Source organism: Simochromis diagramma, unplaced genomic scaffold, assembly GCF_900408965.1.
Source record: "Simochromis diagramma unplaced genomic scaffold, fSimDia1.1 OVJJ01000079.1, whole genome shotgun sequence".
Classification (NCBI taxonomy): Eukaryota; Metazoa; Chordata; class Actinopteri; order Cichliformes; family Cichlidae; genus Simochromis; species Simochromis diagramma.
Window position 1 is genome coordinate 2,938,756 of NW_024387075.1, and position 244,954 is coordinate 3,183,709.

General features: G+C 40.2%; 7 protein-coding genes across 41 annotated transcripts; 4 read left to right on the forward strand and 3 right to left on the reverse strand.

The window, feature by feature from the left end:
• The first annotated feature begins 12,661 nt into the window (after positions 1 to 12,661).
• On the forward strand, positions 12,662 to 15,648 carry fibinb (fin bud initiation factor b). The gene has a single exon (XM_040045514.1). It carries the CDS (start codon positions 13,133 to 13,135, stop codon positions 13,751 to 13,753), a length of 621 nt encoding a protein of 206 aa, XP_039901448.1. The 5' UTR covers positions 12,662 to 13,132; the 3' UTR covers positions 13,754 to 15,648.
• Positions 15,649 to 20,723: 5,075 nt separating this feature from the next.
• Positions 20,724 to 38,650, forward strand: bbox1 (butyrobetaine (gamma), 2-oxoglutarate dioxygenase (gamma-butyrobetaine hydroxylase) 1). 2 transcript variants are annotated; one of them, XM_040045512.1, is made up of 8 exons: positions 20,724 to 20,981; positions 22,355 to 22,812; positions 24,401 to 24,515; positions 34,545 to 34,743; positions 36,281 to 36,386; positions 36,549 to 36,745; positions 37,407 to 37,573; positions 38,383 to 38,650. In XM_040045512.1, exons 2-8 carry the CDS (start codon positions 22,411 to 22,413, stop codon positions 38,541 to 38,543), a joined length of 1,347 nt encoding a protein of 448 aa, XP_039901446.1. In that variant the 5' UTR covers positions 20,724 to 20,981; positions 22,355 to 22,410; the 3' UTR covers positions 38,544 to 38,650. The 2 variants fall into 2 exon arrangements, with proteins under 2 accessions (XP_039901446.1, XP_039901447.1); XM_040045513.1 differs by having other exon boundaries at positions 20,725 to 20,902.
• Positions 38,651 to 41,865: 3,215 nt separating this feature from the next.
• Positions 41,866 to 91,867, reverse strand: madd (MAP-kinase activating death domain). Of its 29 annotated transcripts, none has more exons than XM_040045459.1 (39): positions 91,466 to 91,867; positions 84,343 to 84,596; positions 82,567 to 83,211; positions 77,872 to 78,175; positions 76,807 to 76,938; positions 76,550 to 76,663; positions 76,318 to 76,398; positions 75,940 to 75,948; positions 74,054 to 74,110; positions 73,161 to 73,333; positions 72,803 to 73,038; positions 72,555 to 72,711; positions 72,320 to 72,423; positions 72,030 to 72,235; positions 71,666 to 71,802; positions 71,169 to 71,308; positions 69,153 to 69,254; positions 67,377 to 67,436; positions 63,911 to 64,019; positions 63,566 to 63,752; positions 62,559 to 62,709; positions 62,020 to 62,223; positions 60,587 to 60,637; positions 59,166 to 59,269; positions 58,828 to 58,911; positions 57,766 to 57,924; positions 57,294 to 57,414; positions 56,071 to 56,133; positions 55,046 to 55,166; positions 54,762 to 54,867; positions 54,528 to 54,638; positions 54,336 to 54,443; positions 53,333 to 53,497; positions 53,174 to 53,246; positions 52,742 to 52,848; positions 48,470 to 48,478; positions 47,868 to 47,937; positions 45,314 to 45,360; positions 41,866 to 44,194 (listed from the first exon to the last, which is right to left on the reverse strand). In XM_040045459.1, the coding sequence occupies exons 2-39, from the start codon at positions 84,399 to 84,401 to the stop codon at positions 44,081 to 44,083; spliced, it is 4,980 nt and encodes a 1,659-aa protein (XP_039901393.1). In that variant the 5' UTR covers positions 84,402 to 84,596; positions 91,466 to 91,867; the 3' UTR covers positions 41,866 to 44,080. The 29 variants fall into 29 exon arrangements, with proteins under 29 accessions (XP_039901393.1, XP_039901383.1, XP_039901382.1 ...); XM_040045449.1 differs by having other exon boundaries at positions 58,831 to 58,911; positions 71,549 to 71,802; positions 91,466 to 91,865; XM_040045448.1 differs by having other exon boundaries at positions 71,549 to 71,802; positions 91,466 to 91,865.
• A 1,737-nt stretch (positions 91,868 to 93,604) lies between these two features.
• On the reverse strand, positions 93,605 to 105,583 carry nr1h3 (nuclear receptor subfamily 1, group H, member 3). 6 transcript variants are annotated; one of them, XM_040045481.1, is made up of 12 exons: positions 105,416 to 105,582; positions 104,574 to 104,673; positions 102,873 to 103,089; positions 100,810 to 100,892; positions 99,696 to 99,938; positions 98,913 to 99,179; positions 98,546 to 98,751; positions 98,235 to 98,414; positions 97,261 to 97,360; positions 96,718 to 96,831; positions 96,369 to 96,463; positions 93,605 to 96,017 (listed from the first exon to the last, which is right to left on the reverse strand). In XM_040045481.1, the coding sequence occupies exons 4-12, from the start codon at positions 100,850 to 100,852 to the stop codon at positions 95,871 to 95,873; spliced, it is 1,395 nt and encodes a 464-aa protein (XP_039901415.1). In that variant the 5' UTR covers positions 100,853 to 100,892; positions 102,873 to 103,089; positions 104,574 to 104,673; positions 105,416 to 105,582; the 3' UTR covers positions 93,605 to 95,870. The 6 variants fall into 6 exon arrangements, with proteins under 6 accessions (XP_039901415.1, XP_039901420.1, XP_039901414.1 ...); XM_040045486.1 differs by lacking the exon at positions 104,574 to 104,673 and having other exon boundaries at positions 99,717 to 99,938; positions 105,416 to 105,583; XM_040045480.1 differs by lacking the exon at positions 104,574 to 104,673.
• Positions 105,584 to 107,756: 2,173 nt separating this feature from the next.
• Positions 107,757 to 113,856, forward strand: LOC120742260 (ADP-ribosylation factor-like 14 effector protein). The gene is made up of 5 exons (XM_040045487.1): positions 107,757 to 107,949; positions 109,427 to 109,622; positions 109,709 to 109,834; positions 110,205 to 110,245; positions 112,223 to 113,856. The coding sequence occupies exons 1-5, from the start codon at positions 107,879 to 107,881 to the stop codon at positions 112,449 to 112,451; spliced, it is 663 nt and encodes a 220-aa protein (XP_039901421.1). The 5' UTR covers positions 107,757 to 107,878; the 3' UTR covers positions 112,452 to 113,856.
• Positions 113,857 to 119,731: 5,875 nt separating this feature from the next.
• On the reverse strand, positions 119,732 to 122,249 carry LOC120742261 (gonadotropin subunit beta-1-like). Its single transcript, XM_040045488.1, is given in 3 exon segments — positions 119,732 to 120,988; positions 120,990 to 121,097; positions 122,076 to 122,249. Coding segments are annotated over 3 exon segments (351 nt in total). The 5' UTR covers positions 122,235 to 122,249; the 3' UTR covers positions 119,732 to 120,904.
• Positions 122,250 to 137,240: 14,991 nt separating this feature from the next.
• kcna4 (potassium voltage-gated channel, shaker-related subfamily, member 4) lies at positions 137,241 to 195,735 on the forward strand. Its single transcript, XM_040045479.1, has 3 exons — positions 137,241 to 137,760; positions 137,994 to 141,938; positions 190,889 to 195,735. The coding sequence occupies exon 2, from the start codon at positions 138,647 to 138,649 to the stop codon at positions 140,747 to 140,749; it is 2,103 nt and encodes a 700-aa protein (XP_039901413.1). The 5' UTR covers positions 137,241 to 137,760; positions 137,994 to 138,646; the 3' UTR covers positions 140,750 to 141,938; positions 190,889 to 195,735.
• The last annotated feature ends 49,219 nt before the right edge of the window (positions 195,736 to 244,954 follow it).

Consider the following 244,954-nt stretch of genomic DNA (forward strand, 5'->3'; position numbering starts at 1 on the left):
TTAGAGTACAATTTAGAGTTTGTTATGCACGGTGGAAAAAAAAAATCAAAAGCATTCATTTTCCATTCATTTGGCTGCTTGGTTTCATTTTCTTTTTTTTAGCAGGGTTTCTCTGGTATATACATCATAAGAAAAACCACCCAGCATCACCCGGCAGATAAAGCAGGCTGCTCTGCTGAAGTGTGGATTGGGATGTAATGAAAATGCAAATGAAATTAATTATTTTTGTAATAACTGTTCGTCATGTAACCGAAGATAAGGTACAAATTGTGTGTTATGTCTTGTAATTGACTTTAAATTGGTTTTGTTTCTGGACTTGGAAAATTAGTAAGTGGTGCAAAACAAAACGAATAGCACAAAAAAATAAAACATGTCATCTGAAAACTGATATCTAAAAAAAAAATGTCATGGAACAATGTCTTTTATTGGAGGCTTGGGGGATGCTGACTGCCAAACCGATGTTAATACCTCAATATTTACAGATTGTTCAATTTGACATTGAAACTGACACAAGAAGAAGAATGTTGTTTCACAGCATACACTCAAAAAAAATAACTCTTTGAATGAACATAAAAAACACATGGAAAGAATTTCCACATAATTAAATTGCTTTATTTTAGCATGATGCAATTCTGTTATTACTACTTAATGTACTTGATTTGGACTAACGTGATTAATTAATGATGAATCAACTGTTTTACTACAGTAGAGTCCAACTTAATTTAATTGCAACAAAAATGCGTAATCGCAATAGAAAGCCATTTAATAATCTGGAAATCCTTTCCATGATTATTTTAAGTTCATTTAAAAAGTGTTGTTTTTTAAGAGTGTTCAACAACGTCTAGAGTCTGGTTAACATAAAATGTTAATGGATTTATATTAACTTCCACTCCATCCATCCTCTTATCTTTACCAGGGTAGCAGGGAGGCTGGGCCCTATCCCAGATGTGATAGGGTGGGAGTCAGAGTACTGGACAGGTCGGCAGTCTGTCACAGAGAGACCATATGCACTCATGTTCACAGGTATTGTAGAAACGCCAATTAACCTAACTCTAATTACTGCATGACCTTTAACTTCGGCAGGAAACCAGAATACCCAGAGAGAAGCAAATGCAAACTTGGCCAGACTGCAGATTTGAACCCAAGACCATCTTGCTGCGAAGCAACAGTGCTAACCACTGTGCCACCGAGCTGTTAGCCTAGACTTCAAATAGGGAAGCTATGATTACAAGACTTGACATAGAATTTTCAGTACATTTCTGTCCTTTACAGACTAAACCACAGTAAATAGCGATAGCATATACGTAGTGTGTGTATGGCTGTCTGTCTCTTCTGACTCCAGGGATTTTCCTGTGGTTTGAACTTGATCTTGATCTTGTGAATTTTGTGAGTCCAGGCAACTAACCACTCTTACTAGATTGTATCAGGTCATCTCAACAAGAATAAATTAAGTTGTTGAATTTCATACATGATTTATGATTTAATTACGTTCACCATAGTAACATGAAATTATTTTGTTCAAATTACAAGTTTTGTAACTTTTGTAAATGTTTCCTTTTTTTGAGTGTGGCCCAAATACATATTTCCCCACTTTATATATATAGATTATATAGATAGATCGATGAAATGTACTTGATTGGCATACATTTAGTTTATTCCAAAGATGTCGCCTTTAATGATTAATTATTTGGATATATATTTATATATGTTCCAGCTGCATTTTACTCAAAATCAAAGAAAATCAAATCCATCACTACAACCTGTCATTTTGGTTGACGATCTTTCACCTTCAGAAGTGCCTTACTTACTTTTTCGTGATATAGTTTGAAACATTCCTTTGAAAATTTGTTCCATATTGGCATTATATGCTGCGGACGTCTTGCTGCAAATCCATGATGTGAATCTCCCGTTCAAGGCCTTACAGGTCGTTTCAGTCTATCTGATTGGTTCGTGGTCATAATAGTTTTTTGTCTTGCTGAATACACCGTGATAGGAATTTTTAAAGTTATGGTCCAAATTAGCAACAGAAAGGATAATGAAACAGTTTGTGCTTTAGACCACATGTCACAGTGACTTCTATTTTACATTGTGGAAACTCACCAAAACTCATTGGCTGACATAGAGCCTGGTTGTGTCAGCCTTCTTGGCTAGTATCTAGCAACTTCTCTGATTGCCTAGCAAGCAATCAAGAGACAGGGAATAGTAAATAATTGAATTGGTATTTTTACATTTTTATTTATCTGGATATACTATAGCAGATTTTGGTGCAATTCGAGAGAGCCATGTAAGCTGGTCCCCCTGCTTTCAAACTACATGCTAAGCTAACCAGCTGCTCAGTGAAGCTTCATCATTGTTGAGCATGAGAACGGGATTCATTTTCTTATCTACGTCACTGCCAGAAAGCAATTTTACCCAGACTTCCAAAATGTTTTGATTTAATACTAAGCTACCTACTGCGAGTGAAAAGAAACATCTTTATTTACTTGTGTTAAAAAACAAACTGTGCTACTTTGTGCTCAGACTGAGGTCAATGATCCCAAGGAGCATGAAGTCCAGTGACTGTTTGACTGCCTGTTTTATTTGGAGTGAATCATTTTTGGCATCAAATAGTTTGCCAGTGAATGTTATATGGCACTTGGAAAAGAAATCACCACAAACAGAAACCTTCATGTTTATCTGGAAATACTGAAATCTGAAGGCATTTAATTTCTTATTAGTCTCCACAGAAATAATGACGAAACACCCAGCGTCCTAAATCCAGCTGTTTTCTGGCGTGAAAGACCAGTTCACACGAGGTTCAGTGTGGTTAAGTACTCCCTGTTTCTAAAAGATCAATCAAGCCACACATGTGCATGAACATAGTGCCAGTACAAGTCTGTGCTTTGCTGCCTATTAGTCACAACTGTCTTCGTTTTACATAGTGAGTCAAAGGATATGAGCCAGCCTGAAAAGCAACAGCTGCAGCCTGCCAATGGCTGCAGGGAAGAAGACCGTGATTTGAAACAGACAAGAGCTTGGAAACTTTTTAGGCGAAAGCACTCGTGGGCTATCATTTTTTTAAGACTTCAAATAAACATCCAAATATCTGACATCAAGAAAAATGACCGTGAAAAGCAGGAAGAAACACTTTTCATCCTGTGAATCATAAAATGCTTCAGAAGTTCCACATTGATTTTAGGTTGGTAAGAATTGCAGTGAGTCCAGGTATCAGAATGCTAAAGACAACGTTACAATACAGAAATCAAAATACATTCAACAAATGGAAATGGCACCACATCATGCAAGAGGAACCTTCACAGATGTCAGATACATCCAATTACCGATCACAAATCGTGTTAGGACTAATTATGTTGTGCTCAAAATTAATGAACACCAAAACAAAATGACATACCGAGAAGCATCTTATTTTAATCCTGCACATACCTCAGAGACACTAATTAATGTAATCTTCCTCTGTCCGTCTGTCTGTCTGCCTGTCTGCCTGTACATTTTTTGCCCGTGGGTAGGGTTCAGCCTCATCTCTTTGCTCGTGTGGATAGAGCTTATAAAGATCACTGAGGATGGCATCAAAAGCAAATCCATGTTAGCTTTTCTCTCGCACACAAACAGCACAATTCACAGCAAAAAGAATGCATTACATATATTATGGAATTTAGCAAAGAAAAACTGAATTACCAGCCATTTTGAGACGTCTTTTGTAATGACACAGACACTGAGTGTGCAGAGAAACAAATTTGTTCTCGGGCCATTATCTCAGACTGAGAAGAAATAACTTCATTAGGGTTGGAGACGGAAGGTGCAACGAGGCTGCTGGAGCAGGAAGTGACAAGGGGAAAAGGGAGAGGAAAGGAAAGAAAAAAGGAAGAACAAATAAATTGGAGCGAAATAAATTAGGCGAGAATAAACTTAATGCAAACAGCAGTTACAAAAACAGCAAAAGTTACCCAAGAAATGAGAATTGCTGATGTATTCTCTGTCCAACTCAATAAGAGCAAAGACAGTATGCATATATATCTTTGGCTTACTACTAATTACAGAAAACCCCAAGTGTGAATGGTTGTCTCTATGTTTTAGTCCTTAGATAGACTGCTGATCTGTTCTGTTTTTTTACCCTGTGACAGCTGAGAAAGGCCCATCTTCCACACTTCTACTCCTAATATACCAAGTGGTTATGAAGATGGATGGATGGGCAAAAAGAAAACATGGGACTGATGGGCAAGTTATATACTCAACAAGTATTTAGTCGTAAACCAAAGTTGACTTAGAGATGAGGGAACGTGTTTTTGGAACCAATGAATAAAACAAATCCATAACAACCATTCAGCTCACGTCCTGCACCGATTCTAAATCTAAGATCAGGTTACAGATCTTAGACCTCAGAAAAAAGTGGTCTGTAACCAGGGATGGGCAACGTGTTACTGTAATCTGATTACTTTTTTCAAGTAACAAGTAAAGTAAGGGATTAATGTTGCAAAAAAGTAATGTTGCTTTCGCGTAAGCACGCTGTGTTACAAAACCTTTATTTTGTTGGTGAGAGTGTCTCATGACAGTGACGTATGAGCGTGCAACGTCTGTCGCAGCAACAGACGTATGGAAAACATCAATGGATAGTATGGAGTGCGGGAGAGAGTACGACCATGCAGCGTTTAAAGCTTGGAAGTACTTGCATTACTTGTTTGATTCCGTAAAATGTGACAAAAACATTAGCGTCCGCTGTACACTCTGTGTGGGAAGAAAACTTCTTTCTACAGCAAAAAATTAAACTTCAAATCTGAGCAAGCGCCCGGCATGGGAATGTGAAATTCACAGAGAAACAACCGGATCCCCCCACTGACACGACCGCTGTGACACCGGGCAAACCTCCACCGGGCCCACTCCTGCTAAACAGCTGAGAATAGTTTTTTTTTTTTTGCTGTGTTTTACTTGCAGTTATTTGAAAGAGTGAGTGTAAACACAAAAGATCATTTTATTTTATATGCAATTTGTAAAAAGAGACTTGATGAAATATGCAGAAAAAAATAGAATCGGGCTGGAAGGTCTATTATTGCTTTATTACGTATACAGGTTGTATCTCTATGTTTAAAAAGCAATAAAGTTACTTTAATAAATAAGTCATCAGTAAGGTAACTGGATAACTTTCTTGGAGAAGTAATCAGTAATTAGTAATTAATTACTATTTTCAAGTAACTTGACCAACGCTGCCTGCAACAGGTGAGTGTTCCCAGTCTTTTCAGGCCATGTCATGATACAGCAACTTGTCAGGCCAAACCTACGTTATATTCTGTGTTATTGGTTTTCTGGCCCTTAATGGGGGCTTGAATGTACAAAATAAACACCATGTTGTATTTAATAAGACTTCAAACTAGTGATTCAAGCCATAATCACATCAGACAAATCAGAGGACCCCAAATAGTCATTTTCCTATATACACCCCATATATAACTGTACTGCTTTTTTTTTTTATTACCAAAGGAATCACTCCTGCCAGCCACTAGGCACAAAGCAGTTTTACTGCAGTGGATTCACTTTTCCAATCCAGAAGATAGATCCATCAGTTACATATATAGTCTCTTGGAGACAGGAGAGCTGCAGGTTGTGTGTCTATTTTCAAATTCTGGCTTGTTAAATTTTTTACTCAATTTCTGCCAGTTGCAACTTTACCAAAAACAAAATAGTCAGGGCTTCAATCTATTAGTGAAGTTTGGGAACCTTGAATCTTTCCCCCACATTAGTGGCATTACGACCTGTTGCTGTTAAAAATTTCATAGAGATCCCAGACCAATGTGCTGGACAGAAAGAAAATCCACCGAACTGTGGCGGGTTCATAAAAACAGCAGTTTGGTTGCATTTTACAGTCTCTGCATTTACAGTTGTTGCCTTTCTGAAATGTCTAACTGCTTCTGTCTGAATCTCTGTGCCAACACATCTGTTCATATGGAAATAAAGATCATGACATGTTCTGCATATTGTAAAAACATGTGTCTGGTGTGCATGTTGGACAGAGTCCAAAGAATCCATTAAACCCATGTAAAAGACTGGGCTGGCAAACGTTTTACAGCTGTACGGTGACGTAACATCACACTTACCGTGTGCATTAGCTCCGTCTCACCAGAACAGAGGGAGCCCAAAAAGCGCAAAATGATAGGACTGTCGACTTTACAGATACTCTGGACTTTTTGCTTTACAGATACTGAGTTTGAGGCTTCTTAGACGAGGCCATGCATCTTCAAGCTCAGCTGTCTCCCTGCTGTACTATCTAAATCCTCCATGGCCCACTATCTGTCAGAAAACACAATAGATTTGCTGACTAGCAGAAACAGCTGATAATGAAAAGGATAAGAATGAATATTGGAATTACCCTTTGTGGAACGTTTTACAGAGACTGAGTTGCTGCACAAACAGACCTTTTAAAGGCCCCATAATGTATGATATGAGTGCCACCATCCTGTAGTCACTGGATATGCTGGGTCATTATTTCTCTGGCTCGTGGATATACAAGCCAAAGACAGAAGAATGCCACGGGGTTCCGTTTCTGGATATAATTTGAAACAAACTATGGCATAAGGGCTCAAAGTAAGCAAGGTTGTAACAAGTGCAGCCAAGAACAATTTCATGGGAGACTTTCAGTTGTGTCTAATTGGAGGAGACTAAGTATGGCAGAATTTCGTTGCAGCATTATACACAATTTTTAAACAAGTGAGCTACTGTGTGAAAAGGTTTAGGTCAGGAGATGCATGAATGGTCCAAATGTGTGTTGTGCTCAGATCAAATGCTGGAAAAATGTGCCACAGTTTAAGACATGACCTTTTGCCAGATGTTTAAATTGTTCAGATGTCTGATATCAGAATTACCACAAATTCGCCAGGCTGCATTTCCTGCATTTTACCTGCAATTTTATGTACATGTATTTTATTTGTGCTTTTACAAGATTCAAATACCTAACTAAAGATATCATAGCATCCATTTGTGGTCAAAAGAAGATCAGTCAGATGACCCACATTTGAAAGGATTTATTTTAGCATGAGAATAGAGTTAGATTTGGCTTCTAGGCTCCACATTCACCACAAACAGGTTATAAAGAGAAACTAAGAGTCTGGAGGGGCTAAAAAGCAGATAACCTCCTTAATCGTCATGTGGGTCCTGGGTTAAAACGTCAGACAAAGATGCAGGACAGAAGCAGCACTGACAGGTCAGAGAGAAAGAAGAGAAATTTTGTAGATTAAATAAACCACAAAATGCGGAGGATGCGTTTGATATATGATGTGAGGCATTTTAAGTTTATTGCTGCCTCAATTATCACATTTACTTGTCTTATCTTTAGGCATTTTGTTACTAGAAGCCTGTAGCAAAAACACATACGTTCTTCCAATTTGTAGTTTGTTATCGTTGGCATTTTTAATAGATTTAACTCAGTTTGACAGACCTAAAATAGTACTTTTTCCAAAAAGCTGATTCCTAAATAGCCAATTTTTTGACACATTGCATGCATGCTATGCAATGTGTCCCCCAAAAAATCTGAGAAGAAGCTGGCCTGAAAAAAAAATATCCATAGCAGATGAACATTAACTCAAAGTCATGTCCTTAAGAGACAGGGAAAAAACTCCAAAGAAAACCTGACACAGGACCTGAGAGATGCTTCTGGTCCTTCAGTGGATCCATCTGCTTTTTACTGAAGTGTCATGGGAAGTGGTCTCAGTGGAACGGTGGCTATCCAGAAGCCATTCTTAAGAAAGTAAAACAGGGAGAGAAAGCTAGGGTGCCATCTGGAAAGCATCTGATTGTCACTGCTTTGTTTTCAGCATGGCAAAAATCCCAAACACACTGCCAATGCACTAAAAGTATACCTGGATAGAAAAATACTGAATGGATTTGAACATTATTGAAGCATTGTGGAATCGTCTTGACAAAAAACAGAACAAAAGGCAGAAACATCCAAAGAAGAGCTTTGAATGACCTTCAAGAATCCTGGAGAACTATTCCTGAAGACTACATAAAGAAACTATTTGCCTAAGAGAGTTCTGGCTGTGTTAAAGAATAAAGTTGGTACCAAATAAAGCACCTAGAGGCAACTTTTGTTGTGAGTTGTCTAAATAATGCTTTTATAAATTGAACCAAATACTGATTTCAAAGATTCTTAGAATTCTACAAACTCTGTTTTTGCCTCATAAAATTTCCATTTATGTTTGCAAAGTTTCAACAAATTTCTAATAGGATACCTCAGTGCTTTTTTCACAATATTGTAACTTAGTAAATATATACTTTTATAATAAAAAGAGGAGTGGACAAAAGATTGCCAACCAACCTGATTAGTTAGATTAGTTTAATCAATGGAGATTTGTATAGACTTTAACCTGTGCAGCAAGCAAGCAAGCTGTTCCTTTTTAGCAGAGCGCTTGCAAAAAGGGAAGTTAAAACAATTCAGTCATTGTCTAACTCGTCTACCTATTTTCCCTTATCAGACATATACTTTATATTACACATACCTACCCACAAACCCTAGGTCTTTGCCAAATTGCTCAGTGTCGCTTTTGTCTTTGAGCCATCTGCTCCTGTTCTGCCTGCTGTGTCACATCTGCCATCCAGCTCCTTTTTGCACTTTTTCCTTTCTTTATACTCTTCTGAACCATGATCAAACGCCCATAATTTAATTTGCTCTGCTCTTGATGATATTCATTTTTACCTACAGGAACTTAGGTAAGAAAGAAGTCAATCCAATAACCACCCATAACATGGTCTCCAATAACATCAATGACTTTAGAGCAGAAGTAAGTCTTACCCGGTGCCATTTTCTTTAAAATAAGCCTTATTTGCAATCATAGGAAACACTCTGAGCCTGATTGCTGAATCACCCCGAGTCAAGCTCAGTTTGGGAAGCAGCTTGCCAAGCTGGGATCTAATCCCAGTTCGGTCAATTTAACTTAAAGTTGGAGGCACTTTATCACAAACAAGGTTGTTAAATGCTGTTATGTATTGTTAAATTCAATTTTCATTCAATATCCACAATAAAGTGGAGAAAAACAGACTGCAGCAGCTCATGCTGCAGAGAACTGGGAGGACAGAAATATCTGGCTTGTGTTTTGTGTCGCAGCTTTAGTGCTGAAAGAGGGAGGTCACTAAAACCTCCTCACTGTTTTTTTCCCCACTTTTTTTTTATTAGATTGTCCTATGTGAGTAGGTGGCTTTTTCACCTCTTGAAAATGATTTAATGTAGATGCATGCCACAAAAGGCTTTGAACCAAAACAGCATCACACCCTGAGCCCATAATGTGACTTCATTTTCCATTTCTTTTCTTCCTGACACCATAGAGAAAGCCCTTCTGCAGAATGATGTCACAGGATGGGCGCTGTTAAGCGTCTCAAGGCCTGTCTGGTCTTTGACAGCACATTGAGTTGACACTGCAGGTTTTCTCATAAAAGTGAAGGTTGCACTTACTGCTGTCACGACCCAGATGCAATGAGCAGCAGAGAGGATGGAAATAGCTTTGCACTAACACATTCAAACCTAAAACAAAAGCAGTAGAGGCAAATCTGTAAGTAAGCGGGCACTGTATTGTTAAAATAGGGTATTCTGAGTAGGGTGGAGGCTAAATGATGATTGCTGGAGAGTAACACAGAATGCCCAAACACCCATAAACAGCTGAGCCCACTGTTAGCTAAAAAAAAAAAAAAAAATACAGGACGTTAGTGGGAGCATTGACAGTCAGAAGCTGTCACAGTGTCTTATTAATGCTGGTGTGGGGGGATACAATTTATAATGGAAAACCTGGAAGCAAGAACTGGGTGGGAGAAAACATCAAATTCTCTCTTTTCTCAGTTCCTCGTGTCAGCGAGGGTAGATCCAGACAGGATGAGGAGTGAGGTATTTGTCCACATCATAAATCTGACTGATTCACATTGCAGACCTTGGTTTATGTAAGGCTTATGTAACAAAGCCATTGACTTTCCTTTTTTATAAATATATTTCTCACAATGTTTTTATTCAACCAACCGAAAAAGAAATAAACATTTTAACATTGTGTTTACCGAACAAAACGTGTCATTCTCGAGCTAAATTCATGCAGGTCCCAACCCCGAATAATCACTCATGTGGCGAAGAACAAAATTCCTCTGAGGTTGGTGACGGTGTAACGTTCACTGTTTCAACAGGAAAGATATCCACACGCTGAGCGGAATTGTGGGTTTGACAAATTAGATCACTCTTGAGATGTTGCTCTTTGAGATATAGAATTACATATAAAAACAAAATTATCCTTCCCTTGGTGCGTTGCTTTTGTGACTAAAGCCGCTTACAAATCACTACATTTTCAATTTAATAGCAACTCTTGGATTTCCAGCCCTGGCAGAGTGTTTTAATACAGGAACATATTTCACAGCTGTGGTTTAATTCACAATCAGTAGTTACGAGCATGAGAATTGTAAAAATCAAAACAAATTACATGTCAATGCTAAACAAAGTTTTCTTTCCTCATTCACTATCTCGTGCATTTTCACTCCCTTAGCTTGAACTAGACTCGGCCTGTCATTTGACACCAGTAAGTGACCCAAAGACAGGTGGCTACTGTGTTAAAGCCTGCTTAGCAAACATGTTTTTACACTCCTTGGATTCGACTTCTCTATGTCCCGCCAGCGCTACAGATCTGAGTTTTTTACATTAATGTGGACTGCATTAGCCAAATACAGTACATTTCTAGTCTTATCATCCTCTTAGAGGGCTTTAAACTACAAGCCACATTTAACCCGGTCACACAAGTCTCTTTTTATAGAGCAGCAATCCTATCACACACACTGGCTGATGGATCAGCGGCATATTGTGGGGGTTCAGTATCTTACCTGAGGCCACATTTTGGTTCAAAGAGTCAAGGATCAAACCACCCTACTATATTAAACAAATAATGCAATATTTGGCAGAAGCAAAGTGAAGGTTAAAATGGTTTTCTTTTACAATGAAGATTCTACATTATCAGGTTGGTGGAAGAAGTACAACCCAAGTCCAAAAAAGTTCACGCCGTGCAAAATGTAAATACAAACTGATTGCAAATCTTATAAAACTGTGTTTTATTCATTGTAGAACACAGAAAACACATCAAATGTTTGAACTGAGAAAATGTGCCATTTTAAGAAAATAATGAACTAATATTTGAATTTGATGGCAGGAGCACATCTCAAAAAGGTTGGGACAGGGCAGTGCTTACCACTCGGTAGCATCCCATCTACTTTTAACAACAGTTTGGGAGGAAGTCAAAGGCAAACCATTTCAGCACCTGGACACTCCTCAGACAAAGTCATGGTGTTGTAGTAGATGTATCACTGTCTTGCTGAAATGTGCTTTCTCTGAAAAAGACATCTGGATGGGAGCATATGTAAAATTCTAAATCTAAAACTGGTCTTTCACTGATGGTGCATTTCCAGATGTGCAAGAACACATGCAGGTTTTTGAACTGAGTGCTGATAGCAAGCTAGTTGGTCCCTCTCCTCTTTAGTTCAGGAGCTACAGCATCTGTTTTCCCAAAAACACTTTCAAATTTGTCTGACACCAGGACAATGTCAGTCCTTTTTAAATGAGCTTTGGCCAGAGAAGACAGCAACATATTTACATTTAGCTTAATTTGCTTTAGTGGATAGGAGGACGAACAAAGACAAAGACTTATGGAAGTGTTTGACTTACATTTTACACACCATCCCAGATTTTCTGAATTGCTGTTGTTTGGGAAATGGAAATAGCATACTATAAAAAGAAAAAAAAAACTTAAGTCATCTATCAATTTTCTTAACTTCTAACTTTAAAATGGCATTTCCACTATTGTTTGCAAACTGCAGAACTTGAGTAAAAGTCCACAGCAGCAGACCATTATCTCACCATTAACCCTAGCAAATCAATAATGATGCCTAAACCCTTAAGGACCGTTTTAATGTAGCGTATTTATGGGGGACAAATTGCAGGAACCTTGGATAGTATTGGGTCTATAACAGTTTATGACATAATTTATGAGAATATTTAATGTTTTGCATATAAAAAAGTAACTAGTAACCATGGCTTAAAGGCAAATGTATCGATTACTGTATGTACAGTAACTTTAAAAATTAAGCTACACGAATTACTATGACTGTTCATAGGCAGCATATCAGTCTCTATTTATTCCAGTCTCACAGTCCAGAGAAACAAAACATCAGACAACACAAAAACGAGATTAAAAACTGAAAAAAGAAATGCACCCACAAGGAGACAGCTATACCAGCGTCTCCACATAGACTTGAGCCAATGCACTATTCTGCTATGAAATGCAGTGACTTGGATGTAAGGTGTAAGAAAACAATCCTGCAAACTGTAATGAAATCAGATACGTTTTTCCTACATACGTAATGCTGTTTGTGTCCACATCATCTTTATATTATGCAATACTACCACAGAAATTATATGTCTGCCACACTTCACGTCAGGTATTAAAAAACAGATTTTATAAAACCAGGCCACTACCTGGTTATATTCACTATAATTTTAGGGCCGATTGCATTTCATGTTTACATGTGGTCTTGTGTAGCCTATATTTCTCGGTAGGGTAATAACTTGTTGAACCTTTTCTGCCAGCTGGTCACGGTTATGTGAATTCACACAAACTTGGTCTTTCTTGGTTTCGATGGGGCTTTAACAGCTTTGGCCTTGCTGGTAGCAGCCTGGTGCAGACTGAATGCAGCCTTTTAAGTGACGGAGGGGCTGTAATTTGAGAGTAGCACAGAGGTATTATTAGCCAAAAACCGAAGCGCGGCACTTGAGACTTCCAGATGTTGCGTTTGAGGCACCAGACTAAAGCCGGGGGTACAACTGCTGAAACAAACTTTCATACATCGCCTTCGTGCTCGCCGACAGTGATGGGAGTTGGCAGGCTCCGTTAAAGGACGAGAGGTGGAAAACAACTTACGCCACTTCATCTGCTCGGACCCAGAAGAATATCAGAGAGGGTTGCAAGAAAGTTTCAACCAACTGCGCACTTTGGACTTTAAAACTAACTGAAATGTTTGTGGTTTTCTGCCGGTTTGGGATTTAATAGACAACCGGGCTCATATTTTTTCGAATACATCATTTTTAAACTTATTTATTTCCTATTTGTGAGTATATTTGGGACAAGTGGGCATCATGGCTCTTTTTCACTTGCTCCTCTTTGCCGGGTTATCACTGTCGGTGTATGGAGGCTTTTACCAGGGACCTTTACATCCGGAGATGTCTAATGGTACTTTCCATCATTATTTCGTGCCGGACGGCGACTACGAGGACAACGACGACCCGGAGAAGTGCCAGATGCTTTTTAAAATGAAAGACGAGCGAAAGTGCAGCCTCGGCGAGGACCAGGACGCCGTCATACGGGATGATTTCACTATCATCAAGAGGCAGATCGAGGACTCTGCCAGGGTGCTGGAGGGGATCGGGAAAAGCATCTCGTACGACCTGGACGGAGAGGACAGCTACGGGAAGTATTTGCGGAGGGAGACAACCCAGATAAACGAGGCGTTTACAAACTCGGAGAAATCTCTGCTGGAGCTCGAGGTGAAATTCAAACAGAGCCAGGAGAGTGAGCTGAAGGAGGAGCACCGGCTCAATGACGACTTTCTTAACATGATAGTGCACACGCGGGACGTCCTGAAGGAGACGTTGGACATTTCTCTGGGCCTGAAGGACAAGCACGAGCTCCTGTCTTTGATCATCCGCAGCCACGGCACGAGACTGAGCAGACTGAAGAACGAGTACCTCAAGTTCTGAGTGAAAATAGTCCCTAATCATCTCATTAATGCAGCACCACATTTTTCTTTTATTATTATTATTGTTGTTATTATTATTATAATAGTTGCGCTTGACCAAGAGACAGAGGCAGAGAGAAAATTACATACCAGGGGCATAAAGCCAGAGCATAAAGGATCAGTTCTCCTGAACTAACAAATATTTTCCTCACTAAAATGTTCTGTAGATGAAGATAATTTTGGGTGCGTGTGCCCCGTTTATTTGTATTTGTATTTTTAACATATCTCTAAAGATTTCAAGCCAACAAATTAATAAATAAATAAAAATTAAAAAGTGCAATATCATAATTGGCATTGCAAAATCTCAGGGAGGAACCAAATGTGTTTTAGGGGGGAACTTTGACTTTTTTTTTTTTTCTTTTTCTGTTTTTTTTTTTTTTATGTTGGCTTCATATTCCAATTAAGTCAGTTCGAAACTAAAAACGCAGTATGGGGGACATTAACTTGGCACTGCATACACTGCAGTAATGGTAGAATTTCTTTTTGAAGGAATATAAAAACAAAGAACCTACCCTAACCTAAAATGTAGCTATCTCCATTTGTAAGGTACAGATAGAGTTAATCTGTTCTTCTTATTATTATTATTTTAGAAAAAGTCTTTTGGACTGTCTCTGGCACAGTAAAGCTTTTGTTAAAATAAACAAGAAATATGAGTAGGAAACAATCTTTAAATATTCTTATGAAAAAAGGAATAATCTTTTTCATCTTATGCAACATAATCCAACAATAATGTGATACCATTTCTGGGGGCGGGGGGACAGTTAAGACATTCCTAAATTTGGTCTATTTCTCTCAGAATCATCCAAATACCAAACAAATCAAAGTGCTTCATCCAACTGATGTAAAAACATGATGTAAAAAAATTCCAGTAACACAATCCAGGTTTAGTTAAAGCATCCAGATATTAATAGGATAAACAGCATGGTGACAATTCTGTGTGCACTGTTGTACTTTGATAACTTTGTATACTCTACAATACAAAATGTTAGTAGAATATCTAAAATGATTCAATATAAAGTAATGTTTTACAGTAGATAATACATCGCCTTAATGTTACTCCAATACTGTCTCTCTGCAAGTGAGTGTACCAGAAATGTCTCTTTTTGTCTTTTTATTGGTTAGTGGTCTGCGTTTACCTGTCACGGCTTTCTGCATGTGTGTATGTGTGGGGTTATGCGTGTGAAACAATGGCTTTGTATAGGAGTCAGCCAATCACAAGAGTGACAAAAGGAAAAATCCTTTTTCAAAACACAGGTCTTAGTTTGAGTTTTCCAACACTCGTTCGGTTCTCTCTCAGAGTGAGTTTTGGAGCAGAATCCTTACCCTGCGCTTAATGCCATCTATTTGGTTTGACTTTGACACCAAAATTTAAATAGATTAGCAGCAACATTACAAGGTTATGTGTTTATGTCGCTCTTAGTTTGTGCTTCAGACGAGTGTTTCTGGCAAAACCAAAAATAATGTTTACATATGTATCTGATGTATGTTTTTGTTTATAGGCTAGCAGACTTTGCACAATTCTTTGCTGTCGCGATGCTAAAGGTTGTGACATGGTTAAAAATGCAAAGCCTCCTGTAGTCTTTGAAAATGTACAGTGTTTTTAGAGGTAAGTAAATACTGTGAGTGCCAATATCTTTATTACTGAACATCTATTATGTATTCATTGTTTATATAAATAGAGCAGCAAAAAAATCTATTCTTGTATATCTTTAAGATATGTGGCCAGATGTAATACTTTGATGGATAAGACTGCAGGCAGCACTAGTAGACTTCTGTGTCAAATACTAATCTGTAAAACAACATACTTAATGGATTGCGTCGAGTCTTCTTAAATAAAGAAGTTGTGTTTGAAGTACAGTGTTGCTGCAACAGCTGGTCCTTTGAGCACTGGGTCCCTCCCATTGTTGTTGTTTTCTTCTAGTAGTTACTGACATGAAAGTGAGTTTACACCATTCATTATGTTGCAGGGGATCCCCATGGATCCCCATCCAGGAGGTCCTGAGAGTTTGTGGTGTTTAGCACACCCCACAATGTTGCTGTAGCAGTATAACAATGGGGGAATGCACAATATATTGCCACGTGCTTCAAAACAAAGTTGCCTTCCATGTTTGCTTTACAAGGTTTTGAAGTCTGCTGTGAATTATACACACAGGCAATTCCCCCTAATTATGGATGCTTTGAAGGAAGAAGCTGCTTGCTGGCATTTACAAGAAACAGACATGTGAGGATGTTGTGTAGCTGGTGTTTTAAGCAGTGTGGTGGACCTTACAGACAACTTTGTTTGTTCCTGAGTTCTATTTCAGTAAGCTGAAAATCTTTTTTTCCCTTTGGCCCTTTAAGACCACACATAAGGTTGAATAAAGAGGGTGAGGCTTTGAGTTGGAGAAACTGAGAAATCATGAGTCAATAATATTGATTCAAAACCATATTTAAAAGTGCCAGCTTGTGCGCATTATGTAACACTGGAAAGTACAGCTTTACTTGCAGATACTTTGAGTCGACCGATTAGGATGAAGCCAACATTAAAAAGAAGACACAGTATAGGCCCAGCAGCAAACATAAAAGCTGGGAACACTATAGCTTACACTGTGTTTCCACAAGAGGGTAAAAACTTTGGGGGGTTTTAGCTAAAGTAAAATGATTATTAGCAGCATGCAGAGCAAAAAAAGACACTGACACTGAATCCTTGTTCTCTAAAGCCACTGACCCCAACCATTGACCGGCTATGTCAGGGTTTCCAGCAGGTTTTCCTGCTTTCCCCAATGTGTACATGCAAAATAGATTGAAAAAGCCAAACTTTTAAATTCCAATTATAAAAGTAAATATCTGCAGTGATTCATGAAACCTGGGAAGCAAGCTACCAGAAGTATTTGTTAGCTTAAAATTAGGTAGCTAAAAAGATAGCTCAGCTGAATGTTGTGAATTAAATCACTATCTAAAAGTACCAAATCGATAGCTAAAATTAATGGATAAATGATGGAAAATATGCTGCTGAATATCAGATAAATTGTTAGTTAGGAAAATAATAAAACATTTCTAGCCAACTTTATTTTAACCAAATAGTTAACTTAAAATATCAATGAATTAAGAATCCACATGGTTGATGCAAAATTAATAAGGACATTAAGTTATGTCTAACCAGTGTTCTGTTTCCAAATATTATATATGAATACCAGGTTTACTCAAATGAGCCAAACACAGGCTGCTCAAATGTATGGAAAGGATTTTCTTCTTTCAGTTGCACTTTTAGGGGTTGCCACAGTGAATCATCTGCCTCCATCTCACCTTGTCGCTAGCATCTTCTTCTGTCACAGCAACCATCTGCAAGTCCTCCTGCACTACATCCATGAATCTTCTCTATTGTAGTAGTTCAATCAAATTAACACACTAAACCACAAAGAGTTTTATCAATAAACAGGGAAGTGAAGCTCATCTGACAGGCATGTGTGAGTATGCACACCAAAAAGGCTAGGAATCACTTACATACACTCAGTGGCCAAGTTAGTAGGTACACTTTGTTAGTACCAGATTGGACCCCTTTTGCCTTCAGAACTGTTTAAATTCTTCATGGAACAGATTCACAAATGTGCTGTAATCATTCCTCTGAGATTCTGGTTCGTATTCAAATGACACCCTCACACAGTTACAGCTTACATCAACAATACAAATGTCCTGTTGCACCACATCCAAAAGGTGCTTTATTAGACCAAGATCTTGTGACTGTAGAGGCCATTTGAGCACACTGAACTCACTGTCATGTTCAAGAAACCAGTTTGATCTGGGCTTTGTGACATGGTGCATTATCCTGCTGGAAGCAGCCATCAGAAGATCGATACACCGAGCCCATAAAGGAATGAACATGGTCAGCAAATGCTGTGTGCCAAGAAATATCCCCTACGCCATTACAGCAGCAGCAGCATCCTGAACCATAATACAAGTTAGAATAGATCCAGGCTTTCATGGTGTTTTACAGCAAATCCTGACCCCTCATCCAAATCACAACAGAAATCAAGCCTCATCAGACCAAGTAATGCTTTTCCAGTCGTCTAAAGGAGTGGCACGCAGTGTGGTCTTCTGGTGCTGTAACCCATTTGCTTCAGGGTTTTGCATTAAAGATGCTCTTCTGCTTCTGTTCTGTTTTTAACAAGTGGTTATTTGAGTTACTGCTCCCTCCCTATTAGCTCAAAGCAGGCTGGTCATTCTCCTCTGATCTCTGGTACTAACAAGGCATTTCTTCACCGGCAATTGGTGCATTCTGGATATTTTTTCTGTTCCAGGCCATTCTCTGTAAACCATAGAGATGGTTGCACAGCAAAATCCCAGCAGATCAGCAGTTTCTGAAATATTTAGACTAGCCAGTCTGGCACTATCAACCACATCACATTCAAAGTAATTTAAATCACCTTTCTTTCGCATTCTGATGCTCGGTTTGAACTTTAGCATGTAGTGTTGATGCCACGTAATTGGCTGACTACATGTTCCTTTAATGAGTAAATGAACAGGTGTACCTAACAAAGTGGCTAATGAGTGATAGCAGAGCTGTTTTAACTACCATTCTTACTGGTAAGTCATCATTTCACCTTTGGTTTTCATATGAATTGCAGTGTTACATAATGAACAGTGTTCAGCTGTGGCTGGGCACTTTGTCCATTTGGTTCAATCATTTCAGAAACATTGTGAGACAGATTTAACGGCATATGTAACACAGAGAGTATACTTGAACCAGTTGCACAAAGTCCAGTGCCTTTGGGTGACTGAGTAGAAATTATCACTTACCCTTTGAAACGCACATCTATTAAACTGTAAACTAGGTGACCATGTGTCTGACAATGTGTCTCTTCCTGGGTTAATCATTTCAAAATGATGCTTTTCAAAATAAAACTCTGGCATTAGCAGGTGCCACTTGGATTAAAACTCCTCCTCTGCTGTGTGCTGGTCATCCTCGTCTGAAACCTACAAAGAAGGCATCAAAACTGAGGGGAAAAGGTATGAATAGACACAAAAGTTCTGTGCGTTATCCACTCATGTCTTTATCACTTTTACAGTTTTCAATATGCGTTTTTGTTTGTTTGTTTTTTTTGATTACTTCCCAACCATTGGTCTAAAAGAAAAAAGTAGCAAGTGGACACACTTTCAAAGCTGAAAGAAACAGTTTATATTCGGACCTTCATTCCAGATAAATGTAAAAGATTTATTGATATCAGAATGATAAATATTTGATCTAGTGCCTCCACTGGCATCCTCAAAAGCACAGAGACATATAAACTTAGAATTTATGTAATTTCTATGAACATTTATAGGCTCTGGGGATTGGCTGTCATCCATTCACTTTTCTCTAGACTGAAGTATAAATACATAACAGATATTGGATGGCTTCCCATCAACTTTTGTACTCATTTCTTACTCCTCAGGAGACTTTGGGGAATTACAGGACTTTTTTCTTATGTGCTGCCATCAAGCTAACATGGTTCAGACTGAAATTTGTTGACAAGCAGTAGAAGCAGATGAGATTTATGAAAGGAAATGTGTTGTAATTTTTCAGCAGAATTTGATTTACAGCAGTCATTTTTAGGGTCCTTCATACTGTAAAGTGCAGGCCTGGTATCTGCCTAATAGTAGCACAATATAATCAACACTTTGTTTATAACCGTTAAGGTTCTGTATGAAGCCCACTGAATTGTGTTATTTATTTTATTTAATCTTTTTGGGAAATGAAAAAATATACCTCAGTGAGGCACCATGAAAAATGTCTGAACCTTATTGTGTTGACTGTCACGTCTATTTCAATTATAACCAATACCACATTTAAATAGCAGAAGCTGGCCCACAGTGCTTTAAAGACAGGCACATTCTCATTCCAGGTCTCCAAAAAAAACCCGTTTTAAAATACATGAAAAGCTGAAAGTGAAAGGTCTAAATGCTGGTGCAGATCTGCCTCATTTACTTTAAAATGGGGGATTGTGGCACTGGCCATTTTTCTTCAAGTGCTCCTTTAAGTTTCGTTCCCAAGTTAAACAAACAATGCTGTTCCCAGCATTTGTCTCAAACCAATGAGCTTTAGGCAGAGAGGGCATATTTCGCACATATTGGCTTCCTATTAAATCCAGAATCAAATTTGAACTCTTATCACATACAAGGCCCCATTTTAACTTAAAGACATCATAGTATCATATCACCTCAATAGAGCACTTCGCTTCCAGAGTTCTGGTTTACTTGTGGGTACTTAGGATACATAATAGCAGAATGGGAGGCAGAGCTTGAAGTGCACTGAGTGTTTCTTCTTTACTCACCTTTTTCATTGACTGTGTGTTTATACACCACTCTACATTTAATCATCAGTTGTTATTATACCCAGGCATCTCTTCCACGGCATGTCTTTTGTCCTGTCTTTCTTCCCTCACCTTCAGTCGGTCATACCAGATGTCTTCCCCTCCCTGAGCCTGGTTCTGTGGAGGTTTCTTCCTATTAAAAGGGAGTTTTTCCTTCCCACTGTTGCCAAAGTGTTCGTTCATACGGAGTTGCCTGACTGTTGGAGTTTTTTCTGTGTTATTATAGGGTCTTTATCTTTTAATATTTGACTGCAGAGTAAACACAGATATAATTAATAACTTTTATTACGGCTCTTTGTATGTTAGCTAACTGGATTGAATGCGGTACACCAAACAAATGGGACTGTAATTCATTTTCGTAATTACACCTGCGGATAACATGCAACGATAACCTAGTGGACCTCCAAAACGCGCACATGTTTGCCCCTAACCACCCAAAGGCGCTTATCACACTGAAACTGTGACCCACCTACTATTAGAATTAAAATAACGGTGTTAGATTAACTGGTAGCTGTGTAGCGTGTGTCTGCTGTACTTTCCCACTACTGTTTCTAAAAACACATCCACCCTGTCCTTATCAGATTGTATCGTGGCTGTATTATGGCTGGGATAAGAAAGTAGAGCAAAGTTTACGCGCGTGTAGTGATTGTGTCTTCCTGTTCAATACTGCCGCCGATCAACCTTTCACCTACTTTCTCTGGCACGCTGACACCCGGCGGTTGTGTTGTGACGTCCGCAGTGCTCGTGGGAACAACACACCGACCGTCATCTAATTGATCCAGGTAAATTCTGTTGATGGCGAAAAGGCGGACTTTTTTTAATTCTTCCTGCCACACAAACTTGACACAGGAGTCCTGCTGGGTAAGCGGCTCCACTGTTTAGTCTCGCTATTAGCTTTGAAGCTGAATTCAGGATGTCGTTGTACCGGATGAACGAGTGCGTTGACAGAAACTAGCCTGCTAACAGTCGAGGGTTAGCTCGTTCTTCAAACCCAGCGGCTACCGGCTAAATGCTGTCATTTTAAACCTTACGGAGTTAGACCGAGGATAAGTCACTCTGTCAGTAGCTGTTCACCAACTCATTTCTGATTCAGTCAATGTATGTTGTATGCTTATCAAAACCAGCTGTCAGTGCCACAGCCCTGTTCAACAACAGTAGAATCGGGAAGCTTGAAGTCAGCAGTATTAAAGAAATAGAAGCTAATCTCGCACTGAGTTATATATAAATAAACTGTAACAAAACAAGCACCCACAGCTGTCAAATGAGGGGGGTACGAATCAAAGGGCTAAACCTAACCCTGTTCAGCACAGACAGTTACACCCCCGAAATGTTTTACAGCTATTGTTTGAATCTGTGAAAGTGGAATGATGCATTAGTTAGTTGGGTGGCAAAATTACCCAGCTGTCTTTTATTTTTTAAAGCACATTCCGAACATTTCACACTTATAAGTGCCTAACTGTGAGTTTGCTGTCTCCAGTCGTTTTTTTGTGGTTGGTGGTCAGACATTAGAGGTGGGCGGATCAGGCCAAATATCGATTGTATCGATACCAAAGCTGGTATTGGTATCAGATTGATACTAACACAATAGGATTGATACTTTGTTTCCATCCAAGTTCAGTATGTAACCCACTGAATTGTCATTGTCTGAATCATTTTTTAAATGAAAAATGTCTAAACCTTGTTGTCTGTTTTGTTTATAGCCTATAACACGTTTAAACAACAGAAGCTGACCCAGAGTGCTTTAAAGACAGTCTAAACCCAAATTTAAAATACACGAAAAGCTGAAAGCTGTGTTTTGTTGTATTAACTCATTACTGTGGAAAATACAAATCACAGTTATTTACTGGTCAGTGAAATCTTAAAAGAATTTCAAAATTAATGATTGTTTATCTCATAAATCATAACGAGCTGCTCTCCCCCTACATAAACTGGCTTTATAGCTTAACGGTATCTGTATTGTATCGGCACATCACCGATGAAACGGTGAAGGTTAATATGTGAATATCATCATCATATTCAATTTCAGATTGCTAATGTGTCTTGTGCATGCAAACTGTTCAGCATTTCGGTCAAAAGAAAAATTGTGTGGTTTCTAAACTGCAGCTTTGTCTTATCAACACAGTCAGCAGAGTGTAGCATAGCAACAAACCACATTTCCAAAAGCTGCACGGAAACGAGAAAAAAAAAATCTTGCTTTTTAATATTGTCTAAAGTCACTAACTTTTTCTCTGCAGAGTGTTAGCCCTTTCCAATCTGGCGATAAAGCTGCCGGGGGCAAAACCCTTCAGAAATGTGGATGAGCACTGTTGCACGTTCGGCCCTGCCTGCTCTGCAGAGGAGCACCTCTCTGACCCGCCAGGCTCTGAGGGCTTGTCGTAGGCTGGGGCCAACCGCTGCTCCTCTACCTCCTTGCCTGATTTCATTACATCTTCGTGGGCGGCACACACTGGAGTCAGCCTCCTTTCCTGTCTCTCGCCACCTAGTGAGGCATGTCCGAGCTCTGGACGATGACAGGCAGATGGAGGTGGAGTGGGAGGATGGAGGCCACAGTCTGTACCCATTCACCTGGCTGAGAGACAACTGCCAGTGTCCACTGTGTACCCTGCAATCTGCTCAAGCCCGAATGCTCTTGCTGGCCGATCTCGATATCCACACAGGAGTAGATGTTGTGGAGGTCACCAATGACAACAAGGTGGGCTGCTGCCAAACTTGGCTTGTGGTTTTCAGAGTTCCACACAGACACACAAGATGGATGTTTTATGTTTAGAGAAAAAGGATGAAAGTTTAAATTATGACCCAAGTTGGCTGCGAGTGGATTTCCAGAGCTACTCTCTGGTTCAACAGTAATTTCTCTCCAGTCATGTAGTTGTACTTGCACATTATTTTGAAATACCACTTCTTTTGCGCTCCTTATAACTTTCACCTGTAAGATCAACAGCAGATGAGTCGGTCCTCTTTTAAGTTAATCAGTATCCAAAATATCCAAAAGCTCACTTAAACTCAAGGATGAACTGATTAGATTTTGGTGGTCAAAGGTCACTGGTGTTATCTCACAATTTCTTTCTTTCTTTATTTTTTTGGCCATAGCGTAAGATCTTTTCACCAAATATCAAACAGGATAAAAGGTCAACTTAACTGATATTATGATGTTCTGCACGTTCTTGCCCATTATTCAGAACATTAACTCGGAAACAGAAGGAGGAGATGTGATTAGATTTCAGGTTGGTGTGATACTTAAAATGTTAAGTTCCTTTAGCCTTTACTGCATACATCATGAGTCAGCACAGATGTGCATGAAAGCTGCACCTTGGCTAGTTTGCTGGGCGTACAGGCACTAGGCAGGGATTCTAATTTTGACTGTTCTTTAGGGGAAAAAGTGGTGTCACCTTAGGCCCTGGAAAATATATAGTGATTACTTGCTTTTATCTGATGTTTTCAGGCCAAACAAATAATTAAACATGAATTCAGCAGAAGAACTGATATTTCAAATGTTTTACAAAGATTCAAACATGACATCTCCACAACTCTATTCTCGTTGCTCTGCTTTAAGCAGTTTGTTTGGGTGCGTTTGTGTCGTTGTCGTGTTTAAAATTTTAAATGCATCTCATTATACTTGGTTGTCATGAAACTTGTTCCAGTTCGGGAATGACATTTACACTTCGCTTATTGTTACTGAGAAACTGCCTGGTGATGAACTGAGGAGGTCGATGAGGTCAGACAGTCTAATTTTGGCGCATTCAGCCTGACCTTTAAGTCCTCCAAAGAAATCTCCCCAGTGAACTGTGTCCTTCAGAGGATCCAGGCCCTGAAGTAGGACACGGCTATAAACAGATTCCTTTGACGTGACAGCACTGCCAAGCTACCGTGTGCATCCTGTTTCCTGTGCCAAGATTTACTGGATAGTCATTATGCATTATAGCAAACACGTGTCTTTAAAAATACTAAAAGGTTTGAGGACGTGGTTGGATTGGCTAAAAGCCTCCACAGGTATTTGGAAAGAAGGGAGTAAGTTTTGGGGGGTTTTTAACCTTATGAAGCAAAAAAACAAAAAAAAACGCCTTCAAAGATCAGTGTTCAAACCCATCTTTTTTTCTATCCTAGTCATGTGTTACTAAAAAGACAATACCCTCTAAATAAACAAGTCATGGATTGTTCATTTGACACAAACTTTACTTCAGTTGATTAGCAATCACTACAAAATATTAGGTGAACACTTAAAAAGAAAAAGAGCCTCAAAACACTTTGACAAACCAGTTCAATAAGCTTTCATCTCTCCACAGGTCTCCATCGTATGGCCCGACCAGCACATCAGTGTCTTTGATGCAGAGTGGCTGAAGAAACGCTGCTTCTCTCCTGCTGCCCGACAGGCAATGCAGGAAGAGCTTTTCCTCAATAGTGAGTCCAGCTTTCATAATTTTCACTCAATTTAAAGTCTGTACTTTTAGGATGTCATGTACTTGATAGGAGCAGCGGCCTCGCCCTCTATCCAGGATTTCCTGTGCCGAGCTGTGCTGTGATCTTTTGAATTGCATGCGTTTCATCATGGGCTAAGCTTTGTCACCTGAAAGAAGGTAGAAGGTATTATCAGATTGCAACAGTGTGTGCAAAAAATCTTTCCACCAAGAGAATGTTTTATGTACATTTGGGGAGTTTCATTTAATATCTCTGCTTTAGTTTGTGATGTTCTTGTAAAGTAGAATTTACTCTTATTTTTGATCTTCTACTGTATTGTATTTACTTATGTGGAGTTTAACTGAGAAGGCCACAAAATGAATCCATTAAATTGGTGACAAAAAGGGCCGCCGTTATTGGGGCTGCTGTAGTCTTAAACCAGTGATTACTTTCTAATTATTGTTGATGTAATGGTAAAATAGATTATCTTTAAAGGAGGCCATAAATCACGCCGCAGCTGTCTCAAAATTAACAGGATGAACAAACACTCTCATGAATAACTGCATTTTCAAAGCGGTATCTGAAAACGGCAATTTATCAGCTTGCCGAGCAGCAGGTGTTACCAGCTTGCACGTAAACGGTAAAGCAGCAAGTCCAACGAAGCTCGTCACGGATCACATTTTCCATACTGTGACCACAGAACCTCATATTTCACATTAGATGCGACTCACAGTCCGAACGGGAAGAATAGAAGTTAAGTGCAGCCGGTTTTATTTCAGCACACGGTGATTAATTTGACTTCTTTTTTTCTTTTTTTTGTCCAACACAGAAAAGTTCAGTCAGCGATGAGTTCGTATCAAACTCTGAGTAATGCATTCACAGTAATTTACTGCAAAATACAAGATGATTTAATTTTCGTCTTTCAACGCAGGCACGTTGGAAGTGGGTAATTATGTATCCTCCTGTGTGGACGGTGTAAATGAAACATTTTCTGCTTTAGCGCTGTTGGACATAAACTGAGTAATTTCTGTAGGCCTATTCCACTGTGTCACAATTATATTCGGAAGCTGTTTGTGCGTATCCCTGTAGTCTGTTAATGAGACTGTCAAGGTTGCTCAGTTGAAATAAATTTCTTGCTGGGATTACTGTAGAGTTAGAACAATTGCAGACTGGTATTTCATACTTCATGTAGTTGTTGTTTTTGTTCCTTCGTCGCTTTTTAGTTTAAAGTGTTTTCCAATCAGTTGTATCTGACAATAGTGTGTCTGAACTAGACGGGTTTATCTGCAGGGAAATATATGAATGAATGTGTAGTAGAAAATGTAATAGCACTTGGCATGCGACGTGAATACAGTCACTGTGAGCGCCGCTTGACTGTGTAGCTGCTAAAATGAAAATTCGTGTAAATTCCGAGCTTTTCCCAGGGAACAAAAAGATGCCCCCGATTTAAACTCGTCTTTGCAAACATTGGTTTTTTTTTTTCCGCTTTGTAACATTACAATACTTTTTTTTTTAAAGACTAGAAGAAAACTCATTTTACAGTACATTTACAGTGGCCCAGGATGCTTTACAGTCTGCCAGACAAGCAGAGGAGAAAGTTCAGCTGTGGAACAAGGTAGCAGCACTTCAGTGGAGCGGGGGATGGACTGTAGTTGGTTTGTGTACACACACGTGGTCCTGAAGGACCCACAGGGCTGAGCGGCTCCTGCTCTGTTCCAGACTGATTAAGGGTCTGTACGTGTGTGTCTTGTGTTGCAGAACTCCTCTATTCATGTGGAGGTGTAAGTAGATCGCCCTCATAGCAATTTACAGACAGTCATTTTGTTGTTTAGGGTTTGTTTGTTTTTTTCAGAAGCGCTCAGCTCAGAGCCAGGAGCGCTCCTGGAAGGCGCTGCTAAGATCATGCATCAAAACACAATAAAAGATGACGTGTACACACACACACACACGCACTCACTGGGTTTAATTATTTCCTCCTGAGCGCCAGCATGAAATTCCTCGAACTGAAAAATACCGGAAAGGTCTACATTCTCAAAAGATGGATGATGCACAGCGTTCACCTCTGAGGTTTTTTCTCGTATTCTCACTCACTTACTTGTTTGTGGCTAAAGTGAAGCCCACCGTTTGAATTTCTGTGTGCTTTTTCATGCAGCGCTCCTCGATTTTACAGGCCCAAGTGGGCTTGTGAAAGCGAAAGTGTAGCACACTTGAGACGCAGTGAGGTCAATGTGATAATTTGAGCTTTGGGGTTTTTATTCATCATGTTTTAAAACTTCACTTTTTGTCTAAAGTAGGGCTTTTTTCTTGCTTTCTTTTACTATTTGTGCCTTTCAAATCACAAGTGTGTAGCTCACCAGAAAGCTATTGGTGAAATGCTATTAGACATCAATCAAGAACAGTTATTCAGTGATACAGATGAGTATCACTGAAGAATGCCTTTTTTTGCCTTTTGTTTTGTCTACAGCAGGGACAAAGTGCTTAACCATGTGTCGCACTGCATCCGCCATATTTCACAGGGAATGTTGTATGCATCGGATCGTGAGCCTTTCCAAGCCTCCTCCGTACTTTTCCCTTCTCCTTGTTCTGGTACAGACTGGACTGATCTGTCTCATCTGTCCAAAGAATGCTGTTCCAGAGCTGGGCTGACTTTTGGTTTTAAACAGAATTCCTTGGCTGACTTCGGTAAAATTTTATCTTTACGATGGAAATGATTCTGTGATCATCTACCAGTGCTGTTTTTGTTGTGGAAGTCCAGGTGAGTCTGCACGTTAAGCCCGTATTCTTCATAACTTTACCTGGAAAAAATAAAATAACAAAGATTGTGTCAGTTTCCAAAAATGTATAAACTTAAATATATTAGATAGGTCTGTAATATGTCAGAATTTCAAATTTATTATCCTGATAAATACACTCAGTAAAAATCTAAGCTAATGTGAAACACTGTAAGGAAGTGGGCTGTGTTTAAGAAAAAGAAAAAAAGCTGACGTCAGTGTAACAGAGTCTCACGCAGACCCCTGTCTGTCTGTACCATATGGAAAATGAATTCAGACTGAGGGTCAAGAACACAGCAGCATGTTCTTAGCAAATACAAGCTCACCGTTGTATTTCCTTCCTTTCGGAACAAACGAATCCCTGAGCCTGCAGATAACGTGCGACCACAGATTTAAACTCGCGCTGCTCGGTTTCTGCGAGTGGGGATTTCTTATAAACTCCACTGTACCTTTTTATTTTAAACTGTTGTGGTTCTTACTGCCTTATATGCTCTCATGTTTTACTGCATTTGTGCAGAAATTGTTTGATTACTTGATAGTTAGAAAGAACTTATCTAAAATTGAGATTTGATATAATGACCAAGAGTCCACCGCGAGTTAAAAAAGCTTTGATGTGTGACATGGATCTATGAACATCAGTGCTTTCTTGTTGTTCGATCCACTGCTTTCCCGATCAGGATTATTCCTTGAGCAAAGCCTGGACAGGAAGTACCAACTGGATTTGAGATTTTATGCTTTATTGCAGCATTACAAGTTTAAATAAGTGTTGTTAGTTCAAGTCTGTTGCGTTAGAAATGCTGCTGTAAATAAACATAGCTGTGAAATCATTCCTGCTCATACATATTAGAAAATATTACAGCAGATGTGTTGGCATGCGCAGATACTGAGCTCAACGCACAGTCGGCACGGAATGACGCATTTAATAGACTTAGCTATTCTGTGTGGATCGAGTATTTACATCTCCTTTGTAGATATGTTCGGGACCTTTGGAATACACTCATGCCATTATCTTGCTGGCACTATGAACCCTTTACATCGTTTAAAGGAGAGTGACGATGTCGCAGTGCTCTCGGGAACACTAAAAGCATATGTCACTCACATCCTTATCTGCAATGAGTCTTCCTTTCATAATAAATCTGTCAGTGATTTACTTAAAGCCTGCCAGATGCTTTCAGTATTTGAGCCATGTAATCATCTCGGGCCTCCCACTTGGAGCTTGTCATGTTTATTTAGCCGGGGTTGATTTCATGACTAATTTTATGTCACTGGTATTTAAAAGGCAGAAATGAAACAGGTTAAGTGGGGTTTTTAAAAAAGTAAAAATAAGCCCGAATACGTGGCTTTGAGCTTTTTTCCTCACACTTATCCACCACTTCACATATGTAGTCTCTTCTTTTTCTAAATTGCAGTTATGAGTATTCTCTAATTTAGCCAACTGTTCATCCTCAACTGGGGCTTAATGGCATGTCATTACTCTTGTAACAAGTTGAGTCTTTAAATGCGATTTCGCAGAATATCAAGATCAGGTTTTTTGAATATCCAAACAGTGCTTCACTGATAGATGGCAAAGTCACAACAAAAGATTTATGCCTGTGTTTACAGTAATCATTGGTCCCCTGGTTTATTGTTAATCATATTTCATAAAAGAGAAGGGTTTATTTTACAATCATTTTGCAATTTTTCTTCAGTTGCACGGCGTTTTCTTTCCATAGTCATAGCTCCTTCGACACATGCATCACTCAATACTCCTGCTGTTGATCAGTTTAGATAAAAATGAAACACAAAGTGTGTTTAAAATCTGAAGCAATACATGAAGTAGTATACTGGAATTTTATTTTTTTTTTAATTTTGAAAAAGGTTTCTTTTCGCTTTTACAGCTGTCCTTTCTCTGGCCTGCCAAAAAAACTTCCTAGTAACTTATCACAGCCAAAAAAGTATTTCTGCTGTCAAAAGTCTGACAAAAGCTGACCTAAACAGAAAAAGGGGGAAATATTTCCCTACAGTACGTACTGCACCAGACTGTGACACTTTCATAGTACTTGCTAATACATTTTAAAAACATCCACAGAGATACTCCCTAACAGACTTTACAAACTGTAATGTCGTCTTGTCAAATTGAAATCCGTTGCTGCTCGATTTTGTACCGATTCCACTAACTAGAGAATTCCAGGCTAAAATGAAACTGTCCAAAGGTATCAGGGAAATGATCATTTTCACATCAGTGCAGCCATAAAGTCCAGAAGTTCAGGTTCAGTTTCTCTTTCTGGGAGATACATTGATAAAAATGTCTAAATATATGCAGTTTGCACACATGTGTGTTGGCACCCATGTCCTGTACACAGATACATGTTTTTTTTTTTTGTTTTGTTTTGTTTTTTCGATCAACCTGGTTGCCTTTTTCAGTTATCCTTTTCCCTTCTAAAGAGAAAATGTGTCAGTTTTCTTTGCTCTCCGTAGCATTAAAAATGTCTTTTTTGCCCTAATTTCCTGCTTTTAATACTTACATTATAAATCAATTAGTGTTCCATTTGAATTGGACATATATCGTAAACGTACTGACTGACTGGTGGATTTTTCTTCATTAAGTCTGCTGATGGATTTCATAGCAGCTGATTTGTCAGTTCCCAGTTTCAATGATGTTTTTCCCCTTTGCCATCTGGTCTGAGTTTAGCTTTCTGTGTCACCAATCATCAGTCGACCGAGCGGCTTCCCTGGAAACAGCCGTGGAAGTCCAACAGCGGAAAAACGCGTACGTTCTTCCAAACTGGATCATCACTTCACGCGCCGTTTACAGTTTCAGCACAACCAACTTTCCAAACACATGCGCTCTCACAGGCTGTATTACCAACCTCACATGAGAAAGTGGTGTATACTTTAACTTTGGGTGTTTTTAATTTGTCATAAATGGCTTTTATTTATTTACTGTGTACTCTGCAATAATGGAGTCTTGAGGAGTTTAGCACTTCAGACTTGTCAGAAATACGATTGGTTCACCAAGCCTTTCATATATCAGGTGTCTCTTTCAAGCGACCTCAAAATTGGCCCCCTTTCAACAGATTTCACCATTTTTCACCCGCAACACAGTTTATTTCTCACGGTGTATTCCTATAATTCCTCACGGATCAGTTATATTTGGGTTAAATCCCTTTTCTTTGTCATCTCATTTGAAATTTCAACACCTTTGCATCAGACTCCACGGGAAGCTTAATGACTATAATGATTGGATTTTTCATTTCTTTGGCAAGGCGGACGTCCCGCTTGGCACTTGAAATAATGCTGAAAGAGTTGCGTATAAGTTTCCAAAAAAAAGACATGATTTTGACAAACTAGCACAGTGTTCAGTTGAGTTTCGGGAAACTAAATTTGCAGATGGAGAAAGTTTGGATTAGCGTGCGGAGGGGACTGCTGCTCCTCGGTGAGAAAACACTGCTCACACTGTGTCTTCCAAAGTGGTAATGCACAAGTTGGCTGCTCCGTAATCCGCGTCTGTTTCATTAATAAAGGTGTGTTTGTTGCACTAGTGGAAAGGTGGCGTGATGGTCTTGCAGTGCCATTGATAAACGCACACTCTGGTACATATGCTAGGAAAATGCAAATGTGCTTGGTAATTGTTGAGTAGAATATGACTGCACATTTCTTTCCAGGTGTCTTCTTAGAAAAGGATTATATTGGAACATTAAATAGTTTAAAACATTGATAAAAGCCAGTAGTGACCGTTTCTGCTCTTTCTTCTTTACATGAAAAGCTTCTTTTAGTCCTTCGTAGAGAGACAAAGCAAAATCTATTGGGACAAAAAAACTAAAACAAAAGTGATTTGACTGATTGTAGATCTTTAACCAATAAGAGTACAAAGGATCCCACCATAGTTTATATTGATGCATCACTAAAATCAAATAAAAGGTACAGATAGCGGGGTCATTTTTCCACTTTAAAAAAAACAAAAACAAAGGAGATTGCATATATTCAGTAAAACTTCTAAAATCTGCTTTCAGTATAAACAGCAGTTTGAATTGAATTTCCTAAGACTGCTCTTCCTTAAAAAAATAGACTGTGTATGCCCATCTGGCCGTGCACCCTCCACTGTGCATTCCACAGACGGACCATTGAAGTGAGCTGATCTGAGCTCTGTGATAAAACTTAACCAAGTCAAAACAAAAGCTCTGGATAACTGCAGTGATTCAAGTAGAGCTTTGAAGGCGCTCCCAGTTGCAGAGGAGAGCGACCCTGGGCCTGCGAGCTTAAATCACACAGCCCAGCGAGAGCAGAGCCAAACTGCCATGAGCTGCCTGACAACCACGGGAACCACGGCTTCAGGTTTCCTCATCTGGAAAAGCCACTGTAGCAGACCAGGACTGGGGGGGTGGGGGCACAGTGGAGGGGATTATGCACATATCTTGTCAGGCTGTCGGAGGGTGTCCCTTCAAGCACATGGCAGCACAGTCCTGTGTGTGAAACCCACAGTGATTTTACACAAATGAACACAGTGCAGACTCGAGGCTGCCTCAGTTTGACACTGCTCTGCTCTGTTTTATTATTTTTTTTCTTTTGCATACTGATATTTAAAAAACACACACATGCTAATTCTGACACCGGACCACCGGTAACCACAGCTGGAAACTATGCAAAAGAGAGTGATGGTTCTTATTGCCTGTGTGGATGCTTTTCCAAAAGAATACTCAAAAAAGTTTGGGGATTAAGAGCTTTGAGTGGTTTGTACTTACAGGACAAGAATATTGTGTACTGGACTTGATCTGCCCAGGTTTACTGCTGCAGGACACTGAGCTTGTGTTCACTTCATTAATAGAACTACAGCATTCACTTCACTAAGATTTGATTTTGGTCACCCCCACCTCCTACAAATCTGTCTCTTTAGCTACCAGCACTCCTCAGTGTTCACCAGCATCTTGGCAGCTGTGTTTTTTAACTGTTAAGTGCAGAGCAGGTAGAAAAAAACTTGGTGTTTTATTGCCAAAAACCCACTTCCAGCTGCTTGGGAAAACAAGCTACGAGAGCAGTGAAAAGGAGAGGCTCCAATAAGCTGAGGCAAGCTGACGACTGAAAATTGTCTGACATCGTTCATATTCACATGCTGCTTTTAATCCATTGTTGATGCAGAGAAGCAGCTTTAAATCAAAGAATATCTTTTGAATAGAACTGCACTGTGAGTGTAACAGCAGCTGCAGAGAAACAGGTTAGCAAAAGCTGTTCGGGTGGAAAAAAAAAAACTTATTTTGTTTCATAATGTGTGATCAGTGTGACGGGGGAAGATCCTCCTTTATGATTCCTCCCATGCAAGATTTGTGATTAGCCTTGCCGGTTAAAAACAAGCTAATGTTAGGTGCTGATTACTTGATTAGAAAGCAGATACTCTGCAAAGTTCTCGTCTTTTGTTCAACCCAGCAGCCACACTGTGAATTCCCCTGATAGCGGCGAACGTGATTCGTTTCCACAATGAGATCGGAGCTGAACTAGAGCCAGGACTGCTCAGCTGATGTATACGCACACTGCAGCTAACGCTGTAGCCCCTTTGTCACGAGTGACACCCTAAACTGCAGAGCTGAAACGCCGCAATGCCTGTACAAGACAGTTCCAGTTTCACAAGAGTAATTGTAACACTGGGGCTTGACCTTTGCCCCAGTTTCTCGTTCCCCATCTCTGTTGCCCACCGCCCTCTTGACAAGTTTTAACAAGCAGCAGGTTCCTGACCCTTTGAATTGTGCAGCCAGAAACTGATTGTTTGTGACAACAGCCTGGAGGGAGGTCTGCAAGTCACGATCGCTGTGTTTCTGACTGATGCTGCATCTCTGCCTCAGCGGCTCTGAAACTCTGCATCACCAGTTAAAGTCTTTTTGTCATACCTCTAAATCTTTGTGGCCTTCAGAGCAAACAGTCGCATTTTGTTTTGCGGTTTGAAACACTTTAGATGATGATAAATTATGCATTAGGTTCAGCGCGCTCGCCCTGTGTGTCCATCTCCTGCGAGCCTTAGCCTTGTAATCTGCTTATGATGCAGCCATTTGGAAAGTTGTTTGGAAGTCGGTGGACAAAGGGGGAAAAAAAGACACGAAAAGGAGCCACAAACATCAGACAGGTACAAAATCTCCTCAGTTTAAACCTTCCTCTTGCTCCTCCCCCCACAAATGCACTTAGCAGCTGTTTCGTTGGAAGTCACTGGAGGGAGGCTGCACGGAAAAAGAAGTCGAGCCAGTTGGGTGGAGAGCAGTGGGAGGATTTTGGGGGGGTTTTCTCCCCACTTCTGTCTGTCTGATGGAGACGTGCTGATTTTTCCCAGCAAGCTATTCTTCTTCAAGCGCACACACGATGGCATGCAGTGGAGAGCTGCAGCGTTTCTAGATTTAATTGGAACTAATAAGCAGGGGGCAGTAATGGACTTTAAATGAATTGTTTCCTTTTTTGCAATAAAACAAACATCACATCAGTCATACTGTTAGCTGCTACTTAATATTGTTGTTGTTTTTTAAATAAAGGAAATCCAACTACTCATTGTGTTTCATTTGATAATAAAAAGTGTGTGTGGTCATATTTCCGTGTTGACTTGATTTCGTTCACCTGCAGCATACCAGGATGAGAAGAGGATGGGGGGAGGTTTGGAAGGTCAAATGTGTGCTGATGGAAAGTCTGAGAGAGCAGACGTGCCCTATATCTGATTGCAGCTGCACATCTGGCTGATTCTAGTCTTTTTCCATCAGCTGAAGTCAACAGGCTCAGATTAATTCTTTGAATTTTTACGCCTTTTATTGGAGGAGGGCGGCGGCGGAGGAGAAGAGCTCGGAGGAAAGAAGTGAGATGACTTGCAGGGACTGGTTCAACCACCTGAGGATCCACCTTGGGGGGCACGCAGCTCAGAACGTTTTGTGGTGTGGGCCCTTGCCACCCAGTTTTTTGGCTTGAACTCCTTCAGAGAGTGCAAAGACCTCCAAATATCTACAGGTTATATAAAACTGTCTGTGCAACCTGCAGTCTCTCAGTCAGCTAGAAGCCAACTCGGGTTTATACCAGCACGCTGACAAAGAAGGACAAAACAAGAGTGTAACGTCTGATAAAATGCTTTGCTGCAGAGCACTCCTGCCCTCGCTGTACAGCATTTGTTTGTGTAACGGAGCCGTTATGGCACAGAGGCTGTTGCTTTAGAATGTGTTCCTGTGTCGCACAACCAGCTTTAATTCTTGACAGACAGAAACCAGAAATAAACACGTACATAAGAAGTGAACTTTCTGCCGTGTCCGCTTCCTCGTTTCAGGGCGTTATTATTGGGACTCGACACTGCGCATTCCCTCAGCAGACTTTGACGAAGTCCTCCGTGACGATAAGGCCGCGCTCGCTTGGCTCCTGGCCCTGCGTCGTGTTGGCATGGTCTACCTGAAGGGGGCTCCTGCAGAGCAAGGCCAAGTGGCCAGACTGGCTGAGAGGATTGGCTATCTCAGGCTGACATTTTACGGGTAAGACTCTGTGATCTTCCTCCATTTTTGCTCCAGTGATCCTCAGCCAAGCCATTGTTTAATAATCTGACTCCCCTCTAAATCCCGAGCTGTTGAATTTTCCACCGATCATATATTAGCTGGAGCAGAGCCCAGGAGTGTTATTAGTAAGAATTTAAATACAAAAGACCCTTAAAAAAATGCGTGTCTTTTTCCAGTGAATCAGAAAGAGCTCGATATTGTGCTGAAAGAAGGGCTCAGATTCTGACTTTGGTACATTAACGAAATATGTCTGGGGCCTGGATCTCCTCCATGCCTGCTTCATGCCCTGGGGGACGGGGCTATGGCTCTCTACATCCTCTTGCAGACCATTACATGTGGAAACCATTTGAATACAAGCGCGCTGATCCACACAGGTGTGCACACGGGTGTGTTCACTGTTCGTAGACTTAAATTACACCTTTCTTGGCTGCTACTTCAAAGCACATTGTGCGCTGTCTGTCCTGCGTGCTGCACAACAACATTGAATATTTAGTATTTACTGCTGTTTACACTTAGCTAGATTAATGCGATGGTGTTGTGTTTAGTATGTTGCTTTGTTTTTTTTTGCTTGTTTTCTATTCTTTCTCTCTCAACAGGTGATCCAGGAGATTTTTTTCCCTTTCTCACTGTCCCTCTCCCCTTCTGTTTTTCTTTTCCTTCCTCTTTCTTTCTCCCTTTCCTATCCCTCACTCATGTCTGTCCCGTCTGTAGCAACTGAAAATAAATAATAAAAACAAAGGTCGATCAAATGGACCAATATGGCAATGCCATGATGATCCATTTGGCAAAATAAATCCATTGGGTATCCTTGTTGGTCTTCAGACAACAATTCTGACGGCTAAAGAACCAAATGGGACAGGCAAAAAAAAAACAAAAAACGAAATATGTCCAATAGTGAATAATCCATAGCTTTGATTCATTTCGGTTTCATGGAGGAGCTTAGCGAACGGCCGTCGGGGCCCCTTTCACCACACCAGAGTTCATCATTTTGACTTATTGCTGTGCTGATTACTTGAGGACAGAGACGGGGAAAACAACCTAAAAGCATTCCAGCTTTTTTTTTTTTTTTTTTAAGCCAGAGGAATTACCTGGTGCACTCAGTCAGAACAGAGGTTTGGAGCGTAAAGCTTTGCCTCTGCCAGCGGATGAGCTCATGCCACTGGAAGTAAAAGAGTCTGCAGACTAAAGCTGAAGGCCTGCCATCACAGAAACGAGACAGTTTTACGACCCCCGCATCATCGGAACGAGACATGCAAACAGAACATGGAAGATAACTTTACCTCATTAGTGCTCGACTCTTGCTGCATCTCAATGAAGTGCCTGCTTAAGAGGCTACAGGCTGAGCATTCCTGTGAAGCTGCCTGCTTTCCCCCCTCAGGGAACCCTCCGAACTTCATCTCATCTCGCCCTTTTTCCTCCACGCGGCCTAATTGTCGCCGCTGATCTTCTAAAGCTAAAGTTAAATAATTAAAGTGGAGTATATGTTATCAGTAATGAATGTTATCTTTGTCCTCAGGCACACATGGCAGGTCCAGGACAAACCCATGGCAAACAATGTAGCCTACACTTCAGGAAAGCTCAGTCTGCATACAGACTACCCGGCGTTACACTTTGCACCTGGAGTGAGTAAAATCTTACTTGTACGCTCTGTTTGGAAGATGAAATAACAGCAGACAGATATGGTATCGCTCCTGAGTTATGGCTGCGTTCGGCTTTTACGTTGTCAGAGTTGTAAAACGAGCATTTGTGGAGCATGTGTGTGTGTCTGTGTCGGGCTGGCGTAGGTGCAGTTTCTACATTGCATCAACCAGGCTAAGGAAGGAGGGGAGAGCGAAGTGGTGGACGGCTTCCACATGGCTGAGCAGCTGCAGAGAGAAGACCCAGAGGCCTTCCAGACGCTCACCTCGCTGCGCGTGGACTTCACCGACACCGGGACAGATTACTGCGACTTCATGCTGCAGTCCAAGAACTGCATCATTGAGTAAGTGGAGATGATCAGGCAGATCATCAGTTTGTGTTTTGAGGGTTTTTCCCCGGCACACACACACATTTACTCATTTTATATAAAGCAGAGATTCAGACTTAGAGAAACTACACAGTGACATTTCTGTACACTTATATACACTTAGGTGTGTATTTTTGTCATTTGAAATGGGACACTGCCATCTGCTGTTCACAGTGATTATGTTCACACATGAACTGTGCAGATCATAAGAGCGTAGCTTCGTATTAATTGTATGCTAATTAGATGTTCAGTCACATGTGTCTGTTCAAGTGTAACTGAAAACAGCTGGATTTATGTCAAATTAGTCAATGTGCGGTAACTACTGTCACAATGATAACAATGATAAAGTGGGAGTAGAGAGCAAAGATGAATGAGTAGAAAAATGATCTGCAGTGAATTTCATAATCAGTTGCTGGAGTTACTTCTAAGATATTAAACTGACTAATTCAATTTAGTTGTACTGTTAGACTCAGTGAATTGGTAGTGAGTTGCATGCTTCCTTAATACATGGCTAAAATACCTAATAATGAAATGCTTTCTAATTCATTCTTGTGGAGCATCTAATGGACTGGTTGTCTCATCTCTAAAAGTCCCGATTCACTTTAGTTTGACTTTGAGCTTTGTCCTCTCGGTGCAGCGTCGACGCAGACGGGCGAGTCGTGAAGATCAACTACAATAACGCCACCCGAGACTCAGTGCTGGACCTGCCCGTACATCAGGTCCAACCCTTCTACAGAGCACTGAAGGCCTACGTGGACATCATGAACCGACCGGAGAACGTGGTCACCTATAGGATGGAGCCAGGTCAGCGTGCACCTCGTTCCATTAAAAATGAGAAGAATAGGAAAATGTGTGTGTAAAAGGCCCCCATCCATGCTCCTGTATGCCAAACAGTGTGTGTTAGTGGAAGAACGAAATGAAAATAAGTGAGAGGTGCGAGGAAAGAGAGTGCAAATAAAATGGATGCGGAGAGGGAGGTGGGCGCAGTCTGCAGGATAATGCTTGTGTTAAACAGAAAACGAACTGTGACGGCGATGGGCAACAACAGCTTTGTCCTCGTCAGGGTCGCGATGACATGTGACGTATCAGTGCTGCTGCTGCAGAGAAAAGCAAACGACCAGAGTGTAGTGCAACACCCTCTGAAAAAACAGTGTGCTAAGAGTCTGCAGCATCAGGTAGCGGAGATGAACTTATTTAAAGGACTTCAGAGTGGGGCTCGAAGGCACAGTGGTGTTAGCAGAGAGGCAGTTTTTTGACAGCATTCCTCAGGCTTCCATCCTGATGACCTGACTTTAAAGCTGCTTTTGTCTTGTGCTGAATTTTGCCCACAGCACAATGAGACTTTGGCTCGTGCTGTTTGATGCGGTAGTGCCAGCTTTGGGAAGTTAGGACTGTCGTCCAGCGGTTTCCAAGACTGCGATGTCAGAGGTTTCAGATTTTATTTGAAGCATAATGACGCCTGTGAGCTATTATAAGCTGTTCTGCAGCCAACTCTGACCTCTCTGAACGAGGTGGGGCATATAAGAAAATTAAAGTCTGTGCTGAAGTAAATCTAGGATCAATGACGTGCCCCACAGCTTCACATCTGATCTCTGGTGGTGGTTCTATTTCAGGTGACATCGTAACCTTTGATAACTGGCGTCTGCTTCACGGCCGAAAGAGCTACATCAGCAGGCTGGAGAGGCTCCGGCACCTCGAGGGTTGTTACCTGGACTGGGACGAAGTCATGTCCCGTCTCCGGATTCTCCGCAAGGCGGTCCACGAGGACTTGTGAGCTCCAGACGTACGGCCATATTGAAATAGGTAGCTTTAGATCCTTTGCAGAAGAAGTCAAGCTGAACGTGTGTTTTAAAAATGCTGAGAGGGCAGAGTGCAAACGTGTTATACATATATACATATATATATGTATGTGTATATATATATATATATCTATATATATATATATATATATAGATATATATAGATATATATAGTGATTTACAAAAATCTGCAAAGGTTACAGGATGACTGGAGCTCTGCAGATGTGTCGCACTGTGCAACGCAACAATGCAAGAATTAAGAGAAACACCTTACTCCTAAATTTAAAGGTGTTTTAAAGCTGACAAAGGTTTTTATAAATGAGTTTTTACATGCTTAACTATGAGATTTTATTTTCTGTCCTGGTACTTCTTAATTTATACATTTTCTACACTAATTTACCATTGCCCATTCTCTGGTGGAAATATTTGGCTCAGCAAGCCCCGTTTCTGAAATCTCTCACTTGTTCTGTCTGAAGACGACGATTCACGAGTCTGAAATCAAACTTATTGTTCATTATATTATTGTGTACAAGGAACAGGGAGTGGTTTCAGGTGGAACCTGTTTGAATCCAAGTTTCTTTTCTTCCCCTTTTCAGTTTTTCACTACCTGCTACAGTATCTTTCTACCTCTACTGTTTGATCCTGAGCCGATGTGAAGGATGTGCTGTCCTTCACTTTGCTTTCATTTCTGTAGAGTTGCAGTTTCTGAATTGCCTTATGCTACAGCACAGCGGCTGTGCTAGCTGTGGCCTGATGAAATACCAGCAGCAGCTCAGTTATACTTCTGCCGCTGTCCAGGGTTATTTCCAGTGTTGGTCAAGTTACTTGAAAAAAGTAATCAGTAACTAATTACTGATTACTCCCCCCAAAAAGTAATCCCGTTACTTTACTGATTACTTATTTTCAAAAGTAATTAATTACTTAGTTACTTAGTTACTTTTTAAAAACACGATTTACAACCTGAAGAGGTGATAAAGCGATAGATCTTTCAGCCCAATTCTACTTTTTCTGCATAATCCATCATACAAAATGTAATCAAATGGAAAAGTCTCTTTTTTTAAACTTGTTTTATCAGTTTTAATCTTTTAACTTTATGCATCAAGCAAAAATTTAATTATATGCAACATTCTCTGACTTGAATAAATTAGTTTAACATTTAAACCTATTTTCTGCACATTCCAGCACATAAAATAAAATATTTTGTGTGTTTACACTCAGTCTTTCAAATAGATGCAATTAAAACACAGCAGAAAATAAATAAAGTCAAAGACTCAGCGGTCCTGTTGCTCTATTTTCACCTGTAAAGCAGGACTGGGGTAGGCGGAGGTTTACCCTGGTGCAGGTGTGCCGCGGTCAGTTGAAGAATCCGCGAGTTTCTCTGTGAGTTTCCCATTACGTCGTTGAGCACTCGGTGCTTGCTTGGAGGTTTAGGGGTTTTTTTCGCTGTAAAAAGAAGTTTTCTTCCCACGCACAACGGACGCTAATGTTTTTGTCACTTTTTATGGAATCAAACTCAAAATAAGGTCAGTACTTCCACACTTTAAACGCTGCACGCTCATACTGATCCATTGTTGATCTGCACACAGCTGTTGTCACTAACGGCGCACTTGCTTACGTCACTGTCGTGAGACATTCTCGCAAAAAATCACGGTTTTAGTAACGCAGTAACGCAGCGTTCCTACGGGAAAGTAACGGTAATCTAATTACCGATTTCGCAATAGTAATCCCTTACTTTACTCGTTACTTGAAAAAAAGTAATCAGATTACAGTAACGCGTTACTGCCCATCTCTGGTTATTTCTACATCTGGTGACTTGAAAATTAATTTTTCTGCTTCTGATGGTAAATAAACTTTAAAACTCATCGAAAATCATGTTGCTTTTTTTTTTTCTGTTGACTGTGTGAAATTTCAGCGAGACATCATTGAGATGCCCAGCATCAGTAAATGGAATGTCACATTAACCAGACTTCATCAGGTACACCTATTCAGCTACTTGTTAGTGCAAATAGCTAATCAGCCAGTCACATACTCAGTGCATGTAGGTGTGTAGACATGGTCAAGATGACCTGTTGCAGTTCAAACTGAGCATGAGAATGATAGGAAAAAGGTGATTTAAGTGACTTTGAATGTGGCATGGTTGTTGTTGGTCAGAGCAGCCATTTCTAGGGTTTACAGAGGATGGTTGTAAAAACAGAAAATATCCAGTAAGCAGCAGTTCTCTGGATGAAAATGTCTTGTTGATGACAGAAGAATAGTGTGCTTGAACAAGCACACTTTATAACCAAAGAATGCACAAAACAGCACTGAAGACCACACCAGGTACCAATTCTGTCAGCTGACAGGAAACCGAGGCTACAACTTGCACCACTTGAAGACTGGGAAAGAGTTGCAATATTCAACATTGATGAGAAGCTGACAAATCTGCAGCAACTGAGTGATACCATCAGGTCAACATGAACCAGAATCTCTAATGAGCGTTTCCAGCACCTTGTTGATTCTGTGAAGAATGAAAGCAGCTCTGAAGACATAAGGGGGGGTTCAGCCCTGTAGTAGTAAGCTGTACCTAGCAAATTGTCCAGTAAGTATACTCTTGCTTTTCTCCTTTATTCACAAACACAGAGCTTTGGTTCCTGTCTTTGAGCACCTTCTATCCCACACGCTCCAGTGGATGTATCAGGAGCACTATGGGGTTCAGTGTCTTGACTAAGCACCTTTTGATACAGCCTTTAGGAGCTGAAGGTCAAACCACTAACCTTCCAAATTGGTGGACCCACTTTACCTCCTGAGCCACAGCTGTCATGGCAACCACCACTCTGATTAGGTTACTTTGAGCAGCAGCTCTTTAGTTCTTTTTGTGATGGCTATAAACCGATCGAGTCCCCATAAGCAGTTTGAGCTTTATTCAGTAGCTGCCCCGCTCACCCACTGCTGTTAGTGGAAACAGATCTGTACTGTGATGAGACATGCGTACAGGTGATGGCTCGTTCTCCGGCAGCAAAGATGGGTGCTTAAAATGTTTTGCATTCTCCTGCAGACTTCATGCTGGCATTTATGTGGTGTTTGCATCTTTGTTACTCAGCCACTGTTTGCAGCTATGGTGGACCCATCACACGCAAAACGTAGAAGAAAAATCAATCATGATCAAGATATGGATGGAAACACTTCTTTTGATGAAAGCCTAAGGTCTTCATTTGCTTCTGTAAAACAGTGTCAACTGATTTTTTTAAGAAAAGGTTTCAGCAACTAGCACCACCTGTTGCCGCTTCCCTTGTTTGCAGGATGACGAGCACACAGAGCTTCGTTTGGGACATCTTTATTATATTGCCAAAGCTGTACATATTTTATAAATACTTTTTGAATACTGGAATACTTACACCATCCATCTCATGTCATTTTTCCTTCTCTTTACAGCTATCAGATTTCACAGCAACAGAGATGAGTTGTAATAATCCAGTTTAAAAAAAAAAAAAAGTTAACTCAAGCAGAAAATTCTCAGATCAGTTTTGCAGATGCTTCAGATCAAGTTGTCATTTATTAACAGCATCTTCTCCACACTCAGATTTCCTTTTGCACAGTTAAATTCCTTAAAAATACAAGCATGTCAGGATCAAAATAACATCTTCCAGCCTTACAGCTGTACTGATATATTGCTGATCTAGAGAAAAGTGTTCACCACATTCACACACGCGAACCACAAAAAAAACCACGCACTCTCACTGTGAAAGTAAACGAGCCAGCGATGGGACCAGACACGACAAAGACTTGATCGTCTCCTTGGAGATCAGGTGACCACAGATGGCATCTTCAGCGCGTCTGAAGGGTCAGTCACAGGAGGAAGAACTGCTGCTGTGGGTTTGGTGGCTTATTTCTCATTTCTCCACACCCCATCAGTCGATTATGCAGCTCCTACACTGGTTTCGGCTTCTCTAGTGAATATTTGTGTTTTCAGTCGCGCAGGAATAATTCCAGCACGGATGTTACACTGTTACTAAAAATGCCTTCTTTTCCCCACTACCTTTTATTGGTGTTTCATTAAGTACCAGCGTGTAACTCCAGTGTTTGTACCACAGATATGGAAATATCTACAATTATGTCTCTAGATTATCACCCACCACTGAATGTTTTAATGACTTACATACTTGTATTTATGGTCAAGTGAAAGAAGAAAAAAAAATTGCAGAAGTTTTGAAACATCCGTTGTTCAAAGTGGGCACACAAACAGCTCACATGTGTACCATCAAAGACATTTTGCACTGCCTTTAGTAGCTCATTATCCATGCATCCTTTTCCTACAATTAAAAGCTGTAAGAAGACGGTGACATTTACCCCGGCATCCCCGCCGCCTGCTGTGACATCGCTGATTGGGGTGGGGTTTGTTAGCACCCACAGAGAGTGGCACAGCAGCAGTCCTTTGCACCAACTGACCTGTGATCACCTTTTAAAACTAAATGCTCGTGTCACACTGAAGTCGTAATATTCAATCGATCGATGTGTACTATAGAAAAACAAACTCGTTCTTACATTCGTCACCCTGTGAAAGCCAGTTCACTCGAGAAAACCTGGCTCTGGCAATGGCTAACTACTTTTTAAGTATTGCACATCTAGCAAATTAACATTTGTAACATTTTGTTTTCCAGAAATGTACAGTCAATATATGTATATATTAAATAAATACTATATATAGAAATATATATATAATATTTATTTGTCATCCTTATAGTAACATGCAGTTGATAACAGCAGACCACAGACGAGAAATTTTACAGTAGAACTAGAACAGTAATTGAGCCGGGTGGGCCGGGCTAGAGTACACATCTGAGAACACTCACAGTATTTTAGGGTTCAAACACCATAACGAAGCGTTTACATGCGGTGCTCTGGTGCAGTATACAGTAGCATTTTCAGCATGGAACATCCCGCACTACATGACAGTCTCTGGTTGTTGGACCAACTGGGACAGACTGGACCTTTACAGTAACCACATATCACAGAATACGTCATACAGTCATATGGAGACGGGCAGGAGAGGGCAGGTAGCTACGCTGTACGTCGAGGCTGTGCGCGGGACCTGCAAGCACTCAGTGCCTCTGGGTTGGGGGGTGATGGGGTAGTGGAGCCCTCACATCACATACGAGTAAAAACTGTTGGGTCCTGCTAGCAGGAACAAGGAGCAAAACTTTCACCGGGAGCAGAGGAGCTCTGGGGGGAGCAACTTTTCCAGAGTAATGAAGCGGGCAAACATTTAGCTAGTTTGGGAAGAACATCTGGGCAACAGCGGTGAAGAGCTGGAAGTATTTACATGACATCACAGACCAAACATGTCTACACAATTGGATCTAAAAAGGGTCTCGGGTTTGTATATACACAGGAGGGGAGCGCGGGAGTTGTGTGCTTAGAGTGAAGTTGGGGATTGTCGAGTCTGGTTTTAGGAGCCGAGATGCCATTTTCAAGTAGAGAGAGGCACGCCAGGGATGAGGGAGAGAGGGAAGGGGAGGAGAGTGTGGGGTGTAGACTAGCTAGGAAGGGGTCTCGGTGACAGCATCTTGGGTTTTCCTTCCGCCTCCTTCCCCTTGACTGCCGCCACGTACGAGAAAAGGCAGAGGACCGAGTAACAGATCTGATGTGCCTGCAGAGGAGGAACAAACATGAGGAAGTGAGAGGGAACCACCTGCGTGCAGTTATTAATAATACAATGAACAAAGCTGGATAAGAGGCTCCTCTCGGTCTATATACTGTGGGGTATTTCAAGGCACTCTGTCAATCATTTGCCACTAATGATGGTATGATGCGCTTTTTACAAATGCTTCAGTTTTATTTGTGCTACGGGAGCTGGCATCATGACACACGTTCCTGCCGCTGGCTGGAAACCACTAATCAGCGTAGCAACTTAATGAGCAGTTTAAAAAAGAGAAGTACAAAATCACAAATCTTTAAATGTCCCTGCACTTCTTTAATAAGAAGCACTATTTGACCTTTAACCTGAAGGCTCATCATGCTATGGTCTTACTTGAGTTGTGGGAAATGTGTCACTTTTTGGCACATTATTGAGAAATGTCATCGTGGGGTTTTACAACTGCTAAAACCTCATTTTCTGAGCAAAAAAGAAGCTACAGCACTGCAGTGTGGTGGTTTGACAAGAAGCAGCGTTGAGCCACAGATACATGGAAGCGGGCATCTTTAAACGTTATATAACCTCAGGTGATGTCACTCTGCTGTTTACCTCTTGAACAGTGGGTTAAAATGCAATTTTCTTGTGTTAAAAGAACCCGTCTAATACTATAAAATTAAGAAAAAAAATCCAATCAACACAGAGACACGAGGCAGGTCTTTCACTTGTGTCAGCATACTGTCGAAATGAAATGAAAACCAAAGGCAGTTTCAGACCAGAGCTCTACAGACGACCAGTGCCCACTGGGGAGCTCGCCCCTAGAACTACGTTTACCTTCAGGGCTTTTTCCTGTTTGCATTTGCACCACCAGAGCGCACACTGATATTCTCCAGTCCACAAAAAATCTTCTATAAACTTTGAGAGTTCCTGCTTCATGTGGTGCAGACGCACAGAAAAAAGTCAGTTCTTTGACTCCAAGAGTTCAAAGAACTATGAAATGAACTCTGGTCTGAAAGCACCTTAAGTTAAGCGCTTTTATTTAAGGAACATTTCTGCTGTGTCCATCTTGTCACTGGCATTCAGCAGTCACATAGCTGTATGTATTCATGATTTCAGACAAAGGAAGAGAGGACTCACCATCGGGGTCTTGTACTTGTGGATCACCACTTCTTTAGTTTCAGGAACTACGCCGGTGCAAGAGACAAAACAGAGAATTCAAAGGCAGCAGAAACCTCAATGAGTTCATATTTGAGAGCTTTTGGGAGGGGGCGGGGGTGTGGTTATAGGGTTGGACTTTCAACAAGGTGTAAAATGAGATGTGGGCCAAGAAAAGTTCACCATAAAGGTCAATTAAAGATCAGATTGAGGGGCAGAAGGGGCTGTCTACTTTTAGCTTAGATAAAATTCAATTGTGAAATCCTGCTCATGTTGTGTTTCCTTATTGTGACTAATGAACTGATCAAATGTTCTCTTTGTCTTCAAATAAGAAAGCAAAATGTTAAATTTCAGCTTGGATTGGTTGGTGAGACGTTCATGGCCCACATGATGAACAAATACGAGCACAAATGTCATAACAAGAGAGTTTGCGACCAAGAAGGCCGCAAAGTTAATATATGAAAAAACAAACAATAAAAAGGACGACCTCCCCAAGCCCTTCCAGCCAGTGAACTCAAAGTTAAACATCACAGAAGAGTCGATACAAGAGGCCAAAATCCTTCGACCCGGGACCACGTCGCTGTCCACGGGTCAGGCTGACTTTTCATTAGTAACTGAACCCATAGCAGAGATGGAAAGGCTGAGATCTGGACAGGTGAAAGGGCTGAGAAATCCTCAACCCCCACAAACTAACTGTCCCACCTAAGATCTCCGCTTGCTGAGATACAGATGGTCAGAGAGTGATGACCACGTGAGTGATGGAGTCTGGGGTGATCTCCGAAATGAATCAGAAGCAAGTGATGGAAGAAGCAGAGGAAAAATTAGCGGTACAGAAAAGGGGAAAGAGAGGAAGAGGGGAAGAAAAAAAAAAAAAAAAATCTATGAAAAGGACTGAGTGAAGAAATATTCTGCACAGGTTTAGTTTCAATAAGAAAGGAGAAAGGTGACGACACTTTACCTGCTGGAGAATGAAGGTTTTCATAGTGGCAAAGATGAGGGCAACATTACAAAAGCAGCACAGAGACACAACAGTAACCCAGCCAGGCGCTCGACGTCTGAGCAAGTTTAAGAGTTACAGCTACTGCTCACCATTCAGTCAGGCATTTGCGTTTTCCATGAAACTTAACAGGAACCCACTAACTGTGTGACGCATCTCAGGTCGGACAGAATCCTCATACTTGAGCTGTACTTTCAGCTGCTCCCTGAAGTAGGGGGTCGCACAGCGGATGGATCAGTGTGACTGATTTGGCACAGATTTTAGACCAGATGCCCTTCGTGACGCAACCCTCCCATTCATCTGGCACTACGAGTACACTAGCTTGTGACCCCCTGAGGCTGGGTCTGTGTCTCCTCCGTAGGCAAATGTGTTAGCCACTACACCATCCTACTAATGAGACTAAATGTCTTCCTCTTCATGTATCAGGCACGATGCAGTATCGACTGCTTTTAAAGACATTCAGACTCTCCTGCTCTCTTCCCTCAGGCTGACTCAACATGGAACAGTTTAAACCAGGCCAAAAAAATTAATGGTTTAAGATCTAAAAAAAGGTTACAGTCTTATTGAAAAGGTGGCAGCTCAAATTCTAGTAACAACTTATCTAACTCAGGGCTAGAACACATCACTGCTGTCATGGAGGACAGGCTGCCATTTAGCTACGAGGGGACTAATGTTACTTGAGAGATTTAGATCTATTTATGGCTTTTGTCAACAAATGAAAACCATAATATGAGCAAAATGCCCTTAATGCTTACATATTTCCAAGCATTATAAGCTTTGATTACGTCGTTTCTGGAAAATGAGTTAATATGATGCTTTTATTTCTAATATTTGTATGGCACCTTTAAAGGGGACCTTGTCCTTATTTTCTGCTGAGTTTGTGTGTGTCTATATGTCAATACTACAGTGGTGGATTCTCATTTGAAAAATGTGCAATATTTTAAATATATAGAACCAAAATCAGAGCATTCAGACTAGTTTGAGAGCAAATATCTTTATACTGTGAGCAGAGCCACTCTACTGCCACGCTGTCCAAACCTGCTGTTTGTGGGTAGCAGCGAATCACAGAAAGCTGGCTTAAAGTTAAATAGGAAGTGTGCAAAAATGAGACTAAACTGCTTGCACCATAATCTAGTATAAGATCAATGAGGATTACTAATTACTCCAACATAAAAATTAAATTGGAAACAAGCAGAACAGGTCCCCTTTAAGTCACACATCTACACAAACTGGCATAGCTATTTATGATACACGTTTCAGCCTTCCTTCTCTACACTGCGCACACCATTTCTCGCAAACTTTGGCTTTTTATTACCTTGCTCTAAACCTCAACACTTGCATATGACTAAGCGCTAACCACACCCTCGAAATAATGCATGACGCACTTAATCGCCTGCAGACGTCAGTGTCTCAATGCTCCAGAGGAGAGCGGCTATCCAATTTAGTGAACCCTTATTAGCTTTCATCAATACATTTGCCGTGAAGCTGAGTTACTGCCGTGCCGAGTACAGGCCTAGAATCAATAGATGGTGTAATTACCAAATTCCTCCAGGACAAAGACTCCCTTCACTGTATTGCACTTTTTAATGTGACTCAGCTCTATGAAAACCTAAAAACAAACAAAAAACAAAACAAAACAAGACAGAACATTATTAACTCAACAACACTGGATGGTGAACACGTCATATTTAAAGAATTAGCCATGTTTAAACTTGTTTTATTCAGTGTGAAAGGTCAAAATAAAAGGCTACACATGGAATGCAAGCTTTGAACGGCTAAGAAAGGAAAAGAAAAAGCACACTATGAGAAATTTTCCATGATCAAACGCATACATGGGCAATGAGGAGAAGCTCAACGCTGATTCAACGTGGCTCATCAATGAAATGAATCAGAACTGGGACAGTTTTGTCATGTTTGGTGTAAACAGCATAGATACTTTTAAAAAAAAAATCTTTTCTTTATGCTCAAAGATGCAATATGGCCCATATGATGCATACATGGAAGTTCCATATAAAATGTAGACAAGGACACAAAATTAGAGTTGCCATACAGCTACAACAGGAAAGAAAAGAGGTAGAGAAAACAAAAGGAACCGAATAAGATGTAACTGCTAATAAGCAAACACAGCAGAGGTTGTGTACCTTCCGCTCCTTGCAGGGGGAGAGAGCATGGGAGAGAAATGGTTTGGATTATTATCGGACAGAAGAGCACAAACACTCGACGACACTCTGAGAGGGCACTGTCCACAGGAGCCTCGTACAGATTCAAATCAAAAATCCAGGTAAGTGGTTACAAGAGCCAATATGATTTGAAGAAAAAAAAAAAAATCCATCACCAGAGGACTCAGCCCACAAAAAACTATTAGGAAATAGGAAAGAAAAAAAAAAAGAAGACAACAAAAAAAACAAAAGAAGAAAAAAAAAAGAGAAGACTAGAGGTTTGACTAGGGTATTAAGAACTGGATTCACCTCTGTTTGCCTGGACTTTAAACATCTCAGTTCCCCCCAGAGCCCTCCATGCCTCCTCCTCCAGCAACAAGGGCTGGCACCAACGCCACTTGCTCACACAGCAGAACAAATAAATGAGGGTAGTTACTGATGGACAATAAATCCCACTATGTGCAGGATGCCTCCTCTGATACATCTCACTGCAGAGGGACCCAACAAGGCGGACGCTCACTACACTGCTTAGTTTTCAGTTAGTCTTCTTGACCCCAACATGATCTATGAGGACGTTTATTGAGCTGATGCAAATACTGTGCATGGAAATTTGTAATTAATCATGTTGTATTTGGGATTAGTAATAGTGGTCTGTTGAAATATGACAGAGCTTAGGGCTGGGCGATATATCGAGTTTTTAAAAAAATATCGATATATTTCCATACGAGATATAAGAAGTGACAATATCCTTTATATCGATATAGTCTATGTTACGTTATAATTATAGTTGTGGAGCCACAAGTTTGCCTCTCTTTCGTCCACTTTTGTCTCTACGCAACGTTACTCGGCCTCGCCTCTCCTTCACTGAATACAACTCCCCCCCCCCCCCCCATAGCTTCACCTGCAGGCAGCGACCAGATGGACACGGCATATCTCCGTTAGAGAGTTGTGGGGCTGGACGGCGTCAACGTGTTAGCGAGCTAACCGCGCTAACGAGCTAACCACGCTAACGACATGCACGGCCTAAAATACTTTCATTTTCTCAAAAGTTGACAGCGCGCCTTATATATATATATATGAATTCTGGTTGTGCTTACTGACCGCAAACCGATTTTAGGTGGTACATGGCGCTCAGCAATCTGTCAAAAAATGTTTTACGACTTTGGTAAGCTACAGAGCTGCAGCGCTTGATGGATTGCGCTTGATGGATTGTCGGAGCATTACGGCTACCGTAGTCTGGAGCCTTGCGGAGTGATACGTACTGTGCTTCGACGTAATATTACTGTATTGTGTGTGTATAAGGACCATAAATGGCACCTGTTAAGAGACATGGTTACAAAGAGGGTTTTCAAACTCAAGGCTGTCAGTCACGCAGTAGAAGTTGGGAACAGAGCAGCTGTGAAATCTGTCTTTGTTATTATGCTCAGCGTCTGTTAGTTTACATTTTGACTGCACAATTATGAGGTTTTTGTTATGCACAAAAACAACATTGTTTTCTTTTATTTATGGAGCATGATTATTTAATAAATGCTGATAATTTATTTTTGAGTAATTTCTTCATGTAAATCTATGCTGTATGTAAATAAAAGTGCCTGTGTGACATCTGGGACACAGTGTGACTAAGAACTCTTTTTGTTCTTAACTTATGGCTTTAAAAAAAATATCGAGATATATATCTTATATCGCCACCCAGCTAAAAAATATCGAGATATGAATTTTGGGTCATATCGCCCAGTCCTAACAGAGCTACTGAAATTATATACTACTAGTTTGATATTATTAGTCACATTAGGTGGGAAAAAAAAAAAAAAAAAAAAAAAAAAAAAAACTATGAAAGTAGACATGATTGTTAGTTTTGACAATGGACTGTATTTAAAAGATGGAAGAAGCCTTTAGGCTTTAAAATACCAAGATGGTCATTTTGATTTCCTGGCATTTCAAAAATCATGTGGCTCTGTCTAAAAACAAAAACAAAAAAAACTTCAAAACTATCATCTGATATTCCACAAGTTTTCCAAAAATGGAGTTACTCAGCATATAGGGAATTTTTTCCACAATGTACTGAATCACATGAGGGGACTATATATATATATATTAAAAACTACCACTTATACCTAGAATCTGAGTAATTTTGAACCCCACAGCTCAATATTAGCACACCTGGCTGTGTAGCAAAACAAAGTTTACACACATTTTAATGCGAAAGCTGCTACACCATGAGCCAAAGCTAGCTAGATGTGATTGATAGATAAAAATCCTTCTAAACACATACACACTGAAGAAGATGAATAATTACTGCAGGACTGAACGGGTCGTTGATGGGATGTTGAGCAGAGGTGCTGCAAGTCAGAGCGGGGTAGTGTACGACTGTGCAGAGTGTGGAGAACAGGTTATTGAAAGGGTTTCAGGCCTGAGAAGGAGAGTTGGGGGGGTGAAGGGTGGCAGACCGATGTGGAGCAGTGTGGACGATGAAGGAGGTTAACTAGGTTCTAGTTTTAAACCTGCAGTCTTTCTAATGGCCACCAGGGGCTGTTTCCTCTGGCTGCAAAACCAACTGAATATGTAAAAGTTAAGTGGAAAACAGTACATTATTTAAGGCTATTATTTAAGGTACCTGTCAGTTCCTTGGTTGGATCTACTTGTCATGTCTGGTTTGTCATGTTTGGTTTCAAAGAAATCAAGATGACAAGGGCCAAAACGTTCAAGTCGACACTTCATAAACAGGGTCTACAATATCAGAGTGGCTATATCCGTCTTTAATATACAGTCTATGATTGCTGACCAGCCAAACATTTACACACATGTATATATCTACAGTCAATAGTTTGCATACACTAGGTTGTTTCTTTATTTTTGGTTATTTTCCACATTTTATCTCTACTGTGATTTGTGAATAATTACTGTAGAGTTATTCACCGACCAACAGTAAGTTGAGCTCGTTTTGCTGTAGTACTGTGCTGTCCACCAAATATGTGTATCTTGGGTATACCTTACTTTTCTACAACATAATTGTTTAAGATAAATCATTAATAGCTCACTGAGAGAAAAACTAAATTATAATCTTTTTTCTTGTTTAGACTAAATTTTAAGACATTTAATCAGATTTTTATTAAATTCAGTTCATGAGAAATATGCATGCCCTCACTATGCCCAAAATTTTGACTGGTATTGCATTGGGCACCATCATGAATGAAAACTAAATAGAACAAAGTTCCTCATTACTATCCAAAAACTTGTGTTTGGGCATTTTGCTTCTAATTAATCACAACATCCAAAATATAACAAGGTACAATTAAGTCTTTTGTATAATACTGCAGTGCATGTAATTAAAATGGGAGAAATTTATGCGCTAACAGAAAAATTATATTTCAGTTTTTGGGGGGTGGAAAGTGGGTCCAATGACACGTCTCTGCAGTGTGATGGACCGTCCAAATTACCCAGAACACCACTGCTGCAGAATTTTCTAAAAGGAAAAAACAAAAACAAAAAAAACGTAGGACCTCGGGTGAACTGATGCCAGTTTAAAGATAGTGGGTATCTAACAATGAACACTTCTACCCCTAATTTGTATTATTCAGCATAGTTCAATCAGAGCTACACATTTTAAATGAACCTGTGGAAACAAAGCACCCAACTATCGCTACTGCTCAGACATGAAGACAACACATGAAGATGTTCAAGGGGTCCAAACTTAAAATCAAAGGTTGCTATAAAATAGCCAATTATTAATGAAAAGTCTTTTCTCAAGGTCATCCGTCTTACCACTGTGGAACGTCACTCTTACACACACACGAACAGATTAACATCTCCTCCCACACAGTAACTCAACATGAAATCTGAGCACCACAGATGTCAAAAGAAACTTGTGTGGAAGGATGGGTTCATTTTTTTGGCAAAGACATGCACACAAATAAACTCTCTCTCTCTCCCTCTCTCTCACACACACACACACACACACACTCTGAGGGGGGGGGGGGGCAAATCCAAAAAAAAGCAAAAGCACAAACAGGAATTCTTCCTCTATGGGAAAAACAGGTATGAGTAGATGCCAATCAAATGTGTTGTAAAGATTTTCTTAGTGATAGAGGAAGACGTCACACGATGAAAGGAAATGATTCAGAGGCAAACACGACAGACGAGCGGAGAAGGTGGTCAGAAGGACGATGAAGTCTGAACCATCATGAGTGATTCTACATTGTCATGCCCTTCTGTGAGATGAGACGCAGTTTCTTTGCAGTAGAACTGGTCTCTTACCTGGCTGTGCATGAATTTAAGGTTGATTCCCTCCAGTGTGACCTGCAGTAGTCCACCTTCACCAGTCTTCATGTCCTGGACGGGGAACTCGCCGCCCAGTTCGGGACCTGAAGGATGGACACAGGAACAGGAATGTCTGAAAGCTTGTCACATGTTCTTCTTACCTTAAACAACCTGGAAGTACTTGGAAATTTCAAAACTGCAGCAGTGCTTTATTAAACTTTAGGTCTGTCCATGTTTTGTGTTATTGTCAACATATCTATATCTATGCAATACTGACTGCTCTAAAATATTTAATTAATCAAAATAAAATACTATTTTGTACTACTGAACAATCAAACTCTCAAAAGAAACAAATGTCCATGTTAAAGAGAATAATGAATGAAATAAAATGCAAAAAGGAGCCTGTGGTTGCTCTAACTCACTCCATACCTGGTTTAATGCTTTGCTGTCTTGCTGCAGCCCTTTCCATACTGTCTTTAACACAGTAGTAGAGTTCACGACACTGGAAAGCAATCAGAAAGTTATTCGATTTTAGAATCTTCTTAAGTCAATTTAACACAAGAGATGCAGACACAAGAAGCCTCTGACCTTTTTGGTATAGAACTTATTCAGCTGCGTCTCTTGGCCGTTGCGTCTCCAGAGACACAGCACCTTGGTCTTGGGGCAGTAGGTCATGTTGATGAGTTTCTCGTACCACCAGCGTTCATAAACGGTACCGATGTTGCTGCGCAGGACTATGCAATCATCGCAAACCTGGAACAATAAAGCACAAGTAAAATAAGCACACTCTTTCTATGTTCAGGAAAGTTTCCGACACTCTGAGACCATTTGATATGTTAGAAAAATATCCTTTGCTACAACCTTTGCGTTATGCTACAGGCACACTGGTGAAAACAGTGGTTTAAGACCACAACATGACCTAAAATTACTGCGACTGTGTAATGAGCTTCCAATCTCATCTATGAAATGGTTACGTCAAAGACAGGGACTAAGTCTGCAACCAAAAATGGTTGCAACTTTAGTGCGCCAATTTGGCAGTGAAATGGTCTCAATCTGCTATTGGTTGGAGGTCAAGTCGGCAGTTAAACAAACTCCATTTATGATAATGTGAAATTTACAAATCTGTTGCCATTTGCATACACAGAAATGCACATCATCTACTTACATTTAGAGTCTAGCCAGAACCTCAACCATCTGAAATTACTTCACAAATAGTGACATAGTTGCTGCATTACACCAATTTAACTGCAAAATAATATAAGCACTCTGCAAACTTGCTTTTATCTAGGACCAGTGTAACAGTTGAGTCCCCTGCTGCAACGAGATACACAATCTTTTTGAGTTTGTTACAATCAGACCAAGTCAGAAAATGATTGTTTGGAGATCGGTTGTTCCCAACAGGCGACCTGTGCAATTGTCCGGAGGTTGACGGCGGTTATGTGCTCAACCTGTGAGCAAAAAGTTGTAACTAGTAATCAATCTGACAAACCACAAATTCTTCCTAGTCACAAGCAGAATGCCCTCTTATTTTTACTCTAATGTGACCAAGTCATTAGGGAGACAGTACACATAAAATGCAGACTTTGCATACCTCCATGAAAAAGATGTCTCCTGTAGTATCAGTGCCAGCATGAACAACAAATGTTTGTTTCTTGATGTGACGGCTTCCGCTGGGCCTGATGGACAGCTCTCGGCCGTTCTGCAAATGTAGTTCAGCACATATTTCATCAAAACAATGAACTGAAGTTTAACTGGGTGAAATAAAACAAATACAAATTTTTACCATTTGAGCCAGTTTGTCAAGTATCTCGTTGATCTCTTGGCTATACGTGAGGCCGATGTGGGACTTGCCCATCAGGCGCCTCACTTTCTTCCTGATGTCATTTTTGCTCACCTACATGAAAACAAACAAAGACAAACCTCAAAGGTTGAGATATTCACAGGGAAACAAAAATTTGTGTATATTAACAAACAGTTTTACTGTGCTTTGAATGAACTGACAAAAAGCACTCCATACTTTCATCATTAGCATGTATGCAATCATGTTGTGCAGCAGGGTGGCCAAAAGTCTGTCTTCATCATCCTCCAGGCGCTTGCGGTCATGTTCTCCCAGTGACAGGTATCTGTGTCGACATGCAACACAGAAGAACTTATTCACAGTCCACAATGAGTTCCATGGAGTAGATATGAAAACGGTGATGCAACATAGTGTAAAAACCAAGACCAAGAGAGAGAGAAAAAAAGCATATGAAAATTAACATAAATCACACTGGCTGAACTAAAACAATGGCCAAGTGGAACCTTTCAATCATCTCCTGAGGTCCTTGGTCCATGCCCATGCCCTCACGCTCCAACATAACAGCATCTAAGAAGGCATCCTCCCAGAATTGCACCTGGTCCCAAAGTGTGGAGCGCTCCTTACCTAGAAACATCAAGAAGACAGATGAAGCTCCCGAACTTTGAAAATCTTCTCTGTCTGCACCTTGGCTGGTAACATATTAACACAAACTACACCACATGCAGCCACAAGTGCAAGCTCTTTCAAAGACTTGCATACATTTCTATAACAGGAGAAAATATGCGTGTATCGGGGTCTGATACATGCTGGTCGTTAACACATCTTACACACAATAAGGTTTACTGGAACATTTGGATGAGCATAATTAAGCGCACATCAAAACAGGTCCAATGAAAACTAAACCAAAATGGTTTAGTTAAAACACACACACACACACACACACACACACACACACACACACACACACAGCAGGTACAGTGTTGTCTGCTGCAGCTTTTAAGTGCGGTTTTTGTAACCTTTCCAAAATAACAAGTTAGTGGAGCTTTTTCCCCCTTTAGCCTCAAATTAGTTGCTTTCACTTTCCATTACATCATTTTTTCTCACCCCTATTACAATGTGGTAATTGGTCACTAGGAATCTTGACATTTAACAGTATCACTCATCAGCTGGTTGCTTGAGTGTGTTCAGCTGGTAATTACATCTCTAACAGCACTTAAAGGTAACACTCATCCAGTGTGCAAACCCATGAAATGTTAGGCTGTTAGGTTAAAATAAAAGTTAGAGGGAAAATGTTTGTGAACAGAAAAATCAAAGAAACATTAACTAAAAGCTCCTAGTTTAACTGTGATCTTCCTGTGAGACATCTTCCTATTGCTTACATGCTCTACCCCTCTGTATGTTTAACACAGATGTGCAAGGAAAAAAGAAAACCCCACAGAGACTAAACACAGAGCTAGCTGGGGTGAACCGTGGATACGCTCCACAAACACAAAGGAATTAAAGGGCAAAGGCAAGAGATCAGCCCTACTTAGTGAAAAGGTTTCCATGGCAGCATCCTCTAGTTGATCCCAAACGGAGCTCTTATCACGGCCTGGAAGAATTCCCCATGAGGAGCAGCAGGAGGGAAAAAAAGCAGCAAAAGCAGGAGGGGGTTAGGCGAAGAGGTGAGTAGGTTTAATGGCAACAACAAAAGCGGAGCGGGTCGAAACCCCACACGAGAGGAACAAAAACAAGGAGAAATGGACAAAGCAAGCCCAGATATTCACAGATCTAGAACTTGGCTGGCTTGTTATTTTATAAACAGCACTCAAGGAGATGAGCCACTATCTTAAGTTCTTACTTTAGTTTGACATTCTGTTTTGTTACACAGAGTCACAGTTAGATACCATTTTTTCTGGTGTTCTAAATTACAGTCATTCAGAAAAAGTCACAGACAAGTGCCACCTTCAGGGGTGTTAATTCATCAGCAAAGAAAATTAGTCATTTGCACAGGTTAGGAAGGAGTGACAAATTAAAGGAAAAACTTGGTAGAGAATAAAGCATTTCTATCTTAATAATGGGAGTGATCAAAGATGACAATTGTTCCAGCTATAAGGCCTTGTGGGAGGGGCTTCACAATTAGAAATATCTGTATACGCTTTTATATAAAGTCACCAAAATTTTAACCAAATGTATATCTATGGAGATGTTGGACTCCATTGAGTCCAAAGTCAACAGCACTCTGAACCACCATGATGAAAGCATCAAATGGGGGAATGTTTTTTGGAGGAGTGATGTTGGAGCCTTCAGTGGCGTTCCAGACACTTGAAGAATCAATGGAGAACACTGAAACTGTTATACTGGCATGTAGTGGGCTACTACTATTATTTAAATTATCTTTACAGTTTATTTTATTTTTTAGACAAAACAAAACAGCTTTTAACCTTTAGCTGTAGTTTACTGGTTTGTAGCATTTAACATTACATAATCCTAAATCATCACATGTCTGACTTCTGCTTTGCTCTATTATAAGCAACTCCCAAATTAGTGAAAGTTCACTGTGATTACATTAACTGGCAAACCAAATTAGGAAGTTGCGTAAGTTAAAGTAAGTAAGGGGTAACTGAAAGTGCTGCCGTCTTTACTTTAGTGGAAAGACCAATTTTAAGTTGTTAGTACAGCAACAAAGAACAGAAAGCAAGTTTTTACCAAGCATCAGCTGTTGGGGCAAACTGTAAGAGAAAGCCTTAGAACAAGAGAGCAGGAGCCTACCCAGCAGGCCTTCAAAAAGGTAAATCCTCATACTGGTGTCCTCGATGGGCTGTGCAGGCAGCCCCTTTGCCAAGGCAGGTAAATGATCTTTTACACCAGGTTTCAGAGTATGGGTCTTCCCCTTTGGAAAAAAGACAAAGTGAATCAGAAGTTATTGCAATAACCCCAAATATGTTCGCAAATGTGCAAATATAGAAAACTAGCTTAAATTCATTTAAATACTTTGACACCACTTGGGTTTTAACGCAACACGAACACTGAATTGCTGGAAGCTGTAGGTTTCCTTAGTTTAATCTTAGCTAAAGAAACAAAAACTATTTTCCACTTCAACTTTTTCAGGTTTTAACCTCTACTGGTTGTAACTGAACTTCAACTGAACCTTGAAATCCCACCAAGGCCCAGTACCTTTTGTGAAGCTTTCACTTATTTTAACTTGTGAAGTCATAAACACAGCAGTGAGTCCTTTACTTACAAACACTGAGCTGGTGGCTGGGTTGGTTTCAATCTCGCTGTCAGAAAGAGTCCCCCTGGACTGAGTTAAATGAGGGGCGGTTCTCCCGCCAAGGCCATCGCCTGCTGTGCTGCTCAGATCACTGTCAGCTCCGAGAGTCTCTCCAGAGCTATTGCTTATCTACAAAGTAAGAACCAAGGTGTAAGAACAATACAGAAGTGGGGAAGGTTTATTCTTGGGAGTATTTAGTTACTAAAAAAAAAACATTTAAAAAAGAAAAAAAAATAAAAAATAAATAAATCATGCAAAATAAATTAAACAGTTATGCAACATATTCCTCATCTTAACCCAGCACTACACCAGTTTTAAAAACCACCTTAATCAGATATACCTTGAAATTATGTTTTTTTTCTGTGTACTTTTATCAACCTCTCACATTGTGGAAGAAGTTTGGCCACAACACACTTCTTTACTCTGATACTGCTGTTTCTGTTCATTGAGGTTTATGTGCATTTCTCCTATGCACAGCTCTGATAAAGACCAACCACATCATTTCAATCATAGTGAGGTCTGGGCTTCAACTGGTCCATTGCAACATCTTAATTCTTTTCGTTTTCAGCTGCTCTGCTGTAGATTCACTGCTGTGCTTGGGATCATTGTCCTACTGCCCTACAAGCTTTAGCTGGAGAACCAATAGCCTCAGATTTGACTCCATGATATTCAGTGACTGTGAGGTGCCCATTTTCATTCTTCTTAACATCACTGTATGATGACTACATGTTTTTAAATGGTTGCACTCTTTGAGAATGACATCTGCATCATTTTTATATAATTACTTTTGTTCATGGAGAGGCTGAAAACTCATCATCTAAGGACATTTGGCATTTTCAGTCTTCACTAAATCTATAACCTAGCAACAGCAACGTCACAGCTCTCAGAGGACTGGTTTGTTTGATTACAGCTAACAATATGCTAACACATACCACCCACATTTCTTGCTTCTTTTTTTTTTTTTTTTTAATTACTTTGTAGGTGGAATAAACAGAAATTTAGTGACTAATATCTGAGTTGGCCATGCCCTACCACTGTGCTGGCCTCTGAGTCCTGGCTGGTGCTCCTTGTCAAGATTGGTGGCTCTGAGCTTGCTACAGATTCAGTGTCACTCTTCTGTAACCCAAAAGAAGAAAAAAAAAAAACAATACAGTGGTATTTTTATATGTAATGGTATTTTTAAGGGAAGCAGTTTTATGACATTTATGGAGCAACATCAAAACTTGAATACTACAAGAATTACAGGCTCTGGCAAAAACATATACAAAGACTGGGGAATTAGATTGAACTATTAAGCTTTTATATTTTAAACCTAGTTTAATCTTCTCTATGCTTCACACAGGTTTTCGCACAGTGCTGCATATACAAACCTGAGATCCAGATGTTACACTCAGGCCACTATCAGCACTGATTTGGGACTTCTTCTCCTCTGCATCTGTCACCTGGGGGCGCTGCTGCTTTGCTCCTTCTGACCCTGCAAAATAGGCATGATTATAAGCACATTTTCATGAAGACAACTACGCTGCCTTCTTACCTTATTCAGAGCCGCCTCACTCAAAGCCAGCACAGCACAGCGACACTGACGCTACATCCATCTGAAGTGCCAAAGCCTCAATTTAAACATTGCATTGCACTTGTGCACAGCAAAGCATACAGTATAACACTAGCTTATCAAAGTTTGGTATCAAAGACTTGGTGCCTTAACCTCATTCTAGCTGAAAAATACTGTAAGAAGAAAAATTAATAATTCCTGCATCTTAAAAAAAAAAAAAAAGTTCTAATTATTTTATTTTTATCTTTCCATATAAAATACTGGTGTTATAATGAAAAAAAAAAAAAAAAAAAAAACAGCTTAAGTTGTTCAAGACCAGACAGAGAAAAGACAGAAGGGGCAAGCAGAGTGCAGTAAAATTGGGAAAAAGTTACAAATGAAAACAAAACTGCCAGAGCGTGTGACATTACGTCTCAGTCAATGCTGCAAATGTGGCCCAAGTTACACCAAAAACAGACACAGGCAGTTAGGCATGCAGACAAACTGATGGACGGTAAAGGAGACATTTTCTGTTTCAAGTGTGATTTGCAATTTGTTCCGTCACCTCCGCAGGTGCAGATGGTGACGAGTACATCCTGACCCTTCCTTGTTCCTTTTTCATTTCCCCCCCTGGGATTTTGTGACATTTAACTTTTCTAACATTTCATAAGGCTTTTAAGTGTACCTGTGAAATATTGGCTGCAAACACACAGTTTACAGCAAGCCACTTGAAACTGGAAAGAATACAGTTAAAAGAGGAGGACAGGGCAGCAGGTATTCATATCTGTTCATCATAATGCATGTTTGCAAGGAAAAAGAAACACACTGGTAAAACAAAATGACATATTGCTGGAGCTAAAGCCAGTAACTAAAATGAAATTCCCATTTTTTTAAATGTCAATTAAGTTCCACAAGATTTTGGAAACAGTCTCTATTAAACACAGCATGGCATTTTTGAAAATAAAAGGCTTTCTTTTCCCTAAAAGTATTGTATTTGTGTAAAATGCTTTAGCCTTAATTATTTTATAGAAAAAAAAAAAAACAGCCTGATACACATTTTATTTGTAAGAGTAAAATCAAGACCTGTGTAACTATATTTCTTGGGTTATTCTCCTTCATTTCTTTTTTATTTATTCATGTATAAAAGATCCTGGTAAGTTTGAACAGGTAGACAGAAGGCAGCAGGAAAAAAAGGTCAGCAGCTGAACACCCTAATCCTTTTTTTGTTGGGTTTTTTTGGGTGTGTGAAAAGTCTCTTACTCTGTTGTTTTTCCATAGCTTTTTGCTTATCCTGGTGCTTGCTCCACAATTCTACCCAAGATGCATTGCAAGCAAGGAGAGAAAGACAGAGAGAGAGTCAGAGAGCTGGTTGAAAAGGCATGTATGGTGGATGAGCATCAAAATCAAAAGCAAAACAAAGTAAGCATTGAGAATCTGTCAATATTGACGGGAGGTATTTTGTAATGTTTGCATGTAGCTCTGCTTTAATCTGGAACATTTTAAAAAATAGAAAAAACTTTTTTTTTTTTTTACGTTGAATCCATCATGTGTAACAGCTACTAAGGGAACATTACAACACACCCGTAGTTCCTGGCACAAAGTCCTGGAGAGCCACACAGTGACGTCAGAATGAGCTTTTGCTCTAATTACAGGCCACTGATTTGCATTTATTGCATTTGTCTGGCTCTCCAGAGCACAAGTAAGACAGCAAGAGAGAGAGATCAGGAGCTAGAAAGAGAGCGAGAGAGGGAGAGAGATGGATGATTTGGAAAAGAGCATGGGATGAGGTTGAGAGGCCGATTAGCCAGCATGTGAAATGGAGCAGTTGCAGAAGCCAGGATGCAAGTCTCACAGCTTTCTGTAGAATTGAAGGTGCAGCTTCTAACAAGAAAAGAAGGGGGTATGGGTAGGAGAGGCGTCAGGGTGGTTTAGCTGAGAAAGTCCCCTGTATACAGACCCAGAATAACTTTTGGAAATTGAAATCCTGAAGAGATTATTAAAGATTTTTCCAGTTACTTCCATCTGGACCAATAGAAAAGCTTCTTAGGTGACATTTGCATTCTTACTGGGACTGTTTACTGGGGAGTGATTCTTCCACCCACCATGCTGAGAGCAAAGGGAGCTGCTATTTTCTACAGCACGCCTTGCAGAAAACCTGCAGTGAGGGTAGTCTCGACTACTGATGCGCATACCTCTGGGTTTCCCTCATCCACTACTGCAGATTTACGTATTGGAAGACCAAAACAATGACATGCATTCAAGGTGCCGAGAGGCTAACGACAGAACTCTGGGAAGGAGGCAAACAGGGGCACAGATGTTTAAGGGAAGGGAGACAAGCACACGCAGTCCAGGCTGAAAGACAGGGATATATTCCAGACACTTTGCAAGGCTTTCATCATGTCTGCAACCAAGGCCTCATTCTGAATTTGAATTTTGAAAATCATCTAAGCAGAACATTATTGTTATTATTGTTGTTTTGGTTTTTTAGTTTGGCTGCCCACTCTTGCGATTATTTTTAGTCAAAATGTGTGGAATATTATTGCCCTGCAAGAATCTGAGTCTGGGACAAGTGAGGGGATCTTTCTTTGAGACGGCTGGAGGAGGGGAGGGAGACTGGTATTAAGGGTGATGAGCTTGTAGGGGGAGGGGATTTTTACAGTGCACATGCAACCGGGCTGGAGTGGTGTACACACCAATCGAGGCAATAAAGTTCTCCTCATTCAGACTCCGGGTATCAAAATGGCGGGCTCCTTTGCCCGTTGTGTGGTGTGGCAGCTGCAGGTGGGGAATATTCAGAAGGCCCTGAGGTCTGGCAGTCTCCATACGACCAGAAGGACTCTCTTTACTCCCTGGGCTGCCAGCACTGTCTGTGGGGCTTCGCTTGCGCTTTTCTGGGTCTACCGAGTTACGGAAATTAAGGGGCCAAAAACAGAGGTCATCAAAAATACAGAAAAACAAAATAAGCGGTGGGTTAAACTGGGAATCGATTAAAAGTAAGAAAAATCACACTTTTAGTGCTTCGAAGTCTAACATGCAACACAAAGCCTAATATAAACAGTGCAAAGACGGACAAGTGTTAGTAGCACAGGCTCGCTGCCGTTACACTCCTCAGCACAAAGAATCTTAAACAAGCTGAGAAAAGTAAAAAATAAATAAATAAATAAAAAATATTTTTAAAAAATCCTCTAACTCGCTCATTTCCACTCTTCCGTGTTAAAAGCATGAGGCATACCTTTGGTTTGATAATGTGTACGTGCTATTTCCAGCAGGCTGAATACACTGGCCATTCCCCCGAGGCCTGCATTAGTGTAGGAGTGCTCCAGACTGGAAACGGTGCACTTCAAGATGTCCAACATGCCTTTGTACACCTTCCTGTTCACCTCCTGGAAACAAAACACAGTAACATGGTTTCTACTGAAAAACTGAATAGAAAAATACAAACAACACTACAAGCTTCCATCGTCAAAGACCATCATTTCAAAACCTTAAACAAGTCTCAGTTATTAAAGGCAAACAATACTTTGAACAAATCCCAGATTGAAACACTTCATATATAATATATAATCTCATGGAATTATTATTCCAATAGTTATATTCTGAAAATTAAAAAAAATCCTCGAAGTTCACTGTTCTTCTAAGTGTTTATACACCATAAAAACATGCAGGATAAGTTGCTCTCGAAAATCTTGTGTGATGGAAGCAGCTGCAGGAAGCCAACGGTGGGACCATCACTCAAACTCAAAGAGTACCAACCAGGGATGGGTGGAGAGGGCAGAAAGGATACCATAATGTTATACATTAATGTATGTATGTATACATTATGGGGGGCTAGGACTCTTATTGAAAAGCTGTTCTTTTGTCACTTTTTGCAGTGATTATGTTTCAAACGAAATAACGACCGCTAGTGAAAAAGGAGAAGAAAACCTACAGCCAAGCACTTTTAACAGATAAGTGCTTTATAACATGCTGCAGAGTGGTGGAACTGTGGTTAGCTTATTTTGTTGCATCTGTATATGCAAAAGCCTGGCAGGTTGACATCAAACACAGCAGAGCCTTAGAATACTGTTTCAGAACTTCCTTCTATATTGTTCTGGCTCAATACTGGACCAATTCCAAATGTTTTTGTCCAGATTAATCATTTAGACTAAACAAAATGAGAAAATATAGCCCAGGTTTAAAAAATACTCCTGGTACAGGCAAGCGCTGTCATGGAGTAATGAATAAGAACAAAGATCTCACCACATCCCGAATGATCTCCTGCCTGGCGTCTTCCTCCGACTGGACGGCTCTGTTCAGCTTACTCAGCACAAACACACGAAGCTGCTCGTTCTCCAACAGGCGGCGCACCTTTTTCATATTGAGCCAGCCCACTCCCTGACCATCCAGAACACTCTGCACTACTTCCTTAAGGAACTGCTGGTTCTCACTGAATGGACATAACACAGGTTCAGTCACACTAAACACAGCTTCAGTCACACTAAACACAGCAATTACACAACAATTAAAACGCATCCAATCTAAAGCCTTTAGCTTAACAAACACAAAAGAATTAAGAAATACTTTTAATCTAAAATCGTTTACTACCTTGTGTTGTTTACCCGGCCCTGAGGAGAGGGCGATTCTCTTTTCACAGTCGGACTGTGTTTGATCACTGAAGACTTCTGGTCAACAAGTGCTCGAGGTGCGCGTGCGCCTGGAAGAACAACCATGACAATTATGTTTCTAATACATCACAAAATAATAACACACATAAACTACAAACTACTAGCTCGCTACACAGAGGAGCACTGGATTAGACTCACACAGAGGCACTTGCTAACCAGGAATTGTAATCCGGGGGGGGGGGGGGGGCTTTCAAATCAGATTTTTATAAGATTCAACATCAGATAGGAAAGAAAGCAGTTTACATCACTTTGTGAAGAGGACAAACACTGAAGGTTATCTACTGCTGAACACACAAATTACTGGCGCTGCTAGAGTCTATTATTACAACAGGAGAAGTGAAGGACAAATCAAACAGGGACATGGTGCAGACACTCTTCTTCTCTTGCTCTCTACACACAAACACACACAGGAGTCCTAATGGTGCTCTTGGTGGTGGCATCACACATTAGCAGAATAGTGATTTGAGGTCAGTGGGAGGACAGTGTGTAGCAAAACTACATCAGTGATAACATGCATGAAGGAAAATAAAGACGTGAGTGGATGGATACCACAATGCAGTAGATGTTAGGACTGTGGAAATCATTTCATCATTGTAGTATAAAATGATTCAAGTCCAAGTATTGCAATTTCCATCCATTTTAAACCTTTACCTAACTGTGTGTAAGAAACCTAAACGCTGTTACACATTCAGCCATTTCAGACAAAATAACTTCCACTGATCTGATATTTTATTATTGTTTTTCTATTCCAGCTACACCGTGTTGACTCAAACTACACATTTCAAACAGCCTTTCCTAATGGAACCCGCTCCTTCTACGACTCACCCTGTATGTGCCGGCGTTCATGCTAAATACTAATGTGCGACACACCTGTTCGGTTATGTCAGTTAACAATTCCAGTAAAAATTATTCAAACACAACAGGTGCATTCTCAACAACACTAAACCAAAAAAAAAAAAAAAAAAAAAAGCATTAAATGGAGCTTTTTCACTATAAATGTAACATAGAAATAACAAAAAATAGGCATAAGTGGAGGAAGCCTGACATTGTGTTCAGTCTGGTGGCCCAGTTCTAAAATTGGTCAAAGGTTCCTTTCATTTGCTGACAGAGCATGCTGGTTCAAACACAGAAACTCTGCTTTGACTCATCTGCAACTAAAATGGCCAGTCATGCTGTGGCAGCAATAACCAACAATATGAAAGGATGCTGTCCATTATAACCACACATACAAACATAACACGCGGGAGCGCATCAAGCTTCAGCAGTTTTTAAGACTGGGCTGGGTGAGGAGCATCCCCCTAAAAGAAGGGGATGGAAATCTCTCTTTTTTTTCTTTCATCACAAGCTTGTTTACTTCCACTTTTATATGGCAGTGGGGATCTATTGTTTATTTCTGTTGTTGAAGTTTTATTGGAGATCAATGCTGCGACTGCACAAGAAGAATTTTTCAGCATGCTTTAGTCTGAAAACCAATAACTCATAGCTGTTCTTTCGGTTTTCCTTATGATTTATTGTGGAAGGGATGGCAACTGAAGCAGCACTTGAAACACGGGGAATTTTCAAGTATGATGAATGTTGCAGCAGGAAGAGGGTGGAGACTGCGTATGGACTCTGTCCACTATGAATATGAACAGATAAGTCTGAGGCCAAATGAAAAGAAGCTTGTTGGAAACTCAGCTTCTCTATTCGGAGACTCAACTTTCATAATTTTTTGTTTGTGGCTTCTTAAAGAAGCTAGAAAACAGGGGTAAAATGCTCGGAAGACCTGAGTTTAAAAATAAACTGGAAGCGAGATCAATCTGCATACCAGTCTGAAGCCTGGAAATAATATACAACTGTAAAAGCAGGTCAGGGTACAATCATTGGTCAGATTTTTGCACTGACTGAGCCAGGTGGAATAACAAATTCTGTCAATAAATCAGAAACACTGATTCATCATGATACAAATGAAATAAATCTGCAAAAATATAACAGGCATAATTTTAAGATATGATTTATAGTTAAGATATTATTTGTGGATCAGGTGACAGAGTTGGTTGCCCCACCATTATCAAAGGAATCAGTGGGTTCTCATTCCTAGCATTAGTTTCAATGTCTCCCCCTACGATGCACCTCCCTGTCTATTCCTGGGAAGCTTTTCTTATTACACATATTCTGATTGGCTGGTGACTGCAAAGTGCAGCCTGCATAGAGCTCTACTGCACAGTCATTATTTAAACACCTCTTCTTGTTTCGATATGTTTTATAGGGTAGCCAGCTCATCCATCCATAGGCAGGTGTGCTTAGCCAACTTCTCCATCACCAGGCACTAACTGCCTTTTTGCTTCACCTCACCCTGAACATGAGTCTTCACCATAGGCTGGGACATCCCACCATTTAGCTATGCAGTAAGGTAGTTTCTTTGTACAGTTTAGTATGCCAGCTAACACATGCTGTCCTTTTTGTCAGTACTGTACTTTGATTTGTTCTGTTGTTGGTCTGTCTGACAGAGTGGCCACAGACCATTTGTACCATATGCTCTGCACTTTGCCTGCACTCATCAGAGGGAGGCAAAAGTGGCCTCCCTCTGATGAGATCTCTGTAGGCAGACGGGCCATCCTTTGACAGCCAGCAGACTGCAAACATGCTAACCCTGCTGGACAATAAATTCCACTTTACCTGCCCACAGCCAGCATGCCAACAGATGATGGAGTTCCATCCGGGCCGACTATACCTTGGCCCAATGTAGTAACAGAAACCACCAGATCAATTAAAAAAATTAAGAAATTGTCCCAGGCCACCAGCATGGCAAAAACAATGTTTCCTCCATGTCGCTGCTTTCAAAGCGGAGCTATTTGAGAACGTGGCCCCTAAAACTGACCCAAATATGAGGTAGGAGACTAATGTGACTATGGACATTTGCTTCAGCATGCAACAGTCTCAAGTCCTGTAATGTGCTCTTGTATAATACTACTGGTGTTCCCAGAGCTATGGTCAAAGTTCCAGTAGCCCTATTCAGGAAGCATGCTGCAGCTGAGGTGTAAAACAACCTACACATGTGATGTATTTCTTACATCCTTTTATCCGTCTTGTGTTTCATTTGCTTCTCTGGGCTTAATAGTTTTATAACATATTGCTCTCATTTCCCTGTGATTGCTGAAAATATCCTCATTTGTTTTAACATTTTGTGATATTGCTAGTGAAATAGATGAGGTTAAACATACTGTGGCGTGAACAGTTAGTCTGAGAAAGAACAGTCACTATGAATGGCAGTGCGATAAGACAACACTGGACCTTTAATGACAAACACAGTGACTGAAATGGAGAGAGACACGAGGAATGCTGGGAGATGTAATTGACTGGCTTGGAGAAGCATGCAGCTCACGCGATAAAAGGGCAGAACCCACCTTCTCCGCTCCCCGGGCCGGCCTCTGTAATTATCTCCATTAGAGAATTTAGCCCAAATACTGCACACAAAACCCAGAATTAGTGCCGCGAAAAGGTGGACAGAGAGAGGGACACCGGCCCAGACACAACCAGTCTGAACATCAACCCATAATACAACACACATGCACACTCAACATGGCGTCAAACAATAGAAAAAAAAAAATATTTTAGGGGAAAAAAAAAAAAAAAAAAAAAAAAAAAAAGTAGACAGAAAAGAGAAATACACAGTATGTACTGATGATGGTGTTGACCCTGAAAATGTTGGATAAAATGAACAATGCCAGCAAGATGTTCAACATTTACAACCCAAGTAAGAGCAGAGTATAGCTCATACTTTGTTGTGCACACATCAGTAGCCTGAACCACATGAATAATGCTGAACAGTTCAACATAGACAGTGTAAATCTAGTGCAATGGACTGAGTCCCTTCTTTTTGAACATGTGCATGAAGGAATTTATCACTAAGTGATTATCTTGTTTCAAGAATTAAAAACCAAACCAAAATAGAAAGCAGTAAAAATACTCAAATCTAAAATCATATTTGTTAAATAGTTCATTAAATCAAAAAGAAAACGCCACCAAACAAGCAAACAACATAATAGGTTAAGAGACAAGCGGCCAGTGGGAGATAAACAGAGCATTCAAAGACTTAAATGTTACTCCATTATATATAAGGACTTGACATTTTTCCTCTAGCGGTAATGATGAGCAGATGCCACACCAATAACAGATTATAGTCAAAAATATTTTGACTGTAAATGTGTGCGTCACAGTGCATCAAGAAGACTCCCAACAGGCACACAAAGAGGGATGGCAAAGAAACAAAGGGGAAGGTAGGGGTTTAGATCTGTGGTGTTATAGGTGTGTCTTAGTCTAAGAAAAAGAGGTATAAAGATAAGCAGAGGTCACTTCAAGGTTAAAGAAATGCCTATTCAAGAGGTTACAAACTATCACACCAGACATAACATACCCGGGCTTTCAGGGGAATCTGGACAAAGACAAAACATATCAAAATCAAAGGAACAGAACATTTTCTATGGCAGCTATTCTACATGGTGTGGAGCTATTGAGTTAGTTTATCATGCTTTACCTGTTTTGTTTTTTTATATTGTTTTGTTTTTCTCTCAGCTAAAGTGAAAATCCAGCCTAAACAGAATTCATTATAGAATTTGAATTTGCTCATCTCTGCAAAAACAACCTGCACAAGACCATGAAAATAATGTGAACTCTGTTTCTGAGTGGATTTTCTGACTCGAGAGAAATTTATTTATTTCATATATCCTCAATATTCTCCTTTAAATAGTGCCATATATGTTTGCCAATCCAAAAGGAGGAAAGTCAGGCTACAAAAAAAAAAGCAATTCTACAAACCTGCTTGCTCCACTTCCTCCTCAATATCAAAATTAAAATATTCTTTTTACCCCAAAACGAATTAGAAAAAGAAAAGGCAGAGAAGGAAAGTAAATTAATCAGTCAATAATATAAAAAAAAAAAAAACAACTTAAATTGAATTAGAATAGCATGTAATTTAAAGCATCCAAAATTGTATAATTGAGTAAATGAAGCCAGTGATGAACAAAAAAATGTATCAAAATCATTATTTTTCCCACGATTCCTATTTTTATGTGTTTTCATATCCCCACAAAATATATTACAATTTTTTTTTAAATCACCGCTGAAACCACGCTGAACAGATAAGTATACTGAACAACTAAGTGTTCACATTAGCCACCTACCCTTTAGACTGGGGAACGGTGTTGATTTCTCCCTTGCTGCCTTATTAGGAAGGGCAAGATTGGACAAGCTGAAACTTGTGCCGTGGTTCTTGTAGAGATTGCCTGTAAAAGGAGTGATGAGAAAAATCAAATACTGCTTTGTGTTTGAATTCCTCCTCCAACATGTTTATTAGGGGTGCAACGATACACAAAATTCAGGGTTCGGTTCTGTTCGGTACTTTGGTGTCACGGTTCGATATTTTTTCGATACAAAAAAAAAAAAAATGTTCATGCCTTTTTAATTTGTCATTTATTAAAATTATACATCTATATTTTAACTCGAAAGTACAGTTTTTAAATTTAATGTTGCTGAAACAACAAAGTAATAAAAAAATATATATATCCGATTGAGGAATCACTCATCTTTGGAAAAGAGTTCATTACAGAGAAATGGCTCTTTCCAAAATAAAAGCTATACTATACGCTTCTTCTGGGCTATATTCTCAGCAGCATATTAAACATTTCAGGTCCCCATAAGGAGAATCATGTGCTAACGGCTGTCTAAATGACTCGGGTAAAGTTTGTAGCATGCCTGCTTGTTGTTTTTGTCTGCTTCCACTTGTCTTTGCACTAGGATGCTGTCGGAGTAAATGTGCAGTCATATTCGTTGTGTTCCCACTAGTGCTGTCAGCGTTAATCTCGTTGAAATGACGTTAACGCCACAACACGGCAAATCTCCGTTAACGAGCTACCGCGGATCGCCCCGTACGTGGGGCTGGACGGCCAACACGTTAACGAGCTAACTGCGCTAACACACTAGTTCCCACCCATGTAATTGAGCATTGCGTGGCACATCCAACATACTGTTTTACTTTAGTCCATGACGCGCTTACCTTCAGGGTCATACGTCACATGAAAACCAAAATAGTTCCAAACGCCAGATCTGAATGAGGGTGGGGGAGGTTCAATTTGCCATGTTGCAAGGAGAGCTTAACTTCTGTCTCGCTAGCTTGCCCTGCGCTCAGTGAATCTGCGTTCGACTACTCCGCCTAGGCTGCACTGTCGAGCGCAGATCCACTGAGTGCTCAACACAGACAGCATCATCAGAAGGAAAGTTGATAAAATAAATTAAAAATTTTGTATTGTTCGATACATATGCGTACAGAAAAGAAAGCACTGTATGAACGGTTCAATATCGATACGAGTATCGTTGCACCCCTAATGTTTATATCTGTGTTTATGCAGACCCATATCATATGCATATACAGTACACACATTAAATATACTGTCTTTGGCTGTGAAATGCTATGGAGGCTTAAAAACAAGATGAAATGATGATGTAATAGCAAAGGCTGTGACATACCCTGCCTTCTTCAAAATGTTGGTATAACTTTTTATGACATATATAAATGCCATATCTCAATATCAATACTATAGCGACACCATATGTTTACATTCCCTACTGAGCACAACAACAACACAAGCAGTGTGTTGGTTGTGATGGATAAGCGGTTTTATTTTTTAGGTCCAGGGAAAATGGTGCAAACGCTACTTTTGTGCTTACATTTGACTTCTGCTGTATATAATGCTGTCACTATTATTGCACTATAATGCTGCTGCTAATAGAAGGTTTTTTTCCCCTTTATTGACATAAACATCAAAAATGTCCTTGAAATGTAATGATTTAATTTTGAGACTATATTGCAAAAACTCTGTTTAACATCGCTGACTCTTATCATTAAGTTTGGTAAAACATGTTTACTCTCAAAACAAGCCTTTGGTAAAACGAGGAAACTTGAACTTAAAAAGTAAAACCAAAAGCAAATATGTAAATAAAGTATGTCACATAATAACAGATTTCATATAGAAACAAATCTCCTAATGTAACTCATCTCATCAACCTTATCTGGTCTTTCTGGCACTGCTGGCAACATGTTCTTCATCTTAGCATACAGTTGCTTTTTCTCCATATTCAGATCAATCACATTATATTGCCTCAGGTTAGCTGACAATACAATAATATTTAAATGTTCTTACTGGCGAAGGACATGAGTCCTCCAAATCCATCGTTGCTGTTGTTGGAAATGGTGGAGTTTGGTGAACTGTTACGCGAGTCTCCCTCCCCATCAGACTCTCCTGGGAGCCGAAGGCTACTGGGGCGTAAAGGACGCTGTGCCCTACGGAAATAAAATGGTGAAAAGACATTACAGTGCATCGTTGACACGGGAAAATATACATACACCACTGGTAACCCTCCAGCATTCACACTGTATAACATAACACCACCAAAGATTCAAGACCATGAATGAAGAGAGTATTCTGACATGCTAGGTTTGGAAAGAGATCATTGCATGGTCAGAGAGCCCATTTGAATGAAGATAATGCATTCATTCAAGCAATGAACAAGCTTAACACACTTGTTGCCATTGAGGTTCTGGTTGAATCGAGGGGTGTATGATTCCACTTGCTCTTCTGCATCAGGGTCATCCTCTGAGGGGAAGCCATACTGAGGCTCAAAGTATGGGTTGTCATACTCTTGCTTTTTGTTGGCTTGCTCCACCAGACCAGCATCAGCTGCAGGTCTGAGGAACGGCTGATTGGCCAATCCCGGCACAGGGTTCTGTAAAGCAGCGCTTGCTGATGCCTCAATTTCAGGTACTTCCCCTTGCTCCTAAAAAACACATGAAAACACATATGAAGGGAATTTTGTAAATGTTCCTCAATGTGCACAACTATCATGCTGAAAAAGATGCACACTCAACAGATAAAGACGGTTTGTACACACTTATCATACACAAAAGGAGATTTAGTTCATCCAAAAATAAAGAAAAGAAGGTTAAAGAGGACCAGTTTACACAAGTCTATTTAATCTTGAAATAAATTAGAAAGATCACATACATGGTTGACCCCCTGGATGATTGTGCTGGGGCTTGAGCTTGCAGTTGTGCTAGAGCTTGAGCGAAGAGGCTGTCCATCAGAAGGCTCAGCAGGTCCGTCCCCACTGGGTGGGCCTTCAGGGCCATGCCCTTCCCTGAAGTCATGGTAGTCTTGAAACTCAACCTCACTAGCATCTCCCAGTGCTGCATGGGTAGGCGGGTCCAAGCCTGAGACAATAAAGTTAAATATTACAACAGAGGAAATGCTATTAATGTGGTCAAAGAGGATCATTGGGCAAGATAACCACATACTTGGTGTGTCTCCCTGGATGTCACCTTGAATCATCTCACTCACTAGGTCTCCAAGTGAGGAATAGGATGAGCTGGAGTCGTCGTAAGCCTCACTGTCACTGCCGCTGCAACAAATTGAATTTATCACAACCGACAGCAATCAAAGTGAAAATATGCTAGTATATGGCAGAATTAAACAAAAACCCAGATAGTAGACTGAACTGGATTAAACAGAAAGACCTTGGTTTAATCCTACCTGTCTGTGGGGTCAGACTCATTGCCTTCATCCTCCAGCGGGCCAGCCATAGCCTCAACCAGTTGGGAGCTTCCATCATATACTCTGTAGACCACTGGCTGCAGCTGATGTGCATACCACTTGGGCTTGTCTCCAATTAAGGAGGGGTCAAACACATCTAAAGAGAGATATTCAAACGAGTTCGACACAAATTCTGTAATGCATACTCACATAAAAGACAACCTATTATGATCTTTAATGAGTCTTACTGTTATGGATTCTCTGAAAGGCAAGGTTTGTGGGATTGAGAGCCCACTCTCCATAGAACTCTACGGCCTGGGTGTGAGAAAGTTTGTCTGCAAAGGTAGAGCGTCTTGGCCGAGATGCAAGAAAAGACGTCGACTGAAAAGCAACCACTGGCCGCGGGAAGAGGCGCAGAGTGCGAGTGTGCATCTGGAACCCCTGAAGAACATTTGGAGAGTTGAAAAACCGTACCATGGCCACCCTGCAAGACAAAGAAGTTTTAATTAATTTTTTTATTTAATTTTATTTATTAAGATCAGTGTGACTTCCGTGTTAACGGAAGCTTAGACAGATGCTGATAAACCCTGACAGTTCAATGCTTGCCTGGTAGCTACATCCACAGAATCGACATCATTGCCATAAATTAGAGGGTTGAATTCGGTGGATGACGGCGAAGCTTTATCTCGTCCAGGTGGGAGCAGGGGCATCTCCTGACCTTCCTGAAACTTCTCCAGGTTGAGAATTGGTTGGGTGTTCAAACTCATGCTGGTCAAAGCCTAGAACAGGTACCGGTGACATTAATTACAAACACAGCAGTGGCTCTGAATACAAAAACACTGCATTGTGATAGACCACACCCACATTTGGCATCAACATTTAGTTGGAATATAAATTTCTTTACTTAAATTGGACAGACTGGCAGGCAGAATTGAAATAAAAGGGGATTTGATTGTTGAGCCAATGGCTCTTATAGGTAGCAATTCTGCTGCTTAGCATTGTGCTAATATTAGATTATTTACCAGAGTCCCACGCCATTACATTACTTAAAGCAGCTAAAGGATGAGGTTTCCATATGTTGATGCCTGCAGTGGGTGTGTCACTTTGGAGTAGGAGGAGCAGAGGAGGGAGTAAGTTTGCTTTGAGGGGACTGCTGCAGACTCAAGAGTCAATGTTTAGCTTAGCATAATGGAACATTTAGTTGCTGCGTCTGGATGAATGTTAACTTTGTCAAAGTGATCAGCTTCATCATACAGGATCGTGTTTTCGTTACGAGAATACTCACTGATGCCAAGATTAGATGCACGCACATTCAGTCATGCTCAAGCCAGAGCTAAGCAGTGTATCAAAACACTGGTTTGCAACATTCTGTGACGCTGTTATGCATTTTTGGTCTTGAAAATAGGAAACAAGTAGAAGTGACAAGCAAAATAATGTGAGACAGAGAAGATATCCGTGCAGGGGGCATGGCACATTCCACAGGAGGAGAAATAAGTAACCTTATTCTCAGAGGAGAAGATCTGCTTTTGGGTGATCACGGTCAACCTAACCAGACACTAGGAAGGGGATAAGAGAGATGCGAGGAGAATCACATGAAGGCCTGGGATGACAACTTTGTGACTGGCACTGGAACAGCACATGACGGAAGGGTCACCACCGTAGCCCTTTTCTTTTCTTTGTCTCCTTTCAACAGCAGTTCCCTATTTATTAGATTTTTTTTGCTGACAGGAAATAAAAATATTTGTAATTTAAACAGATCTAAAAATCACGAGGGAAAAGGTTCCTCTTGATTTCTTTTGTGCAACATCAGACAGGCTTTGCTCTTTTATCATTTCCATTTTAAATTCTACTTTTTACTGAAGAAAGGAGATAAGAAAATATTCATTTGTGCCCGTTTTGAAAAAGTGATGAACAGCCTGGAGAGTAAGACTGAGTGACAGTGACATGTGACAAAGTCAGAGCAAGAGAGACAGAGAAAGATGAAAAATGGAAATGCTTTTATGTTTGATGTGAAAGACAAACAGAAAAACAAAAACAGAGGAAAAACAATAACATGACCAAATAATAGAGTTCACCTACAAAATCCAGCCACTACAAGATACATGAAGGACATCCATGGTGACCAGCTGGGACAAACCAGTGGTTACAATGGAGTGGTAATGACACACAGAAAACTGCAGATCTTTTCACAAATAAATAAAATACTTGCACAATAAAGCACCTGTAGCAAAATGTAAGCAGTATATAAACTTCTAGTCCTTAAGAAAAGTCAGGTAAGTTGTAATAATACAACCAGCCTTGCAAAAGTACACAAAAAAATTATTGGCTGTTATAACCAGTTTATCTCAGTAACTCAACGGTCAAGTGCAAGTATTTTCAGAGACTGTAGCATCAGTAGCACTCTGCTATGGCATCAAAGTCTTCAGATAATCACTCCAACCATATTCAGTGACATTTTCTCCACTGCTTATATTAACACTGTGAACTTGTTTCCGGATATACAACAGCTATACTGAGCCTTGCACACTCCTACAAGTACACACAAGCAGCTCGGTCACACGCCCGCACACAGGGAAAGGGATGCTAACCACACACAGCTAACAGACTGGCTCTGATTCAAGGTAGAATGAATTAAATGAATGTGCAAAGACTTTAACTGGATCTTTGAAAAAGCTGTGGTCTGTGTTTGCTTCATGAATGCAAGGGTGACACAACAGTTCTGATGAACACCATCATATTTAAAATGAAATATCAACATCAGATTACAGACTGCAGATTGCCTACAGACTCAAATTTATTAATTTAAATTAAAAAAGGTTATTTTTGCAAAAATATTATGATTATTATCATTATTATGATTAGTTTTGGTTACATTTTCAATGACTTTAATGATTATGATCTGATATTGCCTACAAAACAACTATTGCTGTTCATACCTCATATTAAACATATGATTACAAAGTGAATAATAGGTAGTCAGTATCTTTTGTAAATAAATATCTTTTGGAATATTAATAGTGTAGCTGTTCAACTAGGAGAGATAAAAAAGTAAAGTCAAAATGTAATAACATAAATTAGAAAATAAGGATGCATGGTATTCTGAATATCAGCAGCTAATGCCATCTAAGAATTAGCCATAGCAAACATTTCCTGGCTAATGAGCACACTAAGTGAACACATATTGGTAGCTTAAATATTTTTAATTATTTTAAATAAATATATTTAATTACATTAAAGACGTGAGCGGATTTTGTGACATGTGCTGTATTTCCATGAATCAGAACCAGATTCTGATGTTAGATAATCAGGTTAGAGGCCAAGTTAGTTGCTACCAGTAATACTAAGTATTTATGTTGGGTAGCAGCGACCTAGCATCTGATTTTACCTCCAAAAGCTAGAGCATGCACAGAAAACAGAGGGAAAAAGAAAAATTTGTTTATGTTAGTGCACTACAAAACCAGTTTCAAATGCCCCCACACTCATCTACAGTACATACAACTTTGATGAAGAAGGAAGCCCCTACTCTTCACATTGCTGAAAGACAAGTTTTACATTCAATGGGATTAACTAGCAATCATGGGATTAAACTTTAACGGTCCAGAGAAGTACCCGGGTTCCAGAAATTTCTCTGTGAAATGCTCATGTGTATGCTAGGAGTCTCACTGTATTTGGGGCAAATATATGGCTGCCACAGTTGAGCAGAATCAGACAAATTTATAGTCATAACAATTTAAGAGGAATCAAAACAAATCGCATACATTACCTGTTTTAGATGTTTCTTAAGCTCGCCTGCTTCAGGCTCTGGAAGAGGTGGTAGAAGCTCTGCATTGGTAGGTGCTATAACCTGAAGGCAAACATAGCAGTCTTAATTTTTGCAATGTATTTGAGCTTTTTAAAAACAATTTTTTTGTGCAAGTCAATAAACATTAGGTAAATGAACCACAATATAATAAAATAGAAAATCCAAGATGAGAAGGAGCTCTTGTTATACAGACCTTGCTGCTGTCAAGGTCAACAAGCCAAATATCGTCTGGCATTTTGAAGTCTGATTTGTAGAGGAAGAAGCTGGCTGGTACACCTATAATGTAGGGAGTAGGAGCAAGAAGGAGCTGCCAAAGGAAGAAAAATGTTCATTTAGGCAAAGCTGTTATTAAATGAAAAGACACCTTTTTTTTTTTTTTTTAAATGTACACATATACGGAGAAATGACTTATTTATTTAACGTGTATCTGTTACAAACACTAAGTTTCACCTGTTCAGCAGAGGCCATACATGTTGGCAGTAAGGGAATGACTGGGAACATGTACTCCAGTGGGTAAATCATGGCCACAAAGGCCATGACGCTCATAGACAAAGCATTATAATCTCGGGACTGAAGAATGACCTGGGAAAAAAACAAAACAAAAACATACAACATGCAGAATAAAGTGAGCGTTACAATGCAACAAATTTTGTATTTAGTTGGTTCTCACCACCCTGATATGTTTCCACCACTTGACGGTTTTTGATGTATGATTTGACTCTGATTTTGAAGCCATGTTCCATTCTTTGTTCATAATTTAAAGCCATAAAAACTCATTTTCGTTATATACATATGGATATTTAACAGCAATAAAATCTCAGCAAGAGCGGCAAGAAATCTCTAAGTGGCAGAATACATATCAAAATAGAATACCTTAAGAACCCCATATCTGCTAGACACAGGGTGACAGAAAAGTAGAGGAAAAAAGTCCAACATAATGGTCTTTAAACAGTATGACTCAATCTGAGAAGCGTAGGTTTGATTTGGTTGCAAATGAGCCCATGTATCAGTGTCAACGTATGCACAGAGTAACACTACATCAAAATCAATTAAACAAAGAATCCTATTACATCTACACTAATGACTCTAGTGTTAAAAATACAAGATGACATAGTCTTTCCTCTCTATCATAAACTATTAACACTCTTTTTACCCACTGTGCTCTGTCCACACGGCTTCAGTGAGCTAACAGCAGAAAATGTGGACATTTCAGGACATTTCTAACAAGGTCTTTGGGAAAGAAAAAACAAAAAAGACAAAACTCGTAGACATGCAGCTGCACTCCAGAGGAAACCACTGAACAATCAGACTAAATATAGCCTTGCTTGTACCTTTCACTTCTAAAATCGGCATGATCTTTAATAAAATCCCAAGGGTAATTTGACCGCAGCTTAAAAAAAGAAAAAAGAAAAAAAAATCCACATCCTTCTTCTTGCCCTTTAGTATATACGCACAAAACACAAAAGAATATAAAGAGACTGGCCCAAGAGGAAGGACACCTGTGCCTGTCCTTACTTTGTGCTCTAGCAGGACACAGCTGAGGACCTGAAGACAGGCATCCACACCCAACAGCTCTAAGGGCAGGTGCAGCGGGAAATCGACCATGGAGAAGCGAGAGCTGTCAGGTAGGGCAAAGGTGAGTGGCCTTTTGAGCTCATGGGGCAGCACTTCCACATCCACACGTCTCTGACCCGCCACTGGCACTGGTGAACGCAGCAACCGGTACACCCAGGATTCGATCTCCCGCAGGTCGGCCAGCAGCTGGCTGCCTTTCTCTTCCACCGACAACGCACCGGTAAACACACGCCACATGGTGTCCCTGGGAAGGACATTAATGTACATTTAAAGGTGTTTAGATTTTTCAATGAAGTGTGCGTTGTGACACAACATTCAAGAAAAAGACTGAGACAAACATTAAAATGCATGTATTTCACTTTTCAGGGGAGGAAAAACAATCTGTTTGGGCAGTAAGGAAAAATAATAATATAGTTTTGTTCAAAACGACATATTACGTGACAGTGTGTATACTTACTGCAAAGCTTAACAAATTTCTGTGACGAGCAGAGAACGCTAATACATATATTGATACATGTCCAGGGCAATTTTAAAGTTAAAAACAGAGTTGATGGGTTTTTTATTTTTGTTGTTGTTTCTTTGTTTTTCCCCTTGCTATTGTTCATTTATTTTATTATTTACTTTGTATCTGTAATTTTCTTTTATCTCTTCTTTCCTCTCTGGCTGGGTTTTAGTTACACTGTTCTGGATGGGTGGGGGGGTGGGGGGGGGGGGGGCAAGACTGTTTGTTAATATTGCCGTAATTGTTGTTGGAAGCAATTCTTTGTTCAATAAAAAGACTGTTTTTTTTTTTTGGTTTTTTTTTTTGATCAGAGTTGATGAAATCATCAGGTCATTTTATTACTGCAAACAGCCACAAAGAAACCTGAACAAATAACCAGTGAAATCCCTAATGTGATGAGCAAATGAGACAAATGCACAAGAGGCTCTTAAGTAGTTGGCGCTATAGTAATGTGAAAACCCACTACTCTACGCACGCAGTGCTACTACCCTTTCTAAAGTGCATACTTATATGTGTGTGTGCGGCAAAGAGTGAGGGAGGTAAATCATTAGCCGTTTGGATCTCTCCCACCAACTGCAGCTGTTACCCACGGGCAGGCAGAGACCTCAATCTGTCAGAGCCGCCATAGCAGAAAATGCTCGCAGTCATTATGTGATGACTCTACTTCTTTGTCACTGCAACACCACATTTCAATCAACCATGTCAGGGGGAAAAGAGAGATTCTCAGGTCTGTTCAGCCTTCGGCTTTTTGAGCTTGTCAGAGAAGCCATAGTTCTATATTACTAATAAGTGGAGTCAGAGCGACATTTTATCAAAGAAAAAAAAAGGCCAAGGTATGAGCTTAACTGGGTGCTAGACGTTCCAACAGTGCCTTTTAAAGAAGACGGGAAAAGCTGCACTAGTTTAACAGCTATAAATAACAATCATTCGATGAATAAGCTCTTGTGAAGTGACAGCCTAATTAGCACTTTGTCAATCAAACTTTGCAATCTATTAAGTCACCCATGGCAACAGAAAAACCCAAAGAGCACCGAAAAATACTGCCACATCACGCCACCGCATCAAATACAGGGTACAGCTGTGAGTACTCTGCAGCTTAAATTAAAAATGAATTAATTAGCCTTCAAGCTTAATTAAGAAAATCGAAACATGATCAGCAATTTGTGTTAAGTCTAATAGGCAGAACAGAACGATAAATCCCCTTTTATCATATTATTGGATATATTGGGGGTATCCAATTGAGACCTTTTTTCTTTTCACTCTCTGGGTTATATTTTCACCTTGGCGTGGATGATTGTGGCCAAAATGATTCCCATAATTATTTTGATCATTATTGAGATGACAATTATTCATTGATTTCGGTGACAAACATCTTTTAATAGCAGTCACTTAAACATTACACTCCTTCCACATCTATGTGCAACATTCATGCTATTCTACTAAAGTCTGCATCAAAATGAAACTGGTCCTCCATATCTGCCTAAATTCAGCGCCTCTGAAGAAAAATCAACAAATATAAATAAAAAACCTGTACCAAAACTTAACACAAATTAAATGAACAAAGTACTGTTTTCCCTTTTACTCTGTGCTGTATTATTAATAATTAAAATATCTTGTGAGCTGTGAGATCCCTCTACATTCCCCTGATACAATTATTCTTCCAAAGTAGTGATATTTCCACTATGTTCACCCTTCTGCTGGAGTTTTTGTTACTCACTTGTGTTTTTTTGGCCACATGGAATGTGATTGCTGAGTTGATCATGGACAGTTCATGTTAACAACCACTGCATTGTTTTTCTTGGCGTCCATTCATTAATTATACTGCATTTAGAGGTGTGTTTTCAGGCAGTTGAATGAGTTAGTTGTTTCTTTGCTATCTAGACTAGAACAGGATTTAGGACAGAACAGGTACCAATAACAATATTTGGTGTAAAATTCCAATACATGAGTCAATACCTCTTGTCCTTCAGGCACAGGATATGAACAGATTTCCCTAGCATTTCTTATGTATAGAGTCCTTACTAACATAACTTGATAACGCAGGAAAAAAAACATAAGCTACATTTTGAAATTTTCATTTATTGGCTTAACAATGGCCAATAATACTGGCCGGCCAATAATACTGGCCGGCCAATATACTGATCAAGGTGTAGTGCAGACCCAACTATAGAGCACTCTTTGCATATGTATTTTTGATTGACATGTATTTCCAAACAACAGCTGATGATCTGCCTAAAGGGAAAAAGGTCTTCACCTTCTTGTTCTTGATTTTTATTGCATATCTGTCTTAATATGCAGTGTTACTTGTCCTGACTACTCCAGGAAACTTCAAGCTACACAGTGTAGGGAACAGCTGTGGTTGGCACATGCAGCCAGGGGGTCAAGGGCTGATTAAGGGGTCACCTCATTTGCTTTCACTTGGTGTTTAATATTGCCTGATTATGTTCATTTAACTGTGGGAAGCAAAAGACCATGAAGTCTGTACAGCCCTATTTTCACCTTTTATACAACAGATAGACTTTGTGAAATATTTGCAGCTCTGAAAACTTTTTTTATACAGTTTATTATAGTAATTTAGCAAACTGGGCAGTGTCATATTATTTGTTCAGTGTAGTGCACTCAAACTCAATTGTTTACCTTCCTCTCAGCATTGTCTGCAGGACATGAGGAAGAGTGCATGTCACACTTGAGCAGATGGTGATGAAGTGTGAAGTGGTGTCCTAACAATAAATTGCTTAGTAGTTTGTGAAAACAGTGACCCTTCATTTTCCCAAAAACCCACTATCTGTCAAGCTTGAGTGTACACACAAAATGATTCACTAGAATTATGTAACAATTGTTTTTCTTCCTGAAATAATATTTAATGTAAAACAAACCACTCAAAACAAAGTTGATTTAAATGCACTGTGGACATTTTGTTTGGCATTATTTGTCATTGAGGTGGAGCTTGAAAGCATAAAGCATACTGTGAGAACAAGACACACGCCACAGATGGCCTGCAAAACTGCGCGGCACCACAGACAAAGGCTCCTGTATAATTGTGAAACACAAACATACAGCTAACAGGTGGACAACGGAAGAAGCAGACGGGAGTAGAAACAAAGGAGTGGGCACTGCAGAAAACATCAGCAGGAACACTGACAAAACAAGTTTTCTCCAACTTTTCTAGCCTTTAGAATTGAATGTGAAATAATAAGCTATGTGAATGGTTATTAATGTGCATCAAATGTACAGACATTATTTAAAAGCTTGTACAAGAAATGGTAAATGGTAAATGGCCTGTATTTATATAGCGCTTTACTAGTCCCTAAGGACCCAAAGCGCTTTACATATCCAGTCATCCACCCATTCACGCACACATTCACACACTGGTGATGGCAAGCTACATTGTAGCCACAGCCACCCTGGGGTGCACTGACAGAGGCGAGGCTGCTGGACACTGGTGCCACCGGGCCCTCTGACCACCACCAGTAGGCAACGGGTGAAGTGTCTTGCCCAAGGACACAACGACCGAGACTGTCCAAGCCGGGGCTCGAACCGGCAACCTTCCGATTACAAGGCGAACGACCAACTCTTGAGCCACGATCGCCCTTGAAGAAATTCAAGTGAGTCAAATTCAACTGAAACTGTGCTTTAAAAGAGCGCTAATTGCTCTTTTTACATAAACTACAGGTGGGTATGAACAGATGTATCATCTGCCAACTGCTGTCTCTGGAGACTGAAGTATGTTACAGTCAACAAAACAAAACTTTGAAGGGAATAAACAATGTACTGATTAATATGGATGCTAAAATCCTTTAAAATGAATCCACTCTGGTCTCTGCTTATGAGATCTTGTCATCTAACTTGGTATTTGCCCCTAAGGCTGGCACAACGAGAATGCTCATACAAAAATAAGTGTTTAGTGGGTGTTTAATGTTTTCATGTGCTTAGCAATTACACAGCAATCCTCAAGTGGATTCTGGTGTTTCTATACTACACAACTTATTTTGACAGGATGGGTTCTTGGCAAAGACCTACTTCAAAATAATCTGTGTTATTTATTTGGCTAACAAAGCTTTTAAAGAAAGATTAAGACTATAAAACCTGTTTGTGAGTGAAGAAGCATTAGTGCATGAAATCTGAAACCTCACCTCTGGGTGGCACGAGGAAGCCCCGCCCGTTGTGTTAGCCTTTGACTGCAGCAGTCCACTAACCTCTTGAGAATATATAGGCATTCCCTAAAGGTGGAGAAGAAGGGGTAATGGCTGAGTATGCACAGAGAGGTCAGTGTGCTGTTGCGGTTCCTGGCTGCCACCTTAGCAGCACTCCGTTTGTGCTGTGGGGACTTGCCGGCATTTTGCTCAGCACCTTGCTGTCCACCCTCTTCTCCAGAAGCAGGCGGAGGTACTGACTCTGCATTCTTGGGTGGAGAAACCACACGGTGTGGAACTCCACCCCCACCACTATCAGACCCTTCGCTTGTGGTCTCTGTTGCCTGTTCTGCTGTCTCAGCGTGACTGCTCTTCTCTCCTCGAGTACGATGATGTCCTCGCTGAAAGGAGCGGTAGAAGTTGACACAGATTCCGTAGCGAGTAATTCCTGAGTCCTTGTCAGTCAGGGTGAAAACAAAAGAGGAGTCATCGCGAAGGCTGACCCTGCGCTGGCGTATACTCAGGCAGCCCTCCGGTTGGCAGAAGAAAACCACGTCTGGTGGGAGTGGAAAGTCTTGGTGGTCCTCTAGTGGGTAGCGTCGGAGAAGCTGAGGGGTCTGGGCCACACTGTCACTAGTAGGTTGCCTGGAGGTTAAATGGCAAACATTTGTCAGCAGTGCCCAGAATTATTGCTTAATGTGTTCTTTGAGCACATTACAACTAATTCCTGATGCAACTGCAACTGAGTTCCCATCACATGTTAAGTGGGGAGCTTCAAATCCCTTACATGAAACATCAAAATATCAAATCAAGACATTAGTGTATTTATGTGTCAAATGTGAGCGACAGCAAATATGAGAAAAGAATGTAAAAGACAGACTTCTGTGCTCTCACTGTTACCTGCTTTCTGTTCAGACCCTTTTTCTTTTCTTTTTTTTTTTTTTTTTTTTTTTTTAAACGACAGCCAATTTGAATAAAGCTGTCTTAAGGGGAAGAGGGAAATATGCTAAAACAGCTTGTTTCAGACAGTGGAGGAACTGAGGGGCTGCACCAACGCCCACTACAAGATACATTAAGATTATTTTTAAATTGTGAAATAACCAAAGCTAATCTAGCAGAGTATCTGAGGTGTAACAGGTTCCCTTTAATATGAAAGACATAAAAGGAAAGACAAATTTCATAAAGGAAGAAATGGAAACCACAGAGTTCAAACAAAAACACTGAACAAAGCCTCGATAGTATTTCTGTGGTTACAGAAGCAAATGTGTAACCAATTTAGCATTTCAAACTGAAGTGTTTGAACTGTTTGGAAATCTGTGCAGAGGAAATATGAGGCAACAACCATTCCATCCAATAACAACTCTGAAATTGTTCTTAAACACTTAAATCACCAACCGCTCAAATAAACAGACACAGTGACTGAGAGTCCCCTCTGATTTCACTGTATTATGTCAATACTTTTTTTTGGCTCAGTCACTATGTTTGAAACAATATACTACTTTTCTTCATTTTTCATAAGGGTTGAGCTGTTGTATAAACACCAAAGCAAAAACATAAGCTGTGAAATCATCAGATTTCAAGGTTGCCGTTTTCCCAAAAACCTTCAAACACTGCAAGGATGCATTCAAAAGTGCTGATAATTTTCAACAGAGTAAAAATAGAAGATGATATAAAAACCAAGAGGTCTACTTTGTATGCCTATTATATGTCAAGACACTAAAGTAAAAATTATTAAGGTTAAAGGTTAGTGGGTGCCATGTCTGCCTAAGGGCTTACCTTGCTCCAACCACTACCAAGTAGTCGAGAAGGCGGGGGCACATTTTCTTTTTCTCCATGTTGGACTGACCATGTCCTGTATGTCACAGCATCCAGGATATACGTCGCCTCTTGAGTTAAGGGTACCTCTCCATCACAAGTGAGAAAGCTCAGGAGTATACTTGAAATGCAGCTCCTTTACTATCATTATGATGATTCAAAAAAAACAAAACAAAAAAAAAAACCCATAAAAGAAGAAGAAGACTGGGTCCAATCTGTAACACACAAAGAAGAAGAAAATATATATTATTGTATGTTTTTATGACCACAATATAATAAGCTTGTGTCTGCACAATGAAAGCACCTGGTGCACACACTGGATATCACCAAACAGCAGCGTAATTTTTCAGAGTTACAAAATGGGGTCAGATTGGGTTTTATGATGTATAGTTGTGACTTTTCAGTAAATGTCAAACTATAATAAAGTATAAATCCACTCAGCTCTGCAGCATTCTCCACTTTTCCTCTATGTACAATATATATACTACCTTTGTCCACAACACCAACTCTTCACAAGGCTTTTAACCCCCCACAACAGCAGACGTTTCACGTGGAGGTGGTTTTAAGATGGAATAAAGCATTTGGAGCCTTTTCAGCTAAAGAGCAGACAAAGAACTGTATTGTTCTGTCCTTGTGGTATTCGAACAAATAACAAATTACCAAGACAAGGAAATGCTTTCTGATATTACCAAATTTCACAAGACATCATACTACTATAAACAAAGAAACAAAATGCAAAAAAAAAGGTGTGTGGATATGTGTTTATAGGGTATATGTTGGACATTAAGACGACATAGGAAGAAGAACCACAAAAACCTATAAACAGAATTGTTGGAGATTAAAACTTATAATTTTGGGTTAAATTTACATAGACATAACTAAAGAATCACTCTAAACATATTACAAAATATTACTTGCTGCACTTTAGAGTTGACAATAATGTGTTGCCTGGTTGTTTTTGTTGGAGGGTAAGGAGAGGTAAGTAAGCAGCTTAGGGGCCTTGGTGGAATGAGCACACTTCACAGCTTGGACTTTGTCCAGCAAACTAAACCAGCACCTCTACAGATGGCTATTAAACACCAGGAAGCCACTTGTAGCTCCAGTCTAGTTCCCTTATCGTGACAACAGACAACTTAACATTCATATTAAGGCAACATACAGTGCATGACTACAGTTTAGCGGGCATTCCCTGACACAATAACAACACCATCTCAAAATATTAGTTGAGTTGCTTTTGTGAGAATAAATTTAACATGAGCAGCTTTACAAACAGGTGCACAAGTGCTGGATCTCCTCTTGTAAAGTAATGACAAAGCACTGGCCACTAAATACAAAAAAAAAAAAAAAAAAAAAACAAGTCTGGGCCAGGATTATGTTAAGCTCAACTCTTAAGACTTTTCTGAAAAACAATTTAACATCCCCACAGCCATGGCATTTCATGCTATTTTCAGCAATAATTTATGCAGCTATATGATCTGCTTTTTAGAGGAACTCACTCATGTTCTATAACTTACAAAATCTGTGTATTTATTTCTTTGTCTCACAAATCCTCCTACATTAGGATCAGGAGTTCAGCAACCAGCCTTGGCACACAGCTACATCGCAGGCCCCTGACAGCTCTTATCAATAGTTATTATGATGATGTCATCACATCGCCTTGCAATCACCTAGCGACAAGCTCAGATAACCTTTTTTAAAATGCCTTGCAAAAGCACTGAATCATTTTTGTTTCACAACAGTAACATTAATTTATATTCACTTCACTTATGCATCATACAGTATAACGCCATCATGTTGCCTTGCAACCACCAAGCAATGAACACATATTTATCTAACTTGTTATAACCATCATTTTACAATCATTTGAATTTTACAACCACCACCACAAACTGGTCAAACTATACTGTAGCATGGGCAATGTACTAGTTAAACAAATAACAGCACTGCCAAACATGTTAGTAGTTATGACACAATCAGGACAACCTTCATGGGAAGCACTTGCAGGTGTAACCAATGAACTGGAAGCCCACAAGAAAGAACAGAACAGCAGTGAGATCCCCTTAAAACCACAAGACACAAATTGACAATTTCAGTCCCATGCTCAACTTTTCGACTTGTAACTTTTCAATGTGAATATAATCAGAGCAAAACCAACATGCTGACATTCAATTCAAAGACTATAATGTGGCTGCAGTAAAACTACAGTCTGAAGTATCTCTTTTTCCTCCCAAAACCATCAAACATTACAGAATTACTGCTCTGCTTTTTGTTTTTCTGGAATAAGCAGCAAAATCTGAAGCTTAAAACACCTCAGAGGAAAACACCATAACTGCTAATGTTCACATCAGCTAATTGCACAAAACAAAACCACAGTAACGTGATCTACTTGAGTTATCATGCGATGCCAAACAGCGTTTACTCTAAAACTAACAAATACTACAGGAGGCCATGCTACTGAAACCCCACCCTGAAACACAAACACTCAGGACCCAGAGCAGTTTCTCACTGTCACTTAAAGGCTGTTATCCAACAACTGATAAGCTGAAGGAGCTTTAATTTAGTCAGTGGTTCATACTGCATCATTAATGCATTCCCACTGAAAAGCTAAGACCAGGATTCTTTTCTAAAAGCTTAAGACAATCTTACAATGACCACACCTCTATCAGTGCAATTACTGCAAAAAAAGATTCAAACTTCACATTTACAAAAAAAAAAAAAAAAGACCTGATTCATAAGGACTGAAGGATGAATTACTGAAGTCTAACAAGCAGCAAAACTTGTGCACATCTATGAAAATATGTCAATTTCACTGCAGTTCCAGGAGTTGCTTTTGAATTAAACAACATGACCGCATCTACTCCATCACACAGACATATGAGAAGCAGTATATCCTATGTCTGACAGAACCCGTGTTGCTTTGTTCTTTTCCCATGTCGTTTGGACTAGTTACATGTTATAGACTCAGTAGCTTTAACTATAGAAAACACTTCTGACCTAATTTGACTCTTTCTTCCAACAGGAAGCCCGCAGTCCCCCTAAAGACTCATTTACACTTCCAGTTCTGTTTTCATGCTCAACACAAATATTTGAAAGAGCTGTCAAAAACTACATCTATTACACTAGAAAAAAAGGTTTCGCTCTATGAACATTAAAACTGCAGCGACCTTCAGTGAAGTGACACCACACAGAATGCTTAAAATGAATCTGCACCAAATATAAATAAATGCTGATATGAATATCGTGTTTCGATATGTGCGCTTGTGTGGTAGAAAAAGAACAGACACACAACGATAACAGGGCAGACAAATGGACTGCATGTAAATCATGAGTGGGACACGATAGTCACACATTCTGACAAAGGTGGTCATTAACCCCCTCAGCCACAGAACTACCAGTGCGTGACACAGCTGTGTCCAGCGGACATTATTACAGAAGGCTTCAAACGCATTATAGGTGTAATTATGTCTAATAGCTCCACTTCTGAGCAGAGAAGCTGCTCACAGAGGGACATGAACCATTAGAATTAAAGTATTCTTGATGCATGCTAAAATGTTCTAATGTTTTTATTTTTATATTTTTATTTTATGTCAATTTGAAATTGAGTGAATGTTTAACACATTTCACTGAAACTGCAGTATTAAAACACTGATTCTTAAGCTACCACAGATACATAATATCTTCTTATGGTTTTGGGAAGCTTGACAGTGTTTAATGTGAACTTTCACCACACTGTTAAATCCAAGAGCATCTGATGTGAGGAGCCACACAAAGATGCAGTTCAAACAGGCCTGCCAAGTGGGATGAAACATGTCTTAGGAAGTCAGCTTAATGTTCACACTCATCACACTTGGTAAAGTTATTCAAATACCCTAAAAGCCTGGCAGCTTTTTACTGACTTTTGCACACTGATGTACAAGAAGGAAAAGTAAACTGTCACTTAACATTAATGGGTAAATGAGCTCTGAAACGGCGGTTTAAAATAAAAAAAAAAATAATCTTTTCAGCTCAAGCTTTAAAAGATAAATAAAATACATGGAACAACTTCTACAAGGTTGGATAGCGGCAACAGCATAAACCTTGTCACAGCAAAGAAAAACTACAAAATGGACAATTCAACAGGCCTATAGAGAATACAATGTAACAATTATCTCATGAAACCATCAGGAAAATGAACCTATACACAGGTCTGGCAGCCTGAAAGCTTCCTGGTACCAAGCCAAAATGGCTGTTTTATGAAGCAGTAGCGCTGCAGGCAGACTCATCCAGCACAGAGATACTGGCTCACAACATTATTTTTAGATAAGGATGGCAGGACTGTGCCACTTCGCCGATTGTCTTTAATTACCGAGTGTGGTACTGATCCCCTTTTCCTATCTCTAAAAACCGTGAATAAAGAATTGTCACAACATTACAACAATCTTCAAAGGCTAAATAATGATGTACATTAACACAACAGATGAATCTCTTCAGAGTGGTCTGCAGGCAAGCAGTCACTTGTTATGTAAGCATGGAGAGGAGACAGATATGATTCATGGGCCTCCAACATGGTTAACATTTACTGCCAGTCACAGTAAACAGCAGTAAGTACAAACAGAGAATGCTACTGAAATCGATCAGGTCAGCAAGGCCACATAAACAAGTAAGGGATAATGTGTAGATTAAGAAAGTATTATTCTTAGGAGGCGCATCTGTAACCGGAAGGTCGCCGGTTCGATCCCCGGGCTCTCTGTCCTGGTCGTTGTGTCCTTGGGCAAGGCACTTTACCCTACCGCCTACTGGTGTTGGCCAGGGGGGCCGATGGCGCGATGTGGCAGCCTCGCTTCTGTCAGTCTGCCCCAGGGCAGCTGTGGCTACAACCGTAGCTTGCCTCCACCAGTGTGTGAATGCGAGAGTACAATAGTGGTATTGTAAAGCGCTTTGGGTGCCTTGAAAAACGCTATATAAATCCAATCCATTATTATTATTATTCAATGAGTTATCACTTTTAAATTATCATTTTATTGAACCAATGGTACAGTGTTTAACAACTGGACCAGTATTGATATATTTTGGTCCCCTGCCGCTCATAACCTACAAGGAACGAGTGCTGCAACTTTAAAATGATTTATAGAAGATCGTAATATATGCTTGGTGACTGGCCATGTTTCTACATCTTGAAATTGTGGTCACAAAAATGAAATAACCAACACGTTTATGGTGTTCAGTTATCTGTTTGACTGTAGGAAACTAACTATGTGCTAATAATTTGCATTGCAAGGTGTGACGAAGACTGGCTTCATTTGAATCAGGTTCCAGGTACCTTTTTTTTTTTTTTTATAAAATGGCAAAGCTGAGTTCAATGTGCATTAAATCAAAAAAAACAAACAAGGACACTCATGCCTTGTTTTGATTTAACAACAAGTTACATACCAATATGTTTGTTTCACAATATCTTATAACCAAAGCTTAATTTCGTTATCACCCAGATAACCACCCAGCCTAAAAGCTCCAGTGTATAATAAATTATATTTGTCCTCAGAAACCATTTGTGATTGGCCTATTTTTACATTTTTTCCCAGAGGCTTTGAGATTCAAATCAAATTTTACCCCATCATCAATCAAGAGGATATAGTCAAAGATCTGTAGCTAGTCTGTAATGCATTGGGTGAATTACATGTGACTGGGACACACTCCTTTCTCTGATAAAGTTCTGGTAAATGGAAAAGACAACCACTTATTGATTGGAGCTAGTGTATGGACATGCACTGGATATGCACTGTTTAACTCACACTTTAACACAATTTCACATGCAAATAATCTTGTCATAATTAAGAATGAAGGCTAGCTATTCAGTTATGTTAAAACTTTATTCCTGAAAGTTTATAAATCCACCCAAAAGGAATATGTCCAATGCTGACAGGAGACTTCGGGGATCGTTTTGCCGTTCACCTCAGCACCTCAAAGACGGACGGAAGGTGCCTGATTCCCTGAGCCAATCCATACCTGTCCACCAGCAGGAAATACTGGCCTGCCTGTGGGACCACAATGTCCTTCATTTGCAATGCCTTTTAGCCCACTGTCATTCGCCCAAACACTGAAATGTTGCCATAACCAGAAACATCACATTAACACACGTTCACTGATTGTATTGCAAAAGCACAAAATAATAATAGTCCTTAAAATTTTGGTTTAATATGATAGCTATTTTAACGGTGAAATCTACATAAAGCCTGGGTTTATTCTCTCATTCACGTAAATGTCGTCATATCAATAAAGACATGTATGACAGCAAATAAAAAAAGACCGTTGAACATTATGTCCCAGTCACCCTCAAATCATCTTTATTAAAATATGTTGACGTATATCTTAAATTTCTGTACATATTAACATACTAAGTATCCACATGAAAAAAAAAAAAAACTTTCTCTTTCTTCGATGACGAAACCGTGCTAATGTTTTGACACGTTAGTGCCCAACGTTTATGTCGCAAGCTAATGTGAACATTGTGTCAAATTATCCAACTGTTAAGCAATGCTTCAGGCGTGATGACGGACTTCACAATGGCACACTATTTCAACAGAAAACCGTCACGGGTTGCGATTGCAGAGCACAAATCCCGCATGACTAGCCTGTCTGGGTGTGTAGTCTAAATTTTACTGGAACCAGTTGAGATTAGCCATGGTGAGGACGTATGCCAAGAGGAAGGTAACATTAACAAACAGCACAGAAGAAATGCGATAAGGCAATGTCAGCGCCTCCCAGCTCAGATACAACCGTCCTTGGTGCACGGTGGTAGTGCTGTCATTTTTTTATATTATATATATGGATAAATATTTCAAACAGGCTGTCTGGCTTTGATTCGTCCTAAACATTAACGCCAAGGAAGCATCTTCTCACCCCTCCTCTGCTAGCCGTATGCTTTCCTACGTCACGAGTGGATTAGCTAGCAAGCTAGCTTGCGAGCTGCCTAGCTACCACCAGTACGTTAGTCTCACACACAGTACACCTGTCAAACGTAACAAACGCAATGACACTGTTGAGAACACACGACACATATGCGCTGAATGCGTTCACAGAGCACAGGCGTTAATGGGAATAACCTTACCTACGTTAGCCGGTTAGCCGCTAATGCTCGCTGCCAAGCCAGCCAGCTGCCGATGACGGCCTGGATGGTGGGTGCTCTCCTCGGTCACGGCGGAGAGGCAGCGACGTTTGTCAGAATTTAGTCCTTCTTTTATCATTGAAAACATCGAGCGCGGACAACCGCTGAAAAGGTTAGCCACTCCGTTTGAGTGTCCCGGAACATAATAAATTATGCGAAATATGTGTCCGCCTGCCTGCTCAGTGAAACGTGTGGCTCGGTCAGTTACAACCTGCCTTCACAACATCCTCCTCCTCCTCCCCATCATCATCAGCAGCACTAGAAGCCTGCAGGGAGTTCCGCATACTGAGAGGCCGACCTAACGGAAGCGACAGAACAAAACGGACAAAACCCACCTAATGCTCCCAACTGGGGATCGGCACCATTGGTTCACTCTAAAAATCTATTTGTACCATTTTCCTGCGTTTTATCGCGCAGCAGGAACGCCGGGAGCCATTTGGGTCCCCGTATTTATTTTTTGATAAGCCTACCACCCTTACATTATTTATAATTAACTAAAGTTAAAATGACCAAAAAGCTAACAAAAAGTGATTAAAAACAATCCAAATAAATTTTAACTGTATGAATTTTAGTAGGCTACTTGGTTTAACGCAATGATAAAGAAAATTTATTTATTTTTTTTGTAAGTGAAATATGTGCTACATACCCCAAAAAGTTTCTTCAATCAGCCAACCTGATGACAGAGTACTTCATGCTGACAGTAGTGTTGAATAATCTGTCAGTAACCCGGGGCAATTAAAATGTCTCCAGATCATTCAAAAAGTGGAATTTGCATTTCAAAGCTCTCGCTTTGAACACTCAGCATGTGTTGCTGAGAATGAAAATGAAACGGTACATGTTGAACATCTCTATCAAAGATAGCATTAACCAAATTAATGGTTGGGTACATTCAGAGAGAAAAACTATGAGGTCAGCAACATAAAAAGGCTTGAAGATCTGCTGAAGACAAACCAGAACTGCACTGAACGAGTCTCATCCACCTCTCAATCCATTACAATTTGCAGGTTATTCCTTGTAAAACAGCAAATGTGTGGATGAGCTAAGAACCTGAGATATCGGCAGCATTACCACAATATACATATACACAAAAATAGCTATTGCTCTTTGATTACAGTACGCACACTAGAAAATAATAATAAAGTTAATCATATTCCCTCTGTGAACCGAAATGGTATACAACCAAGGGATAAGGTGGTAAATTAATAGTAATATTACAGAAGCTATTTTTAGGTCCTGCAAGCATCAAACCAAAACCCAAAATAAAAAAATTCACATTTTGTTAAAAAGGGACCTAAAGGAAAGTTTTGCATAAGCATTTCACCGGTTTGGTTACACACTCCTGCATCCGTTCTTGTCTTAACCTGCTCATTATTTTTTTTAATAAATAAAACACTATATCAGAGATTGATTATATGGATATCAACAAAATCCAAATCTATAACTAAATTTTAAGGATTGACATAGTACATGGTCAAAAATGCCAGGACACCACCATCTTTTCTGTGCCTACAGAATGAAAAAAAAAATTGTCATAGCTAAAGTTTGCTTCCTGATGTTAGCTGCTGTTCCATTCTTCTTCTGGCAGGAACAAACCCTTATGGATGGCTTTTTGTTAGACGTTTCCCACAAGCAACTACTAAGTAAGAAAATCCGGTCACTAGGTTTTCCACAGCTATTCTAACATCTTAAGAGCACCCCACTGTAAGGAATGTGGCTGGACAAGCATTTGCATTTATTCAGCCAACCATTAAGTAACGTTTACTGTTTTTATCATTTTACACATTTTCTTAATGTTAGGCTGTGTGAGACATTTTAAAATCAGTTTTCATCCAGCTTGGTCAAAGATGCATGAACCAGGCTAAAGGATTGTATCATTAGATCATTTAATCCGCATGGTGAAACATAAAAGTCAAGTTGTCATAGAGGCCACGTCATAGACGATGTCAAAGGCAAATACAAACTAGGGAGTTAATTCACCAATTAATTATTGTCATCACTATTTTTTTTTTTCAACCACTAGAGTTGTCATTAATTTAGTATATCAATATATCATTTTCACACAAGACATCCTTACATGTCACAGGCAGGAAAGCAAAAAAAATTAAATTAAAAATAAAGTGGAAAATAATATTGTCAGTTTCGGGGTTCCCGATGCTGTGCATGGTGGTTCACAGGAACACTTTAATAAACAAAGCCAATTTTATTAAAAGCATGAGCTGAACATGGGAGAGATAATCAGTTTAAGCTAATATTATACAATACAGACATGTTGGTCAATATGGCGATAAAGTTAAAAAGAAAAAAAAAAAAGGGTCAGTTTGGTTACACAATCCAAGCTTAACAACCAAAAATTCTAATAATTAAACATCAAGTCCACCAGCAAGTGCTTTTGGACAAAAATCTAATGTGCAATAAAGTGAATTTTGAAGAGTCTACTTGTGCCTGTGTGACATTTGTGTAGCAGGTGTAGATAATGTCCCATTTAACCAGCACGTTAGCCATCTGATGGAATGTATTAGCTAAAAGGTCCCCAAAAACATGCTAAAAAAAAAAAAAAAAAAAAAAAAAAAAAAACATGATTCTGGACGACCTCCCGGCTGAAATAATAGAAGTTGTTTGTTAGGGCAGAGCAAACTGCATTTTACATCTACAGTTATTGAGAAATCTAACCTTGACATCTTGTAATGGCTACAGAGGTAATTAGATTACTGCAAAACAGACTGCAAAGCCATTAAACTGTCCCAATTTTCAGCCGTCTTCACTCAACATAGGAAGAGAAAACAGACTTCACAATTATGGATTTCCATTGGCAGTCCTTTATCATCCATTATGCAGCATTTCAGTGTTACACCGCACAGGACAAGGCATGGGAAACACAGCAATAAGAAAAACATATATCTCTAGTAAAGTAGTTCTTTCCTGTTGATTCCTGCTCCCTGTTAATAAAGATTTTGGTACATGTTTTTAGTGAGGTTTCCCAAAATCTGACTGGTTAAAGCTGTTGATGTTGAGTACCCATTCAAGGAAGATACTCACACTATTACAGACCTTTAGATCAAGTTAGCTTTCTAACTAGAAATTCAGCTTGACATTTATTGTCCTCCGTATTAGTTACATAGTAGATTATCAAAAATAAAATGTCACAAAACGTCTCCTTTTCTGCTCAAACATTTGACACACTTTTAAATGCTAGAGCGAAATCACAAAAGTACATTTCACTTACACAGTTACAAAGATGGTGTTAATCAAGCCAATACTTTTCATTTATTTGTGAATGCAACTTTGACAGAAAAGGGGTTTTCTCATTGGGCTCAGAGACATGGTAGATTGACTTTGCCAAACTGAAATTTCATCTTTCCTTACATCTTAAAGACAATACCGCCTGGATTTCAGGGTACCATTGCACTGAGTGATAAAACAAAACAAAACACACCATTTCCTGTGAAGGGCCCAGCCTACTAGTCACCTGCAGAGTTGTACTTTCTTGTGCGTTAGCATGTGATTGTACAATCTTGAGGATAAGCTTTGCATTTTTTATTTTTAATGTAAACAAATATACAATTTACACTAACTGTAATGGGCTTCTACAAACGACCAAAAAGGTCCCTTATTCATCTGGAAAAACTAAAGTAAATCTATTAAACTAATAGATATTAAAGAAGCCTCCAGTTCTCAGAGGTCTACTTCACATTACCTGAGCAACTACACCAGCTTTTAACTTTTGTACTTACTCCAAAGGGAACAAAAATCTATTTGCTGCCATATTAAAATGCATATTACGTATCAACCAAATGGCCTATATTTTAACCTAATGTCAATAAAGTGAAAAGCTGTCGTGGGTCTGATTATGCCCATCTTTTCCCCATTCTATTGCACAAATGCAAATATCACCATTTTAACTGAATGTGTGACTGTAATCCTGACGTTTGAAACAGCCACAGCCAAGACCTGCTCAGTTCCTGTTGATTATTATTGTTAGAGGAAAAGGATAAAAACCGCACTAGAGATTGACAAAACGTTCAACAAATATTAAATCAGAGATAACTGGCTAAAGAGCCGAATGCTGGTATTTAACCACAATCACGTCAGTATCTACATGGAAGAAAAACAAAACAAAAAAAAAAAAAAAAAAAGCAAGGTTCAAAGAAAAGTAGGCGTTCATGTTCCTCTTAGGAACACAAAGCCATATAGCAGTCTGAGAGCAAAGGGCAGCGTTGCTCTCCCTTCCCCATGAAAAAGAAAAAAACCAGTCCTTGACAAGATCGTCAGAAAGGAGTCAGTGATCTTGCTGGATGCAATGTCTGTCTCAGGCTTAACAAAGCCACGGAGTGTGACATCAGGTTTGCAGTCACTCATTGACGTCCCAGATTTCAGATAGTAGCGGGGGAAGCTTCTTGTCCTGGAGGCGAAGGGCAAAAACCTGCTCCGAGTGGACGCTGCTTAGTGTACGAAGGCTCACCAGCTTCATCAGCATGCGGGGGAACATCAAGTGATCCTAAGGAAGTTCATTTAAAAATAAATGAATAGTTTCCAAAACGCCTTTCAAACACAATCACTTCACAATATGTGTGTGAAAACACACAAATACCTATTATCAACTCAGCTGATAATGTATAATTGTTGCTGTTTTTAGATAACAATATGTGGTCTACATTTGATTCCTTTCACCACTCAGCTTTATCTAGCACACAACTGCTCTTCTAACAGTTCAAACCCCCTACAAGTCTCAACAATACAATATGACCTTAGTCATGACCTAATGTGCTTGTTGTGATGATGACAGCCTGATTATACTGATGTTCAGTCTGTAACAAAAGAAAAAGCTACAGATATATCTGGTGCTTACATTTGGTCTCTTAATCATGATATAAGAGCGCAGTGCATCCACATAGGGCTGTTGCAGCCGCTCCACCAGATCATGATCTTGCACATTTGGCCGATCTGAAAGCACACAAGCACACACACACAAGCACACACACACACACAAGCACACACACACATTAATCTCTCCTGTTTGTTTATGGAGAAAAAAAAAAAAGATCTATTTTGGTAAAATGCAAAGAAAGCCTTCTGAGGGGAAAAATGCTCAATCTGCAAATGCAACCAGTTCATTTCTCCCAATGAACTAAAAAGGGAAGGATTAGTTCTCAAAGCATTTTCACTATGAGAAGGGTGTGTAGCTTATAAATTCTGACCTGCAGAAAAGATGTTGATAGCAATGAGCAGAGCATATTCGGCCTCGTCCAGGTGCAGGTCATTCATTCCTTTTGAAAACTCAAAGATGGGGTTGATGAACTCAAACTGAAGCCCTGAGGAGGTAAGAGTGGAGAGAGGAGGGAGGAAATAAAATGTCATGTTACAAATAGAAATGCACTGCAACTGCACACTGTGGATTTGAGCATTTTCACGGTAAGGGAACATGTGAAAACATATTTTCTATACATCTCTGTAATCTTTGACTTTCTGCTAGAAGGCACACGATACAACCATTAAAGCATTAGATGCAATTAAAGCAGAGTTTTTAATCATTACTGATGGGACTGGTGCAATAAGGTGAATGCAGGGACTGGCGTACATGTGCTGAATTTTGTATATATTATTTCTCTTTTTTAGCACTATAAGTACTGCACTGAAATTTTTGTCATCATAAAGACATTTTGATTCTGACAGATGAAATGCACACACTCTGGTTAAGTAATAAAAACAATTATTTGGTAGGTAGAAATGAACAAATGAACCTGCTTTGGCGAAATCCTCCTTATTATAACTGAAGTCCTTCAGAAATGTAATGCTGTCAATGGCAGGATTGTATCGCCGAGACGTCTCAAGCAGCATAATCTGAGAAAGACAAAAAAAACATATTTTTTTGTCTTTCAACTACACCAGCCTTTAATTTTTGTACTTACTCAAAAGGGAACACAAACTATTTGTTACAATGAAAATGTAATAGTCAGTTTGTACACTACAGATTCACAGTTATTAATCAAAAGCAGAAGCAAATTTGCTCAGAATATGTATCTTATGAGTCATTATTTGCTCTTCTTTTTAAACTAAATTTCCTTTGTTAAGTATTTTGGGTTTGCTCATCATAAGCAATGTTAACGTATACTGTAGTCATCCTTGGATACTATTAATTGTTTTCACTACAGAGCTTTCCTTTCAGAAATATACTGATCATATTACTATTTCCGAGCACTGGGCTCTGTTGAGGGTTTGTTACTGCCACAGAAAAACAAATACTAGATCAGAAGGCTTATAAGACCGTCGGCTGCAACAATTTCTAGTAACACTGAAAACAGCTGAACCGAAAGATCAGCAGAATTTTTTTCTGACGTGTTTGATTCTCACTGGAGTAACTTGGAGTTTGCTTGCTTGATACTTAACAGTTAAGATTTGAGACTTGCACTTGTGTTTACTCCCACCTCTGAATCACAGAGTACTTGCCAAAATGAAATGAAAATGCTAAAGTATTTTTAGTATGTTTAGAGTTTGGTTGTGGATTATTCACAGAGGCAAGACAACAAGGTAGCTATTCTTAGAGGGGCCGAGTTAAAAATCAAGCAATGGACAGCCAATCCAAAGAAAATGGGCTCATAATGAGGCATCTTAAATCTCTTACATAAAAGGGCCAGTAAAAGATAGAAACCATTCCCCCCCCTCTAGTTAGTGTAATGGGTACAATTTAACAAAAGTCACATTTCTAGCAACAGACCTCAATAGTAGATGTCTTCAGTAGAGCAATCTGGTCTTCTCTTGTGAGCTCAAGGAAACCAGGAAGCTGCTTAGCAAAATCCACAATCTCTTGGACTGACATGATTGCCAGCTCAGTGAAGTGAGCGAACCGCTGCTGCCGCACTTCTCGATTCTGCAAATCCTGACTCTGTGGCCAAGGCTGGAATACATTAACAGTAAATATACAGTAGTGAGATAAATCTGACTCTGAGACAAACCCGCCTCAGCATTTGAGACATTGTCTCTATAGCTGCTGCCATTTCAGCTCCAACTCCCCTCTGAAGCACTTACCGTCACTTTTGGTCGGTCAAGGAAAGACCTCTTGTTGCATTGCTTCTGCATAGCCACCAGCTTCTGAATCATCTCCTGCTGCTGTGGATCCAGTGTGGCTGCTTCCTGAGGAGGGGTGGGTGTGACCACCGTGGACGTGCGGGCCGTTTCCTCCTCCTGCTGCTTCTTCAGCTTTTTCAGTCTAATTTGCTCCTCAGAAAGCACACCTACAGGTCAAAAGAGGATGCACATCCTAAAGCTCAAGCTAATTAAAGAGTTTCTTTTCATTGTCACGACTTGCACTCTGGCTAGAAACCCACATGCCAACATTGCATGTGGGTTTGCAAGTTTTCTTCATCTCTGATTCATTTGGCGTACAGACACTCACACTGCTCCAGCATCCCCGCCTCCCGACACTTGCGCAGGCGGCACTGCTGGCACTTGCGGCGCATGTACATGTCCATTTCGCAACGACCATTGTTTTTGCAGGAGTACTGGGCACTTTTAATGACGCTGCGCCGAAAGAAGCCCTTGCAGCCCTCACAGCTCAACACGTTATAGTGGAAACCAGAGGCCTTGTCGCCACAGACACTGCACACCTCGTTGCCCAGCATCTTTGGAGCAGGCCCCTTCTTTCTTTTCACTGGCTGACCATCTACACACAAATGAAAGAGATATGACACCAATGTCAACTCAAGAAAATGATCTGGGTTTAGTTAAGATAGTTTCTCAGAAGCAGTCTGTTATGTATGCTCCTTTCAAGAAACGATGGTTACTTCTAGGTCTTGTATCTAAACCAAAATAGAACAGAATAAACACACTCAACGTTACTGACTCATCATAAAGGTCAAACTATAGAATAAGCATGTCTAACATCAAGAGATCAAAAGGAAATAATACTGGTTATACTGGTCTGTGGAAGTTGTCACTCCACTTGCAGTACAAACAGCCATAACTGAGATGGGCAAGTTTAGTCATGCCTTTTTCTAATTTTTGTATTTAACAACTAGGTCCTGTTTTCCACTCAACTATTTACAATAGTGACAAATACAAAGACACTGTTTTTCTCACCCTCCAATTCTTAATCACCAACTCACAGAAGAGCATTGTTTTCATTTAAAAACAATGTATTTAATGCAGGTTTGCTGAAACAAACTTTTAAAACATGCACCTGTGCTTGCAGATGTGTCACCTGCAGCTGGATCCAGCTTAATGTCATTTGGTTCTACTGGCAGAGGGCTGCTCATCTCAGCCAGCGAGGGGCCATTATGAGGGGGGACGGGGAAATCGTCTGGGTGGGAGAGGTCAGTCAGTGACAGCAGGCCATCATGCTTCATTGTGGTACTTCCACTGCTTTCCTCAACCATGCAGTCCAGCTGCAGCTCAGAGGCCCCATCAAACACCTTACTCTCATCTGAGAGAGACGAGACACAAACAGCGAAAACAATAATCATCGTCCAAGGCCGTTCCACTCATCTTTATCTTTATTTTGACAGTTGTCTGACATAAACAGCCATGTTCACAAAAACATATACAACATGATGCAGCAATCACAGATTCAACGGTAAATTATGAGCTGGTGAGAAAGGGCCAATGTATTCTGTGCTGGGTTTAAAAGGGCATGTTGGACCATTTGCTACGGGAGAGGATAAAGGAAGATAACAGCACTTCCTAAACCAAAAGCTTTTCACTTGAACTGCAAACTCTGGGTGTGTCTGAGATGTCACAACTAAAAAGTTCTGAAATCAATGTGTCTCTGCCCCTTTCTCGCTGTCACTCGAGTTATTTTTGATCTAACACTAGTTTGGACGTTTTTATTGCAATTAAAATAACTTAATTACACATCACCTGTCTTTTGGCAGCTCATCTCCATATGTGACACACATGTGTATGAGGTGAGAGCAGGGAAAGGAGAGGCTATTACAACTGTAAACTGTATGCAGCAAAAACTTCCATAGTAAGCTTAAATAAGACTAGTTAAAATAAAAGATAAGCCACATAAATAGATAAATTACTTATTACTTCACTAAATTATTTTAGTATTATTTGTTGAGAAATGCACAAACTGCATTTATTATAAAGTAGGATATTTCTTTTAGGGCTCTCTCCCCACTAAAATAAAAAGATAATACAATATAAAAAACATCTTTTATACCCACTCTTGGAATGTAGAGCAAGTACTTCATATACTTCATGGCATAATCTAACAATGACACGTATTGGAAGAATCGGCTCCTGCTCAGGTAAATCTCTCACTTTGGACTGACAGAGATCGTTCCTCTTACCATGACCAACATCTGGGATATCAGTCACAGACAGCGTGGACATCTTCTGCACAGCAGCTTGTCATTACGAAATCAACACGTACCTGCGAAATGAAAACAACAGGACATTATGCTAAAAGTTACTATCACTACAAAATCCTCTGAAGCAAAGTTTTTCCTTGGATCCTACCCGTAAATATGGGTAAGAGCCCCCTTGGACTGACAAAGACAGCTTAAGGGTCTCAATGCAGGTTAAAAGCAAAAAAAGACAGTTTAGTCTGTTCTGATGACAGACTTTAACTTCAGGAAATGTATTGTCTTCTTTAAATATACAGTCTGCGCAACCCATGTAGTCAGCTGTTGTGGCTACAAAGCATTTCTAAAAAGAGAGTTTCACAGACAACATGTTAGCAACCACCTGAGACATACTCAAGTGTGGGTGACTCTGGTAGAGCTATGCCACAGAGTTACAAAACAGTCAAGTGTGAGAAACACACTTAGTTCTCTTGAAACCTCTTGGTTGGGTGTGTAATTAAGAAAATAAGGATGTGGTTTGAAGATATCGATGACAAGTGGATTATTATGCTGTTACGCAGCATAACACAGTTCTTAGAAAGAATTAAAATAGATCAAGGCTTGTAGTTCTGGCCACTCGGAGCCTGGCTATAAAGATGTGCATACAGCAAAGCCAACTGGATGTAAAAGCAGAAATGAAAGCATGTCATGTGCCACACATGGATACATTTCAGGAAACTGAATCAGCAGGAGGCTATTTGGCTGTTCTTAACCAGCCTACAAGAAACAAGCAAGTTTGGAAATGAGGGCCGAGTTATTTTTGTGACAAATAAAAACGATAATGTTCAAACTTTCTGACATCTTTGTCACACGGCATGATAGAGAACTGTATTCTGTCTGCACATCTAATGCAGTTCATTATTCAAACCTACAATTAAAAAAATTATTATAATCCTTTTCTGGAAATGTTTTTAAAGCAACTAAGGTCACTCTTGGTTCACTTCAGAGGCTGTAGCTGATGACATTTTGAACTTTACTGCCTTACATTTAGGGATGCTTCTGATATTTAGTCTACCCCCCCCAACACAAATGCAGTGCATAAACTAACCAATTAGTAAACAATGAATTACTCGACAACTTAAACTACTTTATTTGATGTAATATGCTCAGTGACTGGAATAAAGACTGTAAAGGTCTACTATAGCCAGAAAGTAATGAGCATAAAAGACATAGGCATCAAATTTATGGAAACTCATGGTATTCCAATTGGTGCAGGTCCTTTCTGTGGCATTGCAACCTCAAAAACTGGTTACTCTGCAAAGCACCTGCTTCATAAATGGTGATAAGGACTCGGCAACCACTCCTGCAAGATTTCATAACATAAAAAAACCCCACATGCAGGTAGGTGTTCTAGTTGGTATAACTATGTAGTAACATCCGTACTTATCAGTGTAACAGTAGTACTTTTCCATACAAGTATCATAAAGCCTTTCTGTGCATTTTAAAGTTCCCCATGTTTCCAACAAGATAAAGAAAGACAGAGAAAAGAGAATGAAACTGTGAATATATGAGACTGAAATTACATAACTCTGCTGGGGTTATGCCAGTACAAAAATTAAAGGGAAAGCCTGTAATAAAATGAAACAAAGAACACAGCTACTATGGCAGTAATGTTCCTAGTCTCACTGATAAGCTTTTACATACCCAAAGAAACCAGTAAAATCTTATTGTTCCTAACAGTTAAGCTAAACGATAATGAACACAAAACTTCTGTTGGCATAAAGAGGCTTTGGTAACATTTCCATGATAGCATTTGTGATTGTTACACCATGTTGGCTAATGGCACTAAAATGAGGCTATGTATGAATAATATCAAGTTTGCCTTTCAAAGCATGCTGGCACTTTCTAACATTTACTTTTTGGAACTTAACAGTTTCCTCACTGAAAATGCAGCTTTGGTTTGATGATAAAGAAAAACAAGGTCAACGACACTTTGACTCAAAGCTCTTATCAGCTAGAATTGAACTGCGAGACCGACTGTGACAGGCACAGCGGTGGAATGACCTTACCTCAGAATCTGGTGTCTTATTTATCGCCTATCCATCTTTCCCATTAGAGTCCACAACCTCAGCCTGCTGATATCTCTGCGGTGATGCTAAGGACTAGCTCGCCTGATGATCCTTAAAAGGATGCCAAAACCCCTGTGACTTGTTGGGCAGAAGTTTAATGACTTGATATCTCGAAGAGGGCAAGTACGAAAGAAGACAAGTCCCTTTCTACAATGCCCTATGGGAGACAGGAGGGAAAACACACAGAGAGACGGGGAGGAGGGAGGGAGGTGAAAGAGGGAACACTATAGGTTACTATTGGTCATTTGCACAGCTCTTAAATCCACACAGGGTTGTGGTGTTCGATTCTTTTTCTCCAAGTATTAGAGCCACCCATTTTCAATCTTTACAAGGTTCTTACTCCATTTTTCTCCAGTTCTGTCAAAACATAGCATCTACTTGTCCTCTCCGTCACCACTCTAAACCTTCCTCACAAAAATGCCACACAGCTTATTAGAAAAAAATATTTTCTAACATATAACAGTGAATTATCACTCATCCATATATTTTCTTCCACTTATCCAATTCAGGATCATTTCATTAAGGACAAAAAAGCCTAACCTGGGGGTTTGAGGTTTGAAACAAATGATATTCAGAATATGTTGATTATGATGTGTTATTCTGGTCATACAAGTCTAAGCTTAGTTGATTTACTAGTTAAAATGTACGATGATCGAGGGCATCGTGGTCTCCTGCATGAATTAACAGTCTTTTGCTGTAACAATTCCTATCTGCATGTGACCTTAAGTCATCCCCGCTCTCGTCTCGCAGATAAAGTCCAATGTCCCCTGCAACTTATCAGTCAGTCACCTTTGACCATGTTTTCACAGACTGTTGGAAATTAAATGAGAGCACCAACAAACAAACACAAAAGAAACAAAGAATTGATGCAAATCTAAAATTGCCCATCAATAATAACTTAAATGCAGTTCTTATAATGATTTGTACCTGGTTTGGTCATCATAATCTTTTATAGTTGATGATCAATCTAGAGTCAGTATTATAAAATACAGAGAAAAAAAACAAAAAAAACAGAAAGGACCTGTTCTCCATTTACACTCCAGCACGTCAAACATCAGTCTGCTCTTTAATAAACAATTTGAGGCCAAATAAAATCGATGGGCGTCAAAATTAGGCTTTTATAAAAAACTTGTGAGATTATTTAGCAACTAGTATTTTTGCATGTGCCAGTCAGATAACTAAATAGTAGAAATTTAGAAAACAAATTGTTCATTTGGTCATATTTAAGTTTAAAACCCCTAATAAAAATGTCCGCGTTCATTATGGGCTTTCTGAGTCTTCAGTGATTGTGAACTGGTAAGTAATATGCAAACAAAGCTGCTGAGAAAGATTCAAATTACTGCGCGTGTCAGCAGCCAGAGTGGCAGGGAAGACTGAATGTGAGAAAACACGGCGTGAGAAGGTGCGAATCCAGTGTCCGAAGACAGCATGACTACAACTGGGAAACATCGCTTTCTCAGAGTAACAACGGATGCAACTCTCTACGGTGAAGCAGAAATGGATTACTGCACTCAGCAACATCTTGGTGTGAAAGGAAAGAGTCAGTGCTTTCAGGGATCACAGATTCCACAACCAATCAATGTTCCCAGACAAACACACGCACACAATGTGGTGGAAGGAGAATAGAAGAAGTGTATTCACTTGCAGATCCACCCAGATGTTTTCACTTCTTTAGCCTCGATACTTCTCTTCTGAGTAATCTTTGGTGGAGCCATGTTGGGAATTAAGTCAGGTCACCGAACTAAAAGATATGATAAAGATGTGATAAAGATATGATAAAGATATGATCCACCCCGCTGAGATAGCAGGTGCAACAGATGTCACCTCTGCACACAGCACTTGTCAGGAAAAACAAGTGAAACCACCTCTACGGGTGGGGCAGGTGCATCAAAGGGTTTTCACACTGAAAACAAGCACATATAGGGATGAGGGAGTAAACAGCCTGCCTGGCTTGTCAAGCTAAAGTAGCTTTAGTAGTAGTACCATTAGTTTTTTGTTTTTTCGCCCTTTGCAACCATAGTAGGAGCACTTGAAAGCGCAAGTGAAAACTCTTAACACGTATTACAAGTATTGTTTTGACAGTACCGGTATACTGTGATGTGGCCGTTTTGACCGCAGATTTGCTGCTAACATTAGCTTAGTTAGTTAGTTAACTAAGCTTAATGCCACTTAAGTAGTAACAAACAAACGCACACAGCTAGCCTCAAGTTTGGCTTGTAAACATCAGCCAGCTTACATCGACATACGTTAAACGGTAAACATGCCATCAACACCGCTATTCAAGCAAAACGACCAGGTGTTTAGGTGAGATTAGCTTCTTGGTCGAGCCGCACAAGGCCAGTATCGTTAACGTTAGCCGAGAAGCCCCGCACACCAAACGAACTTCCTATAAACAAGTTTAACTTAGCTAGCTTGGCTAAGTTAACGTCTCTGGGTCAATAAAAACGTTCAGAAATGACACAGAGCTGCGTTTTTAGACTCACCGAGGACTTAAGGACTTTGGGGCTGCTTGTTAGTTGGGCTAGTGCGTCCGTGTGCGATTCCTGGCAAGGGCTTTAACAACATAAGCTAACATGTTAGCTCGCTAGCCAGCGTCGTTCTATCATGTGATCCAGCGGCCCCGGGGAGCTCCGGCTGCGGCTGTCGCAGCAGGAAGCAGGTTTCATCAGGCAGAGGGGGCCGGGGCCGGGGGCTTCTCTATCCCGGATTTAGTCTTGCAGGCGCGGAAAGCCGCAGCACATTTATCGGCCACAGGGCCCACTTGTTTAGAATTATAGCCTTTTAGAACACAGATTTTTTAAAATATATATACATTTAATTGAGGCCCTATTTATTTATTTACATACAGAAAAAACCCCAAAAGTCGTTTAAATTATACTTAAATAATATTCAGTCTCCCCTTTTTCCTTTTTCTTTTTTTTTGTGCTTTAGGAATTTATTCATGATTTCATAATCAACTGAAATGAAATGAAATTGTTGAATTTGGACCCTCTATATGACACCGATAAATTATTGTAATAATGTAAGATGCGCCTTGGTTGATGATGCTGCAAACTGTGAGAAATTTACAGGGAACCTAATAACAGAAGGACTGCAGCAAGTGTGAACGGGGAGGTTTATAACATGGTAATAAGCTCTGATATGACGTATGGTTTGGAGATGGTAGTGCTCACAAAAAGACAGGAGGCCGAGCTGAAGATGTTCAGATTTTCACTGGGAGTGACCAGAATGGATGAGATTAGAAATGAGAGGGACAGCTCAGGTTGAGCAGTTTGGAGAGAAAGTTAGAGAGGCAAGGCTGAGATGGTTTTGATATATCAGAGGAGGTATGGTGGAAATGTTGAACAAAGGATGCTGAATATGAAGCTACCGGGCAGAATTGAAAGAAAAAACCACAATGAAGATTCATGGATTTAGTGAAAGAGGACATCAGAAAGTTGGTGTGACAGAGGAGGATAGATAGAGGGTGAGATGGAGGCAGATGACCCCTAAAGGGAGCAGCTGAAGGGTAGAGAAGGAGATGAATTTGTAGAGGGAACCTGGTGTTTGTATTGGTTGCTGCTGTAATTTATAGTCCATCTTTATACCGTATGTACCTGCTTATACATGTGTAAGACTCTGAGAAAATATGGGGTCTATTCCTGTACATTTTACAGAAATTGAATGGATCACAGACTTTATACATACTTCTATTTTCCCTTTCTTATTACACTTTCTTTTCCATAATCCAACACAAAGTCTCATGACCCTCCATTTTTTCCATAATAAATCTGTAATAGGACACAAGGCTGAACACGAGCGTGAAAGCCATGCCCAATGTTTTCTATACCAGTTTTCTATACTCATTTTATTTGTGATTTCCTATGAGCCCCACCTGCTGTGACTGTGAAGGTCATATCACACCAGTAAAATAACCCACAAGTCCCCTAGCTGAAGTGATCAAGTATTCAGCATCCATCTCAGTACACCAGGCTTTATTTCTGGTCCACTGAACTTTTAAATGAGCACCCATCTTTGGGGGATTTTTGCTTTGTAACCCTACTTAAATAGCCCTGTATTCTAGTTTCCCTTTATTGTCGCCCTTCTGTATGCACAGTGTATACAGCGTATGTAGACAGTGTTCAGAGTTACAACATGCCCAATAAAGTCACTGCGCCTGCTCAGCTCAATTCCACTGTTATACTTTGACTTATAAGTAACACTTATTTGTTCAATTTGGTAATCAAAAACACCCATATCACTCGTAAGTCATTGCAGGGCAAAGTCATTTCAATTTTTTGGTTAACATGGTAACCAACATGGCTGAGGAGGACACATAGTGGATGGGTCAGACTTTTGGAATAAGAGGTCATTCATCAGCTTGTTCCGCTAGTCTGTAAGCACGGCCGTTATTAAAAATTGCAAAACAAATGGAAATGTGTTGTTAAGGATATTCTGCACTCACTGTCAACAATTCTAGTGTGTGTGGTGAATTCATTGATTCACTTCTGCACCTACAGAAAATGTTTTTGATGTTTGTCCCGTTAGTCTCCTGCGTTGTGTCTGCAATCTAAGACAGATAATTTTGCACTTTTCAAGCTGTTACTATATTTCTCTGAGTGATATATGCATGTGTGTTTTCTATTGTTATTGTATTTTATTTTATTTAGAATATCAACGTAACTTGAGCCGAATGACTGCCTGTCAAAGTTTGTTTCCCATCCAATTCATATTGTGCATAAATCAATCATGTTCATGACTGTTTTCCAGTGTTTTACATGTATGTGAATATCATGAACCGCCGCCAGAGGGCAGACTCTTCCAATGGGAAACAGGAAGCTTAAGCAGAAATACGAGTAGTTTGGCCGAAGAAGACGGCGAAAGGAAGTTTGTAAACTGCTGTTGTTTTGTTTTTTCATTCGTATTGTCATATAGTTTAGACAAAAAGAAGAAAAAAGAGAGTCACTATGCCCGTTATATGTGCGGCAACAGGATGCAACAATAAGTTTGTCAAAGGGTCGGAAATAAGATTTTACAGGTAAGCTTTCTGTGCAGCGGAGGAGCTAAAGTTTCTCTTTAGCTTGCAACGGTATTGTTGCACAGCGTTGGTGTGTGTGTGTTTTCAGTCGCTTTAAGATGGCCTCAAGATTGAATGCAACATTAAAAGGTTTGGACATTAGCTTCAAGAAAAGCTGCCGTGATTTAGCTTAGCATTAGCTCCACAGAGCTAGCTAACGTTAAACGTGAGGGTGCTGACCATTATACACCGCACCACGACGCCACACAGGTACAACGTAATGGCTTTTTCTGGGCAAGTTACTTCACCGCTTTCCTGATTTTTCAAGCTTCGTTTTCTTGAAGGAAGAGTATCTACTTAAAGCTAGTTGCTTATGGTTACGGCTTATGTACATGTACACGGTGTTGATATGTTAATGCAGCCCACCAATAAACCTATTTAACAAATTCCGGTTGCACATAAGGCTTTCAGAAGTGAATAGAAGGTAAGTTGACAATAATTTGGTAGCTTGATAAAATGTTACTGTAATAAATGTAGTCACTCGTTGATGCCTCGGTCAGTATCTGCTTTTAAGCAAAGATATAGTTTACAGACTTGTAAAACATAATCTGGAATTTCCTTGCATGTAAAACAAGTCCATGTAGACCAGAGTTTTGAGGTTTTGGCCGTTCACCAAAGGAAAGTTATCTTATCATTTAATTTATTCAGTTGGCAAAAGATGAGAGGAAACTGTAGGAGGTAATGTTAAGTAGGACTGATACATGCTTAAGTGTAATTCATGGTCCTGCAAATGCGTCCCTCTGCGTGCACGTTTCTTGCAGTCCTCCTAGATTGTAACTGCACGTAGCTGGAAATGAACGATTGGTTGACAGGCGGGCTGGAAAGATTAGCAAAAGTCCCCCCACAAAACTTGAAAGATCCAAAATATACAGCATGAAAAGCTCAGTCAGTGACTGCAGTGGAGACTTAGGGCTCATTGTTTCTAACATTTGTTTTCAGTTCAGCTCTTTGTATGTTAGAACTTCCACTCCTCTCCGTGGCTGACAGACCAACAACGGCACAAACAAGAGTTTGTTTGTGCCGTTGGGTGGCTGTAACTCAGGTGGTAGAGCAGGTTACCTACTGATCGGAAGGTTGGTGGTTCGATTCCTGGCTTCCCCTAGTCTGCATGCCAAATATCCTTGGGCAAGATACTAACCCCAAATTGCTCTCCGATGCATCCATCGGAGTATGAATGTGTGTGAATGTTAGTTAAAAAAAGCACTTAGACAAATGTGCTTGTCTGGCATCCCCAGACTACCAAATTACCTTTGCTGAACCATCATTTCTTTACATCTTTGGTTAATCACCAAATATTCATTTTAAGCCAGGAAAAGTGTTGGATTAACATTCACACTTTGAGAGCAACTCAGGGTTCAGTATCTTGCTTAGGAATACTAGGGCATGCAGACTGGAGCATCCAGGGTTTGGAGCATCTCTTCTCTTTCTTGTGTGTCAGGTTTCCTCTTAGCAAGCCTCAACTCGCCAGCAAATGGGTGCACAGCCTTGGGATGAAGAACTTCATCCCAACTGCCAACACTTGCCTCTGTTCGGAGCACTTTAGGCCAGGCTGCTTCAGAGACTACAATGGCAAACAGTTTCTCCGAGAGGATGCGGTGCCCACCATATTCACCCAAGGACAGGATTCCTCAAAGGTGCGGTCTCACAACAGGATCATGCTTATTCTAAACAGGTGACTCTGCTTTCTTTGTTTGAGGTGATAACTCTGTAAATTCCACAGATTGAACTGCGTAAAAGAGGAGTAATCCTGAAGGAGACAAATGTCGCAAATCAGATGACGACACAAGCGGACAGAGACAGAGCAAAAGAAGCTGCTCTTCGCAGAGACAAAAGAGGAGGAATAAGGGTGAGTGTCTCTTTTACTATTGTGTATACTGTGGGAGGGTAATGTGTGCTCACTTTTTTACCCCTCAAGAATTATTTATTTAATAATAATAATTATTATTAAGTCTAAAATGCAAAAATAATAATAAAGTGTCATGACTGTTGCATAAATGCAACAAAGCCATGATGTTTTGATATAACATCAGAGGTATTAGAATATTAACCAGAAGCCACTGACTGGATCATTTGAAATAAAGCAGTTTCTTTGTTGTCATTAAACCACGAATCTCTTTCCCCAGTTGTCTTTATGTGTAATATAAAGTGTATTATTTATTTTAGGCCTAATTTATCTCTGCATGAGCTATATTTCTTTGTTATTGTTATTGTTGCAGGGTGGACGAGGTGGCCGTGGAGCGAAACAGCTGTCAGACAGGTGAGAGATGCTTGCTGTACATCCACAAAAATGCATTCTAAAGCATGAAACCTTTATTGTGCTTACACCTACCACTACCACACATGTTTTGGAAATGCTTGCTGATCCAGTTTGGTGTTGCTGCTAATGCTCTTGTGTGTTTGCATGTTTGCAAGGCGAAACATCACAGCTAGGCTCACATCCTGTTTTCTTTGTTTGTTTTTTGTCATGGTTCCTCTTCCCATTGTTGTGGCTTCTCTTGGTGAATAATATTATTAAAATTGGGCTAAAAGTCAAGCCTGGACAGGGATCAGTTTTAGTTTTAAAATAAAAATGTTCCCTGTGTGGATGCAGGCATACAGTATCTCCACTGAGTTTGATGGTAGAAGCATTTGTTTGTGCTTAACACTAAGTTCTTTTTGTCATGAATCCTTTTTTTTACTGTCTTGCACTTAGTTTGCTAATTAGATGTGAACATAAATTATGCCTGCGTGGATAACATTCTCCTTTTCTGGCTTAAGTGATTGTGCCCTTATGCAGACTGTTGGAGAAGAAACACATTAACAAAAAAAAAAACCCAACAAAAACTTAAATTAAGACCATCTGCTGGTGACATTCCTCAGATTTCCGTTCTCATTTGCCAGAGTGTGTATTGATGAGTTGGCGGGGTTTTGCCACAGCAGCCAGGAACTCTTATGTGGATAGAAATAGAAATTGGCATCCACAAGTTTTAGAATTTGGTGTGATCTAGTCAATCAATCAATCAATCAATCAGTCAAAGACTGTCATTCCTGCAGTATATTAAACTTTTCCTTTGTACATCCTTAAGTATCATCTAACAATGACACAAAGTCTTTGTATAAATTTTAACCACTTTATGACAAAACACATGAAATATAGTGACCAACCCCAAGTAACTGTCCTATAAGTGTATTCAGAAGATGAGCTTTTCTTGACTCAAAGCTTTACCAGTGTTTCAAACAAGGAACTGTGGCTGGATTTTAAGTAGGGCTGTGCGATATGACCAAAATCTCATATCCCGATATAAGAATTCTATCGTCCGATAACGATATAAATCGCAAAATTTTTTACATTTTCTGTAAATTCTGTGAATCTCGGGCAGCTCGACTTGTGTGAAGTGTTTCCAGCTGCGCGTCCTTTACCCGGAGTCGAGTGTTTTAACCGATGCATGAAACTACATTTTTAGACATAAGTTGTAACGGCGGCCGTTTTCTTTGTATTTATTACACGGCGTGCTGCGGGGGAAAGCCTGTTCTAACGTTTGAGTCTAAGGTTTATTTTTTAGCACCTGACGGCTCTTTTTTACTTCTCATCCGTAAATAATCTGCTCTTTCACGTGATTCAGTTTATTTTGAAAAGTCTCAACAGGATCTTGAGCTTTATTGTGAAAGGTTTATGTGGAACATAAACAGGCGGACAAGCGAAGGTGCTACCGTCGTTGTTGCTAACCACAAGGCATAAAAACAGGCGCTTGTCCATCCGTATTGTGGTTATATTAAATATACGAGAAAGAGAGAACTTTAAGAAATTAATATAGCCACTACAGTGACCATCAGAACGATGAAAAAATATTGCCATAAACAGTTTATTTTGTGACAGCACAAAACAAACGATAGCGTAAAATGAAACGATAGACGTTTTTATATCGTCATCCGATATATATCGTTATATCGAACAGCCCTATTTTTAAGTATTATTAACATTGTCAGACATAAGCATTAAATTGGGTTCGTCAAAGTCAAAGTCAAAGTCAACTTTATTTGTCAATTCTGCCACATGTACAGGACATACAGAGAATAGAAATTTGGTTACTCTCAAACCCTAGATGAAGAGGTGGTTTACATTCAGTTATGACCTTCTTACGTGACAGTTTTAGAATGAAACTTTAAAAAATGATCAAAACTATCAGAAGAGAAAAGCTTTAAAGAAAACCAGATGCAACTGTTCTATAAGACATTGTCTGTTTGAATCACGCAGGCAGAATGTTGGAGCCAAAAACAAAGTGTACGACAACAAAGGGCGACTGCTCTCCAATGGCAAGGACTTGTGTGACTGTTTGGATGTGGACTGCATGGGCTGCTTCTACCCGTGCCCTGAATGTGGATCTCGCAGGTGTGGCATTGAGTGCCGCTGTGACAGGAAGTGGCTTTACGAGCAGATGGAAGTGGAAGGTGGCGAAATCATCCGGAACAAGTTCGCCATTTAGTTTTCAGATATGCTTTTCTTTCTCTCTGATTTCATATCCAAATCAGGCTGATGGACCATTCAAGACTATGATGCACTCTTTAAGAAATAATCCACAATATTTATCAAGGTTTACAAACCTAACAGGAGAAGAAAACTCTTTTTTTTTTTTTTTTTTTTTCTCTCTCTTCTTTAAATAAAGATTTTTTTTCTCAATATTTAATGTCTGTGCTGTTGATATAGTGTAGCATGTTATTTTTAAAAAGGACTTTTCTGTAGTATTATCAGCAGTTTGGTTTGTAAATGGGGAAAACATATGGAGTGTAATGTATACATTGTATAGTTTGTATAGATGATTGGAGCATGAAGTCAGTAACATATTCATCAGGGAATGGGATAGTGACATAGTATCATCCAAACACTAACAGGGTTTTAAAGTTAATCATAAAGTTAAGGTGACCAATTTATTATATATTAAAACACTGCCTAAATAATAATAATAATAAAAAAAAAAAAAAAAAAGGGAACACCCAGTCATCGCCCAGGGCGTCTTGTCTTAATACCTGTCGGGCACACAACATTTCATTTAAACATTTCACTGTCACCAAAGCAGGGGAAATGAAAACTGGTTTATGATTCTTAAGTGGACGAATCGATGTCCCTGAATTTTAATTGACTTTGAGTTATACTGTTCCCTATAATTGTTCCCTTAATTCTTTTTTTAATTTAGTGGTGTGGTTTTATTTTATTTGTGCGGGATGAGTACAGAAAAACATTAAAAATGTCAGCCTCTGGAAGTGTGCAGTGTAGAGGATTATATAGTGACCTAACAAATAAATGGTCGCTGGTTCAATTCCAGAACACAACTCTCCTTTTGGGTTGTGTCAGGGAGGGCTACTGGTATTAAAAACTGCTGAACTACCCTTATCACAAGAGGTCTGCTGAATGTAGCTCTGTGGGTGTATATATACGATCACATTGCACCAACTTAATGCATTATTAAAGACTGCAAAAATGACCTGCTGAGGTTCAACGCAGTGCTTATGCAATACAATACTGCAAATTTGGGTATAAATCCAATACCAAGTGAATACACAGCCAGTATTGCTGATACAGATACTGATATTTTTTACCTATAAAAGCAGCGTATGTAGGGGAGAGCAGCGGGTCGTGATTAATGAGATGAATCATTACGTCCCACATTATTTAGTTAAAATGAAAGAATACACATTTCAGCTTTTTCGTGTATTTTGAAACTGTTTTTTGGAGACCTGGAATGTAAATGTGCCTGTCTCTAAGTCACTGTCTGTTGTTTAAATGTGCTATAGGCTACAAATAAAATAGATGTGACAGTCAACACAAAAAGGTTTAGCCATTTTTCATAGCATATGTCTGAGGTATATTTAAATAAAACATTTCCAACACAATTCAGTGGGCTTCATACTCGACAGTATCAGTTCTATCATCCTTTTATCGTTTTGATACCAGACTGCTTTATGTTTGAGAAGCTGTTAAGACATTTATCGACAGAAACATGAAAATAGATGAAAAGCATTAATAACAAAGAAAATAAAGCCAGTGACCTGTTTTAAAATCACAGAATAGAGTGTGATGACAAATGAAATTCATGAGCGGAGCTCCTCATCCCCGTGAGTTAGACTGACAGATAATTTCTCAGAGGTTTGAATGTTAGGACTTTGCTCTCATTGTATATCTGATCCGCGCTCATTCAAAGGCGGCGCTGAAATAGGAACTAATCCTTCCTACATGTATTCCCACCTTTTTGACACAGAGTCTTAATTATTTATATTACAGAGAGCACTTTGGCATTAGCTTAAAGGCTGTTTAACGACAAATCGTTCGTTTTTAAGTACACGTTTTATCAGTTATCCAGCTAGTAAATGATTACCCTTGAAAATGTGATTCATGCTAAGTTCCATAATGATCTTTTTGGCTGATTATCACAGACTGGACACACTTCAGCAGCAGTCTTTTCACTCCCTTCTTCGTACTGACCTAAGGCCATAGACAACAGCATGACACAGCAGTTCATCGTGCCGGCTGGCAAGAGAATTGCAGAACTCCTCAGACAGTAATGTCTCATTTGTACACATCCCGCTGTCCTTGAGCTCAGCTGTAGGTCAAGAGTCATGCAGCCCAGGGTAGCTTCGCCTCCATACCCTCTTCTTATTACCACAGATTGAGCAATGGCAGCAAAGGCTGAAAACTATGAACTTTAAAGAACTGCAACGGTGGATATTTTACTTTTTAAAGGGCATGCTAATAAAATGCAAGTCCTTTTTTTACTGTACATATTTTTTGGAGAGGAGGGTGCAGTCATCTCACTGCAGGCTGTGTTATGAAATGGAGGCATGCTGCCCTTCTTTATTTACCAGCACCACTGTCTTTATTTATAATGCTGTTAAAGGTGTACGTGTGAATGAATCTTATTAATATTTATAAAAACATGAGAATAGACAGTTGATGCAAGCATCGTTCATCACAGCCCGTGAAGCTTTGTTGTCTGATTTAAATTCAAGTTGAACTATTTTCCCCATGCAGTACAGTTTGTTATGCAGCGACTCAGAACACTGAGGACGCTCCAGATACAGGTATGGGTCTTCAAAGGACACCTGTATGCTCTCTCGTCATCGCTGCCGGTATCGTTATGTTTGATGTTGGAAGCGATATCAGAGCACTTTGTTAAAAAAGCAGTTTCCTTTTCATTTAGAACAAGTTTCCTGTTTAATGAGCTCTTGAGAATGAATATTTTCCGCTCGTAATATATGCTGTCAAGTCATGTTTTGCTGTTGTTGTTGTTGTTTTTGCCTTACAGCAGTGTGGATCTAGTGATGGCAATGTCTGTTGGCTGGTTCATTACATGGATTCAGACTTGAATCTTGTCAAGTGTGTGGTAGATTGGCACAGTATTTGTTAGAAACACAAACACACCCATGTATGCACTGCAGTTGTAATCAGTAATCCCGACCCCCTTTCATCTGGTGCTGTGATCAGTTCCAACCACTTCAACTCAATTTAGTTGTACTTATATAACACCAAATTACAACAACAGTCGCCTCAAGGTGCTTTATTTTATAAGGTAATGATGCTACAATAGTACAGAGAAACTTCTACAGTCAGATTACCTCTATGAGCAAGCACTTGGCAACAGTGGGAAGGAAAAACACAATTTTAACAGGAAAAAACCTTCAGCAGAACCAGGTTCAGGGAGGTGCGGCAATCTGCTGCGCATGGTTGGGGGGGAGGGGAGGTAGACAGCACCAAAGGCGCTCTTTTAGAGAGCCAGGTTTAATTATAACTAATGATTAAATCCAGATTGGTGAAGAAGAAACACTCTATTGCAATCTAACTCATTAGTCAGGTCACTTTACTTTTAATATTAATTAAAAGTGATTACAATTTTACACACTACAGCCAGGTTAGCACTGTCAAAATGCGCATTTTTCAAAAGGTCTTTTAGTACTAGTGCAAATACCACTAGCCTGGCTAAGTTTTATCTGTCACATCAGCGCTCTTAGCAGATTAAATCATATCAGTTCAACTCAAGCTGGATGCTACACAAAAACCTGACACAATTACTGGAAAGCACAATAAAACAGTTTACTGGAGAAACTTCCTAAAGTACTCTAAAGTCCAGAAAATAGAGTAATCTGCAGAGTCCGACCTCAGCGTCTTTAACAGCTGTTAGCATTAACACACACAAACATAAACTTCTAAAAATGGTTTGCCCTGTTTTCTTACAAAATTCTTCATCCAAATAAATAAATAAATTCATCATAGCCCGAGACGTAGCCATCCACTACATCACTGTGTCCATTTCCTCCCTCGAGCAAAGAAAGCCATATGACACCTCATCCGTAAACTTGATAAAATGTCTATTGCAATATTGGCTGCGGCGGTCATCAGTGAGGACGGAGCGCAAACCTCCAGGGGGCTACTGGATAAAAACAAGCCACCGTTAAAGGACGCCGGTGACCAGAACGGACGGAAATCTGTCAGCAGATATGCAGCCTGCAGTGTTCATAGCGAACTGGAGATGTGAGCCAAGTGAGTTAGAGGCTGGATGTAAATCCATGAACATTGCTGTGAGACGACCAAAGGTCTGTTGGGACGTTGACAGAGAAAATGGAGTAACGGAGCTGTCACATCTTTCGCTCCTGTAAACTAACACCTTCTTTTATTTTTCAGTAGAAAGAAAATTCATTGACAATTAATCCATGCTTTGAGCTCAGTAGCATTCTAAGATTTTCAAATAATGTTTCTAGCTACTTGTATTACCAGCTGATGACAGAATTACATACAAAGGGAAGCATAACTAAAATTAAGCTTCCAGCTTAAAACTTAAGAGCATGCACCTATGTCAAACACCCAAATGATCTCTTTTGGCTCTGTTCAATGCAGAGGCGTGGCATGTCTACCCTGAGCACCTTCCAAGTGATCGAGATCCTCATTATAGCTTTTAGGCAGAACGCAGGCATCTTTCAGTAGAAGCTCATTTATGCAGTTTGTATCTAGGATTGAATTCTTTGTTTAATAATCCAAACCTACGTCCATTAGCGAAGTTAGAAATTGCTGTTGATATCTGTAGAGGTCAAACCAACATGTCTTTTGCAGGAATTGTCTTATTAATCCCCCCACCCTCAACCAGTTATGGCACATGGCTGCCCCTCCCTGAGGTTTCTTCCTGCTAAAAGGGAGTTTTTCCTTCCCACTGTCATTGAAGTGTTTGCTCATTGGGGGTCGTCTGATTGTTGGGTTTTCTCTGTATTATTGTAGGGTCTTTACCTTACAATAATAAGCATCTTGAGGCGATTTTATATAAAAAAAATAGAATTGAACTGAATTAAGCAAAACATCAAACAGTAGCTTTAACCTTTTGAAGTGGAGAAATGTTGTTTTCCTATATTTGCCCAATGGTTTCTCCTAATTGGAAGGCATCTATTTATTTAATCATAAGTTCAGAAGCCAGATAAGATGAGCTGTCCAGCCAGCTCTTCCGGTTCTCCTCTCAGTTGGCATGCCTCTGAGACCTCCCAAGTTTGCCTGAATCATCTCAGCTGACACCTTTCAGTGCAAAGAAGCCTCTTCAAGGATGAGACCAGCTACTTTATGGAGTGAACTATAAGTGACTTCGTTCTTTTGGTCTAGATCTAGATGCAAAGGTGAAATGTAACTTAGACCTGATCTTGGGTCCACTGTCCTTTCGGTTGTTAACATGCAACATGTTTGGTTATCAAGCTAAGAACCATGGCCTCAAAGCTGGAAATACTGACCTTGATCCAGGTGGCTTCATACTCAGGTAGAGACCGCACCAGTTTGTGGTGAAGGTCATGGTCAGATGAAACGAAGACTCTTGTCCATCCACTGAAAACATACTGGACTGTGCTGAGGATGTGGATATAGCTCTTGCATTGTATGGTTTGTTTAAAAATCCTCCTTCAGGCTGCTTGTATGGGAACAGAAAAGGTCCGTTTGTTGTGATGTGGTCAGCACTAAAAAGGCTGCCGCCTCACACCTGTGGGCCATGCTCCATCTCTCTACATGCCAGCGTGGACTCTACTGCCAGCAGCTTAGGTCAGTTTTGCCTGTAGGCTTGATTATTACTCCATCTTAGCTCCTCTTACTCTCTGACTCAAAACAACAAACTGAAAATTTGTTGGTCCAAACAAGATCCTGAACTTCAGCAAGCTGCTGTTGTACAAGTGCAACAATACTTTATGTAATCATTGCCCATGGATTTCTGTTCTGACCTCTTTTGCTATCATTGATTTTCTCGCTTGTGAAGGCACTTTAGCTTTGACTTTTGAGCTACAAGCCGTGGAAATATTGATATCCACTGAATACAAGTTTCTTGAGCAGCACACTTTTAAAATCACTCAGAAACTTTATGGCAAGCGTCTTTTCATCACCCACTCCACAGCACCCACATTTGTGATATACATTAAATAAAAGTTGAATTAAAATGTGCAGTATTATCATGCAATTGTAACACAACTTACCTACATCTTTTTCTCCCTAACAAGACCGACAAATCCTTTACTTCCTTTCAGGATTCCAGTGGAATCCCTCACACGTATGGGATCCATCCATCCATCCATCCATTATCCATCCATCCATCTGTTCTCTTCTGCTTTTCCTTGTCAGGGTCACAGGGGTGCGGGCTGGAGTCTATCCCAGCTACCATAGGGCAGGAGGTGGGGTACACCCTGGAGAAGTTGCCAGCTGGATGCAGGGCTAACACAGAGAGACAGACAACAGTTTGCACCACATTCACACCTATGGGCAGTTTGGACTGACCTAACCCTTTGGACCTTTGGGAGGAAGCCGGAGTACCCATGGTTATTAAAGTTAACAAGTAAAATTAAAAACTAAAACTATACTGGACGTCTACAAGACTGAGTGCACTGCTTTCAATACATCACACTGCTCTGCATCGCTTCCTGCTGTTTTAACCCCTCCATCACCTCAACATCCATCAGTAAGACTCCAGGGAGATATCTACTTATCACTGCCCAAATCACAACAGCAGTCGCCCCAGGGCACTTTATACTGTAGAATAAAGACCCCACAATAATACAGAGAAAACCCCAACAATCAAATGACTCCCTATGAGTGAGCACTTGGTGACAGTGGGAAGGAAAAACTCCCTTTTAAAGGGAGGAAACCTTCAGCAGAACCAGGCTCAAGGAAGTGCAGGCATCTGACTGGATAGGGGTGATGGGAGGGGCAAACATGAGTTATGTGACTGAATTGTGGCCTTTTGTTATGCTGTAGCTACCTAAGATGTGCCATACCTCAAAAATATTAAACATAGATATATCTCTGTGTTGAGAGACCCATGCCTGGGCACTGGAGGAGGATTTTCACAGACTGAAAGGCTAACTTTCACACATGCTGATGTGTAATGAACAAAATCTCATTAGGAACCTGATCCAGACTGGAGATTCAGAGTGTCAGGATAACTTGTCCTTTGTTGCTTTGAATGTAACAACTTTTAATTTAATCTATCTCTTCTCAACCTTGAGACCTAATTAAAGGAATACTTTACATTTATGGAGTACCCAATTAATTAGAAATATCGTGTTAGATACGGTTGGAACAAATTATTGATAGACTGATAGAGCAATGCATTAAACAACAAATGATCTCAGCAGTTAAGCTTACCATAATCACTACTTGATCAATCCTCACTGTGGTAGTTATCAAAAGAATAGGGGCAAAGTGTCATGATCACATCACTATAGTGTTGCGTTGCCTCTTATTGCATTCCAGCCCCTGAAAAGGAAAAAAAATATACACTTTAGTTCAACAATTAAAAAGTGTTTTGTTGGTTTTTTTCACCAACAAACCCACATGCTAAAACTGTTAATGAATGAGTTGCTGTCCACAATGCAGGAGGATAAAGCCGGTGTGTTGCCAGGTAACAGCGCTGTAGGTAGTTAACAGCTTGTCATATTAATGAGTGAGTTGTTGCTAGCAGCAGCCTCAGGTTTGTCTCTGGCCTTATAACAAGATTTTATGCTAACAGTCTGTAGAGTCAGAAGATGCACCTGCATTGGGCTAAAAATAAGCCCGTTCCAAACTTTATCGTAACAGACTTTTGCAGACTTCAGGGCGCGAAGGGCTCATTTATTCTTCTTCTCATTTCTCTGCAAAGGTGTCCATTAATTTTGCCTTTTTCTTTTGTCCCGAATTTTGAAAAGTCCTTAGTTTGGATCAGAGGAGAAAAAACAAAGCTTGCAGGTGCATACTCTGTTTTATATTCATTTTTTAATCTATATATGTTTTGCTTATATTGAGGCCTCCTCACACCCAAGCATACAATATTAGATCTGTATCTTTAGCCGGCTTATAGTTTCCACCACTTTAGCAGCTCTGAGGAGGTTTTCTGCTCACTAGGCTGTGTTGAGTTGAGAAGAGAGACACCGATTTGCAGGCACTTTGCAGGGGGGGGGGGGGTTCAATATGCTGCAAACTCTATATTTTCATTTCCACCTGTCAAAAGAGGAGGAGAAGTGTTCTGTTTTCTTTGCAGGATTATATCCTGTTCTCAGCAGGGAAACCTGACTCGCAGGATTATTGACTTTCAGGGGTCAGTCACCCTGCTCAAAACAAAAAGGGAAACTGTTGGGTGGTTGCTTTTCTAGCTGACTCTACAGGTCTGCTGCATCTACACAGTTTCTTCTGCTGTGACTTATGACACTATAAGACTGAAGCGCGCCACTAATAATGCAAGCGGTCTAATAACGACTATTGATACCTGTGTTCTGGTGTGACCACAATTACCTACACGTATAAAGAGAAGAACTTTTAAGGAGGGGTTGCATTTATAAAAAAAATGTAATAAAACAGATTGAAACAGAAAGGCTTGTATCACTGGTTTATTTCAGAGGGAAGAGGTGCAAATAAGATAACTGTTAAGCGCAGGATGAATACTGGGGTTCTTTAAAAGGGCTAACAGCTGGGTATGTATCCAGACAAGGTCCCGCAGTCTGTGTTTGCATTGCATGCAGTGCACTCACACTTCCTGGCCACAGGGATAGATGAAACCCCGTGGACATTGCTCTGTGTATTTCACCTCGTAGGACCACTCTCCGTTGCAGGTTTTCTGTTTGGGCCCGTCGTCAGTATGAACATAGTTGGGATCCTACCAGCAGAGCAGAGGGATCAGACACATGGATATAAACACAGTCAGTTCCATTTCTTTAAAGGGATTTCATTCCAACTTCATGAATCTGACAGCTTTTGACTTTTGCTGCCACTATTTAAGATTATTTATGGGGGGAAATGTAGCTTGTGAGACATTTAAAAACTCAAAAGTACAAGATTTTAATCGGCAGTAATCTTTACTCACTTTGCAAACATTTTAATAAATAAACTAATACCGGACTACAACCCTTTCAAAAGGGTCACTTGTGGTATCTTTTGATGTTAGAGGTCAATTTTAAATTTTCATTTTCTATATACTTGTACAAAGTTTGTATAATTTTGATGGTCATTGAATGTGTGCTTTAACCCTAAAGCTTGTATTATGTAATGATCTCTCATTATAGTATTTTTCTTTCTTTTCTGTTTTTATGGAGCAGTAGTATGTAGAGAGGGAAAACAGGTGGAGGGCCAGGGAATTACACAAGAGATGGCTTGGTGAGGATCAAATGTGCGCCCCTGCAGTAGCCTTTAAGAGGTCTGCTATAAAGTTGTAAATGTGATTTATCTTTAAAGAAAACTTATAGCAATACATAATCTTACTGAACACTATAAAATTTTCAGATTGCAACTATTATTGTCACCCCCAGCCACTCAGGCTGGATGACTGCGAGGCTGGTTCTCGGTTCTGGAGGTTCCTTATTGTTAAAAGGGAGTTTTTCCTTCCCACTGTCACCTAGCGCTTGCTCATGGGAGGTTATGTGATTGGGCTTTTCTCCGTAGTGCCTTCACCTTACAATAAAACACATTTAAGTGACAGCTGTGGTGATTTGTATAAATCAAATCGAAATGAATGATTTCCTCAGGAGCACTGAGCTCAGCTTATCACATCACGTCTAAGCAGAATAAACGCACACGTCTCACCGGGAAAAACAGTGCACAAGTAGCACAAGTTAGAGGAGAGCGAGTCACTCTTCACCTTTTGGAAACACTGTCCTTCACAAATGGTGGTGTCGACGAACTCGGTGGTGCCGCAGGTGTCCACAGGGAGGCTGATGTTCTTTGGGCGACAGCCGGAGCTGCAGTCTTGCTCCGCCCCCGCCAGTGCCAGCACTGCTGCCATGACAACCAGCTGCATCCTCTGCCGGATGCACTACACGCTGCTGCCACAAGAGGGGATCGGGTATCAAATGAGGCGCTTTGAGACAATGTCAGAAGTTTAGTGTTGATTAAAACGCGGCTGTGTCATTATACTTGATTATATTATGGAGATGTGGATTAATGGCGTTATTTCCTCTACAGAAGAGTAATGTATACACTCAAATGTGCTGGTGTGCATTTACAGGAGTGGTGGCTGATTTAGTGTGCTGTAAAACAAAATGTATTCTGAAATGAAAAGCGGGAAATAACAGTCGAGATTATTTTTTATTTTATTTTTCAGAGTTGGATCTTATTTAACTGCACATTTTTATTCATCTTGTAGACTAGATCCTAAAAGAGTGGTTCACTTAAATTAAAGCATCCAGCCATGTAAATATAGTCATAGCTTCTGTCTTTTCAGATTAAAAGACATCCATCTCTGAAATGTCTGTGTTCATCTCAAGGTAAAACGATAAATATTGTAAAACATGATTAAAACATGCATTCTTAATGGTATTAAAAAGATTACATTTCCAAAGCTCAGCACATTACTCAAGAACAATAGCATGTCTTTCTGCAGAGGAGCATTCCTGACTGCAAACAGATGACCTTTAATCTAATAAAATACAGATAAAGCATGATTAGCTCAAGGCTCAGTGAGTTTTTCCACATCTCACACTGATATGTAATTTAAAGTATGCGGAAAAAGGGAAAGAAATATAAAATATATTTTGAAAAGCTTCCAAAGTTTCCAAAGCTAATAATAAATTTCCACTTTGAAAAACGTTTTTTAAATGCTAAGGCAATTATGGTTCGAGAAAGCTCAGAAGCAGTGCTTTAAATTAAATTATCAAATTAAATTTGGAAAATTTGACCTAAAACTACTATAGATACAAATGAATAACTGCAATAAAAATAAAAATAAAAAAACAAAGGAAAATTGTGGTTTAGCATGAAAACAATGAAAAGATGACAACCTATATCCTTTATTAAAGCCAGATAGAAAATGAATTCTATTATTAAACAGCCTAACAAAGATGATAAACGGATGATGCACAGAATTTAATAAACCTCTTCTAATTAACCCCTTTCATGCACACGGCTGTTTCTTCAAACTAAACCCTTAAATGACATCATTTAAACTCTTTGATCACAATTTTTTTTTTTCTGTTAAACCTCTTTCTAGAGGAAGAACTCAATCTGCCACGTCCCCACAACTATGCTATAACCTCATTCTGTCTTTAACAGCAGATCCGTGACAACGTCTTCAGCAGCTTTCTTGTCATCTACATGAACAGGAAACATACCTGTAGAGCTCTGCTGATGCTTTGAACCTCTGCTGAGAGTCCTGTCCCTTCGTTCGCTCTCTAAACACCTGTAACAGCTTTCAACCTGCAGCTGTCTTTATTGCTTAAATAGCACCGCTCACAAATCTGTTTAATCCTATCAGCCTTGACCAGGGCGATAGTTTTCCTACCTGTTTATACATAACAAGCAAATCCTCGTGTCTTTCCTTCAACACTGCAGGGACGTCCCATGGCTCGAGGCCTTTCCTCCTACAAACGAGGAGGAGTGGGGCGGTATCTTCAGAAATCTTGTTTAGGTTATGTGAGTGAAAGGCGCAGATGGACACCAGAATTATAAAAATAAAACTGCCCCCACAGTGAGATGGCAAACATAGATATGAGATGCACTAATTAATTTGTGTGCTCCATCTCCATTACTCCATTGTGTCATTTCTTCTTTTTCCACTGTGTCAACAGCGCTGGCACATATTGTTGTATTTATAGATTTATTAGACCACCTGCCATGAAAACAAGAAAACACAAACAATTTAGAGATCTGTCAAAAACTTGTTTAAAACGATAAATTATATTTGTTATTTGTGAACCAAATAACAAACTGAATTCATGTTTTTATACCCAAATTTGAGGCGGCACGCTGGACTTCTCTGAGGAGTCAGGAATTAATCGAGCGTTACATTCAACCAGGAAAACTATATTTTCTGTTTACGAGTGTAAATAAATAACTGATTTGACATCTTAATCCAAAAATAAAATAATGTTGTTTATTAATTTTTTTATTAAACAGTAAATTTGAAAATTCTTGGGGAAAAAAATTAGCATTAAAAATATAAAGTGCTTGAGCACACTGGTGGATTAACCATTACAGAAACTTACAGAAACCAGTACTTACCAGCAATGTTAACTTAGGGCAGCATACGCTTTACACTGGATGATGGTCTCTTAAATTTATTAAGCACTGTGTGTACAGGCCAGCTATTATCCAATATGTAACATACAAGTAAAAGTAAGTAAAGTATTTTTCTTGTCATGATCTGAACAACGATATGTCACTGTCTGTGAATACAGGAAGTGTAATCAGCAAAAAATATTTGCTCTAAATGAATTGCTATTTTAGGACTGTTCCTGTTCCTTCACATCATTTTATCTCAATGAGGTAAAATTTCATTTTCTCTTGGACCCAGTGATAGAAGGCACATTAAAGAAACAGCACTTCCACAATGAGCTGATTTCTTTCAGGTAAAAAGGTTTATTGTCTGTCTGGTGTAGCAGACATTCTGACTCACAGCAGACACTCATTAGTGTATTAAAGAAGGCTGCATTATCTCAGGGGAAAGCCATTGCTGTTGGTAAGTGTCCTGTATGTGTTAGCTCAAGGCAGATACTTAAAAAAGTAAACTGCTAAAAACAAATGAATTTGTTTCGTTGATATGCATAAAAACGTAGAGGAGGACTATATTGTGGTGCTCAGTGCCTAGAATTACTGTTAATGTGAGATGTTTTATTATAAAAGGATCATTTGAATGCATATGGCATAGCTGAGCAACTGCTACAGAAACACTCTTGCAACCCTCATCTCTGTGATCATCTTCATCCAGATGTACATCTTCAGAGCCCTGTGTTGTCCTTGGTTACATTATGCTTGTTAAAATTTAAAAGATTTGATTTTTTGGTTGTTTTTTTGTGCATTATTAGGATCCACATTAGCATCAGTGTTAGTTACTCTTGATGATGTCCTCCATTCATACGTACGCATAGAATCAACATTCACAAACACATAAACATAAGTAAAAAAGCAAATCTTTACAGATATTATTTTGATTCATAAATAAATCTTATTTCCTCTATAATGTCATCTCATCCATTTTCTTAAATGCTTCTACTATTCAAGGTTTCAGGGGTAACTGGAGCCTATCTCAGCTTAATAAATCTTGAAACTGCTCTGACTTTAAATGAATCTTATAATTGTATGTTGACCATTTCGTGACAGCATTCTATATAGTACATTATACATTTATTTCAAGTCACGTTTATAATATATTTCTTATTACAATAGAATATTCTGACTGATGTTTAGCGGTTCGCCAGTCCAGGTTACATTGCATTGCAGCGTGCAACATGCAGTTTTATTCTGTACTACTTGTACACCTATGTGAAAAATAGTTTCCACGGGACTACCTACAGTAAGCACACAACGTCAGCAGCTTGTAGATCCACATTCAAGTAATCTTTAGTAATCATTTTCTGTATGACTTTATCTGTCTTTCACATTGTTAGGAAGGAATTTTGGCCAACTGTTCTTTACAGCACTGCTTCAGTTCATTGATATTTGTGGGCATTCGTTTAAGCTCAGCTCTATCCAGTCTCATCTGTCCAAAGGATATTGTTTCTGAACTCTTTAGTTTGTTCAGATGCAGCTTTGCAAACCAAACTGTGCTGCCACGCCCTTATCAGAGAGAAGAGGTGTTCCCCTGGTAACCATTTCAAACAAGCCATACTTGTTCAGTCTTTTTCTAAATGTGCGGCCATGACCTTTAACAGTTAACATGCTAACTGAGACCTGTAGAGTCTGATATGTAGCTCATGGGTTTTTGCATTTTCTCTGAGCATTGTACTTTCTGACCAGGGGGTGAATTTTCTTGGATATTATGTTAACACATCCGTAAATCCGATCAGTAAAGAGCAAAAACTTCACTGCTCACCTATGTATTACAATAAAGTTTAACTTTGAGGCATGTATGAAAAAAAGTGGATTTCAATGGAGAAGTAGGCAGGAAGTCAGCTTGCTAGTTTCTTTCTAAAGATGATATGCCATACGCCATGATCTGACCCAGGGAGGAAGTGTGGTTTCACATAAATATAGACAGATAACTAGACAGCAGTGATGTCTGTGAGGTTAGTGAAGTTGGGGTAGCTTGCATAAAATGGCGTGCTACCTGGTGGCTAGCTGCAGAGCTGTGGTTGGGATAATATAAACATGTGTCCTTTTTTTAATGTGAGGTTCCCTGATGGGAAGAGCCAGATGCAATCCTATTGCAGGAATGTGATTGAAATAGAACATCTGAGAGGATCCATTCACATTCACACAAGGTTAGTTATTAACATGCCGCTGTGTGTTTGGATGACTCGCTATGAAAGATTCCTGATCCTAAGCCTCATTTACCGATTTAAATCTTAGAGTGACTCTTCTCTGAAGCATTCAAAAATTTACCATTTGGCACCGTGAGCCTGTGGGCTGTAGGTACATCGTAAGGTTTGAAAAACTGAGTTTAAAATCGTGCTGCAAATTTTATTTTAATAATAAAAAGCCATAGAGGCAGATTATGACCACTGATTGTTTTAGGGGTTGTTAAATATATTAAATAAAATATTTAAAAAATGTTGTTAAAAACAACATTCTTAATAAACGTAGCAGGATCTATGACTTAGAAGCAGTATTGTAATGTAATCACCTAACAAGTGGATCCAACTCTTTGAGTAAGTATAAGTATTTTTGCACTCGGGTACAGCTTTAGATTTTATAGAGCACATACAGATTCCAAGATTCTGTGAATCTTCGAGAAATTCAGTGTTCTGCTGCTGCACTCGGTAAAAGTTAGCACTGCACCACAATCTGGACAAGCTGCAGTGACAGTAGAATTTAACTACCTGGGCAGCAGCCACCACAATTCACCCAACTGCTGCTCCGTCTGCCCTTGCAGCCACTAGGGAATCAGGTTTCCCGGGCATCCTGCTAAAGTGCCGTACCTGCTTAATAAGGCTGCAAGGACTTTTATTGAGTCAACCCCATCCTCTGCGGTGCTACTTCTTTTTAGGAAATTTTGGCAGAAATGCATCATGTTTTTTGTGCATTTTGCCCTGAATGAACACTAGGCAGATTTGATTAATCTTATATTTAGAGCAAAACGGATCATTAGTCATTTTCTGAGAAAAAAATGGTATAACAGATGGTAGTTCCTCTTAAAAAAAAGCACATCTGCTCTGAAAATTGATTAATTAATTGCGGTGCTGAAATTATATCATCCATCCGTGCATTCTGTCGATATGCTGGCTATCTGGATAGAGAAGGTAAGACTTTGAAATTCATGTCTGCATCACAGTCTGAAAATCAGCCCATATGCTCTGCAGCAAGCTAAAAGAAAACACCAGCAAAGAATTGCTGAAATTAGCAGGATGTTTCCAAGAGAAAACACCTTTTTTCCCTTCCTACAGCCATGAGAAGAAGTCCTGCCCTGTCACATCAGGGTCCACTGGGAATCAATTGGGCAATGATGAACTGTTCCCGGGCCCGTGATGATATTCTGCTTCATAACTCGAAGCACTGCTATATAAAATGGGCTCCTTTGGGTGTAAAAGCTCATAGCTCTAGATGAAGCCACATATAAAACAGCTCCCAGTCATACATCTTGCTGACATCACAGATTTCATCCATGGGTCATTGGTTTTAAGCTTAGGAACAGAGTCCCATTGCTTTCTCTCTTTTCTTTTTATCAGTGCAGCATAAACACTGCCATAACCGCATCAACACCCTGCACAAACATGCTCAGTCACACCTCGCCCCTGTCCTCTGCTGCTCCGTCTGCTAATGCATGAAACACAAGCAGACTTCTTTAAACTCGTTTTGTCGCATGCAAACCCCCCTCAAAAAAACAACAACAACAAAAAAGACTCAGCAGTGCCCTGAACGCACTGCATCACCCCACACTCACGCTCTCTCCCGCCTTCCACCTGGTCTAAACAAACGCCTCCACAGCACTGCCAAGGACAAGACTTTTGTTTGGTGACTGCGCTGGATATTTCTGCGTGCAGGTCGAGTGTGGAAGTAGGTGGTAGGTGTGCTTATGTGTATCGACCGCTGATGATTCTTTGCTGACTTCTGTTGTCTACCTTTTCTCCTTTACATTTTAATATTCAGTCTCATTTCATTATTTTACTTATTTTAAGCAAATGTAAATGTGTTCTTTTATTGGTTATAAAGTCCTTAAAAACAGCTAAAGATGTAAAATACTGCTCAACAAAAAATTAAAGGAACACTCAGAAAGCAAATCAGATACAAATGGGGAAAAAATCATGCTGATATCCCTGCTGTGATGGACTGAGTAATGTGTTAAGAAGAAAAGAATGGCACACGATTTGATGGAAATTACAATCATCCAGCTATAGAGGGCTGAATTCAAAGACACCCACAAAGTCAATATTAAAAATGATGCAGCAGGTTAGTCCAGTTTGCCAAAATATTACAACTCAGAATGGTGCTTTATTTTATTTATTTTATCAACTTTCCTTCTGACGATGCTGTCTGTGTTGAGAGCTCAGTGGATCTGCGCTGGACAGTGCAGATCCACTGAGCGCAGGGCAAGCTAGCAAGACAGAAGCTAAGCTCCTTGCAACATGGCAAATTGAACCTCCCCCACCCTCATTCAGATCTGGCGTTTGGAACTATTTTGGTCTTCATGTGACGTATAACCCTGAAGGTAAGCGTGTCATGGACTAAAGTAAAACAGTATGTCGGATGTGCCACGCAATGCTCAATTACATTGGTGGGAACTACTGCGTTAGCGCAGTTAGCTCATTAACGTGTTGACACCGTCCAGCCCCACGCATGGGGCGATCCGTGGTAGCTCGTTAACGGAGATTGGCCGTGTTGTGGCGTTAACGTCATTTCAGATTAACGCTGACAGCACTAGTGGGAACACAACGAATATGACTGCACATTTACACCGATATCATCCTAGTGCAAAGACAAGTGGAAGCAGACAAAAACAACAAGCATGCATGCTACAAACTTTACCCGAGTCATTTAGACAGCCGTTAGCACATGATTCTCCTTATGGGGACCTGATATGTTTAATATGCTGCTGAGAATATAGCCCAGAAGAAGCGTATAGTATAGCTTTTATTTTGGAAAGAGCCATTTCTCTGTAATAAACTCTCTTTTCTAAAGATGAGTGATTTCTCGATCAGATAGATTTATTTTTTATTACTTTGTTGTTTCAGCAACAATAAATTTAAAAACTGTACTTTTGAGTTAAAATATATATTTATAATTTTAATAAATGACAAATTAAAAAAGCATGAACATTTTTTTGTATCGAAAAAATATTGAACCGTGACACCAAAGTGTCGAACCGAACCGAACCGAACCGTGAATTTTGTGTATCGTTGCACCCCTAATAGATAGATAGATTGTCAATTAAGCAGATATAAGGCCTGGAGTTGATTCGAGGTGTGGTGCTTGCATTTGGAAGATCTTGCTGTGAGCAGACAACATGCGGTGAAAGGAGCTCTCCATGCAGGTGAAACAAGCCATCCTTAAACTGCAAAAACTGGAAAAATCCATCAGAGAAATTGCTGCAATATTAGGGGTGACAAAATCTACAGGTAAACTGGTGAACTCAGCAATGCAAAAAGACCTGGACGTCCACGGAAGACAACAGTGGTGGATGATCGCAGCGTCATTTCCCCCTTCACAACAGACAACACTCTCCGGGAGGTAGACGCATCAATATCCAAGTGTACCATAAAGAGAAGACTGCATGAAAGTAAAGAGGGTTCACTGCAAGGTGCAAACTAGTCATAACCCTCAAGAATAGAAAGGCTAGACTAGACTATGCTAAAAAAAGCCGACACAGTTCTAGAAAAAACATTCTTTGAACAGATGAAACCAAGATCAACCTCTACCAGAATGATGGCAAGAAAAAAGTATGATGACGGTGTGAAACTGCTCATGATCCAACACATACCACATCATCTGTAAAACACAGTGGAGGCAGTGTGATGACTTGGGTGTGCATGGTTGGCTGTGGCACTGGGACACTAGTGTTTGTTGATGATATGACACAGGACCAAAGCAGCCGAATTAATTCTGAGGTGTTCAGAGACATAGTGTCCGTGCAAATCCAGCTAAATGCAGTCAAGTTGATTAGGCGACATTTAATAATATAGATGGACAATGACCGCAAACATACAGCCAAAGCAACCCAGCTGTTTATTAAAACAAAGAAGTGGAATATTCTTTATTGACCATCTGATCTTAACCCAACTGAGCATGAATTTCACTTGTTGAAGACTAAACTTTCGACAGAAAGGGTCACGGCTAAGGGGATGAGCTGTGTGGAGAAAATAAATGAGGATCCAAGCGCAGGCACTCACTGAGATGTGAAGGTGGTTTATTGTAAAATAAAGCACAAGGTGAAAAATGGCAAAACGGAACAAAAACTAATCATAGTGGGTCAAACTAAACTACTAAACAGCAAACATGAACACGAACATGTAGGAGGATGAACGGTGGCATAAGAAGGTGGACGGCAGGGAAAACACACGGAGATTCGCAGTAGATTCACAGACAGACCAGCAACTAGTACACACAGAAGAACACAAGGAGATTACACACAGGTGGGGAACACAGCTGGAAGTAATTGACAAGACGAGGCAGAGGAAGCAAAACTGAATACACTCACATGAGACACGGACCTTCACAATAAAACAGGAAACAAGAAACAATTCACAAGGACGCTGAACTAAACCTGCACTAAACACAAGACACAAAACCTAGGAACTAAACCCTTAAGCAGAATAAACTGAAGCAGACTAAATAATAATAATAATAATAATCATCAAAGCCCAACAAGAGATCAAGAATATAACCCATCCATCCATCCATCCGCTTCCGCTTATCCTTTTCAGGGGCGCGGGGGCGCTGGAGCCTATCCCAGCTGTCATAGGGCGAGAGGCGGGGTACACCCTGGACAGGTCGCCAGTCTGTCATAGGGCCAACACATACGGACAGACAACCATTCACACCTAGTGGCAATTTGGAAGAATATAACCCAAAATACAAAATCAAACTAAAGCACAAGCAACTCAAAATGCTGGGTCAAAATGACCCAGAACCATGACAGAAAGGACCACAAACAAACAACAACTAAAAACCCTGCAGAAAAGGGGCTGGCCGAGTATTAAAATAGAGGAAACCCCAGCATCTGGTGATGTCCATGAGTTCAAGGCTTCAGGCTGTCATTACCAGCAAACCAACTATTACAAATGAACATTTTATTTTCAGTTCTTTGATTTGTCCAATTATTTTTGAGCCCCTGACATCAAAAGATTGTCTTAAAAATTGCTGCATTTTTCTGCAACGTTTTTGTTCAAGCCACTGAATTAAAGCTGAAAGTCTGCACATCAACTGCATCTGAGTTGTTTCATTTAAAATTCACTGCGTTAATGAACCAAAACCCAAAGAACCAAAATTAGAAAAAAAGTTGTCTGTCCAAATATTTACGGACCTAACTGTATGTTAAACCTCTTAAATTAAAGCTGAAAATCTGGGCTTGAATAATGTGTTGTTTGTTTGATTTAAAGCGCACAGTGCTGGTGTACAGAGGCAAAATTACAAAATATGCATCACTATCCAAAAACATACCAAGATATCTATGATACAGCGCTGAGTTTTATTACATACGGACAAGCTGTAAAGGTTATCATTGCTTCCTGTACTGCATTTTAAAGTTAAGTAAGTAAAGTTGTAATTCTGCATGATGGCTTTGAAAAAAACAGCAACAAATATTGATTGTGTCTCATGCATAGAGAGTTTGACATTTCCCTCGTCTTTTTATGAATTTGGAGTGCTGGATGTTTTTCAGCGGGTATGCTTCGTGAGAGGCAGAAGGGTTTTTGATGAGCTCTGGCACTGGTTCAAAGTGCAACTAAACTTGTGTTTAATAAGGCACCTTGCATCCCCACTCTATCACCTCTTATTATTACTGACCTCACAACTCCCTCTGGTGCTGACTGAGGTGGATACTCGGTGAATAAGAGCAGGGGTTGAGGGGAGCATGATGTCTCCGTGTGCGGTGGGTGGAAAGAAGCTTACATGTGGTACAGACTAGAAAAGACCTCCACTTAAGTCTTAGTTAAGTATCTGAGAAGTACAGAGAAGGAGAGAAGACTGTGAAGATGAGGCTCTTTAAAGAAGCAGTGAGTGAGATTTGCACTGTCAGCAGCATTGATTACTTCACAAGCACAAGCATACGCATTGGGTTTTACATTTCGTTTCATATTCTCTGGTATCAAAATGTAGCACAATGGCCGTATGAAAGAGTTAAGAAGGAGACTGCACAAGCAACCAAAAATATCCCAACAGGAATATTAGAAGTAGAGATTTGGTAAATACCTTAGGGGATTATTAGGATTCCTCAGAGGAATATTGTATCTGGAATAACAGGCTGTCCGTGTCCTAATTAGTGCTTTTGTTTCAGATGTATACTTTGAATCAAATGGACTGAACTCAATGGGCTATAGCTACTGATTGCTTTGTAGCCCAGCACTAGGCCTGCAGCAGTACCTGCAGAAAAACTAATTATGTGTGCAATCAAACCTGGGAGGTTTCAAAGGTGCAGTGAGTAAGACCTGAGTGCAAAATGATCCACATAAATCTGCGGCAGCAATAGGGTGAATAATCGATAACACTGACTCAACAGTTACCTCACCAGGTGCTGTGATGTCTGGTATTTAAAGTTACGGCAGTTGTTATCCCAAAAGACGTGTCTATGGACACCTTTGACCCGTTAACAGATGGCTGACAGCACAAACAAGCTGAAAGTATTGCCATGCAATGATGAAATTACAGAATATGATATGTTTGTGAACTGCATTTGTCCTCTACTTGTTTTGGTCAGTTGCATCCTTGAGCACACTAATCATCACATTGCCTATTGTGTGTTTCATGCACCAAATCTGTCTTCTTTTGCTTGGAGTATCATCATTTTCACAAAGTCTTACAGCCGTATGCAAATAAGAGCTAATGTGGCCACATTAATGAAAAATCCTTGTGGTATTCATTATACCCACTTGTCTGTGGTTTTCAGTACTCATTACTCAAAAAGTAATGCATTCCTAATCGCCTAGTCAATAGCAATACATTGTTTGACTAATTAATACCCTAACACAGTAATTTGTTAGCCTGCTTGTTGTATTGCACTCTCCATTCTTTCTCCTGCAGGCTAGTTTCGGCTGAGAAGATGACCTCTAATTACACAGTATATGAATTGTTGTGCAGTCGCTTTAAAGAATATATAACAAATTAGACAAGAAAGGTCCTGAAATATTTTGTCTTTCTGTCTTTCTTGGCAGGGTTACTGTTTACACTGTTGACACTATGTCAACACTGCTAGTGCTAGTTTCAATCAGGTTTGTGTCTGGACTTTGAGCAGCTCATTGCATCACCTTGTTTTTTTTTATTTTTCAGTCATTCTGTTGCAGATTTGCTGTTGAGATTGGGATCATTGTCCTGCTTTGGGCTGATATTGGTCAAGCTTTGGCTGTCGGATGGCTTCACATTAGACTCTAGAATACTTTAACAAACAGAGTTCATAGTTGACTAGGTGACCAAGTCTACTGTTGTGAACTTTAACATTTAATAATGCACAAATTTGAATGATTCAGACCAACAAAGAGCCAAAACCTGCTGTTTGTACAGAGGTGCTCACACTTGCTCATGACTGGTTAATCCAGTGCATTTGATGAGCAGCATATTGCTACTATTGACCATCTTAATTCCTATGGAAGCATTAAGGGTGTGTGTAGTTTTTCACTGGACTGCATAGACTCCTGTGAATGCGTTCTCATGACTGTATATTGACCAGACTCTGGTGATTAATGAGATACATCCCAGTTACATGCAAACAATTTTATCCCTTGAACCATGTTTTAAATCTCTTTTTTATCACTTATGACAAGCCTTACTGATGTAAACAAACTTTGAAAAAGCAATAAGAAAGTGTTTTCTGCGTAAACTTCAAAGACTCCAGCTCTATAAATCAATTTAAGAGTGAGCGTGTTTGAAATTTTCTTTCTTTTAGTTTAGAAGTTAGCACTTGTTTGGCTGCACATGTAGATTTGATTCATGTCTTACTTGATGTTTCTGTACACTGCAGTGTTTTATACTGCCCAGGATTAATTACAACTATGGCAGACAAGAACGTTGGATTATGTCACGCTGTTGAAGCTCAGTAACAAAATAACTTATTGAGACCAAAAAGTTGACCCCAAGTTGCTCTCTGATGCATCTGTTCGAAGGTGAAGGGAAGTCATGCTCGGTGCTATCAGGAGATGAGGTAGAGGAGGGACAGACATTATGGTTTTTAAGTTGCAGGACTTGATTTCCCTACAACAAACTGCAGTAACGGATCATCTGGTACTCTAGAGTTACATGTGAATTATCTACTCATCTACACAGGCCTTCCACGATCTCGGCAGAATGAGGCCAACAGAGCACATGGTTTGGTTTTTTTTTAATGACATCTTTATGGCCACATAGGAAGGTTGACTGAAAGGTTTTGGGTTTTTTTTGGCAGATATTATGTTTCTGTTGCTAAAAATCAAATTGTTTTCTAAATTTGAGAGTGTTAACTGGGTTGAAATTGGCTGTTTTTTTTTTTAGCATGGAATATGAAACAGGTCAATGTGGCCATAAACACCAAGACAGGTGGTTCCCTGTTTACATCAAACAGAAAATAGGCACTACCAAAACATCAGAGCCATGCAAGCCAGAGAAAGGTGGAGCATTAACATCAAAAACATTCTTCTGCATATCCATGTTGATGGCATGACTCAGATAACATAGGATGCAAATCGTTAGCTTCATAGCATAAGTGCCTAAGTCATTTTTTTGTGTTTTCGGAAAACAGACGGACAGGATGATGCAGCAGTGGTAGGGGAGTAAAGTTGGGCAAAAATCTCAATTTGACCAAAAAATGACTTAGGCACTTATGCTATGAAGCTAACGAAATGTACTTCCCTAGTTATAGTGAATTCAATAAGTCGAGACAGATTCATCAAAAGTAGGCAGTCCATCAAAGCGACAAATGATATATTAATAAATAAATTATTTTGAAAACAACAATTTGTTGTAATGTGTTTCTTTCAACCACAGTGGTTAAAAATCTCAGTATCAAAACAATTTCTTGTTTGGGCCTCAGGAGGAAGAAAAACATCAAGATCATTTCTTACTTTGAACGACTGCCTAATCTTAGCCTCCTAAGACCCAAACTCTTCCACTGCATGCATTTTTAACTTCTCTTAGATATTTGGGCTGATATTGGGGCCCGATAAATGTATAAACAAAGAAAAAAACGATTATTTTTTTTTACCTTATTTTTGTTTTAATGAAAAATCAGAGCCACATATGAGGATATTCGTTTAAAATTTTGATAGAACAGTAGCAGTATAATGTCCTCGTAAGTGGATATCAGGCCGTTGAAAAGCAAAATTTAGTGTTTTGGTCTAAATCACCCAAAATGTGATGTCCACATATGTGGACGCCAGGTCCTAGGAGGTTAAAGAATCTGTCTTGACTTATTTAACTGGCTATAAATGGGACCCAGTATATCTGAGTCCTGAAGGTATCATGTCATGAATGAACACCTATTTACTGTTCAAAGTAGGGTTCAAACTGGATTCTCAATGGCATGTCCTCCACTGAGCGTTCACCTTCCTGCTCTGTCTGGTCCTCCTCCACCTCATCACCGGACAGCACAAAGTCTGACTCCCCTTCTACAATTCTGAGTAAAGTCCTTTCTGCCTCAATCTTTCCTTTGCTTCTTGAAGTGTGGATATAGGTTGAAAACAGGAATGAGTAACTCCTCCTGTCCACTACACAGAACACTGTCTGTGTAATGGACAGTATTCACAGTTCTTTGCATTTTCCACAGTTTGTCATGTTACAGCCTTATTCCCAAATTCATTTCTCACCTCAAAACTCTACATGCGATACCCCATAATGACCAAATGAAAAAAAGTTTGCTTGAAATTCTTGCAAATTTAGTAAAATAATTACATGAGCAAGGGCCATCCTTTTGAAAAGAAAGCCCATGTGGAAACTTGAAACCCTGAGATGTCTCTTTGACAGTACAGTAAGACTCAAATAGATTGCATGAATTGTGCTCGTGGAGGTCTCAGACTCGTGTCCCCCCAACAGAGGACAAGAATGAATCGCTGGGTCATAGGAGGTTAATGAACACTTTGCATTCTGTTTCGAGTGCTCTCCTAATCAAATATCAGAGGGAGGGCAGGCACAGCGAACATGAATTATTGGTTTTTGTGGCCTCTGTGAACATTTTTTGTTGTTGTTGCATGAGCTAACCTTTTTTCCTGTGATAATATTAACAAAAACAATGTTAAACGATTGTTAGGTGAAGTGAAATTGTATGAAAAGTATTTCCAGTGCTTTAAATTCACACTTTTTAAAGTTACAATATATGGACGTATGTAAATAAGTGATGTATGCATTTTCTGATTTAATATGAGAAAATAAACAACAACAACAGCAAAAACACCGATTAATTTTTTAGGAAAGTGGTTGGTGACTGCAAAATGCATAGTTAAAATATTATGTTAATGCATTACTTTTTTTTAATGGTGGGGAGACACAAACACACCGGTTGCTACCCAGCAGTGACAATGAAGGGCAGATGAAGCTCGGGTGAGAGACTGCAGCACGGTGCGCAGTGACCGGCTGCAGCCACTGGGGGAGGACCGAGCACCGCCTGCACGAGCTGCGGTACACGAGCGACTTTCTCACTGAGACTCTCCATCATCACACAGAGACACACACATACACACACACACACACACACACACACAATGGGAGGGATCCAGGAGTATAGGTAGGGATACGGCGGCAGACAGACAGATGTGCGATGCTCAGACTTAAACCATGAAGCCATTCCCCCTCGCCCGTGCGAAGGTAAACTTTTACCCACCCTCGTATCTTGTCTTCGTGTGGAGCTGTCATTGATGCCAACTCGCTACGCGCACACCTGCTACTTCCTCCTCTTCTTCTCATTCTTTTTTTCTCCTCTGGAGGGGGTAACATTATTGCTCTCGGCATACCAGAAGCGATGCAGCAGAAACGGAGGCTGAAGTGGCGATAGATCCTGTTGAATTGAGACAAGACGTCGAGACGCAGCCAAAAAAAGTGTCCTCTCCAGAGTGCGTCAGAGCACGGATGTGTGTACTGGATGTGGATATGTTCGCTGCGTGGATACAGCGAGGGATTTTGCGGCGTTACCCTCCAAAATCATAACGGGGATTTGAGCGAGAGTGAACAACTGCATCCTCACCTAGCCTCCTTCCCCTGCTTCCTCCATCAGATTGGTTTGTGAAAAGGGGGGGCGGGGGAGGGGGGGACTGAGGCGATGTCGTTTTGGCCCCCTTTCAGATGTAAGTATGGATGTTAGAATAAAGGGAGGATACTTTAATGCGTAAATTGTATTGTAACCATAAATGTCTTCCATATTCCTTTGTGTTCACTCCATAGTAATAATGATGGTGATGATAATAACAATGATGTATTTTGATTGTGTATTCGATAAAACAACACACATCGATATGAAGGTTTTGGTTTTATTTGCCTAAACCAACTGCTGTTTCCTCCTCTCTTCTTGTTCTCGCAGCTCCTGAGAGCGTCAGATGAATAAAGTCATTCAAATTCACCGGAGCTGTATAAAATAACGGAGATCTCTCTTCCTCTCTCTCTTTTAAACTCGTCCTAAAATGGCAACCATGAGTGACCAGGGAGGATCAAAAGACGCATTCGGGCGCAAGCCCGCCTCGCGGAGAAATTAACCACCTGATGGGCACCGGAGGAACCGAGGAGAGACTGTTTAGGTGTCGCTTGTTGACTTGGTGATTTACAATGCTGAGCAAATAAGGGGCGCTGCAAGTTTGACCGAGCGTCTGCGTAACAGGCTATGCCACCGGCCTTTACATCTGATCTTTTTCCTTCTTTCTTCTTCTTCTTTTTTTTGGATATGGTAATGATGTCATGAAATACCGGAGGAGGGGGGGCTGTACCTAAACTGGAAGAGATGGCAATCAGTATCATGTAAGTAGGATACATGGGATTCGCTCAGCATGGACCCATTTGAGGTGTGTTTGCTATTCTGACTTTCTCGCATTCACGACTGATTGGTCGAGAGGCTTCATGCCTCATTTTGTCTCCCTGCGCGCGCTGAGCTGCAACTTTTGTCCTCTGGTCTGCGTCCACATCACAGCGCGCGAGCGCTTACTGTAAGCGTCCGCGGACCGAAGCGCTCACTGACTTAAAATGGAGTTTGCCATGGTGGGCGCGGACGGTGGGTGCAACAGCCACCTGCCTTACGGATATGCCCAGGCTCGCGCGCGGGAGAGGGAGCGCGAGAGGGAGCGCCAGGCTGCCCACACCAGAGCGGCGGCCGCAGCGGCTGCTGCCGAAGGTGGAACGTGCACGGAGGGAGGTGGAGGAGGAGGAGGAGGTAGCTGCGGTGGCGTCGGAGGGTCCACCTCCAACACCTCCTCGAGCGCTCATCTCCTTAACAACCGCCAGCATCAGTCTCGCGCCGCCTCCTCCGCGAACGCCAACATCAGCAGCGGCGGTACCGCCTCGCGCCCCTCCCCCTCCTCCTTCACCTCCACCACCACCACCACCTCCACCTCCTCCTCGCAGCAGAACCAGCAGGAGCCCGAGCAGCAGCAGAGATTTGTCCGAGAGCGGAAAAAGCAGCGCGGCGTCGGACGCTGGAGACGGAACCGGGGCACTCTCGGTGGGGACCTGCGCCACTCCGAGCTGGCTCTGCTCGGATCCGAGGAGGACATCATGATAGAGGAGGAAGAGGCCGAAGGAGCCGAGGAAGAGGAGGAGGAGGGGGAGGGGGGCGGGGGCGACCGGGGGAGCAAAAGGTCGAGTTTTTTGTGCAACATGGATGATGAGGAGGAGACCGTGTCGATCACCGACAGGCGGCCCCAGTCCGGATACGAAAACGTTTACAGCGAGTGCGGCTGCTGCGAGAGAGTTGTCATCAACGTGTCGGGTCTGAAGTTTGAAACTCAGCTCAAGACGCTCACTCAGTTCCCGGACACGCTCCTGGGAGATCCGGACAAGAGGATCAGGTACTTCGACCCGCTGAGGAACGAATACTTCTTCGACCGGAACCGACCGAGTTTTGACGCCATTCTTTACTACTACCAGTCAGGCGGGCGCTTAAAAAGACCAGTCAACGTACCATTTGACATATTTTCCGAGGAGGTCAAGTTTTATGAACTCGGGGAGGAGGCGATACTAAAGTTTCGGGAGGATGAGGGCTTCGTCAAAGAGGAGGAGAAACCTCTGCCGGAGGATGAGTTCAAGCGCCAGATTTGGCTGCTCTTTGAGTATCCGGAGAGCTCGAGCCCTGCCAGGGGGATCGCGGTCGTGTCCGTCCTTGTTATTGTCATTTCTATTGTGATTTTCTGCCTGGAGACGCTGCCGGAGTTCAGGGATGACAAAGAGTATCTACAGCCACGAAACAACTCCTCTCAAGCCGATCACGGATTTACTCCTTTTAACGACCCTTTTTTCGTCGTGGAAACGGTCTGCATCATCTGGTTCTCGTTTGAGATTATAGTTCGCTTCTTTGCCAGTCCGAGCAAAACTCTCTTCTTTAAAAACATTATGAACTCCATAGACATTGTTTCCATTTTGCCTTATTTCATTACTCTCGGCACGGACCTGGCGCAGCATCAGGGCAACGGACAGCACGCGATGAGTTTCGCCATCCTGAGAATAATCCGCCTTGTCAGGGTGTTTCGCATCTTCAAGCTGTCCAGGCACTCTAAGGGGCTGCAGATCCTGGGTCACACCCTGCGCGCCAGCATGAGGGAGCTGGCCCTCCTCATTTTCTTCCTGGTCATAGGTGTCATCCTGTTCTCCAGCGCGGTGTACTTCGCCGAGGCGGACGAACCCACCTCGCAGTTTACGAGCATCCCGGACGCGTTTTGGTGGGCTGTAGTGACCATGACCACAGTGGGTTACGGAGACATGAAGCCCATCACTGTGGGTGGGAAGATAGTGGGCTCCCTCTGCGCGATCGCGGGCGTATTAACCATTGCGCTCCCGGTCCCGGTCATAGTGTCCAACTTCAACTACTTTTATCACAGGGAGACCGATAACGAGGACCAGTCGCCGGTGGTGGAGAGCATGCCCCCGGGCTGCCCGTACTTCCCTGACTTTCTAAGAAAATTCAAAGGCTCGCCCTCTGGCTCCTCGCTCGGTGACAAAGCGGAGTATATGGAAATGGAGGAGGGGGTGACGGAGTCGCTTTGCGGGCTGGACAAGAGCCCCAGTAAAGGAAACGGCACAGACATAAGCAGAAAAAACAGTACTAACTCAAAATCCATTCAGACTGACGTGTGATTACAATTAGAGTTTATTATTATTAATTATTTTTCCTGAAGAAGAAGAACACGCCCTATAAAGATAATTTTGAACATCATTTCTGCCCAACAGCAGGTGACCCCCTCCCGCCCTCACATCCCCAACACAAGTTTGAAACACGCCTCAGACACAGACACACACACACAGACACACACACACGCACATTCATGCCACTGATTGGCAGGTTGTGATGCTTCTCTCTCTTTCTCCTGTTTTTAACCATCGCGCACTTCTCTAACAGCAGCCTTTCCCCCAAACCATCTTCACCACACACCAGTCTATTTGTTCATCTAAGCTGTGCGGGCTTCCAAATCTGACATCAAATTGAAATTCTAGTAAAGACAGGCTATGCATTCGCACTTTATGAGTTTCATCTGTCAATAACAGATATAGGGATGATCGTTTTTGCTGTTATGCAATAAAGTTCAAAATCTGTTTGCACTAATGTAGATTTTTTTTTTTTTGCGCTGGGTTTTGACAGATTTGTATTCAGAGACAGAAGCTGTAGGCCATGAAAGTGGCGCGTATTTAGTAATCCTCTGACCACTTCGCTAAAGAATGTTTGAACAACTTCCTCACAGAGAGCAGACTAAGGATATTAATAATCCCCTTTATATGCTGCCAGTAAAACTAAAGAAAAAAGAAAAAATTGGAAACGAAAATACGGATAAGTCTTTTGTAACTGTTCCAGTATTTAACATTAAAGAAAAGCTAACTGATAAGACAGCATTTAGTAAACCAGGGCTACAGTTATTTCTATGACACCTACACAACTATGTTTTTCCACAACAGGCCAAAAGAAAAAAAAGCCTTCTATTGCTGACCCACTGCGAGAGCTAAGCACAGGAATCACCAGTTTATAAAATGGCTGGAGAAATGACTCGCCCCAGGTTTTGTATGGACATGCTTGTTGGAAACTCGGCGACAGCAGTTTTCCCCAGTTTCATTTAAACCACCTCAAAATGACAATATCCCTTTACAAGGAGGCAGATGGAAAGTTAAAGCAAAAATGACTCATCGTGGAAACTCATTGGAAGGGAGCTTGCGAGCAATTTTCTCTCCTGTCTGCTGGACTTCGTGCACAATTCCTTCCCCCCCCCCACCCCCCCAAGAGGACTGCGATTATCTGCGAGCTCGGAGGATCGTCATGATGTGGATGTCTTCCAAGGTATGTGGCCCACAGCTTGTGTGTGAAAATTATTATTATTTTTTTTAAAAAAACAACCTTGTAATGATCAAAACAGCGCCAGTCACATGTTTTTAATGGAAAATATATGCCACTAAACAAGGTCCCATCTCGAGAAAAACACTTTCATTCCGAGCACGACACCCTCACTTTTATTTTCAAACACTCCCGTGTTACTTTGACAACAGAACCACGCGTGAATGCGCGTGCGTAAAGCCCTGTAGACGCTGGAGGAATGTGGCGCACATTTTTCCAGTCTTCATGTGGCCAGTTGATGTTTCTGCTGTACAACATTTAAGCTGTGTTCAAGTGTCATATGCAAAACCAAACTGCAAAACTAATAAGATGACATAAGTCAGATTGCTGTGATTTTGTGCCAAATATTTGGAAAGATCTAACACCAGGAACTGTGTTTCTGCAAAACTAAATTCTAAGTATGATGGCAAAGTGCTGCAGAATTTACTCCCTGCTTTGCTGCACATCAAAAGATCATTTTACTTGTTTACTTGTTCTGTTTTGTTATATACTGAACTGCTGCTTTTATAATTCCAAATGCTTTAGTTAAAGATTTTTAAATCACAGTTTTCTCTTTTCAGATGAGGAAAAAAAGAAGAAATAAGTTCCTCACTTGAATGTGCGGGTGCTTGTGTGTGTGCGTGCTTGTGTATGTGTGTGTGTCTGGCACTAGACGGATGTTTTTACAACCATCTGCTGAAGGAGGAAAGTTTCTCTGAGTGCTTACACTAAATCTTAGTTTAGGACATGGATGCACAAGCAGGACTGTGTGACATCAAATAGTCTGAGAGCCAGTCAAAGTTAAATATGCCATTTACACAAGTGGGATGTGGAAACTAAAAGCTTCCAATGCACAAGAAATAAGTCAAACTTAGAGAAGTAAGAGGCATCCTGTGCCAAGCAGTTGAACTTTTCAAATAAGCAATCAAAGCAGAGTACTACAAGTTTTAAAGCACATCTTTGTGTTTAAAATTTGAAGTGATTTACCGCATATGTATACATTAGGCACATTAGGCCTTTATTTCCAATAGAGAAGTAGTGCAGTAAGAACAACAAACAAAAAACTGTTTAAACTCTAAAAACTGTGTTGCATGCTGGGAAAAGTCAAGAAAACAAAAGTTGATTGTCTCAAGACTTTTCAGTCTTCTGAATACTTACAGAATGCATCAAAAGGTGCTATGACATCAACGCTCAGTTCCCATCTTAAGTCAAATCTAAATGCGTCTGTATTCATAAAATCGAACCAGACACCTCGCCACTCACTGTCATTGCTTCTCAGCGTTTCTCTGCACGCTAACACTGCATCAGCATGTGATAATTTATCTCACGGAGCGCTTTCTATCCTCAGAGGAACTCTTCACGCGAGATATTCTCAACACCTGCACCCACAGCATCACAGCACACTCTTGGCACAGGGCCATCTCCTCTTGATACCTCACACTTTGCACTTACATAATGTGGCTTATGGCAAGAGGCAAAATCCAAAACATTTTTTATGCAAAGTGTGTGGGTCAGGCATATTTTAAGGCTTGTAGCTGCTGAGTTGACTGCAACGGCGTGTGTCATCCTGAGCCATGGAAGCTCAGCGACTCGTACTGTTCATAGAGTGCTTTTGCCACGTACTGGGGGAGTCTTTGTAGTGCAGATTTAAACCATATGGCTGGGCCATGTGACCAAGTGAGAGTTATTTATGGTTGTTTTTCAAAAGGTATTGCTTTATGTACCACTTTTTATTGTACCAAAGAACATAAAAGGGAGGAGCACATAATGTCAGATTTGGTTATGTAAGAACAGGAAGTACAGATGAGGTGAGGTTATCATCTCAAAGTTTTCCATTTTTGGCAATCAGAGAATAGTTTGAGTAATCTCATCTGCATCAGATTTTTCCAGTGTCATTGCTTCTGTTATAAAGGGGTGCGTTTTGCTTTTCTTATCTATTATATGAATAGATGGATTTTAAAGTTAATTATTTGACTGAATCCAACAGCTTTACTGATGATAGAACTAATAATAGCCCAACACGTGTAAGAGGTGCTAATACAGCCATACTACTATACCACTGCCGATGGAGTGCTTGTTGATAAATGTTGTCTACATTGCTCCTGTGTACTACACTGTACAAACAACAGTGAACCGCAGCGTTTCAGTCTAGTGGTCACATTTTTGCTATACAGAGCCAAAGCCAGGCAAACGCACATGGCTGCCAAGTAGGATCTCTGAATCTTGCTCACTTTTTGAAGTTCATTACAAATGCGCTTGTTGATGTGCAGCTCTAAAACACAAAGGATGAGGTGGTTTTTTTATGCAACCTTAATGTTGCATAACCTAATGTAATAGTTTGGACTCAAACTATTACTTTATTGGAGATTATGTATCTGAATTTCAGGAGCAGGACCACGCCTCCAATCACGCTCCTTCTGCCTGCCATCTATATGGGTTCCCCTAGTTCTGCAATCTGTTCATTCTCGTGTACGTGCCCCACCCTCCCTCCCTCCTTCTTCTCCATTCTTCAACTTCTTCACTCCTATTTAGTACATGAGGATCTGCCAGGCTGCCAAACCGCAGCTCAATTCATGTCAAAGTTCTGTCTATGGCTTTCACGGTCATTACGCCATTTCGTGAGCATTAGTGGTTGTCTGTCTCTCTGTGATAGTATGGTGACCTGTCCAGTGTGCTTCTTAAACCTTTCTGCTCACACATACAGGAGAACTGAGCGAGGGCTATGTTCCTATTTAGAAATAGTCTGGTTTTTAAGATGGAATTCTCTTATATGTTTTATGCGTTAGAAAATTATTGTTTTTTTGGTGCTGCTAGAGCTGATGTGGTTAAGCTAGCAACCCACGTACCAAATGAGCTGCAGGGGCCGGGGTTCGAGTCTTCTCCGATCGTTTCCTGCGTGTCATTGCCCCTGCTTTCTCCGCTCTTCCTTGTCTACTGCCCCTCCTCTCCATCCACAAATGTTTGCACCCAATAGTTTTCAGAAACAATGAAAACATTACAAATGCATTTAGGTATGGTGTGTGGCCTTTCTTCTGTGGGAAATCTAACCCAGTGGTTAGCTCGTCCATGAGGTCTGTGTAGGTTTTCAGTCATCCAGCCCATGGTTAAGAATAATCGATTGGTACTCAGTCTTTTGGTTTTTTTGGAATAGCTGTCACACGGGTTTCTGTTTTAAATGATCTGTTGATTTTAGCTCCTCACACCTTTGAGTCCATTGTCTACATTTTATGTGAGAGTTGACTCCTCTGTGCTGAAACAACCTGCTCTGCATAACAGAAGCCAAATTGTGCTGACAACCATAGGTCAAAGTCACGGCTGACCCCTGTGACAAATGGCTCATTTAGCTGTTTGGAAAATGACTTCTACCTGCAGCCAAGACATCCATCCATCTTCTACATCAGCTTATACCCACTCAGGGTCACAGAGGGCTGGAGTCTATCCCAGAATACACTGGGCAAGGGGCAGGGAACATATCAAAGATAGTCAATGACAGACCGATAAAACATATTCAGACTGAGCGCTTGACAGTCTACTTACAATGAAGACCAAACTATGTTCAGTGACAAAGCAAATATTACATATATTTACATTTAAATTATGTTTATTTATTTAAATATATTTAATTGTTCCTCTTTTAATCGTATAATAAATAGGCAAAACGTTCAAAAAATATTTATTGACCTTAAATGGGATTTATCTTTTCCATCTCCATTTTCTATTCTTGGACTCTACTAGAGAAGTTTGAATTTCAGGATGTTAAGTTTCAGGACCTAATCTGCAGTGACTCAGTCTTTTACTTTGAAAACTTATCAGATACTCTATATTAGCAGTAAAGCATGTCAAGTGGAATAAAAAGCATTGAGTAGTGGGTAGTATCAAGCCCTTCAGATCACCTGCGTATGAAACAAAATATTTTAGTGTGAATAGCAAGTGGGCGGGGTATCTTTCTGTGACATCACGAAGTTCTAGGAGTAGAAAAAAAACAGTGTTTAGAGCAGCCTGAAACCTGAGCTTTCAGCTTATATGATGCTATTTTAATACCTTAACGACCTTATAACACCTAATATGTTACTAAGCAATGATGTTATTATGACTTATAATTGGCATATAACCTACAAACTAATGTTTATTCTGGGAACAGTAGCTTGATTACACAGCCATTCAAACTACGTGTCCTGAATTTATGTAATGCCTTTGGCACAGAAGAAGACCGTGAAACAGATGCAGCCAAGTTTATCTCTGATTGTGAGTATGACATCAGAAATTATGGAAATGAATAAAGTAGGAACTGATGGTGAAATTTAATATCTGCTTAATATTTGGTTGTACTGTAATAGCTCAGTACAGAGGCTTTTTGTTTTTGCATTTATAAAAGAAAGTTTGTTTTAGTAGTTGATTCGACCTCGGCTTAGCCTGAAGGTGGGTGGAACTATGCTGGGGGCTACATGAAACTGCAATACTTAGCGTGGCATGCAATGATTTTACTAGTCGGCACTAGTCTCAGACCTCATTTCACTTCAGTTTTATATTTGTGCATTGCTGGCATCCAAGCTTTAATTTGTCTTCATTCGTTTCCCCTTGTTGCCAGTGCAAAGCTGCCTTTTCTCACCAGTTCACTCCACTTGCCGATCAAGGGAATGGACCTGCCATGATTTTGTTATGTGTCGCTAACACGTTTGAGTGCTCGTATTTTCATGCTTCGTGGCCACAGTGGTCAAAAAGTCATCTTTTCCTGTAATGTGATTACCAACAAGCGACCTAAACAAGCCCTTTTTATGTTTTCTATTTGCCACTTATGTGAGAATGGTGACTTCTGTGTGAAGAAGTGCATTCCCTTAGCATCACCGTGTAAAGTGGGATGCCCTGGCAGAGATGGGAAGCTGTCAAAAAAATAATATCTACTTGCCCACACAATCACTTGAGGACATGTCTTATCAGCCAAAATAAGTGAAACAAACCGTGATGTGTACAATTTTCAGTGTATATCATTTCCTTTAAAAAAGGTAACCAAATATTTGGAATTTGAAGAGTAAAAGCTCTTATTCTTCTCACAGTTTCCACATTATCCACATGCACATTTCTTTTTTTAAATAAATGCAATGACTTTGTGAAAAAAAATCATTAATGTGTCAAAATATCGTAGACCGGAACAACACAATAGTGACCTCTTGTTTGAGAAAGGAATCCTTAATTTGCTGTTTTAAGTAATTATGGGAAATAATCTTCTCATAGACCAGCCATCATGCCTCAATGATAAAATCTTTTCCGTTGAAGTATCCAGAGCAACAAGAAGAGAAAACAAGCAAACAACAGAGTGGAATTTCATGAGGCTGGAATGCTTCTCCATTCATCTGTCTTGCCAATACATTAATCAGGCCTGATAAAACTCTGTCAGCCGGCTGTGTTGCCAACGTGCACAATAGACGATCCCAGCTGTTGTCACTGTGCGAGTATTTGTGATAATTGTTGTTCTTTTGTTGAAAAAAGAATTCAATCTATGTTCCTGTAAAATCATTAGTAAATAGTTCAAAAAATGCAGGAGTGATTAATCACTTTAAACTCAGGAAGGCTGTTAACAAGGTATTGCTGAGCTGCCGTCCAAATCAATTGGTCAGAGAAAATTGAGAGACAAACAGCTGACAGAGAAAGGATTAGAAAAGAAGTGCTCTGTTAATCAAGCAAAGAAGCCTGATTAGCATTTCTGGGTTAGTTTACCTGCTGTTAAGAACACCTCCCCCAAACCAACCTTATCCAGTCATAGCCTAACAACCAGGGATGGCAGTAATGCGCTACTGTAATCTGATTACTTTTTTCAAGTAACGAGTAAAGTAAGGGATTACTATTGCAAAAAAGTAATTAGATTACTGTTACTTTCTGGTAATCATGCTGCGATAGTGATAGTGTCTCGTGACAATGAAGTACGAGCGTGCGACGCCTGTGGCAACAGACGTGTGCAGATCAACAATGGATAATATGGAGTGCGGGAGAGAGTACGACCATGCAGCGTTTAAAGGATGAACGTACTTAATTACTTTAAGTTTGATTCCGTAAAAAGTGACAAAAACATTAGCGTCTGCTGTACACTCTGCGTGGGAGGAAAACTTCTTTCTACATTGAAAAATTAAACTTCAAATTTGAGCAAGCACCTAGCAAGCCGCCACGGGAATGTAAAATTCACAGAGAAACCCCCGGATCCCCCCATTGACATGATCACTGTGGCATCGGCCCACCACTCCTGCTAAACATGTGAAAATAGATTTAAGAGTGACAGGACTCAGTGCAGCTGAGTCTTTGATTTTATTTATTTTTTGCTGTGTTTTACTTGCATCTATTTGAAAGTGAATGTAAACACAAAAATATTTTTATTTTATATGCTGGAGTATGCAGAAAATAGGTTTAAATGTTAAACAAATTTCTTCAAGTCAAAGACCGTTATATATAATTTAATTTTTGCTTGATGCAATGTGCATAAAATTAAAACATTAAAACTAATAAAACAAGTTTTAAAAACAGACCTTTTCATTTGATTCAATTTTATATGATGGATTATGCAGAAAAAGTAGAATAGGGCTGAAAGGTCTATTGCTTTATTATATTTTCAGAGTGATGATGTCTATGGTGATGGTATCCCAGAGAGTAAAAACAAAACAAAACAAATCTTAATTATTGAAACAGTTTTTATATGAATACCAAGTTAGTTTGCCCAACTAACTTTAACCCAGTGGTGTCAACCATACATCACATGATCTGGCAAAAGGTCAAATTGAGCCCAGTGGACAGCTTTACAAATGGTGGGTATGTTCTGGCATGACTTCTGAATGATCCTTACAGGTTCGTGTTGAGTCATTATGAATGGATAAAAATTATACCCTTCTTAGTGAAAAAGATTACATGCGGTGTTCCGTATCACACCAAGGCCGGAGTCACGGTAGGTGGAAAACGGTGTTGGAAGACCAGGATAAAGTTACTGTGCATATGTGCAATAATAATAAGCACTCACAGTTATTTTCTGGCTTCAAAGTGACTTTGGTGTATCAACATGGTGATAAAATGCCAATAACACGAAATCAGTCTGCTATCAGTTTTTGATTTAATGGGGTCAAGTTGGCAATTCCATGCAGTCTGTTTGTGATACTGTGGCTATGAACTGGGATAAATTGCTGAAAATCACAAACCTGCTGCTGTTTGTTGTTAATCTGCTGCAGTCTATATAAAGAGTAATTCAAATAAATTACTTACATTCATAGTGTAGCCAGAACCTCATAGATTTAATAAAGAAATTCATAGTATAGTGATGCAGTCGCTGCAGGTTGGGGTTTTTACTGAAAATGACACAGGCACCCAGAAACTCTGCTTTTATATATAGGAATATAACCAGAATACAACCAGGCTGAGTCACAGTAGTGGTTGCACAGGGGTTGAGGTTGTTGTGCTCTCAACCTCTGGGAAACCAGATGGTTGCTGCAACTCCTTGCACTCTGCCTCCAACTGGAGGGAGGTTGCTGTATATTTTTATTGTACTGTGTGTACTTGTGAGCTATTCAGCATCATTTGTAATCAAAGTACAGTTTTGGATAACATCTCCGATTATTCATCATCTTTTATTGCAAATGGACGGTTCAATAAAGAATGCACTTGATTTTAATTGTTAGACCGACTTGAGATGAAGCTTATGAAATACTTTTACAGCCCAGCAAGCTGTAAAAGCAACTTTTGCAATAACAACAGTATTTTTGCTGCGGTTTTGCTTTTAGTCAGAAAAATCCAGAGTATTGCTAATCTTTACTTATCAGAGCATATTGTTTAAAAGATTAAACAATTAATGGTTAATATGGCATCGCTATCACTGTAAACTACCTTTATTTTTATTTAACGTGATAAACAACCATTTGAACAGGTTTGACTCGCTAATTGATCCATGTCAACATCCTAATTGCTCCAGCCCATCATGCATTTGACAAAGACAGTTGGGTTCCTCCAGTTTTCCATGTATCCGCTGTATTCACAGCCCCATTGGACAGGAGCAGTTAATAAAACACACCTGGGATTACATCTCTATTGTAAGTTTAAACCAGCTTGTGGTTTCCATGTAGCAGTTACATAATGTCCTTCTATTGAAGAATAGCAACCTGATTCTCTGCACCCTCCACTGTATACCCTCTTTCCAACTGGCTGCATTAATCTGACAGCATCTCTGGCTTTATTGTGTTACTTCACTCTAGACGTGAAGATTGTATTGCTAATTACTCATATGCTTCCGTATTGGATTTCGCCGCCCACAGTTTATGTTATTGCCTTACAGTTATTAAAAATGGTGCTTGTTGCATGTTCAGCATTTAAAAGGAAAAAAAAAGCTGGTTTGTTTTTATTTTTGCTTTTGTTTTGTCCTATGAAGAGGACATTCAGTCCTCCCATTTCACTGCAGGGCAACCTGCATGTGGCGAATAAAGCCTTGATTGATTGATTGATTGATTGATAAATTATTAAGCTCTGGCTCTTTCTCCCATGTCTCGCTTTTGTCTTGTCTTCCTCCGCTCACCCCCAGATGGTCGCGGCACCTGACTGTCCCTCCCTGAGTCTGATTCCGCTGGAGGTTTCTTCCTGTTAAAAGGGAGTTTTTCCTTCCCACTGTCGCCAATTCCTCATAGGGTGCAATCTGATTGTTGGGGGTTCTTTCTATATTGTAGGGTCTTTACTTTGCAATATGGTAAAATGGCCTGTATTTATATAGCGCTTTACTAGTCCCTAAGGACCCCAAAGCGCTTTACATATCCAGTCATCCACCCATTCACACACACACATTCACACACTGGTGATGGCAAGCTACATTGGAGCCACAGCCACCCTGGGGTGCACTGACAGAGGCGAGGCTGCCAAACACTGGCGCCACCGGGCCCTCTGACCACCACCAGTAGGTAACGGGTGAAGTGTCTTGCCCAAGGACACAACGACCGAGACTGTCCAAGCCGGGGCTCGAACCGGCAACCTTCCGATTACAAGGCGAACGCCCAACTCTTGAGCCACGATCGCCCCCTATATATAATATAAAATTCTAACTTCATTTTGTTCGAATGCAGAGTTTATTTGGTTTCTAAAAAAATTATTAATATTTCAGTATTTAAATGGCCAGTTTACCTGTAGTGTACACAGAGGTATGAGGGGTCAAAGTGTTGATGAAGTTTGCTGTCACACACAGTCAATCTGGGGCAACAGAGGATTACAGATTTGTTATGGCATTGGGAAAGGTAAGCATTTCAAAGATTTGTCATATCAAGTTGAGGCTTTTTTCACCCCTCATTTTCCAGAGTGGTACCTAAAACCCCACAGCGCTGCAGCTTTTTGTGAACAAGCTTCAGATTTGATTAAATAGAGCAGCTGCTCAACCATAAAAAAAAAGTTTTCTCTCCTGCTCCCTGTGAAGATGAGCTGGCGAACAGAGGATGGGCGCCCTGCTGGTCCTGTAAACGTTTGAGAGGCTGCAGATGCTGTTTATCAACTGTGGAAATCTAGAAACACACATCAGCATGTGCCAGAAAATCACTGAAGGGCAAGCCTGACAAATAGTCATATATGCACTTTTAGATTGTATTGTAAACCGTACGTGGGTAATTTAAGTTTCATTTATATTTGGAAACAGAAATAGTGTTTGGATGGTCGCAATCTGAGAACTCTTAGGCTATAATCTAATAACTTAGCTTTTAGAGGAAGCAGTAATTCTTCGTGTTCTTTGTGTCATCACTGTTTAAAAATACTAATAAATCAAAAAGTGCTAATAAAAAGCCTACTCTGCCGTCAGATGACTTCGAGATTGCATTTCTGTACTTCTTAGGCTCTCAACTTTTGAAACTAAAAATGTGGCCACTGCTACACAAACTACAACTGTCAAGCAGAACGCTTGTTAAAAATGTTCCTTTAGATCAGATAGTAGAGACTCTGGTTTTTATGTCTAGCTGTTTATTAGTTTCCATGAATTACAATTAGTTTTATCATTAATATTCAAAGATAAAGAATTTTAAGCTGTACATTGAAAATCTATTTAGGTACAAATGCACAAATGCAACCCCCTAGGACTAATTATTGGACCAAAAGATAACTACATGTACCTCTCTGAAGTCCAAAAAAGGTAGATTTATTTTCCCAAAATTACCAATATCAGAAGACAGTATGCTTGGACACATTGGAAATGAAATGGGGTTAAATATACATTTTACACTTCTATTTCAAGGTTTTTGTTTTGTTTTTGTTTTTTTTATTTAATGTAGCTATTTGAAAAGCATTTAATTCCCCTTTCATTCTGTATGTTTTTCTGCATATCAGTGCCACAAATGTCAGGTAGATAAAGATACATTTTCACCCTTTTTAATCAGTCACTTTTTGTACAGTTGCATTAAAGTACCGAAATTGTCAGCAGAGTTACGACGCTGATGAAGATCAAGACTGGAAATGACAAGAGTACAAATATGCACTGCCTGCCAAGTGCGCGCAGCAGTGCTTGTGTAATGCCACAGTGACAAGCCATTATACCCTAAAGGTGCAATAAGGCTCTTTATTTTCTGAGGCTACAACTGTGAGATCAGCCACAAAAGGTGATACACAATGTAGAGAACAGCAGATAATGTTCATATCATTTTTATCACCATATGAAGTCAGTATTATCTACAGAAAGGCTGTCCAAGATTAAAACATAATTAACTTTTTCAAATGCTCTTTGAAGTTGCAATTTTTTTTGTTCATATTTATAAGATAAGGGACTTGGTTGAAGTCCTGACCATATACAGAGCTGCAGCTGTCTTTGAAACTAGTTACAAGAAACAAACCCAGGGAAACCCGAGCATCTCATTAGGCCAGATGTCTCTGTGTTCTCTGTTACTAAAGAGGTACAAGTACTGCCAAAGTGGACTTATCTCACTGTTATTTGCTCCAAGCATGTCAGCACTGAAATGGACAAACATATATGCCAAATACTGGTTTTAGGCTTGAAATCGTACATACATGTCATTATAATTAGACGAGATTAGACTAAAATCATTGCTGCAATTACTAAACATAAGACTCTGTCTGTCTTATGCCAGTGCATTTGCTTGTCAGGAAGAAAGTATTGATTCATTGGACTTTTCTCTGTGTTTCATACATTTAGCGGCAGTCAGAAGTGCAATTAAAGTGTGCTGTCGAAACTGTTTGGTCTAAATGCTACAAGCTACTCGCGATTAGATAACAGACAAATTCTCCTTGAGTGGACTTGAGTGGATAGGACAAACAAAACCTGATGACAAGGTGGTGTTAGGGTCAGGCAGTGCATCATGTTAATACAATGTCAGTGTCTACATTTCATTAGATTAGAGTGGAAATGAGATGACACTTGTAGTTACTACATATGTATATATATATATATATATGTATATATATATATATATATATATATATATATATATATATATATATATATATACACACACACACATATATATTGCAGGGCGCATTTAAATTTCGCTACCCTTTTAACGCAGTGAAGACACTGCAGTTGTAGCCCACAGCATAAACTGATCCTGTAGCTTTGTATTAAGTGTTTCTGAAGCGTCACGCAGCCCCAACATTAGCAACATAACATGTTAAAACAAATATCATAGTAGCTTTTCATGCAGACCTAATCGTGTTAAAGCAGCAGTGTGGAGGAGTGTTTCTTAATATTTCTGGAGACTAAGCCTGCTGGACCTTATGTATTTAATTTAATGATAGGCAATATTATATGAAAACCGAAAGAGCTACACGCTCTCCATTATTGATTCAAATTACTGTGTGCAATGTGCGTGCTGGATTGATGTGCAACTTTCTAGCCTCTTTTAGATAATTGATTTATCCACAAAAGCTGCAAATTGTCTATATGGCTCTATTGCTCTCATCAATCACTTATACTGCAATCAAGCAACAGATAGCAGCAAGGCAAAGTTAAAAACAGACCGAGGAAGAAAGTCAAAGACTCAAAGAGGGCAAAGGATAGGAAATAGCAGGCTTGAATTTATCAACTGGGCAGACACATGACTCCAGTGAGGGGATAGACGTGAAAGAAGGGGCAACTGCATGCCAGCCTTATCAGAGCTAATATTGTTGCAAATCACACATTTGTCAGCTTGTTTAATATACTTAAAGCATTTCCCAATGATCTGTTAATGCAGCTTTAAGTTAGTGTACCTAAAAGAGTACTTGGATTGAAGGGGCTAAGATAGACACAGACATTCAGACATGGACATAGCACAACTCTCTTCATGCCGATCAATCAGATGAAGAGCCAACTTTAAGTAGTTATCAAAAGAGCGCTTCATTACCGCAACAAAACTAGGGGCAAGCAAGGTACAACCAAACACATTTTGCTTTTGATAAATGAAGAAATGTTTTTGCTAGATTATATATATTTTGAACAATCAACACAGACATCCCCTACTTCTACCAAAAAAAAAAAGGAACACATTTTGATGATTTAAAGGGAATTCGTTTGAACAGTTCTAGCTGTATTTAAAAATATGTGACTGTGTGTGTGTGGCTTAGTCTAATCCATATATATGCATCCATCCACATTTTCCAAGGCTCTTTAGACTAAGTCACGTCTTTAACAATACTTGAATATGCATTTTATTTTTTACTCTTGAAGCGCTTTACCTCACATTGGTAGTCATTTACCAATTAACCTGACATGTATGTCTTTGGGACTGTGGCAGGAAGCCAGAATACCCACAGGAAACCCACACATCCACACAGCCAGAGTATCACTCCACCCTAACCATTAAGCTATTTTCAGTAGTTTTGCACCTGTGGGTGCCTTAATTGTAGCACTATGTTACAGTTGACATAATGCTACAAAAAAATGTACATGCATGAATTTTAATTTGTATCAGTTGTCCAGCGTTTATTCCTCGTAATAGCACTGCATGTGTCTGATTGGATATCTGGCTTCACAGGGGAAAAAAATAACAATGACGATATAGAGGTCTTCAAGACTCATGTAATATTTTACACTTTGCACTGCAGGGTTGAAAGCAGAACATCTTCCAGTCGGGTGGTAAACTGACCAGAAGCACACCCTAAAAAAAAGGGCCTTGTGCACTCCTAGCGAGAGTCATTTTACGTATACTGTACATTAATTGGAAAGCTGTGTGCTTTGTGGTTTGCTACAGCTTAGTGACTTGTCCTACAAAACGTGCGTCTGCAGTTAGAAATCTCACTGCACCGAGCAGTAAATGTATTCATCACCCACAATATAACGGCGCACAGTCTAGAATACTAATAATCTCTCTACTGCTTTCCCCCGAAACCTGTTTGCATTTCTGCATTTTTCCTGCTCAGTCAGATACCAGCAGCTTTACAAAATGTCTCAGTGATTACATCTTACACTGTTTGATAGCACTGTCAATAAGTAGTTCATCACCATTATCTAACAGGCATTTCAGATTCAGAGAGTATCACCCACTTGCGGTGCTATTGAACAAAGACAGCTGAACTCAGGGCTCGAATTCAAACCGAAAGAGAGTTGTGCAGAACTGAATGCACGCCTTTGATTCACATAGCTTTCTGACTAGTCCTGGATGGTGTAGCGGCCACAAATGTTAAAAGGCAATAAGTAATATACAGTTATGTAAGTGTGCCACGTGTGCAGTCAACATCAATTACAGTCAGATGACCTCAAGTTTCACCCTGTGGTCAGTTTGTTCAGTGTGGACAATGAAAACACAAATCCCACATGAGCCTGGATCAGGGGGCGTCTCCTGTTCTATCGATCGCTATTATGTAAACTTGAGCCCGACTCTGTAACATTAAAGCGTTCTCGGCTTTTGTCCTGCCCGAGCAGCATTTGGATGTGTTGGAAAATGGCTGCCGTGACCGGACCTCTACAGACCTCGTCTCCCACTCGTTCTCTCTGCTCTCCTGCTTTGGAGTGACTAGATGCTTTTATGTGGAGTGACTAATGCTCGCTCTAAAGGGCCTGGGGTATATCTCATCGGGTGTGCATGCGTGCATTTGTGTGTATGTGCATGTGTGTGCGCTGTACGCGACCAATCCGCATGCCAGGACTTGACTTGCTTACATGAGGATGAGTCACTTTCATGGTCTGCAAAGACCAAGACCCCCCCCACACACACACACGCACATCATCATCATCTTGATCCATGCAAATGATTTGATTTTTAAATGTTTATTGTATAGTATCAATTGGATTCGAGTTACAGTAAGTGAAGGAGGTTCGGGGTGCAGATTGGCACAAACAGTAATTTTCACTGTGTGAATATAAATGATTTCTGTGCCCAGTTATGCCAGATCAGATTCAAACAGACATTCAGTCGTCGTTAAACGCGGAAGATGTGTCCTTAACTTTTTAAAACTTCTACAGGTGTTCGGTACACAGATTCTGAAGAAAAATCCAGAAGCCAGAAATAAAACAGAACATTTACTAGTTTTTTGGGGTTTTTTTTTGTCTCTTTATGTTAAACTTTTAGTGGTGCACAGTAAAATCATGTGCCAGCTTTAATGGCTGCTTTACACATACAAGTACATGTGGCATTCACATACTTTTATTTAAATAAAAGATCTGGGTACTTGTGGACTGCAGAGAACAATAGCTGGAGTTCATTTTGCTGTCTTTGGCTCTCTTCAGGACAAAGCCAATGTTTTTCACCCATCAGTGTCAGAATGAACATCTGTCAGCACCTAAATGAGCTCCTCACTCCTTTCCCCTCGTACAGTCCCTCTTTGCATGTGATTCAACATAATGTATTTAAATTATGTAGGTGGGATAGCGCAGCGGTTCAGTGCTCGCCACTATCATCCCACAGCAAGAAGGTCCTTGGTTTGGTTAGAGATAATGACACATGAATGGCTGATGTGGGTGTTTTACTTCAGCAGCAGAGCACAGTTGGTGATTGTATTCATGTTGGTTTTCAGGCCATGTGTTTTACCTGCAGCTGCCTTAAATCTTTGTAAAACGGGAAATTTTAAAACGCTTAAGACGTTTCACACTGATTTCATCATGTCCCGTGAGATTTCTCGGACTTCGTTTGCTTAAAACCTGAATTACAGTCCGCTGCCTAGCTGAGGTTAAAGTAGAGTTTGAACAGAAACATCACGGTGCACTGTGTCCATCAGCTCTCTCTGCAGGCTTCAGTCAGTGTAAACAGAAAGAGAGCTGAAAGGATTTTATACAAAAGTTAATTCAAAGCAGCAGCCGGCCAACAAATGAATCACTGTAAGTGAAGTATCCAGCAGTCCATTTCTCTTCAAGAAATCATGTCTGCGTCCTGCTAATTAGTTTTCTCGGTAATGTGACAGGGATATAATTACAACGTGGATTATATTCATAGATTTTAGTTTTTTGTTTGCTTGCTTTTGTTTTGTTTTTCTTTGTTTTTCTTTCTTCTTTTTTTAGCCATTGCATGGTCACAGTTCCAATCCAAGTTGCATTTGAGGGATTCAAGTCCTAAGACCCTTACAGGGTTGGCTGAAAAAACAAAAAAAGATTCAGGGCCTTTTGTTAAAGTTAGGAAAAGCTGTGGTTTTGGTTAGACATTGAAGCAAACTCTTAGACTTTTTCTGCTGTAAACCAAGATCTTAAAATCCCTTTCTCCTAACTCGAGTGAAGGGAATGAAGATTGAGATTTGGGGAATTAAACGTACATTTCTTTTTTTCTTGTTACATTGAGATTCAGAGCACTTTCATACCTACATGAGTCCTACCAGTCCACAGCGAATTGGTCTGGGCTAGGAAATAGTCTCACACATAACATCAAATAAAACTGTTGTTTTTACATTTTAGTTTTAGTGTGAAATAAAACAAACTAGAAATAGTTTCGGGTTCATGCTAAGCTAAACTACTAGCTTCTTATTTACATCACAGGAATGACGGCACGATCATCACCATCAGTCATCGACCCTTCACAAGAACCGATGTTGTGTTGCAAAAGGAAACAGTGTAGAAAAAGAAAAGGAATTCTTTGTCAGGTAACATTTTACTGATCTGTTGTCAACTTGTTTGATATTTTAATTCCCAACATTTTCCCCATCGTCGACCACATCAGCTGAAAGCTTTAGAGAATTGGAAAACAAATAATCTGATAATTAAAGTGAGAAAAAAAACCCTCTAGTGTGAGAATTCACTGGCTTTTAAACTGCAGTGAGTATTTCAGGGCTTTTGCGATGCTAGTTGGCAACGCGAGAAATGCAACGGCATTGCCATATTTTATTGTTTCACTGTTTTCTTGTGCTTTACGGTCTAAATGGTTTGTTAAGTGTTTATTAAAACTATTTACAGGCGAGCCATCCTATTTAGAATATAGTTTATTGTGAAACTTTATGTTTAAGATGATGACTGGTTGGGCAGCAGTTTAATTGACTGGTGCTTTCGGTTCTGCTTCCCTTTGGCTGCCATGTTGGCACAAACACACACACTCATTCTATCTTGTGCAGATATCTGTTGCATGCAATCTTGAGAGCTGCGTGATTAACCAAACTGCTTGACTGCTTCCCTCAGTGGCACATCGCAGCCTCCCTCCCTTGCTTCCCGTTCGCCTCTTTGATCACACACATTCTTACATACAACACACACCCTCCCACCGGCTTCCACAGTTTCTGTTTTCCTTTTGATTTCATTTACTGCAGCAGGTCGGTTTTAATTTATTTATGCTCCCTTACCTCTCATTCAGATAATTTGTTATCATGCCTTCCTGCTCCGTGTCGCTCTCTGCTGATCCTATCCAATTCGGCTTTAATTAGTGTGTTCTTGATGACTTCTTTTGAGGTGCCAACTCTGATTTTTTTCCCTTTTTTAAAAAAAACTATTCTCTGCTGATTCGTGTAAATGAATAACCTCAAGATCGGGTTTAGCGTGGGCCAGGGAATGATGCTTTATCGAGAATTCCCATTGAGTTTTAGGGAAATAGTTGTGGCCTTTTTGATTTGAAAGGAACAGGAAGCGTATAAAGCAGCTGTGCGGCGGCTGAAACGTTTTTTTCAGTGGTTCTCATTACATTTATTTGGGTTTTCTCTCACGGATCTGATATCAGTTAATGATATATCAAGATGCCAAAGCTGCTAGAGCCATATTTTCTTTAATAAATGGAAGCTGATTTTGCCAGGGCTATGGCATGTTGTTATTAGCATGACATGGAAATAATAATAATAATAAAATTTCTCCCAGCGGACAACTGTTTCCAGTTCTGGCTTCGCTCATACCACTGAGGGTGAAAACCGTCTTTATGTTCAAGGAACTTTGCAGTTTCATTTTCCTTGGGCCGCGTCCACGCAGCTATTTTGGAAGGCTTTAACTGACGTCTGTTGGATTATGCAGAGAAACCACAGCGTCCTCTTTTAGGATTTTTTGTTTTACTTCTCAGGCCACTAACAGTAAATCCTTTTTCCCTCCAGCCAACTCCTGGTTTTATGCAGTCATGGTTTTCTGCCTCTTCGTTAGATGCGAGACTCAGCAGTTGGCAGATTTAAAAGGCTACCATTGAACTGATGGAAAATTCCATTTAATTTTTACTGTTAACAAACAGTTGATTTGTTGATTTTTTCTTCTTTCCCCCTGCAGCCACAGAATCTATTTGTGTGGGCCTCTGTGCATGCTATCTGGTGCACAGAAAATACTGAAAATGTTTCCAAATTATTCAGAGTGAGTGAAGGTAGACTGCCAAGTATGAGAACAGGCAGCAGGTAACCACACAGAATAAGTTAAGAAGATGTTATATTCGTCCTGTCATTTTAGTATTATTCAAATGTCTCCGCAGGTCTATGTTTTTTATCTCAGCGCTGTCCCTGTAGATGTTATGCTGAGTTTTATAGCCTTTAACTGCCTAATTAAGTAAATCTGTGCAAATGATACTGCTTTTCCTTTCAGACCAGTTTTATGAAAAATCACACCTGTTACACGGCAGTATTTTCCATTTGCACTAAAATTCACCTCATTTTAATGTAACAGGATAAGTATTTTACACGTTAGTTGATAAGTAGCTTTTGTGCCACATTCAAATAAATGCAAAGCTTAAATTTAAATGAAATGAAAACTTGAAAATGAAAAAAATGCTCATTTCAACGACTGTGAGTGAAAAAAACTGGACTGAAAGCTCCGTGGTTTTAAAAGAAATGTAGTGACATCAATTCATCAAGAACGGATCAGCTGACCCCCAAACTAATAAATGCCGAAAAATTATCCATGAACAAATTAATTATTTGAGTGACCCACTGTATATACTTACATAAGAGTGCAAATCCAGCAGAAAATCCATTAGTGAAAGAATGACTAAATATGTGAACGCATGAATAAAGAATTAGTAAATGAGCAGAGTCGGCGCATGAAAGGAGGAAGGTGAATAATGGATGAATGAATGAATTAGTCAAGAAACACCCAGTGAATGGGTGATTGATTGAACGAGCAGTGAGTAGATAAAAAATTGATGGATTACTCTGTGTGTGTGTGTGTGTGTGTGTGTGTGTGTGTGTGTGTGTGTGTGTGTGTGTGTGTGTGTGTGTGTGTGTGAAAGAAAAGAGAGATAAAGTATGAATGAGTTATCAAAAGAATCAATCAGTGTGTAAGAATGGAGGAATATGTGGGTCAGGCAGGATATGAGTTTGTGAATGAAAGAAGAGTGAATGAACACATGGATGGGAATGAAAGTCAAGAGGAGTGGCAAAGACAGTAGCAGTGAATGAGTTAAATAATGAGGGAGAGACTCAGTGTGTTTATTCATCAGATACTGTTCAAATCAATCGTTTCACAAGAACCATGAAAGTGTGAAAGTAACTAACAGGCTGTATTGCCGTTCAAATACTTAAATTGTAAAGTGTCAGACACACAGCGTACTTATAACTCATTGTACTTTACTCTGGTGTTGTGCATAAAGCTAGATTTAATGTTGATTTTCATTACATAAATATTTTATAGTCAAATTCTTCCTCCCGAACCCAGATCTTTCTAGACATGTTTCCTTTTTCCCCTCTTCTGGTACAGTGTGTCGGCATGGGGGGGAAGACATATTATTAGTTATCTCAGTGTTTGCCTCTGTGGGTTTCCTGTGAGCTAATTGGAGCCCTCCCATGTGTCCCAGTTGAAAAACTGCATGTTTTGCTGTTAAAAATAGGTACAGCATTTCCTGCTGTGCCAGGGATGGTATTTGTCTCACAAAAAAAAAGAAAAAAAAACACATCGGTAGAGCTTGTTAATTTTAGTGGTAGCTGCAGCATCGGAAAATCATGCACACGCACAGGCAGAATACGCAAATGGCCAAAGAGCCTCATTCGAGTTGATGCAACAGTGGGGAAAATTAAGCTTGTTATCTTTTAAATGGGAAAAATAAAGTCTATGCCTGAATTTCTAAGTGAAGAACTGCATCAATGGTGGATTTATTGTGACGGAACCATCTGCTCGTTGTAGAGCTTTACAATCTCCCAGTGCAACGTTTTCCACCACAGAGCGGTTGATTTTGGTTCCCTTTGCTTTTTCTTTCATTCTCTGCAAAAAGGCAGGTAAACTAACCAAAAAGCTACGTGTTAGTCAAGGAAAGCTCAATTGTGCAAAACATTTGTGCCAAATTTTCCACCAGCAGCACAGTTGTTATTGATCCTAACACTATTCTTGTGTAAGAAATGAGACATTTTTAAAGAAAAACATTACACTGTAGACATGGCAGTAAAAGTCTGAACACACAAGCTGTGCCTTTTATTTTAATGAATCAAATTAGTTGTAGACTTCAAGTAAAAGTTGATATTGCTGTGGGATATTTGCATGGTGGCAACGATTTTATTCGTAATCTAAATAATCCCACATTATTGCAACCATTACACCGGTTTCATTACAAAGCAATCTGCCAGGAATGTACACATACACATATTTCCTTAGCGAGTGCAGAATGTAGCTAGATTATGTCAAATTACATCAAGTCAGTTAATTGTTTTTTTCCTGGAGTTTGTGTGTGTAAGCAGACTTCCTCTAAAACGTCTGTGTAGACAGGCTCTCCCGTCCTTTTTGCCAAAATAATTCAATATTTGTGGAGATCTGGATCATTGATGTGTGCAGTTATAGTCACATTACACCTCACTAAGCACGAGACAGATATCCCATTTATAAGCTGGACTGTAATAGATGCGGGACCCGGAAAGCTTCAGACGTAAGTGGCAGGTACGATATCTCCAGATGAGACTGCCAGAAATTATTCAGTGTTGGCAGACATTTGTGCTTTTTTGTTTCTCCTTTGGTTTATTTGTTTATTTATTATGAAACGCTCTCCCCGAGCACACCGGGCTCTTCCCGTCAGACTTGATCAATTGGCTCCATGTAATGTTGTTCCAGGGCTGCATTGCCATACATTTGTTGAGAACGCTCTCTCGGAGGATGGGGTGGAGGGCACCATAAGTCATAAGCAAGAAACTTGTGTTTTGGATAAATGTAATCATTGTCATAGCAACAGGGGCTGGAATCTCTGATAGTAGCTATTTTTCTGTGGAAAACATTGTCCTTGTGTGTGTGTGTGTGTGTGTGTGTGTGTGTGTGTGTGTGTGTGTGTGTGTGTGTGTGTGTGTGTGTGTGTGTGTGTGTGCGCGCGTGCATGCCATGTGTTTGGGGTTTGGTTAAGTGCAAGTGTTAAAAAAGAGAAAAAGACGTGTGTGAACATTTGCACTTTCTTTTCTTTCTTCTTCTTTTTTTTTTTTCCAAGTCTCACCCACAGTTTGGAAAATGTGTGTTTTGGAGAAAAGAGTTTTCCAAACAGTTCACTGGCTGAGAAAACGACTCTAAAAATATATAATATGTGCATGTCTTTCTTATTTGACTCAATCTGCTGCATATTCTGGAGTGAAATTCAAGTGCTAAACAGCAAAGAGGAGCCTCATGATATCAGTAACAGTTCAGGGTCCTGGCTGTCGTGCTACATGCTGTTTTTAAGTGGCTCTCTGCAACAGCTGGGGAGCAGGGTTTAATCCACAGTGCGAGGCTGAATTATGCATTATACTGTGAATGCTACACCATGTCTATTTAAATGCAGTGCCTGTCCTGTCTTTTGGGTCTCCACTGCTTGTGCAGCTACTCGGCTATAGATGTCACATAAAGAGGAAGAGTGTGCTGGAGAAAACCAAAAATTATATGCAGATTTCTCTTTGTGCTTCAATTATGATTTTTTAGTGGATATTTAAATTAATGTGCTGGAAGGCTAAAGGTTCTTGCTTTGTAAATCCAGATACACTGATATTGTTAGCTTTAAATAAAAACTTAAAAAAAAAAAACTTTTAAATAGAGATGCTTGTGAAAACTCTTTGCTTGTTTAGCATTAATAAATAGGCCGGTGTTTACCTAAGTGAAAATATAAGCTCTTAAATAGCTTTGTGCCTAGAGATAAAGGTAATAAACTGAGGCAAATGAGAAATAATTCATTTTTTGGAGTAATAAGTCATAATTATTGGGGAAAAAAAGTTGTTTCCAATGGGAAAAAATTCACTTCCATAATAAGGTTGATTAGGGGACGCTAATTAGGAGCATCATAAACACATATGGAACCTGTCTGATTTAAACCTGTAATGTTCTCTGTGTTATTGAAGTGCGCAGCAAGAAAAATCATTTTCAGGTGATTTTTAAGCACTTGCTGGGATATTCAGCCCACTAGCAGATTATTGAAAAAAAATGTCTCCACAGTCCCCAAAATTTCCTCCTAAGATCTGTAGGTAACTTTCGCAAGTTTTTCGAACTGCTAACACAAATGTGAACTACATGGGAGGCACTGCAGGACAGGTTTTTGTTGTCCAAAATGTATCTGAACGAGATTACAATTCACTAGCAACCGTATCTATGTACAGCTTATAAAAAAGATGTTAGGCTATAGTACTGTAATAGTAGACATGTTTGCTAACGACCTGACATGTGCCCTAGCAAATCCACGCTATTACTCATAAACAAACAATGTTGGCTTATAAAATGGAATAATCAAGGGGGGATAAAATCATGTGGTGATTTGAAACAGGTAGGATATGTCTGTAAACCCTCAAGCAGCATTTTGCAATAAAAATAAGCAGACAAACGTGCAAAATGCCTAAGGAAGGTGAAACCACAGCTGCACTGCCTTCAGTGCTACAGTACAGTTGTGGTTTGCTGGTCAAATGGTTAAAAAACAAAAGTTCCTCTTGGTGCTGTTTAACTGTATATCTTCAGATGTTCGCAACCAATTTACTAAAGCCGAAAAGATATTCTATTGTAACTGTTTGAAAACTAAACTGCATAGTTTTAGACTTTGATATTTCAATTCTTTGTTCCTGTATAGCCTTCAATTATTTATTATAGCATGTATATGCCATGTACTTCTGAGTTTAATGCACATAATTACATAGATGTTGGCTACAGCAGAGAGTTTTCACTGCTTTTATTAATCTTTGCATTATAACTTTCCTGTCTCTGCAACTGGCTGAAGGACCAATAACAGCAAGAGTGACAGACCAATTGGCTGTTGCACTGCCCCCTGGTGATAGTAAACAGCTACTGCATGTAGATGATAGTCAGCAAAGCTGTTTGTAGGCTGTGTGGAACCACTATTTCCCCCACTGCATGTCATCAAATTAAAACCCAAGTGGTTCAACCACCAACAATGGTCGTTGAAAACATACATTAATGTGGATAGTGTGTCAACTTTTTTTTTTTTTTAAATCACTCAGATCTTTACACTTGTGTCCTCAAACAATAACTAGCCAAGCCACAGCTATAATAATAACATACAGGCTTCATTTATAGCTTATTTATATATCAAGATTTACAAGATTCACTTTCATCTCCCCCCTTTCAGCGTCAAATGTCAGGGTCTAAGTTGAAGTAAGTTGTACTGTAACTTCGGTCTAATAAAAGGTAAAGGATCAGTAGAGTGCCCAGTGCTATAACTGGTACAGCAACACCAGAGAGAGCACTGCCACTCTGGAGAAAAAGCTGTTATTCTGCCAATGTTAAAATTGCAAACCCCCATTATAGTCATGGCACAGTGGCCAGATAGTGCCCATTCAGGACCGATGTGCTAAAATTGCTGCTTTTGAGAGCTCGACGACATCAGATGATACAACAATAGTGACTGGTGACTTGTGAACATGTGTTCATTCTTATATAAGAAACAATGGCTGACAAAGAGCCCAAGCACGCTGGCTTTAAGGGCCTCTAAAGAAAATCAATGTAGATAAATAACAAAAGAAAAGGAAGATTGCTTTTTTTAAAAAATACACATAATTGCGTTTTATAAGTATAATATGATTTGCGTATGTTTTTGTTGCCAAAATAGTGACGGCAGTTGGAAACACCGCTCCCCTTCCTTTCTAAAGGGTAAAGATTCTGCTGTAACAGAATTACTACACTAAAGGATTCACTTTAGAGTCCAGGATTTAGTTTAATTACAGTCTGACGAGCTGGACCATAATCAATCCAGTCATCACACTTACCTTTATACCACTGCAATCATCCTCAGGTGTCTAATCAAGCAATATTCTAGTGCAGTGAAAAATACCTTTTTTCAGCTGTCCTCATCAGCCGAGCCCATCTTTTATTCTTGCCTGTTTCACCTTTTTTTCTCCTGTTATTGAAGTCCAGATGTTTGAATCAGCTGCTTTGAGCAAGCGCCAGGCGATTCTTCCCTTTCTGCTTCCTTTGCAGAAGAAAATTATCACATTAATTTTTCCACTTTTCAGGATGTAAATCCAGGGAATGGTGCATTATGCACGCAGAGAAACAAAAGCATGAACCAAATAAAAGAGCGAGCTCCTGTGAATGCATACATGATGCTGTTGCCTTTTAAATAAAATCCCACACCATTCTGACACAACCACATATTTGAAAATATGCTTAAAGGGTAAATGCTTTCATGTGAGGATAGAGGCATCTACAGTGTGCGCCACATAGTTTGTAATGGTGATACTGGAACCTTGTCTTTGTGCCTGTCCACTATAATTGTTAAAAACAGACTAACATCACTGTGAAACATGCAGATTACAGAATGCCATAAAGTTGGGCTGTGTACGAGGAGGGAAGGTGCAAATCGTTTTGAAATTGGTGGTCTACAACCCCAGAAAACTGCGATAAAAGGATGTGTTAGTCCCCATTGCACCAAAGGGAAACAAGAATGCTCAGTGATCTAGCCCTTTCAAGGCTGATCCCTTCAGGCCGCTGCTGCTGGATAGGCTTGACCTTGCCTTTGTGTGGAGGCAAGACTGCAACAACAAACAAGAAGTCTGCTGTTTGACGTACAGTCTTGATTCTGAGTTTCACAGGTGAAGAAGCAGGTCTTAGCAAAGGCAACGAGACATGAGATATACTTATATACAGGAGTGACGTACTTTAAGACATCACTCCTGCTCGATGTAGTGATCACGAGCAGTACATGCTTAATCTCACGTAATTCTATGGGCAGTCCGCATTTGTTGTATAGATAATTTATACAAAACAGAAGAGCAGCTGGTATATCTGTTCACAAACAAGCCAGCCAGTAATTTCAAATCTGATGTCCCTAAAGTAGTTTTGTAGATGCATTTTTTATGAACAGCCTGAACTAACCTCTGTTTCCACTGATGACTTCACAATAAAAGCTACTCAGTGTAGTACTGAGTACTACAGTACTAAAGCAAGTGTACTTTAAATTAGAATGAGCAACAGCAACATGTGACATGGCTGGCAACCGTGAGCAGGATATTCATGAAGTAACAATAAAAAGTAGTTGTGCATAATTTAAATCCTTATAAAATATTTGATTGAAATATATGCAAGGGCAAAATGTTTATAGGTATTAGGAATGGGGAAAAAACGACATATGGCATAGTATCTCAATTTTCTTCACAGTGGCGTTGTATCCAGGGACTAAAAGCATACTAAATACTAAAAACCAGAGGACTCATTTTGCCTAATAGGAGGCAAGCTCTCTGCAAACAGTTGCAGTCTGACTTGAACTGACTGCAGTCACTCTCAGAGAGACTGCCAAAGGTTTGCAAATAACTGCTGTGCAATTTATAAATGGAGACATGCCAACATGTTGCCCTCAGTCTGAATGAGTCTGTCAATTTGCACAACTCAAGGGAACTCGACTCAACTGGCTGCCCGCTGGTTGTATTCTGGCTACATTCCTATAGAACAGGAAGGCTGCTGAACACAAATGAAATGTGAATTCTGTCTATGCAGACAGCAACAGATGTGTGATTTTCAATGATTGACTATAGTTAATTGCTGTATTATCAGAAACCGATTGCATGTAATTGCCAATTTGACCCCATCCATTCAGAGGCTGATAGCAGGCTGACTCTGTATTATAGCAACATTTATGGGAGGTTTTAGTGACAGTGTTATTTTCATTTTGCAGCTAAAAGAAAAAAAATAACAGAAGTGAGATACCTTTTTTCTTATTGGATAAAACTATATTGACAACATTTAACTCATCTGCAGTTGCTAAAAGATGATAAATCACAATAAATGTTACAAAACGTTAAAAATTGCAAATCGTAGCGTGGGGTTCCTGGTGAATCCCACAATTTTATAATGTTCTTTATAAAACTAGCTTCTGAATACAACAAGCAGATGAACACATGCCTTTAGGTTCTTTTGGATATACATTGATGCAGGTATTGTCTGAGAGTCTGAGTGGTGGCAAGTACAGCGGCTACAGAAAGAAGTACAGGTGTTAAAATAAGTCAGAAGGTTGTGGAAAAAAACAGTGAAGTCCAATCAGAATGGCTTGTTTGAAATGAGAGCAGGGGGAGATCAACAAAAGAAGAGCTCAAAGAAACTGAGGTGTTTTGTGAGGAGCTCAGTTTCATGAAAGAAGCACAGTGTCTCAAGTGCAAATACAGTAGTTATGTGTGCAGAAAAATCCTTTTTTTTTAAACCATGAAGGAGATTATAGGAAGAAAGCACAACTATAAAATAGACAGCGGCTTGACTCGAATGTGATGGAGAAACTGCAGGATAATTGACTGTCCTCAGCTCACACAATGCAGGACCTGTTCCCAGCTGACACCATGGAGAGAAAAATTTAGCCCGTCAATCGATTCACACAGCACAGCAGAACTTCCAGACATATTTTTTTTTTCTTTCAACACTGAATGGCTCATTTATGTATAATTATGGTGATAAGTGTCTGCTGTTATGATCAGAAACAGAGACTGTTGCCAAGAATGAGCCAAATGAGTGGAAAAATGGCATTCAGGGCAGTGAACGGCATTGTTATTATTAGTGCATCATTATTGACAGGAAGTACATAAATCACTGTTGAAAAAAAACCAGACAATATAATAGTGCACTTGTATTATGGATGAATGTGAAGGTCACAGCATGATTATTCAGAAAAAAGGAGAAAAAATTAGGGATTACACAGTCCAACAATCGGGGTTATTACCGATTTATAATCCCCTTTCCCTAGATTAAAATATGGAAAACTCTGAGAGAATTATGTGTAAGTTAACATAATTTCTACTTAAAGAGGGGGATTTTTTGAAACAGAAGCTACCTTATATGGATGAAATGGTGGTGTGCTAGTTTACCCACTAATGGCAGCTAGCTTGGTTAGAAAGCAGTGTGAGTGCATGCAGACACGCATAATTTGTATTAAGTAATAGACTGAAAAAACAAGAACCAAAACTGAAGCACAAACTTCTGATATGGTTTGTGATATTTTCTGATATTTTAACATGTGGGAATTCACCTCCTTTTAGAGCCAGCCCCAAGTTGTCCCTAACTACAGTGTCACTTCCACGTTAGCTTTGGAGGATGCCACTTAAGTCTGAGGCTTGTTCTTTCCAAATCCCTAGACTAACCTGTGAAAAGTAAAAAATGTTAGGACCTTTGTTGGGTCAAATTATTGTTGTACACATTTCTTAAAAGTAATGCTATTTGTTACTTAAAGTAATATGTTACACTACTCATTATATTACTTTCTTGTTATGTAAAATGACCTTAAAGCATTGACACATAATTACAAGTTAACAATAAAAATCTGAGGCAACAGTTGCAGACACCAACACATATTTGTATTCTAATAAGGAAACACATACTTGCACATACATGCTTTGTTTTACTGCTATCAACACAAAGTAACCAGCCTAAAGAGACTTCAAAGCTGTCACCATGGTGATTCTACATTAGAGCCATTAACAAGTAGAAAGGGACACTACATGCTGACAGCTCATCACTCCTTTGTTACCTTTTGAAGTTCAGGGTCTGGCTGCTGGGCTGGGGTCAGCATTCACTGAGCTTTAACATTTTTCTGGCTTTTTTGCTAGCTTTGTGTCTGACCACCACCAGTAGGCAACGGGTGAAGTGTCTTGCCCAATGACACAACGATCGAGATTGTCCAAGCCGGGGCTCGAACCGGCAATCTTCTGATTACAAGTCGAACTCCCAACTCTTGAGCCACGATCGCCCCAGATGTACCCTACTTTGAGTTGAGACTGTATATTATTGCTATATGTTGTTATTTTTAACCCAAACCACAATTACAAAACTTTTTGGGGAATTTATGAGACTCTAAATCATCAGTTTGACCCCCCCCCCCCCCCCCCCAAAAAAAACCAATAATACATTTTTAAGCAACAAAAATTGCACAAAATACGTTGTATGTAGCAAAAATGATATGAATTAAATGTGTTAGTTTCAAATAATTATACGTTTTTGGTATTTCAAGTTTCAGGCTTTACATGGATAAAAAAAAAATACATAACAATACACTCAATCATGAAAAAACTATTTAGATGTGGAAAGTTGCAGTGATAATGACACACAGACAGGTGACAAATTAATACCTAAGAGCTACCATTTGGCACCAGCTTCAGTGCACTCTGACAGTGATTCAGTCTTCAGATATAATTGGACAGATGAAACACCATTTTTCTAAAACATAGCAATAAACATCCTCGTAAAGCCAATAGATCCCCAAGCGCCTTAGGTTTTTCCTTTTATTTGTCACAGGTCTTTGACTTACAGGAGACAAGACTGATATGTGAAAACTGTGTCACGCTAGAACAGATTGACTGTTCCTGAACTGTGGCCTGCTGTGGATTACTGCTTCATTATTCATCCTTACAAATTGCCAAGTGGACTGTTGAATTAAGCTTAGTCAACCCAAACAGGTGAACGGGGCCAATGTGTGAATCACTGCACTCATAACGCTGAGCAGTTTCACAGATTCGTAATAACTATAATGTGTCTGATTATAACTACGAACCGACATACACAAGCGGGTCATCTTTGTTTGCATTTTCAGACTGGAGTGAACTGTAGGACTGTACAGCATACTCTAATGTGCAATGTAATCAACACTCACATCAAGGATGAGATTTCAACAGCAAAAAGATGGCCAATAAACATAAACTATGATCACAGAAGTAGAACAAGCCAGTGAACACAAAGTGCTCATGAAATAAAATCAACTACACACACTCTGTCTTTGATTTTTGTCTTACCACCTGCACTGGACAACCTCGGTGCCGTTAAAGAAAGGGTCATTAACCTCAAGACTATAAGCACTTAAATGTCATCCAGAACAAAAAACAGGCTCTTTAGTATGGATGAGTAAAGATCAAATGGGAAATATACCCTCCTTTCTGCACCAGAATACTGCTAGGAATGGATAAATCTGTCTGATGCATAAAAAAGTAGAAAAGTAGTCAATTGGAAAGGAAACAGTAGAAAGTGGTCCTTCTAGGACACAGCCACTTCTTGAGGGAAAGACTTGTAAAGGGGCTTTGATTTTTGTCTTTTTTCCTCTCAAGATTTTTATTTTAGGAAAAAGTCAGACTTTGTGTTTCATTTTACATTTTACATTCCCAGCAAATGAAGTAGGAGAAAAAGCAACTCACTATTAACTTAATTTCAAGCTTCAGACTGACATTGCTCATTAATTTTCTTCTTCTAAAAAAGCAAAAGCAAATAAAGACTTCTGAGGAAGGCATCACTTAGGGCAGACAGGGGACGCTGTGGGAGACGTGACGGACAAATCAATTCAGCAGAATGACAGGGTGCAGTATTGTGGTCCAGCCATGGGAAGACTCAGTAAAAGAACAAAGAGAGCAAAACCACAATGGCAAAGGCATGGTAACCGTGTAAAATTTTTGTTGCAATCTATTTGCAGTGTCTTCTGGTTTCCGCTGATTTTACACCAGTAAGCATAGTTTTCCTCTACCATGGTCTTGGGACGGCACAGGAGGTTCCTACTACTGACCACGTGCCCACCAAACCAGTGGGAAACACTGTACTGTGGATCCATTGTAGTTTCTATATTATTCAGTTTATACCTGTAAAAACAGTTATTAATTGTCAGTAAATATCCCTGACTGCAACATCCCACATAGCAGACAGGTCTGGCCCAGGTCTGGTGTCAAGCCGGCACTGCTGGCTGACTTCTGGCATGGTAAGTGGTATGTCATCCAGATGTAGGTCAGGCCTGGCGTAGATGGGACTATTTATGTGATGGCATGGCATATCAGGCCCGATTATGGTTTGGTTTATGTGGCCCAGGCTCATAGAAAACAGGTCTGTCCCAGATCCGGCATCAAACTGGCACTTCTGACTGACTGGTGTCATGGCAGGGTGTTATGTCAACCAGATGTGGGCCAGGTCGGGCAATGATGTGCTATACAAATAAAGTTGTATTGTATTGTAGTTGTATGATGGCACTATTTATGTTCCTATTTTAGTTAGAAGATCCAAATACCATGTTGCAATACTGTACTGCTATGGTAGCCAACGTTTCAAATGCAGGTTTGACAGGTTTGCGAGTGTACACTTTATCCAAAGCCTAGTGAGGGTTTACCCATGTTTACTAGGGGTGCAACGATACTCGTATCGATATTGAACCGTTCGATACAGTGCTTTCGGTTCGGTACGCATATGTATCGAACAATACAAAATTTGTAATTTATTTTATCAACTTTCCTTCTGACGATGCTGTCTGTGTTGAGCGCTCAGTGAATCTGCGTTCGACTACTCCGCCTAGGCTGCACTGTCGAGCGCAGATCCACTGAGCGCTCAACACAGACAGCATGTCAGAAGGAAGAGCGCAGGGCAAGCTAGCGAGACAGAAGTTAAGCTCTCCTTGCAACATGGCAAATTGAACCTCCCCCACCCTCATTCAGATCTGGCGTTTGGAATTATTTTGGTTTTCATGTGACATATGACCCTGAAGGTAAGCGCGTCATGGACTAAAGTAAAACAGTATGTTGGATGTGCCACGCAATGCTCAATTACATGGGTGGGAACTAGTGTGTTAGCGCAGTTAGCTCGTTAACGTGTTGGCCGTCTAGCCCCAAGCACGGGCGATCAGGGGTAGCTCGTTAACGGAGATTTGCCTTGTTGTGACGTTAACGTCATTTCAACGAGATTAACGCTGACAGCACTAGTGGGAACACAACGAATATGACTGCACATTTACGCCGACATCATCCTAGTGCAAAGACAAGTGGAAGCAGACAAAAACAACAAGCATGCATGCTACAAACTTTACCCGAGTCATTTAGACAGCCGTTAGCACATGATTCTCCTTATGGGGACCTGATATGTTTAATATTGTGGCGAGCTCAGACAAGGAGGAGACGGAGGTATCGTTTGGTCTTGCTTCCTGTGAGCTAGCCAGGGAGCACAGCCGTTTATTGACATCTGCAGAAGAACACTGCCGCTAGCTAACTGCTCAGCGCGGCAACCGCACAGCAACAACAACACACAGGGCGCCCTCTGACCCCGGAAGGACACACCGTCGCAGCGAGAGGGCGTCACCCGTCACTATGGCAACATAAACAAAACATAACTGTACAAACAGAACCCCGAACAGCCCTGACCCGCTACATAGCCCCCACCTAAGGGGTCAGTCGTCCCCGACGACCCCATTACCCCACACAAAGTCCTGCAAATGTCCAGGTGCCTTCTTTTGGCGCACCGGCCGGTCACGACCGGCGGGGAAAAGTCACTCGGGTCAGAACATGGGGTGCCACCATCATCCCACTTCTGACACCAATGTGGCGAGCTCAGACAAGGAGGAGAATGAGGTATCGTTTGGTCTTGCTTCCCGTGAGCTAGCCAGGGAGCACAGCCATTTATTGACATCTGCAGAAGAACACTGCCGCTAGCTAACTGCTCAGCGCGGCAACCGCACAGCAACAACAACAACACACAGGGCGCCCTCTGACCCCGGAAGGACACACTGTCGCAGCGAGAGGGCGTCACCCGTCACTATGGCAACATAAACAAAACATAACTGTACAAACAGAATCCCGAACAGCCCTGACCCGCTACAATATGCTGCTGAGAATATAGCACAGAAGAAGCGTATAGTATAGCTTTTATTTTGGAAAGAGCCATTTCTCTGTAATAAACTCTCTTTTCCAAAGATGAGTGATTCCTCAATCAGATACAGGGCTTGCAAAATCGCTAGCCCGACGTCCCGGGGCTAGCGATTTTTCCAGTCGGGCTACCAAAATCTATCTCTGCCCTGCCCGTCGGGCTATTGTAGGAAGGAAAAATATATTGTGGCGAGCTCAGACAAGGAGGAGACGGAGGTATCGTTTGGTCTTGCTTCCCGTGAGCTAGCCAGGGAGCACAGCCGTTTATTGACATCTGTAGAAGAACACTGCCGCTAGCTAACTGCTCAGCGCGGCAACCGCACAGCAACAACAACACACAGGGCGCCCTCTGACCCCGGAAGGACACACTGTCACAGCGAGAGGGCATCACCCGTCACTATGGCAACATACACAAAACATAACTGTACAAACAGAACCCCGAACAGCCCTGACCCGCTACATAGCCCCCACCTAAGGGGTCAGTCGTCCCCGACGACCCCATTACCCCACACAAAGTCCTGCAAATGTCCAGGTGCCTTAACTGGCGTGGTAGGCATGACTGCTCGCGGTTGGGGGCTCAGCGTGTGGGTCGACAGAGGTAGCCCATGAAGCATTGCCCTAGCATCTGTCGCGACGGGCCGCCGCCGCGGTGCGCTCGCGCCATCGGGACCCGTTGGGGGACTTACATGGCCACTCCCATCCTCTCTCTTCCATCGCCAGTTTCCCAAGCGGGGAATGTTCTCCTCGACAGCTTGCTCCAGCCTCTGAATGTCTCTCTCCATTACGGCGAGGGTGAGCTATCCCATTTCTGACACCAATCTGGCGAGCTCAGACAAGGAGGAGACGGAGGTATCGTTTGGTCTTGTTTCCCGTGAGCTAGCCAGGGAGCACAGCCGTTTATTGACATCTGCAGAAGAACACTGCCGCTAGCTAACTGCTCAGCGCGGCAACCGCACAGCAATAACAACACACAGGGCGCCCTCTGACCCCGGAAGGACACACTGTCGCAGCGAGAGGGCGTCACCCGTCACTATGGCAACATACACAAAACATAACTGTACAAACAGAACCCCGAACAGCCCTGACCCGCTACAATATATCAATGCTTTTGCATTCTTTCGGAAATGTAGCTGGGTTATTATTATTATTCACACTCTCATTACACATACATATAGGATCTTGGGGGTGGGCACAATCACGGAGTCCAAATTACCATCAGGGTGTATACCTCACCCCTGACGTCGTTGCCCACCTCTCAATTTTAAATACACTTAGTCATTGAGGGCTAGCAGGAGGGACTATGCGCTTACCTGCTGCTCCTTGGCAGGTAGCTCCATGCCCTCCTGGGTTTTAATTGCACCTTAGAACACATATGCATCAACACTACAATGAGCGGGTGGAGGGAGGTTTGGAGTCTTCTCCCACCCCCATTCTCTGCGGCCTGCTGGAGCGGGAGGGCTAGTAGGAGGAGTTGGCCGTCCGACTGCGGTCTGGGGTGTGGGGCCTCCCTGCTGCTGCGGAGTCGGGGTGGTCTGCCTCTCCCCACCGCAGGGAAAAGGGTAACACCACCTGGGTCTGGGTGCAATTCCCCCCTCCAGGGGCAAGGGTACCTAGACCCGGTTTGTAGAGTACGCTTGGGGAGTGTGATTGTGTGTACAGCGTCTCTTTATGTCTGTCTCCACGTTGGTTGAGTGTGGAGTGAGTGCATATGAGAGCATGAGGGTGGGAATGGATGTTTGTGTCTGTGTGTGCCTGTATGTCTGTGTCTATATGTCAGGTTGGGTATCAGACGCCACCTCTCTGGGGACACCTCAGGCCCTCCAAGGTATGGAGGCCTATCTCCACCCACCACCACTTCCCCTGCCGGTGGCGGACTCCCTCAGGTGTCGGTGTGTTGGTGGTTCTTTGTGTCTGGGGGTAGGCGTCCGGGTACACACCGGCTCACTCCTTGGCGGCCGCTTGTCGGGGCCTGGGGCCTGGGGCTCGCTCGGGCCCCTTTGGAGATGGGGTGCCCCCGGCCTCTCGGCCTGGGGCTCGGTCACTCAGGCACAGCTGGGGGCCGGCGGAGCTCACGGGCGCGTCACTGCAACTCCCCCCGGCTTCTGCTCCGCGGCTGCTGGGCGAGCCCTCATCTGGGACTCTCCTCAGCTCTTACTGGAACAGTGGCGCGGCTGCCCCTCTGTTGGTCTTCCATGGTCTCTTGTGTTCTGGGGGCCTCTGGATGTCTGGAGTTTTGATCTCCTCCATACCCGCTTCACACCCTGGAGGACGGGGCTGTGGCCCCCCCACACTCCCTAGCAGATCATTACATGGAGAAACCTTTGGAATGCAAGCATGCTGATCCACACAGGTATGCACACAGGTGTACACATGGGTATTCACAGACGCAGACTAAAGCTTTCTTGGCTGCTGCCTCAAAGCACACTGTGCGCTGTCTATCTTGCGTGCGGCACAATATCGTTTATTATTTAGTAACTATTGATATCTATGACTAGCTAGTTTATTGTGATGGTGCTTTGTTTTCTCTATTATTATGTTGCTCTTTGTTGTTTGCTGTCTCCTCTGTTTGTTTTTTGTTTTTTTTTGTTTGTTTTTTTCTCCATACAGGTGACCCAGGAGTTTTTTTTTTTTTTTTGTTTTGTTTTTTTTTCTCTCTCTTCCCCCCCCTTTTCACCGTCTCTTCTCCCCTTTGGTTTTCTTTCTTTCTCTCCCCCTCTTTCTCTCATTCATTCCCCCTGTCCTATTTATTAAAAAAATAAATAAATAAAAAATTTAAAAAAATTTAAAAAAAAAAAAAAAAAAGACAAAGGATGAACTGAAGCTCTGCCATCACGTAATGTCGCATACTGCTGTTTCTGATGTCATTTAATGGAAAAAAAAAAAAAAAAAAAAAAAAAAAAAGGAAATGTAGCTGGGTAATTATGTCATTGGCATCGGTGAGCCACTGTCAATATGTGACATATTGAAATCGCGTTTGAATTTGCGCATGTTTTTTTGCTTTCACTTTGCAATCGCGCGAACTGTGTATAGAGAGCGACAGCACTGATTGGTGAGTGATGATAATTTGCGCACCAATTCCTCTGACATCGTCTTATCAATCGTTAGCTTACTATGCAAACATGACCTGTGAAATCTCCCGCAGCAAGCTTAAACATATGAGAGGTTGATCGCGCAGAGAATCGCTGACCGTTATGTGTGTGTGTGTGTAAAAGCAGCAGGATATATATTTTAGTTCTGCTGAGCCAAATAAGACAGGTCAGGGTGAAGAAGTGACAGCCAAAGAAAAGCTTACCACAAAACGGAAAAGTTAGGACAAATCAGACTACAAGGCAAAAAGAAAGTGCAGCTTTATGGTTTCATGGACAAAAGAATTTCTGTGGCTGCAATATGACGAGCTATATAACCGGGGCTGCAGATAAGTGGTCCGCAGGTGCGCATTCGCTGTCAAAAAACCCCAAAAAAAACGCGCACAAGATATGAAGTTGCAAAGCGTGTTTGCATACATAAGATTTTCTGGAGAAGGACAGACATTTGTTTAGAACTCTTAAAGATGTCGAAGAAGCTCCTTTAAGCAATTACTTTGGTGTTCCTCCACCTCCAAACAAATGTCAGAAGGAGTCCGAACCACAAAAGAAGCGCGTATTCTCGGAAAAGTGGTTGCAAATGATGAACGCACAGAGATGTGGTGCGGAATGTGCCGTGAAAATCCCACTCTAGTGGACAAAAACACTGCCTTTTACATGGACGCAAACGCGCGTTGCAACTTCTTATCTGGTGCGCGTCTTTTATTTTGACAGCGAATGCGCACATGCGGACCACTTATGTGCACCCATGTAAATAACATAATGTTCTGCCGGGTGTGTTGTTGGTTTTCTCTCGATTTCTGAGTCAACAAGCGCCTTTGTTACTGGGACCAGTCATTTTAAGAAAGGCCCCCATTAGAACCCATGAGAAATGCAAGAAACGCATTATTGCTCAGTCTGCAATATCTTTCCCAGAACAAACACCAATTGCAAATAACATACTAAAAGTAAACCTGAAAAATCTGTTTAGAACAGCGTACTATGTTGCAAAGAGTGAACTACCACTGGCACAATGTAGCAGTCTTTGCAAACTTCAAAAAGCAAATGGCCTAGATCTTGGTTCCACTTGCCTCTTACCCGTGACTTCAGTGCAAATTTCAAATTCAGGATCTGACACAGACTGATTCATGTTCTACACAGTTCTTACAAGTTCATAGAAATTTCTGTTCAATTAGAACCAAGTATTTGAGTTGATGATTGTAATTTTTATACAATGTTGTAATTTGTGTTTCAACAATTTTTTGATTAATGTTTTGTTTCCTAAAGTATAATATTGTAAAGGAAACAAAACATCAATCAAAAAATTGCTCTCTTTTTTATTCGGGCTACTTAAATTCATTTTGGGCTACCAAAAACTGAAGAGTCCCTGCCCGAAGGGCTACCAGGGATTTTGAAATTTTGAGAGCCCTGAGATATATTTATTTTTTTAATTACTTTTGTCTCAGCAACATTAAATTTAAAAACTGTACTTTTGAGTTAAAATATATATTTATAATTTTAATAAATGACAAATTAAAAAGGCATGAACATTGTTTTTGTATCGAAAAAATATCGAACCGTGACACCAAAGTATCGAACCGAACCGAACCGTGAATTTTGTGTATCGTTGCACCCCTAATGTTTACCACTGTAAAGGCTGTAGCTCTGGAGGTAGAGCCGGTCATCTACTGATTGGAAGATTAGTGGTTTGATCCCTGGCTCCTTCAGTCACATCAAGTCACGTGTGAATGTGCATCCATGTAGTTAGGAAGCACTTTGAGTAATCCAGGAGAGTAGAAAAGCGCTATATAAGAGTCAGTCCATTCACTGTCTCAACTGAGTTTCTTCATGTTACTTTTGCACTGTTATGTTCTGGCACATGTTGTTATTACATGGCTTGATTAAGGTACACATTAGGGTGACATCTGGGGCCATAGATGAAACTGTTCTGGGCCAGCACAGGGCCAGCAGTGTGTCCTCAAATGGCCTTGTGCTGGCGCATGTGTGGGCCACCTCTGGCAAACCAAATCTGGGCCACTAAAGGGCCGTCATTCTTTGCGGTATGTGGGCCAGATCCGGGCCATACCAGTTTCGCTATGTGGGATGTACGTCAGGTTTCACAAACCCACTCCTGTCCTCATGTGCAGGAAGCTGGGGGGTTGAGGGCAACAAGGACAAAATTATGAAATCACATCAAAGGGAAGCTCAGAATTTACTCTTGGTTTGTTGCTAACTAATGATCATTAATTAAGGCCAGGTTGGTACAACTACAGTTATTAGTTAGCATTGCAAAGAACCTGAGCCACAGGTTCACAATTAAACTGTGCATATACAGAAACAGAACTGTGCTTCTTTGATTTCTACAGCATGCATTTACCATGAATCGAGTGTGGGCGAACATGATTTCCACTCCCACAGTAAACCATACATGGATACATACAGTACTTTGATTACTCTTTGGCAGTGTCAGTAGGTAGGAAGAAGGCTGGGGTTGCATCTTTGTTGCTGATTTGGCAGTCCATGCAGGTAGGCGACTGGCACCTCCATGTGTAAGGAAGAAAGCACATGATAGTCTACTAGCTAGCCTTGCCAGACCAACAGAGGAGTTGGCATCAACAATGATGATGAATATTGCAGCAACCTAATTGAGAGAAAAATGGGACTCATTTTTGCTGGGAGAAAATTGTATTCAAGCTTGAGTCGAGAAGTGGTGAATTTAAGGTGATTGTAGAGATTGCTGTAGAGATTCCTGGCAGCTTTTACAACCGGAAATGTAACATCGTTGAAATCTATTCACATGGCTGGAAATAAATAGAAAAAAATTCTTTTTTTTATGTTACAGATTATTTATTTTCTTTAAAGTAAAACAGATTTTCCTCTCCCCCTGTAGCAGAATTCAGGCTGTTGGCCTTGCTTGATAAATCTCACCTATGTGATAGTGGGGAGATAAACACGCTGTTCAGCAGAAGTTTTCAAACTAATTGCATGTTACTGGTGTATTGACTAACCTCTGAGAAAATACAATTAAGTTTCCATTCAAAGTTTCTGATCAATTTTTATCCAGCAGGGTTTAATTTAGCAAACTGTGTAGCCTGTGGGACTCTGTCTAGTCAGAGTAAGAAAATACATTCAGCGCCAATCAGATTGTGACCAGAAAGAATTAACTATTGAGCCTCGTAGAAAAAAAAATCATGGGTAAAGTTAATTGAAAAAGTCGTCTAAGGCAAGCTCAAAACATTTAAATCTATCATAAGGACAAAGGAGCTTGCAAAGAAAAGCGTCTGGACTTCTTTAAGTTGCTTGAAGACGTTTCACCTCTCATCCGAGAAGCTTCTTCAGGTCTAAGGTCAAATGGTGGAGAGTCCCAGATATAAACCTAGTGGGAGTATCCCCCCACAGAGGGACAAAAGGACCCCCTGATGATCCTCTAATCGCCTGAGCCAAGGTGTGAAACTGGGTGTGGGTCCCAATCAGCCAGAGAATTCCTGAGATCAGATCATGCGAATTCCTGAGATCAGATGGCCCAGGATGTGAGTGAGTGTTAAGGCCTTAACGCACTGAAGAAGCTTCTCAGATGAGAGGTGAAACGTCTTCAAGTAACTTAAAGAAGTCCAGACGCTTTTCTTTGCAAGCTCCTTTGACTACGATGACCTGGACGACTGAGAACCTTCACAGACCTATCATAAGGACATTTTTTGGTCACTTTGGGTAAGCATACAGCAACACAACAATGTTATGGCAAACTTGTTAGAAGACATCTATTCATGTAAGGTCGCCGGTTCGATCCCTGGGCTCTCTGTCCTGGTCGTTGTGTCCTTGGGCAAGACACTTTACCCTACCGCCTACTGGTGTTGGCCAGAAACTGAATGAATGAGTGAATGAATAGTGGCATTGTAAAGCACTTTGGGTGCCTTGAAAAGCGCTATATAAATGCAATCCATATATATATATAACAACAGAGCAACATTTTGCACTTTTAGACTTATTTCTGGGAGCCTGAGAAATAATTCAAATACAGTCTTTTAGCTCCATTTTTGGTCTCCTCCAACTCCTGAGCAAGAGTTATTTTACTATTTTAGAGGTCTAAATATAAAAAGAGTTAGAGTTAAAAAGAGATCCATCTTCTTTCCTGTCCTGGCATTCTGTTTGTGTTTCTGGGATCTATGGATTTGACTGGACCCTTGAAAATATCACAAAATGTTTTTTGATGGGGTTTTTTGGAATCAAGAGAAATTTTAATATATGGCTAATGCTAACCTAGTCATAATATAACACCAAACCACTTTTGGGTTTCTAATCAAGCATTCAGAACAGAATTGTAGTGGGTCAATTTTACCGAAACGAGTTCTAGTTTGTAATTTAGTTGTAAATTGGGGGATATATTGCCAGCAGCTTCTATCATCAAGGGAAACAACATGGTATTTTTTATGCTTGGCAAGACAACTGGCAGGCATCTACATCTGCTGTTGATAAGCGATTGTAGGCGTTTCATTAAGTCACTGTTGAAGTGCACATGTGAGAAATGCCTGCGGGGGCACTAGATAGAGGAGGCTGGTTTGGAGGTGGTACGACGTGACTGACGGGGATGAGACGATAATGACAGTTTTCATTTTGGGTAAACGGCTCTGTGCTTTTGTTCACACAAATTATGAAATTGTGCTTAATGTACCATGAGCACAGTTAAAATCTATACATGAAATTAAAAAAGTAATGAACAAAACAAAAAACAAAAACCCGGGCAACGCATAATAGGTTAAAGTCACGCATTTGTGTCGTAGAAGATTTAGTAGTCGTTCAAGCTCTAAAACAGTAGAGGAAATTTGACATAAGGGGCCACATAGTTTGGAGCTTCTTTAAAAGCTGAACAGAAAGCTTGGATTTAGAGAAAAAAAAAATACAAGTTCAGTATATTTAACTGTTATGTCCACTTTAACACTTGCACACTGTGTGCTGTGTTGTGATATTGTTGGAAACTACTGAACAGAGTGACGGACAAATGACTGAAGCATTCAACTTCTCTCAATTTACGTGGCAGTTAACAACCACAAAAACAAAAAACGTTACCAAGCTGACTTCGGGATTGCCAGGAACATTAATGCAACATCCACTTTTATATAATTAACAAGTGTTGCATAACATCAAGCTCAATCATTATTGAGTTTATCTGACAGGGAAGTGGGGGCATGTCTAATAAATTAAAAAGCTTGGGAGCCACCGTGTATAGCATTACACTGTTAACAAGACTTGGCATCTAAAGCCATGCTAGCGGCTCTGTGAGGTTGTACCTTGCCATATCAGAGCTTTGAGCTATAAATGCAAACATCATGCAGCGTGTTGACGGGGATCCTGTTTAACAGGATCTTCACCGTCTTTACTTAGCATGCTTAGATGCAAAAATGTGCTCGCAAGTGCGAAAACACAAACTGCAAGCAAGACTGATTAAGCGTTGGGCATGGAACATAAAAGTGATCAGAATTTTTCCTTAAGGAAATCAAGAATGGATGTAGAAAATTTTTATGTATTTGTATGTAAATATTGACATTTCTGCCTGGATCAATGTAGCAGAAAGACCAACACTGCCATCCCCTAAAGACATGCTGCATACCTAAAAATACATTACAAATAAATCCTTTAAACACTCCCATACAGTACAGCACTGATTGGAACTGATCTACACAGTTACTGAGACACTTTATCATATTAACATATAAACTTGTTATCATATTAAAGATAGGGCCCTATGCAGACAATCTATTTCAAATGTATTTGTGTCAAATTGTGTTTCTAAGAAAGGAAGATGGCTCTAATTTTGACATTTTGGACTGTAAACCCTTCGTTCTGTCAGTAAGTCGTGGGGCTAAAAGATTAGATAAGAGGGTCTGTCACTATACGTCAGTGTCACAGAAGACAGAACCATCTAAACTTATAGATTGTTTGGCTGCTGGCTTGGAAGTAATTGAAGCTAACCCAGATTTCAGCTGCTTTTTCCATCTTCATGCTTTTTGTACTGTACATTGGTTATGTCATTCAAACACAGGTCAGTACTTTTGGACAATTAGTGACTGCTCATTCAGAAATAAAAACCCAAAACAGGGACGATTTTTTTCAGCTGCATTCAGTGAAAGTATTCTTGTTTAGAGTGAAGCAGAGTGTTGTGGCATTAATGATATTTCCTGACCACTGCCTTCGTTTCTGTTCCAGCTTTAATTCACCGTGACAGTCTGTCATGGTGTAATGGGACTCGTTGTGTTACACATGTGCTTTCCAAACAGCACCTCACACTCTCAGACCAAGACACAAATAAACACAAAACACCTGAAGCTCGGCTTTTTCACGCAGCAGCCGACACATCTAATGAGAACCACAGAAAACGTTGATGGGACCGCTGGAGTTTGGGCTTCACAGAGCACATTCATAGACAAGTCTGCCTAAATGAATAGCATCAGATAAGCAGATGTGCAAGTTATGTTGGGTTTTTTTTTCTAACGGAAAGTGCTGACAGAGAGCTCAGTGACAGGGTTGAAATGAGCACAGTGTGTATTATGTCCCCGGCGTACATTGTGTTGCACGTACCGTCGATCCTGGCCTGAATATTTATAGTCTATCTGTGTTCATTTGTGTATGTTTATGTGTGTGTGTGTGTGTGTGCGCGTGAATCTGAAAGCCAGTGTGGATGTAAGAGCCCTGCAGGGGTGTGAGGCAAGAAGCAGCAAGAGGCAGAAAAAATCCCCGCTGCCTTTGGATTAGTGTCAGCAAACAGGAAGCCAGGCACCGTGCTCCATGTGCCTGTGCACTCTCTTAAAGCCAGTCCCTGTGGCATTATTTAGCTTTTTTTTTCTCAAAGTGTCATATTTTTATGTCTAGGGTTTGGATCAAAACCCAGCTAAAGTTTTCTGATATTACCTTTAATGTCGTTTACAATCTTTCTTCACAGACTGTGTATAAAAGATAGATGTCGCCAATGTGATTTCACGTCGCCACTTGGCGGATCTATGAGATTAGTTAGCTGCCTGAATCTTTGGCTGATGTGGAAAGTAGAAATCAAATAATTGACATGTATTTTTGATGTTATGAACTGCAAAGCCAGTCACTTCTGATCATCAAAAGTAGGCATTTGACATTTTCACAGCTGAAAAGCGTCAAACTTGGCTACTCACAGCCTACTTCAGGACTTCTACATGACCTTTTTTCTCAGCTCTGTAGGTCACTACTTGTCTTTGATAGTTAAAGGATAACCAACAAGAATTGCTGTGCATCAGTTTGTTGATGTGGATCATTTGATCAGAGTGGCTTTAAAACTGCCCTTTGCAGCTTTGTACAGTTCTGATTCTGATTATTTAATGTTAAAAAAACAAACAAAACAAGTGTAACTAGGAATTTTAAATCTTGGGACTTTGTGAGATGTCTGGAAATATCACCACTCCATTTTTTCCCACTAAAAAGCAGTACATACACCGTTTGTGGGTCACATCTGGTCTGTTGGTCTTTGTGAAAACATACAAACGCGCCCGTGACATCAGATAACCTGTGAAATCCTTTGCAAAGGACAAAGTGGTGTCTGTTTCCACCTTATAAACAACTCCTTTTCCTGGACAGCTTCCTTTGAAAAAATGAAACAAGTGACTTGCCTGCGAAGTTCCTGCTGCCGCTTTGATGATAATAGTTGCTTGTGACACCTAGACCGGAATATTTATATGAAAGTTATAACAAAAACACTTTGGTGTCATAGAGAATATTCTCAAGGGAGCCAGAGCTCAAGCTCAATCTGTCATAATCACACATATATAGTTAAAAAGAAATTAAAAGGTGACGGTTGAGTTTACATTTTTGCACCTGTGGCAGATCCAGAGGAATTTTTTACCTTTTGTTCAACAATAATGTCAAAAAAAAAGAGAACTCTTTAATATTTAATCCCTGCCTCTTGATTTTTGCTACATTAATAAGACCAACTAGACCCATGATGCATGAGAACAGATTTATTCGCACAGATTTAACTGCCTGTGTAAAAAAAACCCGAAAACAAGAGTTATGAATGCATTTGTAGCAGGAGGCTGCACGGTTGATGTGCAATCTAGGTAGCAAGTAATGAGAAGGTGTTACGTCTCATTTCCCAACTTGATTCAACAGTAATAGTTCTTGCTGCTGATGTCCTCACCTATTTGCCCTCTTGAGGAATTTATTCCACTCCAAGATAAAGATGATGTTGTTCTGCCCGTGTGAAAAACCTTGCTGCTTTGCACATGCTGGCAGGAAGTCTCAAGCTAAAATAAATGAAACGGCTTCTTGATTCACAGCTGTGCATTAGTTAGTTGTTGCTATCAAAATGTAAGGGCAGTAATAGAAGCTTTTCCCCCCCCAGACACTAGTATCTGTAGTCCTTCTCTGGCTGGTAGATCTCTGCAGTCACACCTTTGTCTCTCACGCTCATGTTTTTTTTAAACGAATAGCACTCAGTGCGTCGTCTGTGACTGTAGGCGTCAAGACTGCAACCTCTCTCATCATGATAATAAGCGCTCCGTTTTAAGAATAACGAGGTCACGGGACACCGGTCTTGCACATAAAGGATCGTTGGACAGCAGTAGAGAATCTCACTGCGTCACTGCTTTCATACAGTCGGATATCGTGGTCATAGGTGTCATCATTTTTTTCAGTCAGTTTTATCAATCCAGAATCATTGATACTTGGTATTTTTATACTTGTCCTTTCTGTAAATACCTGAAAGAAATACACCGATTGTCAGCCGTGAGTTACTGTCCCTGATTATGCTGTAGTAAGAAGGTGCAACTGGTCAGCTAAAGCTTAAAAGGCAAAAGGAGAGCGTATTAATTGATTTTTTTAAACAAACAACGTATTTTTTGTTCCAAAACAGTAAAATGACTCTTCAAAAACAGGTGAACTAACTGTTGAGTCATTTGGATTATTAGCTCTATCAGTCCCTCCCCTACAGTTTTATTAATATCCTTTTGAGCTTCAGGGCTGTAAAATTGTCTCCCACATAATGCTGTACCTGAGGGCTCTGTTTCTGGCAGTCTCTACTGGGCGCTCTCTACAAACACCATAATGATTTTAAATCCATTCCCAACAGAAAAGCTGCTGCTGGGCTCTTGCATCGTGAATAGGGATGGCTTCTGGGTACGCAGGTGGATTGCGGTGGTGCTCTTGGCTTAGCCTTGAGCAACAGTGTCTCAATGTGGCACTAAAAATGGTCCTGCCTCCTATTGGCGAGCTCACAGCTGTGAGGCCAGTTACATGACAATATTCTCCCTAGATCTGTTTTAGTTTAGCAAATAAATAAATGGAATCTCTTTTTCTCATTTATAAAGTGTGGGTATTTTTTAACCATTATTTCCCACCACTGAGGTATTTAGTATTTTCCAGGTATCTCCCCTTTAACATTGGTGGTTTATGTGTAATTCACAAACTGCAGACTGTCTCCTGGGCTGATCATTGTATCACTGAGAACTGTGTAGAATCACCCAGTAAAAGAAAGGCAGTATTATAAGGAATGATGAGACGCAATCAGTTCAGTTTCAATAGCATTTTCAAACTTAAAAGCAAAGTTACACTCGTGTTTGAATGATTTGAATGCATCTTTTATACTTAATGCTGGAATGTAAGTAAATCTGAATGTAAATGATTGAGCACAGACGTTTTTATGACTGTGATTTTTTTTTATTGTACTTGTGATACTGTTGCACTTTGGGTATAATATAGGTGAGTACTGATGTTTGTTATAAATGCATATATTATACAAATTAATGTAAATGTTTGCACAAACAACACCTAATAACAATAATAATAACCACTCTGCACCTGCTGAGAAGTTGCTTTTTTTCATACATGATGCGCTCCAAAGTTCCTTGCACAACAAATGGCTCATTCTAATATTGCACCAACCCATTAAGGGTGAAATTAAACTTAATTTGTTGCTATGATATGTGCTCATAAAATGTTTTTTTTTTTTTTAACTGTCTTCACACAGTATATCATAATAACGCTTATAAACCTCGGCAGATCACAGCATGGGTCGCCTTGCCTAGTGTGGCAGTGCCGTGGACATCTCTGCTGACATATTCAGTGTGTGTTTCAGTGTTGTAGTAAGTTAGTCATGGTTCTCTTCAGCTTTAGGTTGCTCTACTCGTGCACAAACAGACACACAGCCACTTTTATTTCAAGAATTGTGACACAGTGGCTTTTTAGCGCCAGAACGCAATGCTGTAAATCGCAAACAGTGAATAATATTAATGACATTCACTGATCTCTTCTGAGTTCCCCTCTCAGGACAGTCTGACGCTCAGTATATTGAGTGCTCATGCTGACATTATTGAATCCTATATTTGCCCTCCTACCGTTACAGGTGCAGTGTACTGGAGCGCAAATATACCACAGGAGCCCCCCCAACAAACAAAACCTGGAATGTAAACAAGCACAGGTTTAGCTCCAAAGTCCTAATAAGGGAATTAGATTAAAAACAGTCAGTATGTTTGTTGTAATTGCCTTGTGCCTGCTGCAGCTATGATTGCATACAGAATGCCTTCAACTCCTGGGAGACTTTGTGGAAATCCTCAAATTATTGAGGTGGAGAATTATACAACAGCTGCTCCGTTTAAAGAGGACGCTTGTCTCTAATAGTGTGCATCTTAATAAGCACAAATAGCTGTGGCACAAAACAGTTCTGTGAAATGTTTCACCCTACAGGGGGTAGCCAAAATAACAAACACTTCATGAGGAAGGAATTTAAATTTGAGTTTAATCAACATTAAAAACAGCTACAGAGGAGCTTTTGGTTTTTTTAATGCGGCGTATGTCCGTCATCACGCCGCTGTAGGTTTCTGTCAGGCATGTGATCACAGTTTCTCTTTCGTAATTGGAGTTTACCTGTTTTTGGCATACACCTCTGTTATTTGTCTGATTTTAGACTAATTAAATACAATTTTTTTCCTGTTTTTTTTTTTTTTTTTTTACTAAACGTACAATTTTGACAACCAAGCTGCTGCTTTGCGTTTATAACCTGGTATGACACTGACATCAGCTCTACTTTGGAGCAGCTGTTGTTATACTTGAGCAGAAACCAAAGATGACTGTTGATTGATGAAAAAACAGGAGCTGTCGCTGCCCTATCCCTACTGGAAACCCCCACACTAGTGATGCGCGAATGTTTACTGCTGTACATCAAATGGTCCACGGAAGAAACTGAAGCAACTTACACCAGATTCTGATATTAAAATAAAAATCTTATATTTCATTTTACTTGTTTTTTCTCAATAAGAGATGCTTTTCCTTTATTTCAGAATATCTAATACAGTGCACTACATTTAACTACATGGAGCTGAGTGTAATGGGCAACAACAACAAAATAAAACTAGCATTAGTGGCGTAATGTAAAAAAAAGTTAGTAAAAGACTACATTTTGGGTAATTATTCATTCAATAAAAAGCATAAAATTAAATTAATGAGATGTAAGTGTTATTAATATTATTTATATATATGTATTATTGAAATTATTATTATTTTAGTGGTTGCGTAACACTCACACTATATGGATTTTTATCAATGAGTATGTCTACATTTTTATTTAAAAAATCAACATATCAGGTGTGGTCTTATTTAAGCTTTCCTGTATAAATTTCTGCATTTAAGAAAAATAATATAACACACACATATGTATGTATGTATGTATGTGTGTGTATATATATATATATATATATATATATATATATATATTAGGGGTGCAACGATACACAAAATTCACGGTTCGGTTCGGTTCGATACTTTGGTGTCACGGTTCGATATTTTTTCGATACAAAAAAATGTTCATGCATTTTTAATTTGTCATTTATTAAAATTATAAATATATATTTTAACTCAAAAGTACAGTTTTTAAATTTAACCCTAACCCTTGTGCGAATGCGCACCTGCGGACCACTTATGTGCAGCCCTGGGTATTTAGCTTATCATATTGCAGCCACAGAAATTCTTTTGTCCATGAAACCATAAAGCTGCACTTTCTTTTTGCCTTATAGTCTGATTTGTCATAACTTCTCCGTTTTGTGGTAAGCTTTTCTTTGGCTGTCACTTCCTCACCCTGACCTGTCTTATTTGGCTCAGCAGAACTGAAATGCTTTTACACGCTCACTCACATAAGCTCAGCGATTCTCTGCGGGATCAACCTCTCACATGTTTAAGCTTGCTGCGGGAGATTTCACTTGTCATGTTTGCATAGTAAGCTAACGATTGATAAGACTATGTCAGAGGAATTGGTGCACAAATTATCATCACTCACAGATCAGTGCTGTCGCTCTCTATACACAGTTCGCACGATTGCAAAGTGAAAGCAAAAAAACAAGCGCAAATTCAAACGCGACTTCAATATGTCACATATTGACAGTGGCTCACCGATGCCAATGACATAATTACCCAGCTACATTTCTGAAAGAATGCAAAAGCATTGACATATATTTTTCCTACAATAGCCCGACGGGCAGGGAAGAGATAGATTTTGGTAGCCCGACTGAAAAAATCGCTAGCTCCGGGACGTCGGGCTAGCGATATTGCAAGCCCTGTATCTGATTGAGGAATCACTCATCTTTGGAAAAGAGAGTTTATTACAGAGAAATGTCTCTTTCCAAAATAAAAGCTATACTATCCGCTTCTTCTGGGCTATATTCTCAGCAGCATAAGGAGAATCATGTGCTAACAGCTGTCTAAATGACTCGGCTAAAGTTAGTAGCATGCTTGTTGTTTTTGTCTTTGCACTAGGATGATGTCGGCGTAAATGTGAAGTCATAGTCGTTGTGTTCCCACTAGTGCTTTCAGGTTGATCTCGTTGAAATGACCTTAACGCCACAACACGGCAAATCTCCGTTAACGAGCTACCGCCGATCGCTCCGTGCATGGGGCTAGACGGCCAACACGTTAACGAGCTAACTGCACTAACACACTAGTTCACACCAATGTAATTGAGCATTGCATGGCACATCCAACATACTGTTTTACTTTAGTCCATGACTCGCTTACCTTCAGGGTCATACGTCACATGAAAACCAAAATAATTCCAAACGCCAGATCTGAATGTTGCAAGTAGAGCTTAACTTCTGTCTCGCTAGCTTGCCCTGCGCTCTTCCTTCTGACTATGCTGTCTGTGTTGAGCGCTCAGTGGATCTGCGCTCGACAGTGCAGCCTAGGCGGAGTAGTCGAACACAGATTCACTGAGCGCTCAACACAGACAGCATCGTCAGAAGGAAAAGTTGATAAAATAAATTACAAATGTTGTATTGTTCGATACATATGCGTACCGAACCGAAAGCACTGTATCGAACGGTTCAATATCGATACGAATATCGTTGCACCCCTAATATATATATATATATATATATATATATATATATATATATACACACACACACACACACACACACACACACACACAGACAAGAAGAGAAGAGAGAGTAATATAATAAAAGGAAATCAGTTTTATCTGTTGGATGAAGACAGACCTTTTTGTTGAGACAACCAAGAATATCCATCCATCCATCAGGGGTCGGGTCGCGGGGGCATCAGCCTAAGCAGAGAAGCCCAAACCTCTCTCTCCTTACCCCAGCAAGGCGTTCTCAGGCCAGCCGAGAGATATAATCTCTCCGGCGTGTCCTGGATCTTCCCCGGGGCGTCCTCCCGGCGAGACATTTCCATACCTCACCCAGGAGGCGCCCAGGAGCAATAACACTATCTACAGCTTTCACAAGTTGCATACTTTTACAATGCTTTAGCTATTAGCCTAAACCTTGACATTTGGACATACACGCAGACATGCACAAGTGTTATGATTGGCCACAGTTTTGCTGATGAAAGGCTTGATTTTTCATCTTCTCAGCGTACATAACCTTTGCCCTGTTTGAGCGAGCCCTGCCTGTTTTGCTAGCAGCCGGAATTGACGAGGTAACGTTTATGTAACTGAAAGTCAGAGGCGAGTCATGCGCTTGTGTGGATGGGACTTATCTGTGCGTCTCCTTCTCCAGCAGGATGATGTTATCAAAAGTTGTACACCCAAACAACAATGGGTGTGTCTAGTGCTGTGACATTAGGGCTTCCCCGGTTTGATGGGACGGTGCAGCATTAAAAAAACAAAAAACAAAACCACTGGTTATTTCACTCAGTGTAAATAAACTGTATCAGTTCAATAAATCAGAACTGCCTGTCATTGGATGAATATGATACTGGCAGACAGAGTAAACTGTTTTAAGTGCTTAATCTACTGAAGGATAAATGAACGTAAGCATGTTAAGGGGTGTATAACAAATGGTTTATTTATGTAACTAAACCCCCATGTGGTCTTATACAAAGCTCAGACGTATCCCCTGCCAAAGTGCTTCAGAAGGAGCTGCTGCTTAATGACCCTGATGTTTATCTGTAGTGAGTGCATCTTGCCCAACTTTTGGGTGGGAAAGGAAAATATGCACAATATCAGCTTGGTGTTTGGGCAAATTGCTCCATCTTGAGGGTGCCGTTTCGTCAAGCATGATTATAGATTTCCTGTTTCTCTCTTTGTTGCAGCGCTGCCAGTTACAGGGAGAGGGAGTATCCCTGCACCCCGCCCGCATCTCTGGAAATCACAGAGAACAAGCAAAACGTTGTGACCGGTCATCTTGAGCACAAGCGGACACTGAAAAGCAACAACCGGATGACACTTGGCGTTTGGACAATTGGAGGAGAGAGCTGCTGTATGGTATCAGTAAACAAACCCTCGAAGGCTGAGACTGGAGTTAGCGTGTGAGTGAGTCGCGGCCCAAAATGATTGCCTTAATTACTACACATATAAAGATGTATGAAGTGAAGATAACTAAGAAGACTTGTTCAAAAATACAGATGTTTTATTTACATGTGAAAAAAGTGTCTTGTAAGGAACAGATGTGAATATTTTAATATGATAGAGATAATGTTTGGTCGTAACGTCGACATGTTTTAGTTGGGTCGGCTTCGTAGGTGTCATAGGTTACTAAATGGTGAGTTTGCTCTGCTTCTGTGCGGCCAGCAGTATGACTTTTTTTAAAAAAAAAAAGAAATCTCGTTTCATATTGTCAACCACACAAGGCTGGCCTGAGTTGCTCGCTTATCTGCTGGCAAAAAAAATTTAAATAACGATCTACGACACATTGTGTCATAACACATGGAAATCCTCGTCCGGAAAGTGTATAGGGTTGGGAGAGAAATACGAGACATATATTGACTGGCTCAATGCAACACACTGAAATACATCAGAAGATTATCCTCTTACATTAAGATCCACTTACACTAAAGCAAAGATGTCAGGCACATAAACACCCATCATAAATATCAGCCACACTCACTTTCTATCACAGCAGACGAAACTCGCCGGGCTCTCACTGCTCGAGAATCATTGACGTAAAGACGAAATACCTTACGTTTCTTTTCTCCGATGCAAATTTAGAGCTGACCAGCTGCTTTGTTGATATGTTTTCACTTTGAATTTACCTGTATGCAAAAGTAACATGGACGTGTGTTCTATATTTTTTTAAACCTAGCCTTGATAATTACATTAACCAAAGGTGAAACCCTGAATTTACTGTATGTTGTGGACTTCTGGAAAATGTTGTGACATAGATGCACACTGAATAGGAAAAAAAATGTAAATACCAGACGTTTCTACTTGTGTGTCCTAAGATGTGTTTCGCAGATAGAGTAATTTGAGACTTTTCACTTTCTTTGACTGTTATGACCATCCACCATAATCCTCTGTGTTCAGTTTGTCCGTTTCACTTTCTTCATATTGTTGCGAATGCTGCTCCAACATTCTTCAGTGTACTTCTTTATTTCATTTGTTCCTTTTTCTTCTTTTGTCGTTTTAACAAAACTCCCATTGAAAATCCACTTACCTATTTATTTGGCATATTGAGACATGAGGTTACTGATGTCATTTGTGCAGCTTTGTGAGAGGGGCGCTGGCATTTGTTACCGCTCTTAGATCTGCAAAGTTGCCTGTGAATACAAGGATTAGAAATGTCCACTGACATGCCAGTAGTAGTAAATCATATCACATACATACATATATAAATATATTTTAATGAAGACATTGTTTTCCTTTAAAAAGCACCCTTTACATACACTATTTGCTTTAATGGCACATGAAAGCTTGTGTCCTTCATCTTATCTTCCAAGTTCTCATGTGTGCTCTTTTTCTGAAAATTCATATCTGTAATTACCTCAATATAGTGACCCTTACGAAAGATGTTTACTGAATGTTAAAAAATTTCCTTGGTGTCAAATTCTTTTCTTCTTCTTCTTTTTTTAAAATCACCCTATAGCCACAATATTTTAAAAACAGATGTCAGTGGTTTATTTGGGGTACTCTTTATAGAAAAGATGTGTTTTTTTTCGTCAGTTTACTTTATCATTGTGAGGAGGGATACCAGCAGTTTAACCAAGAACACCAGTGCACAGTAGCAGAGGTTAGGGACTGTCACTTTAAAAAGTTGCATAACAACAAATGTGTGAAAGAAAGGAGGGGAAAAAGGTGATCCAAAAGGAGCAATCACACATCCAATTGTAGCTAAGGATGCACACACACACACATATGTGATGCAGCATGTGACAGCAAACTGGTTTCATTTATCTACCTTTTATGATGAGATTGTAATTTGAAGTTGTCAGACTGTGCGTTGGAGTTATTGCAATATAGTAAGAATGAAAATTAATAGTCACTTGTAGCACATTTGTTAACTTCTGATAAAATCTGTGCTAGCATCATGCGAAACCATTGATCACTGTAGGCTAACGATGTGAAAGTCACACCCTTGGGCGTTGTGTCTGCGCTGAGCAGGGGGTTTCGCGTCATGGCTAAAACGTTGGCTGGACGAGGTGTTTATTTGCAGTTTATGCATCACAAACTGTTAAACTGTATTTTGGGGGCATAGCTTTAAGAAGCATTTGCAAGCAGTGACGCTACAATAAATATTTGAAATATTCGTGAAGTCCAGTTGTTCTTGATTGCGTCGTTGCTGGGATTCATGGTCCGTATCTTTGACCGGCTTTTTGCATGCTGCATCACATATACGTCCAATGTTAGTGTGTGCCGATTGTTATTGCCGACTCATATTGACAGAAACATGATTTTCTGTGATGTAAATTGGTTACTTTTTGCTGGATATATGTTCAGCAGTAGTGTCATGAAGGGTGGAAATTCTTTAAAAAAATATTCTTCTTGACAGCAGAGGACTAAATGACAAAAATCATATCAGCACCTCCTATCATCTATCAGCTAAAGTTGTTGTTTTAAACACTGCTGTTAGCCCAGATTTTACAGTTGGCACATTGTTTCTTTTAGCTACAATTTGCATGTTTCTTTAAAAATCACGTTAACGTAAAACTGAAAAAAAAAATGTTGACAAATATAGAAATTATTAAGGGAAATTAAATGAATGAAATTAAAATGTTTATGAAACAATATAACAAATGATTTGGCTATTTAGCACACAGGCACAAAGCTTTGGAGCTATCACATTTTTCTTTGATAATTAAAACAACAATTCATTATACGCAGAGTTTAAGCTAAAACCGGCTCCTAGGTACTTATCAACTGTACAGACAGTCTGTCTTTCCCCAGCTAGAAGGACGAAAAACTTATTACCCAAAAATGTTGAGCTATTTCTTTCACAGGTAGATTAAATCAAAATTGTGACTGATGTCCAAAAATATATTTTCAGAAGTAATTTCATTACACTGATCTTGTCAGATTATGTGCCTGAAGCACAAGATGTTCCAAACCCGGAGAGGCCCAGGGAGCGTCAGGAGAGGCCAGCACAAGCATTTGAAGCTGAACATTAGCTCACGGGGTGTTCAGATATCTGAGACGCAGCTATCCCAGATACTATCGCACCAACTGCCAGTGATGACCGGAAGCTGTATGACACTGATATATTTATGAGGGACAAATTAATTAGCTACAGCTTGGTGTTACCACAAAAGCCAAAGAGTAATATTCCCACAGGTTAGTAGACAGAAAAAGAACATGATCAGCCTGCCAATTGATCCCGCAGGCCACCGCATTCAATCAAGCAGAGCAAATAAGCACCAAAGGAGGCTGGAGGAAATCTGGGCACTCTGTAACCCATTTCCTCAATCTATGAATTAAAATAATTTATTTGGTTAGACTTGACAATTGTGTCGAGCTGCACTGATGCACAGCACTGAGTTATATATGCTCTAAACTAAATACTCAGAAGAAAACCAAGAAAAATGTCACATACAAAGACAGAAGATTACCAAGGCGGAATTTCAGCCTTTGAAGCAGAAAATCATGGACGTGTACACTAAACAGAAAGGTCCTCAGATTATCCAGCCTCATCATCCAGGTCCTGTCGTGAGCAAACAGCTGCATCACTTCTTTAAACTTTGCACTGCTAGGCATTCCTAAGGACGCTAAAGTGACCTGAGGTAATAACTGCAGTGATAATTTGTTGTGATTCAGCGCGGCAAATGAGCAGATTTTACAAAGCTGCTGGGGAGGTTACCAACAGTTTGTGTGGGGACATTAGATAACACACAGGACGAGGTGAGAGGAGAACATTTTAATTACAATCGCCTCGGAGCTAGAAAACTCACCAGGGCTACATGTAAAACATTTCTGAATGCCAGAGAGAGTAGCTCACACAACTGCTGACCAGAGTCGCTCAGATCAGTTTTGAACTCAACACATCAAAGAAAAGAACTAGACTCAAACAAAAGAAAACAATTGTTGGGACTGAGTTTTAGATTAATAAGACCTCTTACGTAAGCGCCCACATTGTGAGAAAGTGCTTTTCTGTCGAAGCTCACGTATTTCTGAGGCCTAAACACCTGCGAGACTCTTCCGTCTCTGTGCAACCGAACAAGATTAAGTTTTAAGATGAATGCCTCCTTTAGTCAATAACAAAGGATTTACTCACTGAAAGAAATCACCGATTGGTTTCTAAAGCCAAGACAAACAAGACGGTTCAGATTTAGCTGAGAAAAAAGTTTCTTATGGTTTTTCAGCGTTGATCCAAAACCGTCGAAATTACATCCTCATGTTCAGCCAGCCTTTGAATTTAGTCCAGGTTTCAGTTTCTTCGTACATTTGGGCTCCACAATGACAGAGCATTTCACAGAGCATCACAGTTATTAAAAACCAACCCGAAAACCAAGACCCTGCTCAGTGAAACAAAAATGTCAGTTTTGCCTTTAAGACTGAATTTACTCTTCATACACTGAATTTGATTCAAATTTAAAACCCTCTTTTTGTCTCCAGATATCTTGAAAGGACAAACCGACTGAGCCTGATATCTTCACATTGCACCCGGAAAGCACTGCAGATGCTTCCATGCGGCTCGGTTTGGATATTACGTCCCGCCGACACATACTGTACATAAATAAAAGCGCTGCATTATTATGAGGATAAAAGCCCGAGTGTTTATTGTAATATCCACAGCATTAGATAACAGCAGAAACTCGTTTTATGTCTTAATCTCCTTATAAACAAGGTGCCCTGTGAGGAGCGCTGCAGAACTGTTGAGCGGTGACGCAGTTTGCTTTTGCTGTGAAGTGTTTTCGTGCTGCAAATTCAATGAACGCAGTGTTTACCTGTCCGCATCCATATATTTAGAAACCGGTCTGAGATATGAGACAAATAAAACAAAAAAAGCTTTGCATAATTTGTTTGTGTCTGTTGGAAATACAGCTAATGTAAGCACAAAGGTCAGATTACTGGGTTTACAGCGAGGATGACCACATGACCACGAGTATTACATTGGAATTGGAAGCACTTTTAGTAGTTAATACAGAAGCAACTATAACTGGTCATACATGCAACTCTACCACAAACCAGTGATATCCTTGCTGGGTTTCTCTAGACAGAGATTACAGGGCTCAACCATCTTTCATCAAAGTACGAGACATATGACTTTTTTTTATTAATGGACTTATCTCTTCGGTTGTTGATGGAAAACAGGTTCTAGCTTATCCAAATTCAGGCCATCATGCTTTTATCATATCCCAAAATGTCAGACTGAGAATCTGAGTTCTTCTGGATTCTGAGGGAAATTGCACCAGTTAACAAATGACGAATGACTAAATAGTTGCAGCCCTAATGGAAAACAAGACAATTTTTTTTGGAACATTGTGTAATTCCCCCCCCTCGCTCTGTGATAAATGCTCTGTGTGTCATGTCTCAGTAAAACGCATTCGAACGCGTGAAATTAGACAAAACACAAGCAAACAAACTAAACGTTTCCACCAATTCCGCAACACGTTTGCAACATTTAGACAAAACCAAAAATGGGAAAATTGCCGTCATCGACAGGTCCGGCAGTAAATGTGCTGCAAGTGCAGAAAACGCACTCTGATGCAAAGCGCCCGCTTCTTTATTCGGCCGTTGTCTATATTCCCAGCACGTTCTGTCCAGTTGCACGTGCGCACTGAATGTGGTGAAGATGATTGCTTCGTTTAATTGTGTTTCGTCTATTTGCATGTTTTGGTTAATTACGGAGCGTTAGCTTCTCTGGGCCTGCCGTAATCCTCGCATCCAAAGTATGATTTAAAAGCCCGCAGACGGTCATAAAGATGAAACGTGCTGTTTTTCGGGACGCGCCGAGCACAGAAAGATAATTAGTATGTGTCCTTTTACCTACAGTATGCAGACCAATTACTGTAGCCAATAATTTTGTCATGAACAGACTGCATGTGGGGCACTGCACAATTCCCCCCCAAAGCAAACCTTCACATTTACAGGCCAAGAAACAGTGAGCATGTATGAGTATCACTTTCAAGAAAACGGGCATTCTTTATGCACAACATTTCTAATTTAGCACTTTGCAATTAGGTCAGAAACGCTTAACCTGTGAAACCGACGTGACAGTTGTTTCTGATCATTACTCCAGGAGAGAATTTGACAGGACAGAGACGGGGTTCAAAACCAGGATAATCAGGCGTCTATGCAAGCTGGTGCAGATTGGTCAGCTACAAGTAACGGCGGTCACAATCCAGCATATCTACTATTAGTCTCGATGATTCTCACGATCGCCTCACTCGCAGTGGAAACGCCGTCTACGTGCAGCCACGAGAGGTGTTTCTACATGCTTGCTGCTCTGCTGCTGCAGTGTGATGATGACAATGATGGCGATTCTGTTTTTTGTTTAGGGGGATGAGTTTACAAAGGAGGGATAATCATCATTGATCAGTGCAGAGAAACTGGCAGTAGTTATTCATGAATATGTAAAATATTTCTACAGTTCAGGTGTTGAGAAATATCCATGTGAGTTTTGGCCAGCCTTGCTTTTATTCTGCATGATGCTTTGTTTTGAGAAATATGCATCCTAATCCAAGGTATGTTTGTATTCCTTTCCTGAGGGTGCGCCTCTCTTTCTCCTTCACTCTCTCTCTCTGTATCTTTGGAGCTTGTCACTTTCTGACCTTAATTGTCCTGTTTTGTTTTCTTCTTTGTTTTATTTATGATTTTTTTTTTTTTTGATTAGTTTTTTTGGGGGTAAGCCTTCCAACTTCTGGATTTTCTACATTCATAACATTTTGTAGACAGCAATATGAGATGTGATTGAAATGGAATATGTGCAATGTTGATTAAAGAAAAATATAATATATTCAATAAAAATCCAGAAAACAGAAGTATGTTGCTCATCATTTTGCTGTCATAGACAAACCTCATCTGAAGGCGGGTCTACAGTAATCTTAGAAATCCTGCGTGTTTGCTTGCAGGCTGACGCGTTTTCTTGCCTCTATAAATACTCAGTATGAATAGCTACTCTAGTCTAATGTTTAATCTTCATTACTTACAAATATAACAAGGCGTATTTCAGTCTTCTATCCTATACATTTTGGTGCACCCATAGAGCAGATGTACAAGCCTGTAACTGATGGCATGGATGGTGATGGACTTGATCTTCCTCAAAAGTACTTTAACCAGGACAGTGTGAAGAGAATCAGATTGGGGCCTTGTGAGTGTTTGCCCTTTCTCACACAGCAGGAGATGGTCTGTGAGTGCAAGTAATACTTTTTCTTTCTTTTTCTTTTGATTCAGCTTGGATGCAGGAGGCAGCACCTAATGCCCAGACAATTACCCGCTCTATGGGCTCAATCAGACATTATAGGACTTTGTGCCAGGGAGCTGGCAGGTTAAGGACCATTTAATGTCCGTTCCAACTGACTCAGACATTTGCGTCCTCGCAAGCAGCTGAGTGAATTTGAGGACTGCGGTGGATGTGCGATACAGCTACAGTTTTCTTATGCTGTGTGATTATGGAGAGAAATATGCCTCAAAAGCAAATGCGTACGATATAATCCAGAAGTGCTAAGATTTGCACAAAACTGGGCCATCTGGGCGTCAGCGCACAGGTGACAGAACACCATAATGGTGCATCACTGTCGATCCTCTGGAGGGAATATATGCTAACTAATCTCTGTATATTTTGGAAAAAGAAGTGCAATATTATAACAATATTACCATTCTCTGATAATAGCAGGCTAATGTTAATGTTAAGCCTAATGACGAATGGGTGTAATAACAGTTTATTTAACCTATATATTAACCTTCAGGCTACAGTTTAATGCTTTTAATGATTAAATCTGTATTTCCTAGTAGAGGGGTGTTGAGCTGTTCTATCTATTATATGACGAAATGCCTGCTTTTAAAGCCCAGGTGTTCCACTTTTACACGTGAACGCAGCTCACATTTGTGGATCTGGAAGCTGGCAGCATGAAATTTGTCTTAAAACTCCACGTGGGCAATCAATGGGATCTGTGCGTATCAGGTAATCGGTACACATGCATTTAAGACTTTGTACGCGAGCAACAGGGATGGTGCAGGTACTTTTTCGAGCTTTGTGGATGTCATTGTCTCTCCATATGTGATTCTAAGTGAGCCAGATGGACTGAAGTGAAGTGGGCTCATTTTTTTGTGGTTAAGTAGCATTTCTTCAGCACCGCAGCAAAAAGCAGCGAGATTACAACACTGCAAGACATGAATATTAAACACTTAGAAACAGAAACCATTTACGTCAAACTTTAAACTATCCTGTCATTATGGGGGTTTTTTTTGTTGTTGTTTTTTAAACTACACATTGTCATGCAATCGCCTACTTTGGCTAATCTGCTAACATCAGCACATCTCCCTCCCTGCCTGTTTTCTCACAGTGTTTTGTTTGCTGTTGGCTGAACTGCTGGGACATGTGTGCGCACATCACTCGTGCGGCTCAGTCAGAATCAGCTCTGTCAGCAGGGGCCGGGTATCACAGTGACAGAACATTTTCACCCACAGTGGCCGTTTACGGTGGTTGCTTTTGAAACTGGATGCCCGAGCCATTCGTGTTCAACGCTGCTTAAATATTTCAAATGGCTCCGTTGTGGTGCAATTACTAGACTCTTGGACAAACACCAGTTCATCCATCAAGCTGCTGATGGACGTGCTGCGGGCGGGTACGTGCTCGGCCTCCTCGCAGTGGTTGCGCTGGGATGGAAACTATTCGTTTCCAGTGCCTGTCAGGGGAAAATTTAACAAATGCTTGACATTATTTTGAATTTTTTTAATGCCCTACAAATGTTTGAGGAGCTAAGAGAGTTTGTCATTTGTTGTGGATGACAGCGACCCTGAAAGGTGGATGTATGACTGTGGGTTCAGCTCAAAGAGAGGAAAATTAGACCAGTGTCGAGGATATATATAGTAGCTCACCCTTTACAGCTGTTCCCGAAAAAAGGAGACAAGGTCTACAGGAGGGTGCCTGCACACACACACACACACGCGCACACACACACACACACACACACACACACACACACACACACACACACACACACAATGCAACTAACAAACATCCAGACCAACTCGTTCAGATGGCTGCCTCCTTGCTGTGAGTGAACCTGAAGAAGCGGTGATGCAGAATGTTTTATCCACTGTGTTTGCTCACTTTTTCTTTCTTGAACAAAGAGCTTGCAAAGGAAGCTCACTGCTGCACAGTTATACAGTTGGTTCCATTCATTTTATTTGCGTAGCACTCATAGCACAATAGAAGTTATCTCAAGGTGTAAGGTAAAGACAGAAAACAATCAATCCACTTTGTGCAAGTACTTGGCAGCAGTCGGGAGTATAGGAAAAAAAAAACTCCCTTGAACTGGGAGAAAACCTCCAGCAGAACGAGGCTCAGTGAGGGGCAGCCATCTGCCACAGCCGGCTGAGGGATGAGGGGGGAAAGAGATGAGAGAAAAGAAGAGCAAAGAGAGCCCACAAACAGGACGAAGCACAAACTGTGGGGGAGAGAAGACTCAAAGTTACGACTGTATACAGTCGTAACTTTGAGTCATTTATAGCAGCATATAAATGCACGGGAGGTGAAAGCCATGAGAGCGGAGGAGAAATACTCTGTGCATCATGGGAGATACCCCTACCTCCACCTGCCCGAGCAGGATAAATAAAGGGATGGTTCAGGGTCACCAGCTTCAGTGGTAACTTTAAGCTCGATAGGAAAACCAATGCTTAAAGCCTCATTTTGAACTCAATGAGGGTGTCTATCACCAGAGTCAAAACTGGGAGCTGGATCCACATGAAAAAGGCTCCCATTCTACCTTCTAAAACTTTGGCAACAACAAGTTAGCTTTTGGATAATGTGGTGCTGTGAGGTCTTTAAGGTATGACTAAGTTTATAAAGAGTAACAAACAGGACTTTGAATTCAGTCCTAGATGTAGCATGATAGATCCCAGATGAGGCTATCACAGTCACATTTATATAAAAGGTGTATCCAAAAGAATTACCCGATTTAAAAAGGCAATTTTTAAAGCAATGTGCACAGGAGCTTGTAGTAAATTCTAAAATACATTGCATGTCCTTATATATATATATATATATATATATATATATATATACATACATACATACATATATATATATATATATATATATATATATATATATATATATATACATATACACACACACACACACACACACATCAGTATATTTGTGTTACACAGCAGAAGCCTCCTGAACACAACTTGCAGAGTCAGAGTGGTGGCACAGCACTGTTTGGGCTTCACGCTCGACACGTCTCTCTTCCAGGAGACCCCATCTCTCAGAGCCGTAAGACGACACCTGACAGGGAACAATATATCAGCACATGGCAGAAGGTTGCTCTCATATGATCATGCCAGCGAATTTGGCGTTCACAATTTCCCCTCAGCACAGAAACCCAATACCACCTGCCTGCCTCATGCTTGTGGCCCCTGAAACCCAATCACCCAAATGGTACCTGCTTGCTCCTTTACAAACGCCGCTGCCGTCACCGTAGCTGAGGACGGAAAAGTTGTCAGCAACAATTGTTCTTGCTGCTATGGACAAACTGTTCTTTTACATCCAGAAAATGCCAGTCGGCCTTCTGCCAGACAAATACAGCGTGACTCAGGCCAGTGACCTCCCCAGGGGAACATTTACCAGCTTCTGCACTTAGATCCAGTGGCATTGACCTTGCACTTACTCCCCTGGCATAGTCCTTTCACTCTCAATTTATTAAATTTGGCATTCAATGACAATGTTCAATGTTGTCAGGGATAAATGTTGCATTTTACTGCATTTCTGTATTTAGTTGTGCGTGACAGAGGTACATTTTGAGGCAAATAGTCTAAGAACAAGAAATAGATACAGAAAGATCTAGACAGATGTATGTGTCCGTGAGCCTATAGATCAATATAAAAAGTCCACAAATGCAGACATCCTGACTAACTACGGTGTAACCAATTTTCAAGGAGTTTGGGAGGAAAAACAGAGGTGGAAGACAGGCGAGCGGTGCAACCCCACTCAACCAACACACATCAAACCATCAGCGATTTCCATTGGATTTATCTCACAGCCCAACAGCTGCTTTGAAGTCGAGACGCTTAAGCAGCTTGTTAGGTTTCACGTCATTCGGCATACAAAGTGAGAGGAAAACACAGTTCAGGTTGTCAGGAGCAGCGTGGTTAATCTGCTTTACGTGTAAACTCAATCCAAACGTGTTTCACAGCTCAAGGCGCTAAAATAAAGGGGACACTGTCTGGTTTCTCTTTATCCAACATTTTAAAATGTAAAAGTTTATGAAAGTCAAAGGTCAAAGGCCCAGTGCTGCTCTGGGATCTGTGCTCAGTAGGACTGTCCTCTCACAGCATGTTAGAGTATCCTCTCTGCTGTCTCCAAGCCCGAGGAGACTCTATTTCTATGTGGAGACAACAACAACAGAATGTTTTCTCTACTCATGTGGTGGAAGAGGTCAAAACAGGTGACTGAGACTGTATTTTTCACTGGAGGCCAGGCGGATCTCCTGAGTGGGCCTGACCCGGTCGCACAGCCGGGTCGACACTAAGCGCCTCGTCGCTTCACCGTGTTTGTTAGCTCAATTCATTCTGCTTCAGGTTGCACAGGCTCCGCTGTAGTTTGCGCCCAAAATGATCGTGCCTGAAAAGCGAGAAGAAACGAGGCAGTGATGTCGCTGACATCTGAATTAGTCATGTGACCGGTCTCGCTCCGCTCGTCTGCAGGAGATCAATTGAAGTGTATTCCCCAAACTCTGGGGATGCAGAGAAGTGGGTAGCAACTCCGGGGGAGAGAGAGGAAGAGAGGGGAGGATGGTTGCAGTGTTGAAAAGCACTCGAGTGAAATGTGTGTGTGAGAGAAGAGAAATTTCTGTTTGTTGTCATGGTAACAGGCAGTGTGGTCTGTAGCGAAAACATATCCCTAGCATAGAGGCTTGATCAGGATCCAGCGGCTCCTCGCTAAACAGCTCCCCTCCTCCATTTTGAACGTGGGAACGCTGATCGTGTTGCAAATGCTTAATGATCCGTGATGCTCTGAATCATATGAAATGCACAGATCAGCCGAGCCGAAGGGAAACGGGGACAGTTTCATATGTGAAACTCAGCTGTAGTACTATCAGGGTCGATGCAGGCTTCATAAACGGGAGGTGAGTCACTGAATTGTTGAGGGGAGCGTGAGGAAGGCGTTTCCTTTTGTGCTGTGTGGGATTTCAATGCAACCATGCACGAAGGTGAGAGGACAAAAAATGTCAACAACAGTAACATTTACTGAAGGGTTGGTATCGAACTGTGACAAATCCCAAGTACCTTGAAGAGTTAAGTATGATTATGGTGTTTGGTGGTAACATTTATAAATATTTGTACAAAAATGCCATCACTGGCACTGTAACCTAAAAATATAACACTAAAACTACATACTCTTTCTTAGGCCATTCAACAACTGACAGTGAATTTTAAAATATTCTTTAGGACTTTGGCAGTTCTAAGGACTGGCTACTTGAGACCTGTTGGATCTGGATTCCTTAGAATTCAGACTTGCCCCATGATGGATGGCAAACCTCTCCAGGGTGTATCCCACATTGCACCCTGTGACAGCTGAGACAGGCTCCAGCACCCCTGTGAATTCATTGAGCGTCTAAGAAAATGGATTATTATGGAGTATTAAAAATTTGTTAGTGTGTCAAAGCTGTAGACTATGTGCATAAAGGTATTGGGTGTTTTCAGTCTCATTACAACAGGTATATAAAATCCAGCATCCCAGCCATGCAGGCTGCCTTTACAACCTTCTGTGAAAGAATGGGTCAGTCTAAAGAGCTCACTGAATTTGAGCATGGTGCTGTAATTGGACGCCATCATTGCAACCAGTCGTATTCTACCATCAGTTCTAAGTGGTGTTATTGTTTAGGAAGCACAGCTACTCAGCCATGAAGTGGCAGATCATGTAAACATTCAGAACAATGCCACTGAGTGCTGGGGTGCATAGTCTATAAAGGATGTCAATGCTCTCCTGCACTGCAGGGGTCCAAAACTTCCTGCGACATTAACATCAGCACAAAAACTTCACGCCGGGAGCTCCATGGAATTGGTTTCATCATACTATTACACACCCATCACTTGTTTTTTTTTAAGTTTTTCTTTTGCTTTTTAATTCATTTTCAGTCCAATTGTTGTACCTGGACTGAATCATTCAATCATAAAAAGGCGACTAACTCAAGGCATAAATCTGTCCTGTGTCTAAGAAAACTTAAAGAAACAAGTTTAAATCTCCAATCTTTTGTTAAACTTTGCTACTCGCAATCTGATATAAACATATCCATCTTCATTCATTTGACACAAGATTAGTCCATATAATTTGTACCCATTTTTAAGTTAAAAGAATGCCAGATATAACAGCCTTTGATTATATTTTTACAGTGTCAGGATGATTTCCATGAGCTATCTGCTGAACTCTTAGCATATCTCAGCATGGTCTACTGTGTGCCCTCAAAAAAAGAAAGAAAACCAGACAAGTGGAGGATAAAAGAAGTGGTAGGCCTAAAAAAACTCTATATACAGTGGATGAACAGCATCTGAAACTGGAAATGAAATCCAGGAAAACCTAATACAGAAGAGCATTGATTGTCCTTCAAGAAGCCCGGAGAACTATTCCTGAACTATTCTATTCTATGAACTATTCCTACTACTTAAAGAAAAGATATGAAAGCTTGTCTAACAGAGTTCAAGCTGTGTTGAAGAATAAAGGTGGTCATACTGAAGCTTGTTAGAACTGTATGAATGTAATCTATGTATACAGGCTTCAGTGAGTAATAGAGCACTGCATGTCATCTATAAATACTGACAGAATAAAGACTATTTTATTCTGTTTTATCATTACGTCCTTGATAAACTTTACTGAAGTCAAACCCTTCTGTAAAAGGTCATTTTATGTTATTAATGCCAGAGATAAAACTATTTGTCCTTTCATCGTGTTTCAATGGTTTAGATTTATTCTTTGCTGTTAGATTTCAAAATCAAATTGCACAAGATGCACTAATATTTCTTGATCAAGGTATATGAATGCATTTATTTTCCTTGTATGTCTGTTACCCTTAATGTTTTATTTGGGGGTTTTTAATAAAACATATATAAATGAATATATAAAATAACATTTTAAAATAAGTGAAGTAAATGATAGGACAGTGGCTGAGTAGTAGCATCATATGAAGGTTCCAGTTTTGAGTACTGGCGTTGCTGACAGTGTAAGATGCAGTGATGATGTTTGTAGATTGAAGAGGTAAAAACAAAAGACCCCAGAGCATTTGATGCTTTTCATACATAAACTTTAGTTGGTCCAGAACTCTGATGCTCACATCCTTCCACACCTGACCTTCACCAGCTCCACTGGCTTCTAGCTAAATACCTTTGTGAACTGCTGCATGTCAACGCACCCACTCGTACTCTCAGGTCTCCATCTTCTCTCCATGTCACCCCCCCCGTTTCACTACCATGGGGTCTAGAGCCAAACATTCATGCCACTGAGTCTCTCTCCATTTCCAAAACATTTTCATTTCCTGACCATGATTTTACATATTGCAAATTTGTTTTATTGACTTGATGGGCATTTTTGTTTATTCTTATTGTTTTTAACTTTTCTGTAAAAGGGGACGGTGAGTGTTTTGACATGAAAATGAAGTGTTAGTACTTACTTAGTACTTATTGGGGGATTGTGGCAGTTCGTCTTGTAATTGGAAGGTTGCCGGTTCGAGCCCCAGCTCCGACAGTCTCGGTCGTTGTGTCCTTGGGCAAGGCACTTCACCCGTTGCCTACTGGTGGTGGTCAGAGGGCCCTGGTAGCGCCAGTGTCCGGCAGCCTCGCCTCTGTCAGTGCGCCCCAGGGCGTCTGTGGCTACAATGTAGCTTGCCATCACCAGTGTGTGAATGTGTGTGTGAATGGGTGGATGACTGAATGTAGTGTAAAGTGCTTTGGGGTCAATAGGGACTAAGTAAAGCGCTATACACATACAGGCCATTTACCATTTACTGTGTTATTAAAAGAGTTTAAAGATGTCACAGATCAAAATGCCAGTGGCTTCACTGCCATCACAAGTTGAGCTCCACTTTACTCCTGTGAAAGACTTCCTGTGTGCAGTGTATTGAACATGATAAGTGGATTTAAATGATGGAAGACTTACGAACATAGAAAAAAAAAAGGTTTGAAGCAGTGGGGAGAAAAAAGGAAAATAACCTGCCAACTGGCAGAAATAGGATTAAATTTAGGTCAGGATGAGGATTAAAGTGCAGGGGTTAAGCATTCAGCTTAATGAGTTAATGCCTCCAGTGGAGGTCGTCAGAAGCGTGTACGAAGGAGGCAGACAGAGTTTCAAAAAGCACGAAAGCTGCCTTGTTCAAGTACAAAGATCCTGCGTGAGATCTGGAAATCACCACTTCAGTTTTAGACTTCACTGTGAATGAAACAGACACTGAGAGACTCCTGCACACTCTTTCCACTGAGGTACACCCCGGAAAAACACACTGTCAGTCCTCCTCTCCGTCTCTTTCTCACACACTGAAGAGGAGCGAGAGTGACAGAAGAAAGCAGCATATGGAGAAGTAGCATGTGCCTGCCATTCACCCGAGACTGTAATCCTCTGCGCTGTAACCTCAGCTGTAATCTGACTGAAGTCTGCTTTGATTGTCTCTTGCGTTTGAACGAAAAAGAAAAGCATCTCCCTTCTCCTTCACGAAAACACGGCTAAAATTAGCATGACCTTTTTAAAATCTTGTTTTTCAGACACGGAAATAGAAATCAGATGGCTTGCAGGGGAAACAAAAGCCTTTCTCCCATTCTGAACATCACACAGTCTGCGCCTGGGAGCTCAGGCTTTGCATAAAATGAGCATTGATAAATTTAGCAGCGCTTACGTAACTCACGCTCAGTTTGAATCTTACCGATGAGGCAGAAAAAAAAGGCGCCTGTTTCGTCTCGGCTCCGCTTTGTTAATGAATTTTTGCGATAGAGCCGCAAACGTGCAGCACGGTGCGACGCCGGCTGCGCTTGACGGGGAGCGTGCACGGCGGGGCCACTATGCCACGCCGTGAAGGTGATGTTTGAAATGTTTGTTACTCCTCCCCATCCACCCCTCCACCCTGCAGCCCCCTCACCGCATGAATATCCGCATCCATAAACCCCAGAGAAGCTGTCAGTCTATTTTGGTGTTACCTGCGTTTGATTTTTCACAGAGTAAAAGCTTCTGGCAGAGATTTCCAGCTTCGAAAAAAATAAAAAAGTAAGGAACTAGAACCTCACTTTTTAATATTTAAAGAATTGCCACCAAAGAATAGTTGTTTTACAAATAGCTCTGACAGTAAAAAGAATAAACCCTGTCAGTTCTGGAGGATGTGTTCTTTTCTCTTCGCTGCGTCTGGAGGCAAGGAATGCTCGGATGCGCTCAAGCACGATGGTAAGAGATACCCATCAAAGTGTGTGTGAGGAGAAGCCACTCTCCTTCACTCTGGATGGACAATCCCGTCTCACTTTGACTTCCATTTAAAACACATGCTGATATTTATTCGAGAAATAGCCGAAGCATTTCAGCTTCAACGCTGGCCCGATTTGGCTTCTGCGTTCGTCGGAGGGCGCAGACGGGGAAATAAAAACAGCACTGTGGCCAAATGAATGTCAATTCGTCTCATCACCAGGAACCAATTACCTCTCTCATAGACTGTTGCCTAGCTGCTTCCCTGCTCCGCTGAAATATCCAGAGGCTCGGAGGGAGAGCATACTGAAGGGGCTGCACACAATCTCTTCCAATTCTCCTCTGGCAAAATGACCATCCAGCCATGCCAAATGTGGATCAGGAGCAAGAGAGATGAGCATAACATAGGCAAAAGGAATTCTGGGTAATACAATGCAAGTGATAAGCCTTTAGATACTCCTGTGTCCATTTTGCTCAACATGATGAGACACTGTGCTGGTTGTAGGCCCAGTGTGCACTAGGTGGAGAGAACAGCGTCTCCGCTGATGAAGCAACACTAACGGAGGAGAGACGCAGCAAAGCGAAGCGAGAAGAGCCTGTTCTTCACGCTGCAAAGGAAACTTTAACAGGAGAATCGCTTAAAGTACACTGAGATAGAAGTTCCATTTTTAGACAGAATAAGAGTTTTGCTTTCTTTAATTCATCCTTAAGACACAGTTCTCAACACAGCTGGTGTTTGTATCCTGACATTGACTCATATTCTGCTTTCTCTTTGAATTGCAGGGATCCACTGACACGCTGGGTAAGTAGCCAACATATACCCTCCATGCTTTAACAGGAATTGTAACGTTTGTTTATGCATTTCAGTGATGGTTTATAGGTGGGATTTGCAATAGGAATGTAGCACTTTCAGCACCTGAGACAGATGACCAATGTCGAACTAGCCAGTTATTTTGGAACAGCGGTCCCCAACCTTTTTTGCGCCACAGACCGGTTTATGTCCAACAATATTTCAAGGGCCGGCCTTTAAGGTGTTGCGGATAAATTCAACAAAATAAAACCAGTACCGGTACCAAAAAAAAGAAGATGTATTCATAACACATGGTAAAAAGACCCAGGGAAACTGATAAAAACAATCAAAACAAAAATACAGATGAAAACCATAAATTTAACACCTGAGCCTCAATTCTCACGACCCGCGGGTTGGGGACCGCTGCTTTAGAATACATCCACTGAAAAGACCCAATGGTCATTTATGCATTTAAAAAACAACGCTAATACCAGCAAAGAAGCTGGTTCTAGCCTCCTGCCTTCAGCAATCATTTGCCTTATGTCCTTATAGAAGTATAGGTTTGAGTGTGGACTGATGTTTGAGCAAAAACAACAATTTCAAGAAAGTAAACTTGGGTTCTGTAAGCAGGAGAGTGATTTTCCGCACTGTGTTTGCTTAATAGCACTTACTGTAATAGGTGGAATTGGAGGATTGCTTTTTTGATGATGATGATGGCCATTTAGTGATGTCACCCACCGAGCTTATAGTGGGTGTTTCAGCCTTTTATCACAGGATCCCCACACTCATATGTATGTGTATGTGTGTTTGCTTGTGTGATCTAAAAAAATCCTTATACCCTCCATTATCTTCTTCCCAAATTGTAGAGGAGTTTGGGAGGAAAGCTCTTCTACATTAGTTAGTATTTAATATTCATAATAAATGTAGTTAATATTAATAATTTTGTGTTCCTTGGAGCTTTTTGCTGCATGTATTTGATTTTTTTTTTCCATTTATATCTTATTTTTCATGCCTTGTACTTTTATATCTGGGAATCAAACTGGTGTAAAACCAGTTTTTCTGAAGGGAGTAAATGAAGAAACTGGTGGAGAAAGAAAAGTTTTGTCTTTGATTTAAACAGGAAAATAAAATGTCCCGTTTATTTAACTTTTAATAAAAAGAACATGATGCTTCCTTCTCGCGATTTAAACTCTGACGTCAGCTGAAGTGATTAGGAGGATAAATGGTAAAAGACAGCTGGTGCACCTGTGGCTAACCATACAGCAACCTGGGGCAGATGTTCTGTCGTTAACACAAATTGCATTATTAATACACTTGCAGTCCTGCCCTGATGTGGGAGCCATTCCTACTTTCGTCTTCTCAACGAAATGTGAAGGACAAGGTATGTGAGAGACAGCCAGATGGAAAGCAAGGTCCCTGAAGCCCACTTTACTAATTAATGTTTAATGATATGTGATGTAAAAACCTTTTCCCTGAGATATCTTTCACCACATGGTTGGGTACACGAGACTCATGACCTCTGACTTCCACAGATGCACTTTCAGACACAATGTGGCCTTTTGATTTATTTACTCATGTAGACACTAGAATGAATGAAAATGTGAAAATGAAAACCATCAGTTTCACATTGTGAATGCACAGTTAGTGTCCTATCTTCACTAGCTGAAATCCAGTCCAACTATCTTCAAGTGCTAACAATGATCTTACTACAGTAAAATATTTACAGGCCTTTACTCTAAATGCATTGCAACTACCAGGATAAGTCAGAAACATCAGCTATCCGGTTTTTAATTGATGACGTATGAACTCTGTTTCCGGGTCCAACTACTCTGCGTTTATTAAAGCTGTTGCATTTTTAACATGTTTTAATGCTTTGTATTTTGTTCTGTTTAATCTGAACAAGCCCCTAAAACAAGGTGGTGATCACTACCCTTTTGATGTGTTTTTTATTACCACTAATCATTTTAAAGCTCAGTTTTTAAAACCTTACGATGTAACTACAGCCCAGCCCATGCAGCAGTATATTAATGACTAGCCTCTATTGCAAATCGATTATCTCAGTTGTTTTCCCGACTGAAGTTTGGTCCTTTTACAGCATCCTGCCATGTGACTGTATTTGTCCCTAACAATCGGGAAAACCACACGTTAGCTTTCATCAAGTGGAAAAAAGTTAACGTTCATCCTCCAGCTTCACTGTTGCTCCATGTGTTTATATTATGCTAGCTGTGTAGCTAGCCACTACGTAGCACATCATTATATACCAGCTAGCCCAACTTTAGTAACCCCACAAACGTCACTGCTGCTTAGTTTCCTGTCTAAAATTTTTTCCACAAATCTCTCAGTCAGAACATGGTATATTATGTTTAGGTGGAAACTAGCGAGCTAACTTCCTGCTAACTTTAACTCAGTTAAATTTCATAAATTCTGTTTTCATGGATGCCTGGATGTTCAACTTATTAAAGATGAAAGAATTTAGACCGTTTTTAACTCTCAGTGATGCCACTGTGTTCGTTTGACTTTGGGAGCTGAAGCAGAGTTTGGAACCAGAAACAGCTAATGACATCAGACTTAAAGACCGGATAGTATTTAGCATCATGCAAAGTGCTTAACTATTAACATTCATCTATTAATTGTAAAGAAAACTCTGTTTCATAAAGGAACAATACAACTCACTCAAAAAATCTTAGCAAAGACACAAAGACAAACAGAAGTTATGGCTAAGTGACTCGATAAAGTACCTAACAGAAGTATGTGATTACACCCCTTTATGGACATCACGTTTTTCAGACGATTTAATATTGTATTACCTTTAATAAGTTCACAAATAGAAGTTTTCCTTTTATGAACAAGAAAAAACCCTAACTATTTTAGGAAGACCCCAAAAAAGAAAATACACCTGTGATCAATGTCCCAATTTTGAAAACCTTTGATTACTGAAATATAACTGCGTGCATCTGTGGATATAAAATGGCCTAAATGCAGCAAAACTGCTATAAAATGAATTTTAAACTTTGAATAAAAGAACTGCGTATAATCTGGCTGCAAATAGGAGAAAATTATCAAAAGAACTGTGGGGAAAAAAGCAGGTTTTAAGAGTTCATAAAGATGGAATTGGATACGGGAAGATCACGGAGCTGCTAAAAGTCAGCGAAAACAAAGTTGCAGCAGTGATCAGGAGGTATAGAGCATGCCATAGCGCCTATTAATCAGAGCTGCAGTGGCTGTCCTCAAATGGACAAGGGCTTCAGACTTGGCACAGGGGTTATCGTGATGATCTGAGTTTCTGTGACAGTTCAGACACTGTGAAGGGCGTTGTATAAAATTAAACCGTTAATTGCTCTTCGGGACAAAAATGCAGGAATAAACTTTGCTGGAGATGAAAAGAAGCCTGATAAATGTGGAGAGAAAATTGTATGGAGAGATGAGACTGAGATAAACGGTTTTGGACAATGACGCATTTCTTGTAGTTTTCCCTCTGTACACCACCACGGTGGCTTTAAATCAAACAATCCAGATGTGATTGAAGTGAAAACCTTTCAAATTTAATTCAAGAGATTTTCCAAAAATGTTACATGAACTCTTTAAAAATCACATTTTTATGCATCTGAGAAGTTAAAACAAAATGAGATAACTGACTGAAAGAGACAGTTTCATGTTCAGGTGAGGCCTGTTCTGTTATTCCATCTTTAGTTAAGACAATAAAAGAATTGCAGTTTCTTTTTAACATTGCAAACTCACTGGAGCTGTCCAGAGGTCCAAAGAGATGTTAATGAAGGAAGCCATCAATAGGTTTAAAACCAAAATAAAACTATCATTGCAAAGGCAAATACTTCAAGAGTGGCCAAAACAATAATTTGGTTCATTCTTAAGAAGAATTAATTTACTGGACAGCAAAGCAACGTCAAAAGGACTGAAAGAGCAGTGAAGACAACTAAAGCCGATGATCGCAGAATTATTTTCTGGATTAATAAAACCATTTCACTACATCTAACCAAGCCAAGAGCAGTCTCAAAGAGGTAGGCCATCATTGTTCAGGTCAACAATCATGTGGTGCCTTCCTGAAAGGAAATACAGAGGTTTGAAAATAAGGTAGAAACCACTGGCTACACTCAAGAAGACAAAGGTGAACATGCCTAGCACTGGAATACAAACAAAAAACATGTTTGGGTGGATAAAACAAGAATAAATGTACCAGACTGATTGGTAGAGAAAGAGAGAAACGGTGTACCACATTGTCTGTCAAACAGTGGAGGTAATGTTATGGCACGGACATATATAGAAGCAGCAGGATGAATTTTGAAGTATACAGGGCTATACTCTCTGCTCAGATTCAGCCAAACACTGAAGAAACTGATTGGACAGAGAAAATTACCCAAAGCAAACAGCAAAAGCAAACCAAGAGTTTCTCAAGGAAAAAAGAAATGGCAGAGCATGCTTTTCAAGTACTGAAAGCAGGGAGACGAGCAAGTAAGTAACAACTGACCTAACAAAGCATCTCAAGGGAGGAAACGCAGCATCTGGTGATGTCCATGGCTTCTTGACTTCAGGAAATCACTGTCTGCGAAGGATCTAAATATTATAAACAAACCTTATATTTAAAATTGTGCTAGTTTGTCCAATTACATCTGAAAACGGGTTTCTGTAAATAAAGTTTTATAATCAATATCATAATTGATGATTCAGGCCTGTATATGGGTGCTTATGGATACGCCAACATATCAACTGCCAAACCCCAAGTCTCCTGGTTTGGCAGAGGAGGAAAATTTCTAAATCATAACATTTTCAAGCAGGCTGCTAAATCGACCAAGAATTTCTAAGGAAAAATAAAAAACCATGACATGGCCAGAGGCAAACTTGACTTGAAACCAGCAGAACACTTATGGGGTGTTTTGAAGAGAAAGGAACAAAAACACAATATCTCCTGCCAAGTAAATATCTCAGAAGATTGAGAAAAACTTGTGTAACAGTGCTATCCTCTGCCCTGAGGAGGAACTGTAACTGAAAATAAAGGCAGACAAACAAAAAATTAACAAAATAAAAGATTGTGTTGCATTGTGTTTGTTTTGTGAAGCAGTTACAGGGACAATGAGGGCACAAGGTTGCAAAGGACTCAGTAGTGCAGCAAATGATCTCTTCTGCATAGGAAGTGGTAGAGCTGGGGGATAAGGGGAAAAATAGCCAAGCCCTTGATAACAAGTCAAGTGTACAAATCCTAATATATCAAAAGCTAAAGACAAAGAATTTTAAAATGACTTGTAAGGTCATGTATACATTCGAGGGAGTTTTGCCATCTTCCGTAGTAACCTCTACGGTGGCCCTGAGAGGCCAAACGGACTGAAAACACTAGCAATAAGAAAAACGCTGCAAAAGCACACAAAACACAATGGAAATAGGAAAACACAGAAGGGAAGTGTTTTTGGGGAGACAATAACCTGACGGACCAGTTGCAGGAACCAAAATATGCTAAGAATTGCGCTGGGAGACACTTAAAAGAAGTGGAGGATCTATCGGTTTTGTGAGGAAACAAAAGATGAGAGGTAAGTGTGTTAGCCTAACTATTGGCCTAAAAATCCGTCATCAGTATTATATGAATCATGATAAAACACGCCTACAATGTTTTGGGTTCCTGCAACTGGTCCGTCAGGTTATTGTCTCCCCAGAAACACTTCCCTTGTGCTTTTGGAAATCTGTCTTTTTTCTGTTTTCGTTTTTCCTATTTTCGTTGTGTTTTGTGTGCTTTTCCAGCGTTTTTCTTATTGCTGGTGTTTTCTTAAGTTGCAGTCCATTTGGCCTCTTGGGGCCACCGTAAACCCCACTGATCCAAACCCCAGTAAATTTGCAGGAACTGATTCATAATCACAATATACTTATTGGGGTGAATAATTCATTATGTATTTACCCATTTATTAATCTAAAAATGCAAATACTGACTTCACGAGTTCTTTCTAGAAACCCTGCGTGAGTATATTTGTATGGACACCCTCAATGCTGTCAAACACACATCGATAGTAATTATTTTTTGTACCTGTGTGTACTTTTTTATTCTTTGCTTTACGATGACTTTCAATAACATCCTGGTCCAAAGTTAGAGGTAGTGAAATTTTAATGTTTATAAATGATCGACTGTGTTGTGAATTATTAAAGCAGAAGGTGCTGCTCGGGGGAGATGAGAGGGTGACGGGGAAACGTATGAATGCTGAGTGGTTTCCCTGCAAGATAAGAAGGAAAAAAAATGAGAATATTTGGATATAATATCCCCTTTAACTGAACACTCAACCACAATGACATTGTTAAAGAACAAGTAATACAAAGCATCTTTCAGCTTAGCCCCAGAAAAAAATTAAACTCTAACCTGTGACCCTAGATATGATTAATACAAATTATTAATACTAGCATTAGCCTCAACAATCCTTCATCAGTCACACTTTAATCCCAAAGTGTATTAAACATGTGAACAACAGGTTCTCCTTAAAAGCCCTGCCAGAAATGCACAATTCTCCACTGGTCACATGTTAGTCTGACCACCAGAGAATAAATCTGGCTGAAACAAACTCTTTCCTTGTGATGCTTTCTTCCCCACGGTGTCCAAGTCTACCAGCTCAGGAGCTGTGAAGGGCCAGACAGCAACTCCTGGAAACTCCAGCCCATGTGTAAGTGATAAAAATAAACCCCCGTGGTCGATGATGGCTCGGTTCTTCAGGAACACTAGGTCACACAAGTTATTGTGGCTATATTTACTAAACTGAACCCCTCTTTCAAGTGTACTGGTGGTCATTTTAGAAATAAGTTCTCCCTTAATAAGATCTGAAGGCTTACAGAAGTCTTTGATGTGTGTCATGAGGCCACTGATTGACAGCTGTGATTGGCAGCTGGCGCGTCTGCTGCTCTCTCCGGCTCTTGAACTCGCCCTGTCTCCGACTTCTGCAGCTTCTGTTCCCCCTCATTTAGACAGTACGCGGTTAAACACAGAGAAAGAAAGAGACAGAGGGGGGAGGTTCTGAAACAAAGAAAGCAGGAGACAGGCAAAAAGCAGAGAGCGGTAGCTGGAGCATGCTGTACGCCTACAGCGATCGTGTCCCTCCCCGTCTAGACTTAACCAAACACTGATACATAGGTCCCTGCTGGCTGGAAGCTTTAAATGATGCACGTAAACAAATGCAGGCATTCACAGGTTCTTTGGCAATGCTCTTGTTGCACAGTCACAGTCTTATCATCTCTTTCTTTCATTTTCTATCAGTTCTCTCTAAATCTAAAACTATGTTTCTCCCATGAGTCCATCAAAATTATTGAACATGTTTTTTAACTCTGCAGTAGTTTAGCATGTCTTTTTACATGCATATTTTTTTATTTGCTCTTGTATTGTTTCCTTTTCCCCTGCTGAAGCCCATTTTGTTGCGGCTGCAGTGACAGAATTTCCCTACTGGGATCAATAAAGCTGCATTTCATCTCATCTTTTATGAATCTGAGCACAGGGGAAAAACCATCAGCAACACAGACGACACAGTGATAGCAAAGTGGAGAACAGGGAGGTGGCCAGGAGAACCACTGCTACCTCATTTCCTGGACTCATCTGTGAATAATTTGCATTTCCAAATATTTTTTCTGTAAAAGCTGCGATGCTCAGCGGTTTGAGGTACTTCAGGGTATCAGACAAAACATGCAGAGGAAAACTGTCTGGCTAAAGTATCAAAAAAGGACAAAGTAAAGCAGAATCAACATTACACACTTTAAAGGGTTAAATGACTTTGCAGCCTAATAATTTGTTGTTATTCTTCAGGTGTTATGAAAAGCATTTTAATTAACAGTTTAATTGTCCAGCACGCACTCAGCCAACTAACTGGTAGTGAGCAAACCCGCAGTGTGTTCTTGTTAGCGAAACAAACTTGCTGTATTTTAACATCCAACTCTAACCAACCATAAATAATGTGCCCCTAAGCGTATAATATGCAGCCTTCTAATAGACAATGCCCAAAACGGGGTTTGTTATAGCAGCTGCTCTAAATGTAGTGAGTTCTTCTTTAATTTACCATTAAATAGTATCCAAAATGTTTTAATTTATGTCGCTCAGTCTTGTGATTTTTGTCAGCTGACAGTTTATTTCATCAAGGATAAGCAGAATTTAGCAAAGGCCAGTGAGATTAAACACTAATCAAGGATTGCCAACCAAAATAAGTTGGCACACTACAAAAGTCTTTAGAAGCGAGCTTCCAGCTGCCTTCTGTTCACCGCTATTGATCATCAGAGGAGACAGACTGGCAGGATGTAGCAGTGGTGTGCTGGTCCAGATCCCAAGACTGGCTCTGCAGAAGAATTAATGTCTGTACTGCTCTATGCAGGGACCATCTAATGAGTTCTGGACCCATGTACTGTATAATGCTTTGCTTTGTTGTTTTCTCACATGGAGGGGTGACTGCTGACAATTAAGTTCCTGGCATTTCATCAGAGAGTTGTATAAAAATCACTGTGAGCATTATACATGGTGTGTTTAAAAGGAATGGAATAATTCAATCCATTACAAGACTTTCTTAGAAAAACTAAAAATTGTATTATTACAAGACAGTGAGTAATCTTAATGATAGTAAATGAATATATGAATAGTAAATAGGCCAAGTATAATATAATAGAGGGTAATGCATTGTCAGCACTGTTTACATTCTACCCAAAGTAGACTAAAGTAGACAAAGTAGACTAAACTACAGTGTGTACAATGTCACCTCTAGATCTCAGTAGTTTGTAGATTGAGTAAACTAAATTCTATTTTTTTTTTATCCTCCCAATTCAAGGCAAGAAAGATCAAAGACATACATTCAGACTGTAATCTAGTCGTGGTCGGCTATTGTGTTTCTGCAAAAAATGATTTTGAACACACAGTATTTTAACATATCTGAATTATATCAACACTTAGCGATAAATCAAGACTAAAAAACGGATGTGTCAACCAAATATTTTGCAATGTTTTACGTTCTTACCCCGATTCACCTCAAAAACCTTGCTGTTCATCTGTAGTGAATCCACTGACTGTAGCAAACTGGCTCCCAACTGGATCAGCCCTAGAGTCTTTGGCTATCTGAGGGTGTCAGTAGCTACTGTTTACCTCAGCTGTCATTGTGCATCCACGTCTCATTACTCTGGACGAAGCTTCAAAACTCTGTCAAGGGAGTCTGATATGAGCAGTGTTGGGCAAGTTACTTTGAAAAAGTAATTAATTATAGTTACTAGTTACTTCTTCAAAAAAGTAACTGAGTTAGTAACTGAGTTACAATATTCCAAAAGTACTTAATTACTTGAAAAGTAACTATTGCGTTACTTTAAAAAAAAAACATTTAACCCTCTGGGGTCCAGGGTATAATTGGCCATTTTTAACTACTTTTGATTTTCCCTCCACATTTTACCTTTAAAAGCTATTTACTTTGCCTTGTTCGGTATCATCCTTTTCAGCACAACCTCACGTGTCTGAATTTACAGTCATGTTTTCATTTTGACATACTGTATTAACACAATTGATCTAAAATCAGACAAAAAACATAAAATCAGAGTAGAAAAAGTTATATTTTTTACTGTAACAACCACAAACATGTTTAATGAATCATATTTCATGACTTTAAATGCAAATATAAATTGTAAATTTTAAAATCCTATGCACAAGTTTTGCAAACAACAAAGTTATTTGCATCCATTTACCATTTAAAACTATTTACAGAACAATCAGCTGTTCTGCATTCAATAAGATGCCACACAAATATTTGTGCCACTCCAAAAAAATAATTTCTGTCCACTATAAAGGAGAACATCACAGCCTGATACCTGCAGGTCTGACAGCAGCAGGTGTATCACTCCTGTTTCTACCTGGAAACAGCAGTCGCTTCAATTTTCTGACACACAACACAAAACTATCCACAACACACACTAACTAAACTAAAACTTCCCCTGTTTTTTTTTTTGTTGTTTTTTTTGGGGGGGGGAGGTCATAAGCAGAGCGCTTGCTAGCGCTGTCCTTAGACTGTAAATGTGACGAAACTATTGAGGAAAAAACGCTGCGTATATATTGTTTATCATGACTCTGGTTTTAGGTGGCCTATCAACACAATTTAAAAACTGGCATATATCACCTTGTTGCTTTGTCTTTAAGTGGTCATGTGATTAGCTTACCACAACTACTTTATTCTTCCTCAGTCAAACAGCAGCACTCATGCGCCCACTTAGCTCCAGGTGTTGTGCTAGACCAGACCTTCCCAAAGTGTGGCGATTTTTTGTTTTTATGGGCCGATCGATTTTTTTTTTTTTTTTTTGTAATGAAAGGTGTTGGATTGGCCAATTGGTCATGATCGACTCTGGGGTGGACCAATTACAGCCGAGGAGGTCGGATGCACCCGCCCCCTTGTTTAGCAATCTTATAGAGGAACTAAAGAAAATGGAGAACAAAAAAAGGAAAGGAGGTGCAGGAAAAATTAGGGCCAAAAAGAAACAAGCCCTTCAGGCAGACGCTGCCAAATGTGTAAAAATAACTGAATTGTTTGGCGGTAGCTATGGCATAGCTTCCACAGATTTAGCAACATCAGCAAGTGGTGGAGGCCAGCAGGTGGATAAGGGAAAGGGGAGGGATGAGGAGGAGAGACCCGAGGCGGCCGCCGGTCATAGTGGCAGAGGAACTGAACTTCAGGTAAGAAGTTATGACCTGCTGTCTATCTGTGTCAGATATAAACCAAGTTTAGTTGTAGTTTGTTTTCGTTGTGCTGACTTTTTACAGTCGCTTAGAATAACTGGTACTGCGTACTAGCTAGCATGACGGAGTTTATATACTGCTGGGCGGGTGCTATGAAGTTACTGATAGTAAATTTTATTTTATGCGTAAGGTTAGTTTCTCAAACTCCTCAAAATCTTAACAAATTGTGCCAATCCTTACATGTTGCACCAGGCTGATTTATCATCAAAAGTGGAGAAGTCTGTGACAGAGGAGACAGAAGAGCAGCAGAGAGAGATGGAGCAAGAGAGAGAAATAAAAGAGCAGGAGAGAGAGATGGAGAGATGACTTTATGTCATCCATGAGGGATGCATTTGACATATGTTTCACAAGTTACTTATAGCAATTTAAATACGAGCAATCAGTTTTTGGCAAATACCGGAATTCAGTTTTTTGCAGACAATCACTTTTTGGCACAACACCGGCTATTGCAGTTAATAATACAACAGCTTCTTGCCATTTTTTGTGTTTCTTTTTATCGCTGTGTAACTGAGTTCAATTGAAAGCCTGAATGCGCTAGTACCTCTTGCCACAAGTTCCCAGAATCCTTTGCGGTTTTACCCCTGAATGACGTCACATTTTTGGTGGGCCGGTCTCTAGTCAAAATGCCCGGGCCGATTTTTTGTCCCAGTCCAGCCCTGGACACTGCTAGCATGGGGCGCCTACAGAAACGCAAAGCAGGAGATGAAGCATCGCTGAATATGTTTCCAAACCAACTTCATTCTAAGCCAAAGACTAGAAAATATGGTGAAGCATATCTTCCCTTTGGCTTCACCTGCACAAGTGCCGAGGTAGGTCTCCCTGGAGAATTGCTTTTCCCTTCGTTGGGAGCAGCACTGGGCTGTTTAAATCACGGACAAACAGTATTCCACATTTGTGATTTTTAGTTCACAATCACTTCTTGTAATGACTAACTACTCCTGACATTTTGGAGATATACATTCTATACTATAATTTATACAGTAAAGTTACAGCGGGATACAAATAATATCAGGCTCATCCTGCCACGATTTGTTCCCCCGGTTTTAATCACGGACAAACAGTATCCCACAGTTGTTTATGTTTTTAAACCTATTTTGCACAGAGAGCCATTTTTTGAAAAATGTATTGATATCAATGTTGAATATTATTACACATGAAAAAAAAACAACTACATGTAAAATAATCACATCGTGAGGCCTCTGCCTTTGTAAATAGAGGGACAGTAACTGCGATTGTATGTAAGCGTGTAAAACCTGCAGATAGTCAGATTAACAGTATTTTGTCTCTATCTGCCATTCTGCAATTCATCTCATGTAAACAATAACGTGGTGCACAGCGTGACATGAAAAAGGGCACATACCTTTGACGTTGGGTGAAGAACTCTGTATTCCTCGTCCACAGGTAAACGCAAAAAAAGGAGTTTTTAAAAAAAAATCTCTGTTTTCGGTGATTCGAAACGCCGATTACGTGTGGACCAAACAGCTGCGTTTTCAAAAATACCCGTATAGGTGCGGAGGTAGCGTAAAAGAGTTAGTAGTTTATTTTCTTACTACCTGTAATTTATTGCAGATTACTTGTATTTGCTTAATTGTTTACTAAATGTTTGAGGTGTGAAATAAACTGCAATGGAGCAAAATATGGGGGGGTGTGGTTGGAGGGGGGCGCAGCAAAAAAAGTTTGGGAACCACTGATCTAGCCAGTGATCGTGATTACCGTCCGCAGGAGCGCGCGCAGCTGCTTAAAGCTGTAGCGCCCAGATTACTTACAGCTACTTCCCTGCAGCTGATATAAGATGCAGTAAGCTGAACAAGCTCCAACCGTCTGTTTGTTGAAAAATAGTAACGGACCGCGTTTTCTTGTTAGTAACTGTAACGGCGTTGTAACGACAGGAATAGTAATTAGTTAGGTTCCTCGTTACTGAAAAAAGTAACGCGTTAGTAACGCTGTTACTTGTAATGCCGTTATTCCCATCACTGGATATGAGTGAGTTAGAGAAACTCACATCTGACCATTGACAGCCATACTAAGGTGTGCTACTGAGGATATGCCTGAAATGTTCTGTTGGTAAGCACTTCTGTGTTTGTACAAAAGGTTAGCTGCAGTTAGCTGGTGTTAGTGAAACCTTCTATGAAGTGGATCTAAGATCAGTGAATGTCACTAACTGAATAAACGTTCATATGAGAATGTAATCAAACTTTTTTCACAGAGAAAGTGTAATTGTTATGACACTGAAAGCTAGCTTTAACTGGCATAAGCTGGCGTTATATTAGCTTATAACCGGCTGTTGTTGTTGTTTAGCCGGCTTCCTGTTAGCTGTTGTGGAGCAGGGAAATTATTTTACTGCTATTGTTAAATAATCATCATCATTACCATTGCATTAATAATAGAATCTGCAGCATTGATATTGTATTCAGAGGTTTAAACAGTGTGTGTGTCTTTTAGAAAGACTAAGTTGCAGGCTGACAGGAAGTTGCAGAGAGTTTGCAGAAGTGAAAGCAGAGTCTAAGTTATTCTGAGCAGGTTAGACGAGGCTATTTGAATTACTAGGTTATTCAAATTGTCTGTTATACTTTTATATTCTTTTACTAAGCTCTTAGTAGAGGTTCTTGATTAAAACATTTATTCAGCATAGTACATGTAGTTTCAGTTAGGTTATTACACATAAGGATGAGCCTCTGGTCTGGTAAAAGGTCAGAAGTGCAACGGGTGAGATGAGAGAGCATGTGAGGTCAACACATACACACACACACACTAGTTAGACTCATTTATAGGTGAGAAGTTGGTCATGTTTGTCTCTGGAAAGAGGAACAGCGTCTGGCAGGATGTGGGGCTCGTGTTCCAGACGAGACGAAGACAACGTTCTTTTAAACTGTGTTAAAAGTTATTGTGGTTTTGATTTGACGTATGGAAGGTTGCTTGTCTAATCTCTTAATTATAGTAATTAAGTGTGACAATAAATGAGCATTTTTATGCACGTTTTCGTGACTTAGAGCACTGACTTCGGTTCAAGACATGAGGCTTAGGCTGAATGTCCAATTACTGTATTCCTGTAATGTAGTGGTTTCCACACACCAGGACCTGCTTTTAAAGATTTTTAATGGGTTAATTCTGAGTTTATGAGAATTGTTGGAAGACGTAAGACGTAAACACTCGACTTTATTTGGCTCTCTCTGGACCTGGATTGATCAGTGTAGTAGACCTTAAATGCACCCGTTGGCTCAAATAGTTTGTTTTTTCCTGTGCTTGTATTGATAAGCCATCCCAGCCACTCACTTAATGACCACAGAAGTAGTTCAGAAATGTTAGCCTTCGAGCCATTTCACACCGACAGTAAAAGAGCAGTGTAATCAATTAAATCAATGCTGTCTAAGAAGAGAAGAGCTTCTGCAACGTCATTAGATGCCATTATCAAAATTTAAAGTCCAGAGGACTGTGTCCTGCAGGGTTTCTTTAAAAGTCTATACTATTTGAAGCAATGAGTACACCGAAACAGTGGCTTAAATGGTCCGCTATAAAGCAGGAGAGAGGTAAATAGAAGAAAAAAAACACAATTTTTCTTCGCTCATGGACTAAGTGAGCCTAGCACCCACTGCAACTCCCTACTTGCAGAGGACCGCAGCATAAACATCATTAAAAAAAATTAAGTGAAAATTATTCATCTTTTTAAATATACATGGCTAATAGTTTACCTGATTTTTTTAATGTTTAGCCTATTTGTAAACCCATTATACATCTATCCTGTAATACTAGGACCCAATCAAACAAGCAATGGAAAAAATGTATACATGACAAGGACTTTCATTCTCAGGGAATTACAAGTTCTTTGGAAACTGCTACATCAAGCTTATTTAGTTGAATTACAGAGATTCACAATATTACAAATCTCATATCTCAGGAGGATATGAGATTCTGTGAAATGTACTTTTATTAAAACCCTAATTGCGATTTCAGAGAACATACAGGCTATGATAACAGAAATACACAAACATTAATCTTGGTTGGAAATATAACCTTATATGGAGAAAATACAAGGGAAACTGTGCAGTGCACCTCAGGTAGTGAGCCTGGGCTAAAGATGAAACAGGGTCATTGGATTTTTGATGGTTTGTCAGTTTTGCAAAGGTGATCTGCACGAGATTCAACCTGACAAACAAAGTTACAGTAAAACATGCCTGAATGTGAATTCAATATTACATGCAAAACAGCATCCATCACATCCTTCAGTGAGGGCATCCAGGGAGGGGGGGTGGCTTTGCTTCTTTGTTGTTATTATAAAGAGACAGTTGTTATCCTGTTGAAATGAGGGATAATCTGGTGTGCCTGCATTGTGTATGTTGTGTTCTCTGCGTGTCTTTCGCTTGCGCGCAGGAGATGAATTAGTCGCAGTTAACAAAAGCCAAACTTGTCAATGGGGAAAATGTAACGTCACTAATAGGCTTTGAGTCAGCGTTCGAGCGGGCTCACAGTTGCCTGGTTTTCCCACACAGAGCTGATGTCATTTCATCCAGGAAGCCATTAAATATGCAAGCTACGGAAAGATTACAGACACAGTGTGTAATTAATGTGGATATTTTTTTATATTTAACCAAAGAGTAGCTGCAATACAAGCAGGCATATGTAGAACTTTTAAAGCTGCATGGAAATTAGCAGTTTGAGCTTATGAAAAGGAAAAGTAGCTGCTGTGTTGTTTTAATGTTGGAATGTCTCAGGAGTCTTTAGGAGCGTTTAATCAGTTAATATTTTTAGTAAATCAGTCAAACTGAACCTTATTTTGATAGAATAAGGATAATTTGAACATATAATCACATCTGGTAATACTTCTTGGCAGCAAACACATGGAAAATGGTCATATTTTCATTGTTATGAATCACCTGCTTTTTAAAATGTTATTCTCAGCTGAAAATAAATCAAATGCCAAGAAATAAATCTTGACAGGCATCCAAACGTCAACGCATCGCTTTATGTTTTTATGTTTGTGAAAAAGGCTCGTTAAGTTTTACTACTCTCCTTATTTTTCACCCTGTCACACTGCCCTTTTTTCCAACCTGCTACTCAGTGTGGCCTATATTTGAGAGCCGCTGTCATAAATTATGTTTGGGTTTTGTAAATATGTGCCACGAAACCTGTTTTACAGTGTTCAGTTGCCATTATTTCCTAATAGGCATTTTTCATGGCAAATATTTTGACTAATCATAGCAGGAAAAGCACCGGTGCTGCTAATAACTAATCATGGCTCTGTTTCATGTATAGGCGTACCAGTGTGTCGCCTTTCTCTCTGCGTCATGTCAAACGTCTTCAGGGAAGAAGGGGCCAATTTCTTCTCTGTCAGTATACTGTACAAGATGACTGCTTTTGGCAGGACCTCAGCACCTTACTTCAGTCCTCCAACATCAGACTCATGGATTCGCAGATGCCGATTATCACTCTGGCTGAAAGTGACCCACATCTGTCAGCTGCCAATGTATCATTTACGGAGCGAACTGCGCCAGCCAGTGATGAATGAACCTGCCTCCTTTGCTCGATACGATGCTGGCTGGCTCGCTGTCCAGAACAAGGGCACCTGACATGAATTGTCAGGAGTGCAAAGCAGTCCACCGTTTGCTAAGGTGGTATTCCAATTTTCATGTTTGTTTTTAATCAAAGTAAAAATCCAACAAACTAAAGTAACATTTCAGTATGAGCATGTATCAAACCGTCATTCATGGATTCAACAGGTTCCGCTGCTTGTTTCCATTTCAGGGGTTTTGTGATCTTACTCATTCATTTGCACAGAATGAATGATGAATGAAAAAATATTTGTCCCCTTCCTGATTTCTTGTTTTTGGATATTTCACACTCTTGAATGTTTCAGATCATGAAGCAAAACATGAAAGATCCCATATGGAAAAGATATATATAAATCTTATAAAGTTTGTATCTGTCTTGTGTGAAACTTGTATGAAAAGCATATAAGTGTGAAAACAGATATAAGATCCCTTGAAAAATTATATAATGAAACTTGTATGTTTTGGATACTTACTAAAACAATGTATGAAAGTAATGCGAAAGTGGCCACTTTCATGAGTAATAACATATAAGTTTTTACTATTTCTTTTCCGTATGGGATAGCCCAGGTAAATATAAAATCAAGGTTTTAAATCATGTGTGAAAATACAATTGCCCATGTACCTAATAAAGAAGAAGAATTGCAATTAACCATTTGCGATAACTGCCAGTTTTTCACATCACTGTGGAGGAAGTTCAACTCGATCTTTTATGCTGGATTGTTTTAATTTAGCCACACTGAAGTGTTTTTGAGCATTTTGTTTAAGATCATTTCAAAGCTTCTCAATGAAATTTGAGTCTGGACTTTGGCTAGGCCACTCCAGAACTTTCATTTCATTTCTTGTTATTTGAGCCATTCAGAGGTGGACTTGCTGGTGTGTTTAGGATCATTGTCACAAGTGACTTGAGCTTTATGGTATGAATTAATGGCCAGACCTTCTACTTCAGGATTTTCTGGTAAAGAGCAGAATTCATGGTTCAATCAATGACAGCAGGTCATCTAGATCCTGAAATAGCAAAGCAGCCACAGACCATCACAAAACAACCACCATGTTTGACTGTTGGTCCTATTTTTTTGTTTGTTTTGTTATGAAAGCCTGACACAGACACAAGGTCCCAAAACCTTAATAATGGCTTGATTTCATACTCTGTGACTTTGCCTTCAATTCTGCTTACATCATTTGTGATGTTTCCAGTTGCAGCCTTTTCCTATGGCATGTCCAAAGAGCTGGACATAGAGGTTTCCGGAAATAACATACAAACAAAACCTGATTAACAGGTATTCAGGAAGTTTTTCTTTGTTTGTTGCTTTGGATTAGTTTGTACACTTGTATATGTTTCTATATTTTTGCTTAACTAGAGGATAACGTATGTGCTGATGTATAGTGTAGCTGATCACTCTGCCACATGCTGTAAAGGCTCACCAAAGCGTAACATCTTCAAAAATGAATGCAGTAAAAAATATTTTGGTCCAGAACTGGTTATTTTTGAAGGAAGAGACCTAGGGGAATTTACTGTGAAAGCCCATCAAACTTGCTCATCCTCCTCATCTCTTAATACACAGACGCTGAGCTGTCTGTTGGATGAAGTGGATTCCCCTTAGGTATTTTTTCTGCAGCGTGACTAAGTCCCTGTTATTTCTTCCCCAACTACAACAATAACAGCATTCGTTTGCTGTTTTGAACAAACAGAAAAACTAGAGGCCAAACTAGTGTATCGTGACAGTGGGATGATCTGTGGACCACCTGCGGGTGCTCCCATGTGTTGCATTTCTTTCTTTTTTTTATTTCTGTGTTTTGGCTCTAAGACCTCAATGTGTGTGACATGGAAGAAGCTCCTAGAATTAAAAAAAGGTTCCAGATCTTGCTGGTAGAAAGTCTCAAAGATGACTGGGTGCAAATTTGTGAAGCACCATTTAGCAAAGGTTCTTAAAGTCACGTTTTAGCGTATAGTAATCAGTGTGAAATTCAGCATTCCTGGTACAGTTCAGTAGGGGATTTACCGTGACACTATATCAGTGGTGACAATAATGAGGAAATGCCAAAATATTTTCATTTTTACACCTGAGACAGAGCTGGGTTGACTGTGCAGCCTGACAAGCTGTTAAACTTTCTTTAATCGTATCTGTAAACAGGTGAATGCACTGCTGCACTCTTTCCTTACACTCACAAATCACTCACGGTGCTATAAAACGCCTCTAAGCAGATCGAGTTTGGGAATACTTGATCTAAAGACGCTTTCTCAGGTTGACCCATCTCAGTCTTGCGTTATGTTTTTGCACATTTAAAAATACAGCCCATCATTTTTAACACATTTTCAGCAAGGTAAATAAAATGCAACAAGCTGCCAGACAGCTAAAAGCTGGTAGGCACACGGTCCATTAACTGCTACCACTGTGAGATGATGATGATTTTAAACCCTGAAGGATAGCGAAATGTTTAATCAAATCTAGATCTACAAAAAATAACCCATAAATATGATAAATGCACTGATCCAAAAGAAGTCTGTGAAATGCAGAGGGAACACAAGGTGGGAATCAACTGGTTTCACAGACTCTTTCCCAGCAGTGCCTGCTTTTGTTTCTGGTTCAGGATGAAAACAATCTGTCTCCATCTGTCTGCTAGTTGAATTTGAGATGGTTATGTGGACTCATTCTCTGGAACTGACTAGCGTCACATTCATGTACTTTACGGGTGACCAAAATCTCTCGCTGTGCAGCGAGTCCTCCCGGAGGCGCTCACGGTGGCCCACATGCCCCAGAATTACCATGACAAGCTGTTAATCACGTCTGGTCATTTATCTGTCAGAGTCTGCCCAAGTGTGGCACAGTGAGATGGACAATTCCCCACGACGGAGTCACACAGCCACCTCCAGCTGTCCAGCCGAATGGTTGTCAGTGTGTCTCAGAGCCAGCGTTCGCATTTGAGGTCTTCTGACTCATACGCTTGATGATGTCACTCCAGCAACTTCAGCGGCGGCAGATCGGCCAAACACCTGACTGACACTGAGCAGCACTTCTCATTTCATTCACTGACTTCATTTGGCAGCTGAGCATTGCATTAAGAGCCAGGATGTAGTGACTGGCAAAGATGTCCAAAATCTAAACTGGAGGCCATCTTGCAGTGGGATCACAGCAGCACCCAGCAGCGACTAAGTTGTTGGAACACACACAGACATGGACACTTCACATTAGGAGTTGCAAATTTGTTAAAAATGCATCTTCGTGCCACCCACTTAGGGTATCTTTTGCTCAGGGCTCAGGCTCATCCTCAGCCTTCATTTTGAGCTACACAGCTGTGAAGTTTGTGACTTTTTGTTGCGCCATGATAATACTGGCACACTGGCATTTTCTTAGCACAAGCAAACGCTTGCCTGCTTTCACATGGATATGACCTTGAGTGACATGATGTCAGCCACCCTTTGCAACTATAACAGCTTCAACTCTTCCTGGAAGGCTTTCCAAAAGGTTCAGGGGTGTTTGTGGAAATTTTTGGCCATTCTTCCAGAAGAGTGTTTTGTGAGGTCACACACTGATGTTGGGCAAGAAGGCCTGGCTTTCAGTCATTCATCCCAAAGGTGATGTGAGGTCAGGACTCTGTGCAGGCTAGTCAATTTCTCTCATATGTGTCTTTATGGACCTTGTTTTGTGCAGTGGTGCGCAGTCATGTTGGAACAGGAAGTGATCTCCCCCAAACTGGAGTATGAAATGGTCCAAAATGCCCTGGTATCTTAAAGCATTAAGAGTTCCTTTCACTGGCACTAAGGGGCCGAGTCCAACTCCTGAAAAACAACCCCACACCATAATCTCCTCTCCACCTCAATCCACATTATATTGTAAGACGGAGAAGCGTGATTCAGTCCAGCTTTACATGACTGCATCCAATGCTTTGCATTTCACTTGGTGATGTAAGGCATGGATGCAGATCCTCAGCCATGGAAAGCCATCCATGAAGCTTTCTATGGACTGTTCTTGAGCTAATCCAAAGGCCACATGAAGGTTGGAGGTCTGTAGCGATTGACTCTGCAGGAAGTTGGCAACCTTTGCACACTATGAGCTGCAGAATCCACTGACCCGACTGTGATTTTACGTGGCTGAGTTGCTATGATTCCCAATAACTTCCTATTTGATATAATAGCATGAACAGTTGATTGTGGAAGATTTTGTAGTGAGGAAATTTTGTGACCCGACTTGTTGCACAGGTGATATATTATCAAGGCACCACGCTGGAACTCAATGAGCTCCTGAGAGCGACCCATTCTTTCACAAATATTTGAAGGACCAGGTGTTTGATTTTTTTATACACCTGTGACCACAGAAGTGATCGGAACACCTAAATTCCATGATTTTGATGGGTGACTGAATACTTTTGGCAATACAGTAAATGTATACACATGCGTATGCCAACAGATCAAGTGTCTTTGTGGTTGTTCTGCTATACCACAATAGTTGTTCATCTACAAAACTATCGAATGAGGAAACATCTCCTTTTTCTAAATTTGCAAAATAATTTGGTAAAGAAATCCAAAAACATTTGAATATACAAGTGATAAAAAATTACCTAATACTTCCATCACATGTTGTGGAAACAGCAACTGTTAAATTTACAGTCATGCTCAAAAACAGTTGCTTGATACGTTTCATTTTCTGTGACCTGTAAATAACTTTGACCTGTGAGAGCGCTCAGAATAAATAATGAGTCGGTAACGTGCGGCACAAAATGATCTTATTTCCCCCGAAGCGATGTGAGTCACGGTGCATGAATAAATTGTTGATCCAAAATATCATAATTGTAAGCATGTGTATAACTCAGCACAAGTCACTGCTTATCATCTGAGGAGGCAGGTAGCCTGAGGTAAAGCTAACATGACGCAGGCGTTAACTTGTTACTTCTAGGCCTGGGTGAAAGATTTTAGGCTCGCACTTTATTTTCATGCATAGCAAACCATGTTCGTGTTCTGAGTTTGGTTTGGGATTTCCAGCGTTTTAGGGCAAAATAGACTCAATCAGTATCAATATGAAAGCTTTTTCTTTAGCATGCTGAGAAGAGAGATTTCATAACTGATACAAAACAAATGCATTAATCGCTGAGTACCTCATTTTTTCTTTTTTTTGTTTTACTGTTTTTAAAGTAGTATTCTTTGTTAGTATAACTACTTAGCTCACCCTGAAGCACCTTTCAGACAGTGATCACCAAGTTTCTTCATTATACAGGAACTGGGATTCTTAAACTTGACTTTTATTTTCAGGGACTGGAAATTGCAGGGGGCTAAAAGTGCTGAGTAGACTGGAGGTCAGTGGAGAAATTACAAAGGGCAAGTGGTCATAACAGGACTTCCAGGGAGTTATCTAAATATAGATAACTCCCTGGAATGAAAGCACACAAGAAGATAACCTTCATTGTGAGATTGGCCATTTCAGTCCATGCACAAAAGAGATATGACCTCTTATTCTGCTTTAACAGACTTTCCAGCATTAAGAAAATCTATGTGACTCCTTTAATGAAGTTTGGCTTGTATATCATTCACAGACCACAATCAACACTGTGGGCTATCGTCAGTTTTTTTTTTCCATGCAATCCAATAACGCAGAAATTGATTTTGACTTGAACTAAAGAATCAAGCAATACTTAATTTCTGAGCGAGACACAGGGGGGAAAACAGCGAAGCTTGGCCATCAGTGATCAATGATTCCAGTAAAAAGTGAGTTTTTTAGAAAGCTGCAGGGAATTTGTGCTTGTTGCCCTCATATACACTGTTTTGTGTGACTCCTCACTTCATGTTTATACAACCCATAGAAACACAATGGCTATATTGATAGGGACTACAACAAAATCAAAAATAATTATTATGTAATCTATCTAATTTTCATTTCAGCATTGCATGCACATTTTTTGCTCGATTGATGCCTGATGATAAAAAGCCTGAAAAGTTATCTTAAAAACACTTTTGCCATCAAGAAAGGATTCTTCCTCGTGACCTGGTCTCAGGTTCCTTTTTTTAATACAGTTTGATCAAACAAATTGTGCTTTTAAATTGCATCACAATAAAACAAACAGAAGTGTATGCGTGTGCTGCAGTACTGATTGTTATCCATCACACAGCAGTGAGGGATCTTGTGATTATCGGTGCCAGTTATTTGCTATGTGCTAGTGTGCATGCATCTGCTGAGCAGCTCATGCACAGGATATCTTGCTAGAATGGGATTAAACACAAAGTTAAAAGAAATAGCCCTGAATATTCACTGAGGAACAGTTAAATCCAACTGCAGCAAGTTATAAAATATAATGTCAATAAAACCTTCACTAAAACACAAATAACTCCAATCTTAAAATTGGAAAACATTTTCTCTGTAAAATAGTTCAAATAACAGCTCCTGCAGAGCTGCCTCCAATAGCCTGTTAACTTCCAAGTGCCCTGTCACACCACACTGGATAGTCTGTGCAGGCATTAGCTCTGGCCAAATATCAATTGATTTTTGGAACAAGTGGCCAGCTCCCAGATTGTTATATTATCATTCATTGTTTCAGACCCGTCCAGATTAATTTGATCGCAGCAGGATAAAAAATGGTCAATCAGGCTGTAATGTAGCTGTAATACTGTGTATGACATGATGTTCCAAGCCCACAAAAATAGATGGAGAGGAAGAATTGATGCAGTGACAGGAGGCAGATGTCCAGTAGAGAGGAGCATGAATCAAAAAGTAGTGATGTTAGACAGAAAAAATACAGAAATACAGAAATTGCTCTAAAATCAATGTGCGCAACACAACAGTGTGGAGAATTTAACAGAAATGCACTACTCAAATGTGATCCGAAGCATAAGATGCCCTTTGTTATTGTTTTTTTTTTTTTTTTTTACACCAAAAAAAGGTTTTGTATAATTTTTTCTCAAGACTTTCTTGAGACTTTCTCTTCCAAAGGTTTTCTTTGGACTATGGCTGCTTTTTCAATGCTTTAACTGACCATTTTCAGAGGAATAGTTTCTTATTTTGTTTTTTGGGAGGGGTTGGGGTTCTTTTCTCTGACAGGATGAATTGTGTCTTGATTCATTTCCCCATTTCTTTAGTTGAATCAATGAAAAATGCAACAAACAAAATCATTTGACAGGCATAAAATAGTATTGACTTGGTACATCTCAGCATGGTGTGCAGTATGTCTTTAAAATTTTCAGGGAACTGGATGAAAAACTATCTATAGCAGATAAACTGTATCTGAAATTCATGTCCTTAAGCAAAGACCTGACACGAGAAATACATCTGACCCTTCAGCTGATCTACTGCTATCTACTGTTCACTGAAGACTCAAAAAAATAGTGTCAGTGGAAGGGTGGCTGTCAAGAAGACATTATGAAGTAAGGGAAACAGGGAGAAAAGGCAGAGGTGTCACACAAGGAAAGTGTCATTGATTGTAATCCACTGTGCAATACCAACTTCTTCAGCATGATGACAGTGATGCAAGTGCAGTAAAAGCATGCCTGCATAGAAAAACACACAATGAATCACTAGCAGTCATGGATTGGCCTCCCCAAAGCCTGGACCTCAACATTACTGAAGCAGTGTGGGATGCAGGCTCTGTGATATTCTACCTGCTGTTACAATTCACAAGGCTGAGTGCACTCATGGATGGGATTAACCAGTTGCATTTGGGTGCATTTATTAATGAAGAATTAAAAAACAAAAACAATGACTTGTTGCAGCAGTTCCATTCAATTAACGTACCATACTTGATTTCATTGAGCTCTTTAGAACAACCCAACCCTTGCAAAGTCAGACTGCATGACTAGCTGCTTGACTTAATACAACAGTGTGCATCCCTGCTGTATATATATAGTTGTACTGTAGCTATAGTGATTTTAAAATAGGTTGCTAACTAAAACACTTACTAATTAAGATAAAGTCTTAGAACCTATTTCTGCTTTTAATATTGTTATCATCCGATTCATCAGCAAAAGAGGATTTTAAACATCTGTCTTTTGGAAACAAAATGAAAGCGTAACTTATAAATGGTAAGCATTTACCGTGATAGATTTTCTACTTCAAGCTTTTGAAATTGAGTTGATTTTCCTGTTGTATGCAAATGCATGTTAAGGATTGAAAGCCTCAAGGGGTTGGAAACTGTAGAAAAACATCTGACACACTTCACAGATTTTAGATAATAGTCCAAATGTTATGTAAATTATAATTAAGTGGTGTAAACTGATTAAAATATATAAACCTCCTACTTGTGGTCCTTTAACTCCGGCTTGATGTACAACCACGCTCAGTCTGAAGTTGTTCAGGCTGATTTAATTCATATATCATCATGCAGCATTTCATTTCATGTCTGTCACCCCTCATCACACTGCACACAAATCTTTAGCAGTGGTGGAAATGTTAGTTTACAGTGTGGTATAATCCTGATTATCTCAAACACATTATAGGACTGCTCAAATGATTTTACAAAATGGGACTAGCCAAGAAAGAAACCATCATGAGAATAGTCCTAATTTAATAGACATTTGCAACAAGTTGAAAAAAGATGAACACAGTGCTGTTTACAGCCCGTGTGAAATAACATATCACGCAAAAGTAGATTTCTCCATTTAAATTTATATAATGTTCACTGAAAGTCAGATGTGAGACAGGTTTGAAGCAGCAATGATGCAATGCCTATTCCAGATTGGGAAGGAGTTGCTTCCCCAAGTGGAGTCATGAGTAAGGAAAGGAGAAAAAGGGAGCTGGAGATCCTTATGTATGCCCACAAGCTGTGTGTAGTGCCTGGAGGAATTACACCATGGAAGCAATTGGCAGAAATGAGCTTAACAAAAGAAGAAGAAGAAGTAGTTTTATTGTCATGATCATATGTATACAAATTGCCCCCAGCTAGACTGTCCCTCAGAAATAGAGTGATCACTTTTGGAGTGGCTCAGAGTAAAGTCATTATGACTCCACATCAAAAGGAGGCAGTGCAGGTATTTCAGGAGGCAAGCTATTTCTAGCTTCCTCCTAAGGGTGGCTGGCCTCTCCCTTAGAGATAGGGTGAGAAGTTTGGCCATCCGGGAGGGGCTCAGAGTAGAGCCACTTCACATCAAAAGGAGCCAGTTGAGGTGGTTCGGGCATCTGACAAGGATGCCTCCTGGGCGAGGTTCTTCAGGCATGTCAACCCGGGAGGAGGCCCTGGGGCAGATCCAGGACACGCTAGAGAGATTATATCTGTCGGCTGGCCTGGGAACACCTTGTTGTTCCCCTGGACAAGCTGGAGGAGGTGGTTGGGGAGAGGGAGGTCTGGGCTTCTGACCCTGGGTAAGCGGAAGAAGATGGATGGATTGATTCCAGGACACACTGGATTTGTCAGTGTGTCCTTGTCAAAACAAATGCTAAAACATGTTTTCAATAAATGTAGAGTTAAATTGAACAAACTGAGTTAATTATTAAAAACATTATCAATAATTATACTTCCCTATCTGTTTATACAGTCCAATCAGCTGTCAAAAAGCAACACAATATCTTTTGTTGGGTGTGGCTGACTGAACTCTGACACCTTCTTGCAATAATTTCAAGTCCCATCCAGCTTGGCGGATTTATGTGTGGGCTCTCCTCGCTGCCTCTAAAAGTTAGCGAGGTCAGCTTCCAGTTACGTCACTGTTTGGCACTCATACTGATAAAGCTGCTGTGGAAGTGAGTCGCTAAAGTCGACTAGGACTGCACAGCTGGGTACATGACTCCTGTACCGTGCAACAGAAAGATGTTGTACAGTTTTATTTATTTATATTTTTAAACCACCTAATTTCTAAGGGCATTCACCACAGGATTTCTCAGTCCAGTCCAAACTTGCAGCACAGATTACCACCTATACGTACAGAAAATGCTCCATGAATGTTGCTTTATAGGAAAGGTTCAGCTGTCACAACTGTTTTCAACACAAATCCTTGCTTGACAGTGCAGCAAAATGTTGAACAAAGTGTGTACAAAATAGTACAGCAAATTGTCCTCAATGTCAAATTGTGTTGACGTTAATGAGCCCGTCTGAACAAAAAGAAAACAGTCTCCAGTCTGATTGAAGCTACAGCCGCGTCACCTAAAAGCTGTGGCGGCCCGGAGCAAGACTAACATCCTCAGATGCATCTCAATTGAGTCACTGATGCAGCTCTAACCCATTTCCAAATGAGCGTCTGGCAAGACCCTCCTTGTCAAGGCAGATAGGATGACGGCGCAGAGCCGTGCGGACAAATGGTGAGGGCGTTGAGCTGCAAACAGAATGAAAATGACCAAGATAGACAGGGGGAGATACTGAGAGCGACACAGAGATGGAAGAATGCATTGCACTGCTTTATTCAGCTCCCACACACTTAACGTCTCCACATTGTCTGTTTTCTTCTTTTTCTTCTTTTTTTTGCTGTTGTTGTTTTGTTTTTGCAAGGATGCTGCTGAGGTGAATCATCCTGTGACCTACATCTGAGCACCCAGGCTTAAAGAAAATTAAATAGATATCATTAGCTGGCAGCTCCCATCCACTTGTTCCACGTTACAGTGGCTTAACAGCCCAGCACTCTATCAAGGAGGCTTAGTTGTTGAGGTGAAGTATGTGTGACTGTTTGTGTGCATTTTGTCTGCCATGACGTGCCATTTGCAAATGTGAGTACTTTCACATGATCTGGTCTTTTCAGCTTAAAACTGTAAATCTCTTTTTGCTCTCCCTGCTCTCTGACCTGCAGGAGCGTGACAGAGACAGAGAAGTATTACCGGTCTTGTTGAACCCAATTCATTTAATCTTTCAAATTTTAAACTTATCTCACGTAAAATCTAAGAATGTGCAGAATTTTAGCTCATTTTCAGAGGTTAACTTTATAAACGTAACCTGAAGTTCTCAATTCAAATGTGTTACAGACATACAGAAAATTTTCCATTAAACTGCTGAGAAAGGCACGCTAAGCTTCAGCCTCAGGATCTCAGCAGAGCTTTCTCATTCCAGGAACAATGAATTATTGTAATGAGAAGTCCATGGATGTCAGTATATGTATGACAAATATGTGGTTGCAGCATCCCTGCAGGCTCCTTGTACATAGCGTACATACACTCCATATCTTGTGTGTGAATCCACTTTTACTGGTGACTCAATGATTTGCTCGAATGTCATTTTCCTTCTCTGTTCTCAAAGTCCCTAGAATCCAAAAGCCAGTGCCAAACTGTGCTAAGGAAGTATGAAGCATGTTTCAGATCAACGTCAGAGAAGACGTTTACCTCATCGTGTGTACTTTTTTACTAGTAGTGTATACACATGAACTGTCTTTACATGTGACCAATCCATCCATCAATCCATCTACTCTCTTCCATTTATGCAATTAAGGGTCATGAGGGGGCTGGAGCATATCCCAGCAACATAATCAAGGCGTATAATTAACATACAAAAACAAATCACCAAAACAAGGAGTCAATGAGCATCTCCAAAGAAGCAAAAAGGTTAAGATGCATGTCGACTACAAGTTCCTTGGACCTAGTTGTCCATTGTCCCCCTCAGCGACCTCTTTCTTGGTCCACAAATGTGAAAATGACAAACATATTATACTGTATGATATTTAGAGTTAGCCACAATTTCTAACAGTTGCTGAAGGAAGTGAGGAGAGACTGACTAACTCCCTCGTACTCAGTCAGGACACTAATGTTGTTTTCACTCTACAAGCACACTATCTCTGTAGCTGCCAAACATAGAGGTAAGTAGTTCAGGAAAGCAAAGTGGAAACGGGGATATTTCTTTCTTTTTTTCTTTCCACAATCGCTGCAAAGCAGGCATGACTGACAGATTGTTTTCAAAAGTTAAAGAAAGACTTGCAGTGTAGGCCCCCCTTCCAGTGCCACCTTCTGAAAGAAATCTTTTAGACTCTCCAAACTGCGTGTGTGAAACGTGAGTATCTGCTTTATTACAGCTGCTGTCGTGTGGAGGGAGCCAGAGAACGATTTCCTAGACTAGGAAAGAAATGAAATAGAATGTGAGGAAACTGTGATCGCGTTTCTTCAGAGCTTTCAAACACGAGTGTACCACTAGATCCAAATATAAACACTCGCTTGTTCTCTATGTCTCTCTCACCTCTCTCACACACACTTTCTCCTCTCACTGCATGCATTCAGAGCTGGCAGGCTCAACCACCCCCTAGCTGGTGAAGTGACAGGGGGGAGCAAACAAGCGACACATGTGCACATGCGAGCGAGACTGGCTTCACACAGGGTCACATGCAGCTTCCTATCAGATAACAAGCCGGCATTACAATCGCAGGAGCTTCTGTTTTAAGTTTGAGGGGTTTTAAACGGCAAGCTAATTGGATGTGAACAGTGTGACACATCAGCCAACCCGGAGCTGACCTACAAAATGGCAAAGACTTCACTAGAGTGGAACAATTACCCAGTTTTCTGTTACACCAAAAAAACTTGAGCTATTTCACCTACATTTTAAAGTTTTTCATGGTCCCTGTAAATACATCCCCATCATATGTTTGCAATGAAACTAAAAAGTTACTAATAATTCTACTATTAATAATAATTACATATCTCTGTATTATATTGAAGACGTATCAACTGAAGCTGAATTTGGGCATGGCCGCACTTTTGTGTAATACAGACTTTTTACCACAAGAGGGTGTCGCGAATGTTCACAGAAACTTGCTAATAAACATGATTTTTTTTAATGTTGTTATATTTATGGTTTTATTTTTTGGTTTGGTTTTGTTGTGTGGAAAAGGATTCATAATAAAAAATAATAATGGTTAATAATTAATAAATAATTTTTATATATAAAAAATATTTTATATATATATAGTAATATAATAAATATAACAAAATTATTTTTTTATATAGTTAAGCTTGACCAGATAAAATTTTGTAATATATTACAAAAATATTTTTTTAATATTTCATGTCATAATATATAATAATAAACATTAAAGTCAATTGCATTACTTGGCTGTCAAATTATTATTAAGAATTCAGTAGAATAAGGTAAAAACACAGTACAATCGATAGGTTTGATAAGGACTGTGGGATTTGAAAAAGAGATTTTATAAAAACTGAGAGTGAGAATAACTCATAATGACCTTTGAAAATGATACTCTTTGAAGCTATCTGCCACCTCCATAATCCTCAAAAGAGCAAAGTCAGGATGCAATTGTGAATAAAAGGAACTGAGCTCGCACCCCCACACACATACACATGCACATGCGCGCACTCAGTGCAAACACACATACACATGTCCTTTTCCACTCCCTCAGTTACATAACCTTAATGCAAGAGACAGCTTGACTAAGACATCCAGGGTCCATCCTGTGATCGCTGTTTACTTCAGCATGCAAGGGAATTCATCCGTTCATCCATCCGTTCATTCACTCACTCATTCATTCATTAGCATGCTGAGCTGATGACCTGCATGTCAAGAGAGACGAATCATGTGAAGAGAAAGCAGTGTCCTTGGGGCCAACCGGTGTGTGCGTGTGTGTGCGCGTGTGATATGTGTTTTTGGACAGGAGCTGTTGCTGCCAGTCTCAGTTCCAACCTGCTGTTTTACATTAAGTAAATCTCCAAACTTCCTCTTACTAACACAAAATATTTTTCTTGAAGCATATTCAGATTTTCAACTCTGAATATGTGCATAAGAGACTCCTCGCATACCACATGATCTGCAGATACAGCCAAGAGCTAGTTTTCGGTAGCCCCCCTGACATGTCTACTGCAGCAAAGAGGAAAAAAGTGAAGCTAGGCTTTTATTTTTTTTACCTCAGCTTAGTTTGGATAAACCAAAGCTGTTTGCATTTAGCAAAACAAATAAATAAGGCAAACAAAGCTCTAAACAAGTCACCTTTCAGTTTATAGCAGTTCTGTATCATTTTGTTTACCAAATCAAAACTCACATTGCTGCGGTCAGTTAGATATAATGTGACCTTGCTTGCAACTGAACGTGCTCAGCCAACAGTAAGTAGTGGATTAACTAGACTCAACTCAAGTCTGATTTTGGGGCCCAGTACATAAATCCATGAACTAAAATTAGCTCCAGCTCTCCAGCTCAAACAATAACACCATATATTAGTATCATATCGTGTATTGTGTATGGGCTTCTGCACTTAAAGGACACTTACACCTTATATATTTTATATAATTTAAGAAAATTCTTCTTCTAATAATTTGACTTTAAAATGCAAGACTATACAGAGTGAGCAAGAAATAAACACTGATGCGGACCTAGGTCAGCATAAGCAGCAACAACAACAACAACATTATTTCTGAGAGTCTCACCTTGAAGGCTGACATGGGCAGATAGTTTTGGCAAACCTCCTGTTTTTCTTTTCTCTTCTTTGCATGATGCTTCACTTCCAAACACACACACACACACACACACACACACACACACACACACACACACACACACACACACACACACACACACACACAGAGCCTCCATAGCTAAGGGAGCAACAGGCGTTCAGGTTACTGCCTGGCAGATGCACAGTGGGATGCTCCCAGAGGCCTCTGCTGCAGAATACAGCCAGGCCCCTCTGACAGCCAGGCAGAGTCGACTGTGACAAATAGTAGTGGACTTTTTACGCCCCAGCAACTTGCACCGCCAACCCAAACACACACATACGCACGCGCACACACACACACACACACCCTTGGCACCCCCACCTCCTCCGCCTCCATCTCTTTTCCCATCAGTGATACATATACAATAAGATTGGAGGTGCAGCACGTCAACAGCTGCTGGCTTTTTCTACAGCGAAAGAAAAATATAAGACAACCGAAAAAAGGATGGAAAAAGGTAAAGAAAACACTGTGAAAGCAATATGCACGGTCATATCTGCGCTGATCAAAGGTGCCGGTGGTGCTATATTTTGCACACTCTAAGTTACACTTTGCATAAATAATCTGAATCAGATTAAAGCCGCTGCTGTGCCAACACCTTAACCAAATTACGTTCAAATGGTGAAAGTCATTATCATCAATAAAACTGGCCTAAGAGTAACTTGATTAGCAGACCTGCAGGACTCATCGATCTAGAAATGAAACTTTATCTGATTTATGCTGATGTTATGATTTTGTGGAAGCAGCTGATGCAAAAATGAAGTTGAAAAGCGTCACGGTTTAAACTGTATAAAAACATCTTAAAGTGCTTTGCATAATGTCTCTGTAAAAACAAAACAAAACAGTGTACTAATGAAATATATATATAGTTTTTTACTATTTCCTCTTGTGGGCCATACATATATCTATGTGGGCAAAGTCCTGACAGCTTGGATGTATTTACCATCCATCAGCATCCACATGCTCCATTACCTTGATGGGCACATCAAGTGGCAAGGGTCATGTATAAAATTAGTGAGCTGACACATAAATCTAAACCCAATAATCTACTAGCAGCAGGTCGACCGATGCATCTATAGTAAATAATTATTAATGTTCACATACAGACAGGTACTGGAGCACAAGATACACTGAGGAGCAGAGAATATACACTAACTGGCCACTTCATTAGGTACATCCGTTCAACTGCTTCTTAAGACAAATGTCTAATCAGCCAATCGCATCACACATTTAGGCATGCAGACATAGTCAAGACAACCTGCCAAAGTTCAAACCGAGCATCAGAATGTCAAGGAAAAGTGGTTTTAGTACTTTGAGCACGGCACGTTGGTGGGGACAGACAGGCTGGTCTGAAACTGCTGATCTGCTGAGAATTTCCCACACAGCCTCTCAGCCACTCAGAATGGTCTGAAAAAGAGAAAATATCCAGCGAGCAGCAGTTCTCTGGGCAAAAATGCCTTCTTTTCATGCTCAACCCAGTATAACGGCAAAATGTGCAACAGACACGCTGGTTCAAAGTGTGAAATAGACATGCCTGCAAACACTGCAGTGAGTTGCAGCAACAGCAGAGGGAGATTTTATTTCAGTCCAACATGACAATAATCCCGGGAAAACTTTTGAAGAGACATTACGAAAACATTCACGTGGAAATACACATTAGCCACCTAGCTTAATCGTCTCTGGTGATCAAGGACCCTGGATTGTACACCATACCTTCCTTGCTCACTTGCAACTTCTTGGCCCAACACATTTAGACAAATATATTATCTCCCTGCGAGGGATGGGAATTGATAAGAATTTAGCGATTCCAATTCTATTATGAATTCTCTTATCGGTCAAAGAATGCCTAGACTGCTTTGAGTTGATAGGAAGACAACGGTGACTCAAATACCACTCATTATAACCAGAGTATGCAGAACAGAATCTCTGAATACACAGAACATAGAACGTTGAAGCAGATGAGCAGCAGAAGACTACACAGACACTCACGGCTCACCAAAATTGGACAACAGAAGTTTGGAAAAATGTTGCCTGCTCTGATGAGTCTCAGTTTCTGCTGTGACACTTAGATGGTAACTTTAGAATTTGATGTAAACAACATGAAAGTATGGATCCGTCCTGCACTGTATCAACGGTTCAGGCTGGTGGTACTGCTGTAATGGTATGGGCATTGTATAAACACCTCAGCCTACCTGTGTATTATTGCTCATCATCCCCATCCTTTTATGACCACAGTGTACTCATGTTCTCATGGCTGCCTCCAACAATATGGAATGCCATGTTACACATTTATGTGTTTATAAATTAGATAATTTGCTTCAAACTAAACCATCCGAGAAGGTTAAGAGAGGAGAAACCACCAGGCAGTGAAATAGACCTTAAATGTAAGAAATAACCACTGCCATATATCCTTGGTTTTATCTTTATCAGTACCAACAACAGCAACACCAACAAAGGTTCATTTGTACAAATCTATGATAAGTTAGCAGTCAGCATGCAAAATAAGATAACCGAAATTTAAATGTTGTTACTTTATACTGATGGGTTTACCTACTGGGGTAGGCACGGGCCAGTATTAATGTGGTAAATGTTCGTTTATTGCATTACACGTGTCTAATGGCTCCAATTACTACTACCAAACTTGTACTTACATTTTAGTCACAAATGGATTAACACATAAGTACATGGTGCAGCATGCATCAGACATTTAATCCAATGGGGAACAATTCTCCCTTTTGATGTACTGAATACATGTTGTTAACATCTCTGCATTTTCATTTAATTACCACGAGGGCAGGATTTTTAAATTAAATGTATTTATATTGTTCTAATCACACGAACCGCACAAGAAAATTGTGTCACAGACACAGAGGCTTGAGGAGTAATTGTATCCGTATTTAACTTAAAATAGTGTATCATAACCGTCCATTATGTTTAAACTGAAATGTAAAAAAGCGCGACTTGTTATGGTCAACACATCCTAGCCTTGTACTTTTAGTCCTGTTAGCTTTGAGCACCTTGTTCAGTGTCAGGGTTTCAATTCAGTTTTATTTATCCAGCGCCAAATCACAACAACAGTCGCCTCAACGCACTTATACTGTAAGGTAGGCCTATAATAATACAACAAACCCGATGTAGGGGTTGGGATTTGTTATACATCACCACATCCTCTCCTTGGGGTCTTAATGGTGTCCTGGGGCAGAACAGACCAAGAGGACCAGAGATCATCCGACCACTAACGAGAAAACTTATCAGAAAAACTAAGCCCCCTGCCAAGGCCAACCCTCTGTAAGAAAGTGATGCAGGTCGATAGCAACATTGAGTAAGTTCTTCTTTTATCCACACTCCCTTTCTTTACCAGGTTCCATGAAACTCAGCTTATGTTATTAAATACTGAACCCTCTATTGGGCTTCTGGTCCCTTATGAAAAAGACATTGACATTTTCTAACCCAAACAGATACAATTCAATATTCCTAGCAAGGCACATATATTAGAATACACAGCAGCAGTTTTTTTCTCCTCTTAAATCATCCTGCACTACCTCAGATTGATTATGTGAGTGTCTGAAGTCGAACAAGCCTCCCCAATGTACGTATGGGACAACTGAATTGAAATTACAAACAGTATTTAACATCAATGGAATTATGAATGTTTAGGTATCAGATTATCATTCCTAGTGTATGTTTGCACATTTGTATAAGTACGCAATTACCTACTTAAAAATGTTTCAAGCAGGGAGAATTCCCCAGAACGTTGACTATTGTGCCAATGCTGTGCTGCATTCAGGCACCCTGAGGGGGTTCTCGTATCACTGCTGCTCAGTCAGGAAAGACCAATTAGAAAGAAAACAAAAAAAGTGTCTGCAGACTGTTACGCATTTCAGCTACACCTCAATAAAACTAGTCGTGCAGATATTTAGTAGCATCTTTCCAACGTACTCTAGTCAGTTGATAAGTTTTGGTGATTCGTGTTGTGTTATCCCTTTGATGACAGCATGGACTGTATATGTATTCATTTGAAATTAGTATGATGGCTATATAGGCATCTATAGCCAATGTGCAATGGATATTTATACATTTACCATGGGTCTCTCTCCCCTTTGCCATAAGGAGCGTACAACGTGTTCCTCCTGTTCAGGTAACCAAAGAATCCTCAAAACGTCAATAATAACTCAACAGATTCTGTTACAGGCCCTTCATTTCTGGACCTTTAAGTCCTTCTCTAATTAGGATTTTACCTGCATGAGCACATTTCTGATGTAAAGTTAAAGATATTAAAAAATGTATCAATATTCCCATCTCGCCCATTGGCTTAATCCAAGCATGTCGATAAGCATTTTATTATCCACTCCAGAAAATCTTTTAATGCACATTTAATGTCCCTGGGTGCTCTGATCAGGTGCAGCTAAGAGTCATTGACCTCAGCACTGCTGAGATGTGATCAGTTAAAGTGCAGCATTTAAAGCATTTAAACCTAAAATACACACAGCCATACCCGTGGAAAATGTCTGCTGACTCATGCTCTGTCATTAACCCTTTAATAAATGTGAGCAATTTACCCTAATTGTTAATAAAGTACGGGCAGATGTATGGTCACTGCTGTCATGCTTCAAGAAGATAAAGGAAACAGCCTCATTTTCAGCTTTAGAACAGTTAGCAGTCTCTAAAAATCTGCTGCAGTTTAAGTATGGAAAAAAAATCAATCAACGGAAAAGTATTTAATATTTGATTTTTTTTTTCTAAAAGAAAAAGAACACTTTTCAGGATAAGTAATATCCCCTTTTCCTCTCTGAGATATTTATTCTAACGATACAGTCACTTTTTCATAGCTTTCATACAAAATTTAAAATCAGGTAATAAAATCGAGTTAATTTTTACACATTAAACTGCTAAAAAGCTGTGAAAAAGGAGTGAAAATAACATTTTCACATTAAAGTTCCACTTAATTTTACATTCATTCATCAGTAGTTATGTTCTCACTCTGCATAATCAATATCTTAAACTTTCAAACTTTAAATGAAGCCTATTATGTGCATTTATAGGCCTGGTTTTTTTTTTACTCTTGGACTCTACTAGAGTAGCTCATGGTTCAGAATGATCACTATTCATCATGTAGACTTCCCCCTCTGTTTGAAAGAAGTCATTTTGGCTCATTTCACATCGTTCCCTGAGCATATCGCCCATCTATGAAACAATATAATAACATGTGGACAACAGTCATATCTACACAGTACTACTTGTGTTAAGACTAATTGTAGAGGAACTGGCAGAGGAACAAAACTGCAATCAAAATCCAGATAAGCGATACCAACAAGGGAATATTTAATTGACATTTGACTGACATACAATATTATGCTGAAGTCTTGATGCGCCCCGTATTTCTTTATATTAGGAGCCAGACTTTCCTGTAAAAACCATTTGTTTTGGCACGATTTGCAGTGTGTCCTTATAAAATCTGAGGAAACTGAACAATTGGAGTAGTAGACCTAAAAAATATCTACAGCAGATAAAAAGCATCTGAAAGTTTTTAGGGAATCAGAAGTTCCATCAGAAATAATCTCAGTGGAGTGTTTTGAAATTTTTAGTTCAAATTGTCATTATATAAGGAGGCGGTCAGGAGAGCAGCACAACGGTGAGGGTACAACATCTGTAAAGCACAACCAAGGTGTTTTCATGGACTGTGGCTTCATTTCAGCTGGTGGTTTGTAGGGATCTTGTCAAACTGATGGAATTATGAATTCAGACAGATGTCTGATTTGGATCCACAATGCAGTACTGTCTGGAAAGCATTTGACTGGCAAAGGCCTTATTTTTTAGTATGACAAACACACTGCCAGTGCAGTAAAAGCATACCTTGGCAGAAAAACACACAATGAAACCCTATCAGTCATGGACTGGAGCCTGGACCTCAACATTATTGAAGCAGTGACAGAAAACAAAACAAAAGGCAGAAACATCCAAAGAAGAGCTT

Bases quoted from the DNA above. Each gene is read 5' to 3' on its own strand.
- LOC120742260 (XM_040045487.1), top strand. From the start codon at position 107,879: ATGCCCGTTATATGTGCGGCAACAGGATGCAACAATAAGTTTGTCAAA. The intron at 107,950-109,426 runs GTAAGCTTTCTG...CTTGTGTGTCAG, and splicing joins TCGGAAATAAGATTTTACAG to GTTTCCTCTTAGCAAGCCTC. The intron at 109,835-110,204 runs GTGAGTGTCTCT...TTATTGTTGCAG, and splicing joins ACAAAAGAGGAGGAATAAGG to GGTGGACGAGGTGGCCGTGG.
- bbox1 (XM_040045512.1), top strand. From the start codon at position 22,411: ATGTGGATGAGCACTGTTGCACGTTCGGCCCTGCCTGCTCTGCAGAGG. The intron at 24,516-34,544 runs GTGAGTCCAGCT...TCCTCGTTTCAG, and splicing joins GGAAGAGCTTTTCCTCAATA to GGCGTTATTATTGGGACTCG. The intron at 34,744-36,280 runs GTAAGACTCTGT...CTTTGTCCTCAG, and splicing joins CTCAGGCTGACATTTTACGG to GCACACATGGCAGGTCCAGG.
- kcna4 (XM_040045479.1), top strand. From the start codon at position 138,647: ATGGAGTTTGCCATGGTGGGCGCGGACGGTGGGTGCAACAGCCACCTG.
- madd (XM_040045448.1), bottom strand. From the start codon at position 84,401: ATGGAGAAAAAGAAAATGTGCCCCCGCCTTCTCGACTACTTGGTAGTG. The intron at 73,334-74,053 runs GTTACTTATTTC...TACCTGTTCTAG, and splicing joins TCTTCTCCTCTGAGAATAAG to GCTTTGACCAGCATGAGTTT. The intron at 69,255-71,168 runs GTAAGAACATTT...CTCCTTTTACAG, and splicing joins AGGACTCATGTCCTTCGCCA to GCAATCTCTACAAGAACCAC.
- nr1h3 (XM_040045483.1), bottom strand. From the start codon at position 100,852: ATGTCCACGCTGTCTGTGACTGATATCCCAGATGTTGGTCATG. The intron at 99,939-100,809 runs GTAAGAGGAACG...CGTCTCTCTCAG, and splicing joins TATCCCAGATGTTGGTCATG to ATGAGAGTAAGGTGTTTGAT. The intron at 96,464-96,717 runs GTCAGAATTTAT...GTGTGCTTTCAG, and splicing joins TATCAACATCTTTTCTGCAG to ATCGGCCAAATGTGCAAGAT.
- fibinb (XM_040045514.1), top strand. From the start codon at position 13,133: ATGGCTCTTTTTCACTTGCTCCTCTTTGCCGGGTTATCACTGTCGGTG.